This window comes from Orcinus orca, chromosome 6 (assembly GCF_937001465.1).
Source record: "Orcinus orca chromosome 6, mOrcOrc1.1, whole genome shotgun sequence".
Classification (NCBI taxonomy): Eukaryota; Metazoa; Chordata; class Mammalia; order Artiodactyla; family Delphinidae; genus Orcinus; species Orcinus orca.
Window position 1 is genome coordinate 26,815,170 of NC_064564.1, and position 287,308 is coordinate 27,102,477.

A 287,308-nucleotide genomic window follows, 5' to 3' on the forward strand; every position below is an offset into this window, starting at 1 on the left:
CACAGAGGTTTGTCTGCCATCTGCAAAGCGAGGTCTTTTCCAAGGCTTTTTCCTGGTTTGGGGCCCCACTGTGGACAGTCACTGAATGTCCCTCTAACAGTCCAGGCAGAGGGCCTGGCGCCGTTCTCAGGGTGAAGCCTGAGCTCTGGGTCAAGAACTTCAGCTCTCTCTGCACAGAAAGCCTACCCAGCTCGGCCTGATTGTCTCTTCAGATTGTCTCTTTGGAGGCCCGAATGGGCAGGAACATCCTGCAGGGTACTAGCCTTCCAGACAAGCCAGGACATATGGCAGTCAGAGCTCAGAAATGACCACAAAACTGAGATGAGCTCTCCCTGCCCTGAAGGCTACAGAAGCCAGTATGCCAGGCCAGGGGCCCAGCACTGATGAGCTAGCTGTCCTGGGACACCCGCACCCACCCACCGAAGAGAAGAGGTACAGATATTTCAGGGGGTTGTTACATGAGAAAACAGAGACAGCCCTAGGACTGGGCCTGGCCTAAGTCAGAGTGCAGTAGGTGTCTCCCAAACTCCTTTTCTTAAATTGCTTTACTTATTTAAAACATAGAGAAACATATGTATAGATGTGTTACATACATATATATATATGTTCATTTTTTAAAAAGAAAAGCTAAAGTTAAATACAGATAAACTGACATTAAAAAATAAAAAAGAAAGACAAAAGAAAAAAGTAAAAGAAGAGAGAAAAAGAAAATTGTGTTTTCACCTCCCACATCTATTATTTCTAGCAATTTTGTCTACTTTCTTCCTGTCTTTACGTGTAGACACACCTATATGTGTGAGGGGGGTGTGTGTGTGTGTTTGTTTCTGTGTGTGCGTTTTACCTTCTGTATTTTCATATAAGGTCATGGATATCTGTTTTTTTTTTTTTTTTTTTTTGCTGTACGCTGGCCTCTCCCGTTGCGGAGCACAGGCTCCGGACGCGCAGGCCCAGCGGCCATGGCTCACGGGCCCAGCCGCTCGGCGGCATGTGGGATCTTCCCGGACCGGGGCACGAACCCGTGTCCCCTGCATCGGCAGGCAGACTCTCAACCACTGCGCCACCAGGGAAGCCCCCATGGATACCTTTTGATGCCATTACATTACATTCTTCAATGTTACTTTAAATGCCTATGTAACCCCACCTAATATGGATGTGTCATAATTTATCCAACTAATCCCAATTCTGGTATTCCCTCTTCTTTTCCTATTGGTCCACTTTGAAACCGTCTTTTTTATAAACTTTTATTTTATATTGGAGTATCATTGATTAACAATGTTGTATTAATTTCAGGTGTACAACAAAGTGATTCAGTCATACATATACAAGTATCTATTCTTTTTCAAATTCTTTTCCCATTTAGGTTATTACAGAGTATTGAACAGAGTTCCCTGTGCTCTACAGTAGGTCCTTGTTGGTTATCTATTTTAAATATAGCAGTGTGTACATGACAATCACAAACTCCCAATCGATCCCTTCCCCCACCCTTCCCACTGGTAACCATAAATTCATTCTCTAAGTCTGTGAGTCTGTTTCTATTTTGTAAATAAGTTCATTTGTATCATTTTTTTAGATTCCACATATAAGCAATATCATACGATGTTTGTCTTTGTCTGACTTACTTCACTTAGTATGATAAGAAACCATGTTTTTAAATCATCTTTTATCTCATGAAATCAAAGTCTGCCCTTATGCTTTTATCCAGAGTTCCTTGCTTTGTTTGCTTAGGACTTTTGTTCATTCTACTATAATACCAAGTGAGCTAAGTAATCATCTACAAATCCCTCCATAAAGGGAGATGCGGGCCGGCATCCCTCTACTTACTGCACACTCACCAAGGCCTGTTTCGTGGGCACTTGGTGCATTTCTTAGAGCTCCTCACTCACCATCCTCTCCTCTCTGCCCCACACTCGCCTGGACTTCTCTCCACCGCAGGTGTTCCCCACCCCCTCGGGTCTCAGACCTCCTCAAAAGCCTACATTTGAGTTCTTTGAAGTCACTTTATGACATCCTGGCGGCCACTGTCAGGACTTCCTTCCTGATGTGCTGAGGGACACCTGGTGTCTCTTGCGATTCGCTAGTCATTTGAGGCCCTCCTCGGCATTAAGCGTGGGCATCCACGGGGCTGCTTTCACTTTTACCTCTGCAGACGCAGAATTTGGGATCCCTGGGGCCTCAGGGGCTGCTGCCTGGAACAGGAGCTCCTGGCTGCCCTGAGGCACCGAGAATACATCTTCTGCCCACAAGACTCAACCGAGCGCAACCTTCTAGGAACAAAAATGTGCCTGTTAGAAATGGAACAACTGTCAATAACGTGTCGAGATCACAGTGTGAAGACTGTAATTTTTATCTAAAATGAAAATTAAAACTATCACCCTCTTGGGGCTTCCCTGGTGGCGCAGTGGTTGAGAGTCCGCCTGCCAATGCAGGGGACACGGGTTCGTGCTCCAGTCCGGGAAGATCCCACATGCTGCGGAGCGGCTAGGCCCGTGAGCCATGGCCGCTGAGCCTGCGTGTCCGGAGCCTGCGCGTCCGGAGCCTGTGCTCCGCAATGGAAGAGGCCACAACAGTGAGAGGCCCGCATATGCAAAAAAAAAAAACAAAACAAAACAAACAAAAAAAAACTATCACCCTCTTGATTAACTATTCTGCATTTATTTCCACCCTGAAACCCAATAAAACTCAGACATATACAGAGTCCTACATACAAACACACACACACACACACACACACACACACACACACCCCCCTACACACACAGACGCACACACCCATTGTGTTCATCCCAGGCCCTGCAGGAATGCACCTCACACTGTGTGAGCAATAGTGTAGACAGCACTATCTCGGCAACAGCCCTGACTCTCAGGAAATGGGGCTCCTCGGGCCCAACAAGCTGGAGGCTTCCTAGAGGAGGGGACGGGGCTGGCCTTGAGGGGGTAGGGAGAGAGTCACCATGTGCCGCCCGGAGAGGAGGGCAGTGGACACCGGGAACAGCATGAGACACTGGCCTGACAGAGGGGCGGGTGCTGGGGACACCGGGAGCCTAATGACCCACTGGAAACTGAGATCTGGGCGAAACGGAGCCCTAGAGATGTTTAAGCAGGAGTGTGCCGGGCAGATGGCAATGTTTTCAATTTCCAATATTGTTTTTGGTATTGTCCATTTTAACTATCATAAATCATAAACCGAGCAAACATGTGCAAAATTAAGTTAACATATGTCCATGTATGTCCTGTGAGAACTGGAAACACACACACACATGCACAGTGCTCACCGTCTACATGAGCAGGGCTTTGTTCTCACACCATTTTCATTAGCATCCCTTCCCTATTCCAAGCAAATAGCTTAATTATTCATGACAGGAACTTCCCAAAAGACCCATCAGTTCTTTGATAGAGAACATCCACAGACAGTTTGCACACTGAGATTCTGGGAATCCTTCACCTTGCTGCCCCATGAATCCCAGACCCAATCCTAATGGAGCCTACCGTAAATAAGGTGTCCAATTCTCATTAGATCCCTCCCTTGCCACCCTTGGGCAATGCCCATGAAGCTCTGGGGGTGTGGACCTCCTTCCCCTCAGCAAGAAATCCAACTGTTCTCACCCATAGCTGGTGGCGGGGCCATGTGGGGGGTCTGACATCCAACCCCTGCATGGAGATCGTGACTGGGATTATTTCTTTACAAATTGCTAGTTAATAAACATTACTTTTCAAATAATAACATAGATTAAATATTATTTTATTAATCATCAAATGTCCCCAAATGAGAATAAGGCAAGAAAAAGAGGAGATTGGGTTCTAGAAACCGTTAAAGAACAGAGCTAAAAATGAAAACCAATATAGCAAAGACACCAAAAATAAGGAAAAAGGAGACCCGGTTAACTGGTAGAAAGCATTTCTTATCATTATCTCCCCAGGTATAAAGTGCAAGTGAGCTGGAGACTGCTGTTAAGAATCCCTGGATTGAATCATTTCAAAGTCCTCGCTCTGCCTGAGTCTATTTCTCAATTTCCTATCCATTGTCAGCTGTGTGGATTTTTCATTAAAACAATAGCTTCTGTTCATGGATGACCTGTTCTGTGCCATAATAACATCAACATGCAATTGCAGAGGTGGAGCTGTCACCTGGGCCATGGAATCCTTTCCACCCCTCACCCTTCCAGGTACGAAACCATAGACACTCACATTAGAACCCAGTCTTGAGCATGTTGTATCCATGACAGCACCAGATACCACATCTTGTCAACCATCTGAGGTATTGCCACTATTTTTTCTGTCACTATGGCAACAGGAGAGCCCTGGGAGCAGCCTGGAGGTATCTTCCTATATGAACACTCAGTCTCCCAAGCAGCAGAGGTGCCTCAGGCTACCTAGGCCAGCCAAGGGTTTGCAGGGCTTGGGATGCCACTGGCAGGCTGTGGAGCCATGGGTGAGTTCCCTGGCCTGGCCGGACCCCCGATAATGAAGATGAGACAGTGTCACTTACATCTTGAGCAAGGAAAGTGCCTGACTGGGGCCAAATTCAGTAGACGTCAGTGTCACCATCCAGGACTGCTGGGCATGGAGCCTCTTGGGGCCGACATAAAGGGGACCCACCTCCACCCTCGTGCAGTGCACTGAGGAAGGGGGCCACCGAGGTGATGGAGCAGCTCTGATGTGGTAACTTTTGACTGACACTCTCAGGCCCTTTCACATCAGGTGGCCAATGGTGGCGCTGATAAAGGGAACATACCCAGCACTAAGAGGGGGCCTGTTGTGTGCCGCACAGAGGATCCCGGTCAGGAATTCTGATTGTAAATGGCCACCTTTGTTACCAGTATTAATGCAAGCCATCCAGCACCATCTCACTTCTTCTCCCTGACCACTGAGGTGGGTTACTGCCCCAGATAGCCCGGCACTCAGCTAGAAGGCTCTCACACACCTCAGAGGGGAGGTGTTGTCATTTGCATTTTACAGACTACAAAACTGAATCTCAGGGAGGTCAGACAGCTCTCAGTCGAGCTGTGTGTGCCGGCACCCCAGGCTGTCTGCACCCCCATGGAGGACAGGTCAAAGCTCCAGGCAGAGGCCGTGAGCCAGCCAGAGAACGGCCACCAGATACCGGCGTCCCTGTGCACAATGGCTACGAGCATCCCAGATCCGGGAGTGAAGCAGGCTGACTCCTGACAGAGGGGAGGGTGCTATTCCCAGAGCTAATTAGAAAATGATTCCTCTGACTAGAGATGGTCCAGGCACATCAGACACCTAGGCCTGCCTCATTCGGCTGGAAACACAGCCCCCAAAGACGAGCTGGACTGAACGCCTGGCATTGCGTGCATCCATTCTTACCTTTCTAACCCTGACCATAGAAGCCAGGACGCATGGGGCAAGGATAGCTCATGTCCAGGAACTTGCAGAGAGGCCAGGGGCTCCAGGAGTAGCTTTCCTGTGCATGAATTCCTGACAGTTCCATTCCTAGCAAGAGAAAGTTCCTCATTGTCAGCGAACCCAGTCTAGGATGACCCCTGTTCACCCCATTCCCACAGAGATGCCGCAACCAGAGATGAGCAGATTAAAGTCAGATGCTCCACGGGCAACCTATTCAGTGCAGAAAAGAGCCGGGACCTGGCTTGCAGGTCCCAGTGTCGGAAAGTGGCCTCACTGGCTGAGCTTTAGCCCTCTGGGAGCCTGGCGACCCTCTACCTATGTTCTGGAGGTGATGAAGGGTAGCTGCCTTGAGGGCTGGGGAGAAACAGGACAGTGATCTGACTAGTCATCCAACCTAACACTTGGAGACGGAATATTCACCCTGATAGAGCATCTCCAGTGAGGACCTGCAGACCAAAGACAGGGTGCTGCTTTGGATTTGGGGTGCAGGGAGGTGTAAGAGAGCTCCCTATTTATAGTAACAATGGACAGAGGCTGGGACTGGAGCTCATGTGGGGACACTGGACATTTTCTGCCCATCCTCAGAATCTGACACTGAAATGCCTGGCAAGTCATCATACAAGGCCCAAACAGTTCTGCCTGCCCCAGGTGGGGTTGAGAAGGACTGGTGATAGGATGGGCTGGAGGGCTAGTGTCAGCTGACCTCAGGCCACCAGCCACCCTGAAGGCCAACAGAACCCCTGCTGCAACTTTCACCCTGAGTCCCATCCTGCCAGGCTGGAGGAAGTCAGGACAGTGTCACAGGGATGAGGGGCTAGCTAGAGGTGTTGGGCCTCAGTGTCTGCCGTTTGGATGCGTTCCTGGAGATCCACCAAATGATTTGACCAACTTAGAACAAGATGGGATACAGGGGAAAGAATGGCCCTTGCAGATGGTGATGGGGTGCAGAGGACACCAGGGGTGAGCCTGAAGTTGATGGGGGTGCCCCAGGAGCAGAGCAAGTCCCACAGACAGGGTGGCATTGACAGCAAGCAGGGGTGCTGCCTGGGGTTCACAGAGCTGTGCAGGCAGTGATGCTCTTCAACGTGGTGCAGCCGTGGGCCAGACCCAGACAAGGCTTCTTCCCTCCTCATCTCCCAACCTGGGCCTGAGCCTGGCCTCCTCACGCTGCTGACCGGGTCAGAGCCCTACAATTGCCCAACCTCAGAAGCAGGACTTGCATGGGGAGGGGACGACCAGAGAATCAGCCCAAGGCAGAGTGGGTTCCCTGTCTGCCAAGGGTGGTGGCCGAGTGGGACACCCTAGGGTGGAAGGCTGGCCCTGCCTGCTGGGGGTGGAGGGTAGAGGTGGGAGGAGACAGGAAGAATGGTCCCCACATTTTCTAATCATGCAGCACTGTCAGTGAAAAGATGAGAGCATAGATATGTGTGTATATTATTACATGTAACTGCTGTATTTGTGTTTTACATACATTACAGCACACACAAAGCCCTTTAATGGATGAAACAAAGCTGAAAAAATATTTTTGAATGTTCTGCTAAAAATGTTGGTCTTAACCACACTGGTTAGTACTCAGTTGACAATACACCTGTAGGGTAGTGTTTGCAGTAGTGACTCCAGGTGTAAATCCCTCTTTTACATAATTCTTGCTACTGTAATTTTGGGAGAGGCGTCCTGTGAGATCTAACAGACAGTGGATGTTTTCACGCTGTCAGCTGTCTTCTCTTACCCTGAAAAATCCTTAGTATAATCTTCACTCTGCAGTTTGGAGCCATCTGTCCCTTAGTAGGGGTGGGTGCAGTTGGATGAGATGATGAAGTCCTGGATCTCACTTAACTGGGCACCAGCGCCAGGGTGGGCACACACTCCCAGCGTCTGCACCAGGCAAGATTTTTATTCTGTAGATAAAAAATGGAAATGGAAGTGGAAAGTTTTCTATGTGAACACCCCACTTTGGAGAACCTGGACACAGCAGAAAGCAGCCACCCCTACATCTCCTTGGTCTGGGAGGTGGAGGCAGCAGATGTAGAGTACAAATTGCTTGCAGCCTCCTTATCACTTCATGGGAATGCTGGACAGTGAGCCCCCAAGGACTCCCACTGCAGACACGTCCCGATTTCAGCTCCAGCTCCCATGAGATGAAGAGAGCATCAGTTCCCAAATCACTCGGCAGGCTGAGGGCTGATGTCTGCATGGTCGTCTGTGCCCAGGCTTCTGTTTCTGCAAAGCCATCTCTGTCTTCACTGAGCCCTCGGAGCTCACCACATGGTGTGTCCCCCTACCCACCCTGCATGGTGCTGCCCTCTGCTTGCACCCGCCCCCCATTCATGCTCTTCTCCCTGTGCCCCTGCTCTCATCAGGAACAGCTTAGCCTTTCCATTTATTGTATTGGTTTGTGCATTTTGTTTAAACTCCTCAGGCTTCCATGCCCTGCCCCAAGGATCTCATCAAGGGATTCTCCTTTGGTTCCTCCCGTGGTTAGCTATTCCCCAGGATGGTCCCACTGGTTCTCATCTCCTGGTCCTCATGCTCTGTGCAGCACTGACCTGTGTCACCAGTAAGACACTGCAGATGTGACTGTGTGTGACCTCCAAAGCTAGGTCATGAAAGACATTGTCTCTGCCTGGTAGCCTTTGGGATCCCTTGCTCTAGGGGAAGCCAGGCACAAACCATGAAAATGTTCAAACAGCCCTATGGAGACGCCCATGCAGAGAGAAACGGATGCCTCCAGAAAACAACCAGCACCCACAGCCCAGCCATGTAGGGATCCACTTTGGAAGTGGGTCCTCCAGCCACAATCATACCTTCAGATGAGACCACAGCCTGAACCACCCAGCTAACTACTCCCAAATTCCTGACCCACAGAAACCAGAAGAGATTTAAAATGTTTATTGTTTTATGATTCAATGTCTAGGAGTAGTTTGTTTTACAGCAATAGACAGCTGGGGGATTCTACCTACCTGATTAAGAGAAGGAAAATTTCATATTGTTGCATACATACATATCTACATACATGCATATAGAGGTTTTTTTAATGGGATCATACTTCACCATATGTATTACTTAAGGTCTTAAATAAGTCTTGAAATCTGCACAGCTAAACAAGATAAAAATGTATTTCATGGGCACATCACCATCCATATGGGTACTATTGTTTGGGGATTCTCCTCCGAACACAGGTTCATGGACTCAAGTCCTTGCCCCTGGTGACTCCACGTCTTCAACACAGGTCTCTCCAACTCAATGGGCAGATGAGGAGAGAGAAAACAGGGGAGGTCACATCCATTTCTTAACCCTGTGGACCAGAAGTGATACGTGTTGCATCCACTCACGTGCCATTGGTGAGAACTAGCTACTTGGCTAGATAGAAGTGGGTGCTGAGGAATGATGCCTTGGCTGGAAGCCCCTTCCCAGCAATAGCTTGATTCCATAGAATCTTTGTGGTCAGCTATCTACCTCTGCTGTGTTCCTTTTCTCTTGTTTATGGCAGACAGACTTTGAGATGACCTCCAGTGATCTCTGCCCACCTCCTAATATTCACATGCAATCCCTTCCCCTGGAATGTGCGGAGGACCTATGACTTGCTTCTAACCAACAAAATATAGCAAAAGTGATGAAATGTACATGATTATGTCACGTTAGATTATAACATCAGTTTTACCAGGAAACACTCCCTAGCTGGCTTCAAGGAAGCAAGTGGCCATGTGGGGAAGACGGAGTATGGAAGCCCCTCAGTCTGACAATACAGAAGGAACTGAATGTTGCCAAAAACCATGTGAGTGAGGAGAGAGGTCCTTCCTCAATCGAGCCTCAGATGAGATGGCAGCCCCAGCTGACACCTTGATTTCAGAGCACCAGCTAAACTGTGCCCAGACTCCTGACCCATAGAAGCTGTGAAATAAAAAATGTGTCTTGTTTCAAGCTACTAAGTTTGCAGTATATTGCTAAGTAGCAATAGATTGCTAATATAGGCATCTTCCTGTGTCTGGGCATATTTACACCCTTTTAAAGTTGTGTGTATGCCAGGGCAGTGGTGCTATACTGCATTTAACTTGTCCCTGCACATAGAGATGAGCTCCATTATTTTCTGCCCTTGCACACAACATGCAGGGAATATTCTCCTGTGGATCCTTGCAGCCCTGTGTGTGTGTGTGTGTCTGTGTGTGTCTGTGTATGCGTGTATGAGTGACTCTTAGAAAGCTTCAATAATGGGTCTGCACTTGGACAATTTTGGTATATAAATGGCCAAATTGCCTCCACAAAGGGGCATGATGGTGGTGGAGAGAGTTTCAACAATGAAGATGCCAAGAAGAACGTTCCAGTTGGAGGGACTTGGCGAGGCCATGGGGCACATGGGGAGAGCCAGCATACCTCTAGAGAAACAACACTACCTCCAAGAGAATGAAGGAGAGGGGCCCAAAACTACAGGTACAGCCAAGTTTGATTCCACAGCTCTTGGACACAGACTGAGAAATTGGAAAATAAGACTGGAGGCTGTGAGGGATTCATGGAAGATTTCATCAAAGTTGGAAAATTAAAAGTTGACGGTTTTCTCTCTGGATCATCCTGGGTTCAGATCCACATTCCTGGAGTATTTTTTCCCCCTCAGGGGAAAAGCCAATGAACAGAACTTTTGACTTGATTTACCTTCATGTTCTCTTTGGAGGGATAATCTGGATGGATGAAAAGAAAATTATTGGGTGAAAATTCACAAAAGATTTAAGTAGGACATCCATATAGATGCATACGGGAATTTCATGGAAGCCTTTTGGAACAGCAAAATTCCAGTCTTCTCTTCTTGGTTAAATCTTTCAGATGTTACCTGAGTGAAGTCAGCCAGTCCTGAGTCAAGGACAGACTGGTCAACTCAGCTTTGCCCCTGTCCCTGGCAGGTGAGCTGCTGGAGGTTTGCAGGCCTGTGCTGGTGGGATGTCTCCCTATTACTGTTCCACGTGCTGCCCCCCGACGGGCTCTAAACTGTTATCCCTTCTCTTTCTCCACCTCCCCTCCCTCCTCCTATTAGTCATGAAAGCTGAGAAATGGAAGAAATGGTTAAACCTTTGGAACCAATCGCTTCCACTTACGTCTTCAGCTTCATTGGAAATTACAAATAATAAATCATTAATGATAATGTGTGGGTCAAAGGAAACACCCAATAAAAGACTACACAGGCTGTTGGTATGAATCATCGGTAATAATCACAGTGTCTGGAGTTTCAGGGCCCGGAGCTGGGTCCTCTGAAACCAATGTGTTTAATGGCCCCACTCTCCATAAATGTTCACTCCCAAGCTTAGAAGGCACCACTCCATCAGGACAGATGGTGAGAACCCCTCTCCCATCCCATGTGCAGCCTGCAGAGGAGACCAGGCTGCAAAGAGAATCAGCTGAGGAGAGACAGATTCCAAAACCACAGGGGGTCCAACGTGTGCTCCGGCAGCATTTCTACTCTCATGGAATAACACCCACTATCCTGCCGTCTTTTTTATTTCTCACTGTCTCTCATTCCTCTCTCTCTGTCTCTCTTTCTCTCTGTCCGTAACCTTCTTTTGAGTATTCCTACAGCAGTAAAACTTGAGCCAGCAGTTCAGGCTGAGATAAAGTGGATGGGATACAGCACACTCACTGAATTTCAGGAGATTCGGGCTTTTTCTCCTCGATGCAAAATGATTATCTAGCTCCCTGGATTCATCCTGACTTTTTGCTGACATTAAGTGGACTGTTTAAATCTTTATTATTTTAAAATGACAAGTGTTGGAGAGGATATGTGGAAAAGGGAACCCTCGTTCACTGTTGATGAGAATGTAAACTGGTGCAGACACTGTGGAAAATAGCATGAATGTTCCTTAAAAAACTAAAAGATAGAGTACCATATGATCCCGAAATTCCACTTCTGAGTATTTATCCAAAGGAAGTGAAATCACTACCTAGAAGAGATATCGGCACCCCCATGTTCATTTCCCATTATTCATAATGACCAAGACATGGAAACAACCTAAGTCTCCATCAAATTTGTGATGTAAATATATACACAATGGAATGTTACTCAGCCATAATAAAGAAGGGGGTCCTGCCATTTGCAACCACATGGACGGACCTGGAGGACTTTATACTAAGTAAAATAAGCCAGACACAGGGGAAAAAACAAAACAAAACAAAAAAAACTGCAGGAACTCATATGTGGAATCTAAAAAAGTTAAGTAAACAGCAACAGAGAGTAGAATGGTGGTTACCAGGGGCTGGAAGTGGGGGAGGCGGGGGGGCGGGGGAGATGTGGTCAAAGGTATGAAGCTGCAGTTATATAGGATAAGTCTGGAGATCTAATGTGCAACATGATGACCACAGTTAATAATAGCATTTGAACACTGGAACTTTGCTACGAGAGTGGGTTTTGCACCCAAAACAGTAACTGTGTGAGATGTGTTAATTAGCTTGACTGTACTACTCATTCCACAGTGTATATGTACATCGAATCATCTTAAATATATACAATTTTTGTTGTTATACACCTTAAATATATACAGTCTTATTACAACTTTTGTTTAATTTTTTGTTGTTGTTGTTGTTGTACACGGGCCTCTCACTGTTGTGGCCCCTCCCGTTGCAGAGCACAGGCTCCGGACGCGCAGGCTCAGCGGCCATGGCTCACGGCCCAGCCGCTCCGTGGCATGTGGGATCTTCCCAGACCGGGGCACGAACCCATGTCCCCTGCATCAGCAGGCAGACTCTCAGCCACTGCACCACCAGGGAAGCCCTTTTGTTTAATTTTAAAAGTAAAATAAAATGTCCTTAGTTCACGTGGAGATTTCAGGGGCATAATGCAAAGCCCAAAAGTAAGGTATGTGAGAATTGTGTCACTAACATACACTTCTATACATAAGACAGCCTAGAGATTAAATCTCGTACAAAACAGTGTTCCTGTCTGCCCTCCAGGGGCTCCAGGTAACCGGGAAGGTGTCGGTAAGCAGAAGAGGTAGGCTCTTCACCTCCCAGGATGAATCCCACAGTGCCCGAGCCTCTGCCCCGCAGGGCTGGGGGTAGGGCATAAGGAAGTGGCAGGATGACTCAAGTCCGTCTGTCCCGGAGACCCCTCCTGCAGTGGATCAAGTGCGGCCACGTCCCCACCCTGACGTGTGCTGCTCTCACCACTCATCTCCACTCATATGAGGCGGCCAGGATGACGCTCTGTGAGAGGTCTGCTTCCCGGGACCACCACTGCGTTGGGAAGATTGGGAACAGACCCCAAGGAGAGAGGGCCTAGGGGACTTCCTGACTCATGGGGGAGCCCCTGGGACACCCACGCAGTGCCTGCCTGAGCCCAGGGGAATATCAGGAGGGTACCCACCCAGCCACGCACAGAATCATGAAAAATAAGAAATGACTGCTGTGTTCATCCAGGTATTTAGGTTTGTTTGTGACACAGCAATGAATGACACAAAGTCCAGTCCAGCGGCTTAAGTTTGCCTGGCTTGAATGTACAGATCCTTCCAAGAGTTTCTCTGCCAGCCCTGCCCTCTCCAAAGTGGCTTCTAGATGCTGGAAGGGCGGGCTGTGGGAGGAGGGGCCAGGTGCTCTGGCATCTGGAGATGGTTCTGTTTGCCCAGCTCGGTGAGGCTTAGGGTTACCCCACCCCCTACCCCTGACAGCCCGAGGTATCTTCTCTGCCCTGCAGCAGCCCCAGTGAGCCCCCTGCTTCACCCCCGCTACGTCCTGTCCCTGTGAGATGGCCTGAGAACGCTGCCTGGGGCTGGCTCTCGTCCCTTCCTGTTGTCTGGTGCACACAGCAAACCTCCCAGTTGCCTAGGTCAGCAGGGTCGTCCCTGTTACTCAGCTGGTGTCCCAGTCCAGGGCCTCTCCTGTGGGGCAGCCAAGACCACGACTGGAGCGGTGCCTCTCACTTACACACTAGGCCCTGGCTGGGCATGTGGACATCCTCTCTCTCTATTTCTGTTTCTCTGTGTCTCTCTGATGCCCTGTCTTTGTCTATCTCTCTCTGTCGCTCTGCCTGTCTCTCTTTTTCCTCTCCCTAGGTGTCTCTGTCTTTGTCAATCTCTTTCTCTCTCTCTGTTTCTCTCTGTCTATCTCTCCGTGTGGTTTCTCGGCTTGGCGCCCTCAAAACCCAGACTTCTGACTTGGAGGCTCCCAGAGCGAGGGTTCCGAGAGAAGCAGGCACAGCTGCCTGACCTCTTCCATCAGAGCCTCAGAAGTCACCCGAGGCCACAGAGGCTCACGCAGCATCAAGGGGAAGGAGCATAGACCCCACTTCTTGGCTGGAGGATTGTCAAAGAATTTGCAGGCATGTTTTAAAACCACCAGGCTGCCACCCTTCCAGACGCCCCAGGGAGTCGTGGTGGCCCCCAGGAAGATGAATCTCCATGAGACCCAAGATACTGATGGTCCAAAAGCCCCACACATCTCCCACCCTTGGCCAGTGCAGCAGGATCCTCACCCCAGGATGGAGCCGGACCTGAGAGGGCAAAACAAGTTTCAACAGATCCTCTCCTGCCTGCACACGGCCTCCATGATCTGCGGGGCAGCTTCCAACCTCCTCTTCTGTTGGGAGGTGACATCCTCCAGCTCCCCTCCCCACCCCGCTCTGCTGACAAACAAGATTTGCAGAGAGAGAAGTGAAAGCCACCTCAGTTTAAGTTAGTTGAAAAGGAACAAATATGTTTGTGTAAAGTAACACCTACTCAGGCTGAAATTTTGTAAAAATATTTCCCAAAAAGTGTTTTTTTGCTACAAATATGAGAAAGGTCCATCTCAGAGAGGCTGAAACAATAGTGGCATTTAGTGGTGTCACAGAAGAAAAAGCCAGAGCTGGTGCCCTAGCTCAATGACGCCATCCGAGCCAGACACGTCCTGTCCTTCCATTTCATTCCCAGCACAATGGCTTTTAATCCTCATGCTGGTCACCTAGTTACAAAGTAGCTCTCAGAGCTCCAGGCATTGCACCAGCATCCCAAACTGGAAGGAAGGGACAGGAGAAAAACCCTAATGAGACTCCAACTGATTTCTTTTTACCTCTCATCATGCAGAACATGTTCCCGTGCACCCCTTAGAACAATCAGTGACAAAGGAAACAGGTATTGCTGTGACTAGTTTAGACCAAAGGGGCGTGGGAAACCTAGCTTCTCTGAGATGAAGGTCTCTCTGTCTGCTACATAGATAAAAGTTTGGGTTCTTCTGGTGGGAAAGGAAATGAGGAAGAGACACTGAGAAGGAAAAGTGTCTTCTATGGGGGTTCCCAGATATTTCAATGCTTCCTATTTCAGGCAGGGTGTATGTTTGGAGTTCCCCATTAAGGTCAAATCTCGATTGTTTTTGGAATTAGAGAAGGAAGAACACGAGTAGGTAAGAGTAGCCCAACATTTGAATCCCTCAACTAACATATTCTTTTTGAGATCTAACAACATAAAGAAAGATGATGCAATGAGTTCCTACCCAGTCACCACACCACAGAACCGTGCTGATGCATTGCTATCTTCCCAGCCCCTCTCCAGCAGGTAAGATGAGTGCCAGGTGGATGGAGACAGGGCCACAGCAGGAGGAGAAGGAGGAGAAATGGCCCGGGGGATCGACCAGTTGCAAGAAGATATGCAACAGTTGAGAGCGTGTGGAATTACTGGTCTCTGAAGCTGGTCAAAGCTGTCACTCACTGAGTCCATGAGTTTCATAGCATTGGATTCCGTTTGACCTTGAGGAGAGTTTCACATCACATGGAGGTCATAAGTCCCTCCAGGAGCTCTCCTCCTTCTTCAGAACCCAGTCTCACTCGACTGCCCGGCAAAGCCTGGCTGGTCTCCCCTTGGGCCCCATAGCCTGTTGTTGGTACCTCCCTTCTGGTCCTGAGCCCCTGAGAAAGGGCCTCCATCTCATCCTCAAGATCACCCACCAGGCACTTGGGAATGTGGTCGCCTCTCTAAAGATTCACAGTGCACTGGCCCAAAGTGTCCAGGCCTTGCCCTGGAGCCACTGGGTTTACCCCAGTTCAAGGTATCTGGACAGGGCAGACGTTCTCACAGCACCTGCTCTTCTGCCAGGAGAAAGCATCTATGCAAGGCAAAGCCAAACCACCTCCTGCAGGCAGATTCTCATCCTCCATGGTGCAGCCACAAATGGGGTGCCAAGTCACCCACAAACTTGCCAAGTCCAAAAGCCCTCCTGCTCCCGTCCTGTTAATTCCCCACCATTCCTGCTCCTCTGCTCTCTGACCCTCCACCCTTGGGGAGTGGTCAGCCAACACAGACAACACTGAGCGCTTCATGTGTGCAGGCACCAACTCAGCACAATGCAGGACACAAACGCAGGTTAGAGACACTGGCTTCTTCTCCCAGCTCATCTTACTGAGGATGGAGATATCACCGGGGATAGTCCTCAGCCACCTGTTCTCTGAAAATGTGGGGTTTTTTCCCCCAGATCTTGCTTTGATCTGTTCATTCCCAGTAGCCACAATCATGGTACATCTTTCAGCTAGAATATTGGACATCTTAGCAGCATATCCAGAATCTCTACTTTTCTTTTTTATAATTTTTCTCTCTTTATTGATATTCTTTATTTGGTGAGACATCCTTCTCATACTCCCCTTTTAGTCTTTAGACATAGCTTCCTTTAGTTCCTTAAGCATATTTTAAATAGCCAGCTTAAAATATCTGTCTAATAAGTTCAATGTCTGGGCTTCCTAATGAATAATTTCTATTGTTGGCCTTGTGTATGCGCCTTCTTTTCTTGTTTCTTTGCATGTTTCCTGTTTTGTTGTTGTTGTAGTTGTTGCTGTTGAAAATGCATTTTAAATAATCTAATGTGGCAACTCTGGAACTCTGATTCTCCTCCCCTCCCTAGGGCTCATGTTGTCATTTGTTTGGTGACTTTTCTGAATTTTCTGTAAAAACTGTATTCTTTGTCGTATGTGGCCACAAAGTCTCTGTTCCATTAGTTTCTCTTAGTCAGCTGATGACGGGACAGAGATTTCTTTAAACACCTAGAATCAGTAAGCCCCTCAGTCTTTGCCAAGGGGCTACACACTTGAGGGCCAGCTTTCAACACTCAGCTGGGCAGCTTACAACTTTACCTTAGCTTTCACTTCCTGCTGGCACAGGGCCTCAGAGTCAGCCGTAGGTGAGAGCTGAGGGCCTCTCAGGTCATTTCTGAGCATGCACGCAGCCCCAGGCATGTGCAACAACCTTGCGTATGCATAACAAACTACCCAATCTAGTTTAAAACAATACCAGTTTGTCTACTGTATTTCACAATTTCCTGGGTCAGGAATTTGGGAGGACTCAGCTGGTAAGTATCAGACAGGGTGTTTCCTGAGGTTATAGGAAGATGTCAGCTGGGGCTGGAGTCATCTGCAGGCTCGACTGGGCCAGATGTCCCCATGACTCATCCACCTGGCTGGCTGTTGATGCTGGCTGCCAGCTGGGCGCTCAGCAGGGCTGCTGAGCCAAGATCCTCCATGTGGCCTCTCCCTGTGGCTTGGGTCTCCAGAGCATGGACACCTGAGAGGGCCCTGACTTCTTATTTGGGAGCTCGGAGCCCAAGAATGAGGGCTTCCACAAAAGTGGAATGAATGCTTGGCTTTTTATGACTAGCCTGGGAAGTCACAGAGCACCACTACAGCCAATCTCTATCCATTAAAGCAGGCAGGAACCTGCCAGGATCCAAGGGGAGGGGACAGAGACACCCACCCTCCATGACGGGAGGCCTGCCAACAACTTGGTGCTATGTCTTCAAACTGCCCTGCATGGCAGACACCTCCCCTCCTCGAGTTTCTGTGTTAGTGTTACCTGCCCAGAAAGGCCATCTCTGGAGAGATCCCAGTCTATTATTCTCTGTCTCCTTCCTGGTTTATTTCCATACTGAAGCATGGCATCACTACATTCTCTTACTTGCATCTGTTCACTTCTAGTTTTCTCCCCTATCATTTTTTCATGGGGAGGAAGAGGTAGGACAGGGATCGTGTCTGCTTGTTCAGCCTTGTCTTCCCAGCCAGAAGCACAGTTGGTGCTCAGTTAAGATACGCAGAAGGCACGGAGGCCTATGTCCCCATGTATTGTGGCATGGTATGATAATCCTTTGAGGACACTTTTGAACTCAAGTCTGGCCCATACATAGCCCCCCCTGAGGATTTCCCTGTCCATATGTAGAATCACTAAAGGTAATTGTGCAAATCCCAGCACAGGGATTGAGGCAGATCAGATATGCCTCACCCCTTACTATGCAGGCTCTTCACTCAGTGCAGGCTTGAATAGCAGGATTTGTCTTATATTTTAGACAGAAAATAACCTAGTATTCTGCTTTTACCCTCCTGCCAATCCCATCCTCTCTGTCCCATTTTAGACCTCATATATGATGTCCCTGCTTTGGGAAAGGTATTTCCCCAGGTCTAGGGCCATCTGTGCCATCACATCTCCTGCTTCCAGGGCAAGAGTCCCTCCCAGTTGGTCTGAAAACTTCCTCCCCCTTCTCACACAGTCCAGGGAGCTCTCCTGGGAAGCATATGGGTGCATGAGGACTGGAGCTGTGATCATCCACTGGTGAGGAAATGAGATTCACACCCAGAGGACAAGGATCTTCTAGAGACAGGACATAGAAAATAATTTTCTTCCAGACCAGCTGCAGACCACAGAGACGAGATGGCCTAGTTCTGGCAAAGGGGATAAAATCCATCCGTTTCCAATTTCCTGTTCAGCACCACGCTTCCTTGCTTCCCTGCTTCCCTGTTCCCCTGAGTTCAATGTTTCCGAGAAGACCAATTGCTTCCGAAACTGAGCCCAAGGCCAGTTTTCACCCCCAAGTGGATTCAATTATTTCTGAACATCTGATGATCTTGGGGACCCCTCCCCTTCCCCCACCCAGATGGAACTTGGGTTAAGCTTCACTGAAACTCAACAAAGCACAAAAAGGAGGTGATTTTTCCACGAAAGTGTTCACTCCATGCCCAGGTCATGCCATCCAAGCCTCACGTTGTGTAAGGCCAGTTTGAGGTACAGCCACACCTCCCCCTGGGGACAGATGTGCCAGAGTCTTTTTCCATGTGGTCACTGTTTTCCTTTGTGGTATCCTCCATCTGAGACTCACAGTCTCTTTCCAGAGGCCAACATTTTGTCACCACAAAGATCAAAGATCCATCACCATCTGGTCAGGAACAGGCAGCATTTTAGTGCTGTCAAGGGAAGGAAGATGTGTCCACAATTAGACAGTCATCAATGCCAACTCCCGAGGGCTGGCATCTCCACAGAGAAAGTGCATCCATCCTTCTAATCTCCAGAGTTTCAAAATTGTCCATGATGGATGGTGTCTTTGAGGCTAAACCTGTGAGCAAGCTGACAAAAAGAAGCCCCGGTTTGCACAGTCATGCACAGTGACATCCAAAAGCCACCGATGATGGTGCAGAGATCGGGTTCTTGGGGGTGGGGCTGAGCTGCATGGGAGCCTGGGGGTCATGGGCTTGGAGTGACGGCTCCCTCTGAGGGCCTGGGAGGTAGGTTCTCAGCAGCCAGCCAGCCCTTAGTTTTCTTCCTAAAGATGCTTCGGCCTTCCAGTGACACAGCTAAGGCCCAGGGGAGGGTGTGAGGGGAAGTGTCTGTCTCTCCAAGGGGCTAGACAGGGCTTTACAACAAGTTATTCTTCCATCTGAGATGATTCTCAACTTTGGGAAGATCTGCTGGAGATGCTATTGGAGAAGCGTTTGATGGCCAAGTCATGGGCGGACATGGGTGAGGATGGGGGAGAATTCTCTCTGGGTCGGATATGCCTTGGGTCCAGGCCAGGTGGGGAAGCTTAGGTGATTTGCTATGCAGCCAAGCCCTTTCCTTGGGGGCAATCCCCTAACAAGGGGAGGATGGGCTGTGACTACAGCGACCTGCCTACAGCCCATGCCCCGAGGCCGGCAGAGAACAACCCTCATGGTGGCAGTCCCTGTATGCAGACACTCCTGCCCATGAGAAGGGTCAGCCTCTCTGGGACCTCCCTCAAACAGGGCAGCAGCCTGCATACAAGACTTCCGGCAAGTCTTGATCAGAACCCTGTACCAGAGCATCTCAGATTCAGCTCCACCCTTCAGCAGGGTTTCCCAGGCTGGCATGGTTCCTCCGCTGGAATTATGAGATCTCCTGTAGCCAAATGTGTTTGGGAAATGCTGGGAGTATCCCATTAGGCTTCACCCCCCAGAATGGTTGAAACTGGAGCAGCTGACAGCATGAGCACTGGCCAGGGCGGGGCAACGGAAACCGTGTATTGATGTGAAAGTGGTCTGGCCGCCCTGGAAAGCATCTGGCAGATTCTTAAGAAAGGAAGCACTCACTTCACCTGTGAACAACAACCGCCCCTGCCCCACCCTCCACCCCCCAAGGAATTCAACCAGGATAAATGAAAATACAGGTAGCATGGGATGAATTCACATTGGAGATGAAATCCCCTGCAGAGCCCACTTTCTTCCTCTCATTCCACAAGGGAGAGGAAAGATGCCGAAAATGCAAAAAGGTTGTAAAGAGATGGTTCCTCACATCTCTGGCCAGCGCTCTCCCTTCTCCTGGTGCTCCTAGGATGCCCATCATCCCAGAGCCTTCTCAGACCTGGATGAAACCTGCTGTCAGAGAGAGGTGGTAAGATTCCAGCACATGGGCTCTTAGCCCTGAGGACATGAGCTCCTCATGGTGGGTGCTGGCACCATCCCAAGGAGGAGGCCTTCCCTCCTCCCTAAAGCTCACTCCTGAGAAGCTGGAGCCCTCAGTGAGACGGAGGGCCATTCCCTGGGCCCCTGGGCTCAGGCTATCTGGGCAGAATGGCCCCCAGCAGGCCCAGTCTTTCTCAGCACTAATGAAAGGAGGACAAGGAAGAATGTTCCAGTGAAGGGAATCTTGCTTCAGGAACCAGAAGAAGCAAGTCACAAGTAGCAGGAGCAGCAAACCCTCTGAAAGGCAGCACCTGGTGGGATTGCCATTCATTCCCTCATTTCACAAACAGGACATTCCCTTGGATATAAAAATGGGGCAGGGCAGGAAGAAAAGAGGGAACCTGATTCCAACTCGGGCTAGCTGCAGTTTCACACAATTAAATGAAAGCAAGAGTTGGTAATTGTGCAATGAATATAAACATGTAAAACATCTATGCCCCAAAAGTGTGCTTTTCACAGACCACAGGATGAATATTTTCTGCTCTGAACGAAGAATACATCACTACAAGTTGACATTTATAAAGGGGAACAACACTGCATGTGGTCCCATCGTGGGGATCCTCTTGGCTTCCAGGACTATTTGGGGGTGGGGACCAACAGGGACTGCTCTCCAAAACAGAATGGGCATCCTAGGGGTGGGGCAGGTACCTGAGCCCTATATCTCTCCTGGAAAATACATTTAGACTGATTGCTTCCTCCTCTCTGCACTGGATTTGTTCCAGAGCAAACTTTTGCTTCGCTCCTAATCTGTACAATGAACAGAGATGCTGCTTTCCGCATCCGTACTAAAAATCGTTGTGACTCTGGCCCTCTCAGCCCTAAGTCCATTAACACATCCACAGGGCGTCTTTGCAAACCACTTTACTTAATGAGAAAGGAAAACAGTTTTCTGCCTCATAGGAGTAGCTCCACACTGGAATGAGCCCACTCACTGCCCATTTCTCATGAAATACATCCAAGAACAGGGAGTCTTCCTTCAAATCCAGGTGTGTGGCATTTATAGCCTGTGAAAGGTAATATAAGTACTTCAATGTTCTGTCTGAACTAAGAATATTTGTGGTTGAAGAGGAAAAGGCTACAGATGGGAAGGTTCTTTATTAAATATTATTGTATTAGAGGGGAAGAATATTTTGAGGATGCCGGAATTTAATGCTGCTTGAGTCTCACTCACCACTTTCATGTTACTCACTACAGGCATTGGAGGAAATAGCAATTTTTCTATTATATACCAAGACATCATATACCAAGAACCCCAATACAGTATTGTATACCGAAACCCAGTCCATAATGTCTGGCGGAAGCAAATTCATTTCAGAAAGCTCTTGGAATGTGACAGTTTGAACAGATTGTGGTAACAGATGGAAGAAATCACCATCTGATTTTGACATGATGCGGGGAAATAGAATTTGATGAACAATAATTAGAGAAGCCACATACAGTCAGAGAAGACTAGGTTTAAACAGTGAGTTCACTGTAAGTCAGAAAAGCCTTAAGCATGGAATGGGGGAGAAACCTCTGAGAGGGCACGGAAATGAATTCTGAAATAGAAAAGAACTATTGCCAAGGCTCACTGTCTTTCTAGAAGACTGTGTGCTAACGTGCAACATTTCACACCTGGTATCTTCTAAGGTTCTCAAAGAATCCCTGAGCTCAACACATTAACTGTTTCTTTAAAGTTTAAGTCACCAAAGGATGCACAGTGTGCCTCGGGGTACATAGCTGAAGGGGGTACAGAAGGGGGCGTCTCCATATTGGTAGCCTTTTTGTCCTTCAGGTGGGTATTTTCTGTGTTCTTTTTCAGTGCTTTATGTATGCTTGAAATATGTCATGGTAAAATTTAAATATTCGAATATGGAGTTCATCCCAGTGTATGGCCCACACATGTGCTCAGTTGAAACAATGCCATTAGTCATTATTAGGTTTGTACATTTGTTTTGGCCATGCAGCTTGTGAGATCTTAGTTCCCCGACCAGGGATTGATCCAGGGCCCTCGGCAGTGAGACCGCAGAGACCTAATCACTGGACTGCCAGGGAATTCCCTAGGTTTGTACATTTAGGTGATTGCCCTGGTAACATAACTGAACTCTTGCAGACTCTCAGGAAAATCCTTTGTTTGGGTGTTTGTGGCTCCAGAATCTGTACGGAGCCCAGAGGAGGAGGAAAGGAGCAAAGATGCACCCAGTGCAGCGTGGAAGCACATGAGTGAGGCGCGACGGGAGGTGATGCTTCTCTGGACTTGTAGGAGCTTGGAGCCCAAGATTTCTGAAAGTATGATGGAGGGTTGCAGCTAAATAAACAAAGCCCCAGTTTCACCTGGCAGGCAAATGTCTTGAGTCATTAAGTAGTATTAGGTACATTTAATTTATTTAATTACAAACACATGCGACATGAGACCATCCGTATTATACCTAAAGAGCACATGGAAACCAAAAACATAAATACAAGTATCCTTGTAAACATGAGTTTAAATCTTCTAGGTGATCAAATTGCTCGGGGGGTGCACATGGGGGCGGGTGTAGGGATTCTGTCAGGAACGCAGAACCACGGGGGTGACGTGTGCCACGATTTCACCTTTCGCTGTGCAAGCTGAGAGTCTGAGGAAGGCCACTGTCTCAGAAGCCCAGGGAGGGGCAGGCCCTGGGAAGGACAGATGGATGTGAAGGGGAAGAGTGCAGACAAGCTGGAACCCAGATCCCAGTATTGATCCACATGCTGCCCTTTCTCTCTCCAAGATGCCAGATTCAGCAATGTGGGTCATCTCAGAGCAAATCATGCACCCAGCCCAGGGGATGGAGAAGCTGAGGAAGGATCTGGCTGATGCTGGAGCAGCTGCAGGCCTGACCACTCCCCACCCCCACCCCATCCCGGCAGCCACACCAGCATCTGGTTGGCCCTGCCCCACTCCCCTTCAAGCATACGATGTCTCCATGATTTACTTTCTACTTCCAAACAGTGTGGCCCACGCTAACCCTGCCCAATGTGGGGAAGCTTAGCTAAGGGGACTCCATAGCTGTCCATCACGTCACCCTATCCCACAGCCCGGTGGAGCCCAGCCTAAGAGCCATGTCCCAGACTCATGCCACACCCACAGCTCTTGACCCACACGATGCTCCCACACACAATTAGCTCCAGGAATCTTTCCCTGTGGGTAAAACAGACCTGCACCTTCAAAGGCAGAGGAAGGCCAAGCCAGCCGCCTAAATCAGTCAGTCCAGTCCTCATTCTTACAGATGAACAGACAACCAAGAATTACTGGGCACCTGGGAAAACCCACAGTAATGAGAGAGAGGAACTGACTGACTGTGGAGAAACCCTGATAACTCAAGGAAGGAAGAGAATGTCACAGAAATTCTAAGTAGATTCCTCAGACGTTGGAGAATCTACTGAAATCATAAAAAGGAACAAACTGCTATTGAAATAATTAGGTATTTAGGAGAAGTGTAGTGGTGTCTGCAATTAGAAATGCATGTTTCAAAATGAGACGGATTAATGGCTGGATACCCAGATGAATGGATGTGTGGACACAGAGTGGTCACATGTCAGTGGTGGAATTTGTGGTAGGTATTCACGTGTTCACCATCCAGCTCTTGAAACTTCTCTGTCTGTTTGGTAGTTTTCATATGAAAGTGTCGGGTAAGAAATGAGCAACCAGGAGCCTGGGAGAAGAGGTAATAATGTCGAAAGGTGTCAGTAATTTTGGAACCTTGAAAATGGATGGATGAGTAGTGGTACCAACTTAACAGAGAGAGTAGGTCAAGACAGTTTTGGCATAGAACCCAGGAAAGTCTCGGGAATCAGAGACCTCTGAACATGGAGGTGACCAATAACTGGAGAATCGGGTGAAAATCTAAGAAGCAGTGAGACTCCCACATCCACTCCCCATTCTGTTACCTTCTGTCCTCTGTGATGCCAGGGACAGGGGAAGGCAGGGTCACAGAAGTAGAAATCTACTGTGGGGGACAAGAAAACCCTCCGGCCCTTCTCTGCCCCAGCCTGAGGACGGGGAGCGGGCTTATCTCCACCCTGTCCAGGCAGGAGATCAGAGGGTTCTTTCCCAAGGAAATGAACAGCCAGAGAGAAACGATTTCTTGGCACAGAAAGCCAGGGTCCCAGAGAAGTGAGTGGTGCCTGCCCAAGTACTCTGCAGTGAAGTTCTCAAAGGGCAGTCAGGAATCCCTGGGCTGAAAGAAAGAAACAAACCAACACATGTAGGAAAAGGAACTTGGAGGAAATAGAGACAATCACGTAGCATTCAAAAGTTCCCCCCCCAAAACTAAAATTAAGACCTTCAGAGAAAAGATGATAGTGTATCCATGAAATAAAAACAAGATACTATAAAAAAAAAGGAAACTTCAACAGTAAGAATGACTTCTTGGAAATTAAAATTCACATAGCCAAAATGAAAAAGGTAACAGAATGGCTTGAAGAAAAAGTGGAGGGAATCTAAAAGTAAAACAAAAGGCAGAAGGATGGATAGTAGAAGGAAGAAGTTAAGAAAATTAGAGAATCAATTAATGAAGATTAATATCTGAATAATGGGAGTTATAGAAAGAAGAAAATCAGAGGAAAGGAAATTAGTTAAGAATTAATTCATAGAGTTTTTCCAGAGTGACAAAACATGAAAAACACCCACATCTAGGCATGTCATGAAATTTCAGAGAACCAGGGACAGAGCAGATTGCATCCAGTTCCAGAGAGAAACAGGCCACGACAGAGTTCTGAGAATCAGGATGGCCATCATCCATGGTACCAGGAGCTGCCACAGAAGAAAGCAAGGCCTTTCCAATGTCCAACCTAGAATTCTGCTCTGACCACGCATCTCACTAAGGCCACTGGTGGGTAGGGGGATGCTCCAGCAAAAGGAAGGAGCAAGATGTGGGCCAACTGAATAGGGGAGCCAATCTGGGGGAGAGGCAGTCTGGACCAGCGACAGGAGGACCCGGGCCTGCTTCATGCCAAGATTGGGACAGACGGCAGCCGGCTCTGAGAAGCACATCTCCGGGAAGAAACGGGGTCACAAGAAATGAGCAGCATCTACTGGAACAGAAAATCTCTGTTATGCTGGAGGCATGTGCTCAGAAGGAAAAAGCATCAGAACTTCTGGGAAAACAGCAAGCTGAACAGTGGCATGAATTGGAGGAACAAGTAAAGGGCAAGGACAGGGTCTGCGCCTCCTGGCCTCGGGGACATGTCCCTTCGAGGTCAAGCCAGTGGCCCAGGACATTTCCCTCCCCGAACGGTTCTGTCCGTCACTCATTCTTCGGGGAATAACAGCTACGGACTTGTGATACATGTTTCTTCTGGTTATTCTGTTTTTTCAATCAACCTATATAGATCCCAATACAGAAAATTCAAAATGTAAAAAATAACCCCATGACAAGTGGATGGGGAAAAGAGAAGGTGGAATAGTGGGAGGAGTGGGATGGGCATTTATTTCTTATTTCAATCAAATGAAACAGCTTAAAATGAGTGAGAAAAATAAACATTCAAGCCCGGCATTTGACAATAAACAGAAAACTGATAGAAGACCTCAAATAGCACACATATTTTTTAAATTTAGGGGGCAACAAGAGACATAGGGTAAGTGGGTGCAAAGTCATCTCTCATCCCAAGAAGCCATTAGCTACCGTCTAACACTGATAAATCAGGAAACAGAAATGTAGCACCTTCCGTTAGAGTTTACGGAGGTAATTAAGAGAATCCAAAAATGGTTTCTCTGGGGCTTGAAATAGGAGGCAGGGTGAGAATTTTCTTTAAAATGTACTTCTATGTGGTTGGATTAAACTGTTTTTACCCTGTCCATGTGTTACTTTGATAGCGGTTTACAATGAGTTTTAAAAGAATGAAGTAGGGCTGTATGCGTGCACATTGAAGGGTGTCCATGAGTGAATTGCAGAATGAAATTTAATTGTATAGTCTCACTTACAAATAAATAACAGAAAGCAAGAGAGATAAATTCATACCAGAACTTTTAAAAGAATATGTGCATATTTACATGTTTGTTTGAGGGGGAACAAGGCCTGGAAGAAAAAGCACCAAAATGCTAAAATGATTTTGCTACAAAATGGGGGGGAAAAGGAGGGTTGTCATCTCTTATTTTGTTTACTTCTATTTAATTTGACTCCTCTTGAGATGTTTGCATAATAACTTTAAAGCATAAATGATGCAGTTCTACACTGTAGAGGGCTTTCTGTTGAAATTAGTTTTCACTAGCATCTCCTTCTAAATGTCTCATTTACTCTTGCATTTTGCCTCAATAATAGAGCATTTCGCCTTGATTTTGGTTAAAACTCAATCTTTGCAAACATACTCTCTTTCAAGATGATTTTGATTCTGTCAAATAAAACACCACTGAGCACTTTGCAAGCAGGCATGAAATGCTGGCGTTGGGGAGGGCTGTCCTGTCTCTGGAGGGGAGCATGTGGACAGCTGGATGGCGGGGGCCAGGACGGTGGAGGGTTTGATGGTCTCATAATGCTTAGACAACGGTCTGATTTGAAAACAGTTTTTATGTCTGTAATAAAAATGAAAATTCTTTTGATTTCTGCTAGCAATTCCGGAGTTCTTAGAGAAGGATCTTTCAGTTCTGCTTCTTCATATAATCTTTCAAAACTGGATCATAACAGGTAGGTTATTGTCATTTGTGGGCATGTGGTATTTTCATTCAGAGTGGACTATTTCCTCTAACCTGCTGGGGAAATAAACAACACAGTATGCTCAGCATTCAGTGAGTGCCTCCAACAGATACGATGAAAGTGAAGCCTGGAGATGCTGTGAGAAGAATGCTGTCAATCTCCAGAAGGCCTAAGTAAACAGTCGTAGACAGAGAAACCTGGGGGATAGAACAATGGCAATGAAGTCCTCGACTTTTCTCTTCGTAGACTAATTCTTTGTACCTTCTAAATCCCTGATTAATCAGAGGGTAGTCTGGATCACAGAGTTCCCTATCCCCAGGGTAGTCAAGGTGGGCATGAGATTGAGGGGCTGCCTGCAGTTCTCGGGGCAGGCAGCTTACCCATCACGTGGTCTGATCAGTGCCTGGTTTCGCACAAAACCTTCTGACACGTCTTTGTGTAGACAGGCACCACCAGGAAGTCTCAACACCAGGGTCCAAATCCTGCCTTAGAAGGACATAACCAGTGAAGAACGAACGAAACTGACCTGACCCGGTTTCCTGTCTGACAAATGAGGCCAGCATACCCTGCCTGCATGTTTGTATTGGGAAGCCCGAGCCCTGGGGTGTCAGGAACACAACTCCACCTGCCGGTGCCTCTGCCCATCAGGAATGCTCCAGTGGGGGTGGGACGCTCGCCCAACCCTCTAGCAAGAGCTGAGTGCACCACCATTTTTAACTACATAACACTTTTCTTCCTTTTTCGCATTTTGTATTTTTGATTGAAGTATAACTTATGACATAAAAGTACAGAAGTCCTCAGGGCAGAACTCAATGAATTTTGGCATATGTATATACTCGGCTGACCACCACCCAGGTCCAGATAGTGAATAGGGATGGGCAGGAGACCCAACAAAACCAACCAAAGTCCTTCCATGGGACGCGTAGTCTGGTGAGAAAGAATCTTTGTCATCATTTTGAACTGAGGCTGCCAGTGGCCTTGTGGCAGGAGAGTGAAACCAATACCCAAGCAGAACCAGAGTCAATCAGAGAGAAGAAGGAAAGGAGTCAGTGAAAGGATGAAGGCCACCAATGGTATCTTAGCCCCTGGATCTAGCTGTACCTGCAGTATCTTTAAATGTAAGTGAGCCTAGAGTTTGAGCTGAATTTGTGTCACTTGCAACCAAGAGTCCTGTCTCCTTCATTAATGCAATAAACATGTATGAGGGCAATTTTATACAAGCATTGTGCTAGATGCAGGGGATCCAAAATCCCTTCCCTTTAAAATGGTAATTCTTAATCTGGATAGACTTTGGAGGGTCCATATGGATGGAATCCACGGGAAAGAACTACATTGCCTCCCCACCCCACTAATCTCTAACTGACATTAACCAATTGTATTCAAATATCAATGCAGGCAACAGAATGCAGTCACGTTAGCTAAATGTGCAACCTGCACCCAGCAGAAATCACAGATATTTTCACGTCACATCTCAAAATACTGGGCAGCTTTGTCACGACTTCAGAATTACTAGTTATCAGGCTTGCTGCTAGAGCGTGCTACTCAGTGGGTAACTAATGAAGCAAATGGATCACATTTTGAGAAATTTTGATAACTGGATTTCAGTATAATAGGTTTCCCTTCTAATCCTGTATTTTACTTTATGCATTTCAAAGCATATTCCGAAAAGAGGTCAAGAGTTCACTAAGCTCTAGGAGCTCAAAATGAAGACCAGACTAAAAGAGAAACACAGCAAGAAACAATTGTAGCGAAGCCTGGTGCAGGTGGTGATTGAGAGCCATGCAAGGTGACATCACAGCAGGAGGGGAGGCTCTGCTCTGCCCAGGGTGTGGGTTGGGAGGGTGGGGCTGGAGAAATGATGTTCCAGCTGTAATGCCTGATGGGCCTCTGCCAGAGGCCGGATGTCACAGGGAAGTGCTGTGGCTCGAGCAGCTGGTGGCGTAGGTGGCCTTTGGGGGTCGGGAAGGCGTTGCTGTTGCTGGTCAACTGAGGACACCAGCTCTGGTTAAAGTTAATGGTCAGCCAGGGCAGCAGGCCAGCATCCTGTTCTGCGTCCCCGATTTCCACTCTCCCTTGTTCCAACTGGGGTAGCACTCAGCGGCTTTCACCAGCCCTGCTCTCAGGAATATTTACACTCCATGAATAAGGCAAAGGAAGACTTGATAAACCATGCTTTTCATTTAGCAGCAGGGAAAGTGCTGGGGAAGAGTGTGCATGAGGCCTAGATTACACCCCTTAACCAGACCGAGTTAGTACTTAGTGATCTGACAGTTAAATACTGCTCGAGGCACACAGAACAATGAGGACAGCTCCAAGGCTTCATTTATATGCTGCTGCTGGAATGCAGCTTTCAAGAGACGAATGCTCCATGTTCTGTGGGGGTCCCAGGACAGCAATGGCACTGGAGAGTACTGGGGGCCCTGACCATTCCCTCTCCAGCTGAAGAAGGTGCTCTGATAATGAGGTGCCCAGTGGAGACCCGTGAGGACCCTTCATCTTACAGAGGCTGCCAGGAAATGGGCCTTCTCTGGAGTGGGGGAAGGAACAGTGAGGGGTGGGGTGACAGCCATGCCATCAGCTGCCACACACACTAACAGCGGAGGCCTGGTCCCATGCATCCCAGGAGCACTTTTCGGTCACATTCAGAAGGTGGGAATGTAAGTTGGTGCAGCCATTATGGAAAACAGTATGGAGGGTCCTCAGAAAACTAAAAATAGAGTTACCGTATGATCCAGCAATCCCACTCCTGGGCATTTATCCAGACGAAACTCTAATTCAAAAAGATACGCATACCCCTATGTTCATAGCAGCACTATTTACAATAGCCAAGACATGGAAACAACCTAAATATCCATCAACAAAAGAATGAATAAAGAAGATGTAGTATATATACGATAGAATACTACTCAGCCATAAAAAAGAATGAAATAATGCCATTTGCAGCATCATGGATGCAACTAGAGGTTATCATACTAAGTGAAGTAAGTCAGAAAGAGAAAGACAAATACTGTATGATATCACTTATATGCAGAATCTAAAATATGGCACAAATGAACCTATCTCTGAAACAGAAACACACTCATGGACATAGAGAACAGACCTATGGTTGCCAAGGGGGAGGAGGTTGGGGGCGATGGAGTGGGAGGTTGGGATTAGCAGATGTAAGCTCTTATATATAGGATGGATAAGCAACAGGGTCCTACTGTACAGCACAGGGAAATATATTCAATATCCTGTGATAAACCATAATGGAAAAGAATATAAAAAGGAACGTATGTATGTGTGTATATATATATATATATATATATATATATATATATATATATATATATCTGAATCACTTTGCGGTACAGCAGAAATTAACCCTACATTGTAAATCAACTACACCTCAATAAAAAAAAATAGTTCAGATATGTGAGGGGATAAAAGGACATAAATGTTTAAGAGAGATTACTCCTTGGTGGTAAAACTGAAAAAGTAAATAAGTAAATAACTTTTGGTGTTAAAAAAAACAAAAGAAAAGACATTACCCTGGACCTGGAAGCAAGTGGGCAGAGGTTACCCAGACATCACCTCAGCCCCCAGGGCCCGTTTCTCTCGGGGCCACAGCCCTTTGCTTTGGCAGCCCACGTGCTAAGCCCTTGCTCACAGGCTTGGGCTCTGGGGCTGTACCCTTAGCTGCAGGTAAAATGCATAGGGCCAGCTCTTCTAGAAAACATTTCCTCCTTTGCTCAAATACTCACCGTGTTGGCGGTCTTTAAAACTGCTCCCAACCAACCACACACAAGTTCCACTGCCCACAGAGGAGCAGAGGTGGAGAAATGGGTGTTTCTCCTCATGTCCCTTGGCCATGGTGGAAGCCCAGTGTAGTGGTGCCCTGTAAACTGACACAGAGTTTCTTTTCATGTGGGATTTAAATATCATCTAGGCAGTCACTGTGCTCATCCACACAGAGATGCATCAAGGTTCTGACAGGAAATGTAGAGAGACTTCACAGAACATGACCTAAGTATCCAAACATTTGGCATTTCTGGGGAAGCTGGAAGACAAATTGGTGGAGAGGATGTCTTTGATGTGTTTCAGTTTAGTATTGGAGGGGGGCAGGGAGTGGGTCAAAAGTGACACAAGATTACCATCCCTGTCCACAGGGTTCCTTTCGTTATTCTTCTGAAGGAGTTTAAAATGTCCCATAATAGAATGTAAAACATCAACAAGAACGAAAAGACAAACTGGGTCAGTTTGTGTGATCCGGATGAGTCCCTCCCAGGTGCTGGGTGGTGGGAAAGTGCTGTCATCTCATTGAATCCACCCCTATCTCCTTTATCCAAATGAGGAAACAGGCCAAGAGAGGTTTATTTTGATTGTCGAAGGTGCTGAAGCCGGAAGCATGGGCTCCGTGTCAGGAGTGCTCAGTCTCTTCTTTGCCTGGCCAACCTTTGCTTTGTCTGCAGAGGGAGCAGGCAGGGGTGCAGTTGCCTTATTAAAGACAGCGTGGCATGGTCTAACAGCTGGGAGAGGTTCCAGGGGTCAGCCCTTCTGCAGGTCCCCTCCAGCAGTTTACCGTGGTGGTCCCAGAACCTGTCTAGACGCTGGCCCTGCAGGACATGCTCCTCTGGCAGGCAGATCTGCCAGGAAGCACTCACAAGTGGGAGGAAATCGACTCTCTAATCTAATTTCCACCCATCTGTCCTCGTTCTGCCCTTCATAACCCCGCAGGGTAATCCTTCTTCCCGGACAGCTTTGCAAATATTTGGATTCCACCATCTTGTGCTCCACACATGGATCTTCCAGACTGAAGGCTCCCCATGTGTCAACTAATTCCATCCGTATTACCAACAACTCCTACAGCCTGCTGGTGGCCGTCCTTAGACCCCAAGCAAGGGCACCGTGTTCTGGATGAGTCACACTAGTGAAGAGCACAGGAGAGTACCCCCACCCTGCCCCAGCTCTGCAATACTGGCTTTTACCGATCCAAAGAACGGGTCCCTTCTTGGGGCCTAGGATGCTGTTAAAACAGCCCTGCCCTAATCTCTTCCCATTAAGTTTTACTCCAAATTAGATGGTGAACACAGATTCACAGACTTCTCCCACTGGAAGACAGCTTGGAAGGGACATCTCCCCCATGTCTTTCTCATAAGAGTAGCCAACGATGAATGTGGGCCACATGGTCCTGGGGGCTTTACCCAAGATTCTCTCCTCCGTGCTCAGCAACCCTTGGAGAAATCCTCACCTTGGGAAGGGTGGGACAGGGCTCACAGGGTCACCCTGGAAGCATCAGAGCCAGGACTCAAACCGGAGTCTATCAGATTCCAGATTCCAGGTCATGATCTCTACCTACAGAGGGTAAGGGGGTGAGCTCCTGGCAACCCCTACCTGCACCCTTGGCACTAGCTTCACCATCTTAGTTTTGCTGGCCCTGTGTCAGTGTACTGGCCCTAAGGCCTGCCTCTTGGAATGTCAGCATGGAAAGGCAACTGGCCCCTGAAGGGAGTGAGGCTCTCGGGCCTACTACTGATCATTTAGGAATGGCTTCATTTTAAAACTCTCACCCTGGCTCTCAGTGGCTTGGAGGTATCAGGAAAGCGGCCTCAGGTGCCCTGGGAGTGTGCCTGCAGCCTGGAGATCTATGGCCAGGCCTCGCGACAGAGCTCCCTGACTCCTACTCATGGGGAAATCCTGGCTCATTCATTGGGAACTGTACCCCCTTCTCTGGACAGCATCCCTCAGCAGGCCTACTGGCCAGGCCAGCCACCTTCCAGACCTGTCACTTCTTTCTCCAGGGCAGAAAGGTTTGGAGAAGTCTTCGGAGGGTACCTAGGTCCTCAAACCTGTGGGTTAGTATAAATGTGTGTCACCAGGGGTATAGCAAATGTTGAACACAAAACAAACAGTTGGCATGGGGGCAAACAGAAGGGCTGCAGCAAATCCTAGATTGGTACCAGCCTGCTTCACCCTGGAAAAATAGCAGGAGGTTTGGTTTGGAGTATTCTTATACAAATCAGATTTGCTTGGAAGCAAAGGAGCAAGTGTCCTGGGAGCCCACATGCTTTGTCCACACAGTGTGCAGGTCCCCAACACAGCTGCACCAGGCCCTGCGGGAGAAACCTTGGAGATTTGGCGGGGCCTGGAAAGGGTGGGGTCAGGTCAGGCTCCCAGATGGGGCAAGCTGCTCCATTAGCAGGTGGTGAGGAGGGGGTAACTGGGCACTTCACCATAACCTGTGTTGGACCCAGCAGAGAACTGGCCAGGGCAGGGGTTAGCCTCTGGGAGCCTGGGGGATAGGAGACGAAGGTGGGAGATGGGGAGGGAAGAGGACAGAGGGAAAGTGTGTAGGTGGGAGGTGGTACGGGCCAGCGGGGGAGGGGGGCAGGGAGGAGTAGAGGAAGGTGAAGAAAGGGGAGGGAAAAGGGGAGGGACGGAGAGGCTAGGGGAGAGAGGAAGAGGGCGGAGAGCCGGGCGGGGAGTAGGAGGAGGCAGGGGAGAGGGGGAGGGACGAGAGAGGAGGCGGGAAGGGGAGGAGGGGAGCAGAGGAGGGGCCTGCGCACCACCCCATGCCCTCCCTCCCGCGCCGGCCTCCGCGCCCTCGCGCGCCGCAGCATCCCCGCGCAGCCTGGCCGCGTCGCCCCTCCGCGCCGGGCCTGAGAGCCGGCCGCCTCCGCCGCCGCCGCCGCCGCCATCATTCCTACGCCCGCGCTCTCTGGGCTGGGCACCTCTGGTCCGCGCGGCCAGGACGCACCACGCCAGGTAAGGGCCGTTGGGCAGAGGGAGGGCGCGGGCCGGGCAGGTGCGTGGGGGCGGCGAGACCCTCCCCGGGCCGGTCCCCAGAGCCCTCCCGGAGCCCCCGACCCGAAGCCCCGTGACTCCTCCCCGGACCCCCGGACCCTCACGGAGTCCCGTTCCCGGAGCTCCCTGACTCCTCCCCGGACCCCTCCCGGAGTCTCCACCCTGGACCCCCAGGACCCCTCCCCTGCTTGGCTCCTTCCCTGCCCCGGCGCGCAGGTGGCTCGGCGGCGCTGGGGGCTCGGGGCGCGTGGCCAACCCTGCCCAGGGGCGGGGGCGGTGCGTTCGGCCAGGCCCGCCGATCCTGTTCTCCCGGCCCCCGCCCCACTCTGGCCATTCGGGCCTGGCCAGGCCCCGCGGCTTCTATTTCTGTCTCCGAGGCCGCGGATCCTGGGCGCTGGACCCGGAGCCGCGCACTCAGACAGGTGGGGCAGGTCGGGGCCCTGGTGATGAATGCTGCAGGCCTCGGCTTCCTTTAGGGTTTTGGCTGCGTGATTCTAGAACAGCCAAGGAGAATCAGCAGCCTTAGCTCAGGGCTGCACCTGTTGCAGCCGCTTGGTGAGCTGCAGGAGGCTGAATCCACTGGGGTTTTGCCAATACAAACATGGAAAAGAGAGTTGGGTCGTGGTGATCCTCTTCGTTTATTTGATTTAGTATTGGAGGTGGGGTGCATGGGAGTCTGGAGGTGAGCAGTTCACCGAAAATGAGGCCTAGGCCTCATTGTCAAGGGCAGGGACCTGCTTTCTGGAGCGTTTGCCATGCGAAGTTGTTCTGCTTTTGATTTGAAAACCTCCCTTTATGTTAAGCACATCTAGGACTTGGTGACTGTGGCCAAGTGCCTGGCTCCCCTGTTCTGAGTCTATTCAAATCCACTAGGCGCCACTGAGCGGAAGTTTCCTTTCCAAGGGGTAAAGTGACATTGGTGACCTGTCACCTCATATCTGCCCCAGGCCTGCGGCCTGCCTTCTGGCTGCCTGAGGGCCGTTATTTGGGAATGTTTACTGTGTCCCAGAAACAGACTGCCTCAGCCAGTGCTGAGGCCAGGATTCTGGTAGAGATAATGCCCCGATTGTCACTTGAACCGTTGGTGTCTGTGCATAACGTCTGCAAGAATAAAGAAAAATAAAGCAGGCCTGCTCTGAGTACTCCAGGCACCAGGGATAAAACCTACAAGAATGAGGAGATGGTGAGGGACACGCTGGGGTATTTCTGTGGACAAGGACTGTCCCCCCCAAGAGGCTGGACCTTCAGATTGAACAAAAAAGTGTTTGTAATACAACCAGCAGGTAAACCAAATAAAGAAATAAAACTAATTGCTGGCACTGAGAGGCAGCCCTGCCCAGTTCCACTCTTTCACCATGTTACAGGACCCCGAGCTGACATGGGAACTGACTCCCTTTGATTGTTGGAAAATACAACCTTTCAGAGACCCTCCACTGGTAACCGGGGTGCTCTGGCAGGCTTGCTCAGGGTCCCGGCAGATGGTGCATCCACCCCGGCTCAGGAGTAGGGGGCAACGCCACACCACACAGCTGTCCAGTGGGTCTGGGGGCAGGGAGATGACCTTAATGACTCCTTAATGATTCACTCGTGGTCTGTTCCCTGTGGGTCAGCCAAGGCGGGTTTCATCTCAAGTGCCTTCCCCACACCAGGCAGGGATGTCTAGGCCAGTGCTTGGGAGTGCATGCTAATGGCTGGCTCTGAGTGAGGGGGGAGGACCATCCACTGGTGCCAGCACATAGCAAAATCAATAATGTGTTGCAGAGATCAATGGTTTTCTTGCTGGTCCTCTGTGCTTCTAGAGGGAGCCTGCCTCTCCCACACTGAGCATGGACAGGCCCAGGCTTCCCTCCCCTCCCTCTGGGTTCCATTTCTGGTGGGGGGAGGGGGGGTTCGGCCGGGATGGTGGCCAGGAGCCTCTTCCTAACCCCTTGTTCTGTCTGATGAGCCTGGGGCCAGAGCTCTTGGGTTGGCAGTTTGGACCCATGTTCCCTCCCCACCAGCAGGAGTCCCCAGTGTCCCTGGGTTAGGCCCCTGCTGCTGTGTAAATGAATTGGCTTTCTGATTGTTCCATAATTAACAGCAACCTTCCCCTCATGCTAAGAATTTGTTTGATCAAAAGAACTCCTGGGAAGGTGATGTGGCAGGTGGTGCTTCCCAGTGCCCCCAGTCCCCCATGCCCAGGCTCTTCTGAGAGTGATAGCAGTGGCCAGGTAACTGTCCAGGCCTGCAGGGTGCTGTGGGGTGAAGCTGGCCATGTAAAAATATACAAATGAACTTGCCATCAGTTGACTGTTGAGGGTGGTTGCTGGAAGAAAGACTACCGTCCTTCCTGGGGCTTGGCAGGTGCAGCCTCCCCAGCTCCACCCGTGCCACTAGGGCCCGTGGCCACTTGAGGATGTCGCGGGGCGTCACCCGAGAGCAGGCCGGTTGGGCAGGCTCCTCTGTACTGGAGACTCACTCAGCACAACTCATGGCCATTTCAGCCTGCCTGCTGTCAAGAGGTGATGTGGGGAAGTGGAGATTTATTAAGAGGAAATAACTGTTGATTCAGTCAAGTGGAGACAGTGTGTAAGTGGGCCTCGCCTGGAGCTGGGATGGCGTTTTTCGGTACGTCAACTAAGGTGACCTTTGGGATAGGCAAATTGGCTCATCCCAATTCCTTGGAGTGGCTCACTTTCCAGCTGCCTGACCCTTCCCGAGTGCATGAACGTTTACCTGGCAGGGTAGTACCTGGGCCAGGCATCACAGCAGCCCAGGTGTCGTTCCCCCATAACTGCCTTCCAGCGTGCCTTGTGATCCTCCACTGGGACATGGTCCCTTATTTGCTGTGATAGTCTCAAGATGCTGTCTATGAAAGTAGAGACTGCGTGAAAGTGATTCTTGACCCAAGAATCACTCCTTTCAAAAATTATGGTATTTATGAGACAGTTGGACATTTGTTGAGTGAATGATGATTTTAAAGGATAATTATATTCCTTAGAAACAGCATTGAGGTTACGTTGAAGCAATCTTTAGCCTTTAGTGATAGATACTGGAGTTATTTTCAGAGGAAATGATACAGCATTTGAGATCTGTTTCAGATCTCAGCACGGGTTGGGGTGGGGTGGGGTGGTGGAGGGGCAGGATTGTCCATGGTTAGATGGTTGTTGGCTCTGGGTGACCATACCTGAGAGTTTGTTATTCTGTTCAGGCCACTTCTGTGTATTTTTGAAATTCTTTACCGTAAAAAAGTTAATAATCTAAGAATCCCATTCCCCCCCACCCCAGAATGCCATAGGATCCTTCACTTCATGAAATAGTTGAGGGTTACTTTAAAAGAAGTGCCTGTGTATTAAGTGAAAACACTGCTCCTTAGTGTAGACTGTATGGAATGACTCCTTTTATGCATGTGTAGGTAATAAGGTGTAGAAGCACCTGGAAGGACAGACGCTGTGTATTGAATAGATGATGATGGAGTGCCACTGTGGATGAGTGGGACAGGCACTGCTCCAGGCTCTAAGGACATAGCTCCAAGCAAGAGTGACTGTCCAGCTAGCAACAGGGGTGGGAGGGAAGGATGTGTGTGTGCATGTGAGTGTGTGTGCTTGTGTGTTGAGGGAGGGTTGAGAAGGGGGAGGGCGGGAGGAGCAAGGGGAACCTGTCCTTTCAACCCCATGTACTTCTGTGTGGTTTGTTTCTTTTACAGTGGGATTATTTTTGTAATGATAAAATGTATTTTTAAGAAGGGGTCTCCATTAGGGAATAGAATAGCCTATTTTAAATATTAAATTTCTAAATCTAAATTCTAAATGGATTTGACTTGTAGGAATTCATGTTCCTACACAACTTAATAACGGATGATGTGGCTTAAATGAGGCATTCAATGAATCGATAGTCACTGATGCTCTGAGTATGTGATCTGTGGGCCATGAAAAAGAGACATTGATACCCTCGGCAATAGCGGAGACAAGACCCAAACCCTGAAAATTAAACAGCAACATCATCTCTCAATGGGGGCAGTAAGCTGAGGGACCATCCTGGTCCTGGGCCGTGGGATGGGGAAAGCCCTCAGCTCAGACCCACCACAGTCCTGTTTTAAATGGAGAACCACCTTCCCTTCCATGGCACTTGGCCCAGAAACAAAAGCAAAGACGGTCCAGGGCCTTCGTGGGTGGATTTCCACTGCTAGTTGGATGACCTGCCACTGTGGGGCTGTCCCACACATTTTTAGCAGTTGCTGTTTTTTCTTTTAGTAGAGGGTATGTTAAGTCACTTTAATCTTATACCAACAAAAAAGCATAAAAATCCTATATCCACAAAGTAAAAAAGTACAAGTTTTCTGGGATCCTAAGTTTTTTTTTTTTTTTCTATTTTCCTGTCCTATTGCAAGAAATTTGAGTTGCTTAAGCACCAGAATGTAATCTGCTTTGATCTAGTGTTTGGGTGTTGTTTGGCTCTGATGCGTGTTTTGATTTTGTTTGCAAGGACACTATGTTCCTGGGGGCCTGCCCTGAATAAGGGCCTCAGCTGGACCCCACTTTGTTCTCACCGTGTGTTAGGGAGTTTTGTTTGTTGTTGTTGTTTACTAGTATTTTCCGTGGCTGTGGGAGAGCACAGCCAGGCCTGCAGCAGGGTGGCTCTGCTCTGAGCCTGGGGTCTTGTCTGTGTGGCCGTGAGCCGCCTGCCATCAGAACGGGCTGTAAATACACAGCCCATTTTCCCATTGAGATCAGACGTGTTCCTTGCATCTTAGTGCTTCCCAGAGGCCTTAGGGATCCTGCCCAAGTAGAGCTGTGCTGTCTGGGCATTCAGGGCACACAGGAGGTCTGTGTCCTTTGTAGGTGAGGTCCCATCATTCATCTTTCTTGAGGTGAAGGAATTAGATACCTTTAAGCCCCCTTTCAACTCGCAGATTTGTCCACTTCATGGAGTCTCACCATTTCCCCCAGCAAATGTTTATTGAGCTCCAGTTGCAGCAAGAAACCAAGAGACAGAAGGCTCTGCCAACTTGGCACTTATGGTCAAGTAGCGGGTGATGGAAGGCTAAGGAGAAGAAATAAGTCAGAATGTCATGCATCGGGGCCATAGTGCTATTGTGGGGTCCAGGTGCTCAAGGGAGACAGCAGTTTGGGGGAGTTTGAGATTTGAAATTAGGTGGCTTGGTGGGCTGATGGAGGAGGTGAGGAGTGACCCAGGGGGACATCCCAGCACACTGTAGCAAGACCAGGGGGCGGGTGAGGCTGGAGCGCAGGAGCAGCCCCATGCAGGTGGTAGGTTTGGCTAGATTCTGGTATGTTGTGAAGATGGAGCCAACAGGATGATTGGAGCAATAGAGGAGTGCAAGGTGACCTCGAGATTCTTGGTTCAGGCAACCTGAAGGGTGGAGTGGGCATCATCCTGAGATGGACTGTCTGTGGGCAGAGCAGTTGTGGGGAATTCGGGAGGGTTGCTGGCTCTCCAGATGGTACCTGTGAGCTCCGTTGCTGTCCATGTGCTGGTGGTGAGGGGCTTTTCAGGCAAGTGAGGCTGGAGTTTGGGGGAGTGGCCTGGGCCCGGCAATCAACCTGGCTACTGCCGGAACACAGGTGTGATTTTTAAAGCTAAGTCAGCACAAGATGGCAGGAGAGTTGGATGGATGGAGGAGAGGAGAGGTCCAAAGTCAAGGGACCAAGAAGGAGTGCTATCAGGGCAGGAGAAAGCCAGAGGTGTCAGGGGCATCCAGGGCCATGGGCAGATCATGCATGGGGAGGAGTGGCTGCCTGGCCAAGGAGTCCAGTTAGGCGAGGACTGAGAATTATCCTTGGAGAATTGACCTTAGCAACATGGAGGTCATCAGTGTCCCGATGAGAGGTATAGGGGTGCGGTGGGCCAGGAAAGGGGGAGAAGGAGAGCTCAGGACAGCAAGAGTCGGTAACTTTTTCGAGAATTTTGCTGTGAAGGGGGCGCTGACAAATGGGGAGGAGCTGATGGGCATAAGGATTTGAGAGAAGGCTTATGTTTCAGGTTTCTGTCCTGAAGGGAAGGACGGAGTAGAGGGGAAGACTGATGAAGAAAGTGGGGTGGGGCCCTTGCCCAAGTCGTCTGATAGGGACAGATGGGAGGCCAGCTGTTCCCCCGCAAGCAAACTTTCATTGGCTCTAGTGTGCACTGCCCCTCTGCTTGGCCCTGAGGTATGCAGACAGGGGAGAGGAGCCAGGGCCTCAGAGAATGGTTATGGAAGTTTGTGACAGCAGAGCCTCTGAGTACCGCAGTGGGTGCCCAGGGGCGATGGAGCGCTCTTGGGTGGTGAGCACAGAAGGCCTGGAGAGCTGAGTTTGCTAGGCTCCTGGGCAAGGGGTGGATGCCCTCCTGGCTGAGAGGACACCTGTGCGGGGCAGGAGAAGGGCGAAGGGAGGCCAGGTCCACTGGCCTGATGGGCCTGGCCAGAAACAAGGCTGAAAGTGGGGCTGTGTCCTCACAGCCAGAATGTGAGCATTTCCCTCCTGATGTTAGCCTGGCATTTCCTATATATAGGCCCCATTCACTAGCGAGGACCTGCGTGTTACCTGCAACACTGCCTTAATTCCATATCCACTGAACGCTACGTGAATGAGAGAGAGAACCCATCTGCAGGAGTGGTTCCTATGCCAGCGGCATCACATCCCCCGAACTTGCCACAAGTGCAGGTTTTCACCTCTACCCCAGACCCCCTGAATCAGAAGCTCTGGTTTTAATAGGCCACCCAAGGCTGGGCTAAGCACAGCCTGCCCTTGTGGGCTGCACTCTGGAGGGCAGACAGGAGGACAGAGGCAGGGCTGTGGGCCTCACTCTGGATGTCCATTAGACTTGGGGTGTTTGCCTGTAGAAACAATGTTTCGTTAACCAGTATTATTGAGGCATAATTTACGTACAGTAAAAGGTACTGTTTTAAGTACCCTGTTCAGTGAGTTTTGACAAAGGTACACAGTTATGCAACTGCCAGGAGTGGGTGAACTCTGGCCTGCAGGTCAAGTGCACCTCACACATTCATGCACCCACACCATCCCTGGCCACTGTCAGCCGGAGTTGAGCAGTTGCAACAGAGATTGTTTAGCTTGTGAGCCCTCCCCAAATTTCCTGTTGCCTCTTTGCAGTCAGCCCTCCACCCAAGCAATCACTGATCTGCCGAAATTAGACTATTATGAGATTTGTTTCTTTAAGAGTTTCAAAATGGAAGCATGTATTGTAGACTCTGTGTCTAGCTTCTTTCCCTTGGCATGTTTTTGAAATTTGGTACACGTGGGTGTACCATGGTTTATTAGTTAATTCACCTGTTGGTGGATGTTTGGATTGCTCCCTGTTCGAGGTTGTTGTGAATAAAAGTGCTGTGAGCTACAACTCAACACAAAAGGAAAAACAACCAGTTGAAACATGAGCGAACGTATTATATCTCCAAAGAAGGTGGACAAATGACAAATAAGCACATGAAAAGATGCTCAGCGTCATTAGTCACTAGGGCAGTGCAAATCCAAACCTCAGTGAGATACCACTTCCGTCTCACCAGAATGGTTTTTATCAAAAAAAAGGGAAATAATAAGTGTTGGTGAGCGTACGGAGAAATTATAAATTTCATACATTGCTTTGAGAATGTAAAATGGTAGAGCAACTTTGGAAAACAGAGATTCCTCCAAAAGTTAAATATAGAACTGTCATATGACCCAGCAATTCTACTCCTGGGTAAATACCCAAAAGAATTGAAAATAGATATTCAAACAAAAACTTGTTTACCACTGTTCATAGCAGCACTGTTCACAATTTGGGAACCAACCCAAATGCCTATTAGTGGATGAATGAATAAATAAATGTGGTCCCTCTAGACAATGGAATATTACTTAGCTGGAAAAGGAATGAAGTACTGATGCGTGCTGCAACATGGATGACCCTTGAAAACATTATGCTAAGTAAAAATAGTCAGACGTAAAAGTGCACATGTTACATGATTCCATTTATACAAAATATCCAGAATAGGCAAATCTCCAGAGTCAGAAAGCAGATTAGTGGTTGCCGGGGCTTGGAGCAGGGGAGAATGGGAGCGACTGCTTAATATGTACGGGCTTTCCTTTGGAGCTGATGAAAATGTTCTGGAACTAGATAGTGGTGATGGTTGCATACCCTTTAAAATGGTTAAAGTAGTAGATTTTATGTTATGTGTATTTTACCACTATAAAAAAGATATAGGGCTTCCCAGGTGGCGCAGTGGTTGGGAGTCCGCCTGCCGATGCAGGGGACGCGGGTTTGAGCCCCGGTCCGGGAAGATCCCACATGCTGCGGAGAGGCTGGGCCCAGTGAGCCATGGCCGCTGAGCCTGCGCTTCTGGAGCCTGTGCTCCGCAACGGGAGAGGCCACAGCAGTGAGAGGCCCGCGTACCGCAAAAAAATATAAATAAATAAAATAAAAAATAAAAAATGCTATATTCATTCGTATGCACATCTGGGTGCAGACAGGTGTTTTCATTTCTCTTGAGTAACTACTTAACAGTAGAATTGTGGGGTTGTGTGGTAAGTGTATCTTTAACTTCATAAGAAACTGGCAAACCGTTTTCCAAAGTGGCTGTATCATTTTACATCCCTACTGCTAATGTGCGAGCAGTTATTTCACATCCTTGCCAACACTTGCTGTTGTCAGTCTTTTTAATTTTAGCTATTCTAGTGGGAGTTGTGCTGGATCATGGACATTCTAGTTGAGTATCTTTTCCTGTATTTAGTAGCTATTTGTATTTATTATTTTACGTTTTTGTTCAAATCTGCTGACTTTTTTTTTTTTTTTTCCTAAAGAGATGCTCAGGACTTACCCTGACTCTTAGTTGAAACTAACTAACTTACCAGATTAACTAACTACCTACCAGACTCTTAGTTGAAAGGCCTGGTGGGCTATGATGTAGAAACAGGGGCTGTTTTTTTTTTTTAATTAATTAATTAATTAATTTATGGCTGTGTTGGGTCTTCGTTTCTGTGCGAGGGCTTTCTCTAGTTGTGGCAAGCGGGGGCCACTCTTCATTGCGGTGCGCGGGCCTCTGACTATCGCGGCCTCTCTTGTTGTGGAGCACAAGCTCCAGACGTGCAGGCTCAGCAGCTGTGGCTCACGGGCCCAGTTGCTCAGCGGCATGTGGGATCTTCCCGGACCAGGGCTCAAACCTGCGTCCCCTGCATTGGCAGGCAGATTCTCAACCACTGTGCCACCAGGCAAGCCCCAAATCTGATGACTTTTAAATTGGGTTATTTGTCTTCATATATTTGAGTTCTAAGAGTTCTTTACATATTCTGGATTCAAGTTCTTTGTTAGATATTTGTATTGCAAATACTTTCTCTCAGTCTGTGGCTTACCTTTTTACTTTATTAATGATACCTCCTTGGGACTTCCCTGGTGGTCCAGTGGTTAAGAATCCGCCTTCCAATGCAGGGGACACAGGTTCAATCCCTGGTCAGGGAGGTAAGATCCCACATGCCGCAGGGCAGCTAAGCCCGCGTGCCACAGCTGCAGAGCCCACACACTCTGGAGCCCACACCACCACTAGAGAGAGGCCCGCATGCTGCAACGAAAGATCCTGCACATTGCAACTAAGACCCGACGCGGCCAAAAATTAAATAAATAAATAAATATTAAAAAATGGTATCTCTCAAAGGGCATATATTTTTAGTTTTAAGTCCAGTTATATCAATTATTTTTAGTAGTTTAGGCTTTTTGTGTCCTATATAAGAAACTTTGCCTCGCCCATAGTCATAAAGATTTTCTCCTGTGTTTTCTTCTGAAAACATTATGGTTTTAGCCTTTACGTTTAGATCTGTTATCTATATTGAGTTACCTGTTAACTGGAAAGAGCTAAGAACTGAGGTTTATTGTTTTGAGTGTGGATAGCCAGTTGTTCCAGTGCCATTTGTTAAAGAAACTGTCCTTTCTCCACAGAATTATTGGCATCATGTTTGAAAAGTAATTGAGAATCTGTGTGACTTTGTTTCAGGCTCAATTCTGGTCTGTTTTGGCTTATTCACCATTGACCCTAGAACCACTCTGTATTCATGACTTGCTGTGTAGCAATTCCTGAAGTCAGATAGTGAGACTTCCAATTGTACTTCCTTTTCAAAATTGTGTTGTCTAGCCTTTGCATTTCCATATAAATTTAAAATCAGCTTACCAGTCCTTCTACGAAAAAGCCTGCTTCGATTTTGACTGGGGTTGCATTAACTCCTTAGATCAACTTGGGTAATATAGAAATTTTAACAATATTGAGCCTCAGTCAGCGATCATGGACTACCTTTCTGTCTGTGTTTGCCTTTCTTCATTTTTCTCAGCAGTGATTTGTAGCAGTCACTGTAGGTCTTATACATATTTAATCAAATTTATTCATAAGTATTTTATGGTTTTGAATGTTATAAATGGATTTAAGCATTTTTTATTTTCTAATTGTTTATTATACTATAAGGAAACACAATGGATTTTTATATTGTTTATTCTATCACCTTTCTAAATTTACTTATTTGTTTGAGTAGCTTTTCTGTAGTCCTTCAAGATTTTTGCACAAAGATAATGACAGTTACAAATAGGGACCATTTTACTTCTGTCTTTCCAGTTAAAATGCTTTTTATTTCTTTTTCTTTTATTCCATTGTCTAGGATGTTTAACAGAAGTGGTGACAGTGGGCATTCTTACCTGTTCCCAATCTTAGGAAGAAAGAACTTGTCTTTTCATTAAATATGATGTTAGGTGAAGATTTTATATAGATGCCTTTTCTTTTTATTTATTTATTTATTTATTTTTGGCTGTGTTGGGTCTTCATTACTGCATGCGGGCTTTCTCTAGTTGCGGCCAGCGGGGGCTACTCTTCGTTGTGGTGTGTGGTTTTCTCATTGCGGTGGCTTCTCTTGTTGTGGAGCACAGGCTCTAGGCACATGGGCTTCAGTAGTTGTGGCAGGCGGGCTCAGTAGTTGTGGCACATGGGCTTAGTTGCTCTGCGGCATGTGGGATCTTTCTGGACCAGGGCTCAAGCCTGTGTCCCCTGCATTGGCAGGTGGATTTTTAACCACTGCGCCACCAGGGAAGTCCAATGCCTTTTTATTTTGAGGTTAAGGAAGTTTCTAGTTTGCATGGAGTTTTTATCAGGAATGGATGTTGAATTTTGTTATATGCTTTTTTTCTGTATCTGTTGAGATAATCATATGGTTTTTCCTCTTTTTTTCTTATTAAATATGCTGAATTACATGAGTTAATTTTTGAATGTTAAACAACCTTGCACTCCTGGCACAAACCCCAGTTGGTCATGATGTATAATCCTTTTTATGTATTGCTGTATTCAATTTGCTACAATTCTGTTAAGGTTTACTTATAACTATATTCATGAGGGATATTGTATTCTTTTCCTGTAATACCTCTGTCTGGTTTCTGTATCAGGGTAATGTTGGCCCCACACAATGATCTGGGAAGTGTTCCCTCTTCATTTATTGTTATTTTAAGAGTTTGTGGGCTTTCCTGGTGGTGCAGTGGTTAAGAATCCGCCTGTCAATGCAGGGGACATGGGTTCTAGCCCTGGTCCGGGAAGATCCCACATGCCGCGGAGCAGCTAAGCCCGTGCGCCACAGCTACTGAGCCTGCGCTCTACAGCTCGCGAACCACAACTACTGAAGCCCGTGTGCCACAACTACTGAAGCCCGCGCGCCTAGAGCCCATGCTCCGCCACAGGAGAAGCCACTGCAATGAGAAGCCCGTGCACCGCAATGGAGAGTAGCCCCTGCTTGCCGCAACTAGAGAAAGCCCGTGCACAGCAGTGAAGACCCAATGCGGCCAAAAATAATAAATAAATAAAATAAATAAATTTATTTTTAAAAAAGAGTTTGTGTAGGATTGGCATTGTTTCTTCCTTAAATATTTGATAGAATTTATTAGTGAAGCTGTCCTGGATTTTCTTTATAGGGAGGGTTTTTAATTATGAATTCAGTTTATTGATATAGGGCTATTAAGACTTTCTAATTCTTCTTTTTTATAAATTTATTTATTTATTTTTGGCTGTGTTGGGTCTTTGTTGCTGCAGGCGAGTGGGGGCTACTCTCTGTTGCAGCGCGCGGTCTTCTCATTGCGGTGGCTTCTCTTGTTGTGGAGCACGGGCTCTAGGAGCATGGGCTTCAGTAGTTGTGGCACATGGGCTCAGTAGTTGTGGTGCACAGGCTTAGTCGCTCCGCAGCATGTGGGATATTCCCGGACCAGGGCTCGAATCCGTGTCTCCTGCATCGACAGGTGGATTCTTAACCACTGTGCCCCCAGGGAAGTCCCTCTATTTCTTTTTGAGTCAGTCCTGGTGATTTGTGTGTTTCAAGGAATCTGCTCATTTCTCCTAAGTTGTCAAAATTGTTGGCATAAAATTGTTTATAATATTCCTTTATTATCCTTTTAACATCTCTGGATTTGCATGATGTTCCCTCTTTCATTTCTGAGCCTGGGATTCTTTAAGAAAAAAAAAAAACAGCGTGAAACAAAACCCCAGTGTCTGTCCCCACACCTGCCCAGTTACATCAGAATCTTTTGGGGTGGGAGGGAGGGCATGGATCCATGCTTTTGACAACTGCTCAGGTAATTCTTGTGCAGCCAGAATTGAGAACCTTTGACGCAGAGGAAGGAGGGATTAATCTTTACTTAGCAGGCCTCCCAGAAGCGGGAGAAGGAGGATCTGAGAGAGCAGAGGAGGATTTGGGTCCTGGTGTCTGAACACAGGGTTTGTTTGGAGAACAGCAGGCCAGCAGCCTTGGCCGGGGCTTTAGGTTTGGTGTGGACCCTGGTTGGGCCTGCAGGTGCGGAGGGCGTTCTGTATGTGCCAGATCTTGGAGTAAGCGAGAAATGGGAAGGAAAGCAGCTGGCCAGGAGACAAGGCCTGGAACACCAGACCACACGGCTTAGACTTCCTTCTCTGCAGGGTTGTTGTTTGTTTTTAAGTGAGATCTCCTGAGGTATAATTTGTGATCAGGAAAGTTCACCCATTTTAATGTCCTGTTCTATGAGTTTCAAAACATAGTCATGTAACGACCACCAAATATGGAAAACTTCCATAATTCCACAGATTTCCTTGTGTCTCTCTGGAGTCAGGTCCTTCCCCCACCTCCCCGCCCCAGCATTCACAGATCTGTTTTCCGTCCTTATAGACTCTTCCAGAATGTTGTATAAGTGGAGTTATACAGTGAGCAGCCTTTGAGTCCAGCTTCTTTCACTCTGCCTAATTGTCCAAGGGTTTGAGCAGTAACTAATGCAATCAGATCCCTGGTTAGCAGTGACTCTGGCACCTCTGGCTTATGAGTTGGAAAGGCGAGTTTGGAGACAGGGAGGCCGTTATGGGAAAGGGTGACCTAGTGATATTTGTGGTAAATGACCTGACAAATGCCTTCTATACCTGTCTCATGGAATCCTGACCACAGCCCTATCAGCCCTGTCAGGACAGTTCTTCCCTCTTTTACAGGTGAGGATGTTGAGAATGGAGAGAATAAGAAATTTATGCGCGGGGTCACTCAGCCAAGAGGTGGTGGGACCAAGATGTGAGCAAGGGGGCGGGGGCCTGAAGCCTGCGGGGAGGTGCACGCTGCATACACAGCTCCTAATGCACTCACCGAGGGGTGGCCATTGGTTGAGGTGTTTGAAAAATTTTAAAGATGTGTGTACCCTCGGCCATGGCGGGTCAGTGTCTAGAAGTTTATCCTAAGGAATCATGGATGTAAAGAATCATTTATTAGAAAGGGTGCCGGGTGTTGATAAACAGAAAACCCAGATACCAGCTGAAAGCCCCTGACAGATGGTCAGGGATGAGGAGATACAGTTAGGCTAGCCCATCTCTAAAAATAGTAGTGTCAAATATGACTAATTTGCTGGGGGATCAACATATCACATCAGGTGCTGAGAACCATTCCTAAAGCAGTACGTACAGCGAGGACCTATAATTTGCTTAGAAAGCACTGGATAGACTGTGTCCAGAACAGGAGCCACATGGTTAGTTGATGATGTGGCTTTTGTTTCCTCCTTGGTGCTTGTCTGCATGTCTCCAGTTTTCTACAGCAATAAAGGAAAAATACAAAGAAAAATGGAAAAATACAACCTCATATCACATGTGCGGGTACACACACATCATATGCCTTGTGAGTCTGACACGCTTTTCTTAGACTTGTTATACCTGCCTTGTTTAAAAAGCAGGTGGGAGTTCTGTTTGTTGTACTTTTAAATGAAAAACATACTGTGGGAAACAGACCAGCCACGCCGGCCTCTCCAGACAGGGAGAGAGTAGCTGCTTGGGTGGGAGTGCGTGGCTGCCCTGAACCACGCACAAGGGGTGGGCCCGCCACTCTCCTCCATGCCTGGCTCCAGCGAGAGCCCATTCTGACGGTCGGCATGGGGTTGGCCGCGAGGTCCTGCCTAGGCCCTGTGTGTGGTGTGTGCGGCCTCAGCAAGGCCTGATCCGTTCGTGAGTGGGGTCGGCAGCACCGGTTCCTGGGGGCTGTGGGATTACAAAATGAGGTGACAAGTGAAACACCCTTTCTTGGCAGACTTTGCACCGGGATGCACATGGAATTCAGTGTCATATTTAAAACCAAGCTTCAGAGAAGTTTCGGTGCTTGTCTAATGTTGCTGAAAATATTTTATTAGAATATTAAAACCTCATGGCAATCAGGGAGCCTGGCTGCTTTCAGACCCTGAGGGCGGCTCACGGTAAGACATGTATTTGTACTGTGAGGCAGCATACCTGCATACGTGTGTGTGCACACGTGCGTACAGGCGTGCATGCACACACATGCATGCCCCGCTAAAACCAAAGTTTTCCTCAGCATGGCACTCACCCCTGACCACGTACAATGCTCTCTGATATTTTGTTTAGTTGCATTGTATTGAAAACTGTTTTCACCCACACATGGAAAAATATGAAATCCCATTTTGTCATCTGGCCCTACGTGTGGCTGTGTGGACATTTTAAAATTTTGGCATTAAGCCAAATGTGCAGGCTACATATTATTTTATTTCCCACATCAACCAGTGGCTGTGGTGCCATCATCCTTGGTTTCTGTGAATCTGGGGCTGAGTGCAGGTTGGAGCCTGGAGTAGAGGAGGTGCCCCCGCCTCTGCAACAGCTGCCATAGGGCCACACACGGGTGCCAGGAAACTGGGTCAGAGCAGAGCTCCTGATCCACAGAAGTGGATCCTTGGCGGGGTCTTTGAAACCTGACAAAGTGGCTTGGGTTTCAAATGTGAGATCCCTCGGGCCTCTCTGGAAGCACGGCGGCCTCCGTTATGTTTATGTCCCTTCCCACTTGATGGACAAGACCACCAAGGGAGCAGGGCTTGGTTTTCCCTGGCAAACCGGGGAGGGGGTGGGAACACAGTTTTTAAAATAGATGCTCAGTGCTTAGGGTCTGGAGATGCAGGTCCTCTCTGGTCTGTACTGATGGCTCTGAAGCCTCCTGAACCGGTGGGCATGGACTTTCTGTCTGGGGAAGAAGGTACCACTTACAGTGAGCAGAAGGGACAGACGTCCGCTTCAAAAACAAGCGAGACCCAGGACGCACTCGCTTTCCCCTCTCCCTGGGAGAGGAAGCAGCATGTGTGCACACCAGCCCTCTCCCAAGGCCCAGACTTCTGCTGAGATGTTTTATATCAGGACTATTTTCAGGCCTTGAGTAGCATTTCTGTTGCAGTCCCTAAAGACAGGAAAACACTTTGTCCAAACACAGCCCCTTTTGTTAACCACATCAGGTGTCAGACTCTGCAGACCGCTGGCTGGGGGCTTGGGGAGCAGTGGCGTGGCTTCTGCCACCAGGGTGATTTTCATGAGCTTGGCAGCAGCTGTTAGCTGCACTGGCTGAGAATGGCTGGGCACTTCCCGGAGCAACCAGAGCCAGCAGGGTGCTTGTACCAGCCTGGCCTGTGCTTCTCTTTGCACTTTGTGCAATCCCTGTCTGTTGAGAGCTGAAGGAGGATGGGTCTGTTGGAAAGAAATGTGCTCCTAAGGCTGTGGTGTCACAGTTGTCTTCTGCCCAGCAGAGTGACCTCTATGTGGCTCTGGGCCGGCCCTCCTGTCCTGGGGCACCCTCTCTCCAGGAGAGCAGCCCAAACAGCAGCAGCTGATAGACAGTGGCACTCACCCTCTGAATTCCAGGGTCAGGGTGAGCTTGTCGGGGTCAGGTCCCACCTGGGAAAGGCCACCTGCCTTCTGGCTGCCCTCTTTTCATGGCTGCCCATCACTGGCTGCTTGGCAGTGGGTTCCCTTGCCCCGCTCGGTGTGGCCTCTCTTCCTTTCCCACCTTAAAATGCAAGGGAAGGTCACCAACAAAACAGAAGCAGCAGCAGAACCGTCTGGCCTGCCCCTGCTTCTGTTTTCATCTTCCCATTTTCCTTCCTCCTTCTTCAGTGAGATGTTTGCAGACTTCACAGTGATGCACACGTGACCTTGCTTTGCTCACAGATGGAGCCCAGCTGTGTGGTGCCCAGAGCACCAGCAGCCCCGCAGCCCTTGGGCCCTTGCGACACTCCTCCCCGAGGGTACTGTCCCCACTGATTGCAGCAGAGGTGCATTCTGGCTGGGTTTGGTTTTGCATACACTGGGTTCTGGAGCACACCCATGGATGTCCCTCAGCTCCTGTGTGTGGCCGGCCTCGGGCCCTGCTGCACACCCAGGGTTCTTTCTTCTTCCCCACCGTCCACCATTCCATGGGGGCCGTGCACCACAGTTCACATGCCTGCGATGCTGTTGGCTTGGTTTCTGGCTTGGGCCATTATGAATGTAGCTTGTGAACATTCTTGTCCCTTTATTCTCCGTTCAGGATGCCCCTGCTGCCATCTGGCCCCTTGGGGTCTCTCCTTGCCACCCTCTGCCTCTCCCCACCTGGCGGGTCCAGCAAGGCTGGGTGGAAACCTCCCTGGTCATTGTAACATGGTGGTCCTTCTCTGTTCCACAGTTCTGTCTCACTGCATTGTGCCCTCTCACTCTGTTGTGCTGCTGTTCATGCCTTCGGTGAGCAGGTGACGTGCTCTGCGTGTCCCAGGCGCTGTGTTTGCAGCAGGGGAGGGGGATGTGGAGGGAGAGCACCTAGGACGTGGTGCCTCCAGCCAGATGACAGCACATAGGCACGCTGACGGGGGATGTGTGCCACCAGGGAGGGAAGCTTGTGGGTGGGTGTTGACCACCAAGGATGGGCTTGAGGTCTCTAAGGTCGGGAATGCTGAGTCGGAACTCAAGAACTGCAGGAAGCAGCCGAAGCTGAGTAGGGAGAAAAGCTGTGGCAGTTTAAATAAAGTACATGGCTGTAAATCCGTTAGCACTGCTGTCGCTGAGGTGCTGTGTCTGTCTTCCCTGTGGGTGGCCTCTTGACTGCTTGGATCTTGGAGCCCTGAGATGCCAAGTAAGGGTCTGATGGCCCTGCGGCTGCCATGCTGTGAGGAAGCCCAACCCCCAAAGGCCACGTAGCACTGGGACTGCAGTGGGCAGTCCTGGTCTCTGCACCCTCATCGCTAGGACCCTGATGTGTGAGGGGATCGGCCGTCACATGATCGCAGCCCTTGGCCATCAGGACTCCAGCCGGGGCCTCAGACGTTGGAGCGCAGACAAGAGTCCCTGCTGGGGCCCGTTGGGACTCCCGGCTCACGGAACCGTTGAGCGTGGGGAAGTGTCTTGGGCCACCGAATCCAGGGTGGTTTGTTACACTGTAGTGGTGGCTGGAACAGAGTGGTGGCTCCCCAGGAAGCGGGCAGGGCCTGCGGGTCGGGTGGGGTTAGCCCGGGACACAGGTGCTGGGTCAGAACCATAACGGGTACAGTAATGGTAATTACTTGAATTTCATCCTGCGGTTTTTCATTGTCTTTGTAGCAAGGAGGCCTTCTGCCTTTTCCATAAACTGACTGTGAAGGAAAACATGCTTACACTTCATAGAATCACGGTGTGCATGCATGTTTCCTAGGGTCACCGTAAGAAAGCTTCACAAAATGGGTGGCTTAGACAACAGGAATTTATCTTCTCCTAGTCCTGGCAGCCAGGAGTCCAAAATCAAGGTGTTGGCAGGGCTGTGCTCCTTCTGAAGGCTCTGGGATAGGACGCTTCCTGCCTCTTCCAGCTTCTCTTGGCTCCACGTGTCCCTTGGCTTGTGGCCACATCACTCCAAAATCTGTCTCCATCTTCACGTGGCCTTCGTCCTTGTGTCTCTCGTCCATGTATCTCTTATAAGGACCTTTGTCAGTGGATTTAGGGCCCACCTAGGTGACCCAGGATGATCTCCTCTTAACTCCATGATCTGAATTATTGATACGTCTGCAAATATTTTTCCAAATAATGTCACATTCACAGGCTCTGAGTCAACGTTCTTTGCAAGCTACTGGAGCACATGAGAAGGCAAGAGAAGTACTGAGTGGGGCTGGAAGGAGGCGGGTGGCCCTGGTGGGGTGGGGACTGGCCTGGTGGCTGGGTGCAGAGGGAGGGGGTGTGGCTTGGGGCTGGCAGGCATTCACCTTCTCCAGGATATAGTTCAGCGAGGCTTTATCAGCAGGAAAATGGAAACTGCGGCTGCTTTCTGCATTCGTGGGAAGTTATAGAAATGAGAGTGTGGTGGAAACTTGCTGCTTTGTTAAATAATTTTGCATTGACTCAGAGGGGAAACAGGAAAGGGCCTTCTATCTTTTTATGTGGGTTTTTATCTCTGCTGCTGGAACCTTTTCTTTTAAGTAGCTTTTCTACAAAAATACCCGTTGAATCTTTAGTGTGAACAGGAAGTCAGATATGCTGACTAACTTTTCCTTTATTTTAATGGCGTTTTTATTGTTTTGAAAATGAAGAAAGAAGGCAAAGAGTAAAAGCGACCTCCTCGTGCCCAGGGTATATGCCACTGCCAGCTGCATTTCTGAGGTCTTCTCTGTGCCATTTACATACACACATATGTGTGTGCACACACATGTACACACGCATATAGATGGTGGTTTCCCAAAGATGTGGTCACACCTTAGAGGGTTTTGCAACTCACTTTTTTCACTCAGCACTGTGGCATTGATGCACGTGCTCTGCATTGCACCATGAAGCTGTGCACGAGTCTCTGAGGACAGTGTACCCTGTGTCCCTTACCCCATGGCGGAAATTTGGGTGTCTCTCTAGTCGGCCACATCCATGACAGTTTTTCTTGGTGTACTCCAGTGAGTATTTGAATAGGAGTCTTAGAATGGAAATATTTGAGTCAAAGGGTGTATGCATTTTTAATTTTGACCGGAGTGGCTGGGCTGTCTGCCAGGACAGCACTGTGCCCCCGAAGCTCACAAGAGTCTCTCTTCCCCCTCACCTCCCCGCCCCGGAGCATTACCAGTGTGTTTAGTCCTCACCAGTGTGATCAGGAGAAGGGTAGGTCATGGGTCTCTGACCCCATTGCTTGTTTGTGGTTTATTAGTTGTTTGCATTTTCTCCTTGAAGCACCTGACCTTGGTCTTTATCCACTTTATTATTCACTTTAATAGAAATTAAGCTGTTGTTCTTTCACTGATTTTATTGATTTGGGGAATTCCTTTCATTTTAGAGTATTCTGGAAAAGAAAAGCCTATTTACAAGCATTGCATCCATAAGCTTTTTAACAGATACAAATGAACTTTGATTGGAGACCCGTGGGACCATCACCTGCTTCTGTGGTTCGTCTGGGGGGTGGGGGTGACCTGAGGGGTCCGAGCCTTTCATGTCCATTGCTCTGGGACAGGCATGGGTCTGCTTTGGTTGTGCCAGCCTGGCCACCTGCCTGCAGGACATGCAATGGCCCCCATGAATGGTGGGGCCCAAAAAAGAAATTGGTGATATTTGGAATTGGCTGTGTGTGTGTTCGTGTGCATGTGTGCCTGTGTGTGTGCATGTATTCCTGAAAAATAGTGCACAGCAGAACTGGAGATTTGCATTCCAAAAGGTTTTCGTGGATTTAGGAGTGTCTGCTCACTAGGAGGCTTATAGAACTAGTTTTCTATATATCATTTTGATTGTATTTTTAGCCAGATGATAAAACTCACCTCCCCACACCCCCTCCACACTTCTTGCTTGTTTAGAATGACAATGCACAAGTGAAAATTCATCAAAATGTCATAAGTAATGCAGCATGTTTTCCTGGGAGGCAGTTATGCACCCCAGATAGATGTTGGGCAGTGTGTCCTGTTCGCACACATGGCTTTTCACTGGACCCTTCATAGGGTGCTGTGTGCTCATAGAGGCTTTCTCTCCACAGTAATGTTCTGCTCCAGAGCGGGGGTGGCCCAGGCTGGGTGGCATCTCGGAAGCTGTGGCCCTGATTGTATCAGTCAAGGTTCTCCAGAGAAACAGAACTAGTGATGTGTGTGTGTGTGTGTATGTGTGTGTGTGTGTGTGTGTGTGTGTGTGTGTGTGTGTGTGTGTGTGTACATATAGAGAGAGGTTTATTCTAAGGACTTGGCTTTTGTGACTGGGGAGGCTGGCAAGTCTGAAACCTGCAGGGAAGGCTGGAGACTCAGGCTGCCTGGAGGCAGAATCCCTCTTTCTTGGCGGAAGATCAGTGGTTTTTCTACTAAGACCTTCAACAGATTGGATGAGGCCCACCCAGATTATGGAGGGTAATCAGCTTTACTCAAAAGTCTACCAATTTAAATGGTGATGCCATTCAAAAAATACCTTCACAGAAGCCTCTGGAATAATTTGGCCAAGTATCTGGGCATCGTGGCCCAGCCCGGTTGACATGTAAAATTAACCGTCCTGATCAACACCCCCAAGTGCCTCAACCCCATGGTGGGTTATAGATTAGGTACATGAGCTTGTTTAGGGTGTACAAGGACAAGGGGTGGCCTGCTCCCTGAGCAGACAGGGGCTTGTGGCTCATCCCCAGGGGCCACGGGGCCCAGTGCCAGTGTGGAGAAAGGTAACGTTTCTTGCATTCTGATGGTGCTGGGAGCACAGCTCTGGCCTGGTGTAGGCTGAGCCCCATACTTGCTGCCTTGGGGCCTCATTGGGACTGCTCCTTCATTCCGTCACCTCTGGCCCCATGTTTAGGCCTGAGTGACTCCCTAGGTGCCTCTGGAGAGGATACTTGTCATCCTCTTTCTATAAAATGCTTCATTTCCTGACATGGACATGGTGGAAGTGTTTATTAGCTGAAAGGCTTGGTGCTCCGCATCCTGGTATTTTCTTTTTCCAGCAGAAACCCTTGTTCGGGTCATGGTCTGGCTGTCCTTTCCTGTCCTCCATGCCGCTGAAGTTGACCTGTCCGCCTGGCATGTTCTTATCGGGCCTCTTGGCTGTGCTGTTTTTGTTTTTTTTTTGCGATACGCGGGCCTCTCACTGTTGTGGCCTCTGCCGTTGCGGAGCACAGGCTCCGGACGCGCAGGCTCAGCGGCCATGGCTCACGGGCCCAGCCACTCCGCGGCATGTGGGATCCTCCCGGACTGGGCCACGAACCTGCGTCCCCTGCATCAGCAGGCGGACTCCCAACCACTGCGCCACCAGTGCATCAGCAGGCGGACTCCCAACCACTGCGCCACTTGGCTGTGCTGTTAATTGGACGATAAATAATCACAGTGACAGTGAAACAGAAGAAAAGCAGTGTAGTGTCTCCAGGCAGGCTTGGCCTGGTCCTCCAGTTTCTGTAGGCTTGGAAATGACCTGCTTGGTGGATAAGGGAAGGGAGACAGACCAACAGGAGCTCTGCAGGGTTCCCCAAATTGACGAAGGAAGATGGCTCTTCTCATTCTTTTCAATCGGGTGTGCTGTTTGAGGCTAATGAATGAATGAATGAATGCATGGATGGGAGAGTGGGCTGGTCCCAGACGTGGAAGGGCTTAGGGTGGCAGGCCGGAGCCCGAGGGGCATGGGTGCCAGGGCTGTGACCCAGGGTTGGGCGGCAGGAGGGAACGTCAGTTCTGGCCCTGGCACTCGGTGTATCTGGTGGCTTCTCACACACCTCTGAGCTGGCTGAGGCTCAGAGAGGGACGTCACTAGATTCCCGGGGACCCGTAATCTCTCCTTGCCTCTGGGTGTGTGGGGCACAGTGCGGGCACAGCTGCCCCCAGGCCTCTGAAGCTTCCCACGAAGCCTCTTGTCTCGCTATTTGTTAGAAAAGTGCGGCCCACCTTGGCAGCCAGGGGCATGCCTGAGCGTGCGGCTCTCCTGGTGCTCAGGGGCTGTCGGGCCTCTGTGGTGCCCAAGCCTGACCCTCTCCCAACCCGGGAGGCCAGCTGGGATGCCAGTTGGGATGCCGGAGAGCTGGCACTGGAGACGCCTGGTGACAGCGGTGAGTGCCAGAGCAGTGTGGCAGCTCTGCCTCCCCCTGCCCCCAGGTCCTAAAGCACCAGCTGTTCCTCTCAGAAGCGCCTTCTGGAACTTCTTAGGGTGGCCCGGTGGGGCATCCGGGGGCTCCCCAGTGACAGACCTGAGACCAGTTCTCTGGTCTTGACACCCTGTGGAAAGGTTAGCCAGGAGGGATGTGTCAGTGAACAAACATTCTTTCTGCCTTTTTTCTCTTCTTTGAGGGACATAGGTCTGCTGGTAGGGGCTTGGGAAACCAGCGGCTTGATCGTTTTTCATTTTTCAGCCCTGTCCTCAGTCAGGATGTTCTGGGAATCAAACTGGAAATAGATGACGAAGTGTATGTAGTTTTTCAAAAATGGTCCATGTCTGCTGAAGCTTGTGTTCTGCAGGGAAGATTAACGGTTAGAGGCCTAACCACAGAGAAGGAAAGAAAAACTAATTTAAACAGTTTACAGAGATTATTTACTTGGCTCTCTCATCTGTGTACACAAAGGAATATTGCTAGAAACTAAGAACTTGGAAACACTCAGATAGGTTTTTATTTTGTTTGTCTAGCATAATCGTTGTGGTGTTCTTATCTGGATCAAAATGCCAATGATTTCTTGACTCAACCACCAACATGGAGTTTAAACGAGGGTTAATTCCATTCAGAAGCTTGTGATGCAAGCTCCTGAGCTGGGCGAATGAGTCAGGTTGTGTTTGTTTTTGGTGTTTACTGATGCCAGGTATCTAGAAGCTGCAGTTTGCATTTGGACATCATTGGGGTTCAGTCTGTTGTCAGCCAGTGGGAGTGGTGGGAGGACCCTGCCCAGAAGCTGCAAAGTGGCTAGAACTTTTCTGAATCAGGAGCATGGGTCGCACAGTGCAGCTTCCAGGACCCAGAAATACTGCCATGGGGGTGTAACCCCCCTTCTTTCTCTGCCCTCTTCCCTTCGTGATCTCAAGGAGGAGATGAGGAACAGGGTCCAAACTTGTCACTGACTGATTGGGCCAGAGTCTCCATTGCCCTCTGTCTACATGCAGGTCTGTTTAAGGTTCTGATCAGCTCAGGTATGGCTAAAAGTGCAAAATGCTTCTTCAGACGATCGATGTATTTTACCGACTTTTTGGTTGCCTCTCGTGGGAAGCAAAAGCATGATTCTTTGAAAGTCCAAAGGATTGGACAAGTTGACTCAGGGTCTCTGTCTGGTTTGTGATCACAGTATGAACAGACCCTGTCCCATGTGTAACGGAGCCTGCGTGCACGGTTCATGCAGGGAAAGTCTGGAAGCCGCACTCCAAACCAAGCAGCACAAGTCTGCAGAGAGTGATCTGCAGTTAAAGCTTTAACTTCCTGCTTTTAGAACTCCCTTTTATTGTTTTATTTTCATACAAGTACACTTTTGTAAATCTACTTTTCTGATAAAGTTGTTTTAAAATAGAATTTACCATTTTAACCACTCTTAAGTGTGCAGTTCAGTGGCATTAAGTACAGTCACACTGTTGTGCAGCCATCACCACCGTCCACTTCAGAACTTTTTCATCTTCCCAAATGGAAACTGTGCACAAATTCTTAAATGCCAACTCCCTAGTCCCCCTCCCCCAGCTCCTGGTACCCACCATTCTACTTTCTGTCGCTATGAATTTTGCTACTCTAGGGACCTCAGACAAATAGAATTATGGAGTATTGTCCTTTTGTGTCTGGCTAAAAGTGAAGTGTTTTTAAAAACATTTGAATCAAATTAAGGTAGTCCTTTTACTCTTTTTTCCTTCATATTTAAAATTATTTTATAGTAAAAGTGATTATTTTGGTGTACAGTTCTGTGAGTTTTAATACATGTATATTTATGTAACCACTTCCACGATCAGGATTCAGAATAGTTCCATCCCCCCAAATTCTCCCCTGTACAGGCAGACCTCGGAGATATTGCAAGTTCCGTTCCAGATCACTGCAATAAAACGTATATTCCAGTAGAACAAGTCACATGAAATTTTTGCTTTCCAGGTACATAAAGTTATGTTTACACTATACTGAAGTCTATTAAGTGTACAATCTCATTATGTCTAAAAAAACCAATGTATATGTACCTTAATTTAAAAATACTTTATTTGTATCATCTTTTTAGATTCTGCATATAAGCAATATCATATGATATTTGTCTTTCTCTGTCTGACTTACTTCACTTAGTATGATAATATCCAGGTCCATCCACGTTGCTGCAAATGTCATTATTTCAATCTTTTTAATGACTGAGTAATATTCCATTGTATATATGTACCACATCTTCTTTATCCATTCATCTGTCGATGGACATTTAAGTTGCTTCCATGTCTTGGCTATTGTAAACAGCACTGCAATGAACATTGGGGTGCATATATCCTTTCAAACCATGTTTTCTTCTGGATGTACGCCCAGGAGTGGGATTGCTGGATCATACCGTAGCTCTATTTTTAGTTTCTTAAGGAACCTCAATATGGTTCTCAATAGTGGCTGTACCAATTTACATTCCCACCAACAGTGTAGGAGTGTTCCCTTTCTTCCACACCCTTTCCAGCATTTATTGTTTGTAGATATTTTGATGATGGCCATTCTGATGGGTGTGAGATGATACCTCATTGTAGTTTTGATTTGCATTTCTCTAATAATTAGTGATGTTGAGCATCTTTTCATGTGTCTCTTGGCCATCTGTATGCCTTCTTTGGAGAAATGTCTATTTAGGTCTTCTGTCTAACAAATGAACTTATTTACAAAACAGAAACAGACTTATTGACTTTGAGAACGAACTTATGGTTACTAGGGGGAAGGGTGAGGAAAAGGAATCGATTGGGAATTTGGGATTGACATGTACACACTGCTATATTTAACATAGATAACCAACAAGGACCTACTATATAGCACAGGGAACTCTGCTCAATATTCTGTAATAACCTAAATGGGAAAAGAATTTGGAAAAGAATAGATACATATATATGTATAACTGAATCACTTTGCTGTACACCTGAAACTAACACAACATTGTTAATCAACTATACTCCAATATAAAATAAAAATAAAATTAAAAAAATTTTTAAAGGCAAAAAAATACTTTATTGCTAAAAAATGCTAACCATCATCTGAGCCTTCAGCGAGTTGTAGTAGTAACATCAGAGATCACTGATCATAGATCACCGTAACAAATATAGTAATAATGGAAAAGTTTAAAATATTGTGAGAATTACCAAAATGTAACATAGAGACACAAAGTGAGCAAGTGCTGTTGGAAAAATGGTGCCAGTATACTTGGGTCAATGCAGGGTTGCCACAAACCTTCAATCTGTAGAAAACACAGTATCTGCCAAGGGCAGTACCGGTAAAATGAGGTACGCCTGTATTATCCTTTATATTCACACCCTCCCATCACCCCTGACCACATAGAACTACTGACCTAGACTGTCCCTCTGGTTTACCTGTTTGTGAACTTCCTATAAATGGAGCCATAGAGTAGGTAGCCTTTTGAGGTTGGCTTCCTTCCTAAGCATAACACCTTTGAGGCTCATTCAAGTTGTTGTGTGATCGACAGTTGATTTTTTTCTTGTCACTGAGTAGTAGTCCATTGTACGCTTGAATAGAGCTGCCATAAACATTCATGTGAGGGCTTTTCTGTGAGTGTATGGTTTCATTTACTTAGTATAAATACCCAAGAGTGGGATTTCTGGGCCATATGGTAAGTGTGTGTTTAACTTTGTAAAAACTACCAAAATATTTTATGGAGTGTCTGTCCTGTTTTACATTCTCACCAACAACCTGTAAGAATTTTAGTTGCTCCACATGCTCACCCATACTTGGTTTTGTTAGTAGGTTTTTTTTAATTGAAGTATAGTTGATGTACAATATTATATAAGTTACAGGTGTACAGTAGAGAGATTGACAATTTTTAAAGGTTATACTCCATTTATAGTTCTTATAAAATATTGGCTATATTCCCTGTGTTGTACAATATATCCTTGTAGCTTATTTTATACTTGATAGTTTGTACCTCTTAATCCCCATTGTCTGTATTGCCCCCTCCCCCCAACCCTCTCCCCACGGGTGACCACTAATTTGTTCTCTATATCTGTGAGTCTGTTTCTTTTTTGTTATAGTCACTAGTTTGTTGTATTTTTAGATTCTACGTGTAAGTGATATCACACAATATCTGTTTTTCTCTGACTTATTTCACTTAGCATAATGCCTTCCAAGTCTATATATGTTGCTGCAAATGGCAAAATTTCATTCTTTTTATGACTGAGTAGTATTCTGTTGTGTGTGTGTGAGTGTGTGTGTGTGTGTGTGTGTGTGTGTGTATATATATATATTTATATTTATACCACGTCTTCTTTATCCGTTCATCTGTTGATGGACACTTAGGTTGTTTCCATAGCTTGGCTGTTGTAAATAATGCTGCTATAAATATTGGGGTGCATGTATCTTTTCAACTTAGCAATTTTGGTTTTTTTCAGATATATACCCAGGAGCGGAATTGCCAGGTCATATGGTAGTTCTGTTTTTTAGTTTTTTGAGAAACTTCCATACTGTTTTCCACAGTGGCTGCACCACCATTTTTTTAGTCATTCTAATTTGCATACACTGTGTCTCCTTGTGGTTTTACTTTGCATTTCCTAGTGACTAATGGCATTAAACATTTTCTCACGTGCTTATTTGCCATCTCTATATCCTTTCTGGTGAAGTGTCTCTTATTTTATTGGGTTGGTTTTTTCTTCCTGTTGAGTTTTGGGAATTTTTCCTATGTTCTGAACACAAGTTCTTTGTCAGGTTCGGGGTTTTCAAATATTTTCTTCCAGTCCGTAACTTGTCTTTTTTTCTTTTTTTTTTGCGGTACGCAGGCCTCTCACTGTTGTGGCCTCTTCCGTTGCGGAGCACAGGCTCCGGACGTGCAGGCTCAGCGGCCATGGCTCACGGGCTCAGCAGCTCCGTGGCATGCGGGATCTTCCCGGACCGGGGCATGAACCCGTGTCTCCTGCATCGGCAGGTGGACTCTCAACCACTGCGCCACCAGGGAAGCCCCGTAACTTGTCTTTTAATTCTTGTAACAAAATCTTTCACAGAACAAAACGTTTTAATTGTGATAAAGTTCAACTTACCAGTTTACCATCATTCATAGGGAGTACATGGAAAGATGATTCATTTTCTGTTACTGATCTCGTATCCTGTGATTTTGCTCACCTCACTTGTTAGTCCTGAGAGCTTTTTTGTTGTTGTTGTAGAGTCTTTGGAATTTTCTGCAGAGGCAATCATGCTGTCTGTGAAAAGGCCATTTTATTTCTTCCTTGCTAATCTGTATGCTTTTTATATCTTTTTCTCGCCTCATTCACTAGCCAGGCCTCCAGTGCAGTGTTGAATAGAGGCAGTGAGAGGGGCCATCTGCCTTGTCCCTGGTCTTAGGGGAAAGCATTCAGTCTTCCATCACTGAGTATCATGTTAGCTATAGGTTTCTTCACAGGTGTCTGTTAGTAGACTGTCGAGGTTCCCTTCTATTTCTAGTTTGCTGAGAATTATCATGATTGGATGCTGATTTTTTTCAGATACTTTTTCTACATAAATTCATATGCTTGTGTGTTTTTTCTTCTGTAGACTGTTAATATGGTAGATTACATTGATCGATTTTATATACTGAACCAGCCTTGCATTCTGGGATAAACTCCATTTGGTTGTGGTGTACCGTTTACATATATATATATATATATATATATATGTGTGTGTGTGTGTGTAGCTGGATTAAATTTGCTAATATTTTTTTGAGGATTTTTGCATCTGTGTTCATGTTGGTTTGCAATTTTCATGTGCTGTTTTTGTCTGGTTTTGTTATCAGGGTAATGCTGGCCGCATTTAAGTTGGGAAATGTTTTTTCTTCTGTGTTCTGGAATAGCTTATGTAGAATTGATGTTCTTTCTTAAATGTTTGGTAGAATTTGCTGGTAAAACCATCTGGGTCTGGAGATGTCTTTCTCAGAAGAGTTTTAAAGTATGAATTCTATTTCTTAAGTATTGTTCAGGTTACCTATTTCATCATGATGCATTGTGGTAATTTGTGGTGGTTGAGAGATTGGATTATTCCCTTTAAGTTGTTGACTTTACTTGCAGAGTTGTTCGTGGTATTCCCTTATTATCCATTACTGTCTGTGAGGTCTGCAGCGATCACACCTCTCTCTCCTGGTACTGGGATTTGGGAATGTATTAGACCTAGTGTCTGAAATGTAGCCTTTGTTTGGAATGGGGCCAGCATCCTAGCTGAAGGCATTGCCCCGTTTCCCTAGGCTGGATTCCCTCGGTTTCCGTGGTATCTTTAGGGAGTAGCAAATGAGGTGTGTTCGGACTTTAAGGCTTTTGGGCAGCATTTGGTGCCCAGGGGTGGAAAGTTAATACACGGCACCCCAGTGACCTGCATGTCATGTCTTCTTGTGTTTCCAGAAGCATCAGTTTGCTGCCAGGGAGCAATTTCACACAGTGGGGGAGGGGGGGCGGGGGTGTGTAGAATCTCACTAAAGGGTGGAAGAGATTCCCCCTTTGTTCATGGTGTTTAAGGGGATTGTTCCAAGTGGTGTGTGTGTAGTATTGACTAATTTATGTTTCATGTATTTCTAGTCAAGGCCACAAACTGGGTTCGTTTTGTTTTTGTTTTTTTTGTTTTTTGGCTGTGTTGGGTCTTCGTTGCGGTGGCTTCACTTGTTGCGGTTCATGGGCTCTAGGCGCGCAAGCTCAGTAGTTGTGGCTTGCAGGCTCTAGAGCACAGGCTTGGTAGCTGTGGCGCACGGGCTTAGTTGCTCTGTGACATGTGGGATCTTCCTGGACCAGGGTTCGAACCCATGTCCCTTGCATTGGCAGGCAGATTCTTAACCACTGTGCCACCAGGGAAGCCCCTGGGTTGCTTTTAAAACCCTGGTAAATTAAAGCCAGTGTAGTGGTATGTTTTAGTTAGAGGTTTAAGTGGAGTTTGTTTAGTAGTGGTCGTTTATTTGGCAGGGATGGAAGATAGTTGATAGCATGTCCTTCTGTATGATACTTTGTCTTCCTTCATCAGGAATCCTAAAGTAAACATTTTTAGAATGAGGAAAGCTGTGGGGTTTGGGCTGCTGTTACAAAATACCACAGACTGGGTGGCTTATAAGCAACTGACGTTTATTTCTCACAGCTCTGGAGGCTAGCCATTTGAGATCAGGGTGCTGATGTGGTCGGTCGGGTAGGACCTGGGTTCAGGTCTTGGACTTCTCACTGTGTCGTCCCAAGGTAAAATGGGCGAGGGAGCGTGCTGGGGTCTCTCTTATAAGGACACGAATCCCATTCATGAGGGCTCCACTTTCATGTCCTACTCACCTCCCAGAGGCCCCCCTCCTAATACCATCATGCCGGGGGTGGGGGTAGGATTTAACATGTGAATTTGGGGTGGGGGGAAACGTAAACATTCAGACCGTAACAATTTCTGATCGTGATATTGTGACATCTTCCTAAGTGAGAGAGAAAGGGTCATAGTTGTTTAGTAATTTGTCAAGCAAGATTAATTTTGCTTCATTTAATTAAAAAAAAAAAACTGTGTCACACTGGGCTTTAGAATAAGAGAGGCATTTATGAGCAATAGAAAGAAAATAGGTTTTTGCAAAAGCAGAAGGGTTTGGAAACCTGTGCAGGCCCTGGCGAGGTTAGGGACACAGAGTTTCCTAAATGATTGCAAGTCATTTGGAGGACCAGGCCTGGCACATTGACCGCCCTGCTTTAGTCACTGTATCACAGTCCTGTGGCAACTCAGTCTGTCCTTCTGCTGCTTGCCTGCTTCAGGCTGGTCAGGAAGTTCCAGGTGAGGGGCTGTGGCTTGGATACTAGCCACCAGGACAGCTTAGGTCTTTGGAGGGCTGTTTCCAAAAGTGGGGTGGGGAGCCTTTCAAGAATTGTAATTCTTCTAGGTGTAATTTTCCCCCTTACTACAAAAGTAGCACATGTACTGTAGGATGTACAGAAAGGAGGGGAATTAAAATCAGCCCCTCCTCCGATAGAGTTTGGGTGTAAATCCTTTTAGCCCCTGCAGCCCTAGTCTCCTTTGGGGCTAAACTGTGGGCACCACATGCTGGCGTGGTGCCTTGGGGGGCGTCCCACCTGAGATCCCAAGACCATCTAGTTCTGAGGTCTCAGAAGATGGGCAGCTAGGCTGCGAGGGCATGAAAGTACGTGGAGGCACGCTCTTCCACCCGTTCCCCGTGTCCTTGTGTCCTTGTCCGCACGTGGCCGCCAGGAGGGAGGCCAGCGCCGGGGCACAGGTGGAGGCATGGTGGGGAAGGAATGCCCACTCCTTTTCACGGAGAGTGTTCAGCTTTGACAGCTGAGAGGGGGAGCCCCTGTTAATTCTTACCTGTACGATTAGCTCTGCAGACTAATCATTCTGTTTCTTCCCAGGAGTTTGGTGACATTTTAGTTTCTGTTCTGATTGCTTGTAAAAGAGTAACAAAACCCTCTTTGGGCCATGTCTTCTGGAGCTTGTGGCTTAGAACCTAATAGTTACATAGTAAGGAGAGGGCAGTTGAAGTGGAGCAGCATCCTTGCAGAAGGTTCCGGTAACGGACGTGGTGTTCCTGTGTCATCGTCATGTGAACGGCAGTTACGTCCTTTGGTGTCACATGAGAACTCACCTGAAAACACCGACCATCGGGACTGCAGACGTTGCCATGTGCTGTCCAGGGACTGGATATGAGGGTGTTGATCAGTGCGCACAAATTACAGTGCAAAGAGCACAGTTTGCCTGTCACCGAGGAGCTCATGCATGCATGTGACTAACTTAGACCTTGAGACGGATGTTTCTCAAGCATGGCCTTGTGCAGACGGAAGCACATGCCCTCTCGACATGACACGGCATGTGTTCTATACAGAAGGAACCTCACTAACTCCCTGGGCGGCCTCTCAAGGAAGCGTGTGCCCCAAGAACGGTCTCTCCTCTGACCTCCAAGGAATGGTCTGCTTGGTATCAGCGTGTCTGAGCAGGTGTGTGCAGGCTGGAAGGGGTCTGGGGGGTGGGCAGACCTGGGGTAAACGTGTGTGGCTTCCTAAAGCAGTAATTCTTTTCAAAGAAAGAGAAGGCCCCAGGTGCCCCCCTCTCTCTGATGTTAGGGATTCTTAGAGATGTTCGAGGAACCCTGGAAAGAATTCTAGTTTGGCAGAAAGAAAAGGCATTTCTGAAAGTGAATTGGCGTCCCTGTTCCTCATTTTCAAGGCTGTGTGAGCACAGACCTAAGTGATCAGCATGTTTTTTTATTTGAGTAAGGGGGGATCTTTCATTCATATCATTCAGCAATTTATGTGTCAGCTCCATTGGCACATGCCCCAGCTGGCTGCAGTTCCTTGCTGGGAATGTCCCACAGCCTGGGAGGGGCTGCTGGGATACTGCTGGGCCTCTCACTGGACAGTGATGCTCCAGGACCTGCGTCCCTTATGCTGTCGGGGCAAACCTCCTCCCTGCTCCCAGCTCCCCAGCTCTCCTCATCCCCCACTCCCCTCTAGAAATTCAGGAGTCCTTCTTGGTACCACTTCCCCTTTCACCTCACTGTGTACCATTGCCGGGTCCTGAGCCCCCTTCCCTCCCAAACCTCACAGTTCTCCCTCCCTTCTGTCCACCATGGACTTTGGAATGAGCATCCTTTGCATGGAACATTGGAGCCTGTGGGGTTTGTCTGGCTTGGTACAGCTCTGTACGTGGTATGTAATGCAGACAGTCCTCGCCTGTAGACAGGCAAATGAATTCTGTCCAGTGTCAGGGCAGTTGACTTCCTCCCACGGAAAAATCCAGTTTTGTGCCTGTTGGAAGTTCATTTCTCTATTTCTTTATTTTATATATATATATATATATATATGTATGTATGTATGTATTTTAATTGAGCTGAAGTACACATAACATAAAATTAACCACGTTACAGTGAACAGCTCAGTGGCATTTAGGACATTCACAGTGTGTGTAACCACCACCTGTATCTAGTTCTAAGACCTTTTCATCACCCCCTGCGTGATGAAAGTGGTACTTCACTGCTGCGTACCACTAAGCAGTCACCCCCTTTCCTCCTCCCTCGGCCTCCATATAATCTTGTGCCGCCTTTGAAGGCACTGTAATGTCTCATTGGTTCCTCATGAATAATGAGTTAAATAACATTTTTAACATGTGGTCTTTTTTGTGTGTGTGTGTGTGTGTGTGTGGTACGCGGGCCTCTCACTGTTGTGGCCTCTCCCGTTGCGGAGCACAGGCTCCGGACACGCAGGCTCAGCGGCCATGGCTCACGGGCCCAGCCGCTCCGTGGCATGTGGGATCTTCCCGGACCGGGGCACGAACCCGTGTCCCCTGCATCAGCAGGCGGACTCTCAAACACTGCGCCACCAGGGAAGCCCAAATGTGGTCATTTTTTAAAATGACCTTTTAACAACCATCCCGCCCTTGGCTGAGCTGCCAGCCCTTCTCACTGGGTGGTGCTGGTTTTCAGTCCTCCAGTGCCTCCTGTACTACCTCCGTGGCATTCGGTGGGCTGGGGATTTTTTTTTTTTAGAATGAGAATCTGGTCATGGAGGGTAGGTGAGCACTTCACGTGTGGACTTTCCTGGTCTTGTCTGGGGCTCTTGGGTGATATTTTGAAAAGAAGTCATCTTCCTGGGCTGGCGCTCTGTGCCCTGCCAGGTCAGTCAGCATGTATTGATTAATTATCACAAGTCCAGTGCTGTGTTGAGCAATCCAGATGTTTACAGTTGTGGAGAGGGCATAGTGCCAAGAACAGAAATCCCATGCAGTCGGAGCCAGTGGGCTTGCATGCTAGGTGTCGTCATCAGCTGAGCAGAGAGCAGGACCCTCACCCCCTGAGCTCTCTGGGCCCCGTGGTAATGGCCACGAGTTGGCCCAGCCTGTCCCTCAGGGGCTGAGGACTCCCTGGCACCCCGTGTTCCCAGCAGACCTAAAGCACAACCTCCATGTGTGAAGGTTGAACCCCCTAACTGGCCCGAGTCTCAGTCAGTCTTCCTCGTGGGGCCCTCACTCTGGTGCGACCTCAGGTTTGAACTCGGCCCTCAGTGACCCTGGCTTTTCCCAGTCCCTTGGCCATGTGGGGAGGGACCTTTCCCTGCTGTCCAAAACCAACCGCAATAAGCAGGTGGTTGTGACCTTGAGCAGAAAGAGAAAGGTCAAGCCTTGATTGTGGGAACCCCCAGAATAGTCCTGTTGAACAGAGACAAACCCCTGTCTGCAGAAGGGACTGGATTGTTGGACAGAAGATGGCTGGTGTGAGCTCAAGATTTTCACCTCAGGAGGGCTGTTGGTGCTTTTGTAAACGGCCAAGGACAGCTTTCAGTTCAAGGTGTCCTTGGCTTGTTTTTGCTTTAAGTGATAGGCATTTGTTAGCGTCTCCACATCCTATCCGATGGCTGCTTCTTGTCACTCACATCAGTGTTGTCATGAGGGGAGAGCTTGGGTCCCCTTCCCTCGGAGTCCCCACTTCTCTCCTGAAACCAGCTTTGTGGGTTTTCCGTAAATAACACATGGCTAACGACCTTCATTTCTGTGAGGAGTTGTGGCACCATACCAAAGTTTTGGAGAGAAGTTAGTGAAATGTCCCAACATCTGTATTCATAAGAAATCAAGTTTCAAGTATTTACAGCACAGTGGTGCGGAGCGATTTCTAAGCATTTCCCTTTGGCTACGCAGAGAATGTCGCAGCCAGAGTGGCGTGTGCGTGTGTGATTTCAGCACCTCGCTCTGCAGTTTCGGTCTTAGTAGAGCCTGAGGGTTTCCCTTCCTAACCCAAACCGAGTTTAATCAGCTGCTAGGAAAAGCGGTTTGCTAAAACCCATCCTACCCTTCTGTTAAATCTGATCCATTAATTCATTTGTTACTAAAGACACATGTTGATCCCAGGACTTTCTCCAGGGTTTGTACACTGTGGTTTTCTATCCTTATGCCATTCTCCAGTGCAGGAGAAAAACTCAGGTGGATGCAATTTCTAGAGGTTTATTTTGATGGTTTTCCTCATGTGTCAACACACCTCAGGTAGGGCAGTGGGTGTCACCATTACCTCCTTGGTTGGCTGAGGAGGTTTGACTCAAAATCGCAGCGATCTGCTTAAGGTCATGTGTCCAGAAAGACACGTACGCACACTCTGGTGCCAGTCTGGTCCTGTATATACTCTCATTTATTTAATCCTCTCTTTTCAGTTTTCAGTTTTTTGCTATCGAGAGGCTCCTGGGTGAGAACTTTTGTGTGTGAGTACCTGTCCCTGTTTCTTATCATTACCCGTAGCTAGCATTGACTTTTCTAAGGTTCCGGATGTTGCTTCTTGAAGAGCCTTCCTGTTGACGTTGGGGAGGGACTCATACCTCCTCACCACCATTGAGCCTTATCAATTTTTCTTTGTTAATTCTGTAGGGGGAGAATGGCATCGTGTGTTAATTTGTATTATTCTGATTACCAGTGAGATGAACATTTCATTTCACACATTTAGTTGCAGCATGTTTAGAAGAGAATCTTTTGTGTTCAGGAGAGCAGTGACCAGTTCAGCAGTGACCGCCCCCCGCCCAGAGCATGAGGGCAAGCATTTGTTGGTGGTGGGAGTATTCCTGCTGGGAACTTCTCTCCCTGCAGGGGCCTGGAGAGCAGGGGTCCTGGATACACTGTGTGTCATGCTTTGGATGGCCCCATGGAGCCCTGCCCACCTCCTGGAGGGGTGTCAGCTTAAGCAAAAGGTCCCATGTGCTGGGTTTGATGTTTCCAAGGAAAGGCTGAGTTTTCCACAGCGAGTGGGACACTGGGTGTGCGTGAGTGGTGTGATTTTCCTTTGATGTTGCTTCCCCCTGTTTCTCTAGCCTGCCAGCCCCCAGGAGCAGCTGTGACTTGAGGTCTCAGACACGCCGCTGAGTTGACTCCTGAACCAGTCCCTGTTTGTACCGTGACCCTGAGCTGGTGGGACGTTATGGAACCCTATGAGTCTTCAGGAAGGTGGAAGTCAGAGATCTCACCTGTCCATCAGACCCGTGTGTTTTGGGCTTCAAGTAATTTGTAACCAGTTGTCACATGGAAAACAAAGCCAGACATAGTAATAAGAGGCTTTATTAGGAAGGATTATTATGGGGGAACCAGGGAGGCGGCTGTTGGCAGTGGAGAGATGTCAGGGTTCGGCAAACTGGGTTTTTCCTTGGTAGGGAGGTGTAGACAAGGCTGTTAGGACCCGGCTGTGGGGATGAAGAGTGATGGGGTGGTAGATTGGGAGATGTGTCCTCCAAGGCCGGCCTGTTCTCAGGGGTGCCATCCGAGGGCTCAGCCTCACGGTGGGTCGAGGGAGGCCTGGGGGAAGGAGAGAAGCTGAACCAGAGTCGGGTAACAAGTGTGTTGTTCCGATTTATCTGTAGGGATGAGCTGCTCAGCCAAGGCACAGAGTGGAATTCGGGGGCCCGTGTCTCCCCTTGCCCTAGGCGAATGGGGCCCCCCGTCTTATCTGAGTCATGCGCAGCGAGCCCTTCCTGGATCGCAGAGGGATGGCGCGGTCCACCTGCCGATCGCAGGGCCAGGTGCAGTCAAGACTGTCAGGCTGAGCTCTGCAGGGAGTGAGTCTGTCATGGCGGCATACAGGTGGCTGCCTGGACTGCGTGCTTCAGCCGCCTGGGCGCTGAAACCTCAGCGGGGCCACCCTGCCCCGCCCAGGCCTTTCCCATGGGGACCTGCTTCCAGGGGAGGCACGTGTGAGCTGGGCTGTGATGGATGGGAAGGACCTGCTGCACGCAGGAGTGGCTCTGGGGACAGAGGGCCGTGCGAGGGGGCGCTGGCCATCTACAGTGTTGTGACCTTGAGCTGCTCGGTGGGGCTTGGTCAGGGGGTTGGGGTGCCTCCTGAGGGAGGCCAGGAGCCCTGTGGAAGGAAGGAGCCCCGGCAAAGGGCTTCCTCAGCATCATGCTCCTCCTAGGCTCTGACTGGGGGACGTTTAGTAGGCCCGCCCTGATTACAGGGTGTTAAAAACTCTCACAGATTCCACGATATTTTTGGTTTCTTCCTTTCTTTTTTCTTGCTTTGACTCTCCCCCTCTTCCTCCCCCCTTTTCTCTTTTTCTGATTTTGGTTTTTACGTTCATAATTCACTTTAAAACTTAAACATTGTTGAAATACTAAGCTTGAGCACCAGCAGTTTCTTACCACGTGATTGTGAATTAGGGGCCAGTTTGGGAGCTTTGTCGTCACTCACACCATTGCTAGCGAGGCCTGACCCGCCCCCACTCCTGCACCTCCCGGAGCTCATGCTCAGTGTTCACTGGGCCAAGGGGAGTGGCATGAACGGGATCAGGGTGCAAATGACGCTCTTTGCTCCCAATTCATGCAGATGCTGCATCTGGTCTCTCCTGGCCAGGTGAACTGCACCCCATGACTGAGTCCCAGGGGCCTGTTGCGTGGCTGGGGCATTTAGTCTGCGTGTAAGATAGGGGGTAAGGGGTTCTGGCTCACGGTTTGCCCTGCTCACGTGTCCCCTTTTCTCACTCTGTCTCAGACTCTGCCATCCCAGATGGTAGTAGGAAGCCGCATCCCAGTTGCTAAAATGTTTGATGACACCGATCATCAGGTAGGGGATGAAATCCGCCTGCAGAGTGCAGTTCTTTTTAGAGGCGGCTCCTGAGCAGGTCTTGCCGTAGGTGTTCCTCCATCAGTGAGCAGCTTCATCTGTGTGTTACGCTCCCTGGCACCAGCTGGGGACTGGAGAGGCAGAGGAGGAAAGCTGGTGTCAGAAAGCTCAGGCAGTTCTGCTGGAAGGTTCACAGTCTGTCTGGGAGCTGCGGCTGCAGAGGCCAGGGCAGGAGAAGGGCTGCTCGAGGCCATGCTGTGGGAGCAGGTCCAGGAGTGGGGTGTCTGTGGTCAGCGCCAGCTTCTCTGGGCAGGAGGGGAAGGGCCGGGGCTGCAGAATGGGGTTGCCGCCCAGCGCTGGCGTGAACGCTAGCTCCGAGCCTCTTCACTCTCCATCCATCGCTGCCTTTCATGCTGCTCCTCCCCTGCGGGGGCGTTGGCAACCTGGGACCTCCAGTCTCACACCCTGGCAGTCAGATCTAAACTGGATTTGAAGCTTTGGCCCCCGCTGTGGCCCTGGAGGGCCGTCTTCAGCTCAGGGTCCGCCTTGGGCACTTCTTGAGCTTTCGTTTCGTTGCATTTACTTGCTCTGATTAAGCCAGGAGAGAAGAGAGCTTCTGAGGGAGCGATTCCGTTTGTTTGGGCTGGGAGCCAGCAGCCTAAGAATCAGCTTCCAGAAGAGCTAACAAAGTGAGCAGGACCCATGCTGGCAGCTCTGGACATGGCAGTGGAGGAGGGTGGTGGAAATGTCAGGTGCCAGTCGCGTCAGTCACACCCCGAGCTAGCGGGGCCATGGCCACTTCAGACCCGCAGACATCTGTGCATGTCCCGGAGAGAGACCTGGGTTAAAAGTCTTCCAGACAGGTTTGCGTTAGAGGGAGCCAGGAGTGACTTTTATTTTCAGTGTGTACACAAGACATTTAAGTACCACGTCCTCTCCAGATGCCCGTCCTGCTGATGGAATTGTTCTTGGAGGGAGCGTTTCGTGTTTGCTGCCCAGGTTCCTGGCCCTGCCCTGATTCCCCGGCCCTGGGAACTGCCCCACCCCCATGTTAGGAATCTCCCCTTGGCTTTACCTGTCACGTTGTAAATAGATGGCTTACAAAAGATAATTGAAAAGGAAAGGCTTAGGAAGATTAAAAAATACTCTAGAACTTGTGTTGAAGTGAAGAAAACAACTCATTTCCAGGATCAACTTTGCCACTTTGAAGGGGTTCGTAGGGAAACGTCGTGTGGGTGGGTTCTCTGTGTGAGGGTGGAGCAGGTATGTCATTGTGTTGCTGCTGCGGGCCCGTCTGTCTCTGTGACGAGAGTCCTGGGGACGTGCGGTGATCCAAGGTCAGCCTCTGCGAGGAGCTGACCTCTGGGATTGTGTGTCTTCCCATGAGAACGGGGACCAGGTGGTCTTGGAGGCCTGGCTTCAAGGCGTGGGTCTGTTGGCGGTGCTGGGGCGCCTACCTTGGGGATGTCACCTGCCTGTGGGCTTCCCCGAAGCACGGAACAGGAGGGTCCGTGAGGGGCTCTGCGGCCTCCCAGGATAGGGTTCCTGTGGATGTCTGCGGGGTACAGTTTTATGTCTCATCTGTCACTTTTTCCCTTTTGACTCAAACTCTTAAAGCCTGGTGGTCCTGCTTATGGTGAGAACTTGAGTGCAGGTAGTGAATTACTCTGCGTGTTTTTGTTTTGGTGCTGCCTGGTCGTTAATCCCACAGTTTTATTCTTACCAAGAGTGTGCTGTGCGTGCTGCCTGGGTACAAGGGTGGCCCCCAGAGGCAGGGGGCTCCATGGGCATGAGATAGAGCACCTGCCCCTCGGAGGTGTGCTTTATTTTTAGCAAATGGCATTCAGCGTCTTGCAGAGCTGAGAGCAGGACGACTGTAGATGTAATTAAGTGACTCTGAAATGGGAGTTAATTACTTCTGCCTGTGTCAGAAGGCCAGGGAGGGTCTCTCTGGTCCTCTGGCTGCAGCCCTGTGAGGCTGTCACCTGGACAAGCTCCCAGGACCACCCCTCGAGGGCATCCAGGGTCCTGTGGGTGCTGCTCTAACTAATGGTGAGTGGCCTGAGGAGCTGAAAGTTCATGACTCTTTAATGTAAAAATTATATACAAGGAACTTTATCCTAACGCTGATCTGTGCATGGTATTAGCCCAAATGTGTGCTCTCAAGGCGTACGGAACAATTATATTACAGGAGCAACAGGTCACTGACAAGAAGGCATGTATGTATAATGCGGTGTGTTCAAAAGCTGCCATAACAGGATGGAGGGCTTGAGCACCGCCCAGCTCAGGGGCTGCCCTGGTCAGTGTCTAGTGAGAGAGCACCCGTGGGTGCTGGTGCTCTGTCCATCCTGCTAAGGACGGGGCTCCAAGGCACCAGGACCAGGGTGGACAGAGGGCTGCATCTAGGACCTCCCTCCATAGCTGTCCCCAACTCTGATCTTGTTGGGTCCATTCATAGTGACTGGAAGCTTCCACACCTCCAGCCACACCTGGGCCCATGCTGTCCAGTGCTGTGGCTGACACCACACGGTGTGAGAAGCGCTCCACTTCTCCACACCCCGGTGTGGTCGGTCAGAGCCGAGCAGCGCTGTGGCTGTGGAGACCTAGACTCAGAAGCAACAGTAGGATATCCTGTCCACGACCCTATTAATTATGTGTTGAAGCGATTGGGCTTTCGATGTGTATTGGGCCAAATAAAATATATTATTAAAACTAACTTCACCTCTTTGTTTTTACTCTCAATGTGACTTGTAGGCACACCTGAAATCATGCACGTGGTCACGTGTGCGGCCCGCCTGGTGTTTCTGTGGGGGGCACAGATCTCAGCTGTTCTCTGATACCCTCTGTGTTTGAGTTCCCCCTTCTGTCAAGGCCCAGCCCATAGGCTGGGAGGCACAGATTAGGAACAGGTAGGTACATCAGGCTTTGAGAGTACCTTGAAACCAGCTCTAAGTGCTATTGTTTTTGCATTTCTGCAGACAATTACACACCTGCTGGGCCTCATCCAAGAAATGGGTTCTGTGCTCAGATGGTGTTTCTCTTGCATGGGGAACCGAGCACTTGGCTTTGGTGAGCACGCTGCTCCCCTGAAAGGCTATCCCAGCTCCCTGTCATTCAGGCTGCGCCTCACCCGGACTCCCTGTTTTCTGGGCTCCCCGTTGTCTGGGCTTTTGTCTCCCTGATTTCTATGGATGAAGAAATGTGCAGTGCATCTGGCCTGATCTTCCACTTACAGCTGTGGCCTGTGAGTGCTGGTTGGCGTGCCAAGCCTGTGTGTCAGCGATGGCTTTGATGAACTCCTGCCACTGATCTGGTGGGAGGAGGGACCACCGTTTAACCCTCTTCCGCCCCTGGAAGCCCCGCTGACAAGCTGGTGAATGTGGGCTGCTGTTTGAGTAGCTGCAGGGCACGTGGCCCGAGTCCTGGGAGAGACCCATAGGCCTTCCCACATCTGGCTGGGCTATTTATATCCCACAAAAACCTGTTTTTCTCTGAAAAGAGTGAGCGTGTGGTGATGCTGTCATGTGCATGGGTGAAGCCAGCGAAACAGCCTTTCAGTAAACTCCTTTCTGGTGCATCCGACACGTTTTCATGGCATGCACAGGCTTCCGGGTTCCACATCTGCCCCGCCCTGTGGTGTTCGTGCACACTTGGAGTGCGGGCAAGCTGTGGCCCCCAGGGCGGCCCCGCTCCCATGGCGGGAGAGCATGGCTAGCCCAGGGTGTGGAGCCCCAGCTCTCCCTGATAGCCAGGGAGGGACAGGTCCCTCTGGGGCCCATCACTCGAACAGCATACTGAACTCCTGAGCTGTGCCCCACATGCTCTAGGCACCGGGCTTTCCACAGTGGAGAGAGCTTTCTCGTGTTGGGGAGGACGGGCCACAAAGGGGATCAGTAAGTCAGATATGGGGGGGTGAGATGGTGGTGGGTGTAAAGAAGAGAAGTCAAGTGGAGAAGGGGCAGTTTGTTGAGAAAAGACAGGAGCTGGGCCTGGGTTTGGGGAGGAGTGTTCCAAGCAAAGGGGACAGCAGCTGCAAAGGTCCTGAGGCAGGAGTGTGCAGGAGGGACAGGTGAAAGGAGAAGAGATAGGTAGATGGTGAGTTTATCTGTGCTCAGGGGTGCTGAGATGGGAGCCCTGGGAGCCAAGGGTTTGGAAGGACCACAGGCCTCTAGGAAGAATGGACCCTGGAAGGTAGAACAGGGCACCCTGTTAGGAGGCTGTGAGGTGATCCAGGGAGAGACGTGGTGGCTTGGGCCAGAGTGTAGCAGTAGGGGTGGGAGGATGGCCCGATTGGGCATTTATTTGGAGGTGGAGCTGGGAGGACTTGCTGCCAGGTTGGATCGGGGATGGGGTGGGGGCCGAGGGTGCACCGAGGTTTTGGCTGAGCAACTGGAAGGATGGAGGGTCCACTTACAGGCCAGCTCCACCCGGGCTGTCTAGGAGGCATCCCAACCTTGGGAGACGGGGAGTGTGGCTTGGGGACACATGAAGTTTGGAGGGGAGGAGGCCCTAGGAGCCTACGCCTGGAGTTGGGGAGATGTCCAAGGAGTGGCCCCGAGGGGTAGTTCCCAGCTGGAGCTCAGCAGCAAGTTCTCCCAGAGAGCAGGCAGCCTTGCCTGGAGATGTCCCTCAAGCATGCGTCCATCAGTGAGGCTGGCCTGTGGGGGACACGAGGATGGGCCCCTGGGGTGAGATAGCCCTTGATGGGAGACTCGGACAGGTGGCTGTACGGGAAGGAAGAGGGTGTGAGTGGCGGAGCCTTAAGCTGTCTGGAGGCGGGGAGAGAGCAGCAGGAATGTGGGTGAGGCAGAGCCCCTCCCCCATCCCTGGCATGGCTGGCTTTGAGGACTCTGCCCAGCTTGGTTTGGGGAGCAGAAGGTGGGTTTGGGAAGGGGGTGCTTCCATCCTTCTATGTAAGCCCTGTACGGATACTCTTCATGCCTTCATTGCCTTGTTTTGCTGCCTCGTTGGAAAGACATAGCTCTCCAGGGTCTTGGATGGCCCATGCCTTTGAGTCAAAGGGGGCACTCGTTTTTGCAGGAAAATGCCATGGGCAGCAAAAGTGTCCTCACTAGAACCTGAGAGAGGCCCAGCTGTGTTCATTATGGAGGCAAGATCGTGTGTCTTTGTCTTCTTGGCCATCTTTGAGGGTGGGGGGGCGGTGGGTTAATTACTGACTGGTCAGTGTTCATCATGAACTTGGACCAGGCCCCACTTGGAGCCACTCACTCAGGCTCCAAGATTGCTTTTTTTGGTTCTCTGTAGCAGGCTGAAGAACGGCCCCCAAAGAAGTCAGATTCTAATCCCTGGAACTTCTGCGTGTTGCCTTTTCTAGTGATGGGATCTTTGCAGATGTGATTCAGTTAAGAATCTTGCATGAGGAGGTGATCCTGGCTTATCTGATGGGCCCTAAATGCCATCACACGTGTCCTTATGAGAGGGAGGCAGGGGAGATGTGAAAGACAGGGGGAGAAGGTGATGAGAAGATGGAAGCAGAGAGTAAGAGTGATGTGGGTGTGATGGCTGATTCTGTGTGTCAGCTTGACTGTGCCATGGGTGCCCAGATAGTAGTCAGACCTGATCCTGGGCGTGTCTGGGTGGGATTAGCATTTGGATCTGTAGACAGACTAAAGCAGATTTTCCTCCCCCATGTGGGAGGGCCTCATCCAATCAATTGAGGGCCTGAATAGAGGAGAAAGGCGGAATAAGAGAGAATTCCCTCTCTCTGCCAGACTCTCTTTGAGCTGGGACATTGGTCTTCTCCTGTCTTCAGATACGGACCAGAGATGGAACTTGTCCCCTCGGCTCTCCTGGGTCCAGCTTGCTGACTGTAGATCTCAGGGCTCTCCAGCCTCCATGGTCATGTGATCAGATTCATTATAATAAATCTCTTTCTCTCTATATACACATCCTATTGATTCTGTTTCTCTGGGGACTCTGACGAATACAGTGGCCACAAACGAAGGAATGCCACAAGCCACCAAAAGCTGGGCGAGGCAAGGAAGGATTCTCCCTCAGAGTCTCCAGAGGGAGCGCGGCCCTGCTGACACCATGATTTCAGCCCAGTGAAACTGATTGCAGACTTCTGGCCTCCAGAACTGTGAGAGAATAGATTTCTGTTGTTCTAAGCCACCCGGTTTATGGTCATTTGTTAGAGCTGCCACAGGAAAAGAACACAGCCAGTGTAAACAGTGCTACCGTAAATACCCTAGCCACATGCATGGGGCTGTTATTCAGGCATGGATTTCAGGGAGTGGCACTGCTGGGGCAGGGTGTGTGTCTCTTTGTTTCATAGATCATGCCAGATAACTTTTCAAAAAGATCTAGCAGCCCGTCTCTTCCCTGCATGGGTGAGTGTGCCCTGATCCTGCAGGCTCTCTCAGCGGTGGACATGAGCAGTCTTTTGGACTTTGTCAGTCTGAGAGGGGCAGAGCTGCAGCTTTGTTCCTTGACATGTGTCTCTTTGAATCTGGTGAGTTTAGGGTCTTTGCTCAAAAGATCTCTCCGTCTGTGAAATGCCTGTTTGTGTTCTTTGCCCGTGTTTCTCTCAAGGTGTTTCCCCTCCCTTATCCATTTGTAGGGGCTGTTTATTTGTTACAAATGTTGTTGATTTTCTGCCTTGAAAACATTTATTCCCAGTTCTGTTGTTTGCTAATTACTTTTATTAACGTGTCATTTGCCATCAAGATGAAATCATTTTATTGTCGAATACGTCTTTCTTTCCTCTTATGACTTCCAGGTACCCATGTTTGTTAGGAAGATTCCACAGGCTGTCTCTTGATTTCCTGGCAGGTGTTTTATTGTTTTGTGTACAAATTCTGCTCTTGAGTGTGTCTAAAATGCTTTTGCGTAATATGGAGTAAGATGCTTGAGGGAGGGGAGTCCGGTTTTATTTCCTTCCAGTGTACCAGCACTAATTATTCAGTAATCCATCCTTTGATCAATGAACTGAACTTCAGCTCTGTGGTATAGTATGGTCTCGTGTAAACTGGTTACCTTCAGGGATTCTCCATTCCATACCACTGGCCTGTTTGTCTTCCATTTTCCAACTTTACGTTGGTAGTGACTGTATGTACAGTGTGTTTCAATAGCAGATGAAGGAACCCCACCCCCTTGCTGAGCTCTGTGTTCACAATGAGATGTTACAGGACTGTTCTTATACATGCACTCATGACTGTGTGTCCACATTTACATGTGTCTCATGGCTCCTGGGCAGAGGAAGATTTGGGTGGACACACGGTGGCTGTGCTGCCAGGGGCAGTGGGCACAAAGGTATGGTGGAGGTTGGAGGGAGGGCCAGGTGGAAAGGGACACAACGACCATCGCATTGCATAAAATTACCCCTCTGCACGTGCAGAATTTTTAAAGATCATTAAACAAGTGAAATAGTAGTGTCCAAGGGAAAAGGCACTAAACAGAGAACAAGTTTGTCATGGGGGGAGTGAAAAGATAATACATTGCACTGGCTCCACCATTGTGTCGGGGACTTGCCATGGTGTGGCTTTTCTCTGGGTGTGGGTGCTAGTACTCTGCACTTGGTGGGGCATGTGTGTACGTGGTGGGGTGCATGTGCCCTTGGCGTGTGTGAATGCGGCTGTTCCCAGGTACCCCGTGTCTGCCGGCTGCCCTTAGGAGCTCACACCTGAGCACTGACTCGGGCCCTCTGAGCAGCAGTGCTCTGTTTCCCCACGTGTCCTCTGTGTCCCCCAAACACCCTCTGTGCCCAAGCTCCCACTGTGCTGCCCAAGCTGGCCTGGCTGCACCCACACTGGGAGCCTGGTGTGGTCAGGGCCTGTGCTGACCCTCTTGTGGCCCTAGCCCCGCCCACACTGCAGGTGGAGGTGTGCCTTGAGCTGCATACACCTCACCCCACACAGGATGACAACAGATTCACAGAAGGAAGCTGGGCTCAGCAGAAGAGGGGGTGGGGTGGGGCGGGGGGAGGGTGTAGGTGCTGCAGGCCTAGGGCTGTCGTGTCACCCTGCCTTGCGAAGGTCCTCCTTTGGCAGCTGGTGGTGGCCCAGCCTGCTTCTCGGGTGGCAGCCACGGGTGGGTAGGGTGCAGGATACACTGTGCAGGCGGGCTCATTTGTCCCCCAGACACCTGGGTGGCTGGAGGCTCTGCAGGAACAACTGGACCGTGCACACCTGCTGTGCAGTCAGTGGAAGGTGAACCAGGTGCCTTCCTGTGGGTGGAGGGCAGGCCCCGTGGGAAGGAGGGAGGAGGGTGGGGGGCAGTTGGCGCTGCTGCAGGGGTGGTGTCTGCCCGCTGTTAGGCGTGCTCCTCCTGGGTGACTCGGGTCCTCTAGACTCGGGCTTGGCTGCTTGTGACAGGGTTTGCAGACAGTCCTGGCACACCGAGGGGTGGGTGTTTGCCTGGTGCACTTGAACCAGGTCCTAGGGCTGATATAGGGTCTGTGCCTGGTGGTCTGTCTGCTTCCTTACTGGGAAGGGGTGAGGAGGGCGGGCCAAGGACCCCGGCCATGCCGGGCAGTGTCTAGTGCTGACCCCTCCAGGCCTGCATGGCTCTTAACCCCCCACGAGTGGGTTTTGACACAAGAGCTCGAGGCGGGGAGGGTGTGTGGTGCTGATTCTTTGCCAGCTGTTGGGTGCCTGCAGAAGTGAAACTCATCTGTCTTTCCAAATTTCACCTTGGACTCCGTACTTCCAGCCAGCAGAGGAGGTGGCCCTGGCCGGGCAGTTTCTTCTGATGTTTCAGATCGCGCTGACACTTGCCTCTCCTTGCTGCAAGCACCCCGCTCCTGAGATTCTGCAGGCACTTGGCTTCCTTATAATTCCTCCTGTGCTGCTGTGACCAAGTAAGAAGTTCAGTGCTCCTTGCAGAGCTTTTTATATTTAATAGACACTGAGGAGCTTGAGAACATGAAGCCACTCCTTCTGCGCCTGTGGGGCTGTGGGTGGGTGCCAGGCAGCTCCTTGGCCTCTGTCCCACAGAGCCCCTCCCACTGCTGTGGCACTGACCATGACCCAGGCCACACAGGGGAAGTAAACCTAGTTGGGGCCCAGAGGCTGTGGCCGGCAGGGGTGGGAAGGACGTGTGACGCACTCCCGGTGGCCTGGCCGGGGAGGGGACGTTAGTAACATGCGAGCTCGCCAGCCTCGCCTGTGACAGTCAGCAAGTCCATACCTGCACGATGCGGGCATGTGCACATCGAGCTGCGTGTCCAGTGGGGAGGAGAGACGTTTAAACCCAGCTGTGGGGCGTGTGCCCTGGGAGGCGCTGCCTCCTCCCTGCCCCCTGTGTGAGGAGGTCACCCTACTGCCAGCCCCCAGCCCTTTGTCCCAGCGGTGGAGCCTGTTGCTGCGGGGCTGATCAGAGGCCACAGTTTAATGGGATTTTAGTGCAGGTCCAGGTAGGAAAGCTGGAAACAGAAAGCACTGGCCTGGTGTGGAGGTGGACATGGTGAGAGCGACCCAGGAGTTATGCCCTCAGGAAGCAGCCTTGATGGCAGGTGGGCTGAGGGGGCCAGGCGTTTGGGACCCTACAGCCCTGAGAAGGAAGCCCTAGTTCTGGGCAGGAGGTGATTTGTGCCCTCTCACTCTTCCTGCCTCTGGGCTCCCTTTGCTCCCTTCTCGTGGTGGGGGCATCCTGACACAGCCTGGCCCCAGGCCAGAGCCCAGGGTCACCCTTATGTTATCAGCATTCTGGCCACATCTCTCTTCTGGCTTTGGCCCTGATATGCTGGGCTCTCGCCTCAGCACCTTTGGGTTGTCTGCCTGGAAACGCATGTTTCCCCCAACTGGATGTTGGCTCATCCACCACTCATACCCCTGAAAGTCCCCAGGGTGACCTGTCCATTGAACAGACCCTCCTGAGAGTACCCAAGATGGCATGTCCACCAGGCAGACCCCCTGAGAGCCCCCATGATGGTCTGTCCATCGTGGCCTCCTTTTTTCTGGAAAATTAGGGACATGTTACCCAGAGGGTATTGGGCCACATTTGAAGGGTGTGGAGGATGCCCTGAGTGGCTGATACGTGGAAGGTGCCCGAGCAGAGGACAGGGCCAAAGGGGTCAGCGTGGCTGGGAACAGCAGTGTGTAGGGTGTGTACAGGTGAGGGGCTATAGGAGAGAAGCTCCATGTCCTGGGTGACCCACACAGGGAGGATCAGGTCAGAGGGCAGGTGATGACCACTGGGCCTCCATTGTCTGTCTGGACTGTTCTTGGTGAGACAGAAGGCAGGCTGGTTTGTCCCTGGCGCTTTTGCTCACCCTAGCTGGCTCTTGGCAGCTGTGACCAAGGCCATGCACTGACTGCAGAATTATTATACGGAGCATTCTTGAGCCAAATAAGGTTGTATTCATGCTTAAAATTGATGCTAAGATGTGGTGAGCTTGAACATGGGTCAGCTGGTTTTCATTTGATCTAAGTTTGTGCATTTGGTTCTTTGCTAACTTTTTGTAAAGGTGCAAGTACCTGTAAATAGGTTTATAAAAATAGACACTTCTCTTGCTGTTTACCATAAATTGAATCGACCCATTGATACACTCTGGGGCCTGAGTGGGCTGCAGAGATCTTGAGATTGGTCTGCTGAGCTAGTGCTGATCAGAGGAGCACCTTTTCAGTGGAAGCGGAATTAAATTTTGCATCTCGTTATTTGCGGAAGGCAAAGGCTGCTGTTTGAAACCCTTAGCCTCTTGTTTGGTACCTTAATTTTTTTGTGAACTCTTTAATCACAGAAGAAAAGTGTTTCCTCAAGTGTTTCCTTTTTTTTAAGATACAGATTTTATTTTTTGTAATTTTTTAAAATTAATTAATTTTTTTTGGCTGCGTTGGGTCTTCGTTGCTGCATGTGGGCTTTCTCTAGTTGCAGGGAGCGGGTGCTACTCTTCGTTGTGGTGCACAGCCTTCTCGTTGCTGTGGCTTCTCTTGTTACCGAGCACAGTCTATAGGACATGCGGACTTCAGTAGTTGCGGCGCACGGGCTCAGTAGTTGTGGCTCATGGGCTGTAGAGCGCAGGCTCAGTAGTTGTGGCGCGCAGGCTTAGTTGCTCTGTGGCATGTGCAATCTTCCCGGACCAGGGATTGAACCCGTGTCTCCTGCATTGGCAGGCGGATTCTTACCCACTGCGCCACCAGGGAAGCCCCCAAGTGTTTCTTTTAATGTTACTGCTACTTTAAGAAAATTGCCTTCAGAGCTAATCATCTTCGTAGGCAATTTACAGACCAGAGTGGTTTTGACTCGCAGCAAGCAGACCTTAAAGGATTCAAAGAAACTCTGTTTTTTAAAACATATAGCTCATATATTATAAGTCTATGAAAATATTCTAAAATTGTAAAGCATGTTGCAGACTACAATACATAAGTTATATATAATTCTAGTCAATGAGTATAAAGAATATTTCAGTCCATTGCCTCAAAATATCTTTAAAGCCAGAAACGTTCGTGTTTCTCATGAACAAAATAAAGTGTTTTCATAATGCTGGTTTGACTGGAGCAGCTTTTAACTCATGATGGGATAGATTAATATTTTCCCGAATTTCATGAGCCCAGCTCTGTCACTAGCTGAGGGTCACAGTCACCTGGCTCCATCGACCAAGTCACGGAGCATGTCTTCTTGGACTTTTGATGGGAACCATCACAAGGCCCTGGGAGGCTCTGGAAGTCGACCCCAAGCCATCCCAGGGCGTGGCGTTCCCAGAGCCCACCCCAGCTGTGGCCCTCCTGCTTCTCCTGCATCTTGTCTCCAAGCCTGCAGGTCAGGGCATTGTCACCAAAGGCTCTGAGGGAGAGGAAGGTGTGAGAGGTCACGGGACAGGTGCCTGGGTCAGGTGGGGCTGCTCCCTGCAGAGTCTGCATCACCGCCCCTCGTCACAGTCTTCCTGCATCTAGCGCAGACTGACCCCCTCCCACTGCCTCTGTGGTTCATTAGGAACCATCCAGTTAGAAAGGGCGAGGCCATCGTGCTGGCAGCTGCCTGGGTGCTATTTGTTTCAGCAGCTGGGATGGACCTGGTTGCTGTGTTTAAGGGATTTTAGAGTTGAGGTCTGGGACAGAGCAAGTTACTGTCCTGCTGGGGCAGGGCATGGACCTCTCATACAGTGTAGCTCCGTCCGTCAGATGGGTGCAGCCAGTCCCAATCCAGCTTATGACTGAGGCTCAGACACCTACTGTGCGTGGCAGTCATCTGTGTCTGCCCACATCACGACCCAGCTTCCTTCAGCCCAGGACTTGTCAGCCAGTCCTCTGTCCTGGTGGCCGCATAACCAGAGGTAGACACCAGAGTCTGTGCCTGTTGCAGGCAGCACATGTGGGTTGGCGCCTGCTGTCACCAGATACCGCTGTGTCCCAGGCCCGTGTCCTCCCCTCATGGAGCCCAGAGTTGCTCATGGCAGCAGCAGAGGTGCAGGTGCTTCATTTTGGGGAAGGGGGAGGTTGGTGTGGTGCTGGGTGCCGGTTGGAAGCCGTGTCTGGGAGGCTGAGCCTGCGGTGTCTGCCCATCTCCTCGCGTTTGTTCACGACCATGTGTGGGCACCACTATCCCCACGCTGTGCCCCCTTCCAGCCCCCGGGGGGGACGGCCAGTGCCACACTGGTACTTGTGTGCCCCCGCCCAGCCAACCCCACAGACGGTGTGGTGGTCCCAGGCCCGCTCATGGGAGGATGTGCCGATGGGCAGTGGTCAGGAGACAGAAGAGGCGCTCCTTTACCAACAGTTCTTCCCACGTTGGTTTTTGGCCAGCGGTGCAGAGGTGCTCTGCACACACCACGTCCCCATTCACCCTCGTTGCCACCTTGCAGCCACCACATGACCAGATGCCACGACTCTCCCTGTTTTCAAGGCTGGACACTGACTCTTGGAGGGGCTGAGGGGCTTGCCCGGGGCCCTGCAGGGGAGCCAGGAAGAAGGGCAGCTTCCCATTCTCGCCCCGGAACCCAGAGGCCCTCGGTGACTGCGTGTCCAGGCCTGTGTGATCCCTGGGCACCGAGGGGCGCGCCCTCGGCAGGCCCCCTCCCCCCTCCCTGCAGCGCTCTAAGGGCCTTTCTTCTTGGGGACAGGAGCTCCTGCCTCCTCCTCCCTCGGCCTGGGCTGGCCCTGCCCGCCCCCCTGAATGAGCCCACACAGGAGAACAATCGGGCCCACATCGATGGAGCACAGCCGACCATTGAAAGGGACAAGAATGGGGCAAGCGTGTTCCATGGCCCGAGGGAGGCTCACTGCGGGGCCTTGTCCCGCTGCTGAACAGTGCCTTGTCGTGGCCCCAGTGGGCCCAGCTGCCCGTGGCCCGTCCCTGTGGCCCCACCCGGGCTGCACCCTGGAGACCCAGGTGTCAGGACAGACGCCCTGGGCAGCAGAGCTCCCCGTGAGGATGGGGCGGCCGGGCCGGACCGCATCCTGAGTACCATCCTGCCCGTGGCCAGGGTGGGGTCAGGGAGCCGGTGGCAAGTGTGGCCCCGGGAGAGGGGAGGCCGCTGGGCCTGGCAGCAGGGGCTTGGCTCTTTAGGGTTTGCTACCAAGAGGCTCAGCATTTTCTTTTCTTCCTTTCTTTTTTCCAGATGGTATGATTTGTTATTTCCTACTAGAAGAATCCAGAAGGATCTATAAACTACCGGGTAGAAGAATGTATAAAAATCAGAGTTTGGTTTTTTAGTTCTGAGTGCCTGACATGTGGCACCTTGTTTAATCCTCTCAATAATTGGGATGAGTTCCAGTCATCCCCATTTCATTGACGAGGAGATGTGTACAGTAAGGCTGAGTACTTAGTGCATCCCAGCATCTTCTTACTATTCGTGCCGATGGGGTTTTGTTTTCCCACTTCTCACGGCTCAGTTGAATGGGAGTGGGCTGAGTAAGCAGGCAGGTGTCCTTCTATCCCCCCACCCGAGTGACCAGGGCCTGAATGACCAGTCACTCTTCTAGAGGACTGGAGGAGTTTGTCTGTGAGAAGTCCAACTGTCCATGCAGTAGGTCAGCAGGTGTCCGGGGCTGAGGCTGTGATGCAGGGCAGGTGCTCTGCTGGCCAGGAGAGGCTCCTGGGTCCTTTACTTGGGCAGCTGATTCAGGTCCCTGTGGATGTGTCACAGCAGATGTGGATATGGGGCAGGGAGTCGTTTGTCACCTCCCTTTATTGTTTGGATTGCTTAGGTCTCTTGGTTTCTCCCTTTCATATGTGCTTGGTAAGAAGCCGATGAAGGCCACGGGCCTTGAGTCCAGTCGGACTCAAGTGTGTGAAAGTCTGAGAACTGGGGAGGGCTCTGTCCCTGGGGGTCCGGAACAGGGTGGGGTGGCCAGAGACACACCAGAAACTCCGCCGTGCCAGCTTGAAAAAGCTGCCTGTGCTTAAGGGCCTCATAAAAAGAGACAGTGGCGGGAAAGTGCCCAGGCTGGGAACTGTGGAGGGAGAGTTCTGAGATTAGAATTAACATAGGAATAGGGCTGTGAATGGGGGTGTTTGTAAATCCTTCCAAAATTGGGATAAAATTTGCATCTGAATGACTCATCAAGTCAAGATTACCTTGGAATGTGTGGTTTCCTTCTTATTTTCTAGTTCCTATTAACAATCATTTGCATTTTTATTCAACCAGCATTCTTAAAATACATGCTACTTTACGATTGCCCTCATCCTGACTTTTCCTAGCCTGGATTTCTGTGTTGGCATCTCCAACGCTGTCTGACCTCATGGAGGGTGTGCAGGAGTGGCATTCTCCCCTCTCAGCGGCCCCCATCCAACACGGCACCTACGTGGACTCTTAGCTCTCAGGCCAGCTGGCTAACTCAGCCCTCAAAGGCAGATGGGTCTTGTTTGGACTTCCCAGTATTAAAAAAGTAAATCTTAATTACTTTTCACTATCAAGAAATTGGGAGACCACCTAAAAACCTTATTTTTTTCTAGGAGAAAAATTAGGAGTTGTGCCCTTGTAGGGCCACATTACCGAATGGCAGTAGGGCTCTGCTAGGGGGTCTGCAGGTCCCTAAACACGTCCACATTCTAGTCCCTGGAGTGACTGTGTTGCCTTACAGGGTAAAGGGACTTTGCAGATGTGATTTAAGTTAAGGATCTTGAGATAGGGAGATTATCCTGGTTTATCTGGGTAGGCCCTCAATGTAATCACAGGATCAGTAATAAGAGAGTCAGAAGGGCAGAGAAGAGAGAAGATGCCGTGCTGCTGGCGTAGGGGAGGAAGAACTTTTCCTCTGCTCTTAGGTTTGGTGATTGGGGCCTGTGAATTAAACTGACAGCAGATTAAAGGGGCGAAAGGCATACAAAATTTAATATTGTTATATGCACAGGGACTTCACACAAAAGAAGTAAAAACCCAAAGAAGCAGTTAAACTTGGGTCTTATATATTACTTTAACAAAGGGCAATAAATTTTGAAGTGACAAGACGAAGGAAAGGGGGGTTGGGTCCCTAGGGATAGTAATTGTGGGAAGGTGACTAGGAAGCATATGGTAGATAAAGGATGTTGAGTAAGGTTAATTATGCAGACTCATCTCAGTGTCATCTCCGGTACACTTTTACAGAGAGAATTTATGTCCTGCTTTTAGGCAAATGGGGGAGGGCGGGGAGCTTTTCTTGTATCTGCTGTTCTCAGTTGCCTTCAGCTCAAAATAATCCTTATGCTCAAGTGGGCTCTTTGGCCTGTGCTCTTCACTAACTTTAAGGTAGAGGAATGGGCCACCAGCCAAGGAATGCAGGAGGCCTTTGGAAGCTGTAAAAGGCAAGGTAACAATTCTTCACAGAACCTCCAGAAGGAATGCAGCCAGCTCTTGAATTCTAGCCCAGTGAGTCCCATGTCAGACTTCTGACCTCCAGAACAGTTGGGATAATAAATTTATGCTGTTTTAAGTCACCAAGTTTGTGGTATTATTTTACAGCAGCCATAGGAAACCAACGTAGGTCCGTTAAGATGCGGTTTTGTGCTAAGAGGAGCTTCACAATCACTTATGGAGACAAGACAAATGAAACCATTATTGACCAGCAAAGAAAATGTAAAATCTAGTGTGAAATTGTGTCATGTAGACCAGTGGTATTCAAACTTTAGGTAAGAAGTACCTAGAGGGCTTAAGCAGACACAGCTTGTACAAACTTGGAATGCTGTTGGGGGGCCGTGAATGTGCCCGTGGACTCCGCTGCTGCTACTGCTGGCCTGGCATGGAGCTTTGCATCACCTTCTAGACTGCAGGTGCTGCAGGGGTTTAGAGCAGCTCAGAAGCAGCTGGAAGTCCTGCTGGCTTGCAAAGGGCAGTAGGATTTAACAACAGGAGGGAAGGAGGAGGTGGTGTGTCTTGGGGGACTTGGACGGTGGGAGCAGGAAGTGTGCTGGCACTCTGCCCTGACCTCTGCTGCACTGAGAAGGAGCCCCCTGCTCGGGGGCAGGATCAGTCATCTCTGGTCCAGCGTCTCTTCCTGCCCAGGGACCTGACCGAGCGTGCACTGTACATGAGGCACTCATGCGTTCAGGGCCAGGCGAGCAGCCATGGGCCCCAGGCATGCAGTACGGAGAGGACAGAGGACAGTGTGAACAGGGCAGGAGGAGTGCTTTCCCAGGTACCCAGCAGGAGAAGTGAGCAGGACCCCACAGCCAACCCCCTCCTCGGTGCTGTCCGGGCTGCTGCTGGTTTAAGGTGCAGGGCCCAGCAGCCTGGCTCTGGGTGCCTTGGTGCCCCCGGCCCTGCCTCTGGTTGGATTATGCCCTGTCACAGACCTTCTTTGTGTCCTCTCCAGTGACACAGTTTAGCTTATGTGACCTTTTTTTTTTGGGGGGGGGGGTACGTGGGCCTCTCACTGTTGTGGCCTCTCGCGTTGCGGAGCACAGGCTCCAGACACGCAGGCTCAGTGGCCGTGGCTCACGGGCCCAGCTGCTCCGCGGCATGTAGGATCTTCCCAGACCGGGGTACGAACCCATGTGCCTTGCATCGGCAGGCGGACTCTCAACCACTGCGTCACCAGGGAAGCCCTATGCGACCTTTTAATTCAACAAACTACCCCAGTTGGACTTTAGATTCAAGCCCCTTCTTCTGCTGTGGCTTGGGACCTGGGACGCATCTTTTCCAGCTTATATGTTTCTGTGGGATTTAGTGTCTTAGCCCCTCAATAGGGCTACTGGTTTCGAGAAGCATCTGTGTGGCTCTAGATTAGCTTTGTGCCAGCCAGGCCAGTGGATTCATTTCCTTTATGGCTGTTTTTGGCTTGTTCTGTATAATTTCCTGAAAGTTAGAAGGTCTGAGTATTACGCCAGCACCCCCCTCCCTACCCTACCCGTTCTTGCTGGGTTGGGTGTGCAGGATGCCGTACCCCTGGACTCTGTGAACTTGGGTTTTGGTGGGAGTGCCCTCTCTGGGGTGGGATTTGGCTGTGCTCTCGGCTGTGTGTTGGGGGGAGGTGGGTTTAATGCAGGAACAAGCTTTTGGAAATGGTTACACTTTCCGCCAGAGGTACTGTTGATATCATCCCCTTTCAGGTAAAGACTGTATCAGAAACATTTCCCAGACCCTACCGAGGCAAAGTCTCTTTCCCAACAAACCATGAGAGCCAGTGCAGGTGTCTGAGGCGCCTGGAGCTGTGGGCACTGCTCCCGCTGTCCCCGTGTGAGCCTCACTCTGGTGCGCCGGCAAGGCCAGGGGATGCCTCTCCTGGCCTTGGCTTTCACAGGTTGGCTCTGGGCAACCCAAGTGCCCTCCTCCCTTCCACGGGTCTTCTTACTCTTTCTGCTGTGGAGTATGAATGTTAGGTCACTGCATGAGGCAGCTGCTCTCGTCAGCAACACCTGTCCCAAGATGTCCTCCGGTAAGCAGGTGCCACCCTGCAGGGTGACATCTTTTAGGATAGGACATGAGAGTCACAGGCTGAGGTCAGTGCTGCTTGGAGGTGTGCAGAAGAGGTGGATTTCCTCAGGCGCCAAGGACAAAGCTCTTTCCCTCTCTGATCAGTTTCTTTGGGGAAAAGTTGTTGTCGAAAGAGCAAAACGTGAAACTTGGCAGAGTTGGTGTGTGTGTGTTTTTTTTTTTTTTAATTAATTAATTTATTTATTTTTGGCTGCGTTGGGTCTGCGTTGCTGCGTGTGGGCTTTCTCCAGTTGTGGCGAGCGGGGGCTACTACTCTTTGTTGCAGTCCGAGGGCTTATCATTGCAGTGGCTTCTCTTGTTGCGGAGCACGGGCTCTAGGCGCACGGGCTTCAGTAGTTGTGGCGTACAGGCTTCGTTGCTCCGAGGCATGTGGGATCTTCCTGGATCAGGGATCGAACCCGTGTCCCCTGCATTAGCAGGTGGAGTCTTATCCACTGTGCAACCAGGGAAGTCCCGGCAGAATTGGTTTTTTATGGCTGCTGCCCTTAGCAGGATTCGGCAGCTACAGTGTGATGATCTTGTTAAAGGCTTAGCAAACGGCCCAGGCCATTCCGTGGTAGATTTTAATATCATCTGTGACATTAGTGGTTACTGTCTGTCGTGCCAAGTGCTGTCATAATAACCCACGTACTTTTTGAGGCCAGCTCTGTCTTACAGCTCAGAATCCGAGGGGCTGAGGGGTTAAATAGCTGGCCTGGGTCACACAGCTGGTAAGGGGACGCAGAGCTCAAACCCAGGCAGCTGGGCCCAGCACCCGGACTAATTTACGTCTCTCTTGTTGGGTAAATGGACGGGTCAGACTTGATGGGGCAGGGCAGCCCAGATGCAGAGGGGAACGTGGTGTGACTGGGACATGGAGACACGGGTAAGTAGAGTCGTGCTGGGGATTTGAAAGTGCGGATCTGGTCTGGCTGAGGACTGGAAGTCCTCGAATGCGGCTGTTGAGGATGGCAGGACTGCACTCTTGGGGGGACTCGGGGCCACCTTCCCCTTCGCTGTGGGGTGGCCTATGGGCAAACAGACTGAAAGAATCTGGAGAAGCTGCTGTTGTTTAGAAATGACATGATTGTTTTGTAAGAAAAGTACTGAAAAATGCATTTCCTAATGTAAAAAAATGAGGAGATACAGAAAAGTCTAAAGAAAATATTTAAAGATGCCCCAGAAGTCCCCTGCCCAGAACTGAGCACCTCCCGCACCTGCCCCCTCTCCGCCTCCGACAGGCGATCATGGCCAGCTTGCCTGGTGCCCTGGGCTGCAAGATCAGGTGCAGTTGGCCCCAGAGAGCTCCCCTGCAAAGGCAGGTAATGCTGCCCTGTTGGGATCAGGGACTGAGCTCCAGCGAGCGCTTAGAATAGTGATGCCCACACCCTTCTGGGCGTGAACTTTCCTGGCTAGTTTTTTACATGAATAAGCTTATATTTAAGTGCTGTTTTATCGTCTCCTCTTTGCATTTAATAATGTATTGTGTTCATCCGTGTTTGTCAACAAGCATTAACTTGATGGCAGAGCGTGCTATAATATTATTTATTTAGCCAGTTCCTGATGAGTGTACATTTAGATTATACATTTTTATTTTCGTTAAAGTGACATGGAGGTAAAGATTCCTGGGCTGGCATCCTTTTGAACTTGTAGGATTGCTGAGTCCGAGGAAAGAAGCGTGGCAGAGCTTGTTAGACTCCTCCAGAAAGCCAGGCCCAGCTCCGCCCTCACCAGTGAGCAATAACTGTTGCAGGTCCCCTTGGCCTGGAAAGACGTGGTCCACGGGCTGTGCTGCTGGCCAGGTGCCAGCTCCTGCCAGGGTCGGGGTGTGGGGGGAGGTTTGGCAGCCTGGCAGCAGGCACCTCCAGGAAGTTGTTTCCTACTGAAGACTGAGGGGCTTGTAATCCACTGACGGTGGGTTCCGTGCATGAGCGGGAGGAAGGGAGGGGGGTTACCCAGCGTGGCTCTCCTGGTTTTTGGAGAGAGCAGAGAGATGCCCCAGGGACCTCGCAGGGTAGGGGGCCGGGGCAGGGCTGGGCTGGGCAAGCTGGAGCAGAAGCTTCAAGTTTCTGGTCTGCAAGTTGGGAGAGCCTTGTTATGTATGTCCTCGCCTCTGAGTAATCCCCTCCCTGTGGCTGAAATGTTTCTAGAAACTTCTGTCACCCGTGGATGCTTTGGGTGTGGTTGCCATCCCAAGCCTGAAGCCTGTCCTGGGCAGCCTCCTGCAGAGCCACCCACTGGGTGCCCCCCTCTGACCACAGGTCAGGGTGAAGCAGCAACTTCGGAAATGTCTTTTCCAAAGTGTTGTAGTTATGGAGTTGTGTTTTTTTTGTTGTTGTTGTTAACATAGTTCTTATTTATTTGTTTATTTTTAAATTAATTTTTATTGGAGTATAGCTGTTTTACAATGTTGTGTTAGTTTCTACCGTACAGCAAAGTGAATCACCTATAGGTATACATATATCCCCTCTTTTTTGGATTTCCTTCCCATTCAGGTCACCACAGAGCACTGAGTAGAGTTCCCTGTGCTATACAGTAGGTTCTCATTAGTTATCTATTTTATACATACTATGAATAGTGTATACATGTCAATCCCCGTTTCCCAATTCCTCCCATCTCCCTCTCCCCTTTGGTTGTAGTTATAGAATTTTTAATGAGGTTGTATTGTCAGTTGAGTTTGTCCCGTCTAGCAGAATGTCTCGTCTGAAACAGCTTGACATTGAACAGAAACCACATTCTTCTGAGCATGAAAGTAGTCCCTCTTCATTCACTGTGCAGGCTGCAGTTTGTGTGAATTATTTCATTTCACTCTTACGCCTTTTTTTTAAGCTAGCAAGAAAGGATGGGTAGTGTGCACTCCTGCCTGACCTAGTTAGCAAAGTGCATTTATTTGGAAAGGGCGTGCTTCCCGGACTGCCCTGGGGAAAGGCATCTCCTGGAGGTGGGGACATGTGGATGGCCTGGAGATTGAGATGCAGCCGCCGTCCTTGGCCAGAACCGTCCTTTACAAAGTGTCCGCTGGGCTCCTAACTTGGAACAAGTTGAGATTTTGATGAGAAACTGGATTTAAATAAGCCCAGTTAGGCAGATGTGTTTACTAACGTGATGTGATCCAGCTAGGTCAGGGTCTCCGACGTGGGAGTGGGGAAATTTCTGCTTTCCAGCCCTGAGGAGTGGCGAGGTGACGTGGGGAGCAGGCCTGGGGTGAGACGGTGGGTTTCAGACGCTTGACCCCACTGCTCGACACAGATGTGGCTTCTGAAAGTTTCCAGCCCTTTGTACTCTTATCTGCGAATATCTGATGATGAACACGGTTGCTGGAAGGAAGAATCCCTGTGAGACAGCAGTGTATTCCTGGGGTCATAGGTGGCCTGACTCACTCCGTTCCTGGCCCCACCCTGGGAAGACTCTTGCAGTGATAATGGGGAAGTCAGCGCTACCCCTTGCATCTGCTTGGCTTCTCACAGGTGACGAGTGACGCTAAGATTAGAGGTAACCAGGGGGAGATGGTGTGGCTGCTGGCTGTGGGGCCCCTGGTGGGTAGGGGGAGCTGCCTCCAGACCTGCGTCAGGTGGTCAGGTGCCTAGTGACCATTGCTGCGGAAGGAGCTGGGGCCACCTTGGCTGTCGGTGCCCTGGCTTGCGCTGCTTCCTGGGCCTGAGATGAATGACTTCTACCCAGGGGCCCCTCCCTGCCCCTCCTTATCAATTTCCAGACCCAGGGCTTTGGGTGGCTTTGAGGCACCCGGAGGCTGAGAAGGACGCCAGGGGGCTGATGGAAGGTAGGCAGGGCCGGGCCAAGCCAGCCCTGAGGGAAGCCCCATTGGCCGCTGACAAGGTCAAAGGTCAGGATGAGAATTCTGCTTTTCCTGGTATCCCCACAGCCAGCCCAGAGTTGGAGCTCATTTTCTGCTCTTCTGGGAGCACTTCCTCCCTGGGGGCGCCCATCACCCCACACCTAGAGGAAGGGCTGGTGTGAGTGCTGTCAGGGTCCCATTGCAGGGGGAGAGTGCCGTCCTGGTAGAGGTGGACGGCCGGACAGGGCTGAGAGCTGTCTGTGTCTCAGTTTCCTCCTGTCTGAAATGAAGGGCCAAGTCCTCAGGGGCTCTGAGGATTTACCGGGTTGACATGTGTGCAGCTCTGAGAGGCGTGCCTGGAGTCTGGCCCAGGATTCCCACCGTCTGCTCTGCTGTCCAGCGCCCACCTGGGTGGCTGCAGGTATGCCCGGCCCCCATATCTGTGCCTGGACTTGGCCCTCAGCAGGTGCTCACAGGCCTGCCTGAGTCCCTCGCTGTGTCCAACATGCAGTGACTCAGATGTCCCCAGCAGGGACCTGACTGGTGGCACCGAGTGTAGAGCCCAGAGGGCAGCTGTGGCAGTGGGGGTGGCAGTGTCCTGAATCCGTGACCGCTGGGAGCATAAGGAAGTACCTTCATGGGAAGTGGTGCCCACACTGCCCAGGAGGATCTGTCTAGACCACGTCCTTCTCTGTGGTCACAGGGAAAGCAGAAGTGCCTGGGTGAGGCCTGGCCCACAGCCAGCTTTGCAGACAAGGGAAGCACCTATTCCCAGGACCGGGGACCAAGCCACTTTTGTCTGAAGCCAGCCCACCAGGCGCATACTCCCACCCCAGGGGGCAGCAGCCCACCCCGAGGGACCCAACGGACCCACCTGCCGGACCCTCCACAGGTGGACATTTGCCCCCTATGATTTCCTGCTCCATGTCCCATGACATGAGGATAGCAGGAGTCCGGTGGACCTCCTTGGACGCGGCTGTCATCAGGGACCCACTGGATGAGGAAGGCCTGACCCTGTGTCTCTCGTGGGACTACATGCTCACGAGGAGGCCTGGCACCTCGCCCAGGCCTCGGGTTGGTCTTAGCAGGGGGCGCCCAAGGAGGAGTGGTTGTTCCTGGGGCGGATGGCCCAGCCAGATGGCCGTGCTCCAGGTCCAGCTCAGCAGGAAGCGAGGCCTCCAAGCTTTGACATCCTCAACAGAACGGGGACGTTTGATGTGTGCACACACCCCTATTTTCTATCAGCTGAGTAAGTCCGATGGTCAGAAAAGAGATGAGTGCAGCACAATTATTCACATTTACTCAGCCTTTAAAATCATGTGCATCTTACCAAAAAGGGTCCTGAGATGTTAGAAAACCAAGTCCTTTCCTCCGGTTGGCGCTGTTCTAGAACCACATTTGGGGTGCTCTCTATTCCATCCCTACATCGCATCCCCGTGTCCTTTGTTGCTGGACGAGGGTGCCCAGCATGCGCCAGGTGGCGAATGTGTGCAGCGCTCACAGGCCTTTCCCTGGCCGGGCACCTGGTGTAACTGAGGCCGATGCTGAGGAAGGTGCCTTGCCCCTGTGCCCAGTCATTCTGGGCCCAGTCATTCTGGGCCGAGATACCGTCCTCCACAGGGGCAGGTTGGCACGACCCTAGTGGGGGGGTGGTGGAGCTGGTGGCCTCGTGTATGTGGTTTAAGAATGTTCAGAATGTCATGTAGAGTTTTCAGTTAATTTTGGTTCCCATGGATGGGGAGGGTAGACCTCCTGGCTAGAGACCCCTCTCTCTGCCTCTGTTCCTGCTTCATTCCTAACCCGCTCCTTAGCAGTGGTCCCAGAGCGGAGGTGCCTCCTGGGCACGGCAGGAGACAGAGCGAGGCTGGTTAACCCCTCAGCTGGAGTTTTCCACCTGGAAGATGACAGTGTGATGGTGATGCTCCAGCTGCCACTTTTCCGTGTCTCACACATTCTGAATCATCTGGAAGGTGACACAGGGCTCAGAAAAGGAACGCCCTGTCTGCTGTGAAATTCCATCTGCTGAAAGGACAGGGCCTTTGCGGGCCCTGGGGCCATTAGGCTGGGCTCCGGGCAGGTTGCAGGTTAATAGGACCCGGGTCCGGCCAGCAGTGGCTTGTGAAACGTGGGTGGTCTCTTCCGTGTGTGGCGACTTCAGAGTGAATTCCCGGACTGTGGGGTGCGTGTGGTTACTTCAGATGCCTCACTGTGACTTGGGCTTCGCTTCACGCTGGGAATTCTAGCAGAGGTGACTCGCAGCCACCTTCCTGCCGTCTGGAGGGATACAGGCATTTGATTTTTCCAATATGGCCGTCTCTCTGGACTGTGTGCCCTTCTGACCTTCCTGGCGGCCTCCACAGCACCTTGGGGTCGGACAGACAGAGGCCTCTTGGTCCACCGTTGACTGGGTGGGGGCTGGTGTGGTTTGACCACGGTACAGAGGCAGCGGAGTCTCAAAGTAACAGGCTTTGCTGCAAGGTGCTCAGCCGGTCCAGGGCTGAGTTGGCGTTCCTGAAGTCCCCTCGAAGGGATGTGGAAGCTGGCGAGTCAGACTCAAAGGTTTGTGCGAGTGGTATGTGCACAGTAGAGAACAGTTGGAAGTCTAAAATCAATACTGAGGAGAAATTGGGCCCAAGATGATGGGACATGGCTGTTCCTTTGTGTCCTGCCAGGGTGAGGCGACCTGGGCCTTCACGGCACTTTTGCCGGAGCGTGTGGATTCCCTAATGGGTTTTGCCAAGCTGGGAGGGAAGGCCACGTCCGGGGAGGGAGGCAGGATTGAAAGAAGAGGGCCTCGTGTTGGCTCCGGCCTTTGCCGACTCGAGCTGGATGATGGCCTGTGGTTGAGCTGGCCTGACTTTGTACTTCTGCTGTGTATTTTTAAGGAATCACTAGATATGAAGGCAAAGAGAGTGGCATTTTGTGGTTTGGACTTAAAAAAGAAATCCCCGCTTGGGTCTGGGCTTGGTGAGGCTCCCAGGCCTGTCCCTCCCGCCTTGGCCGAGAGGAGAGACCTTCTTGTCCTTCTGCAGCCGGGCTGGGTCTGGGGGCCCTGTGCAGGGCAAGAGGAGTCTGCTCCCCTGGTGCAACCACACGTGCTTCCCGGAGGACACTCGGAGGGGGCCGTGAGCACCTGGGGGTGCAGGATACTGCCCCAGGCAGCCCTGAGTGCAGTCCTCTGCCAGCCCCAGATTCCAGATGGTTCTTTCTGGGCAGATTCTGTGACGTCTTCACCAAATGGTGAAGAGAAGAAACCACTGTTTCTGAAGTGCCAGCCGTGCAGCAGGGACGCCCCTCATCTCTCCCCTGAGTTCCTGGAGAAGGAGAGGTGGGAGCTGCCAGCTCCAGGGCAGAAGGAGCATCAGCTCAAACTGGAGACACGAGGCTTCCCCAGAGAGCGGTTTCTGTCCTGCTCACTGTGACGTGCCCGCCCCACCCCCAGTGTGATGGGCTGTCCTGAGCTGTCAGGTGCTGACAAGGCCTCTGGGTAATGTGAGACCCTGGAGGGAGGGAGTCCCAGCTCTGATCTTGGCTCCAGGCCAGTTGTTGCATTTTCTCTCTTTCTCTGCATCAGCAGCACATGAAACCCACCTCCTCAGGGCTCTGAAGGATCCGGAGGTTGCTGGGGAGTGGAAGTTACTGCCGCTCCCAGAGGCAGCAGGGGTCCACACGGCTGCTGCCCCGTTATTGGTGCCAAGTCTCTTGGCCCACACCGAGGGCTCCTTCAGGTGTCCAGTGTTTATGGTCAGGAATGTGCACACCCCAGAGAGTTGCACACGAGGGACGTGAGTGACCTCCTGTCTCATGATACTGTATGTGCCCTGGGTCACTCAGAGTGCAAGGGGTGAGTACAGCAAAGCGTGGTAGAAACCTCCGTCACGAGTGATGCTGTTGGAGTCCGGCAGGAGTGCCTGCTTTACTCTTGTGAACAGTCACTTTCTCACCTTTACCTTTTGGTGGGATGTTCATTATTCTTCTCGCTTATAACTTTTCACAGGACCCAGTAAGCAAAGCTCCGTCAAGTCCAGGCATCCATTCTGAGGGCAGTTTTCAGGCTGCCCTGGCCCGTGAGCCAAGCTGTAGTGACAGCCAGGATTTCGGGAGGTGGGTTTGATGGAGATGTACCCAACAGGGCACAGCCGGGGTGTGTGGAGCAGGAAGGCAGGGTCACGCAGGGAAAGGCAGGCAGTGCGGTGGCACTTCTGCTGGTTCTCAGCCCCTGAAATCACACGGACTCCGGGTGCACAGGGGGCTCCAACCAGGACGTCTGTAGGTGAGTCTGGACCGTGTGCTCTCAAAGCCCTGCAGGAGGGTGGACAGCAGGGGTGGAAGGGGGTGCGGACTGAGGAGGAGTCCTGGGGTGGTGCCGACACACAGTTTGGGAAGAGAGGGCAGAGGTCGCTCTGGGGCAGCCCAGTCAGGCTCTCAAAGAAAGGGCTTGATTGAGTTTGGAGTCAGATGGACCCAGAGTTTAGACGTTTTCAGGTTCATGGAGCAGGGGTGGTAGTAAAAGCTGACGTCGTGGCCATGCGTTTTAGAAAAAAAGCTTTAAATCTAGGCAAAATCACAGTTAGAGCTACCACGGGGATTGGTGTTGGCTTGAAAACACCTGCTTCTCCCCAACACTTGTTTCTGCTACGATGTGGCTGAGTGTGGCTGTGAGGTCTGGTGGCCCTTCCCCAGCACTGGGGAGTGTCCCCACTGTATCACAACAGCGCAGTGTCGCTTGTGTTGTTGTGTTAACATTGATTCAGTGTGCACTCCTGTAGTGTGTATATGTGCTTTACGACTCCTCATTCATGCCGCTTCCTCCGCAGAGTAGCTGAGGAGGTGGAGGGGCTGAGGGAGTAGCTGGGGAGGAGGTGGAGGGACTGAGGGAGTAGCTGGGGAGGAGGTGGAGGGGCTGGGGGAGTAGCTGGGGAGGAGGTGGAGGGGCTGAGGGAGTAGCTGGGGAGGAGGTGGAGGGACTGAGGGAGTAGCTGGGGAGGAGGTGGAGGGGCTGGGGGAGTAGCTGGGGAGGAGGTGGAGGGGCTGAGGGAGTAGCTGGGGAGGAGGTGGAGGGGCTGGGGGAGTAGCTTGGGGAGAGTGGGTAGTGACCTGTTGTAGGTCATACAGCTGAGAAGTGGCAGCGCCAGACCTGATCCTGGGGAGACTGGCCTCAGAGTCCATGCTCTGGCCACGCACTCTGGCCACCACACTTTGCTGCCTTCCCCATTAGGGGAGAATAAACATGGACTGAATTAAGGCACCTAAATTGCTTGAAAGAAATATAAAAAATGTTTTAGATGTTGACTGTGTAATATCATAGAAAGTATGCCTTTTCAAAATACCTCAACTCATAGAAAACTGAGAAGTGAGTCAAATCAATATTTTACGAAAGTGTGTCCTGGCCCCCACCTATGTAAGCGGGGAGCCTTATGATGACCCTCTCACGGTGTCTTCTCTGTGCCACCTGACCTCGGCAAATAGGCTCTGCATTCTAGAAAGAAGGGTTTCTAGCTCAAGTTTTGCTGGTTGTTAAAATCAGTCTTTAAAAATGAATTTTAAGTAGGAAATTGACAATGATCTGAACGTGCAACATTATCATATTTAGCTATACAACATGGCATAGTCACAAGTTGGTGCTGGGGAACCCTGGATCATGTGGGATGGGGCCAAATGCAGAGACTCATGGGGCACAGTTCACGCTGGGGCCCTCACTTCCTCTCCCCGCTCCCTGACTCAGCAGCCCACATGCTGCAGGTGCTTTCTTCTTTCTTGAGTTCCAGGTCTCTGTTCCTCTTGCTGCATGGCTATGAGCCTGCCTCTCCCACTTCGGGGTCTGCGGCACTCACCTGCACCAAAATGCTTTCCTCTGTGTCTGAGTTTTCTTAGGATAAATAGGTCCAACAAAACGTCGGAACTGCTGGAAATGATGTAAAGTCTGTTTGCTGTTCTTGAAAACTTCCATTTTGATGAAATGCGTTTAGTAAATTTCAGAAAGGGAATCATGGGGTTTTTTTTAAATGTTTTTTTAATTTTTTTATTTTTTTAACATCTTTATTGGGGTATAATTGCTTTACGATGGTGTGTTAGTTTCTGCTTTATAACAAAGTGAATCAGTTATACATATACATATGTTCCCATATCTCTTCCCTCTTGCGTCTCCCTCCCTCCCACCCTCCCTATCCCACCCCTCCAGGCGGTCACAAAGCACCGAGCCGATATCCCTGTGCCATGTGTCTGCTTCCCACTAGCTATCTACCTTACGTTTATTAGTGTATATATGTCCATGCCTCTCTCTCGCCCTGTCACAGCTCACCCTTCCGCCTCCCCATATCCTCAAGTCCATTCTCCAGGAGGTCTGTGTCTTTATTCCTGTCTTACCCCTAAGTTCTTCATGACATTTTTTTTCCCTTAAATTCCATATGTATGTGTTAGCATACGGTATTTGTCTTTTTCTTTCTGACTTACTTCACTCTGTATGACAGACTCTAGGTCTATCCACCTCATTACAAATAGCTCAATTTCGTTTCTTTTTATGGCTGAGTAATATTCCGGGAATCATGTTTTAATAGTTATAGTAACCTGTTTTTTGAAATTGCCAGAAATGTTTTCTTCTCTGACCTTTTATTTTCCAAGTTTTTTACATTTAATATATTTTACTTTTACTATCAGATTTAAAGTATTTTAATTAGGAAACCACATGCTTAACATAAGAATTCAAATAGTACTAAAGAATACATATAGTAAAAATTGAAATACACCCCTACTCCAGACCAAAGCCACTCTCTAGTCGCTCACTGCCAGCAGATCCTTGATTAAGGGCTGATCTAATCAAATAGTTTTGAGTAAATTATGTGCACGTACAAATGGTTACATACCCTGTGTCTACACAAATGAGAACATATTATAATACTGTGGGGACCTTAATTTTTACTGAACTAAGTATCTTGGACATCCTTTCATCTCAGTGACCACTTTATTTTTTTTTAACAGCTGTGTAGTATTCCATCCTATAGATGTGCCACAGCTCATACACAAATCAGCTTACACATATGCAGTGTATATATATGTGTGTATACACACAAACATACACACACATATATGTGCCCACATGCACATGAACTGATGGACTTCTAGGTGTTTCCAGAGTTTTCCTATCAGCAGCCTCATACTGTACTTGGGCATCTTGTACACGTGGGGGTGTGTCCAGCTGAATTCCTGGTGGAGAACTGCTGGGTCAGAGGGTCTGGACATGGCATCTTGACAGGTGTCACCCAGTAGCCCCCAGAGAAGTTGCCCCAGTGCATGTGAATGCTGCCCCCAGCCCCTAATCACCGTACATTTTAGCCAGCCTGTCTCGTTGCTGCCCTTCTCAGAGGTGGGAAATGGTGTCTTGCACTAATGTGCAAACTCACCCCAGACAGGGCATGTGGGTGGAGTGCTGATTGAATCTCCCCATTTCACACTGCCCAGACACCTCCAGCGTGGGCTTCTGGGCTGAAGTGAGGAAGTTCAGCAGATAAGGCTCGAGGCCCCTTCCCCATCCACGACCGCAGAAACAGGGGCCCTGTTCCCAGGAGATTGTGGATGTGACCCCAGGCAGACCCAGGCTCTGAGCTCCGAATTCCCTGTGAGAGGAGGAGGCTGGTAGAGCCTTGGTCATGGGGAATGGGGAATGTGCTTACACATGCCGAATGCTGATATGTATGTCTCTCAAGGTAGGTAATTAACAAGTTAGGTATAACTGGCTCCGCTTCACAGGTAGGAAGAGTCATAATTGATAGTTATGCCGTGCTGGGAAGCTGCCAGACACTGTTTTAAGCTCTTCACATAAGTTACTCATGGATCTTTACAGCAACCAAATGAGGTAGGTACTATTATTATGTCCACTTTCTGGATGAGGAGGCAGAGGCACAGAAAAGCCCAGTAACTTCCCCAAGGACACACAGCTGGAAAATGGAGAAGCGAAGCCTGGAACCCAGGTCGTTTTGACCCAACAGAGTCCCATGCCTGGCCCCATCCCACTTGTGTCTTCTCCACGCACTAAAGAGAACACTGGGTTACTGCGGAGGCAAGGGGCCTTCGGAAGGTGAGGTCACAATGGCAGAATGTAGGCAAGGTGCCTGCAAGATGAAGACCCCCTTTACCTGGGCTCTGCACTTTTGTCATAAATGGTCATGAGACCGCTGCCATCGGGGCATGGGCCAGGTTTTTCCTGTGTGTACCAGAGGAAAACACTTCTCTCTCTTCTGATGGATTCCATTCCTTTCTTTTGCAAATGGACTGTACATTATGTGCATTATAAGCAGGTTTGCATAGTCAGAGGAGATGCGTAGTCAGAATGATATGGTTAGTAGTTACGTACAGAGCATGTCTTTTGCATTCTTCAGTATGGTGATAACTAATTATAGCCTGTGGGTTTTTATGTTGGGAAAGGAGAAAAATTGCTGTGGTAAAGGGTGCAGACAACTGGGGGCCCTCAGGGCCTCTCGGTTGACTGAGCCAGAAGCGAGTATTTTCACTCAGGAACCTGGGGGCTAGAAGCTCTTTGATGGAGGGTAGATACGGAGGCTTGGCTTGAAGGCAGAAAATGAGGACACCAGTGTCCAAGTGCATTGTGTGAGGTGCTGAAGACACACACACAGGAACCCTAGCCTGCTGTCATTTGTTGCTCAAAACCGTGAAATTAGGGTGAATATGATACGCACCTTGTCCAACCACAGAACAAGCAGCTCTGGGCTTTTATTTATTAAAGTGACAAAGACTTATTGAATCTCTAGAAGAGAGAAGTTTTTTGTTTTTAAAATTCTTAGTATTCACATTATTTATCTAAACCTCTTATTTATGGGTGACTCACTTTCTTTTTTCCTTAAGAGTTCTCAGCAGTCCCCAGTGGCTGCTGGGCCCCGCCTGCCCATGTGCTAGGAAAGCCCCGTGTGAACGGGTAAATGCCATAGCTCATTGGGTTTGCCCATTGCCTGTCCATCAGTTGCGTCAGCTGCTCGCCCAGAAGAGCATTTAAACAGAAGAGATAGGTTCTGTGTCTTGCGTGGATATAACTTTTTCTAGGACACTTACCTGCTTGCTCATCTGAAGATATTTTTGCTTATAAATTGGCCATCAGAAGCAGTCGCTTCTGTGGGAAATACCCAGACTCAGTCTTAGGCAGTACATCACAGTGAGGCCGGGTGAATCCTAACCATTTCTGCCTGTCACTTTGAGGTTTCATCTGCTGACTTGAGTTGTTGGGCACTGAGGGGCCCTGGGTGGCCCTGGAAATTATGTGCTTGGGTGGACATGTAAGAGTGGGGTACAAACTGGTGTCTGGGCTGCAGGCATGATGGTCCCACTCCCCGGGGTGCGGGGGCACTGTGTGGGAGAGATGGGGCATCAACAGCGTTTCCAAGGAGCATCTCCTACTTCTCAGCTGTCTTCAGAAAAATGGCAATAATTGTATAAACCCTTGAAGCAAAAGAAAAAAATAATTCCAACCACAAAAAAATGCTAGAGCTTTATTCTGAGGTTTAAAAAATATGTTGGATCATTTGCAGTTGTAGAGGCGTCAGCGTCCGTTTAACCAACCTCTAAACCTTCATTAATCCTGCACTGTGACCTCTGATTTTGCAATTCTGATTCTCTTTGTCTGATAGTTTGTGATCTTACTGGACTTGGGGATTCCTATTTTGAGGGCTCTGTCCTGCACTGGGAAGGGGTAGCAAATACAATATAGGAACTTGCTATACCACTGTGGAAATTCTTCTGTTTGGCTTATAAACAATAATCAAAAACAAAGAAAAAGGGAATTAAATGGGATTTTTAGGAAATCATTTTCTCGTGAATATGTTATCTGTATCACTTTTTCCTTCATCGCCTGGTGCCTTTGGATTTCAATGAAGATGAATTCTAAAGGATACATATCTGAAGTCAATAGCCAGTAGATGATACTTTTTTTTTTTTTTTTTTTTTGCGGTACGCGGGCCTCTCACTGTTGCAGCCTCTCCCGTTGCGGAGCACAGGCTCCGGACGCGCAGGCTTAGCGGCCATGGCTCACGGGCCCAGCCGCTCCGCGGCATGTGGGATCTTCCCGGACCGGGGCACGAACCCGGGTCCCCTGCATCGGCAGGCGGACTCTCAACCACTGCACCACCAAGGAAGCCCAGATGATACTTTTTTGATTGATGGACTCACAGCTGACAGTGACTCTGGCTTGTATTTGAATGGCTTGTTCTGCAGGGAAGTGGTGGTGGTCAGTGGTTGGGGACCAGCTCCGGCACCTGGGTGACCAACAGGTTTCACTTCCTTTGTTCCTGGGTGAGCAGTTGCACACTCCCTACCTCCTCCTGTTTGCACAAGTGAACAAGTGCCAAGCCATCCTGGGTCAGAGAGTCAGCTGCGGGGCTCCAGAAGTGAAGGCAGGAGTTTGTTCTCAGTGCCTTTCCAGAAGTGATGCTGAGTTTATGTGGACAGTTTAACTGTTTAAATATTCTCATTTCCCATTATTTTCAGAGCCAAGATTTCTGAAGACTCCTTCCTAGAAACAATTGGGAAGTATCAAGAGGCACAAGATACAGGTAAAATCCCTTTGTTTCTCAGTCTATCTCGCAGATTAGCAAAGATGACACCTTGTAGAAGCCTCAGTGGGATCCAGCCGAAGGTTGGTCCTTGGTCCCTGTGCTATCTTAGGGCCAAAGATCTGGACTTGGCTGCTGCCCCTTGGGGCTGGCTTGAGGGAAGCCTACAGGGCAGTAGGGGCAGTGCCTGTTTGTTTTTCTTCCCCCACTGCCTTTCTGCCCCGTGCTCCTTCCCCTGCCCCCTTTCTGGGCTGCAGGCCCCTGCTCTAGGCACTGAAATGCTCCATCTTCTCTTGGGGATGGGGGCGGTCATCAGTGATGTCTGGTGTAAAAAGATGGCTTTCCATGTCATCTGCCCTGAAGCTGAGTCATTTTGTGATTAATCTTAATTTTGGTCAGTTAATACGTGGTCAACCGTGTATTTCCAGTTTTAGAGGAAAGAGAAATGCCAGTTTAATTTGTAAAAACAAAAAGTAAGCCCCTACCTCCCCTTCATCCCTTTATGCTACTCATGTATTGTGGATTAGCTGGTGGGGTTGTCATTTCTGCTAGCTTCTCCACACACCTGCTGCCAGTGTAGTCTTTGGTGTCTGCCATGCATGGCAGTCACGAGGTCTTATTATGCCAGTTTTGGGGTGGGGGTGTTTTTAATGAACACAGCTTCACTTCTAGGGATACTTAGCACTTTCTGTGTTTATTGGCTGGTTATATCCATATACATTTTTAATTACCTGCTCTGTTTGGCCAGGGCTCTGTAGTTTATTAGGTCTTTTCTTTCTGTAGTTTATTAGATCACTGCACTTATTAGGAATTCCAGGCCCTGGCATTTATGTTACAAGTGTTTTTTCCTAGTTTTTTTCCCCTAGATCATTTGTCTTTGGATTTTGTTTGCTGAACACTTTATTTTAAAGAAATATTTTGGAATCTTTGGACATAAGGTAATTGAAATCAAGGGTGGTTTCTTCTGTTCAGTACTATATTGAGTTGTTAGAGAATTCCAATGTAAAAGTCTAAGAGGGTGGACTCTCACTTTTACCTTGCGGTCATAAAAAGCATGAAGTATATGCAGGAAAAGAAGCCACTTCTCATTTTTATGTAAATGCAAAAAGAGCAAAGAAATGGCAAGAATAGACTTCTGTTACTTTTACCTTGTGGTCATAAAAAGCATGCAGGAAAAGAAGCCCCTTCTCATTTCTATGTAAGTGCAAAAGGGCAAAAAAATAAAATGGCAAGAATAGACACCAAGAAATGGGCTGGGTTGCGGAACATTACATACCAGTGCACAGGTTGATGTGCTGGATGTAATATTTGTTCACTGACTTGAGTCTAGTGTAGAGGAGACATAAATTTTTAATGTATTAATTTTTTACAAAGCATTATAAACATTATTCACTGTTTTAAAAACAAACATTAAAAAGTGAGTTCCCTGGCCGTTCTCCCTCCCCAGAGATAATCACTGTTAACAGTTGGATGTATGTCTGTGTCCATGTGTGTCTATATGTGTGCCTGTGTGTCTCTGTGTGTGTTCATGTGTGTGTGTGTCCATATGTGCATCTGTGTGTGTGTGTGTGTGTGTGTGTGTGCGCGCGCGTTTGTGTATGTGGACTGGCACCTCCTCCCTGGACACACATGGGTCATCTTGGCTTGCTGTTCCGCCCTTGCCCTTCCATGTGGTCAGGGTGCTGTGTGCTTCCTGGTGGTTCCTGCCTAGCTTCTTCAGTGTCCTGCACATGTCTGCTAACTAGGCCCCCCGGTGGAGGCACATCCCTCCAGGTGCCCTCGTGGGCTGTCCTCGTCCACATGGCTCTGCACACTGGGCTGGTCCATAGGATAGCTGCCCAAGACTAGCTAGGAAGTAGGAGCCATTTGGAAATTCAGAATCGCCTTCGGAAATCCTCCAGCCCTTCACCAGCACCCCTAGCAGCAATCTTAAATTTCTCTGTCTCGTGGGGGATAATTAGGTATTTTATTTTAATTTACATTTCTTCATTACTTTATTTCTTTATTAAGCACCCTTGGAGTTACTTTGGAAGGTAGGAGAGTTTTATAAGGTAAGGAGAAAATTAAGAATTCAAATAGGGCTTCGCTGGTGGCGCAGTGGTTGAGAGTCCGCCTGCCGATGCAGGGGACACGGGTTCGTGACCCGGTCTGGGAAGATCTCACATGCCGCAGAGCGGCTGGGCCTGTGAGCCATGGCCGCTGAGCCTGTGCGTCTGGAGCCTGTGTTCCGCAACGGGAGAGGCCACAGCAGTGAGAGGCCCGCGTACCGCAAAAAAAAAAAAAAGAATGCAAATAAATTCCAGTTAAGGCAGAACTTTTCAACAGTATCATTTATCTAAGTTTGCTCTCTGTACAGGTCAAACTGGGGATTGAAGCACCAGTTCTAGTGACATTTAAAATATCTCCTGGTGCACATGGTGTCCTCCAGCCCTTGGGAAACAAGCCTGGGGGCACATCTGGAGCTGAGCTCCCTACTACGCCAGCAGCCCCTGGACAACAGATATTCCTCCCTGGGGGTGGGCCGACAGGAAGAATCAGGCCAGGGGAGGAAGGTTATTTTGTATTCCCTGGTGCTAAACTGTCCGGGCTCAGAGACAAATGCACACGCTATGCGAGGGTGCCACACGCCCTCCAAAGAGACAGTGTGACTGTGAAGTGTAGAATGATGTCACACAAGGTGGTGTGATCCCTCCCTCCTCTGGCCTTTGTGCTTCAGGGTCCCCGCTGCCCTGCACCTGCCCTGCATATGCCCTTCTCAGCATCATCACTGCTGATTGGTTGCTGATTAATTGGTTGGTATGTACATCTGTCACCCTGCCGCCCTTTTTCTCCTTCCTGGCTTCCATCGGCACATTTGTGACACACACATGCCTGGGTTTAGGTGAGAGAACGAGGGTTAAGGTGTGTCGGGACATCCTGACCAGCTTGTTTGCCCCTGCGGGGCGGCTGGAGGGGAAAGCCGGTGTCCTGGACGCTTTTCCATTGGGGCAGCGGGGAGCGTCCAGCTGGACTCAGCTCTAAGGCTGAGCCTGGCTCCTGGGATCCATTCTAAGCCCTGGGGAAACTGAAGTTCTGAAACCTGTTCCTGATTCCTGAGAGGGCAAGGCCATTTGGCAAGGTGGTGACATCAGCACCACAGCCAGGGGTGGGGGAGGAGAGCACTGAGGGTGGGGAGGGGAGTGGGGGGGAGCACAACCTGGGGCTGGGGCTGGGGGATTGGGTAGGGAGAGGAGCTGAGGGTGGGGTGCAGCCTGGGGCAGGGCTGGTGACTGGGGTAGGGTAGGGGAGCCTAGGGTGGGGGACAGCCTGGGGATGGGGACACTGGGCCTGGCACCAGCACTGGCAGGGCATGGTCTTAGGGTGGCTCTTGTGTTCTCTGCTCCTGGCTGGGAAGGGAAGGTATATTTAGCTGTGTGTCTTCCGCTGTCCTGGCCACAGGGCCTAGAGGGTAAGTGGGGCTTCACCTGCCCTGTCTGGGCAAACCCCATAGACAAGAAGCGTCAACAGGCTCCCCCAGTAGTTGTCCACAGCTGTCACCTGAGCTCCCCTTTCATGGGTTTCCAGGGGATGCCAGTGGAGACACTTTGAACATTGGTTTAGCATCCTGTTGTTGATGCCAGCATTGATGCCTTACATGGGGTAGTGAGTGGTGTCCCCTCTGTGACCCTACAGACAGCTGGTCCCAGAAAGGGAAGCCAAGGTGTGGGTAGGCGTGACAGAGCCCAGACAGTACCCTCGGCCCATGGTTCCTGCCTTAAAGGACCCTAGCCTTTCGTCACCGGTCACATCTAGGAATGCAGTGCTAGATCGGGATTTCTGTGCTGCTACAGAGAGCACACACACTGCATGGGCATGCACATACACACATACAGGCACACATGAACAGACACAGATGCACATGCACACACCTACTCATGCACATACCTACAGGTGTGTGCATGCATGGATGAACATGCATATACATAGATACGTGTATACAAACGACACGTGTACACATACATACATGAATGCACACATATACAGGTCACACAGAGATGCATACGTGCACACATATAGTCCGATATACACGTAAAGGTGCACACATATATGTGTATATGTGCACAGGTACACAATACACGTATGTACACACACAAGCGTACGTACACAGATGTGTGTATGGTTTCATGAAATAGCCCTTACCCTGTTTTCTCTGCCCCAACCCCCTGACTTGATTCAGGGTCGCTCGGTTGGAAAGCTGCCGCATGACAGGCACTGACAGGCCCCTGAGTGCCGGGTTCAGAGACCCCTCTGGGTTCCATTCTCCTGACATTTAAAGTGGGGTCATGCACTCCTCCTGAACCAGCACAATTATGTGTAGGTAACGGGTGTGACATTGTATGACCCTGTCTTTCTAATGGGCTCCTGTCTCACTGTGACACTTTCACATGGGGGAGGCCAAATGCACACTCCTGACACTTGGCTCCCAGCAGAAGTGCCCACGAAAGCCAGAGGGTGGGCGCTTCGTCCAGTTGTTTCCATTTGAACATTTAAGGCTTCGATTCTTAACGCGACAGCGATCGCCGAGCCAGTGTTCCCGGTTGAGTGCACCGTGGCTGTGTGTCTGTGTGAGTGTGCTGTGTGCTTTGCTTAGCACTTTTAAATTATACGGAACAATGCATGCTTATTGAAAAAGGACAAACATCAAACCCTTCCAATGTCATAAAGCAAAACATGCATCCCTCACACCCCTTCCCCAGAGAGGAGTCGACTGTGTGTGGCATGGACCCTCCTGACCTTTGGCTATTCTTGTGGATTTTTTTAAAGACCATCTGGGGACGAGACGCAGGGTCTGATTGAGGCCATCGGGAGTCTGGCGCCTGCTGATGAGGTAAAGACAGTTGAGAGCTGGATGAAGTCCATGCTGGGAAACTTCTGCAGAAAGAACTTGTACCCGTCCTCAGGCCGCCGTGGGCAGGGTGGGCCTGGGAATGGCTGGGAGTGAGTGGCCCCCTGGCTAGTTCAGCACCCGCCCTGCTCCTTAAAGACAGTGTCTGGGTTGGTACAGGCTCAAGGCGATTAAGAAGAATGTTTTCCCTTCTCACCTAAACCAGTGTGAGCAGCCCGTGTGCACAGTGGTCATTCCTGCAGGTCCTGGAAGGAGAGAGACTGGCCCTTCCACCCGCCTCCGCTGAAATTCACTGGGCCCATTTGTTTGTCCATCTTTTTTTTTTTTTCGGTACGTGGGCCTCTCACTGTTGTGGCCTCTCCCGTTGCGGAGCACAGGCTCCGGACGCGCAGGTTTGGCGGCCATGGCTCACGGGCCTAGCTGCTCCACAGCATGTGGGATCTTCCCAGACCGGGGCACGAACCCGTGTCCCCTGCATCAGCAGGCGGACTCTCAACCACTGCGCCACCAGGGAAGCCCCACTGGGCCCATTTGTTAAGGCAGCTCAGCCTGTCCTGGAGCTGTGAATCCATTCTAAATTTCTGTTCATTCTGGCTATGATGTGTGCGAAACTTTCTGCCACGGGGGCCTCACCTTGGTTCTCTCCAGCTCTGGCCTTAGTCTTCTAACTGAGATGTTTGTATTTCCTCTGGTTCTGCCGGCCCTAGAAGGGACCACATCGTTGAGCATTAAGTCCCTACTCCTGGTATGAAGAAAATAAAGCAGGAGGAGGATGGAGGTGGCCTTGGGGCCAGGGTGCATGTGGGAAGGAGCCAGCCACCAGGAACTCCTGGGTGGGGAAGCGGGGTGGGGGTGGGCGTGTCGCAGAATGTTCTGGACGAGGGAGCGGCAAATGCAGAGACTGGGGTTGGGGGGTGATCTGTGGCGAGTGAAGGGACGGGAGGCCAGGTCCCCTTGCTGGGCACTGTCGAAGCTTCATTTTACACTAACTCCTGTTCTGCTGCTCAGGGCACTTCTGCCGCTTGGTGAATAATCCTATTTCTGCAAAAATGTATGAACCCCAGTGTGGCTGCATAAGCACATCTTGCTCTGCCTGGTCCTTGGGACGGCTGCCTGCAGGGGGCCGTGTCCCCTGCTTCTCCACCCACTGAACTGCTGTCTTCCAGGCTACAAAGAATCAAAGCATTGATTTCTTTAAAAAAATTTAATTAGCTTTTATCAGAGCAATTAATGCGCATGATTTTAACTTGAAATAATTACTATACAGCTTATGAGAGCAAACAGGAGCTCCGGTCTTGTCGTTGTCCCTGAGACAGTGAGCTGTGACTGTTTTAGCCATTTTGGGTAATATTCCTTCAAAGTGCTTGTACAGGTATTTCCTGCATTTGCTATTTTAGATCCTGTATTACCATGGAAGGTGAGGATGGGGGCTCTCTGACGTCCTCCTTCACTCACTCCCCCCCACCCTCCCAGTGACGTTGCTCCACGGTTTTTGTTATTGGTGCCATGTCAGTATTGCTCAAAGCTGGGCCATAACAAGTATGCTTTGATCACATTTCCTTTCAAGTTTCACTTTTGCTTTCTCTGGGGTTAGTAACTGCTTCATTTTGAGTGTGTGTGCTACATTTTTAATCTATGAATGTGTTACTCATCCTCAGGGTCCCCTCATATTTCAGGACACAAATGCACGGTAACTCTGCACGAGCTCTCCTGCACCCTCTTGGCCTCTGTCTCCTGCCCCCTGCACCCCTTCTCCACGGAGCACACCTTGTCTCCTGTCCCCCAGCTCTTCTTCCTTCTCAGGAAGACCAGGGAAGCAGCTCCCTTGTTTTGGTGGCGTGAGTCCTTCAGTAGCTTTCTGAGAAAGGATGTAAGGGAGGTAGAAGTTCTAAGAACTTTCATGCTTGGGACATGTTTCTGTGCTACACTCAGGTGACTGATAATTGGGTTTGATTTGAGAGTCTGCATGAGCAATCCTCCTTCTTTGAGACTTTAAAGGCATTGTGCTGCCTCCTAGCTGTTGGCGTGGCTCTTGAGAGGTCATTGTCTGGAGCCCGTTTTCTCTCTGGAAGCTTTCAGAATCTCCCCCTTTGTCTCCCAGGGCTCTACTGCAGTCTTTCTTCATTCACTGCACTGCTGGGCTCTTCCATTCTATAAACCTGTGGGGTTTTTATTTTGGACATTTTCTTGTTATTATTTCTCTGGTAACTTCTTGTATTCTCACTCTTTTCTGGAACTCCTGCCAGTTAGACATGGGTCTCCTGAATCCATCTTCTAGCTTTCTTCTCTTTTCTCTCCCTTTGTTTTTCTCTGTCACATTGTTCAACTATTAGGAAACCTCCTCAATTTTATCTTCCAATCCTTCAGCTGAACATTTTGTTGCCTTAATCAAGATTTTAATTTCTAAGGTCGCTTTCATTTTCTCAGGTTTCTTTGTGACTTCTCCTCTCACAGGCTCCAGTTTCAGCTCTGTTTGTCCACAACGGCAATTAATTACTAGCAGCGGTGTGCTAGTGAACACAGCCATTATCAAACACTAAATTATGTGGACTTAAATAAATTGTATTAAAAATACAAGTGAAGGTAAACATACTCAAAACCCACTGCTTCCCGTGCATTTTACTATTTCCTGTACTATTACCTGCTCTTGAGGCCACATGCCTGTTGTATCTGTGCGGTGGAATTACCGTGCACTGGTGTGCTACCGTGCATCTCGTCCTGTCTCTGTGTTCAGTGACATCATGTTGGAAGCTTGAAAGCAGCATTTGCACCCCATGGTTCGGCATACACTACAAAGCAGGGCACCCTGCCCCCTTGGAGAGCCAGTTGTTAAGGTTTGCCAATACACCACTGCTTTTGCTCACCTGTTTTCTTTCTAGTTTCCCAGGTTTGTTAACGTCCGCATGGGCTATCACCCTCTCCCCATTTTTATCCGTATGGGTTTATGTCCTTTTAGGGTGTCAGAATTTTACTGGGTATGAGGAGGGAGTTGAGATAAATCTCTGTGTTCTGGGCACCAGTTTCCAAAGAGGGATTCTCCCATCTCCCACATCTGGGTTCTAAGCCTGGTTGCAGTGCATGTCATGGGATGTCCCAGAGGAGTGACTTCTGTCAGCGACTGAAGTAGGAATTTGTTCTTGCCGTTGGATCCTTGCAAACCATTTCCCTCCAACAGAGACTGGGCTCCATGCTGATGTTTGAGGGGAAATGAAACATCCCAGTGGGCCTCACATCTGTGCCCCACAGCCAAAAGGGCACCCCAGGCTGTGGGCACACTGGGACAGGGCCTCACACATGCTCCTTTTGTGCTCAGGAAAGACCTCTCTGTGCTGGTGTGTGGTGGGGTTTTTAAAATAAACTTTCTATTTGAGAGCAGTTTTAGAGTCATAGTGACATTGAGCAGAAAGTACATAGAGTTTCCATATATCTTGTCCCCTCCTCCACATCAACGTCTCACTCCAGAGTGGTAGAAATCCTCTGAGCTCTGCCTGTTCACCCCTCACTCCGCTCTGACCCTGGCAGCCACTTAGCTTCTCCCTGCCCTGATTTGGAGCATTCCTAGAAACCTTACCTGTTTGGGAGCTCGGAGCAGAGAAGCTTTGGGGAGGCACTGCCAGTCACTGATCAATCATACAGAGAGAAAGTCTTCTCTGGTAAATTAATGAGACTGTGCCGTGGGATTTACACACATGATCTCTGGTACAGACACATTTGGAAATGTTCTGAATTGCTTTGCCAAGCAGTGGGAAGACAACCTAGCAGATGGGCCAGGCTCCACACGTCCAGAAATGGCTGGGACAGAAAGGTGGAGGGAACATGAAACAGGAGAGGCTGGATAGAAGGTCAACCAAGGTTGTGTGCTTGGGTTTAATCTGAGTGAGAAATGTTTCACGTAGGGAAATGATATGCTCTGATTTACGTTAAAAACGTTATTCTGTCTGCTGCTGCTGTTTGGTAAATGTGTCACAGGGAGGTTGTATCTGTTTGGAATTGTATCTGATTGCTGGTAACAAAGATCTGAAAAAAACAATAATTTAAAGAGATTAATAGTTTATTATCAAGTCTAGGCAGAAGAAAGCAGGTGTAAAGTCTCCAGTATGTTGTGAGGGTCCCCAGTTCTTCTGGATTTCTACTTGGCTGTTCTCAGAATGAGACTCTTAACTTCATGTTCACAAGGTAGCTGGCAGAGCTCCAGCCATCAAATTTGAGTTCCAGGCAGCAAAAGGAGAAAAGGCTGAAGACAAAAAAAAAAAAAAAGCCAACACTAGCTGAGTCAGCCTCCTTTAGAGAGCTTTCCTGGAATTCCCACCTAATAACTTCTGTCCACAGTTCTTTTTGTTTTGTTTTTTTTTTTGCGGTACGCGGGCCTCTCACTGTTGTGGCCTCTCCCGTTGCGGAGCACAGGCTCCGGACTCGCAGGCTCAGCGGCCATGGCTCATGGGCCTAACCGCTCCATGCCACGTGGGATCTTCCCGGACCGGGGCGCGAACCCGTGTCCCCTGCATCGGCAGGCAGACTCTCAACCACTGCGTCACCAGGGAAGCCCTGTCCACAGTTCTTTGGCCAGAACTGCTGCCAGGGGAGCTGGGAGACATGGTTAACTGGCCACATTGCCATCCTAGGTAAAATCAAGATTCTGTTAGTGAGAATGAAGGGATGTGGATGCTGGGACAGGAAGCCAGCAATCTCTACCCCAGGCGGCAAGAACGGAAGCAGAGTAAAGGGGTGGGAGGCTGTGGAGAGGTAAGGATGGGGGTTGGGGTGGGGTGGGCACGGCTTCAATTAGACTGGTAGTGGCGGAAATGGACCCGGGAACGAGCTAGGCAGGTGTCTGGTGCACCCCGAGCCAGTAACATCCACGCAAAGAGCCCTCGCCAGGGCCTGGGCGTCCTGTGGCTGTGTAGGATTGCTGCAGTGTATTTAGTGTTCACTGGACACTCCGGGGTTGCTTGCTGAGTGGGTCACATCGGGAACACCTCGCCTGGCCTGGGCTTCTGGAACCACCTTGTACCTCACTTCCCTGCTAAGGGCAGGAGAGCAGAGTCCCCACCAGGGCCCCGGCTGAGGGTGACTGTGACCCACACGGTGGGTGCCTCTAAGAGCTGGCTCCGCAGAGGGTGAGCACTCACGGCTACCCCATGAGGCAGCTCTCTCTCTTCTTCCCCTCCCGGCCTCCTTGGCCTCCTGGTGCATCCGGTGTTGTGTTTAGCATGGATCGTGCCTTTGCCACTGGGTGTCTGGGCTGGCCGTCCCCCTGGGCCCCCAGCGCAGGGCTTGGCCTGCAGCCCAGTGCCCATCCTGTAAATAGTTATGTTGGCAAACGGCCATGCTCATCCATTCACACGTCATCTGTGGTTGCTTTTGAGCTACCATGCTGGGCTCGAGTAGCTGGGACAGAGGCTCTAGGAATCAAAAAGCTGAAAATAATGCCCATCCGGCCCTTTGTCGAAAAGAGGTGCCATTCTCCACCCAGGATGGGCCAGTCCCTGGAGGAAAAGATGGACTTGGTGTGCTCCCTGACTTCACGGGCCAATAGGCATGTTGGGATGGAGAACAGATCCTGGGTGGATGGGGAGCCCCGCCAGGCAGCCTTCGGGCTGGGGGGAGGAGGTGCAGAGTGGGTGCCTGAGCAGGGAAGGTGGGCGGGCAGATGAGGCTTGGCCCCTGGTGTCTGGCCCTTGCCCAGCATCTCCCCAGTGGCAAGTGCTCACCGTGAAAGTCCCCCATGAGTCCTTCCTTTGTGAAGGGGAGCAGGGGTGGTAGTGGCCCGTACGTGCACATAAAAAAATAAATAAAATAAAAGGACCCCAGAGCACTGTGGAGGGTGAGCCGTGCTCCCTGCTAGGCTTTGGGGGCCAGAGAAGGACACCAGGGTGTGAGAGGTGACTTCCCAGGCAGAATAGAAAGGAGCAGGGAGGGCTCCCTGGAGGCAGTGACTTAACCAGGTAAACAGGAAGCCGGACCTTCTCCCCAAACCCTCTTGGGAGGTTTGGTTTGGACTGATGTGTCAGAGGGCAGCAGGGCAGGTGGCTGCACAGGTGCTGCCCTGTGGCAAATTGTGGGGTCCCCAGGGAGCCGGAGCCGGGAGAGGACGGCTGGAGAGGGCGTTAAGGGAGCTGGCTGCCCCTCAGGCGTCCTGACGTGGTGGTGGGTGCAGGGGAAGGTTCTAGAGAGGGAGGGCCCGGGGGTGTCAGTAGGACTGGTAGACCTGGAGGGGGGTTGGCTTGGTGGGAGTGGAAGGTAGAGGAGGACGTGAGCATGGCTGACTCCCAGGGCCTGTGGGGGTGGGGAGAGGGGTGTCGGGGAGGCAGCTGCTTCACCATTTTGCAGCATAGGGTACTCAGCTGAGGAGCAGGTTGCATGCCCTTGGATTCCGTGTGGGCCCCCCAGGGCAGCACATCTGCAAAGTCCAGTGGTTCTGCTGTAGCTTAATTGTATTCCCCAGATGTGGTTGGCAAGCGTCCTGCCTCTGTTCAGGCCGACGTTTTGCTTTAACCTCCCCCTGAGAAGGCGGGAACAAGCCCATCTCACAGTCTCACTGGGATCCTGGTGGGGCCTTGGGTCAGGGGCAAACCCTAATCGCCCCAATTCACTGATGTGGAGCAGGGCTGCCCTGCAGCTCCCCGCAGGGACCCTTGCAGATGGTGCATGGGGCTGAGCAGGCGGGAAGGCCGGGACTCCAGGCAGTCGTGGGGCAGGGGCAGAGCGTGGGTGCCAGGAGATCTGAGGACCCCCAGCCCCACAGTTTCTCTGTTCAGCACAGGCCTGTTCTTTCCGTGAGGTGCTTCGTCTCAGTGACAGATCAGAGGCCATGACCAGTTTCCATGACATGCCGACTTTTGCGGTGAGGCTGGAGGAGCGAGGCCATTGGGGTGGCCCTGTCCCCTGCAGGAGGTCAGCTCCTCCTGCACGACCAGGACATGCGTGCGTGCATGTGTATGTGTCTGTATGCATGTGTGTCTGTAGGCATGCATATCTGTATGCGTGCATACGTGTGTGCTTGCACATACACCTGTGTGTGTGTCTGTGTGTGTACTCTCACATTTCAGCCTCCGTGCAGCTCTCTAGTCTTTAGTTCTGGCTGTCGTCCTCTATGAGTATTACAGGAATTGGGAAGCCAGAGTCTCTGAGGGAAACTGAAACCCCGGTTCCGTTCCCTACCTTCCCATCGCATTACCAGCTGGACACAGTGCCCGCACAGGGAGGAAGCTGGGCAGCCAGGCAGGCATTTGTCTCCCTGGTCTGGGTCCCTGTGTCTGTCCTGTGTTCCGGGCCCACCTGAGGACCAGGAAGCCCTGACTCCTGTAACTCTGGGATGCGGTGTCTGTGTGGGGCTGTCCCCACAGGAAGCCCTCTATGTCTCCACCACTCTCTTCTCCTCAGCAGACAGAGTCCGTGGCTGGGGATGTGGTGAGAGCAGAGCCGTGGGGGGATATTGAGCAAACAGAAAGCAGGCGTTATTACGACACATCCTGACTCGTAACCCTTCATTTTCACTTTCTTCCAGGATTTCTTCAGAGGGCTGTAGAGAAGCACGCTGTTTAAGAACCAGGTGGCCTTTGATATTTGCAGTGGTGAGAGCAGCTTGACCTCACCCAGAGTGCTGAGAAATGCGGGGCCTCAGGGCTTGCGCCGCCCACCAGCTCCAGGCTGCCCTGCAGCTCTGAGCAGCGACCACCCTGACACCCACCGTGGGCTCGCCTGCCCGCGGGCATTTGCTGCTGAAGTCCCTACTGCGGCCCCAGCCGATGAGGATGTGCGCCCCCATCGGGGGGCTGCTCACCGCCCTCACAGTGGTGTTTGGGACAGCGGTGGCGTTTGCACCCATACCTAGGATCACCTGGGAGCACAGAGGTGAGGGCAGAACCGTGTCAGGCGCTGGTGGCATCTGAAGGGAATGGCCACCCTGCTCCCTGCTCGTGGTGTTGAGATGCACAGGTGCCCTTTGCTCTGCTGGGTCTGGCCTCCTGGCACTTGCGTGTGGGCAGACGGCCTGCACCGCCGCTTCTGGGGAGATGGTCCGATAACTGGAAACACTCGCAGGGCTTGTTCTTGGCCTGCTGATTTGGCTTCTAAATCGGGGCGGGGTGCGGGGGGGCCCTGGAAGGATGTTTATCTTTCTTGTGCCTGATGACATTTGGTGTGCACTGCCTGAGCACGAACCACACCAAGTAGTATCAATATTTTGAGGCTATTTAATTATGTGTAGCTGAGCGTCAGGCCGGTTGTTTTCATTTGCTATTTATTAGTTTCCCTTTTGTTTATTTCCTCGTTTGGGAGCTGTGTCTTAGGAACCGTCCGCTCCACTCTTTCAGGCTCAGTGGTCCTGAGCGAGGTGTGCTTGCAGGGCTGGAGCTGTCTTGTGCAGAATTCCAGGCAGTGTGTGTGCTGGGAGAGCCTCTATCCTGTGTGCATCTTTCAACAGTGGGAAATTAGAAGAGCAGAAGTGTGGCCTCCTAACCCTTCAATAAAATCAGAGCTTGGTGACAGATGGAAAGCCAAGTTTAAAATTGACTCTGGGATGGTCAAAAAGAAGAAGTAGCTCCTTAAGAAATCGTGTCAATACATTTATATGACTCCTAAATAGCTCATCCTTAAATTCCTCATATTCCTAAATAGCTATTGATGCAATTACCAAATAAGTGAAAGAGTCATTTGTTTCTCTGCTTTTTAAGTTTGTGGTGGTTATATCCTTGGAAAATGCTTGGGTTAAGGGGTGTAATCACTGAAATAGATTTTTTTAAAGGCTTTGAGGTAAATGACTTTTTTCTGAATAAGAAAATCCTAAATAGTTATATTCTCTATAAACCTCACTTGTGGGTGATTAAATACACATAGACAAGAGTTTGATGGGAGGGAGAGGGAACCACAGTGGTCAGCAGTTTAAGGTGTCTGGCCTGCAGTCTCCTGGGAGGTCACAAGGTTACACTGCGAAGAGGTCACGCTGCCTGAAGGTCATGTTCCTAGGAGGTCACGCTGCCGGGTTTGGAACTCAGCCGGGCTGGAGGGAGCGGAGCAGGACGGAAGTCAGGCCACAGCACTGGTAGAGCACAGTGGCTCTGGGGCCTCACACTTGGTGGCAGCCTCCACCCAAAGGTGCCTGAGTTCTGGCCTCGGCTGGGGCCTGTCCACTGTGGCAGCAGACCCATGCATGGCCCTAGTGAGACAGCCACGCACTAAAAGGAGACCAGATGCTCAGGGTGTGTCCAAGCTCAGAAATACCTAATACGTTCTCCCCCAACCCCGCCCTCCCCAGAGGTGCAGCTGGTGCAATTTCACGAGCCGGGCATCTTCAACTACTCGGCCTTGCTGCTGAGTGAGGACAAGGACACCTTGTACGTGGGCGCCCGGGAAGCCGTGTTTGCCTTGAACGCACACAATATCTCCAAGAAGCAACATGAGGTATGGTGTGGGCTCCCCGCTCCCCTGCTGTCTGGGCCACACACCCTTTCCAGTGTTTTCTCCTCAGATCCACACACCGGCCTCCTCTTGGGATGTCAGGCCCTCTCTTGGCTGTGGAGCCTGCTTACCCCAGTGGCCAGCCCCACAGACGTCCTGTGCGTCTAGCGAGCAGCCTTCCTGTCCACCAGGGCTGAGGGCCCTGCCATCCTGAAGCTTCTTTCCCGCCCTGTGTCTACCAAGCCCCATCTCAGGGTGTCCCCTGGCAGCCTCCGTCCTCCCCAGGCTGGCAGTTCACCCAGGGGTCACCCTCTTTTTATCTTGGATGTTTGAACATTTTATTACGGAAAATCTCAGGCACACACGGGAGCAGAGGGAGTGATATGATGAACCCTGTACCCGTCGAGGCTCCGGGGGTTCACCCCCATCCTACCATCCACGTCTTCCTCCTCTGCTCCCTCTGGGAGGCTTTGCATATCCCTAACACATGTTCTTCATCTGCACATGTTTCCCTGATCATCTCCTAAAGGAAGGGACTCCTTTTTTCAAAATAACCAAACTATCGTTATTGCATCCCCCAAATTAATTTCATCAAATAGTGTTCAAATTTCACGGACTCTCTCATAAATGATGTTTGACTATTCAGTTTGATCGGGTTGAACTCAGGCCGTCTGTGTGGCCAGGCACTCTGTCCGTCGTGGAGTCTCCATTCCTAGGAGCCGCCCTGGGTCTACTTGGCTGGGAGAGCCACTCGCGATCCTGTCTGGCCCCCAGCCCCGGTCTGGCTCCTGTGAGAGGCCGGACCCTCCACCCAGGCGGGCGTCCTCCTCCTGGCCCTTGACTGTCACAGTCTGGAGCACGTCAAGGGTTGCAGAATGGGATGTCCCGCCTCTACCGTTCCTTCTCCATCTGTGAGCTGGAATACTGTCAGTGACGGGGAAATGCCCGTTGCCAGCTATTCACATCTCCCGAGGCCAGTTCCTCTGGACATGGCAGGATCAGTGCTTGAAATCTTCGCCTTTATTTACTAGTTTTCCAAATAATGAGTAAGTTCTTCCCAAAGGGAGACAGTGGGTTTTTGGACTGTTTTTGGTTTTTTAGTATGACCATGACTCGTGGTTTTAAACGTGTTTGAAGTGCCTCAAGCCATTGTAGCCAATGCTCAGTCTGTCCCCTCCTGGCCTCTGGCAGCCTCTCCTCTGCTCCTGAATCCTTAGACACCACCCTAGTGGTTGGTGTAATTTTCTGGTTCTCTGGAATCAAGCCAGCCCATGCTCACCTTGTGCCTTTTCTGCCCCAGATCTCTTATTTTTTTGTTTCATTTTGTGTTAGTCTCCAGAGTCAGGCATAGTACTTAATTTCTGTTTCACGTAAACGAGATTCTGGTTATTACCCCTTGAAAATAAAGTGTTTGGAACAGTAGGCACTTAGAGCAGAGGGTTGCCAAGGGCCTGCCCTGCTCAGCCCCTAGTCCCTGTGTTCATTGAATCCCCTTCCTCTGAGCCTTACTCTCCTTTCCAACAACTCAGGCTAACACTGCCTTTCAGAATCTCGTCTTGGGAGCATCGTGGTTCCACCGTGTGCTTGTGCCGACCTGCAGGTGCTCAGTCAGAGCCCCTGTTGCTCTGTTAATGCCATCACTGTGGGTAACCGAGAGGCTTTAGGCTCTGTAGACGTAAAAGAGGGAAAAAAAGTGAAAGGACTACAGCCAAGCTTCAGTGAAAACGCCATGATCAAGGGCCTGTCAGAGTTCATGCTCCTGTGTCCTTATGCACTGCCTGTAGATAATGATGAAATTGTCTACATTTTAATTTCTAAAGGAAGTTGCTATTGGAAATGGGACTTTGTTCTGCTTTCACGTGTCCTGATTAGCACTTCCATTTCTCTGAAAACACATTGCTAGGGGATTCACTTCACTGCCATGGCGAAGCACCGTGTACTTCCTGACCTCTGAGTGCCCTACGGCCAGCTTTGATTCTCTGGGAGGAAATATATTTTGGCATCAATCCTGGAATATCACACGGGCAGATGGGGCATCTTGGGGACAGTGAGGCAGGAGCTTGGGAGCCTTCTGTGATGCAGCGCTGTTGCTCCCTGTCCTCTGGAGTGTGCGGGGCTGAGGCATCTGCCAGCCTGGCTCGTCCACCTGGTGTGGAAGAAGCAGGAGCACAGATCTCAGCGGGAAGACATCTGACCTGAGGGAGCCCCGTGGCTTCATCACTTTCACCTGCTACCATCACATAAAATTTAAAGCATCATAACCCTGCTGTTCCACTGATAAAGTAAACGTCAAGACATTTTACTAGACTCAAGAATCAGTTTTGAAGGGATGAGAAAACCCACTTGATGTTTGAAAATGCCTACAGTTTAGGGAATTCCCTGGCAGTGCAGTGGTTAGGATTCTGCGCTTCCACTGCAGGGGGCACGGGTTCAATCCCTAGTCAGGGAACTAAAGTTCCACATGCCATGCAGTGCGACCAAAAAAAAAAAAGAAAAGAAAATGCCTGCAGTTTATTTTCTTGATAAATAATTGGATCCTCCCCACTTTCAGTCACTTAATATTTGCAGTTTTTTTCAGTGAATAGCAGTCATCCGGGAGCCGCCTTCCAGGCCCCCTGGCTGCAGCATGCGGATCACAGAACTTTCATGAAGCCCCGTTGCTCACGGGTCCCAGCGTCTGCTCTCTGAGCCTCACTTTGCAATCTGAGATATTAATGTCTTGGGAAATACCTGTGCTCTAAACACCACCATGTGCTTTGTAAACTGTATGTTTTTTATACCAGTATCTCCTTCTAAAGGGGGAACATGCACTGAAATGGACTCTCGTTTTTCCTCACAGGCATATTGGAAGGTCTCGGAAGATAAAAAAGCAAAATGTGCGGAAAAGGGGAAATCAAAACAGGTAATTTCTTTTGCAAGCTTCAGAGCCCACCCAGGCCTGTCTTACTTGTTTGACTCTCCCGAACGCCCCGACTTCTGTGGTGCAGCCCAGGCAGGTTGCCCCGCCCTCAGGTTGCTGCCAGGCTTGCTCACGTCATCGCGACTCATCCTGCAGGTTACCTCCCTGTTCCCAAGTGGCGAGCCTGGGGCTCTCAGTGCAAGTGCCAAACATACTAGGCTTTAGAAAATTACTTTAAAGTTTATCTGAATTGAATTTATTCAAATGGCCTGAAACTTTGACTACAGAAAACGATGTCTGGTGCCTGCTGGCCTAAAGGTGTACAGTGCAGGGCTCATGCCTTCCGTGAGCTCCAGTGGCCTGGAGGGGTTGCTGTAGGATTTCTGGATTGCTGGCAGCATCTGTGCCTTGAGATACTGCTCATTCGCTAGGAGATACTGGGCATCTCAGTGTGGTGGCCATCCGGGAAGCGCTGGGCTGAGTGTCCATCCATCTCCCTCCGGAGCTCTGGGTTATGGCTACCACCCACTTGGGCTACCCTGCCCCTAACTGGTGCTGGGCCGATGTCGGAGTCTTGGAATACAAGCGCCCCATCTTCCCTGGTAGTTGGTTAAGACAGCTGGGTTATAGTCAATTTCAGTAGTTGTTGGCTAATTTCAAAGCAATTAAAATTTAAAAAAACAAAAACAGAAAAAATGTTTTGGCTAAACTTTTTTAGCAAAGTACTAAACACTTTCACCAAAGTCACTAAATTCGAAATGAGGGAAAATGCAGGCATTGCGATGTAATAACAGGTGTCGCAGGGAGTTGTCTTAGAGCTAAATTAGAACAGGCACTTTGGCCAGCCCCACGTGGAGGCCATACAGCGGACAAGGGTCCCTCCCAGTTCTTTCAGGGACGATGAATTACTTCCAACCAGTTTCAAAACAATCGCGGCAAAAAAAAAAACCTTTCCCGAGTGGAGATAATTTCAGATGCTAGCACATATAATCCAAGTACATTTCAGCCTAAAATAGTGGGTGGGTTCTTCAGTGGCATCTGGTTTTCCTGCGGGGCCTTTCTGATGTGGAGCCGGGCTCGGAGCCCCTCATTAGTCCTGCCTCTCCCCTGAGCTAGGCGGGCCGGACACACCCCTCTCCTGAGAAGCACTGCTTCCAGTTGCGCACATTGGGGCGTCGAGGGTGGGGTCCCCCAGAGAAAGGGAAGGTGGAGGGAACTCTGCACAGCACACACCCCCTCGGGCCTGCCAACACAATGAATGGTCTGTGTGTTCAGTGAGAGTGAATGCGTGTTTCCCTGTGCCAGGTGTCCAGTAAGGTTTGAGGTCAGCTTTCATTGCTTTTTGGCTGATACACTTTTGCTGAGTATAAATCAGTGACTGAGGTGAAATCTGTTTGGCACTTGACAGCGGCCTGTGGACCCTGCAGAGGCAGAAGCACTCTGGCCAGCTGCAGATTTAGGTTTGTGCAGGGGTGGAGCCGGGTCTCCGGGAGCCTGCTCCCACCGTGCCAGGCAGGGCAGGGCTAGCCTGTGCAGATGGATGGCACCTGAGGCCCGAGGTGGAAGGGTGGCAGCGAATTCACAGCCGGGTTGGTCATCAGTGAGCCGTGAGGAGCTGCTGTCGGGCGTGTGCTTGGCTGGTTCGTGCTGTGCAGTGAGCAGCCTGGACAGCTGGGATCAGGGAGGGCGTCCGGTGGAGCCTGCATGGTGGCTGACCCGTGTGTTTCTCTTCCTTGTAGACAGAATGCCTTAACTACATCCGAGTGCTGCAGCCCCTCAGCGCCAGTGCCCTTTACGTGTGCGGGACCAATGCGTTCCAGCCAGCCTGTGACCACCTGGTAAGGCCACGCAGGTCCCCTGGTCAGTAGTTAAAGCAGCGTGTGGGGCTCGAGGCAGCAGCAAGTGGTCTCCACTCTGCAGTCTGGGAGGATTTTCTCCTGCCAGCTGTGTGGGGATGGGGGTGGTCCATGGCTCCGCAGAAGGCCTCTGCCCACTCACTGGCCTCCTTTAAGCCTTCCAGTCTGTAAACCACCATGATTGAGGGCATGACTGGGTGCAGGACTTACAGGACCGCTGGCCCATAGTGCAGAGCGGGCAGTGGGGGGACCTTCTGGGAAGGCCAGTGTTGACAGAGAGGAAGCATCAATGTGCCCTGATCCAGCATCTTGCCTATTTCTCCTTGTCACATTTTGTATTTTGTGAGGGAGCCCTGGCTATGACATGGGCCCTGGTCAAGTAGAAAACTCAGGACTTCTGCTCTTAGATCCCTTGTTCTTGGTTCATATATGTTATGGACTAAGTGTTTGTGTCTCCCCAAATTCCATATGTTGAAGCCCTAATTCTCCAAATGTGATGGTATTTGGAAATGCAGCCCATGAGGAAGTAATTAAGGTTAAACGAGGTCATGAAGCCGGGGTCCTGATAGGATGATGGCCTTATAAGAAGAGGAAGAGACACCAGAGCTCTCGAGCTCTCTCCCTCTGTCACGTGAGGTCACAGCAAGAAGGTGGCTGTCCGCAAGCCAGGAAGAGGTTTCTCACCAGGAACCAGCCATGCTGGCACCCTAATCTCGGACTTCCAGCCCCCAGAACCATGAGGCAGGAACATGTGTGGTTGCAGCTCCCCCGACCCCTGTCTGTGGTCGTCATGGCAGCCCAGGCTCACTACAATGGTGTCTGCTGCTCTGGTCTTGGGGCACCACGTTCAGTGTTGGCTGTTGGGGTACAAGTTGCCCACTGATAGACAGTTCTGGAATTCTTCCCTCTGAGGAGTGACAACACAGTGCCAGTTTGCTGAGCGGTTATAGAAGCAGGACCCATCTCTCCATCACCTGCATCATGTCCTTGACTCTCCTTGAGCCTCGTCAGTTGTCAGTAGGGTCCTTTGGAGAGGGCCCCCCACTCTTACACCGCCCTCCCACCACTCCTGATTCCCTTGCTGACGGTAGCCGGAAGGAGAGAGCGGATTAGACAGCAGCATCTCCTCTCTGGGAGATACTCTTTTTATTCAGATAATCTGATGAGCCATTTATAACAACCACAAAGAGGGAGGAGTGTTTTAAATGCACTTGAGGAGCGATAATGAAGCACATTTTCTAGTGTTTGTCCCTATTTAGTGAGTAACTGTCAAGTGTGAAGTATGCTAAAGTGGAAAGCTTAGTTTGCTAGAACCCTAAATTCATTGGAATTAAAAAAATGTTTTCCAAGCTTGAGTCCGAGATACATGACAGGACAAAGTATGGGCGAAGTAAGGACCTGCTTCGAAAACCTTGTATCCGCACACAGACCCCTGGGGTGGGGTCCATACATAGGGTGGGTCTGCCGGGCTGTCTGTGTCCACAGACTCTGGCAACAGAGGTTGGGATCGGGGTAGGGGGTGCATCTAGGTGTTGAGATCTTCAGTCCTCATAGACAGACTTAGTTTCTTTTTCCTTAGGTCACATTAGTCATATTAGAAACATTTTGCACGTGAAAGGATTTCCTGGCTAAACTCTATAGTTAGAAGCTTAAGGTATGGAATTTAAACTTAAATTCCATGGGCATGTCAGTTGTTGAGGTAAGGGAATCATATGTTTCATTTAAATCTAGACCTATATTTTTTCCCAATATTTAAAAAAAATTTCAAGCCGACAGAAAAGTTGATCACACACACGTGTTCTAACCACACAGATTGCATGGTTGGGAGCGTCCGTATGTGTGCACAGGTGTGAGCACACCCATGACCCCTAAATGCTGTCACATGCCTCAGAATAATGACATTTTCCTACAGTAATGCTGGGTTTGTCATTATATCTAAGGAGATATACAATAATTCTCTAATGTCATCTAACCTCCAGTCCCTGTTCAGATTTCCCCAAACATCTTCTTGAAATGCAGTCAGTGAATCACATCAAGTGGGGTGCACTGTCACCCCAGTTCACACCTCCTAACCTAAGAGGTGAAAAGTCTGTGTATTGTTTCCACCAGCCTGTTAGAAATGTAACTGCATCTTTCCCATGCCCCTGAGCCCTCTCTGCTCCGTCTGTGACATGTTTCCCTCGCTCTGACAGACAGCAGGGCTGCCCATCCACCCATCGCAGTTTGGGTGTCCGTCTTCTTAAGCTTCGCCAGGCTTTCAGGTGGAAAATGGTACCGCACTTTCATTGCCTTGTGCTTCCTGGGTTGCTGGCAGCTCAGGCATCCTTTCTTGTCTGTGCTGCCGGATAGGTTTCTTCTTCTCTAACTTGCTGTGCGTTGACTGTTTTTCTCCTGGAAATGCTTTATTACTCATTTGTACAAGCTTCTTGTATATTCAGGGATGGAAATGCCTCATCTGTCATTTTGCAGGCATTTCCCCCTCTTTGTCACTGTCAATTTCTGTCTCATTCTTCTGTGGACAGACGCTTCCCAGTGCTTCGTGTACTGGATCTGTCCATTTTTTCCCTTACTTGGCTTTGGACTGTCTTGTCAGGTGAGGAGAGATTATCCCAAGACTGAAATTGTCACCCATACTTTCTGTTAGTGCAGCACGGTTCTGTTTTTAATATTTAAATCATCGATCCACCTGGAGTGTGTTTCGATGGGTGGAATGAGGTAGAGATTCCGCTCCTTTTTTCCTGTTATCTGTTTATTGGATAGCCTGGTCCCCCGCTGCTTTGAAGGCATCTTTGTTGATATTAAAGTTCTGCACATGGCCTTCCAGTCCCTTCCGGAGCACATCCTGTGTTTGGTTCTCCCTGGCTGTTCTACGACCCTAGAGCCATCAGCATTGCCGTCTCTGTCCTATAGGAGAGTCAACTGAGGCTCCAAGATCTGGAGGCGCTCTCGAGGGTGTCAGAGGGTGCCAAGGCACCAGTGTCCAGACCTGGGACCAGGTGGTAGACCGTGCATGTGTTCTCTCCTCTGTCCCCCCAGAAGAGTGAGTCTGTAAATTAAATGGTCCCACAAAGATATATTATGACTACAGAAGTTCAGACATTTTATGGCACTCTTTCTTTTCATTCAATTATAGAACTTAACATCCTTTAAATTTCTGGGCAAAAATGAAGACGGCAAAGGAAGGTGTCCCTTTGACCCAGCACAAAGCTACACGTCCGTCATGGTTGGTGAGTCCTGCTCTCAGGGTCTGTCCCTGGCTTAGCTCTGCTGGACCCCCAGGAGGTCCCGTTCCTCCTCCTCCACAGGGGTCTCCCTCTGCTTCATTCCCATATTCAGTATCCTCACAGAAGGTACAGGAGCCTCTCCACAGACCCGCTGATACAAGCTTTTGAATTCATTGTTCAGTAGGATAACCAGCCACCTCCACAGTCCTCAGGTTAGATTTGTAGGAAGAGATTATCTTATATCTGTCCTTTGTGCAAATCATCTGGATTACTCGGCCACGTTGAGTTAATGCTCCTGTTCGAGGGACGTTTGTGACTGAGCCATGACCTGCCTCGGAACGGCCTTGTACACCCAAGGCGAGCAGGCCAGGAGCCTTGTGTGCACCCACTGTTGTGTTTGTTATTTTACTGGATGCAGGAGTTACTTGCGTTGTGTTACTTATTGCCCCTAACAGTTTAACATGGAGCCTAAAATTACCCGTGTCAAAGAAACAAAACAGAAGACTCAGGAAGCAGAAACATGCACCCAGAAGCAGGGCGATAGTCTCTCCGCTTCCTGGGAGGACTTGTGTTAGCTTGGGAGGAGAATGCGGTGCTGAGCGTCTGTCCCCGACACTAGTGTTGATTCCCTTTTCCTCTTTCCGCCCAAAGATGGAGAGCTTTATTCTGGGACGTCGTATAACTTTTTGGGAAGCGAACCCATCATCTCCCGAAATTCTTCCCACAGTCCTCTGAGAACGGAGTATGCAATTCCTTGGCTGAACGGTAAGAAGCAGGTGGCATCACGGAAGGTGTGTTTCTGCTCGGGGCGGCTTCCTCGCCGGCAGAGCCCTCACTCCAGTTCTCCTTTTGCCGGCTCCCAGCCTCACAGGAGGGCATCTGCAGCTCACCCTCCTCCGTCCCGGGGCTCACGTCAGCCCCAGTGCAGTAGGGGCGCTTCTGGAACTGCCGGGGGCTCCACAGCCAGCATCCACGGGCTTCTTTGCTTTCTTCTCTGCTAAGAGAGCGCTATTTCAAGCCTGCCTTTACGCCTTCTGGAAAACGGATCTGGGAGGCTCAGAATGGCGAGCTCAGGCTCGTTACATCAGCATGTGATATTATACCATTATGTCTGGACATCATGTGTCCATGTTGGATTCACAGTCCAGATGGCTCACAGAGATGCTCACAGGGGACTTTTCTCGTGGGCATCGGCCAGCCAGCCAGAACCTTGGGGCACCTGGATCTGGTGGTCAGCAGTTTGTCTCTTTTAGGCACGTGCTGTTTAAACTGGCAAATGCATATCTTCCAGTGGGTCTCCAGGCTATGGTGGGATCAAGCTCCCTGGGGCCCCCAGGCTGCCTGCCAGTTATGAGGCCCAGCCCTCAGTTGTTGGGCTGGACCGGGAGGCTGTGCTTCAAAACCCCCATCTCGGGCATCTCCTTAGGCCAAGGAGGGCAAGATGGGCACCGTCACCATTCCCGGGCCCTGGCGTTTGATTGGGGTGTGGTGTGGACACCCTCCCACATCCTCGATAGGGGGTGCCCGGGCCCTCGGTGCGCACAGGCATAACCAGAGCGTCTGTTCCCTGCAGAGCCCAGCTTCGTGTTTGCTGACGTGATAGGAGAGAGCCCGGAGGGCGGGGACGACGGGGACGACAAGGTCTACTTCTTCTTCACAGAGGTGTCTGTGGAGTACGAGTTCGTCTTCAAGCTGATGATCCCACGGGTAGCGAGGGTCTGCAAGGTGAGCCCAGCACCCCCTCTTCTCTTTGGTCCCAGCCCTCAGTGAGAGTGTGTCACCCAGGCTCCACACTTCCTCCGAGATGTCCATTTCCCGACCACTTTATTCTTCCACGCTACAGATGTCAGTGTGGACAGGCCGAGGGCTCGGGCCTCTGTCCTCCCTGCGGGCCTCCCTGGAGACCACAGGGGCGCCCGCCCCGTGTGTGACGATGACTGTCCTCAGGGCTCTGATCTTAACACACCTCCCTCAAACCTCCCCCAGTTTATAAAAAGTTAGTTTTTCTATACTGTGTTAACCAAATTCTGTTGGAATTGGGGTTTTTCCATTCCAACGTAAAGATGAGGAGGGGTGCATTTTCACTGGGTCCAGAATAAGTGAGGATACATCGATTTCATGTTCTGCATCCAATTGTAAGAGTTTTGGTATTTCTCTCCAGACCAAGTCACGTCAGGGGTGTTTCACGATTGCTGCTTGGTGGGCAGTTCACTGAAAAGTGTTTTGGAGGACCTGGCAGGACCAGAGCACCTCAGCAGATAACTTGGGGGCTGGAAGGAAGTGAAGATTTGATCTCCCACAAGGAGCCCCTTTTGGGGGAGACCACACGTACACACATTGGCTTGAGACAGATTGGGGAGCCTGTGCGTCCGCCAGCCCCTGGCTCTGCCAGTCACTCATGGACGGGTCGTGAGTCTGGAGATGCACATGAGCCAAAGGGCCAAAGCAGTGAACATGTGCAAGGATGGCGGGGGTCTGCTGCATGACACAGAGTGTGGGCAGAGTCGAACAGTTGTTCTAGCTACAGTTGGGAGACTGGTCCGTCGAGAGGGTTTTGTTGGTTTGGTTTTGTGCTTCAATCGATGACCCGAGCTGGCATGAAGGGAGTTGCTGGCGTCACTAGTAGTCTGCAGCCAGCTTTCCTTTTCAGCCTTGGCTTCCTTTCATTCAGGCAGAGCTGCTCTGGGCCCAAGGACATCACTTATCACCTGCTCACGGGGGAAGTCTGCCCTCCTCCTACCACACGTGTCTTTGGGGTTACAGGGGGATCAGGGCGGCCTGAGGACCTTACAGAAGAAGTGGACCTCCTTCCTGAAGGCCAGGCTGATCTGCTCCCGGCCGGACAGCAACCTCGTCTTCAACGTGCTGCGAGACGTCTTTGTCCTCAGGTCTCCCAGCCTGAAGGAGCCCATGTTCTATGGGGTCTTCACCCCACAGCTGTGAGTGCCCGGGTGGGTGGGTTGGGGGTGTTTCCACTGCGCTTCCCGATTCAGGGCAGTCACGTCGCCCCCTCCTCCCCAGGAACAACGTGGGGCTCTCGGCCGTGTGCGCCTACAACCTGTCCACAGCCGAGGCAGTCTTCTCCCGTGGGAAGTACATGCAGAGCGCCACGGTGGAGCAGTCGCACACCAAGTGGGTGCGCTACAACGGGGCCGTGCCCACACCGCGGCCCGGGGCGGTAAGTGGACCGGGCTCTCTCCACGGGGAACGGGCGTCCACCCGGGACTGGGAAGGGCCGTGGGCACACTCTCCTTTTCCTGGCTTCTTCTCATCGGTGTGTTGTGTAACAGCTGTGGCTACAAACTGCCCGAACAAGAAAGCTCTTCTGGCTGGCACCAGCTGTACTGTGGGATTAACATTGCGTAATAAAATTAGAGCTTTTTCATTTTCTGTTTCTTGCAGAGAAACACACGATTTCTTAGCAAAGGGATGAGCGATACTCTCCATTTGTTAATATGAGTCACATTTTTTTTTCTCCTAAAAGTAGTGAATTTTATGTAGAAATCAGTGTGGGTGTCTAGGCCGATGCGGCTGCATCCGTTTATTACGTGACTGGTGAGCTGGGCCGTGTACATAGCCCGTGGTGGGGTTGTGACCTGGGAGAGTGGCCTGGTGCTTGGAGCTCACTCCCCCAGGATGGTCCCCCTCTCTGGGGTACGTCTCTGCTAACACAGGTCAGTTCCTTTCATGCGTATCTTTAAGCAAAAGGTGTTCACCTGTGGTCATGAATTTTGGTTTATGAACATCAAGAACTAGGATAGAAAAAAGAATCCTTTGTGCTCTTGACCTTTATGCTATTTATATCTAGAATTGGACTATTTTTAGCCATTTTTCGAGGCTTCTCTTCTGGGAGAGATGTGGAATGATAAGTGTGTATTTTTCAATTTCAGAAGTGGGATATGCTTTTTTCATTTATGAATGGATGAAAATTACTTCATTGACTATGTATCATGAGACACAATTGTGTCTTGTGGACAAAAAGACAGTTGCATTTCCTCCCTGCTTTATAACTGTGTCTTCAGATTCCTGGGGAAAGATCACCTCAGTGTTTCCATTTTTTCAAGAAATCCACTGTGTAGTCCTAAGTTCGTCACCTCGGGGAAGCCTCCCCTCTTGTGCAGAGCGCGCGCCATGTGCCCGTGCACCCCGCAGTAACGGGTGGTCTGCTCCCTTCAGTGCATCAACCGGGAGGCGCGTGCGGCCAACTTCTCCAGCTCCCTCAACCTACCAGACAAGACTCTGCAGTTTGTCAAAGACCACCCTCTGATGGATGACTCCGTGACCCCGATAGACAACAGGCCCCGGCTGATCAAGAGTGACGTGAACTACACGCAGATTGTGGTGGACAGGACCTGGGCCCTGGATGGGACGGTCCATGACGTCATGTTTGTCAGCACAGGTGGGTAAGAACGTGGGTGAGTCCAGCTAATTTCTGCCTCCCGGAGCCAGCATCTCCCCCAGGTGCCTGAGTGGTTTGTTAGGGCGTGGAAGCGTTTCTGAGAAGTCACCACACCTGGATGGCTTCAGATCTCTGTGACCATCAGAACACCTGGGGCGCTGGTTAAAAATGCGAGTCCTGGCCCAGATCTAGAAATTCAGGTGTGGTAGGTCTGGGCGGTGCAAAGGGAGGCTGCTGAGAGCCGGCACATGGGCACGTCCTACTTCCCTGCCTGACACCTGTCCTGACCTGCCGTGGGAGACACACCTTTCCTGGTGGTCCGTAGACTCCGACACAAGTCTTCTGGAATGGTCTTGGTAGCCAGGCACAGCAGCAGCTGGCGGGCTCTGTGGTCAGCTCTGGGTGCTGCGCAGCCACCAGCCTCCCCTGCCTGGGGCTCCTGGCACAAGGATGGCACCCTCAGAGGCCAGTGCAGCCCAAGAACCATGTCACGTTTGTTTGGAGGACACAGTGTCAACTACTCTGATGAGGGGTATTGAAGTCAACAAAGGGCTGTTTATTTTTCAGATAAAAATGGGATAACCCATGTCAGTCCAGTTGTTTATTTTGCTGATGGCTTTTCCTTTTCCGTGTCTAATGCAAAAACATCTGTTTCTAAGCCTCCTACTGGGGGAAGGAGTGGGAGGCAGAAGGGTGACCATTGGCTGCGTGGCTGACAGTGCCAGCACCGTCCTCTCCTCCTGGGGAGTAACCTGCAGCTTTGACCTTGCAGACCGGGGTGCCCTGCACAAAGCCATCAGCCTTGAGAACAACGTCCACATCATCGAGGAGACACAGCTCTTCCAGGACTTCGAGCCCGTCCAGACCCTGCTGCTGTCCTCCAAGAAGGTAAAGTGACTGGGTGGCCGGCTGGATGGCCCCACGTCTCGGTGCCCACAGGCTGGGTCGGGCTGCACCAGGCAGGCCCCATCGTCCATCTGGCCTAGAGGAGCCGACCTTCAGGCTCTTATAGAAAGTCCTTCCATGAGCTGTGGGGTATGGGGTGGAGGGAAGGCAAACTGTGTCCTAAAAGTTGCAGAACCTCACCGAGTTGTTGGGACCAATGTACGATGCTGTCGGGGGGCTCACTGGCCTGTGAAAACACTTCTTGTGCCGGAACTTGGTGAGGGTAAGACCCAGTTGGCGGGGGTGCCCTCTGTGCACCTTCCTCATCTGCACAGAAAAGCGTCCTCTGAGTAACGACGCGCCGTGTCTGTAAAGCCCCGTTTCATGAGGCGCTGTCTCGTTCACCAGGGCCGGCCTGCTTTGTCCGTAAAGGGCCAAGAGTGAATGTTGTAGGCTCTGATGCCCGTGCTGTTGCAGTTTGAGAGCAGCCGTGGGCAGTCCGGAAGCAAGTGAGCCCTGTTATGTTCTACCAAATCCTCATTTACAGGCACTGAGCTTTGCAGTTCGTGGAATTTTCATATGTCACAAAATATTATTATTTTGATTTTTCTTCAACCGTTTGAAAATGTGAGACCCGCTATTAGTTGATGGGCTGTATAGAAACAGCCAGCAGGCTGGATTTGCCCTGTGGTCCACAGGCTGTCCCCTGCTGTACATCCAAAGTGGCCTTTGGGAAGTGTGCCACCCGGTTTACAGCCGGGGTGGGGAGTGAAGAGCAGAGCTCAGGCCGGGCACCAGGTGACCTCGTCCATGTCCTGGCTCCAGGTGCGTGACTGTGAGCCTGGGTGGACCAGTCCTGCCTCGGTTTCCTCATCTATACGGTGAGGGACGGCAGACCCTGGGACTGTCCCAGCCCTGCCCTGTGACTCCCCATGCTGTGACCCTTGGGCTGACAGGCTCTGGTCAGCATCAGAAATTGGTAGCCTGGCCATACATCGAATTCCCCTCCACTGCAGGCCCACCCATCGCTTGGCCTCTCCCACCTGCACCTGTTTGCAAAGCCTTGCTTGGAAGCACCAAGCCAGGCTGTCCTTGCTTCGTATGGCGTCGCCCTGTTGCTGAGATTTTCCCTTTTGACCCGTGACACTCCTGGGCCATCCTCTCTTCATGTTGGAAAGAGGTTGTTCCTCCAGCCCCTCAGAGCATCCTCCCTGCCCTGGCTCCAGGTAGGGGCCTCCACCCGGATCGTGGGGCCCAGGCTCACTCCTGCCTGGGCTGTGGGCAGTAGGAAGGGGGTCCCGATAGCCAGGCGAGAAAGAAAAGAAGGCGACCTCTTGGTCAGATGCGTATTTGCAAACTCCACACACGGTCTTTCGTCCTCTCCCCGGCATCATGAGCTTGAGGAGTTGGATCTGGTTTTCAGACTCCTGTAGCAGGGTCACTTCCCCTCTTGGCCGCCGCAGTGTGTGTTTTCTTGCTCCAGTTCTAAAAGGGAAGGAAGACGAAGTAGCCTAATGGGGTTAGGCTACCAGACATCTGTACCTCTCGGGTGGGTGCTTTTGGCCCCCTTTCCCCCAGGCCCACCTGCATCGTTGTTGAAACAGGGAAACCCAGGAGCCCTTCTGGCCGCTGCCACGTTGCTCAGGTGCTTCAGCCCGGCTGGAGCAAGCACGCTTAGAGCCTCCAGATGGTCTAGTACTCATCAGAACCAAGGCCAGGCCCCCAGTGCAGACAGGGCTCGGCTCTGCTCCACGACATCACTCACAGACCCAGCTGGCCCTGCCATCCTGAACCCAAGTCTTCCAGGGCATGTGGGTACTGATCCCATGGGAGGGATGGGGGAGGGAGAAGGGAGGGAGGGGGCAGTACCACCTGTGGGAAGTCTGACAGGTGAGTCCTGTGCTCACCTGCCTGAGGTCAGGATTGGTCATATGGCCGGGGGCTAGCCATGCAGGGAGTGAGTTGCCTGTTCCCACAGGAGCCTCCACTGTGCTGGGATGTGGTTCAGGTGCCCATGGGGTCCCACACCTTCTCCTGGGCTAGTGGGCTCAGGGTGGCTTCAGAATGCTGTCCGTGCTGCCGTGGCGGCAGGAAGCGGCTGTTTAGGGTAAAAAGACACCTGCTCCCCCCTCCCCATTCCCCACCAGCAGCCTCTTCTGGGTCGATCATGCCTGGCTCTCAATGCAGAAAACTGACGAGCAGCTGCCACAGGGCTGGGGGAGCACAGGAAGTGCTACCAGGGAGGGGGGTCCCTGGTCACTACCTGCTCTCCCCTGACAAGTGCATTTGTTTTTTGTTTTTATTGTGGTAAGTGTACATCATATAAATTGTACCACGTTAATTATTTTTGAGTGTACACTTTAGCACCATTAAGTACATTCACATAGCGCAACCCTCATCCTCACCCATCTCCAGCACTTCATCTTACAAAACTGAAACCCCAAACCCATTAAACACTGACTCCCTGCTTCCTCCCATTCCCCAGCCCCTGGCACCCACCATTCCCCTTCCCGTCTGTGTGTGTTTGACTACTCTAAGAACCTCGTGTTGATATAAGTGGAATCCTACAACATTTGTCCTTTTGTGAGTAGCTTATTTCACTCAGCATAATGTCTTAAAGGTTCATCCATGTCTGTCCTTCCTTTTCAGGGCTGAATAGTATTCCATCCCACGCATCCACCACGTCTGGTTTATTCACCCACTGGTGGACACTTGGGTTGCCTCTCCCCCTGCTGCATGAACAGCCGTGTTCTCCAGTCTCTTGTGCGTACATGGCAGGCATGCTCTGGGCCCATGGAGCAGGCTGAGTGTGGTTTTCCCGGGGACACTCTTTGATGGTCAGATGCCCCCTGTACAGCAAAGGTGGGAGCTCCTCCAACTCTGGCCATGTCCACCCACAATCACCCACCTGTGTGTACAGAGACCAAGATGTGACTGAGAGAGCCTGGTGCTGCAGCTGAGGGCACAGTCACCCAGAGGGTGGGGAAACGCAAGGGGCCAGCAGGAGGGCGCCTGGGCACGTGCGCACTCAGCCGATCTCACAGGTGCCGGGTGGTACCTGGCCGGCTTGTTTTCTCTCACGGAAGAGCTGGGGTGAATAGTACAGGGGTCCTGTGGCCCTTCCCCAGCGCGCCTGCCTAACCGAGGAGGCCCGCTGGCACAGCGCCTGCACTCACCTCCACACGCCCGATCCGCACGTTCCCACGACCTGCTTTTTGACTCCAGGGCCCCCCGTGGCCTCCCTCGGTGTCTGTCTGATGGCTCCCGTCTGCCCTTATCTTGGCGACCTTCACACATCTGGAGAGAACTGATCGGCGTTTTGTGGAACGCCCCTCGGTTTGGGCATATCTGATGTTTTCTCGCGTTGAAATTGGGGTTGAGGATTTGGGAAGATGACCACTGTCTGGGGGACACGGATTCAATGACTTCTCAGAGTTACTCGGTTTCTCCTTCCACGTTGTCCCCACACCGTGTGGTCAGTGGATCCAGTCCACCTGGTCGGGGGTGGGGGGCGGCGGGGAGCTAAGCCCCAGCTCCTGGAAGGAGGAGTTGAAGAGTTTGGGGGCCGTGTTCAGCCCCCACGGCGGCTGACACTTACTTGTGGGTGACCTTGAGGCTACTCAGACACCCGGCTGCCTCTCGCCCACTGACTTGCATGTCCACCCATGGGCCTTGCCTGCAGCGCTTGCTGCTGTGGGATCTCAAGCCACTTTTCTGTTCCCTTCCCGTCCACATTCGTTGGAATTGGGGAGGCCCTGCCCTGTTGGGGAGCGAGGGCTGGAGGCTGAGCAGGCTGTGGTGTGAGGAGGGTGCATGAGTGTCCGAGCCCTCTCCAGGGCCCCTCCATAGGACCCCACTGAAGTTGCCCACTTGGCCGGTCTCCCCAGGAAATTTTTCCTCACCTCTGAGCCGTGTGATCCCAACTGTGATACAGGGTGTCGTCCTGATTCCTTCTTACGAATATGGGCTCACCTGGCCTCATCTGCCCAGGTCTCTGCCGACATGGACAGGCTGGCACTGGGCTTGACTCTCTCTGCCACCTGCCATCACAGTTTGACTCTGTTGCACAGGGGACTGCCCTCTCTTGGCTGTGCTCACACACGGTGGGTCTGTGACCCCTGGGCCTTCAAGGCATCGCAGGCCAGGAGATCTGATGTAATGCCAGGGCCTTTGCACTCCAGCCGGACTCTGAAATTAATTCAGAACATGTCCTCAGAGGATAGAGGCTGTGTTTTAAATACTAAGCTCTGTGGAAACTTGGGAATCTTTTGACATTAACCAACGGCTTTTCTAGAGTGTCAGGGTGAGACAGAGGCTTATCAGCAAAGGAGAGAGAAAATGCCGTATGTGAATTGCCAGCCCTGGGTCTGCTGCTGGGCTTCAGGTGGACTCCTTGGGGGAGCCCTCGTTCTAGCTGAGTCCCGTGAGGAAATCAGCCTGCCCCAACTGCCCGTGCGCCCGGCTCCCTACCAGTGCTGCGGGCGCCGGCGGCATCAGCCTGAGGGTGGAGACGTCCCAGGCCCAGCATTCCAAAACACGGAGGAGCCTGCTTTGCTCTCTGCTTCTGAGAGTGGCTGTCCATTTCCCCAGCCGCGTTCATTTCTCGTAAACGTAGATGCGTGAGAAATGAATGCCTCCTCACTTGTTTACTAGAGCTCTGTTCACTCTCCACCTGTGTTCACTGCGGCCCCGCTGGATTCACACACTGACACGGGCCGTCTGTGTGCTGGTGCTCACGTGTTGCACGAGATGGGCTTTGGAGGCTGTGCCCTTTGGCCTCTGGTCTAGTGAGGCTGGGAGGGCAGTCGGGAGTGTCAGGCTAGTGGGTCTTCTTGCACACAGAGGAGGCAGAGGAGGTGCAGAGATGCACTGCTGGTGGGTAGGATGAAGGTGGGTGCTCGGACGGGGGAGGGGAGGGATTTGGACCAAGGCCCAGCACACTCTGAGTTAGCCCGTGGATTCCGTCCAAAATCCACCCGTCTGTCACGACGCTGCAGTGCAGATTTGTCTTGGATCTAACCTGGCCTCGTTCCGCTTCCTCCTCCAGAAGCTCGGGACGAAGCTTTGTCATCACTCCCCATGAGCTAGAGAAGCACCTGGCGCGTTGAGGGCTGCCCCCACCCAGTGCCCACCGTTCTCATCTGTTTCACACCCACAGGGCAGAAGGTTTGTCTATGCCGGTTCCAACTCGGGCGTGGTGCAGGCCCCCGTGGCCTTCTGTGGAAAACATGGCACCTGCGAGGACTGCGTGCTGGCCCGGGATCCCTACTGCGCCTGGAGCCCGGCCGCGGCCGCCTGCATCGCCCTGTACCAGACCGATGGCCCCAGCAGGTACCAGCCCCACTGCATGCAGGCGCTCCGCCCAGCCCCATGGCGTCAAGCGCATGCACTGTGTAACCTGTGCCCGGTTGTCTTGCAGGGGTTTGATTCAGGAAATGAGTGGGGATGCATCCGCTTGCCCCGGTAAGTTGCTCGTCCTCGCTGCCTTCTCTTCAGGGACGGCCAGGTCACGTAACCATTTCATGATGCTTTGCTGGTGTGGCATTTCGTACATTTTGTTTTTCTTTCTCTACTTGGAACAGAGGTCAAGTAATCTCGTGGCAGACCCCGTGATGTTTCTCTGTCCCTTTTATCACAGAACAGGATGTTGAAGCCACGCAGAGTGTATTTGTGTACTGGAAGGCACTCTCCATCCCAAACTGTGACGTCTGCTCTTGGGATGCATCCTCTCTTCTGCTTAGCTTGGGGCGCGTTAAACAAAACCTACACCTCTCGTGAACAGGAGGGAGGAACTCATGAGAGATTAGTCCCCGTTCCCCTCGGGGGATCCCACCCCTGCCAGGAGGTCAGGCATGTCCCAGCTGAAGGCAGGCGTGCCCTGGGCCCCTGCCCTCCCATCCCTAACCCGCTCGCTAGCTGGCATCAGTTAAGACAAGTTTAGGAGGAGGGCGCCAAGGCCCACCGAACGGCTAGCACACCCGGCAGCCGCTAGCAGAAGCCCATTGTTTGATTCAGCGCCGCCACCAGAAGGCACAGCTGACCGCTGCCCAGCCTCCCCGGCCTGGGGAGTTTTCTCCTGGGAAATCAGGGTGTGAAACAGGATTTCTTCTGCTCAGAGTTGGCTTCAATTTCTTTGTCCCCAAGGGCTGCCATTGGGGTCTTAATCTTTGCTTTTCCGTCACGCATGTCTTTATCTCCTTGCTGTTCTGGAAGATTCCATGTTGCTCCACAGGGTGAAACTCTTGTGTCCTCTTGTGCGTGTTAACCTAGTTTTGAAAGAAGTATCGAGCAGGGTTGTTGATGCTGTGCACGTTTATTTTGATGTTCCAGATAAAATTAAAGAAAGTTACCTGCAGCATTTTTTCAAGCATGGTGGCACAGCAGAACTCAAATGCTCCCAAAAGTCCAACCTGGCCCGGGTGGTGTGGAAGTTCCAGAATGGCGTGCTCAAGGCCGAAAGCCCCAAGTACAGCCTGGTGGGCAGGAAGAACTTGCTCATCTTCAACCTGTCAGAAGGAGACAGTGGGGTGTACCAGTGCCTGTCTGAGGAGAGGGTCAAGAACAAGACAGTCCTGCAGGTGGTGGCCAAGCACGTTCTGGAGGTCAAGGTGGTCCCTCGAACTCCGGTGGCCTCCACCTCGCCGGTCACACGGACAGAAGGTAGTAGGATCACCTCCAAAGTGTCAGCGGGGCCCACCCAAGGCTCCTTTCCCCAGACCCCAGCCTTGCAGGTCACCACTCCCAGTGCCATCGCCCTGCTCTCCAGCCCCGAGGGGCCCACCAGCATGTCCTGTGAACCAAAGATTGTCATCAACACGGTCCCCCAGGTCCACTCGGAGAAGACAATGTATCTCAAGTCCAGTGACAACCGTCTCCTCATGTTTCTCTTCCTCTTCTTCTTCGTCCTCTTCCTCTGCCTCTTCACCTACAACTGCTATAAGGGCTACTTGCCCGGACAGTGTTTAAAGTTCCGCTCGGCCATGCTCCTCGGGAAGAAGCAGCCCACGTCGGACTTCTCGGATTGCGAGCAGAGTGTGAAGGAGACGCTGGTGGAGCAGGGCAGCTTCTCCCAGCAGAACGGGGGGCAGCCCAAGCCGGCCCTGGACACTGGCTATGAGACAGAGCAGGACACCATGGCCAGCAGGCTGCCCACTGACCGGGAGGACTCGCAGAAGATCGACGAGCTCCCAGTCAGGGACCGGCCATTCGACGTCAAGTGCGAGCTGAAGTTTGCCGACTCGGACGCGGACGGGGACTGAGGCACCCGCTGCTCCCCGGGAGGTCTTTGTGTTGCCAGTTCAGTCCCCCGTCCAGTGCTGCGTAGGTAGCCATCGTCAGCAAACCTCAGTCTTCTGTGTCTTTTCTCTTGGGTCGCGCTTGTGACTTGGTTTCTCTTTGTCCTTTCGGAAAACGGCGAGCGTCGCGGCCGGCCTGCTGGTCGGTGGGGCCCTTGGAGTCATGCCTGCAAGCTTGCCCGAGGCCACTCTGCGGCGGGAAGACGGCTGGGCCGCCACTGGCCCAGGAAGAGTTGGGCCATGAGCATCCCCTCCTTGTAGCAGCCACTGAAAGAGAATTTAATTCCAGATTGGAAATGACGTTTTAGTTTATCAGATTGGTAACTTATCGCTTGTTGTCCAGGTTGGCACGAACCATTTCTTCCACATAATTACTTTTTAGGATTTTTGCTTTAATTCTGTTGGCGTGTTGGGTCGTTCATTTTTTAAATTACTAAAGCAGATGTTTTAATATTTGGAAGATGTACATCTTCTGAATTTTGTTGTATATTAGGGTAAAGGTATGGCTTATGTTGCTTAAGATTCTCAGGGATAATCTTACTTTTGCTAAATGCATTCTTTTCTGCTTTTAGAAATGTAGACAAAACCATGTCTTGAGAACATGTCCTTTTTTTTTTTTAAATGTTCCTTAAGGGAAGCATCATTTTCAGAGAGACTTTTTTTCTGTACCTTTTTTTTAACTCTTGTTTTAACTCTTTTGAGGAGAAGGCTGTGGAGGACTGTCTCACAACACCGGGCAGGGTTTGGAGGGAGGGATGTGGCCCCCAGCATGCTCTGGGTGGAGCTGGGCCGGCAGAATTGAGGGGACGAGTGAGTTACAATCCAGTGCCCACGGCCACTGGTCAAAAACCTCCTGCCCAGACAGAACGTTCACCGGGACATCTTGGTCATCTGAACATCTCCTTTTTCTTTTTGCTTCCATCTCATGCCCTCTGCCTGCCCAGACTCTCCACTTGGCCTAACCGGGCTGTCCATAACTGGAAGAGAGCAGGGCGGCCGGGGACAGCCAGGCTGGTGAGCACAACACCCCTCCCACAGATGCCGCCGCCACGGACCTGCCAGGCCTGTCGCCCTCTTTCAAGGTGCAAGTGGGCGGCACAGTCTAACCATCACCGACGTCACGCTCCATTTCCTGCTTTCCAGACACCCACATAGAGGAGCCTTTCTTTCCGTGGCAAAGAGCAATAAACTCTGAGTGTGTGTGTGGCCTGTGTGGACAGTGTCATCTTCCAGCATGATAGGATTCGACCGTTTTGGTGTAAACATTTGTGTTTTATAAGATTTACTTTGTTTTTATTTTTCTACTTTGAATTGTATACGTTCGGAAAGTAACCGAATAAACAGAAGCTTATATCCTTGAGGCGGGCGCGTGGTTCCCTGTGGCTCTCCCGCCGCCTCCCCGCGCGGCCTGGGCCCCTGTCTTTCTTGCACTTTGTTCCCCTTCTCTGGCATGCGGTGTGTTCCTGACGACTTCTGCCTCAGAGCCCTCTCTCTTTTCTGTCCTCTGTCTCGCAGCCTCATCTCCTCTGCCCTTTCCTCCTCCGGGGTCCTCTTCCCTGTCCTGTCTGGTCCCTGACTCATCTTCCTCTCCCCGAAGCCCCTGGCCGGCCTCGGGCCCGGGGCCTGACAGCCGCCTGCAGGTCACCTTGCTGCCGCCCTTCCTCAGCGACCAGGCCCAGCACGTGCATGCCCTGGGGACCTTCCACCTCTTCTGCCATGCCACAGGTGAGCGGGGCACCTGTCCAGGTGGGGGGTGGGCAGTGGGGGCCTCCTCCACGAGCACGGCCTTCCTGGCTGCACCTCTCCGGTGGTCCCCAGCAACGCTAAACTGTTACCCCGAGGCTGTTCCTGTGGACAGCAGGGCCCGACCAGTGTTTTCCTCAAAGGGCCAAACTCTTCGGCTTCTCCAGCCATGGTTTCTGTTGCAGCTACTCAGCTGTTGCCTTGTAGCTTGAAAGCTGCCGCTGCGCGGGCACCAAAGTTCATTTACAAACGGCAGCTTGCCAATTGCTGGTATATAGGGTTACTTCTTTGTCGGCTAACAATTTGGGTTTGATGTATGTGGCGTTTGGAGATTTAAAACATTAACCGTAGAGCCTCCAGAATGGGAATTGGTTTAACAACTTGCTTCAAGATGTTTAAACGCAGAAAAGATTGGGAGTCTAGCATGCCCCCTCGGATGCAGGAGGCGTTGGCACTGTGTTGGATGGTATTGGGATGGGGCGTCAGCCAAACACACGTTCCGAATGTGTCCTGGGCTTTGGGCAGCGCCCGGTGGCCCGGTCTCCCCAGGCTGCCATCTTCTAACTCATCAGTAGCCGTGGAGGGAAAGCACGTGGCACGTTCCGGGCCTGGCGGCTTGTTCTGTTTGCTCAGAGGCGAAGAATGAAGTTAGTGAGGAGGACAAGCAAATCTCATTGTTTTCCTTTTTTTGAGAATTTAAGCAAGCTGTGAGAAGCTGCTGAGTGTTATGCTGCTGCCTGATCCCCTGTGGAGTTGGCTCACAAGCCTTTGAGTGGCTCTGTCCACTTGTGACCCCGCATGTGTGGCCACTGGTGACTCCTGCCTGGACCTCAGGCAGTGGGCAGGGAAGTTGCCAGTGAAGGGGACTTTTGCAGACAGACCTGCAAGGGGCGGGTCCGTGTGGCCCCGGGTCCCCTGGGTGCTGCTCTCAGCCACTTGACTCCCTTGGGACAGGGGCCCGGGAACTGCTTCAGGCCCCCAGGCCCGTCCCACAGTGGCAGGGTCCTCCACAGTCACACTGGGGAACCTCCTTGGTGGGAAGGCGGAGAGGCTCAGTGCTGGGGACACCAGGGTCCCTTGCTAGCAGACACAGGCCCTCAGGCCCCATAGCTGGGCCTACGGGGACCCGCCCCTCAACAGAGCGGTTTCATGTCTGCACTTGGGGAACCTGCTCTTCCCGAGGGCGGCCTGCTGTTGAGGGGCAGAGTGGACGAGAGCATGTCCCTTCTGTCTGAGGCCCCACGCAGGCCTTGTCCCCAGGCTCATCCTGCCACATGTCACTGGGTTGGGTGTCCCCAATGACACGTCCAGATCTAGGCAGGTGCTGCCCTCTTCCTCTAAACCTAGCCCAATAGCGAAAGCCGGTTCCCTGTGCAATGTGGGTGTTCAAGTGCACAGTTTAAAAAGGCAGTGTCTCTGGCCATCCCCTCCCCCGAGTCCCAGAAGGCACCAGAACTAAAGACCAAGTTTCTTGTCAGGCTGCGGCTCTGCAGAAATGTTGGCTCCTGCCTCTGCCTGCAGGCACTCCCTGTCCAGGTTGCTCTCACGTGGCCTCGGGCTGAGTGTCACTGCAGAGCTAGGCTTAGGGAACCATCTCACAGTGGCTCAAGCTCTGGCCCAGCTAAGGCCAGGTCGGCTTCTCACGGTGGGCATGGCCTCGCGGCTGGGTGACTCGGAGGGGCTTCTCAGCTTACCGTCTTCTCTGCATCTCCAGATCATGCTGGTGGAGTGTGTGTGTGCACCTGTGTGTCTGTATGTTGATGTGTGTATGTGTGCATGTGTGTGTGTACATGGGTATGTGTGTGTGCTTTGCTGACATATCTGTGCACACCTGTGTGCATGTATGTATGTTCTTGTGTGGACATGTATGCACACATCCGTGTGTGTGTGTGTGTATGTGTGTGTGTGTTTGTGTTTCTTTTTGGTCCAAAGCACCCTGCATGATGTGCCTTGTGGCCATGCTTCCATTCACAGGCCCTGAGTCTTGAGTGTAAGGAGGACAAATTCCAGGTTCTGGGGGCGGGTCTCCTAACTGCTGGCTGTCTTCCGTTTGAAAGCGATGTATGTGCACAGTGGGGAGTTAGGAAAATATTGACAAATACAGAAAAGGGGTTCTAAGCTGGAGAAATTACGAAGGCATGTAGTCATGTTTCACTTTTCTGAAGTAATCCATGCTCCTTGTGGGAAAATTAGAATAGTACAGATAAGCGAAGAAATCTCCCACTACGTGCACATGAGCACATTTACCTTTATTTTGGCTGAAAATACAGATAAAACGTACAGGCACATCTCAGAGATGTTGTGAGTTCAGTTTCAGACCCCACAATAAAGTGACTATTGCAATAAAGCAAGTTGCACAATTTTTTTGATTTCCCAATGCATCTAGAAGTTACGTTTACACTATACTGTAGTCTGTTAAGTATGCAATGACATTATGTAACCTAATTTAGAAGGACTTTATTGCTAAAAAATGCTAATCATCAAGCAAGCCTTCAGCAAGCTGAAATAGTAACATCAAAGTTCACCAACCACAGTCACCATAAAATTATAATAATAATGAAAAAGTTTAAAATGTTGTGAGAATTACCAAAATGTGACACAGAGACACTGAGCAAATGCTGTTGGAGAAATGGCGCCGATAGACTTGCCCGATGCAGGGTTGCCACACACCTTCAATTTGTAAAACACATAGTGTCTGCAAAGTGCAGTAAAGCAAGGCACAGTAAAACGAGGCAGGCCTGTACGTGTAACAGCGATTGATAATGCGTCCATATGCACGTCTGTGCAAAGCATGTGTCTGTACATGCACCGTGCGCATATATACAGACAGAAATAGACCTATATAATTTTTTAACAAACGTAGAACTTCTCTTTACCCTAACGGCCCTGCCCTCATTCCTGATACAACTATTTTTCTATGTCAGAGTTAGACCTGTTTTGTTTTTAAAGCTAAGAATGGATCCTCTCTACTTTGGGTGACATTTGCATATTCAGGTTTCAGATGGCCTTTCATGTTTTAACTACAATGTTAGAAATCAGAGCCCTTTAAGCCACCAGGGTCAGAGGGGCAGAAGCGGCCTGGGCCTCGGAGCTCCTGCAGCAAACCCGTGAAGTTGGCAGCCGTGCAGGCATCTCCCACTCCTTCCGACATGGCCCACAATATTGTCTGTAAAGCGCCTTTTGCCACATACGGTCCCAGGGTTTAGGATCTGGATATTTTGGGGGTCACTCTTCAGCTGACCACAGGGCCCCAGCACCTGTGTGACGGGCTTGAGACACTTTGAGGAGGAAAGCTGATGACCTTGGGGTGGTGGAGACCTGGGAGAGCCCCTTTCCTCTCCTGGGCAGGTTCTCTTGGTTTCTGTACAGATGTGAACTCTGGGCCACGCCGGGGAATCTGGAATGAGTGTCCTTGGTGTGTGCAGCCTCTGGGTGCTCGGAGAAGAGCCCCCCCGCCCCCCACAGGGGTACACCCGGCCGCCCAGTAGCTGGAAGGACCCAGGGCGTGAGTATGGGCGGTGGGTTGGCCCCAGAGCAACGGGCCTGGGGGTCAGAGTTGACCACACGGAGGATGCCTGGAGGAAGGCTTGGCTGCCTGGAGCTGCACGGAAGGCAGTGGGGCAGCTGTCAGGACATGGCCTGAGGACTTAGGGTGGATCCCATCACAATCCCCTCCAGCTGGGGACTCTCAGGCCCTCCACCTCTAGGATGGGCCGGCTTCCCTTGGAGAGAGGCCATTGCTCGGAGGGATGCTGGTTTTGTCACACAGTAGAGTCAACTCTACACCAGTGGGTTTCCTTAGACGGTGTGGGTCGAGGTGCGGGCAGGATGGAGCCAACAGTCCCGCAATCCTGAGGTGGGCTGGGACCCGACTCCTGGTGGCCCCGAATTTCCGAGGAGCAGGTCCCTGTGGGACAGGTGGGTTTGGCCTGCTGCCCCAGGTCCCCACTGACGTCATGTGGTGGCCCTGCTGACCGGTTTTAACTGTCGCTTTCCCTCTCTCTTTAATCTCCTCTGCATTCAGAATGAGTTGGATAGTTTTAAAAAAGAATAAATGGAACGTAAGTACTTTAACATATGTAATGTTTTACTACCATTAAATACACATTTAGAGAACGTTTAACGGTGCTTGACGCTGTCCTCACCATGGAGATACAGGTGGTTTCTGTCCTTGTTTGTGCCCTGGCCACTGTGGGTGGAAGGAGAATTTGGCTCCTGAGAGGTCCTGGCCCATGTGGTTTGGGGTGACGAATCATCCCCAGCTCAGGCCACCGGGGTTCTTTGTCCCAGTGTCAGTCATGAGAACCTTCCAGAGGCTCCTGTGACCCATGTTCGTGGCCCCCATCCTGGGGGGCTCGGTGCATGGCACCACTGAGCCGGGCAAGGGGATGAGAACCGACTTCAGTGTCTGAAATTCAGAGACAAGTCTCGCATTCTTAATCAATAATGCTTCGGGCATATCAGCTTTTAAAGTTAGACTCCACCAAGGTGCCTGCTGGCCAGGGAATGACTAAATGGAACATGGTGTCACCAAGTGCATTCAGTTAAAGGGAGGAAGTACCTCTGCCCGACTGACAGGCACCCAGGAAGATGCACACAGACGTGGGGCTGTGTACGTGTACGTGTGCGTATATGTACAAGTATGTACATCTGAATGTATACAGAGAGTATGTATAGAGTTATCTATGGGTAGAGTACAAAACGCTTTGTTTTGTACATTATATAAGTTTATATTATGCAAAATTATAGTGATAGAACAAAACACCAGAAATCCTGCCCAGAAGACAACTAAACAGACCCCTGAGGGCTCGTCCACTGGCCCAGGAAGGCTGGGGGCTGCTGTGTAAAACGCTTCTAAACGCTTTCAGGATTCCCTCCAGAGCCTGTGTAACGTGTCTTTCTTCCAAATAGCATTTTATTTTTATCATAAAATCAGTATTTGTTTGTTGTGGTGAATTTGGAAACTTCAGGAAAGTATGAAGAGCAAAAACCTAGTCACCCCCAAATGTAACCAGCTGCAGCCCCACTGGCACAATGGCCGCTTTTAGGCCTTTTCTCGCGTGCATGTGTCCACACACATGTACATACATACACAATGTACTTACATATTGTCTTGATTTAATATAATGTTATTATTACATTTTCGTGTTATTAAATCTTAAACGTGATTCCTGATCAGTGACAACACGGGTGGTTGCCACAGCATTCAGGGGACCCCCCCTGTGGGACATTTCCTAATTTCCAATAGAAACGGCTTCAGTGGGTTCTGATGATTGTCTCGGATTCATTCCTAGGATTGTCCGGTTCAAGGGTCTCACCTTCCCTTGGGAGGAAGGTTCTTTGAGGATCCTGAACGTGGTGGGTCACTGATGCAGGGACTGCACAAAGGTGAATAGGTCCCAAGTTGGTCACACGGGGACCTTACTGGTGACGAATCCATCAAAAGTAATCATATCTAAACTAGAAGTCTCTTCCCCTTCTAAAAAGCCCAGCACGTAACAGAGAAATGTCTGCCCACCACCGTTCCCACCTGGCCGTTCCCACAGGCTCCCGCATGCAAGCACACCCCGATGCCAGTTGTTCTTGTGCTGGTTTTTAATCCTTTGGCTCTATCGTTTGTTTTTCCTGCTCAGTGAACTCCAGCCACAGGCAGATGTATTCCTTGTACTGCTGACCATCCTGCATGAAATCACGTTTTATGTGATTTCCCAGGTTGGTGGGCATCTGAGATGGAATCTAGCTTTTAAAAGCTGATTCTCAGGCAGGATTGTGATCAGGTCTGGGTCAGGGTCAGCCTCACGGCATGCCCGTCCAGGGCGGTGCTGTCCACGCAGAACAGCAGGCACTTGTCAGGGAGCTGGGTCCCTGGGCAAGGAGGCCAGAGGGCCCCTTCGTCCACATTGTTGGGGTGCCTGCCTGGCAGAGGCAGTTAGGGTAGCAGCAGGGCCTGGCCCAGCACCGCACCATCCACCCCCCCCCCCCGCCCCGTTACTGGGAACAGCGGGAACAGAGGGCCTGTGCGTCCCCCAGAGCCCACAGGGAGTAGGGCCTGCACCCCACTCCTGGCCGGCTCTGAGCCAGCTGGGTGCTCAGGGCAGGCGGCGGCTGCTTCGGTCTAGGGCCTGGCCTGGCCTTTGCTCTGTCCCAGCTCAGCTCAGCTGGGGGTCTGCACATACCCCAGGAAGGAGCCTAGTTGTGCCAGCTGGGTGTTTTAATCTGACCTTGTCCTGTCTTCAGCCACTTTTGAGTGGAAGCCAGCGTGTGAGCAGATCACAGTGAAGGCGGCCTGGCTTGTTGGTTCTGAAGCAGGGACAGGAGTTGGGCCCGTCTCAGCACAGCCCTTGGGGCCCAGGGTGAAGCCTGAAGCCCCAGGCTCATCCAGCTGCACTTCGTGGGAGGAGAAGGTGGCCCCATCAAGGAGGTCATTTGCTGAGGCTGTTTGCAGTGTTGGGACCAGAGCCCAGTCTTGCCCCAGGGTTTCCACAGAGTGGTCTCCACAGCCCACCACCCCAGCCACTGTGGAATGAGTACGGGATCTGCGGGTGGCTCGTGTACAGGACCCTGCCATGCTTTGGGAAGGGGGCTTCTGTCTGGGCCCTTCCCCTCCTCCGGTCCACTCTCCTCCAAGCCCTTATTTTGTAAGACAGGCCCTCAGCCCTTCTCAGCACCCGGACACGCCTGGCCAGGCCCCACTGGGGTAAGAGGGAGTGGCCCAGCAGACGCAGAGCTTCAGGAAGAAGGTGGTGGCAGCGGGGCCAGGTGGGCAGATGAAGTTCCCAGGCCCAGACCATCTGTGCCAAACAGACATCCGCCCCAGAGCTCGGCCACCAGGCACTCCAACGGGGGTGCACAGCCCGGCGAGAAAGGGAAAGGGGGTGCCCCCAATGGCCTAGAGTGTGTCATGGGGATATAGCCACGCAGGTGTGCTTTGAAAAAGGCACCTGAGCAAGGTCAGGGAGCAGGGAGCCATGGGGCACAAGGCACTAAGGGGTCTGTACCCCTTTGCTCCCAAGGGTCACTGGGGACCACAGTGGGGAACCACCTCCAGGCCTCCTCCAGGGGAAGGACAGGGACTTACGGGAAAACTGCACTGTCACTTTGAGTCCAGCTGGGACGAGGCCCCTAATCTGGGAAGCCCCCATCTCCCGTGCCAGGATAGTTCCCATGGTTCCCATGACCCCTAGTGGGGGTCCTGGTGGTGAAGGTGGTCTGTGTGCCCCCAGGTCCTGCGGACGTTCACTTTCTCTGGGAGAAGAACGGGCGAGAGCTGGAGGTGTGTGTTCCTGCGCAAACCCACGCGCTGCCTGATGGCAGGGCCCATGTGCTCAGCTGGCTGCGAGATGCGCTCCGGGAAAGCGCCGAGTACCGCTGCTCCGCGCTCGCCACGGCGGGGAACAAGACCTCCAAGGTGCGGGTCACCGTGACCAGACTCGGTAAGTGCGCTCTCCTAGCCTCAACTCTTCACTATTTACCCTTGTCCCTCGAGCAGCAGACTTGCATGGGAACATTTCAGTCTGGGGATTACCTGTAGGGTTTCACGAACATGGATGAGTTAGCTTTTCACTGTCTGCCTCATTGGTGCATGCATGTGTGTGTGCACACGCACACACCTGTACCCGTGTGCACACATGAATGCATGCTGGCTGCCAATCCCCCGTCCTCCCGATAGAAGACTCAATCTTTTTTTTTTTGGCTGCATGGCTTGTGGAATCTTAGTTCCCCGACCAGGGATTGAACCCAGGCCCTGGGCAGTGAGAGTGCGGAGTCCTAACCACTGGACCGCCAGGGAATTCCCTGTGTTAACATTATTAGGTTGGCCGACCCCGTAGTCTATTATGATTTCCCCTCCGGTACTTTTGTTTCCCACGTAGGTAACCACTGTGCCGATTCCTACTTGCTTGGTTCATACTTGTCATTAATTCCACATCAGACCCTGCAGTTCAGTCCCCAGTCAGTACAGACATACTGGTGTCCTGTTGTCAGCATCCCCAGAACCTCTGCACCAGGAGCCAAGTGCCTCCCTGGGACTGGCTCTCCCGCTGAGGCTAGAGATTCCATTCCTCTCTGTTGGATCTCGTGATGTGTTTCCCGGCGTGCCTTCCTTTCTTTGATTTCATTCTTCTGTGAAGTGTCTCTTCTGGCACACCCAGGGTGTATGGGGGGAGTCAGTGTTTTGAGAGCCTATGTCTTTTCTCCATCTTCACACTTAGAGAGTCCAGCAGGCTGGACAGTTCTGGCCTGAAAATCATTCCCTAGTGTGTGAGGCTGGCCCCGTCTTCTGGCTCTTGAGAGCCTGCCACTGACCCTGTGTGACCACTGGCTTTCTGAGCGCTGTGCAAGTGCGTGCCTGGCTGGGCCCCGTCACACGTGGAAGCCCCCGCCTTCAACTCTCGGAAGCGTTCAACACTTATTCACTTTTCTCCACTTCATTTCCTGTTCTTTCTGGAACTGTTTTCCAAGATGTTGGGCTACTTGGGGTGGTCCATCTTCTCTTTCCTGTCACCTCTGCTTCTGTTAGCTCTTCTCAACTTTATCTTGCACACCTGTTAGTTTTCATCCCACTCTCACACTTTATTACTCGGAGGTTTTCATTTTGTTCTGTCATGAGTGCATTCTCTTCTTGCCTTGTGGATGCGGTGTCTTCTCCCCTCTCTGAGGGTTATTGAGAGGATTTTCCAGTTTTCTTTTCCCTCCCAGTTGCCCTTTTTTGGTGGTTTTGTCTGTTTCCCTCAGAAGTCTTGGGACCCTTGATTGTTGGTTACATTTGAGAGGGGCACAAAGATCCCTCCTACGAGGCCCTTTCTCCCCAAGGTGCAGTCTTTGGACAGGCAGCATTCCTACTACTTGGGAGTTCGTTAGAAATGCACAGCGACTCAGAAGTCCCGGGAGCACCTTGTGTTAACTTCTCCAGGAGATTCCTATGTGCGCTAGTGAGGAGGCTGGTCTGCCCCGCACCCGTCCACTGTCGTGCAGAGGGCCTCTGGCTACAGCCCACACTTGGAGCAGCAGGCCGTCCAGGGCTTAGGTTGGGCCATCTGTGAGGACTTAGGTTGGCAAGAGGCTGGGGCCTCATCATTCAGTACATAAAGCCCACCATCCTGTCTGCCTTCAGTGCGGGTGCTGCCCAGGTCACCCGTCCTGTGCTCTCCAAGAACACAGTCTCTTGGGGAGCAGAGGCAGGGCAGCTCCCCGGCTGTGCAGAGAGGCTAGGGTCCTTGGGGCCACGTGCTTCTGCTTCTGCACAGCCTTTGAAGCAGCCTGCGCGCCAACTCCCTGTTGCCCAAGCTCCTGAGCGTCTCCCAGCTGCTGGCCTAGGACCCTGTGTGCTTGGGTCTGCTGATTCTGCCAGGGGCCGTTTCCACTGGTCCCTCTGCTTCTCAACTTTCAGGTTTTCACTGTTTCCTCTCCTATTCTTTGTCCTTTTTCAAGAGTTTATATGTAAATGTACATATTTTAAAAGGTCCTTTGTCCTTTAAGTGGGGGTTACAGAGAAAAGGAAGTTACAAATATTTGCTCCCACCTAGAACCTCCGTTCCTGTCGTCGTTTCTGTAGAATGCCCTTGCCTGTTGCTGTCAAGGTAAAATGAATGATCTCGTCATAAGTGTGCCTTACAAATTGTGACCTCTTATCCAGAAGTCAAGTGAACGGTACTATCAGCAAGTAGCTGAGTAGGAGTAGCCAGAGAAGCAACTAGGCAGTTGGGGCCATTACTGCTTGACCTCATCTAACTCAGCTGCCTTATAAGGAAGGTGCAGCTCACAGATGATGAAGGTTAAGTGACTCATCCAAGGTCACACAGCTCACTAGCCAGTAAGGAGCAGGGCTTGACTCTGATGGCAAGAAAATTTACACCTGGGTCACTCTGTGGACAGTAGACCCAAAATCCAGGAGAGGGCATGAGCACAGTTAAGACAGCTCAGTATTTTCTATCTCCCCACAGACCCCACCATGTTTACTGAAGGTACGGGTGGTGGTGGGTGAGGATGTGTTAGAAGATGAAATGTTTCTTTTGGGATTTGGATTCGCACGTGTTGAGTCAGGAGCCCCTGCAGGGCCCCTGTAGTGAAGGGCCACTAAGGGCCCTCCTCCAGAACTCTGGGTGCCTCCCACTGTCGTCCTGGGATGGGGCAGCTCCAGCTGAGGGCTGGTTGTGTGGCTACCGTCACCATTGGGCCTGCTCAGCTCTGCTCAGGGTATTAGTTCGACTTACTGTCTGAAGGACTCAGGTCGTTGGAACCCATTTCTTTCTTGCTTTTTTAAAAGAATTTATTTTGGCTGCGGCGGTTCTTAGTTGCAGCATGCAGCATCTTTAGTTGCGGCATGCATGCAGGATCTAGTTCCCCGACTAGGGATCGAACCCGGGCCCCCTGCAATGGGAGCCCGGAGTCTTCCCACTGGACCACCAGGGAAGTCCCTGGAACCCATTTCTGAAATTAGTCACGTGAGCTATAGTTGAAAGCAATGACGGGGTGCATTTTTATGTTTACAAAGAAAAGCTATGGCTCTCAGACTCATGCCACCCTGACAACCCCTACAAGTAACTCATTTTCAAAATTCAGGATCAAACACAAAAGGAGGGCAGTGCGGGGCGAGTAGCACGTGACGTAAGGGGACGCCAGACCTCATTACCGAGCAGGTTTCTGAACCTCAGCTCCCGCCTCACTCGAGGGAGGCAGCAGCAGCCCCTGCCCCCCACCGCCACGAGCCCCAGAGTATCTGCATTGCTCGTGAGGTGTGGGGAGTTAGCCCCTCTCCTGGCTACACAGAAAGGGCCAGTGAGATGTGCGGCTGGGGCCACTGTGACCTTGGGGAGCAGCTGCTGTGGGAGTTGGTGGCCCGGGGAAGGGCAGGCAGGGGGCACTGACTATGGAAGCCCCTGCAGCCAGGAAGGCGAGGCCCGAGGGGTAAACGCCTCACCCCTGCCCACTTGGCTGCCTCGGCCTGGCTCGGCCCTACAGAGGGGCATCACCTAGCTCACAGCACAGCCTCGGTGCGTGGAGGGCCCCCGGGGGACCGTGAAGGCCAGCAAGCTGAGACCTGGAGCCCCGCCTCTGTCTTGCAGAGGCGACCCAACAGGAGAGGTGGACCAGAGAGCTCGCCACCTGGAGGGCCGTGGTCGGGGAACACGACCGCATGATGCACAGCTGGAGGAAGGAGTGGGTATGTGGCCGGGCCCGAGGGAGGGCAGGGGTCTGGGGGGCCCGTGCTGCCAGTGGGCCCCACGTGCTTCCTGCTGGCCCACTGAGCAGTTCTGCTTTCTGAAACCTGCACCCCTGCCACCCGCAGCCATCCAGCCTGGAGCCAATCCCCGGAAGGGAGTCAGCGCAGGGTGGGGCCCTTACAGGAAACCGAAATCAGGCAGGGCCAGTTGGTTCTGGCAAGAAGCCCCCATGGCCACTGCGACCCCCAGACACAGCTTAGCACACCAGGCTTCCCACCCGCGGGACCCTAGACCCCACAGGGAGCACACGGGAAGGGGACTCGAGGCCCTCCTGTTCTGCCAGGAACTTGAAGTCCACGTTGTTCTTTCAGGAACGCTGTAACCAGGACACCTAGCCACCAGGAGGCAGTGCTGACTCCAACCCCAAGCCGACCTTGCCGTCACCTGCCATGCAGCCCTGGATGCCCCAGGGCAGTGAGCTGCCTCCCCGCTGCTGGACGAGGCCATCAGGGCTGCTCAGTGGAGAACACGGAGCCCTGAGTGAACCTGCGACAGTAGCCGAAACCTCTTTTAATTAGGTGCTTAGATGGGACAGAATGGCCTGACAGAAACAGGAAACCAAAAAGGTGTTAACAGGCTACAGACAGAAACCCTGGTTAAGACGGCAGTGTGCATGATGGTTCCTCCCCCAGAAGCACTGTTGTTACGCTCCACAGGTCACTCCTCACCATCTGACTGATTTCATGTCATGCAAAGGGGCCGCCCCCTGCCCCCTAAACAGCCCAGTGTTAGCTCAGTCCCCTCTTAACTGCTGGTTTTACTGCTGTGGAGCCACCTTCATACTTAGCCACTCGACTCTAAAGGACAGGGAAGGGCAAGGCTTCAAATGACAAGAATTTGCCTTAAACCTTGAGTGCTGAGGTCCCAACTCAGGAGCTAACAAACATGGATTGAAGAGACTCTGTTATTCCTCACTAATATCAGAGCTTCGGCCTGTTTTCTAAAGCTCCCAGTGTGCACCTGTGCACTGGCGGCCACGGCCTGGGCACCGAGCTTGTATGAAGCGGAAAAGCCAGCAGGTCAGCTGTGTGCCTCTCCCGGGTCACAGTCACTCTTCTCACAGCGGTGCGGGTCTGATGAGGCTACTCTGTACACATGCTTCTGGGTCCCTAGTTGTTCACGCTGTGTGTGTGTGTGTGTGTGTGTGTATAAATATGAAGGCTGAGGCTGCTCAGCCTGTAACCTTACAGATACTTTTTGTTTGTGGAATGACGTTTTTTTAATGGAATGCCAGTCTATCATAAAACCAAAACCTCTGTTAAGTTATACTTCTCCTGTGACCCTAGCAAATGGATGTCTCCTCAGCTTCATGACCACAGCTGTTTCCAGACCCCCTTGTCCTGAAGCTGGGTACCTTCGTACAAGAGCAGCACACATTTCCAGCCAGTCACCTAGAGGATCCGTTCTGAACAAGGCTTCTGAGGACGGCTGGCTTCGGGGTTAAAGTTGTCCCGTTTGCCCACCCAGCTGCTGGCCCACCTTGCCAGCAGACGCCGAGCTGGCTCACGGACCGCCACGCACTGTGACAGGGTTTTTGGTGAAACACCCATCGGCCCTCGCTGTGGTTCTAGTGCAGGTAGGCTCCAGCCGCCACAGCTGCGGAGTGGATAGCTCCAAGACTGGGGCCCTTTCCTTGGTGCTATGATTCTTCCTCAAGTTTGGATACAGTCAGAGCACTTTCATGCCCAACAAAACAAAACAGACACTTGCAGTTATCACAACGTCAACACGCAGGGTCCTGGTGGGAAATGGGATTATGAGGATGAGTTTTCTCTGAACTGTTGGAAGAAAATAAAGAGTTCTTTCTACATTTGCTCAGTGAAGCGTGTTTGTATTTGGGGAGCCTGCCTGCTTTCTGTGGCACCATCAGTACAGAGTAGGTCACTGTGTCACCTGCAGCAGTGGCCTCTGTCAGGAAAATGACACCATGACCAGGGCAACTCAGCATTAAGTCACACAAGTGAACCCTCTCAGGAGCTGAATGAATGTGATGTTAAAAACCCAACGTACTTTGTTCAGCTAATCTGAACAAATACTACAGACCCAGAGGCCTTGGGGGCTCTGGACAAACAACGTGCATCTCTAGCAGAGATTTCTTAATGATTTTTTGATTTGTCAGTTTTATAATTCTAGACTGCTGAATGCAGCTGACAAGCTATTTAACTTTCTCCCTATAAGTTCATTTGGAACCTTTACTTTTCAAACCTACTATAGTTGACACAGGGTGGGGTCCTCCCTGGTATTCCTCCTGGTGGCCCTGAGGGAGAAACCTGTGACAGGATGGAGGGCTTGGTGGACCAGATTGCATGTCCCTCATTTAAACAGCTCAGAAAGTGTATGGAAAAGCAGGGCACACACCGGGAACAACAGATGAGAAGATAGACTGGTGCTTCCCACAGATGACCTCCACCTCGCCGCCAGCCCTGGCCACGCAGCGGGCCATTTCCGACTCCTTATACCACTTTTATTTGCTTGTCACAGGCCACTCACTCTCAGAGGTACATCTGGCATGACTGAATTCAACTAACAGTATTTTCAAGCCCACACGATACCTTGCTTGCTTGACAAGTGCAAAGCAGTGAAACTCGTTCCTGCCATTTCCCGTGACCAGCACGCCAGCAGGCCAGACCGAGGCGGGTCCAGCAACAGTCTCTAAGGGTTAGTCTCTACTTCGAGACCCAAGAGGCCTGAGCGCAGCAAACCTCTCCCTGCTCAGTCCCCTTCAGTTCAAAGAAGAGTGCCCAAAAGACACGTATCAGGACGCAGGACCACTGATTAGACCAAGATGACTGGAGTCTCCAGTGAAATTAAATAATCACTCTTTATTCAAAATAAATAAGCCCTCTTACTTACAGGAAAATATGAAAGTAAACTTCTATCCTTCTGGCCTCTAAGATAGAAACCACATTCAAAATATGTTCACTTACAAAAGAAAAAAAATATTTGCAGATTATTTGCAGAAAACTGAAATTTAGGAACTTCAATATACATTTGTTTCTTTGCGAAATAAAGAATAAAAGGAATAATTCATGTCAAAAGGTCACAGGTTAGAGAACCGATTTTCCTCCTGAGGCTCATTTTAGCAAACCCTCCAAGTACCCCCAAATCTTCTGGCCAAAAAGCCACAACCTGAGAAAGGAACCCCTCCCCACCCCACCGCTCCTGCACTAACACTGGCTCCCACAGCGCCCGTCCAGCGGCTTCTGCAGGGCTGTGCTGGGTCACCGGGACCGGGAACATCAGGCTGGCACCCCGCTGCCTCCCAGCCACATCACCTCAGACCCCCGCTGCTTTCCACAAACTAACTTGGCTCAGCTACTCTGCAATGGAGAGACGTTCCCTTAGCAGCAGAGTACTCCAAGTACCACCTTTTCCAGCATTTTCCAGACTCATATTGCACTCAGAGGGCCAAGGCTGCATCCCGAGGCTTTGTGAAAAGGTTTCCGCCAGCATACCAAGTGCCCGTCCATGGGACTCGCAGCTTTTGGATGCCTACAAACACCACTGGTTAACTTCCCAATTAAACAGTCATACAAAACACACACTAGGTCAACGAAGAACTGAGAAGAAGAAAAAGACCCCGAAGTCTTTCAGCCCCCGCCCCCTTACCCCAAATACACAAACACACAGGAAAGAACTTTTATAAATTCAAGTTCATCATCTGAGAGGTCGAAGCCTCCAGGGATTCCTCCAGTTCCAGGGCACGTCGAGTGTATGCTTCCAGATGGTTTCTCCAGATTTCAACTGGAAACAAGAAAGTGCACAGCTGATGAACGGCAGGGACAGTCAGGGAAGTCTCTTGGAAAGCAAGCAGCATGTGGCCTGCCCAGCGAACCAGCTCCCTAGATGGGGCCCAGCAAGGACTCAAGCCCAAGTCCCCAACTGCAACCCCCTCGTGAGCAGCACCAAGCACCTTGGCGCACGCCGGCCTTGACAACCGCCCGCCAGGGATACAGCTGTCCTCAAGGATGCCCTCTGTTTGGGTGCCATCTGACCCGAGGTCTGTCTGAGACATCCACTGACCAGCCCTCCCAAGTCTGAGACCACCTCTTAAACAAGGGCCGGGTCTTAACGGGGCCTTTTGCAGCTGATCCTGCCACAGTGGCCATGCTGCTCTCCTGGGCACCCTTTTTAATCAGTGTCGATGAAGACTTAGAGGAGGCTCAACCCCAAATCCATTCCCCCAGCACTCACTGTAGTGTGGCTCCTCTTTTCCGGCAGGGGCCAGGGGTCTGTTCTCTGCAGAGCAGCTGGGGCCCTGCGTGGGCGGGCTAGCGGGTGCAAGGGGCCCAGGCTCTCCCGGCAGCTCCCAGTGCGCATTCTCCAGCATGGTCCTGTACGCCTGCCGGGCCGCCATCGTCAGCTCGACCATCTTGTGGAACTGGTCCTTGGGCAGAAACGAGAGCACAGGTGACATCCCCTGCAAACTGGCGATGGCGCCCTCCACGGGGAAGCAGGGTGATGCCCGCCTGCGGTGCTGCCCGAGGGAAGAGCAGGTGCTGACCTCAGGCCTGCTTAAGGCTCCTCTGCGGCAGGAGTGAGCCTGGACCTAAATTCGGAATCACACTTCCATGCTTTTAAGGAAAGAAGGCCACCAACGCTGCTGCCTTCAACACGGGGGCCCCTGAGGCTCAGGGCTGCTGTGCTGTGGAAGTGCAGACAACCACCATCCCTCCCGACTCCCTCCCACAAGCAAGATAGGCCGGCGCCCCCTCGCCATCTCACCTGGGCCCCGTCGTAGCTAAAGATCCCCACCACGCTGACAGGAACAGCCTTGTTCAGACTGCGCCCCAGAGCTTTGCGGTTGAGAGCAAACACAAAGGGGATGTTCTGCTCACAGGCGTAGTCAATGATGGTGTGCAGGGTATCGTCCAGCCCACCTGGTCAAAGGACAATGAAAATGACAAGGAAGTGCATCACACGAGCGTGCTGGTGACACTGGCCGCCAAGGGCTTTTCCCGACAGTGACACTCCTGGCTATTTCCTTACTCAAGCCAGTGTACCAGGCCAGGTTTGACCAGGAGAGAGCCAGTCACTGCGGTGCAAGTACACTACTACTCTAGGCCACATGAAAGAAATCAACTCTCCAAGAGACACTTCTAAAAGCAATAAAACATGTCCACGTCAAGTCAACATCTGGTGCTGGTGCTGTGCGTAATGGAAAAATGAAGGCTTGGTTAAGTATCTGCTGAATACCGCGTGCCACTCTCGGTCTAACGGCCTCGTGTGGACTGGCTCCTATATCCTCACAAAACCCTGAGGGGGAGGCTGCACCCCACTTAAGAGATGGAAATCCAGAGCCCAGAGAGGTCACTGAATACCTCCAACCCTGCCTCCCAGCGAAGCAGCAGCCAGGCAGGAGTGGGGCGGGGGTGGCACTGAGAGCAGAGAGGGTTAAGGGAGCCCTGCATGCGGGTGACATGCCTGTGAAGCCAGAAACCCAGCAGCACTGACAAGTTACCACCAACAGGAGGATCACATCTGGACGTCTGTGCACAAGTAGTGCAGAAACCAGTATGCACACACGCATCAGCCAGCTAGAACATAAAACGGAAGAAATGACTTTATACATGACAGCAACCAAACACTACAACAGGTAAGGATAAATGTGGCAAGAAACGTGAGAGATTTATAGAGCAACTTCAACATGCTAGTGAAACACAATAGAAAATCTAAACAAAAGGCACCTATGCTCTTGGATGGAATGATCCAATATGATCACATGTCAATTTTATGTTAATGTAAAACTTTTTATACTGTAACTTACTCTAAGTGGGATTTTTTTGAGAAATTAAAAAATATTGTGTTGGCCAAAAGGTTCATTCTTTTTTTCCGTAAGATGTCTCCAGTAGCACTTAGATGTCTTTAACTTCATTCGAAACAATTTTGTTAGATTGTATTGTGACAGCTGCCATATCAGCATGCATTTAAAAAAACATCAAAATTGGTGAATTTTTGTGTAGCCATTTTAATATTGAAGATGGAAGAAAAAAAGCAACATTTTTGGCATATTATGCTTTATTATTTCAAGAAAGGTGGAAACGCAAAAGAAAGATTTGTGCAGTGTACGGAGAAGGTGCTGTGACTGATCAAATGTGTCAAAAGTGATTTGCAAAGTTTCGTGCTGGAGATTTCTCGCTGGCTGATGCTGCACAGTCGGGCAGACCAGTTGAAGTTGATAGCGACCAAATCAAGACATTAATTGAGAACAATCAACGTTACACCACACTCAGGAGACAGCCGACATACTCAAAATATTCAAATCAAGCACTGAAAATCATTTGCACCAGCTTGGTTACGTTAATCGCTTTGATGTTTGCGTTCCACATAAGCAAAAAAACCTTCTTGACTGTATTTCGTTATGCGATTCTCTACTGAAACGTAACGAAAATGTTCCGTTTTTAAAACAAATTGTGATGGGTGATGAAAAGTGGATACTGTACAATAATGTGAAATGGAAGAGATCCTGGGGCAAGCAAAACGAACAACCACCAACCACACCAAAGGCTGGTCTTCATCCAAAGAAAGTGATGGTGTATATACAGTGGGATTCGAAGGGAGTTCTCTATCATGAGCTCCTTCTGGAAAACCAAACGATTAATTCCAACAAGTACTGCTCCCAGTTAGATGAAATGAAAGCAGCACTTGAGAAACATCCAGAATTAGTCAAAAGAAAATGCATAATCTTCCATCAGGATGACGCAAGACTGCATGTTTCTTTGATAACCAGGCAAAAACTGTTACAGCTTGGCTGGGCTGGGAAGTTCTGATTCATCCGTCGTATTCACCAGACATTGCACCTTCAGATTTCCATTTATTTCAGTCTTTACAAAAGTCTCTTGACTGAAAAAATTTCCATTTCCTGGAAGACTGTAAAAGGCACCCGGGACAGTTCTTTGCTCAAAAAGTTTTGGGAATATGGAATTATGAAGTTGCCTGAAAAATGGCAGAAGGTAGTGGAACAAAAGGGTGAATACGTTGTTCAATAAAGTTCTTGGTGAAAATGAAAAATGTGTCTTTTATTTTTACTTAAAAATCAAAGAAACTTTTTGGCCAACCCAATACATAATATGAGAACAGCCTTTTGAAAAAGGAAACGTCAGGCTAGCATCGCCAGGTATTAAAGCTTGCTATAAAACTACAAAAACGTAAACCGGGGATGAAGAGCGACAGAATGGAAGGTCCAGAAACGACCCAAATGCGTGGTGCTTGAGCAGGTCTGCAAAAGCACTCTGAAGCACCGGAGAAGGTGCAGAAGGGACAGCGAGCAGGTCAGCCTCTGCAAAGATCCATCTTAGACTAAAATGCATTCAACCTAAACAAAAATGAAAACATGGAAGAACCAGGAAAAAAAAAGAATTAAGAAAAAAAATCTTTAATAATCCTGGAGCAGGAAGGTCGATGAATGACAAAACCTAGATGCAATAAAAACAAGAATAAAAAATACTAATATGTACACACCTGAAGTCTCTGAATGGCCAAAAAAGGTTTAAAGAAAAACAGACACATGACAAAACAAAAATATTTACAACTCTTACCCAAAGGGGCTCTTATTTATTAAAAAAAGGTATACATAAATATAAAAAAGACTGACATCCTAAAAGACAAATGGGTAAAGAATCAACAATTTACAGAAAATGCCAAGCCCTTAAACAAGTGGAAAGGTGCTCAACCTCCCTTCACAAGAAAATGCTAACAGAATCTTCCCAAGAGGGTGGGGAGGCCAGGGGGAAGCAGCAGCCCGGCTTCAGGGGCTGCAGTGTCCCCGGGGGGCAGCGTGGCATGTGCGTTAACCTGGTAAGTGCACAGGCCGTTTCGCTCTAGGAATGTACCTACGGAGATGTTCAGTAAGAAACAACAGTGTGTGGACTTCCCTGGTGGTTCAGTGGTTAAGACTGCACTTCCACTGCAGGGGGTGTGGGCTAGATCCCTGGTTGGGGAACTAAGATCCTGCATGCCGCACAGCGTGGCCAGAAAAAAAAAAAAGAAAAAAGAAAAAAACTACAGTGTGAAAGGTGCATCCTTGTTTACGGCTACAGAAATCTGAATGCAACTTAAGTGACCATCAGCCCGGGACTGCGCAGCCAGAAGAATAGGAGTGTCCCGAGCCAGACTGTGATACTAAAAAGAGCAAGGCACAAATGGGATCCAGGACACCAGATCTCACACTCACACACACACACACACACGGACTAACAAGGACACATCAAAATATGGCAATGGTGGTTGCCTCTGGGTGGTGGGAAGTATCTGGGGGGACTTACTCCCAAAGGAAAGTAACAAGCACTGAATCCTGCCCTCTTGCATGGTGAGCTGTTTGAACCTAGCATCTGAAAGGAGGTTACAGCATGGCATTGCCCCGGTTCCTCTGGAAACTGACCAATTCCTGAGTGAACACACAACGTCTGCATGGAAGGAAAAATTTCCCAAGATCTCCTATCACCTGGTATCTAATTATATATGATTACCTAATCTTCTTTCAAGAGGAACTTCTCAAATGCACATCCTACTGCTCTGAGGGAACTGGGAACTCATTCTGCAGCTGGTTTGACTGGGGATTAATGGTTAAGCCCCATATCCCTGAAATCTGCCCACCCCCCTGCCCCAGATCTACCTGAAGAGTATCAAAGATGAGGATGAAATCTCTGGGGATATAAACTTTAAAGAAAAAACAGTTCTGGGCAGGTGGTGAAAAGGGGGAGACAGGACCAGAGGTGAGGCGATGGCTGTGTTCCTTACAGTGAGATATTTTCAGCTTACCATGGGAGGCTGACCGAGTCTCTTCAACATCAGCCCCATGGCCTCTCACTCAAGGGTCTGTCTCTGCCTTGTGTCCACCCCAACCCAGGAGCTGGTCACAAAGGCTGTTACAGCAGTGTACCGAAAAGAGCTATAATGCGACCGGCCCAACAGCTGCCATCCATAAAAAGGCCAACTTACTTGGCTGACCCTTCTGGTCCCTGAATTTGGGCTTTGGGAGGACCCCTGCCACCCCAACTACGAAGAGTGGCTACTGTACCCAAAATGCATATGAGGATTACACTGAACACCAGCTTTCCTTCTGTGAGTCTGGAATGTGGGGACATGCCAGGCAGAGGGTGCCCATGTGACCAGCCCCAAGGAGCCTCCCTGGTAGATGACATCACACTTCACACGTGTTGTCACATCTCGTTTTGAGGGAATTCAGCGCGTCCTCTGACTCCCCTGGGAGAGGACACTGGAAGCATGCCCTGCTTTCCCCGACACAGCAGCCAAGTCAAGATGGTTTTGCTCAGCCCAGCTCCCAGCCGACGTTACTAGTGAGAGCTGAAAGCATCTCCAAGTGCCGACTTCTCAAAGTTCCACAGGAAGACAACTTAAAACAAGCAAATGCTCAATCAGGTAAACAATTTCCATTTAAAGTTTAAGTTCAGAATTATCAGAAAAATGCCACTCGGAGCAAATACAGTATTTTAACATAATCCCAGGCTGTAATACTAAATTTTACATGTAAAATGATGACAATCTATTGGCTATCTTTTCCAAGGAATAAACATTCCTAAAACACATAATCGAGTTCTTTATGCTTCAAAGCAAAAAAAAAAAAAAACAATGTAGGGACGGATGATTAAACAACGTATTTTAAATGAGTAACAAATCCTTGAGATGTCCATCAGTACATTCTTAGCTCCATTCTCTGCCACAGTCAGAGGAGTGGAGGCTTAAAGAAAGAGCAAGGTGGACTGCCAACTGAGTACACACATTCCCATTTTTTGGTTTGTCTTTTTAAATTTATTATTATTATAATTTTAAAATTTATTTTTGGCTGCTTTGGGTCTTTGTTGCTGCATGTGGGCTTTCTCTAGTTGCGGCGAGCGGGGGGCTGCTCTTCGTTGAGGTGCGCGGGCTTCTCACTGGGATGGCTTCTCTTGTTGTGGAACACGGGATCTAGGCACGTGGGCTTCAGTAGCTGCGGCACATGGGCTCAGCAGTTGTGGCTCTCGGGCTCTAGAGCACAGGCTCAGTAGTTGTGGCACATGGGCTTAGTTGCTCTGTGGCATGTGGGATCTTCCTGGACCAGGGCTCAAACCCGTGTTCCCTGCATTGGCAGGCATATTCTTAACCACTGTGCCACCAGGGAAGTCCCTGGTTTGTCTTTTAAAGGTGAAAATCCACAGGAGAATGCAAGATAAGAGCAAAAAAGTTTTGGAAGCTGAAATGCAAACAGTTGACTCAGCTGACCTAAGCCAACAATGGGAAAACCCCTAGACCCAGCCATTTACACCCTAGAATTCAATCCCCAGAGCTTGGCAGCTAACAGGCAGCACCGGGCACTTCAGAGGGTGAAGTTCAGATGAGGTGACAGCAAGTTGATGTCCAGACCCACTTCACCCAGCCGACATGCCAGTGCCAGGCCTCTGGTGAGGCAGATGGGCAGGTCTGTGGGACACTGGGACCCACACTTCTAACCGTGGGCGTAAGGACAAGGTCACAGACTCCCAGCAGGAGGTAAGAGAGTTCTTCCCCAGGGAATATGGAGTCAGAGAGACAGAGCAGCAGCCCAGCTGTCATCCTACAGCAGAGGTTCTAGCTTGGCATCCACAGCAGCAACTAAGAACTTACTAGAAATGCAAATTTTGGGGCCTGCTGGACCTGCTCAGGAAGAAACTCTGGAATCTGTGTCTTCACCAGCCTCCTGGGTGACTCTGATGCTCACTACAGTTTGAGAACCACTGCCCTCAAATGCAGCTCAAAGCCTTTAAATGCCAGCCCCACCCCCAGATTTCCAGTCAGCTATAATAGCTGTTAAAGACAAACAGGGGACTTCCCTGGTGGTCCAGTGGTTAAGACTCCGTGCTCCCAATGCAGGGGGCACAGGTTTGATTCCTGGTTGGGGAACTAAGATCCCACATGCTGCACGGTGTGGCCAAAAAAATTTAATAATTAAAAAAAAAAAAAGACAAACAGATAGCAGACACCGGTATCTGCAGAAACCTCCACCATGAGATCAAAACAGCAAACCACCTGGGAAGGGAGGCTATGCAGGGAGAAGGAAACCTCACATCACTATTATTCTCAGGGAGGAAACACATCCACAGAGGAACGGCAGCTGCAACACACAAAGAAACTTCAGAAAACAATAAAAATAGCTCCCAGAAATTAAAAATAATAGCAGAAATAAAAACCTCTACAGAAAGATTGAGACATAGTTGAAGAATCCTTACGGAAAACAGAACCAAACGAAAGAGGTGAAAGGAAGAGGAAAAGTCACAGGAGGACAGCAGTGCAGGAGGCCCAGCATCTGAGCAACATGGTTCCAGGAAGAGCCTAGAGAGGACCAACTGTAGGGAGATTCAGAGCACAAACCCAACAGCACGTCCGAGAACTGAGGGCACTGCCTGCAAACCACCCCACCTCCCAGAACCCTGCGCACAAGGAATTTCCCACAAGCTTCCAGAGATAAGGGAGAACAAAGGGGAAAAGGTCAGAAACCAGAAAGCCTGGATTTCAAGCACCATCTTCTAAATGTGCTGCCATGTACCCTTTCTCTCATAAGCCACTGGGGGATGTGCACACCCCGAGACAAAGGAGTGCACGAGAGCCACTAAACACCACACCCCAACAGGAGATGGGGGAGGCCGTCCCCAGGACGACAGCTGCACAGGAAGCACAGAGCCTGGAACGATTCCAGGAGAGAAGCTGCAGAATGCCCGATGCACCCATTGCCTTAAGAGGTTCAGGCAGCCGGGTGAGAGCTTGAGGAGTGATTCATTTCAAGTTCAGCGCCTGCCATGGGACTGTGGTGGGGACACTGCCAGCACACAACCGAATAGGCAGGTCCCAAGACCTCTTTCTGATGGCTGGGACTGGACCTGCCCTGAACTAGGACGGGGATAAGCCCACTGGGCTGGCAATGAGCAGGTCCAGCTGCTGCCCTAGTGCCCCTGGGTGCTGCAGGCAAGTCAGGAAACCTCAAGTCTTCAGACTGGAACAGCAACCAGAAAAGCTCAGGGCTAGGATCTGGACTGGATCCCTCAAAGTCCAGTTCCAGCCGAGTGGAAGTTTACACTGAAGGAGAGAGGAATAGGACCAGAGAAGGACTCCGAACACTTACACGAAGATGGAGGACCAGTGTCTAAGTGACGGCATTCTGCTCTTAACTGACAACCCCTCTACTGCGCAGCCTGAGGAGGACACAAAATGGACCACCCAAGGGCCAATGGGAGGTGTCACAGACGTCCATCTGTCGGTCACCTCGCCCAGCGTATCACATCCCGAAAAACGGAACCAACCTTCCAGCATCAGTAAGATGGCCAAGTGCTTGGACAAACCCATCTTTTTGTTGTTGTTGTTCTTTTTATTTATTTATTTTTGGCTGTGTTGGGTCTTCATTTCTGTGCGAGAGCTTTCTCTAGTTGCGGCGAGCAGGGGCCACTCTTCATTGCGGTGCGCGGGCCTCTCACTGTTGTGGCCTCTCTTGTTGCGGAGCATAGGCTCCAGACACGCAGGCTCAGTAGTTGTGGCTCACAGGCCCAGTTGCTCCGTGGCATGTGGGATCTTCCCAGACCAGGGCTCAAACCCGTGTCCCCTGCACTGGCAGGCAGATTCTCAACCACTGTCCCACCAGGGAAGCCCAACAAACCCATCTTTAATCAGTGGACAGATGAGTTAGTCACAGACTGAGCAAGCACATTTAAAACGGACAAAAGCCCAATGCAGGGACCGCCTAGCTGCCAGTCACAAAGCCTCTGTGGTGCGAGTGACCAGTAACCACAAGAGGCCTGCGCAGGCCAGCTGAGCCACACTGTGAAGACCACAGCCTGCCTCACAGAGGAATGCACTGGCTGATCCCATAAACTCTGGAAACAAATTACTCAATTAAGAGAAAATGAAACAAACTGAGGTGCCGAGGCCTCGGTGCCCCTTAGCTGCTGATGCGTGTGTGGCAGCCAGAGGGTGTGTAGTGCAGGGGGCCACACGCCAGGGACGCCACAGCGCCCTTACCTTTCGACTGTATCTTCTCACAGTTGGGGGAGATGATGACGCATTTCAACTTTTTGAGCTTCAGATGTTTGAGAACTTCCCTCAGCCCCAACACAAGTCGGCGTTTGGTCTTAGCCTTGACTGGATCTTTCTGGTACATACGATCTTGGAAACGAACCAGCTCTTTCAGCAGGTCCGTAACACAAGCGTCAACTTCTTTACTGAGCATCTGGCTGCAGTAGCTGAAAGAAACGTTAGACACAGTCACGTTTCCACTGGCTGCGACACTCCAGCGCACTGCTCCTGGCACACCTCAGATGAGGGGGACAGCATGCCACTTTCAAGAAATCACGCTTTGATGAGCAATACTAGTCAAAAAGGTGGAACTCCTGATAGGATGTTATGAAAGGTATGGATGGAGGCATCCTCTCCAGCCCTAACTATAAGGGACAAAAGACCTCTGGGCCCCATGTCCCCAGGGCAGCCACTCCCGGGCACCTCTCCTCATGAAAAAAAATGTTTGGGGAGTCTATCCTGAAGAAAAGTGGGAGGGAAGGAGGCGGAGTGCCCTAAGAAATTACATACAGAAATTACACAACGAGAGGGGAACCCAGATGCAACGGGCTGTCACCTCACTACCCGTTCCCCCAACCACAGCTTGGATTCAAGGGCACCTCTGGCATCACGGCACTAGGACCTCTCGGGAGCAGATTAGGTAGCCCTGGCATGTGTTACAACCAGGTCCTAGCCACCTTCCACCGGGAGGATGCAAACACCGGGGCCCAGATGAGCCAGTGGGCGAAGAACTCAACGCCCAGTGTCAGAGTGAGCACAGTGCCCCAGGCCCCACTGCAGGAACAGCTGCCAGGCTCACTCACTCCCTGAACCGCCGGCTGTGGATCTTGGGGCAGGCGTCCACCTCCTTCTGGGGCTCAGCTCCCAGCTGGTCTTCCGACTTGCTCTCTGCCACAGAAGCACAGGACACCAACTCTTCTGTTCCCCCTGGAGTTTTAGAGAAAGAAGTCACAGCATGGCCCCTCCAGGGCTCCACACACAGACTGCGGGGACTGAGGCAGGGAATGCTCAACAGCGGCAGTGTCACCAGAGCAGCCAGACTCGGCGGCACACACCCGCCACATCCAGACACGGCCACCGAGTGTCACAGCAGGCAGAGGAGTGATGGGAATGGCTTGGGAAATCAGAAGAACCGGGCGACTCTCTGCACTGCCTAGAGGTGCCTCCCCGCCCCTTATTTAGTTATTTCTTATTTTTATTGCGGCAAATATTTGCAAAATTTACCATTTTAACTGTTTTTGGTTTTTTTGGCCACACCACGCAGCATGAAGGATATTAGTTCCCCAACCAGGGATGGAACCTGAGCCCCTGGCAGTGAGAGCGTGGAGTCCTAACCACTGGACCACCAGGGAATTCCCTAACCATTTTTAAATGTGTGGTTTCAGTGGCCAAATTTATTTTTTAATTTTGAAATTTAACCTGAAGTTCTTATCAATAAGTTTTAAAAGCAGGTTTATTAGTTCTCAATTTTTTTGCAAATGCCTGAAACCATTCCTTTATCAAATAACCCTTAAAAGAGAAGCTGAACATCTAAACTGGGAAAGCCACAATAGGTGTGTTTAAATCCATCAGACAGGATTCAATAACAGCTTACAACACTCACATTGTTACTTCTAGACACTTCCAAAGTGCAAGTGCAATAACATCACCAGAGGAAGGAGTTCATCCACCAGGAAAGACAATGTCCCGTGGCTGGCCTCTCCACCACCCATAGGCGTAGCTTGTAAAACCCCTGGCAGCCTGTATGGCAGGAGCCTCTAGGCTGGGTAGCAGCGGACCCAACCCCAAGATCCACCCCGGGGAAATGCCAGCAGGAGGGGTGCTCACGTCCCCTATATACATCCCACGCTGCCACAGCACCTGTGCTTCTAATAGCCCCAAAGTGGAAACGCCCACAACACTCCCATGCCACCTGGCACGTTTGTACACCTGGATGCTATGCAGCAATGACAATCTGGTACTACCTCTACAGGCCACAGATATACTGCTGGCCAGAGGGGCACACACTACAAGATTCCACTGGAACAAAGCCTGAAAGCTCACGGGTAGGGCTGCAGACAGGGCTGAGGCCTTGAGCGGGAATCATGGGGACTGTGGGGCTGATACAATTCTGAACTTGGTATAAAGTCCTCAAGCTATATGCTTCTGATTTGTGTACTGTTCTGAATGTATAATTCACTAAAATGCTTACTTAACCCATTTCTTGTATGACACCATGTCTCACACACTTGTGGGCAAGCAGCTCTGCAGTTAATGGTGTTAATTCTCACGGCACTTCAAATTGCGAGGACCATCCAATGTCACACAGATCGAACTCAGGGGCCTCACCCCTCTGTCCCTCTCACCCCTGAGAAGCAGAGGCACCAGAAGCTCCACCTGCCCATAGGGACGTCCTCTTACTGTCAAGTTAGGAGACTGAAAACTTCTGCATTCCCAAGGCCCAACGCCCACGTGCTTTTACCACACAGGGACAAGGGCTGGGCAAAGCCCAGACAGTTGGCTGTGCATACGGCCGCCCCCGCTGAAGGATTCTTTAAGAAGCAAACCAACAGAACTCGGTACCTGAGGGGTCAGGCTGCCCGAGGGCCTGGTCGTCACCACCGCTCTCTCCATCTTGCACATCGTCACTGGCAAAAGCTGGGCTCACAGCATTTTCTTGGAGACGCTGTTGCTTTCTCTCCTGCCGCTCTTTCAAAATAATCTTTAAAATTAAATAAACGATCAAAACATCTAAATACTTGCACTTAAAAATAAGCTCTTCTGCAAAATAAGCCACCCAAGTTAAGCTGGTTGGCACTGTGCCTGTTTGTGCCCTTACTCCCCACCCACCCCCATGGGTGGGCCCAACCCTCTCACCCACAGCCCAGGAGCAGCATGTTCCCCCTGGGTGCACAGAGCAGGGCATGTGAGAACTGGGCTCTGATGCAACTGTGCAGCTCAACTGTTACCTGGCCCCAGGCAAGACATGCCTTCCTCCATCTGAGACCCACCACACTCCACAGGCTGCTTTGAAAATTAAATCAAAGAACGTGTGCCAGGAAGTGTCCAATATTTACCAAATCTGAGCACTAGACAGATTGCCTTGGGTAGAACGAGGGTAAAAAATGTGAATGAGAACATACTCCCCCATTTCTGGTTTTCTGTCCATGTCATTCCAAAGCATTAAAATAAATAAATAAGGTCTCCCCCTCCAGCAGCTAAGGCACCCTGCTTCACTCGCTCTAGCACACCATGTGGGAAGAGCAAGGGATCATCTTTCAGAAAATCGTGTACCCATCTTGACAAGAGCAGTTTCAAATGAGAGTGAAGGTTAAAATCTAAAAATGTAAGAGTCGAAAGGAGTAACACAGATACAGGAGAGTCTGTAGGTTTTCTCGCGCCCAATTTCAAACAAAACACCACACACCTTCTTCAACGAGGTTGGCTTCTTGGCCTTGGGGACCTCCCTCTGCTTCCCCTTCTTCATCAGGGGGGCGCTGGAGTCTAAGGGGTTGTGCGGGGTCTTCACCTGGCCAAAGCGGTGGCCCTTCTTCCCTGACATGGAGTCTTTGGAGAGGACGGGCACCGCCCCGACTACAACACAGTAGGGACACATGGCTCAGGCTGCTGCCCGCCACCTGCCTGGCTCCAGAGGGCAGGCTCGCTGCAGATCTGTCTCAGGGGCTCCTTATGCTGCCCGCCCATCCCCACAACCTTCCTCATCCTCATCAAATTGTCCCTTAGAGAACCAGCTTCCTATCCCTGTAATCAAATCTCCTATATTGCTCCTATGTTGTAATCAAATCTCCTATGTTGTAATCAAATCTCCTATGTTGCTCAGTAAAATCTGATGATGTGTGGGTCTCATTTTTTGATTAAGAATTTTTCCGGGTAGCTTGTACTTAAGATTTAAGATGCCTTTTACTCCACCATTTTCAGTTGACACTGCCTTTGCAGGAGTTGGCCACTGGCTTCCCTATGCATACCTTCTACCTCACTACCTGATAAAATCCTAGTTATATTTCAAGTTGATTCTCTTGAGTTTTCTAGACATAAACATACTTTCCTAAATTCCCTGCACAGTGTAAATACATGACCACAATCACTACTCAGTACACTTCAACTGCATACTATGGTTCTGTTCTACTTCCCACCTTGTTCCTGTTCCCAAGGAAATAGTTAACTTGTTCATACTTTCCCCCTACTTTTTAATTAGGAAAATTTCTAAACACATACCAAAGAAAAAGAGAATGTATAACAACAAACTCAGGTACTCACTGTCCAGCTTCAACAACCATCAGTATTTTTCCAAATATATTTTACCCACCCTCCTTAATTTTGGAATATATTTTAAAAGTGCTGTGTAGACACAGGGGTGACTCCTGGAAAGGCAAGCCAAAACCAAAATAAAAACAAAAAAAAAAATAACTGAGCAGAGACATCAACAACCACACACTGTGAGGAAGACAGCCACCAAATTCAGACCAAGGCAGTTCCTTACACAAAACAAAACAAAAAAACCCCAGCACAATCACTACTCTCAGAAGGAAAAAATCAAATCCAGAGTTGCTACAATATATTAACTGAAATATTCAGTATTCAACAAAAAATTTTTCAAACTTCCAAAGAAACAAGGAAGTGTGACCCATACTAAAGAAAAAAGGAAGTTAACAGAAACTGTCTTTGAGTGCTCCCAGCTGTGGGACACAGATGACCAAGACTTCAAGGCAACTATGAGAATAGATGAAAACACAGGATTTCATTAAATACAAATAACAAAGGAGAAAGGCTCAGTAGCAGATTTGAGATGGTAGAAAAATCAGTGAACATGAAGATAAATCAATAGAAACTATTCAATTTAAAGAAAAATTTTAAAGATTTTAAAAGATTGAAAAAATGAAGACAGCCTCAAGAGACCTGTGGAGCAACAACAAACATACCACTATACATATAATGGGAGTGCCAGGAGAGGAAAGAGAAAAGACAAAAAATATTCTGAAGAAATAATGGCCCGAAATTTCCCAAATTTGATGAAAACTTTAATCTACAAAGCCAAAATAGGATAAACAGTACCCAACCAAAGGTAGGATAAATATAGAGATTCCCACCTAGACATATCATAGTCAAACTGTTGAAGGTGGAAACAAAGAAAAACTATGGAAAGTAGCAAGGGAAAAACAACTCACCACAGAAAGTGGAACAACAAGACAAGTAATATCTGACGTCTCACTGTCAACAATGGAGGCAAGAGGGCAATGGAATGCCATTCAAAGTATTGGGAGAAAAAAAAGTCAACCAAAAATTCTATACCCGGCAAAACTATCCTTCAAAAAATGAATGTAAAATATAGATGTTCCTAGATAAACAATGACAGAATTCATTGCTTAATTTACTTATTTATAAGCAACCACTTTATTTTTAAGAAAATAGGATTTTTAAAGTAAAGGAAAAAATCAACAAAGGAATGAAAATGGTACTCTATATTTAACATAAAATAAAGCAGTTAAGGATGAACAGAAGAATAAATAAGAATCAGAAAAAAATAGCAACAGCAGTAAATCCAACCAAAGTAACAATTACATTAAACATGAATGAGTAAAACACCCCACTCAACAGGCAGAGATTGTTGGCCTGTATAAAAAAGAAAGCTCCGACTATATGCTGTCTACAAGAAACATATCTTAAACACACCGTCTGCTAGGTGGCCAGGGCTACTCTTCCCTATGCTGCTGGTAAAAGCATTCACCTCCTCTTTAATCTGACCAGCCAGTTGGGAAGGCCTGACTTGGGCTCCAGAATAGACATAAGCCTCCAAAGGCCTTTGACTTAAGTTGTGTTCTGGCACAAAAGCCCCACATAGGGGTACTTGGTACTGGCTCATCTAAAATAAAGAGGAACCCTGAATTCCTCTTACCTAATTTTTACTTTTTCTGCAAAGAATGGTTCCATTACTGATGTCAAAAAGGAAGGTGATGGACATGTCGGTATTTGGGTATTCCTGGGATCTCTGACCAAAATGTCCTTTCAATACTACCAAAATCCCAACCTTACAATCTGACAACCTCAAATACTTAAAAATATCATCTGATTGAAGGCCCCCACTCCTTGCAAAACTGTTTATGTACTTCATACACAACTGCATCTAAAAGGTCCAACTTGAAACTAGTTGCAAAATAGCCACCTCATATAGCCTCAGAGGTAGTTCCCTCACTTTTCCTGCTTTTACCTTTGACTGGAGATCTAGAATGCTCAGTCAGTAGTTTACACACTTCCCTGCAGGCTCCCCAAGAAGCTACATTCTTCAGAATCAGCGGTTGGCCAAGCACTTTGCAGATTTCTCTGGAAAGGCCAACACTGCAGGCCTTTACCAAACAGAAGATGAGCTGAGAAAAGCAACTTTGAGGAATATCTAAGAAGGCAGTGGTCCCAAGTTTTGATATATGTAAGAATTACTCACACATGTGATGTATAAAACTGTGGATCCTGAAATGAATAAAATTACCAAAATCATTGAGACAAAGAAATTTAAATACAGACTGGATACAAGATGCTAGCAAGAAATAATCATTAATATTATTAGACGGGAGGATGGCAGAGTGGTTCAATTAAAAATAAAATCACCATCAATTAGAGATACTGATGTATTTACAGGCTAAATGACCTGATGTCTACAAGTACTTCAGGAAAAAAAAGTAGAGTTCCAGATGCAACAAGACTGGCAAAATGTTGTTAACCGATGGAGCTGGGTAATGGGCACATGGTGGCAGTATTCATCATATTCTCTCTACTTTTGATTATGTTTCAAATTTTCCACCACAAAAAAGTGAAAAACAAAGACAAAACAAAACAAAAAATCCCACTGTGTGCTTGTTAAAAACACCTACTGCCCTTCCCATACCAAGTGGTTCTAGTGTACCACTTCTGAGGTGTTCCTGGAACCTGCACTTTCAGCTCACTCCCAGGCAGTGCCATTGTTGGCAATCCTGGGGATACTGTGTGAAAAAGAAACACTGGGTTCAGGGACACACCGTCGACTGGTGCCTCAGCCACACTGTACGTGGGCTAAATTAACTGCATTCAGACATTTTAAATTTGTACTCTGGGCTTTTAATAAAGGTCACTATGAAACTCACTAAAACTTACTTCTGCTGTAGCCATGAGAAGGCTATTTGGGAAACTGCTGACTATATCATTCAGCAGCCCATATAAAATCATCTGCCAGAGAGTGTTCAGAATTTTCAGCTTCAAAATAATCCCACCTCCACTCCCATCAGAATGGCTAAAATTAAGACCAACAACATCAAATGTTGATGAGGATGTGGAACCAGGAGAACATTCATATATTACTGGTGAGTGTAATATGGTACACAGGCAGTTTGGAAAACAGTCTGGCAATTTATAAACTACATACCACGTGGCCCAGCAATTCCACTCTCCCAAGAGAATTGAAAACAGACACTCAAATACTTGTACATGAATAATCACAGCAGTATTATCCACAACAGACAAAAGGTGGAAACAGCCTAAATGTCCATCAATAGATAAAGAAATTGTGGTCAACAGAATATGATTCGATCACAAACACTGTTGAAATAAGATACATGAATATGGATGAACATCAAAGACATTAAGCTAAGTGAAAGCAGACTGACAGAAAAGGTCGCAAACTATATGATTCCATTTATATAAAATGTCAGAATAGGCAGATCCATAGGTAGTTGCCAGGGGCTGGGGAAAGGAGGAAAATGGGGAGCTTAATGGGTAGGGGTTTCCTTTTGGGATGATAAAAATATTAGGAACTAGACAGAGGTGATGGTTACACAACACTGTGGATGTACTAAACGCCACTAAATTGTACAGTGTAAAATGGTTAATTTTATGCTACATGAATTTCATCTCAATAAAAAACAAAAAGAACTACTGACATACATCTACAGTGTAAGTCACAAAAATATTGTGTCGAGTGAAAGAAAACTTACACAAAGAAGCATATACTAAGATTCCACTTACATGAAGTTCTAGAACAAGGACAAACTAGTCTATGGCAGAAAAAAAATCAGAACCATGGTTGCCTGCGGGTAGCAGCAGGGAATGACTGGAATGGGAAGGGGCTGAGGAAAATTTCAAGGGTGTTGACGATGTCCTACATAGCCACGAGTCTACGTTACACAGTTACACATTTGCCAAAAGGCTTCAAATGGTGCACTTAAGATCTGTGCATGTCACTAAATGCATATTTTACCTCCAAAGGAAAAGAAGAGCCATAAATAAATACTGAATTCTAGTAAATGATATGCATGCTGTAACACTTGGGGGTAAAATACAGTGGTGTCTGCAACCGACCTTAAATGCAGCAAAAATAAAAAACAACATATTGATGAATGGATAAATCGGGGTCAGCAAACTTTTCCTTAAAGGGCCAGAGAGCAAGTATTTTAGGCTAATGAGCATATGCATACTGCAATGCTCAACTGCCATTATAACTCAAAAGCAGCCACAGATAATACTTAAATGAACAAGTGTTGGCTGTGTTCTAATAAAACTTTACAGCCAGCAGCCAGCAGGTCATAGTTTGCTGACCTCTGGAAAAATTACGAGATTGAAAAAAATTAGAATCTAGATGGTGAGTACATGGGTGGTCACTGCATGATTTTATTCGGCTTTTCCAGATGTTTGAAAATTTTCAAAAGAAAAAAAATGCTACCTCCCTCCCCTGAAGAGACAAATCATGTTTATCCTTTCTGGGATTAATGCCATAATAAAATCACCATCAGTTAGAGATGCAGATTGAGGTATTTATAAGTAAAATGACATGATGTCCACAAATTGCTTTAAAATGCTTCAGAAACCAAAAAAAGTAAGCTTCTTTACCATTTCCTTGGATACCTATTTTTCACTTTTAAAGTAAATAAACTGCCTCAGAGGGAAACATATTTAAAAGACTATGGTGGCAAATGTGCATTATTTCTCTGTATAACATATTGCCAATTTTAACTATCTTGGCTCTAAGAGGTGTTTCAGAGGAGAGAATGACTGCATCACTACCAAGCCAACACTGCCACCCGCTGCGTTCCCATGGACAGGCAGGTAATTCATTTCAATCTGGTGAAGATTTATAACCTGTACAGGGCACTTACGTAAGACTTTTAGGTACACCAAGTCATCACATCAAGTGGAAAACCCATAAACCCATGTTGTTGTTGTTTTTAATGTTTATCTATCTATTTTTTGCTGCATCGGGTCTTAGTTGCGGCACGTGGGATCTTTTGCTGCAGTGTGCAGGGTTCTCTATAGTTGTGGTGCGCAGGTTTTCTCTTCTCTAGTTGTGGCGCGCAGGCTCCAGGGTGTGTGGGCTCTGTAGTTTGTGACACATGGGCTCTCTAGCTGAGATGCTTGAGCTCAGGAGTTTTGGCATATGGGCTTAGCTGCCCTGTGGCATGTGGGAACCTAGTTCCCTGACCAGGGATTGAACCTGCATCCCCTGCATTGGAAGGTGGATTCTTTACCACTGGACCACCAGAGAAGTCCCCAAAACCCACCTTTTAATAAGACCTATTTCTTAAAATCATCGTACTTAAATAACTTTAAAAATTTTGTGATAAAATACATATAACATAGAAACTACTATTTTAACCATTCTTCACAATTCAGTGGCATCAATTGCGTTCACAACGTTGTTGGAAACATCACCACTACCCATACCCAGAACTTTTTCATGCCCCGAAATAAAAATCTATCCCCATTAAACAATAACTCCTCATTCCCCACTCCCCTCAACCCCTGGTAACCGCTAATCTACTTTCTATGACAGAATTTCCTTCCTTTTTAAGGCTGAATATTCCATTGTATGTATATACCACCTTTTGCTTACCCATTCATCTGTTGATATACATTTGGGGTGTTTCCATCTTTGGGCTACTACGAATAATGCTGCTATGAACACTGGTGTACAAGTGTCTGAGTCTCTGTTTTTAATTCTTTTGGATACATTCAGAGGAGTGGAATTGCCAAGTCACATGACAACTCTCTATTTGGCATTCTGAAGAACCATGGGACTGTTTTCCAAAGTAAGTGCACCATTTAACATTTCCATCAGCAACAGTTCCAATTTCTCCAAATCCCCACAAACACTTGTTATTTTCCATGTTTCTGATTAGAGCTATCATAGTAGGTTTCAAGAACTGCCTCAGTGTGGTTTTAAGTTGCATTTCTCTAATGACTACCAATGTTGAGCAACTTTTCACATGTTATTGACCGTACATATACCTTCTCATGGAGAAATGTCTTTTCAAGAGCTCTGCCCATTTTTTAAATGAGTGTTACTGAATTGTAAGAGTTCTTATATATTTGGATCTTAAATCCTTATACGATTTTCAAATATTTTCTCCCATTCTATAAGTTGTCTTCTCATTTTCTTAATAATGTCATTTGGTACACAAAAGTTTTTAATTTTGATGAAATCCAATTTATCTATTTTTGCTTTTGTTGCTTGTGCTTTTGGTGTCCTTTCTAAAAATTCATCACCTAATCCAAGGTCATGAAGATTTACCTCTGTTTTCTTCTAAGAGTTTCAAGTTTTAGCTCTTATATTTAAGTTGTTGATCCATTTTGAGTTAATTTTTGTATATGGTGTGAGGTTGGCGGTCCAACTTCATTGTTAAGCATGTGGAAATCCAGTTGCCCCAGGACCATTTTTTAAATGATTGTTCTTTGTCCTTTTAATGAACTCAACAACCCTGTTAAAAATTCACTGGCCATAGATATGTGTGTTTATTTCTGGATTCTCAATTCTATTCTACTGGTCTATAACTATCTTTATTCCAGCACCACATTATTTTGATCATATATAAACAACTTTTGATTACAAGAAAAAACAGTCACAAAATAGTCTACTGAAAAAGACTTCAATCATTTGTCTGAAATGAAGAGACTCTTTTACCTGAGAACACCACTGGTTTGGAGGACTGCTTTGCATTCTGGGAGTGCTGCTTCTTTTCCAATGCGGTTAGCATTCCTCCCAAATCCAACTGTACTGGAATTTGGCTCTTCTTTCCACTACTTTTAAAATTATTCTAAAAAGTTCAAAAATCAGAAGTTTATTTATAATACTATATTTTACAAATTGTGCTTTTCATTTTATGATAAAAAATCATATAATTAATAAGATAAAACAGATATAGGGACTATAAAAATCTTAAAATTAAAAAAAATTAAAGTAATTAAAACCCCAGTCAATTCCAAATTATCTGCCAATATTACCACCAACGTTGTTTATTTTCTCCTCCTTCTTTCATAACACTGGTTTAATTAAACCACTTACACGTCTGCATCTCCATTGTGAATAACAGCATACATCTACAGATAAGGAACCAAGACTTGTATAAAGTCCTGGGCTACGAAAGTTTATGTGTGGGGCTAGCTGGTTGGTACTACTGCCTCATTAACACCATTCGCTCTCCAATTGCCTAAGTGAGCCAACCAAGTGCCATGAAACCATGGAGGCATGACCAAAAATTTATACAAGTCCAAAACACACCCAGCAGGTGAGTATTATATTTAGGCGCAAAGTCAGATACACTCTAAACAAATGTTATTTCTGAAATCATTCTGATTTGGGTTTTGAGACTGTATAAGGGTGTACGGACGTGTTGTCTCTTGTGCTTTAACACCTCCACTCCTGCCCCACGCCACTGTTCTCTTCCCTGATGCCAAATTCACGCTGGGTGAGGGCTCATGGCAATGGGTGAGTGCTAAGCACAGCACAGGCAGCCACAGAGACCTCTGCAGGGATGGAAGATAACCAAATTACAACATAGGAATGCAAAGATACATGGGTTTAGAATTTTACTTTTCACAAATGTGAAAACAATCACCCCACTTTGAAAGGCAAAATGACAACGAACATGCCCAAAGTATGCAAGTTCTCCATCTAGATTATGAACTACAAGTTCATTCCTGAATCCACAGTGGGGCTAAGGCAAGAGAAGAATCATTTCTTCCTCTGATCCTGACTACCTGAGTGAAATGCTGGTGGCTCTCTTTTTTCCTTCTGTCAGACATTACTGCCTCACAAAGAGATTCTTCTGTTTCCTGAATAAACTAAGTCAAAGTTTTTTCTTTAAATCCAAGTTAGGCAGTTTGTGTTCCCCTCCTTTCTGATACAGCAATGGCAGTTACCAATAGCCTAATTTCAAAAGTGATAAAGCAGTTTTAGCTTAAGAGCAACTTTGTTTCAACACACTGGATGTGGTTCCCCAATGAACGAATGAATCAAAACAAAACCACCTGTCCCCATATACAAAGAAGTCTGGAAAGCAGTTTTTCTCAGTTTAGTTAAGCAAGAAAAGTTAAGCCAAAAGCAATTGTGGTTTCAATCTAAAAATTACCTGTGGCTGCTGTTTAGACTGAAATTTCGGTGACTCTACTCTGTCTCTTCTTTCAGATGCAACTGCCAGATTGGGAAACTCCTCGGCATCCTAAGTAAACCACACACCCTTTAGCTCTTCGCAAATCACAATTATCAAATAAGCCCAACTACAACCTGTTCCTTGGTTTTATTTTCTTTCCATAAAAATATCCTTATAAAAGTGCTCAAAGGTGTTATAAAACAGTCAAAACAAAACCAAAAAACTAATGTAAGTGCTTCGGCTTTATTTCACTCTTAGAACAAAGTTAAGGACCGCAGTTTGAATCTCCCTGCTCCAGAGGCAGAGAGCAGGGGCCTCAAGGATGTGGGTTCACCAAGCAGTCTACGAACTGCCCCAAGCATACTGGCACAAGAGTTTTCAAGCACCCATCCTTCAACTATGCTTTTCTGTAGGGAAACCATCAATCTGGACTCAGGGGATGTAAGCATCTTGTCACATGTGCTGATCCTAGACTAGAAAAAAGAAACAAAGGAACAGGTCTCTAAACAATGTTTAAATCATTTTAAAATGTCTTATGTGCTTCTGTCAACATTTTAGGGACCCTGGAGAAATTATGTGAAAAATGTGGGCAGAAATAATGAGTTATTTGTTGGCCCAAACAATAATGCTCTACCGCAGTCATAGGTTTTCAAACATGCAACCCCATTACTCTCAAGGGAATGTTCAAAAACCCCTGGGAGCCCCTCGAGTTTGTGGGAACACCTCGGGCTTGACCCTAAGCTGGCTGCCTGGGAGTACTGCTGAGAGACCCTTCTGCCAGCACCAGGAGCCAGGCTGCTGAGTCTGGTACTGCAGACCCATGAGAAACATAATCAGGATCCAGGATGGCTCCTTGGAGAACAGAGACATTCTTGGAGTATCACTGGACAACAATTTAAAGAGCACTTTCGGAAGTTCATGATATTCTCTTCTTGACCAGGGTCCACGACAGATCTACAGTATTCTAAGTTTCTCTCAATAGTGGAGCATATTATACCAAAACATCTAGATAGGAAAGGAGGCCCTGCAGAAGCCAGCATGCCAAAGCAAAGAAAAAAACAGACCAGAAGATACTGAGGGGTATATATTAGTAGTAGGGCATACACACCATTAAATTTCAATACAAATAGTTTTTTCTCTAGGCCATTCATTCGTTTACTGAGAACCTGCTATGAGATGGGCACTGCACTGGGGACACCAAAATGAAGAACTGAAGAAAATGGGTGACAACTATTTTCTTTAGCACTACAATTTTTTTTTTTTTTTTTTTTTTTTGCAGTACACGGGCCTCTCACCGCTGTGGCCTCTCCTATTGCGGAGCACAGGCTCCGGACGCACAGGCTCAGCGGCCATGGCTCACGGGCCCAGCCGCTCCGCGGCACGTGGGATCTTCCCGGACCAGGGCACGAACCCGCGTCCCCTGAATTGGCAGGCGGACTCTCAACCACTGCACCACCAGGGAAGCCCAGCACTACAATTATTAAAGAAAATGTTGGAGAATTTTTACTTCAGCAACCAGTATGAACCCATTTCTATTAAGGAAGACCCATTTATTATATCAAACAAGGTGAGTAATAAATGTAAATATACTTCAATCCTTGGTGGCTCTTGAACTGTCAGGACTTCATATTTTGATTTAGACTTTTCTTTCTTTTTCTTATTCTTCCTTGAGGCTTCGTTTTGCTCAGGATCGTCACCTTGTGATGCTCTGGACTAGAACAACAACAACAAAAAAAGCAAAAATCATGGGTTTTTAGGACCATTTTTAAAGTCTTTATTGAATTTGTTACAATATTGCTTCTGTTTTATGGGTTTTTTTGGCCACAAGACATGTGGAATCTTAACTACCCAACCAGGGATCAAATCTGCACCCCCTACATTGGAAGGCAAAGTCTTAATCATTGGACCTCCAGAGAAGTCCCCGCATTTCTGTTTTAAAAAAAAAAAAAAACTTAAAACAAAATAAACATCTTTATTTATGTTTTCAGGAGCCCTGAGGTAAAACAGACAGCAAGTTGTTAATGGAGGCTCCTAGAGGGGTGGGGACCAAAGGGCTATGGGAAAAGGACCTTTTCCATAATTAGATCCTTGTAGTATTACAGGTGCTATTTCAGTAATAAAAATTCACAATACAGAAAGTTTTAGAAGGGGAAAAAAAAACATTATGACCACAATGCAAAGCCATCTGGGTCATAGGATTACAGGAGATCCTCATTTTCTCATCTTTATTTTGGGACTTCTCAAAAATAAACTTTTCTTACACCTCTAATTAAAAAATAATTTTTAAAAAGATGCTGGGAAAATAAAATAAAATCTGTTAACTCTTAAGAGTGTTAAAAGCTCATTTAGATGGTGACTTGGTGGTCTACTGTGCAGCCTGCGCCCCGACACCAGCGGGGCCTTGGAGCTGGCCAGTCTCCATGTGTACTTGGAGGGGCCTCACAGCCGCATCCTGTGTTTCACAAGTATGTGCATAAAGCTGTAGGGAACAGGCACACAAGTCTGACTTCACCATTAATTGTTACCAGCAGAGATTTCTCAATCAACCAAGCGTAAACACACAGCTCCTGTTTGTGTGGGATGGTCTAAGACACTTTCGATATCAAAAAGTATTCTAACACTCAAAAAGATAGGAAACCAGCACTAAACAAATATGACCATATTTCAACTTAAAATAATGTTATCAGTACACAATGAAAATCAAACCCAAAATCTAGCCCAGTAAAAAAGGCTCTTCAAGAAAGAAATCTAGGGATTGAAAAATAACAACTTAAAATTATTTGAATTGAAAGGAAAAAATGGATTCTGAAATGCTATTTTATAGTAAGTAGCTGCAATTAACCAAGAATCAATTAACATACATGATGATCGCAAAATGTGGCACACAATTATCTTGCTACCAGTACCTGGTAGGTAAAAGCAATGTAAAATCAACAGACAAAAGACTGCAGTATTTTATATACCAGAGCATAAGCTACTGCCAGAATCTCTCTTGTAAAGAATTCAAAATGGTCCACAGATATTTTAAGACCATAGGTCTAACATGCACGTCCTTGTGTATAAAAGCTACCACTTGTGTCCCTAGACTGTATTCAATTCAAGTACTGAATACAACCAACTCAGATTAGTGCCTACAGTACCAAATGAAACACTTTCAGTTAGGATTTGAGAAAAAAAGACAATCCAGTGGTACAGAAGAGCAACATAATCAAACTGTGACACGTACCTTTTTAGTAGGATGGACAACATGTTTCTCTTTGTACGAAGGCTCCGAAGATAAAACTTCAGAAGATGACATACTACCATTTTTAGGATCTGCTGATGAAGCAACCATCTTTAGGTTTATCATGGAAGTAACATTTTTAGGGGCTGGTGACAGTTCTGTAGATAATGTCTGCCGAACAACATAACCCATTGGTGTCCAAGATAATTCTGCTCAAAGATAACCAAAATTGTTGAACAATCCCAACAGTAAAAAGAAATTCCTTAGAAATTCCAAGCATGCATTACATGAAGTACTCAAGAGCATAGTTAAATTAAGGTGTTGTCAAGAACATTCTCTTGGAAACTACAGTATCCACTAAATTTGTTTTTCTTCTTGGAACATGCATGCTGAATTAACTTGTAAGGGGAACTGACTTTCCTAGGAACTGTTCTTTTAACTTAGAGGTGCAGGTGGTAAACAAAAAAGTTTCCATTAAAAAACAATAATCCACAAATACATCCACGTGGCAAACACACAGATATAATGAGCTAAAGAGCAAACTGTGGCCCTACTAACCTTGATGTGTACCTTTAACATCAGAAATCAAAGATCACTAAACTTCAGCTATCGCAATAACTGGTAATTTATTTCTTTCTAGAACATAGGCATAAGTATGGCAACACTACTCCGTAGGTGCCCATGAAACTCTATATACAGACAAAACAAAAGGACATCCTTCAGGACACGGGCAGGTCATGTCAGCAGCCTGTGGCTACCCCACAGTGGGGAGACAGGCTGTTCTTGTCACCACACAGCTATGCATCTTCACAGCAGTTGCTAAAGTGAAGGTCTTTTATTGAACCACGTACATACCAAACATGCTAACGCAATTGAAAACACACCTGTGAATAAATCTAGAATAATTTTGTGAAAAGGTCTTCTGTTAGGACAAGCTACTCACAAAAACTTCAAAAGCAGAATCTACTGAACTCTCTCTGAATATCTCACTTCTGGGCCAGGTCAGGACAGACCAGCAGTTCTCAAAGTTCTGAGACTCCTAGGACCCTTTCAGGGGTCCACAGTCAAAATTGTTTTCCTGGTAACAGGAATGTGCCATCTGCCTTCCCCACTCTCACTCTCCCATGAGCGTAGTACAGTGGGGTTTTCCAGAGGCTGTACGACAGAGAACAGTGAAACAGGTGAATGCCGAAGCAGATCTCCTGAGCCAGACATTAAAGAGCTGCTAAAACGTAAAGGCTGCTCTCCTCTCCTGACTAGTTTTTTAACTTTGGAAAATAGTTATTTTTTTTAATTAAAATGTGCTATGTTAACCTGTAATGGGTTTATTGTTACTTTTAAAGTGAATTAGTAAGTATTTTGTATTTCTCAGTTTTAATTTCAGATATTACAAATATTGACAGTTATCCAAATAAACAGAAATTCTTTGGGGTTCTTTTAAAGGGTATTAAGGAGGTCCTGAGACCAAAAACTATGAGAACCACTGATATAGGTAATGCTTAAGAAAGTAATCATTTCTGAGTTCATAAAATGTCTCACTTAACCGAACAAACATTTCATTTAGAATGCTTTACTTGTACGTAGTTTACACTCCTTGTGCATGGATGTGGGATCTCGTTTGCTTACTTCAGTCTTCTAACAATGATGCCAGTTTATCAACCCATCAGCTGCCTTAAAGAAGGCTTTAAAACAAAAACATTTCAGTTGCACTAGACTGAAAATGAACTAAGAAAACAGACAATAGACAATTTTTATATTTTAAAATAATATTTGATAGCCCACTCTTACCTCTTGTACATGAAGAGGGACTGGTAGCAGCATTATCAGTTACAGATCCGGTCCGATTATTATTCTTCACCACTGTTCCACCCTAAAAAACAAACCAGTTCTTTTCTTACTATTTCAGAATAAAAGTAATCATTATTTTTGAAATATATAGTTTCCTTCGCCATTCTTAAAACCTGCAAAACATACGCTAATTAAAAATTCCAAACACGTAAGTACATTATGTGAAAAATTAAATTACTTTCTTCTGCCAAATCTCATTCCCTAGAGGAAAAACCATCCACCGTCTACAGCTTAGCTAGCATCCTTCTATTTCTTTGCTTAGGACATAAACATTTGTATATTATTTTAAATGGATCTCCATAATGGGATCACACCACACGCAGTATCATGTAACTTAGGGGAAAAAAACCAACATACAACCAACAATTTCCAAATCAGCACAGATGTACCTACACGATTCTTAGAGCCGAAGTGCCCACTGTGAATGCAAAAGCTGTCGTTCACCACACCCCCACACCAAGGCTCAAAAAATCCCTGAACATACCCACAAAAACAAATACAGGTCTTCTAATACGTACTCCCTTTCACAGACAGAAAGCTGCCACACGCATGGAAGAGGCACCAAACGACACTTGGGGACAAGTGAGTACATTAAGAGAGACCTCAAAATGACCAGCAGCCAAGGTGAAAGGAAAATGATAAATTCACACTGAATGGATTTAAAATAAATTCTGGAGTTCATATGTTTCATAAACTTATCCATTTTACCATTCCACTACATCTAAGCCTAGTTAAAAAAAAAAAAAAAGAATTGTTCAGTGGCCAAAATAGCTGATTGCTGAATATGCCTTGTGCCACTTCTCTGCTTGGATAGTAGAAGCCTGTTAACCTCCAAGAGCTGTTTCAGAACAATGGAAAGAACATGTTCCTTAAGTAGGACAGAAAGCCCCCATTTTCAATACAAATAGAAATAAAGCAAAATCCTCCATGTGGCATCCGCTGATTCCTGGCCCCGTGGTAGAGCTCACTAAGGGCCTGGAAATACCTACTTCACCCTGGGCCTTCCTGCCCCAGGGCCTCCCCAGAGGACCCACCACTTCCCTACAGACATCAGGCAGGGCTCTCTGGGCAGGCAGGTGTCACTTGCTAACCTGCAAATTCCAAATTACTGCCTGACAGATGCACACCATACCAATCTTGCAGGAGGTGCCGCCTAGAGCACCCACCCCATCCCAGGAGTGCGAAGCTGTCTGCTTCAATCCACTGCAGGACTGAGGCCCAACCTCTGAACAGAATCTCGATAATTTCATTTCGCTACTACTAAATGGATGCAAAACAAGGGTGACTGGGGAAGTGAATTTTTATTTTTAATGAAACATTTCTGGAAACTCCAAAGGCATGGGGAGGTTGGGAGTCTGGCAAAGAGAAAGATGCCATTCTCCCTTCTATTAGCACCTTTCTCAGCTTCCAAAACACTGGGCTAGTCCTGGAGGAGGTGATGTGGCATCAGCATAGCTCTGTGGAAGTGACTGCACACTGAGAAACAAATTCTCTTCCGGCCCCATCCTATAGGCTGCTGTGTTCTCTATGGGGCTCCAGATAGACACAGTATGTAAAGGCAATTATGTTAACTAAAAAAAAATAAATTCATCAAAGGAGAAAATAAAATAACATAAATGATTAAAACACAGCCTGTTCTTTGCGTAAACATAACTTTTATGCTCACCAAAGCCAATGAAACACTAGAAATGGTTTACCTATTCTAGAATGGTTAAGTAAATTATATATATCAATACCAAAGATTCAATGCAACAGTTATATTTTCAAAAAATATTTTATGACATGGAAAAACTACCACAAGTTTTGAAAAATTCAAACACAAGCTTGTATCATACATGTGTATCCTAAATTGAAAGGAATGCCCCTCAATTCCCACAATGTACCATTAAAAAAAGAATAAGTGTCAAACATGGTTTTCTCTTGGTTGTACAGCTTCAGACAATTTTTTTTTTCCTGAATATTTTCCTCATGTTGAAAGATGTTACTAATACCATCAGGAAAAAAAAGGTTTCTTTTAGAGGGAAAATGGGAAAAAAACAAAAAAATACTCCACACATAATTCAAGAGTGTGAATATATAAAGCAATGAGTATGTACATCTCCCCACATAGCATGATATGTCTTACTTCTTGTCCACATATGCAGTACTCATATGTAACAAGTGACGATGACATAAAGTGTCAGTCATGCTTCCACTCACCCTGGACCCGCTGTACTCTGTCCTACTTTTGTACAGTGCTCACGGGTTTAGAATTATCCACTGACCACCCATGATGAAAGCATGGAGCCCCTCGACTACTCAGCTATTCCATACACCCAGCCAGGGCCCAGAAAGCAGTCACAAAGCTGCCTAATGAAACTGTGATTCTTCTGTATCAGTCAATCGGCCTTACTTATCACCACTGTGTAAAAGGAAAACACCAAGGTATGATAGTCTAAGGGTCAACATGTGGGGAATGATTTATTTTCTGCACATTATAACACCAAGGTATAATAGTCTAAGGGTCAACATGTGGGGAATGATTTATTTTCTGCACATTATAAGCCACTACCATCAAGTCTTCAGAGGGTTTAGTATCCAGGCACCCAAGAGAAGTGCTAGGACAGGAAATGGAAATCCTTTCTCCATTCAAGAGGTAAATGAACTGGTGAGCTCTGTTTTCTTCATTGTTTCTTCTTTCTCCTTACCTCCATACTGGGATGGGCCCCAATTTGTCACAAGACATTTTAGGGACTACTAACCCAATAAGGTTTTTTCCTGGAAGTCTCAAAATCAATCTGTTTGAGAGGAAAAATGCGTCAATTTGATGGAGTAAAACTTTGAGATCAAATGGTGAATACAGTGCAATTTAAAATTATTAGGCACTGAGTGCACTTATTGCAATGACATTTTCCGTATCATTGACAAGACTGAGGTGCAGATAAAAAGCCTGGAAAAATCAGAAGTTACACTACACAGTTTTAACATTACTATTTGATTTAAAAAAATCTCTTTCCCTGTATTGGAAAAAGTGCTACCAGAATGCAATGGTAGAAACAACATTTTCACAATGTGCTGTGGAAGCAGGAACCCGTGCTACAATCCTCTCCTCCTGAGACACTGCAATGCTTTCTAGCCACCAGATATGAAGACACTTGCTAAGTGATTCTCTGGAAAGAATAGCCACACCAGGTGTTACAGCTGACTATAAACAGTTCAAACAACAGAGAAAGTCACCTAAGCGAACTGAGAGGCCCCTCCCACACCAAGATGTGAAGTGTAGTATTTGAAGTGATGTCCTTGCATCACTACCCATCACTGAGGAGAAAGGAAGAAAGAAGGGAACAAAAAGAGCAGGAGGCTGCACTCACCTCTGCTAACACTGCAGCAGGTTTCCCCACTTCTCTTAGAAGAGAAACGTCAGTAGAGGCAGAGCGTAAAGGCCCCCACTTGAGCTGCTTTTGTATCTCTGGTATCTCACTGTTCTCTCGACCCTGCAGTTCAGGAAAATCCAACCTGGTAAATTCAAACTCAGGTTTGGAGGCAGATCCACTTTTTTCAATGATTCTGGATTTCCTGTCTGTTCGTTTATAATAACCATCTGTATTTACAGAATTAAAAGTAGGGGTAAAAATTTAGATGTTGTCTAATGACCTGTACTCACACTTAAATTGCAGAGTAGGAAGTCTATTGCTATTGATGCAACACGTTATTGTCCAAACAGCCTAATTTTTTTGTAGTGTTGTTAACCTTCTCTGTAACAGTGGAAAACATAAATGACCATGGGGGCCACCAAGCAGAAAAACGAAAACACACTGCAAATTTTAGGAGTAACTCTAAAGTGGATGAAATAGCTACCTTAACCTGACTGTGCAGCTGGGCATTTCAATTATTCTTAATACACACTTTAGAGATTTGTGAGATTAAGGGGACTCTTACAAATTTTCTTTAAATAATAAAATTTCCATGTTTTAGTTTGCTGAAAGAAACTGCAGAGAAACAAGTAAAACGAAACTTATAAGCTCTTTCCCATCTTTCTCCTTCAAATGCAAATGAATGATGCTACAGGTTACAATGCCATAAAGCCCCAGCATTTTTTAAATTATTTAATTGTAAGGCTAGAGTTATTACAGTTAACTGTTCAAATTTTCTTTCATATTACCATGTACCAGATGGTTTATGAGTGAAGTCAACACCAAGAGAAAAAGTTACATATCAAGTAACAATAAATTACACATGTAAATAAAATGACAGACCATTCCCAGTAAGTACGCTATTACAAAGGTTTTAAGTTATTATATAAACAGATGATGGCTGTGATCAACGTGCAATAGTAAGTAATTTACATGAAAAAAACAAGACATCATGTATAATCACTAACTTTCAGCCAGAGACTGGAACAGCAGTTTTCAAGACCAGAGCAGACATGTCCTCTGAATGACTGTCCTGCCCCAGGTTTAGTATTGTTTAGGATGGGATTTAAACCACAGTCAACTCTCCCACGTATTAAAAAGTGTCCCAACAGAATACCAGAGAAGCTATTTCAGGGATGAACACGATCAAATACAGTACAAGGGATGTGACTGTAATTCACTTTTATTTAACAACTGTTTTGAGGCGGGTGATTATCACCTACTTGCTATGTGACTTAACAGAAGTTCTTGCACAAAACAAGGTAATAACATGTTAAGGACACGTCATAGAGCCCACACAAACAAGTTCCCTCCCCGGGAGGAAAGGCCCCCAGGATCCCACAGGAAACCTGATGGCCTCAGTTTTTCATGATGTGTAAGCCCACAAAAATAGTTCAAAGAACAGAGACGTTTCTGGGGGTAGACAAAGTAGGAAGACATAACATACAGAGCATGTTATTTTTACCTGATTTCAAACTATTCTCAGCATGAATGGACATACGAGGTGAACTTTTAACTGATTTTAGATCAGATGATATAGGTCCATCAGTCTTCTTAGTGTCAAACTTCTGCTCATCACAGGTTTTCTTCTGCAGGAAACATTAAAAAGTAAACATAATTGAAAAGTAACATATTAAAAAGTAACATAAATTCACTATAAAAAAGGCTCAAATCTGCAAATTCGTAAGTACAACTCAACCATTTTTTACAAAGGTTAGACCGTATCAAATTTTAAATATCTCAAAATTTAAATATCTTAAATAACACGCAAGAACTTACCAGTTCTTTATGTTTTAAATGCTAAAGTGATCAATAAAACCAAAACATTTACAGACCTTAAACAGAGCTTTTGTGTCTTGCGGGAGAGGGCACACGTGCTCGTTTCGTGGCTTCACGGTTTGAAAACCTCCGAAACAACCGGGTTGGTTGTAATCATACTGGGAGCCAGGCACTGGGCAAACATTTTGTGACGACTCCAGGGTGTAAGGAGAATAGGCATATGGATGAAGAGGGATCTCAGGAGATAAATACTGAGGTGGAAAAGTTGAAGCTCCAAAAGCCATATCTTCAGCATAGAGTTTCTGTCTAAATAAAATGGGTAAATTTTAGTTGCAGATTTAATACCACAAACCAAGGAGCTTAATATTTTGTAATAAACAAATTTAAACTTTTTACTATTTTTGAGGTCATTTATTCTAGCAATACCTCAAATTAAAAACCAAATAAAACCTCTGAGCACTTTTTCTTAACCTGCAAAGAAAGATGCTGACCTAGTTCTGTTTTTTTCATTACTTATCTGGAACCTCCATGAAAGGACCCTATTATAAGGAACATTAGAAAAGCCCAAGGAGGCTCCAGCAGCTTTCCACTCTCATGCTGTCAAATATTTGGAAAAGCCTCTCTCAGCAACCCTGGCCAAAAGAGCTATCCAGACCATTCTCTCAGTAGAGGGAGTTTTTTACTGCCCATCCAACCTCTACCCCGACAACCTGCAGGGCCTGCCTCCTGAGGCCCCAGGTGCCCGCAGACAGCCTGCCCAGCCCCTTCCCTGCTCCAAGCCCACTGCCACATCCTGTGCTCTACTGACTCTTGGGGCTGGAGTCGCAATGGGGACACTACGCACAAGGCAGTCCAGGAACTACACACGCTGCTAACAAGATGGAACCATCTGTGAACACTGCTACTGCCTCAACTTTCTCAAGCTGCTAGGCTAAACTGAAATATAATTTAACATTGATTTTTTTTTAGCAAATTTGGTATACGGCCAGAGGTTTCAACCATTTTGCAATGAAAGTTGATACAATGACAAAATGCTAAGCAGCTGAGTTAAATACAAATCACTATCTTCTCATTCCTACAAATAAGCACCAGCAGATGTTTCTGTGACTTTCCAGAGCTCCAAATTATCTTGTAGCAAATCAATGAAATCCCAAAGTGTACTGGTCCACTGAAAGGCAGGAAGAGCCAAAGCTAATGATGAGACATCCCATATGATCTTCCAACTGTTCAACTGTCAGGAGATATGGGCGTAGGCACCACTTACTAGAAGTCGTGTTTCTACTCTGCTGCAAGTAAGAGTCTGCACTGAGGGAGGAAAGGAGTCACTATCTACAGGCTAGACCTGTTAACACACTGATGAGAATGTTCACTGCTTTCGCTTCCATGCAGCACTGAACTGCCTGGAATCACCGTCTATTAATTCATGACATTTTATAACAAGTTTAAATCTTATAAGATCTTTTTCTTGTAAGCAATTGATTCTAGTAATGAAATATTCCAGATTAAAACCCCAACGAACCCTTTTACTGACCATTTTCTGCCCCACAGAACACGTGGCCTAGTGCTGCTCTTTGCTGAGAAGAGAAAGATTCAAAGCTTCATCCTGCTGCCCAGATGCTAACCCTAGATGTGAATCTCTGTTTTATTTTGTTTGATGCTCAGAAAATCTAATGGAGGGCAGATGAAGGTGAAGAACCTGTTCTCCACAAAAGAAGATAGGCAAAGAAGATGGGCTGATAGCAAAAAAAAAAAAAAAAAGTTAAAATGACTAGCCGAAGTCCAAAACATGGATAAATGAACAAACCAATGAAATTCAGGTAAAGAAGGAAAGGGAGGTGGGAGGAGGCAGGATCCAGTAGTGGTTTTGAAGGCTGTTGTCACCCAGAAAATTTTTCTCCTGTGAATCAGGAGACCTCGGTTTGGGTCACAATCTGGTTTCCCCCTTTGGACAAGTCACTTGGGTTTCTATCCCCTCACTGATCCTTATTCCTCTGGAAAGTTGATATTTTTTCTTTCCATCCCAGGTAAATATAGTTACATGCAGAGAGCAACATACAACACAAAACTTCAAAGAGATAACCCACAGCATCTGCAGTTGGGGCTTCAAATGGCTTGCCTCTGAAGTTCCAGTTGCCACGAATCACTCAGATGGCCCTTAACCATAGTAACACACTTCCTCTATGCCCCACCGTCTCATCTGCCCCCCTCCTTTTGCTATTAGCAGCCCCTAACCTCCCCTGCTAATCTCTCAGCCCCACTTCCCCTTATCCCATCACTACCGACGACCACCAAGTCTCCCAGGACCCTCCTTCCTGCCAAGCTCAGTAGCCTCTATTGCATGGTGTCTACTTCTATCACATCACTTGAAAAGCTCCACTAGCCTGCACTTGGCAGCCTCTGCCCTCTCCTTGCTCTCACCCATTTTCCAAAGGTTCCTCCATGGCGTGGCCTCCCCTACACTCTCCCTATCTCATCTGGCAGACTCACTCTGAGTCAGAATTTCTCCTCGTTCTGCTCAGGACTTCACTTACATACTTCAATTCCAACACTTTCACCACCTCCAGGCCTCTATCTCCAACTTACAGGTCATTTCCACTTAATAGTTCACTTTTCCCCCATCTGGCACATATAGCTCCAAAACATAACAACTGGTCCCCAAACCAGCCCCACTGCCAACTTATGCTCTCACGAATAATCCCAAATCTTTCCATGTATTCAACTGGAAACTGCTATAGCGTCTTTTCCACCAAAACCCATATGGACAACCACTGAACCCTTTTCTCTTGCAGCAGGTCTCCAGGTATTTTCTTCTCTATTTCCAGTGCCTAGAACCCAATCAAAACCTTCAAGTCCCTTTCCCTTAAGTTGAGCCAGAAACCAGGAGTGATTATCATGACCCCAACCAAAACACCCCCAAGAGCTCTCTATTTCCTACCCAACAAACCTAACTTTTCAGCTGTACCATGTAGGCCAATTGACTAGTGGCTTCCCCCTAACAATGGGGCCGTACTCCTCTACTGTCTCCCAAACATATCTTGCATCTGGTCCCCTCTAACCAGGCCAGAACCTGTCAGGAATCCAGTCACTCCTCCACCCACCCACCTGACGTGAGCCACACTCTGTGGAGAACTGCTAATTCTCATAGATGAGAGGTTTAACTTAAAAGCATCCATTGGCACTGTGATTTTTACAGTATACTACAAGATACTGAAAAAGCTCAACTTTACCGACAGCAATAGCAGCTTTGGGGAATACAGTGAACTCAGGTCAGAAGAACTGAATGCTAATTCTGGTCCTGGTGCTACGTCTCTGAGGAACTTTGGACAAGCATTTCTAGTCTCAGTTTCTCCTGTGTAAAATAACACTACACCTCCCTGCCAACCTCATGGATTGTGGCAAGCATGAAAGAAATGAACATATTCAGTAATTCCCAAACAAAACACACATGTCCTCATGCATGTGTTACACAGGATTTGTCACAAAGCAGGTACTATGACAATCAACAAAGCCATCGTCCAGGGATGATGACTGGGAACAGAGAACTTACTTTGTTTGCATAACCTCTATTTGTTCATTACACCAGTAAATACTCACTACTTCCCAAACATGGCCAATTCTATATACCAGAATACTTCTATTGATATTTGTCTTGTCTATAACAAACCTGGAGGAGATTGGTAGTTCGTGTTCTTCCATCTCCACCAGTTCAAATCTATATATAAGACAAAAACAGGAGCATAGCTCATGAGACAGTCTTTCCCCGCTTAGGAACTAGTGCTTTTCCATGTAATAGGCTTTCACTAATGAACTCCAAATGAATAAATGAAGTCCCCTGGCAAGCACTGCTAGAGGTACTAGAGATGGATATTCTGTTAAAGGTCACTCCTTTAAGGACATACAGAATTAGGTTGCTATACTGGAATAAGTAGGAAAGAGGACATATGTTTGTTACAGAAAATTCTACTCCTTTTTTCAAGGCAGCAAGAGATCTCCATTTAAACAAAATCTGACTATAGCAATGCAAGTCTTAACTTATATTAGAACTGACTAGATAATCACTTCTCTACTGTGTAAAGTCTCACCATTTCATCTCCACTTTAAAGGCACTCATTCTTTCTAAACTTGCCCTTTGGTTTCATGCCTCCTTTGTCTTTAATTGTTTTCTTGCCAGGCAGGAATACTGTCAGTCAACCTTTTCAGTGGTTATAAACAATTAAAAAAAAAAAATCAAAGCTATAAAGGGATAAGGGCTTAAGAAACATAATTTTAAAATTCAGCATTTAGCATCCTTGAGCCTCTGATTAGTCTCAATTCATGTTACTACCAGAATGCTGCTTTAGCTATACAACTATTTTCCACCTTTATATTGGGTCACTAGAATTTCACCCAGCAGATGACTTAAGAGTTCTTGTCACTGAGAGTGATACATCTTGTATTTTATTATGTGAGCCACTCAAGGTAGGAAATGACTCAAAAGAGACCCATGCCAACCTCCCTTTTACAAAGGATGAAATTACAATGGAAAACTTGGTATTCCTACCAAAGACCTTCAGCACATTCAGGCAGGACTTCAACTTTTGTCAAAAAATATAACTTTCCTTATTTCCTAAATATACCAGACAACCCAATAATTTTCTTATTCATTCCAACTTTCATTCTCGTGAATACAGTTCTAGAATTTGTATGAAGTATAAACTATTTTCAATTACACCATGTAGGTATGGGGAAAAAAAGGAAGTCTGACCCAACAAAGGAACATAAAGACAAGGATTTTTACATAAGCATAAAGGTGATTCATGCCTTAAAAATAAACCTACAAGTAATCCACACAATTATGTGCAAGGTTTAACATATATTTTTCTAAATTCAGCTAATAAATGGAAACCATTTTGTAAATACCTAGAGAATAAATCCTGAGAAGGAAAAAGAACATTTAAAGGACAATATAAGCCTTCTTTCAAGTCAAATCTAGAATTTATAACCAAAATTTGTAGAATTCATCTCCATAGAACATGTATAAAGCAAAACAGATAAAAGCAAAACCCACTCATTCCTCATGTTTATTTATTTGGGCGTGTCTTTGCCCAATTTCCTCTCGCCCACCCATTCCTGCCATTTCATCTCCCATTAGATACATGATACACTTATAAACTGTATGCACAAATGAACTGCATTTCCCACTAATAAATGCAATGCAGTCTCCACTTTCTGTGCCAAAAATAATCAAATGAATATGGAGAAAGAAAAGGAGAGCTGGAGCTTCAGTTTTTGGTGTGGGACACAGTTAAGTTGTGCTACTGGATCAGACGCTTCTTGGCTGAGGAGCATCTTCTCCAGTTGCTCTGAAAACGTTAATGTGTTAGCTGCTGCATATTTCAAGTTTAATCACCATTAAAGTCAAGCAAAAAAGTCCCCAGGTAAGGCAAGACATTCAGAAGGATACATACTCAGGCACTGCTAGTTCCTGGACACATGGATAGTATGTCGTGGCTGCACAGCTGGGAAAAACGCGTGCTTCTGAAGGCTCTGACCATGCCACACTGAGCCCAGCAAATTTAGGGACAAATGGTTTGACATCTGCTGACAACTTGATGCCCTGAGGAAAAAAAGGGGGTTTTGGCTACCTTCTGAGATCAACCAAGTGGGGGAAAAAAAAATTAAAAAAGGGAGAGTCCCTCCCTTCTCGAAGCCCCAGAAATGCTAATGTTGTTGTCCAAATACTTCTGCCTAGCAAGGACAAGAATTTGTTTGCTAACAATTTCTCCGCACTTTTTCACTAGAAAAAAACAGTCTACCAAATATTAAAAATGAAGAATAAGGACAACCAATTAAAGTGAGAGTAAAAGTCAACCCAGACTGTATAGTTAGAACCACAAGTGACAACGTTTCCTTAGCTTTAACGTAGAATATGGTAGTTTACCTCTCTCAGCTGAGTTAGGGACAATCAAACTGTCAAACTTAACTGTAGCGCTCAAAACACACTGCGGAAGTTTATTTCTATTAGATTTCCCAAAGAACTTAAAACTGTTGCTTTTCACTCAGCGAAGCACTAAAAGTTGTTTTGTTGAAACGCAAAAGTAAGCGTTGCTAGAAAATCTTTCTATCGCCATGAGCCCTTGGAATACGAATACAAAAAAATTTGTTGGGCTTTTATTCTTTCAGTTTTTACATCTGTATTGAGAGATTTACTTCCACTAACAACTTATAATCATGGTTTTTAATTTGTGTGAAAGCCAAGTTATGCGATTACCAGGGCTCCTTCTAGAGGTACTCTGAGCACGTCGAGCAGACTTCCGCTTCAGAAAACGTTACTAACAAGCTGCTTTAAACACTCGGCTCCCAATCAGCAGTGCGGTGAGCCGGCACGGTAGCGCAACCCCTCCGCAGCCTCGGGACGAGAGGCGGTTTCCCGTCGACAGCGTCCTTTCTCACCGCGTTTAACGGCGGGCCGTGTGGGCGCGCCCGGGGGCTGGGGACCGCGGCCGCCCACCCCGACGCCCCCGGGCCTGTCCCCAACAAGCCTCCGGGCCACGCTAACCCAGCTCCTACCCCGTCCGCGCAAGACCATCATTTTGGGGCGCCCAGGGCCGCCATCCTCACCTCTCCCGCGGGCTCCCGCGGTCCCTCCGACGCCATGGCGGGTGGCTAGGAAGAGGCCTGGCCAGGTAGGCCAGTAGCCCGACGGCAGGCGGAACGGAAGCGCGACGCTCCTCCTCCCCGCTTTTCCACCGTTGGAGGGAACTCCAGGAATTGCGTCACAAAAACGCGCCCCGGCCCCGCCCTGCTTCCGGCCGGAAGTGTGCGCGGTGACAGTTTTGGGCCTGCGCGAGGTTGCCGGTGGGGTGACCCTCTGGGCCGCCAAAGCCCAGCGTGTGTCGAGTCTGGAGTTACAAGAAACTGTCTCCGCAAAGACAGCGGACAACCCCCGGTCGGCCAGGCCTGGACGAGGGGACGGTGCACAGGGTGGCGGGCACCTGGAGCGGGGAGGCTGGGGACTTAAGGGAACCGCATACCCTGTACTCCTACGAAGGGAGAAAGCCAACAAGATTTGGCGTCTTAAATTTCCAGGAACCTAAAGCAGTTTGGAAGTAACCGCGGAAAAGAATTTCAAAACTGCTCAGTTCAACAGACAGCTATTGACCACTAGGGAATGTGCTGGGAAAGGTAGAGATGGAAAAGTAGGGTGGAAGTAAGCAGTCTCCAGGGCAGGAGACTTTAGGTAGGATGGGAAGTGGGAGACAAGGAGTGAGGAAGTGGGGAGGGAGGGACGGTGCAGAGTCAAGAATTCTTGCTTACTTGGTGAAGAGTGCAAGCTGTTTGATAGCGGTTAATTAGGTTGAAAATCTTAAACTGGAGGCTGATTGTAGGTTTCCTCTGTTGAGTGACTACCAGGTATTTCAAGCAGTAAATGCAGGCAGCTCCAGCTCATCTCCTGGTGTCCTTCTGTGCAGATCCCACAGGGCGATTAAACATACTTAGACACACCCAAACCTCCAGAGTGGGGAGAGGTTGAGCATTATGCAGTATACTGGTCTGTACTAAATACAATAGTTTACTTTAACGATTCTGGCATCCTTCTGTTGTCCTAACCTGGGACCTCTCGCCAATGGGTGGGTCCCTGGGGATGAAGTAAGTTCTAGGCTCCTGCCCATCACCACCTTCAGTGTTTATTTTGCTCATTGTGTAAAGGCACCACCCTTTTCTAAAGAGAGGGGCATAGAGGACCACCACACTGGGGTCTGGGATCTTATGCTTACTGGCAGCTCACCTAAAAGTTTTCTCCAGCATAAAGCAATGAAGATAAAAAGCCTCTGTGTGCATTCACTCTAAAATATTTTCCTAGCAGCTAAAAAAGCAATTTAACAGACACAAAATGCACACCGAAAGAAGGGTGCTTTTTACAGTGCTTTCAAAGTTTTTAAAATGCTGATATTTTATAGGAAACTGTATCCCCATTTGGCACATGGAAAAGAGAAATGGGGTTAAATGGTTTCTCCCAAGGTAACTAGGTATGGCAGTATTTACATAAGTGGAGGTAGCCCAGAGTATTAAGTTGGGTTTCTTTTTGTTCAGTTGGAGATTCTAGACAATTCTTTAGGAATTAAATTAATGACAGAGCTATAAAATCTACCTTGGCTCTATTAAACTTATCCCTAGTTCTTAGTGTCTTCATAAGTGAATTTAAATGGTACCCCCTTAGGATTTCCCTGGTGGCGCAGTGGTTGGGAATCTGCCTGACAATGCAGGGGACACGGGTTCGATACCTGGTCCGGGAAGATTCCACATACCACGGAGCAGCTGAGCCCGTGCGCCACAACTACTGAGCCTGCGCTCTAGAGCCCGTGTGCCGCAACTACTGAGCCCATGTGCTGCAACTACTGAAGCCTGCACGCCTAGAGCCCATGTTGCATAACAAGAAGCCACTGCAATGAGAAGCCCGCATAATGCAACAAAGAGTAGCCCCACCTGCCGCAACTAGAGCAAGCCCATGCACAGTAACAAAGACCCAGCACAGCCAAAAATTTAAAATAAATAAATTAAAAAATGGTACCCTCAATCACACCAAGCTAATGGGTTTAAACCCACCTAACATTTTATTTCTATAAAGTGAATTTATTTCCTCAGGACTAAAATTATAAAACTGAAATCATCCAACATCCTCAATAGTCACAAATTAACCTTAAGAAAACAAACCTCAGTAACTTCAAACAGTGATAAATGCAACATACAAACTTTATTTCACAAAAGTAACAGGTAAAGTCAAACAGGCACTTACATTAAAAGAAAAACTGACTAGAAATTTTAAACACCTTACAGTAACCTACTTGCAGTTGCACTTAACTGAGCTTTGTTGCTGTGAAGAATACAGCTCATGCACAGGAATGGATGAACACTTTGTACATTTTTCAAGTATTCACTGAATACTACCTTATATACACATATACATTAAATTTGAAAAAGATTTAATTGATGATCCCCAGATATACTTCATTTTTGTTGATCTTTTGGTAGAGGTCGTCTAAAGAGAAGAATGTGTGGTTCTGTAGAAAGAAAATGTTTTATATTATTTTAATATTATATGGTTAATTTTCATTCATTCAACATAAATTCAAAGAGTTCTCAGTTGAACCAAAATAAAGTAAAATAAATCTATGGTCAATTAATGTTACTTATTGAGGTATCTGAAATAAATTTTGCTCCATGTCACTGTAAACAGTAAACAGAAGAAAACAACCTAACAATATTCCCCCAGTTTTTACACACCCTGGAGAAAAGGGCTGTTAAGTAAAGATGCAATTTGAGAAGGAGAATGGTTTCTATCTTTAGAATCTCAATTCCAGTGAAAAGAAAAAGGTCTTCTCTTCTTTGGAAAAGACACTTAACACCTCATTCAAAATATGCAGGTCCTAGGGGCCCATCCCTGTAGATTCTGTTTCGGCAGGTGGAGGACTGACTATGAACCTACAGGTAAGGTCCTCAGCTGCATTGTATTATCTGGAGAAACACCTTTTTAATATAATTATATGCTCCAATCCCAAGAAAGTTACAAGTCTTAGAGTTTTTGCTGCTGCTGCTGCTTTTAACAAAAGCAGAAAGCAAGATAGCTTTAGTTTCACCTAATTCAGCTTCTAAGACTTAAAATTTTGTTCAAAGCAGTTTAAGTCCTTTAGTTAGATTTACTGATAACCCAAAAACACAGTTTAACACCACAAAGTTTCTTAGTCTGGTTTACTAATAGTTACTAACAGTAATCTGGAAAACTCTCTGGTAAATACCACGTAATAGCATAAGCACTCAAGTATAACACAGGCAGCACATTTGAGTTCACTAGCTATGCTATCTCATTTCATCTTAATGTGGTAGATACTAATTGTCTAAAGGAAAAAACAAATCACTTCAAATTGCATCAATTTCTATACACAGAACTTCAGGACACTCAGTTGTCTTACATTAAGTTCTTAGTTTTCAAAGAGGAGATACCAGAATTCTAAATATATTTATGGCAAAATACTTCAAGATACTACTAGCAATGACACGCATTTTAAAATAAAACAGAATATCCTTTTCTTTTTTCTTAACTAAATAGTTTATTTTTGCAGTTTAGAAGAATGCATTATTTTCACTCATGGTATTTTATTTACTATAAAATTGGAACCCTCTCTAGGGAGGTATCAGTCATTCAAAAATAGTCAAGCTTATCAGAGTTACTTTGGGATACCACTGAAACATCAATATTACTAAAAAAATTTTAACAACCACTACTGTTTTAATTCAGTTAGTGCTTCCCTAATAGCAAAACTTACCTGGCTCATGAATCATGTAATGAACCCAGCCTAGACTCTGTTGGACACCAAGTCTCCTCCACTCCTCTTCAGACATCAGATGGGTTTTGGGTACTTGTTTGGAAAGTTCTCTGGGTAACATGACATGCCTGTTAAAAAATACAGCGAAATATTAGTGCTCTAAGTGACTATGCCTTTCCTACAATTATGGTCACTTTATACATGCATCTTTAGGATACTTAAAATTTGAGTTCTTTGCCCTTAAAGTTCTTTAAAGCAACCCTGTTACATTACCATTAGCATCAATCTTAAAGACTACTCTCTACTACCTTTAATTCTGATCTTGATGGCCTGTGTTCAAATTAGAGATTAGAATATGCAGTCCAAAAGTAGAAGGCATTTTATTTATGATTAACTTTTTTCCCTAATAGAGACTGCTTGCTAATTGTCTCAATCTTCTTCAGGAATAGAACCTCAAAAACTAAGTGGGACACATGGTTATACAAGACATCCCAGCCTCCCCTGCAGCTACCTCTGGTCACATGTGACTAAATCCTGCCCAACGGGATATAAGCAGAATTTATGCAACTTATGGAAAGTATCCTCGAAAGAAAAGAACATGCCCAATTCTCTTTTTTCTCCTTCCTGTTAGTTATGAAGCAGATTGATATGATCAGGGAGCTAGAGAAACCATCTAAGACCACAGAAGTGATTATAAATTAAGAATGGTCCCTGATTTTAAGAAGTGTCATACTAGCCCCAGGTAGCAGGGCTGGGGGAATCTAGCTTGTTACAGTTAATTTGGGTTTCCTATTACTCTATAGATCTGTAGTAGACACAAGTCCTTGTACATAACTCCAGAAGTTGCTTTATACTTTGTTCGAAATTAAAAGCAAAGAACACTAAATGCACATATACACGTACCCGCTACCTAAAACAGACATTCAGTTTTCCAATAAGTTACTGGCCTATATCCAAAACTTTAATCAATTTTTAAAGAAGGCATGCAATATTCTTCAATGTCAAACCATTAAGAATAGGTACAATTGGAGATTTGAAAAATTCTTAGAAAACAAATATGCACCCCCACCGACTTCTTATTTAATTACAATTGAAAGGATCTTTATAAAAATCAAAATTCCCAGGCTCATTTTTAATCACTTCCAGGAGCAGTAGTTTTATACCGTCATCCATTACCACCAACCAAATTTTTTGACTAGTATTAGATATATGCCTGTGAATTTGTTGGCTGGGGTAAGAAAGGAGCAGTCAGGTCACAGGAAAACTGAACCCATACCCATAATAAGCACTAAACTGTCACCAACTTAAGTTCTAGTCTGTGAGTGGTTGGTTAAGTACCAATTTCCTATAATTTGCATAACAAAATCAAGCCTTAGAACTGTTGTGTTATGTTGCTTGCTGGCCACAAGGCCACCAAGTCAAATTATGCTTACTATCATAGTTGGTAAAAATTTTACCAATTACAGTGAACTACATGATGATTCTTAGCAATACTTACCAGCTAGCTCATTGACTCTTGAAATACTGCTTTAACATCTACTTTTAAGGCTCTGCAAATAGCCTGTTACCTTATTTCTATCCTCTACATAATTGTTGATTAGTCTCAAGAGAAATGTAAAATGCAAACTAGCTTTTGTACTCATATTATGTATGCCGTACAAAATGTTCCAATTTATGTCTAGATATAAGTCATATACCCTACCTTCTCCATAAACCATGGAGACAGGCTAACTTCATCAGGATTTGATTACGAGGGAAAAATGTGTAAGTAGCTTCAAACTCAGATGGGAAGTCTACCTGTATTTTTTTCTGCATGGATATAACTCCTCTATGTATTTCTAACTACATGTAAGGAGAACTGTTTCCAAAAATCTAACATTTCAGTACCAAGGGCTTATCATGGAGGGTGAAGAGGGGGTAAAAAAAAGGCCACAGCAGTACAAACAACAAAGGAGCTACTAAGATAACACTGCAAGATACAATTAAATTTCCCTTCTCTGGACATTACTGTCCTGTTTGATAACGGCAAGTGGCTTGGTCAAGAAAGACCAGGTTTCATTAATATTGGATTAGATATTAATTAGATTAATACTGGATTAGATAGTAATTAGATTAAAACTGGATTAGAATATATCATTTCAGATATGACAGGATTTTCTTCTATTCATTACTACACATAAACCACTTAGTCTATTAGGCTAAAATCTTGATAGCATAGACTAGTTTACTTCGTGCTCATCAATGATTATGCTAGTATACTGAAACTAGAAAATGTAACTACTGCCAGGAAAAGTCCTGAAAAGTACTACTTGGAGCCAGACATGTTTCACAATTAATATTTTCCCAGATTTTTAGAAAGATTGTGGTTTTACATTCTGTCCATTATTGGATAACCCCTGCTGGGCAATGCAGGTATTACTAACCTGCAAAGCTGCCCAGAGAAATCCTCCGTTTTTCTCCAGAGAAAGATTTACAAGATACTAAGAAAGAATTACAAGATACTAAGGGGAGGGGAAAAAAGAGGCCACCCACTGTTATATCCTTTCTAACTCAAATAGCATTCTTGGAAATCTAACGTAAAAGGATAGGAGGCAGAAAATAAGGTCACTATTTGGTCCCTCCTACAAGTTGGTAGTTTCCCAGAATGCAGCATCCTAGTCACCACCCAGGAGAACTGGGTGGCGCTGGTCTTTGAAGCCACACCCCAGCTAAGACTCCTGCATATATTAAAGCTAATGTTAAGTGTTTCTTCCCTCACACAATCCAATTTGCTAATCTTACACATTTAGCAACTATGTTCTAGTGCATCACATAATGATGCAGAAACCAGAAATCCCTCAAAGCCAAAAATTTTGCCGATACACACTAGCAGAAAAAAATGCCCCAAATCCATTCGAGTTCTCAATTTTGTCTCAAAAGGAAGCCCCTTTAATAACAACCCAAGAGGATTAACACGCACCAGCCTCTGCCGAAGTCGCCATACTCAAGACACATTTCGAATCCCAAGGAAGCTCATTTTAGGGGGACTCCCCTACAAGCTACTTTTTAGGGCCATTAACTTCAAATGAGAGAAAAAGAGAAGTGTTTCTCTGGCGACGTTACCTGAGCAAAATTACCCTTCCGACAGCCCTTCGCCCGCTGTGACTGGGAGGGGGACGTTTGCCTAAATGCGAACTAGGCCTAAGTTCTTAGGAACCGCTGCGATTCGGGCTCTCGGCGTTGCACTTCAGCTACGCCAGGTCCGCTCAGGCCCTCGGCCCCTTCCCCTTAAGGTAGCAATTCTGCACCAGAAGCGGCCCCATCCTCGCCCCAGCCTCGTCCTCTTCACAGACAGGAACAAAGGGCGGAAACCAGCCGGGCCGGCCCTCCAGGCGAGGAGAAGCGCAAGCTCCCGCCCGGGCGACCCGACCCCGACACAACCGCGACTCCCGGCAGGCCCCCGGGCTCGACCCTGACCCTACCGCCGGCCCCCGGCCCCGAGCTCCAACCCCAACCTCAGCCCGACGCACTTCCACCCCGATTCCCGGTCCTGGCCCCTGGTACCCGGCCCAAGTTCCAGCTCAGGCTCGGCCGGGGCCGCGGCTGAGTTAGGCCGTCCGGTCCGCTCACCGGTACTCGTAGTGCTCATCGAAGTACTTGTCCGAGTAGTAGATCTGCTTATGGGCCATCCTGCGGGAGGGCGGTGGGCAGCAAGGGACTGGAGCGACGAGGCGCGAAGAACGGGCGCAGGCGTCCGACAGGCCCTCGCCAACTGAAGGCAACGACTCGACTGAGACCAACCGACCGTAAGCCAAACGAGTCCGGTTTGAATCCGACAGCCCGCCGCTGATTGGACGACGGTGTTGACCAATCACCTTCCACGCACTCTGCGGATACGCCGGGACCGGCTCCCAGCCTATCGTCGCCGCCCCTCCGCGGCGTTCGCACCCAGATCAGCCAATCAAAGGCCTGTTGCGAGGTCGGCCTAGGAAAGAAGTGGATGATTGGCGTGGCGTGAGGGCGGGGATCTCCCTGACGAAAAGGGGAGCGGCCAGGGAAGGGCGGAGCCGGGACGTTAAGGGCAGTAGAGCGCGTGCGCAGGGCTTTAGAAAGTTCCAGGTCCGCGGAGCCGTTGGGGCAGCGAGCCTGCGGGAGGGGTAAGGTATCGCGGGGTTTGGCGAGGGCGGGGGGTGGGGGCTGCCCGACGAACGGCACTCTGTGCGCAGGCGCACCTTCCCCAGACCCGGCTCCGCGTCTTAAGTCAGTGGGAGGTGAGAAAAGCCAGCCCGTGGTCCTAGACTGTGGGAAACCCAGGCGTGGGAAGCATGAGGGGAGGAGTATCACCGCGGGCGCCCAAGGCCGGTTTGTGGGAGTAAGGACGGGGAGAAACAGAAGTTGTGCCCAGACATGAGGAAGACGTCCAGATGTCTCACCGCGGCGATGCGCGCCGCCAGGATGAGTGGGACGTTCCGGAGCTTCGCCACGGAGTGCTGCGTAGATGGCGGTGGGGCCATGGCCCAGAGACCTATGTTAGGTGAAAACTGTCTTCCCATGCCGTTTGCGCACTCCGACAACTCTGTAGATACGCGTGTGTGCGTGTATATGGGAAAATAAAAAGATTACTAAAATAATGATGTTTAGTAGAGGACAATGGGATTAAAAGTGGTTAGCAAAAATTCCTTTGGGGGCTTCCCTGGTGGCGCAGTGGTTGAGAGTCCGCCTGCCGATGCAGGGCACACGGGTTCGTGTCCCGGTCCGGGAAGATCCCACGTGCCGTGGAGCGGCTGGGCCCGTGAGCCATGGCCGCTGAGCCTGCGCGTCCGGAGCGTGTGCTCCGCAACGGGAGAGGCCACAACAGTGAGAGGCCCGTCTATCGCAAAAAAAAATCCTTTGGCTTCTTAGCATTGAATCCTAGTTTAAAATACAGGTACGTGTAGGGAATTCCCTGGCGGTTCAGTGGTTAGAACTGGGCACTTTCACTGCCGTGTACGTGGTTTGATCCCTGGTCAGGGAACTAAGATCCGGCATGACTCAGCCAAAAAAAGGAAAGATGTGAATAGCCCGTTAAGGGAGATGGGTAAGGAAGTCACTAACTTTTTGGTGGAACCTGGGAAAGGAAAGCTTACTAAGAGGTATATTTTTACAGAGACCATTGTGGAAAATCTCAAACACAGAAAAGTAGAATAGTAATATAATCACCTTCCAGGTACCAGTTGCTCAGCTTCAGCCATTAACGTTTGGCCCATCTTGTTTCATCTATTCCCCCTTTTTCCTAGATTTTTTTTTTTTTTTCCTTTGAGGTACGCGGGCCTCTCACTGCTGTGGCGTCTCCCGTTGCGGAGCACAGGCTCCGGACGCGCAGGCTTAGCGGCCATGGCTCACGGGCCCAGCCGCTCCACGGCACGTGGGATCTTCCCGGACGGGGGCACGAACCCGTGTCCCCTGCATCGGCAGGCGGACTCTCAACCACTGCGCCACCAGGGAAGCCCTCCTAGAATATTTTTAAAGAGATCCCAAATATAATGTTATTTCACTCTGAGATAATACTTCTGTGTATGTCTCTGTACACGGTATACAATCTCAGGAAAAATTTTAAAAATACTTAGCGCCGTGTCATTACTACACTTAGATTCCTCGTTAGTCTCTGTTAGTTGTTTTCTATTTGGTCTCTCCGTCTTTCCTTCATCTGCTTCCCCTTGCTTGTCTTCCTCTACTGGCTCAAGAAGCCAGAGAAAGACTGAAGAGTCCTATATCAATTAACTTACAGCAGTAATTAAAAGTCCAACTCTGGTAGTGGCAGCATAACTTTGTGAATAGGAAAAAACAACTGTATACGTAAGGGTGAACCGTATGTACGGTATATGAATATTTCAATTAAAAACATAAAAATAAAGCTCTAGCCCCAAATGGCTTTACAGAAAAGTTTTACCAAGAGTTTATTTCTTAATTATAAACTCTTCTAGAGCAGAAGTTTATTCTATTAGGCAAGAATAATGTTGATTCAAAAAAACAACATGAGAAAGGAAAGTACCTGTACCTTCCACTCAAATAGATACATGTAAAAATCCTAAATAAAATGCTGGCCAACTGAATCCAATTGTGTTTTTTAAAAGGGTGATATATTATCTTCAAATGCAAGGATAGTTTAATATTAGAAAATCTGTTAATGTAATTCACCACATTAACAGTGGAAGTGAGAAAAAAATCCTCTCAATGGAAGCAGAAGAAAACATTTCCTAACATTCACCACTCTTTTATAATACAAACTGTAAACCCACCACTCACCAGTGATAACACTTAGTAATTAGGAGTAGGAGGAAACTTTGTTAACCTTGTAAAGGTATCTATAAAAAACAATATCATTCTCATGAGGGAACATTGGGAGCATTCTCTTTAAAATGTTCTATTGTCTCCAATTATATTGAACAATGTACAGAAGTCTGCCGTCACAATTAAGAGAAGTTTAAGGCAAATTATTTGGAAAGAGAAATAAAACTATCATTTGCAACTGATGTAATTATATGTCTAAGATTCATATCCAAAGTCTGTTGCATTCCTATATAGCAGAAACAACTAGAAAACCTATTCAAAAAGAAAGTATTAGCATCAAATTCACCTACCTAGGAATAAGCCTAACAAAGGATATACAAAGTGCTGATATGCAAAATTATGAAATTTTGAGAGACAAAAATGAAGACTTGAATAAATGGACAAATATACTATGTTCATGCTTAGGAAGACTCAATATGGTCAAGATATAAATTATCTCCAAATTGATTGTCAAGTCAATCTAATTCCAATAAAAATACCACATTCAAAGGACTTATTTGACTATAATATGGATGAGAAAAGGGCCAAGAATAGCAAAGACACTTTAATGGATTCTAGTAGATCGTGATTTATTAAGAACCTATAGTAATTAAGACAGTGTAGCAGTGGCTTATAAAAATTAAGATACCTTGATAGACAAACTGACTTTGGGATGTAATAACCAGCCCAGTATAATGTTCACTGCAGTTTTGTTGAAGTTCTAGCTACTCTGTCATTTTGAGGTTGTGTGTACTCTTTTCATTACTAATTTGCTAAATTTTTATCATAAATACACATTGTAGTTCACCACATACTTTAAAAGATTTTCTATTTTACATTTGATTATTTTTTTGGAATTATGACTATAAGTTATAAATATCATAAGAGATTAAAGGATATTAGTAATTGCAGTCTTAAGGAAAGGTCAAATAGCAATATTATTGAAAACTAAATAGTTGAAATAAAATATTCAGTAGGTAAACTGAAAGTATTGTGGATACTAATGAAGAACAAATCAGTGAACTAGAACACAGGGCTGAGTAACAGTCGCAGAAACCATCAGTTAGGGGTAGAGATGGAAAACATGAAGTAAAAAGACCTGGAGGCTAAAGGGAGAAGTGATAACATTCGATACAAGAGTCCCATTTGATACAAGGGAGAGAATAAACAGGAGAGGAAATACTATACAAATATAATGGCTGTGAATTTCCCAATTTTAAGGAAAGATAAAAAAGACTTCAGATTGAAAGGGCTTATAGAGTGCCAGCGAGAGATTATAGTGCAATTTAAGAACGTCAAAGAGAAGGGAAAGTTCTAAAAGCTTCCAGGGAGAAGTTGCCAATCACACCTACAAAGCAACAAGAATAGACAATAACAATCTCAAAAGCAACACTGGATTCAAGAAGAAAATGTATTACTGTTCACAAAGTGTTGAAAGAAGGAGTAGAATAAATTCAAGACAATTTAAAATATATTGGAAATAAAGCAAAGTAACTTTTACATTTATTGTCTAAAAAAGCAAAGTCTGAATTTACCTAATCATATTGTTACTATTCTTATTGAAATATTTTGTCACTTTTTCATAGGTGAAAAACTGGGTTCTGCTTAAGATTTTTGTCATTTATTACTATGGAATCTTTTAAAGGTTGCCAAAGGATGTGAATGGATGGAGAGAATAAACTGTGAAGGAAAACAGCTTTTAAGAGCAACGTTTCTCAAATTAGGTTCCACAGATGGGAAGGATCCTCAAGTTCCCTGCCAGACTGTTTAAACTTTGCGTTTTAAGTCCATGGACAAATTAATTCTACATCATCTATATGACTTCTTAATTTCAGAGCCCAAGCATGTTTTTTGTTCCTGTTAGTCTTCCTTTAATTGTGTGGACCAATGAGAAACTAACAGAGTTAGAATATGTCAAAGGAAAACAAAAGGTACACTATAGAAAAGTTTTTGCAGTTGTTAGAATAAAGTAATAAAGGATTTGTCTTTTGTTCCTGATCACAAATTCCTAAATGGTTGGGGCCGGTGCGGGGCTGGGGGAGGCTCCCCTTACCAACACCACCAAGCATTTCTCTGACACCAGCTGGGTATTCTGCAATTCAGCTCAGTGCTGACACTATCTACCTGGAGATAGCCACAGGTTAAGGCTCAGTCGTACAAGACTGCCCCCGGCCCCACCACACACACAACTTCAGACACCAGTCTCAAGCCCAGTTTTGTTACCTGTGCTTCTGATCGACCGAATACAAACTGGAGGTTCCTACGACCACCTGCAACTCAGGATGCCAATTGCAAGTCCAGATTGTCACCTGAACTTCTGACCAACCAGCTATGGATCAGAGGTTCCCACAACTCCCTCCTCAGGTTTAATTAATTTGCTAGAGTGGCTCACAGAACTCAGAGAAACATCTTACTTCCTAGATTACTGGTTAATTATAAAAGGATTCAACTCAGGAGCATCCAGATGCAAGAGATGCACAGGGCAAGGCATGGGGAAAGGGGACAGAGCTTCCATGCCCTCCCTGAGCTCTCACCAAGCGTCCACACGTTCACCAACCAGAAGCTCTCCAAACCCCGTCTTTTTTCTCTTTTGGGTTTTCATGGAGACCTCCTTACACAGGCCTGATTGACTAAATCATTGGCCATTGGTGACTGATTCAGCCTCCAGCCCCTCTCCCCTCTCCGGAGGTCAGGAGGTGGGACTGAAATTTCCAACACTCCGGTGTTTGGTTACACTGGTAGCCAGCCCCCATTCTTTTTTTTTTTTTTTTGCGGTACGTGGGCCTCTCCCCGCTGTGGCCTCTCCCGTTGCGGAGCACAGGCTCCGGAGGCTCCGGACGCGCAGGCTCAGTGGCCATGCCTCACGGGCGCAGCCGCTCCGCGGCATGTGGGATCTTCCCGTACCGGGGCACGAACCCGTGTCCCCTGCATTGGTAGGCGGACTCTCAACCACTGAGCCACCAGGGAAGCCCCAGCCCCCATTCTTATGTGCATTCCGAAAGTCACCTCATTAACATAGGAGGACACCTTTATTGCTCTCTGGTCTTTGTAAATTACTAGCATTTTAGGAGCTCTGTGCCAGAAACAGGGTCAAAGACCAAATAAGTATTGCTTTTATAAATCACAATATCACAATATGAAGTATCAAAAAGCCCAATAGGATTGGTAAGTCATGCTGGCCTCAAAAAAAAACCATCTTTAAGACTATCATAGTGTGTTGACGGTGATGATTGGTTTCAGCAAAACATCTATCACATTAAAGTCAATTTAATTTGTATTTAAACTGAAGTTAGTTTATCTTGTATTTGACATTTTGATGTTTTGTTTAAAAGGTATAAGCCGTATTCTATTTTTGTATATTTAGGTATATAACGTTATAATAAAGATATGTGGGTTTTTTCCCCTAGTATAATGGATATAAAGTTTACACTGGTGATTGATTGGAGAGATTTACTTCCCTTCAAAAGTGATCTGTACACTTCTTAACGTTTGAAAATCTCTACTAGAATGTGGGGATATCTCCCTCTGGTCGGCTGTGAGCCACAGCTTCTGGGATGCCCTTCACCTCGTGGTCTTGATGCTGAAAACTCAACCTCTGTGCACTGGTGCTGAATCAAATCTCAGAGATGGAGTTTGGGGTGAAGTGAAAAAGAATACCTGCATTGCTTTGCCACGCAAAGGGGGACACAGCAGGCTTGTGCCCTGAAAAACTGTATGTCCCAACCCGGGAAGATTAGTGAGGAGTTTTATAGCAATGGCTCAAGGGCAGCGTTGCTGATAAGGATCAGGGTGTGTGCAGAGCCTGCACTCCTTTAATCTGGCCTCAGGTGGTTTCCTCCCTTGTCTCTGCATCCCCTCCCTTCCCTGATTAGCAACTGTTCTAATCTGTCCTTTGGGACTCAGGGAAGGTAGTGGAAGTTGGAGTCTATTCCCTACAAATAAGAAATGGGGAAGCAGAAAGGCTTCCGTGCCTGGGAGCCCCATAGGGTCCTGCTCATTTCAGTCTCTGTGGGAAGAGCCTCCTGGAGCTCGGCTGCGTGCAGACTACTATGCTGTGTGCACAGGCACTAGCTGCATCCTGTGTTACCTCCTGCAAATCTTCCCTCAAGACAGAAAAATTTCACATAAAGTCCTAACAATCAGAGAGTTTTAGAAGAATGCAAACACTTGAGGGCTGAGGAGTCATCTCAGTTAAATAGATTTTCCTACTATTTCCCAGCTGAAACATTGCACAGTTGGAAGCAGGTTTTGATTCCGAGGAGGGGAGAAGGAGGGAATAAATTATTTTCACCTGGAGAGGAGGGAAAACTGCCCAGGTAAACTTCATGGAGAAAGTGATTGCTGCTTCCAGAGGGAGGGATGGAGATTTGCCAAACAGGAAGAATATTCTGGACCAACGTTCCCCTCAGAAAATACAAAAAGAACTAATAATCCTGGGACCATGAACAACAGACCTCAGTCATGGTACTGTGAAGGCCTTTAAAAGAAGGAGGGGGAGGACAGGGGTAATTGTTCATTTATCTGCGCTTTGCAAGGTGCTGGGCAGTGCAGAGAGCTGTAGAGCTTTGCCTCTGGGAATCCATGACCTGGATGCAGTGATGTCCCCATTTCTGAATCTGTTAAATATTCCAGGAAGTCATTTTGGTATGCCAAGTCATATGCAGAAAGTTTTTCTTAATCTTGTTCTGATAGTTTGGTAAAATGTGTGACAATTTTCCACAGGAGTTACTTACTAATTACAAAGGGGAAAATCCTACTTACAAAGAGGAGAAACCGGACACCTTAACCAAGTGATCAAAGGCACATCACCCATAAGAGCAGATGGAAATCACATGCCTTCAGATGTGGGACCACCACCACTTAAGCCAAAAATGCGCAACCTAAATCTACCAGTGAGGAAACATCAAATGGAAGTGGAGTAGTCTTTAAAATAAATGAACAGCAGTATTAAAAATTGTTAATATGAAAGACAAAGGTTGAGAAACAGTTCCATATTAAAGGAAGCCAAAGGGATATGACAACTAAATGCAGTATGTGATCCTGTACCAGGAAAAAGAAAAAAGGCTACAAAAGACGTTTTTGAGACATTTAAAGGATGGTAGGTCATATAAAGTGTCGAAGTTAAATTTTCTGAATTTGATAAGTATACTGTGGTTAGGTAAATAATGTCCTCATTCTTAAGAAATACATACTTCAGTATTAAGGATAAAGGAGCATGTCTGCAACCTACTCTCAAATGGTTCAAAATTAGACATGTACAGGGCTTCCCTGGTGGTACAGTGGTTAAGACTCCGTGCTTCTACTGCAGGGGGCTCAGGCTCAATCCCTGGTTAGGAAAGTTCCTCATGCTGTGAGGTACGGCCAAAAAAAAAAAAAAAGGCATGTACTGTTTTACTATATATATTTACATATCTTACATACTATATATATTTTATATATATAAAACACTATAAGTATATACACACAAATACAGTAATTTCCTCAGAATTAGGACATTCTTTAATGTGTCTGTGAATGTATGGAGAAAGACAGAGAGAGAAAATGATAAAACATGTGATGGAATGTGAAAAATTGTGAATTGAGGTAATTTTGAAAAAAATGTGATTTGGGGGTAAAGGTTATATGGGAGTGTTTTGTATTATTCTTGCAATTTTCCTGTAAATTTGAAGTTATTCCAAAGTAAAACATTTTTAAAAATCAGCATGAATTATAAATTTAAGCATGGTTTTATAAAAAATAACAGTTACCATATGTGTTCCTAGAAGTTCCTAAAACTAGCATAAATTTTGGAGACTTAACATGGAAGCACTTGGCTAGTGGACCCCAGACAGATTCTGGGTCTGTGGGCCCTGTATTCTGTACTCAATGGGAGCTGAAAAATTCTGCTGCACTTCTTCTCCGTTTCTGGTTTTTTTTTTTTTTCGTTGGCTGCTCAGCATGTGGGATATTAGTTCCCCGACCAGGGATGGAACCCATGTCCCCTGCATTGGAAACATGGAGTCTTAACCATTGAAACGTCAGGGAAGTCCCACCTCTCTGTTTTTATACTTGAAGGTAGAGCTCACAAAATCTCCCTGCTTCCTCAGAATACTTTAAATCTAAAAAGAAATGAGGAGGCCACAGGACAGAATGGTCTCAGGACCCCTCTGTGGACCCTTAGTGAACCCCACCCACCCAATGCCCTTTCCTTCAACTGGCACTCTGACCCTGCCAGCAAGTGCCCAAGGGAGCTGCCAGAAGTGCCTGACCCAGGCCAGGTTAAGGGAGAATCAATGACCGTGAATGTCAAATCCATGTCCCCCATGCTGCTTGGGTCTACAGCCCACACCCATCCATGGGACATACTGACATGGGGAATGTGATTTTCCCCATAACTGGTTCTGATAGCTAGCTCAGGGCCGACTGGATTATTGCTCATGGCCCCAGGATTATTAACTTTTTTTAGTTTTTTGAGGGGTATGTTGGTCCAGAATTTCCTTCCTGTTTGGCAACTTCCCATTTCTCCCTCTACTCCAAGTGAAATCAGTGCAGTCCCTCCTTTCTGTTTCCATAGATCTTTCTACTTTCTACCACTAGCCCTGTCACAGACATCTTTCATTTGCGCTATAGAACATGGGACCCTAACCCTCAACCGCCTGAAGAGCACGTGGCCCCATATGAGCAAGCTGTCATCTCTCCTGGAGTCTGGATGTTGAGAGGGACTGAACACAGCTGAAGCAAGTCATGCAGTGGCAGTTGTCCCCAAGTCGTGGGCTGGGTGTCCTTCCCCAAGCCCCCAGGCTGCCCCTCTCCTGCTTTCTGATCCTGTGAGTGACCTGGGGGTAATTCACTTTTATAGATTTAGCCTCCAAACAACCATAATGACTTAAAAAAAAAAAAAAAAGGCTTTCAGCAGAAGTGGATTATAGGCCTGTGGGATGTTGGAAGTGTTAGCTGCCTGAGGGACGGCTGTGTCACCGACTCCTGTTCTGTGACAGGCAGTGCACAGCGGACAGCTGGCCTGTTGAGCCATTGCCTGCGGCTCCCTGAGGCTCTAGGTCTCCTGACAGAGCTCGAGACCCCATAAAAGGAGAAGGGAACTGCCAAGATCACAGGGTTCCACAATTGTTTTGGACTCAGGAGCTGATTTAAAATGAGAAAAGAATGCCACGAATCTCAGTTCCCCTGTGAGGCAGGAGACAAATCTCAGGGTCTTTCCTTGACATCCTGAAAGCATCCCTGAAGCTTTGGCTTTAAGATCTCTGCAAAACCAAACCTCAGAGATGGATTTTACAGGTTCCTGAACTAGATTGCCAGTTGAATTCACTATCTCACCAGGTTTCTTCCTTGAAATTACAGCATTAATTTGGAAAGGATGAGTTCCCCAAATTGGTTTTGGTGTCATCGGGGCAAGTTGGAAGACTCAGCTCCCAAGTCCTCTTAATTATCCCCTTCCCCTATGTTTCTCTAGCTCGACAAAGCTGCCTCTCCTGTAGAAAAACATTATCTTCCTGCTTTAAGCTTCCCAGGATTCATACTTAACCTGCCTGGGGTGTGGGTGCATTGTGTTGTGTGTGTGATTGGGTGTGGTATGTGGTGTGTAGGTGGGGTGTGTGTGACTGAACCAGAGTAAGAAAGAGGAGGAACTGCAGGAGTTTACTAATTTATACTTGAGGAAAAAATTTTCTGAGCGTGGGAGGCTAAGAAGGGCAAAACCTAATTTTGGATAGGACGACATCGCTTCTGTGGATGTCCTTATCAGAAGTTCTGCATTCAAGGTGCTGGCTTGCAGCTGGTTACAATTCCAACAGTTTCCTGGGTTGGCTAACACAACCTAGACCAAATCCTGGCTCAAACAAAGGAACATTACAGGGCCAGAAATCTTGGCATAAAATATATAGGAAGAAATTTAAAATGTCAGAATAGAGGCATACAGATATGGACCTATTGTGGGGACAGAATTCCTCTATGATCATGGACCCCAGGGCTCCAAGCTTCCATCCTGACTTGGGCTCCAGCTGATTCACCTGGCCATAAGGCAGTTGTACCCAGGAACATTTGTTGGTTTGCAAACTGGCCCCCTTACACAGGGGGCAAGGAAAGACCAAAGAAAGAGGCAGAACACTCCAGATTGGTAGGTGACAGTAATAATCAAGGGACCTTACATAGGAGTCTGTCTTGGGTGGCTGCAGACCAGTAGACCTTCACACCTGCCCACAAGAATCTTAAGAGTTTATAGAGAGGCCTTACCTGGGTTCAGTCACATATTCAGTCCAGATGGTCTCAACAACACATTGCTCTCTCAAGACTAAGTCTCTGAAACAGCTCCAGCTGTGGGAATGGGAGTGTACATTCCAAGGACAGGGGAGTGGGTAAGGAACCTCTGATTGCCAGGATCCTGCTCTCACATCAACTAGAGGTCATGTCCTCTCGATGACCTCCTGCAACAACACTGAAGCATCACAGGAAGGTGGTCAGTACTTAATTGGGCCTGGCAAGACGTGAAAACACAAGGAAGTTTCTGGAAGACATGGGATTGCACTGTTCCCCTCCTAGGGTTCTTGTGTTTCCACTTTTTCATCATATGAAGCATATGGCCTTGTGACTGACTCACTGAGAATTACAAATAAAAAATAAAGGAGTTTGGTGTAAGAATATGGCTGCACTTAAGAGAAATACATATTTGAGGTACTGCATCCTTTTTAGGTGGCTCTGATGGACAACAGAGAAGGAGAAATGTCTTCCAAGTAGGCGTTGTTTGAGTAGAGCACCTCAATGTCCACTTCGCCTGCAAACAAAAATGGCCTGAGCTTCAGATCTGGACCTATTCCTCGTAAAAAGGAAAATGAGTTAAGAGACCAAACGAGGTTAAAGGCTTTCTTCAGCTGATGGGCACCCAGTGAGCACCCCCCCGCCCCCCAACTGGAGAAGGGTCAGCATTTTTATAGGACAGGAGAAAGTTGAGTACACATCCTTGCAGTTTTAACATAGGCAGCATTTTCTGTTTTAACCAAAACTTTGTGGGGGGTGGTTTCCTATTTTCATGTCCTTTGTTTGGAGTTGTTGGTACAATCCTGATAACCATTTACCAGTTACTGCTTTTGCTAGCCTTGTGGTCCACTGGGTAGTCTAAGTTCATGGCACAAGAAAGGCAGGTAGTCAAAAAGAAAGAAAGCGGGCAAAGGGAGAAGGCAAGTGGGGAGTGGGACCTCTCTGTCATGCTTCTTTCAGTCCTTACATGGGTCCTGTCATCCATCAGGTACTTGGACGGACTGAAATTGGAGGTCTGCAGGCAACAGGACTCGGGGCAGGGACATGAGACTATGCTGCTTGAGGAGGCCCAGAACCTAAGAATACAATGCTCAGTTTGAATGCTAACCAAAGGGCCCTTTCTATAGGAGAGATTCTTAACAATTAGGGGGTCTGGATGAACAATTATTAAAAGATTCTTCTGCTCCCTTGGACTCAAAAACATGAACTTCTATTGATACAACTCACTTGGCCATAATCAAGTGTCCAATTTGCCAGCAAGATAATCCAATGTGTAGCCCCAACTGGGTACCATATCTTACTCTGGATGTGATCTCGGAAAGGCAGCAGTGAGCGGTGGCGTGAAGCGAGATCTTAATTCCCTGAACAAGAATTGAACCTGGGTAGCCAGGATGAAAACCAGGAATCCTAGCCACTAGACCACCAGAGGCTAGATGTCAGAAGCAAAGTTCCCTTGGCTCTTACCCCCATTGAAAGCAAGAGTGTTTCAAGGAGGCAAAAACTGTAAAAACAGGTACAAAGTTTATTATTAGAGACACAGCATAACATGTGGGAGAGCACACAGAGAAGCAGTTTGTTTACTTATGACAGAAGCAAGGAAGAAATACACACCTGGAGAGAAAGGGTGTGGGCGTCCTCTCTAATGAGGAAGAGCTTAGTAAAGAGGTGATTTAAATCCCTTGTATAGGACAGTTACCTTTCACCAATTATCTTGTTTCTTTCTTCACACTTCACTGGTCCTAGGACCCTCCCCAAGATGCATGAACAAATTTTTGCTAAGATGGATCCCACCGAAGAGGCCTGTGGGTGCATGTCCACACTTATTATGGGGTGGTGCCCCCTCCCTTTTTAACCCCCAAGGAGCCTTCTTGTGCATATGCAGACGGGGAAGCTTTCCTTGGCCTCAGGAGTGGTCATCTTATCTCTTTACTTCAGCAGAGCTCAGCTTCTGCCACTTGCTTTGTCCTTGGACTATCTGGGTGAGAACAAAGCTTCAGTTCTACTCCACTTGACAAACACCAGCTGTCCAGCCCAGGGGCCCATCTTTCTCCTACCTCAGATGCAGTTGCTAAATGTCATTTTGGGTTGTGTTCCATTTGGGGAGCAGGTGAGTGTGTTGGTGGTATTTGCAGAATGTTAGTCAGAGGCCTCTTGGTTAGGCAGAGATCTGTATGGAAAGGTGTGTCTATATGTGTGCTGGCAAGACAAGGCATCTCCCACTTCAGTCCTCACTCCAGGTGATTCTTGGTCTGCAATCTATGGGACTTTGTCCCCCTGACCACAAGAAGGGTTGGTAATGCATATTAGAATGACAACATCTTTTCTCTCAGGAAAGTGAATCTTGAGATGAGAGGCAATTAGAATGGCAGCAAACTTAGGTGACAGCATAGGAATTCTTGTTGCTGAGATCTTTGGGGTTGCTTTGGTTTCTGTCTCTCTTGGTTGATTGTCTAGATTGACCAATAATTATTTGAGTCACCAACACCGTTCCAGCAAATGCCATTTATGCTGAAGTTAGGTCAAATTTGGTACCTGTACTAATGTAATTGCTACTTTGTTTTCATTATATTAAAGTTAATCATTTGTGTGTTAGTCTAAACACACAGACTGTATAACATGAGTGCAAGATCAGGGCCTTACTTACTTTCGTCTCTCTGTTTCTGAAATTCGGCCTCTGTACACGGGTGCTGGATTAAATCTCAGAGACAGAGTTTTGGGTGAAGTATTAAAGAAAGAAATAGCTTTGCCAGGAAAAGGGGGCCAGAGGGGGCTAATGCCCTCCAGACTATATGCCCCGCCCTGGAAGGGGTAGTGAGGAGTGTTTTAGTGTTCAAAGAAGAGGGAGTGATCAGCTTGTGGGCATTCTTCTGATTGGTTGGTGGTGAGGCAATTGGGAGTCAGCATCATCAACCTTCTAGTTCTAAGCGGTCTGGGGTCTACATGCTTGTGGGCAGCATACAGTTAACTTCTCCCACCTGGTGGGGGTTTTAGTATCTGCAAAACAGCTCAAAGCACATGGCTCAGAATATTATCTACAGTCCTTGAGGTAGAACTAAAAGTCCTTGACTTTGTTCAATGGCTAAAGTATTATTATTTTGTCTTGCTTGACTGTTTTCCTTTCTTTCTGCATTTTCTCACTTCTCTGATTAAAATTTTTCCTTGGCTAAAGTTTTTCTACAAAAGGCAGGCAGAGGACATGGCTGGGGGTCTATTCTGGGAAGACCTCATAGGATTCTGCTCAGTTACGTCTCCAGGGTCAACACAATGCCTGGTTTGTAGTAGGTACTGAGTATCTCCTGTTTTTATTTTGCCTCATCACTGGTGAATTCATGTATCTATTATTTAAACACTTACCTCCATCGCCATCTATACTTTTCCTTCTAATGCTACTTGTGATCAGAAATGGCCACATGAATCTAAGCGAGAATAGTCAGTGTGCCCTGTGGAAGGTTTTGAAGGATTCTGATGAGGTTAAGCACAAGGATTTCATGCTATTTATTTTCACTGTCCAGAACTTTTACTCTGAGTTTCTACCAGCATGCTGCTTAGTTGGGATTTGCAAGACTAGAACCTTCTGGGAGGGTGGAGAATTGCTAGGGCTGCTCTAGAAGTGGAGAGAGCTGTTTGGTGCCTGGATGTGTTGTACTGAGTAGCTGGGTGGGAGAGGTGCCATGTCGGGAGGACAGCCATCTGCTTGGAGCCAACCTTGAAGATCAGTGCCCTTTGCCCAGGTGGTATCAATGGAAAATCAATTGTCCAAGAGTCGTGGAGGCAGGTGGGCAGCCTTTGATATCAGCCGAGGGCCTTCTTCGATCCCAGGCAATGTTCATTGTTTTTTATTTATTTATTTATTTATTTATTTATTTATTTATTTATTTATGGCTGTGTTGGGTCTTCGTTTCTGTGCGAGGGCTTTCTCTAGTTGTGGCAAGCGGGGCCCACTCTTCATCGTGGTGCGCAGGCCTTTCACTATCACAGCCTCTAGTTGTGGAGCACAGGCTCCAGACGCGCATGCTCAGTAGTTGTGGTTCATGGGCCCAGCTGCTCCGCGGCACGTGGGATCTTCCCAGACCAGGGCTCGAACCCGTGTCCCCTGCATTGGCAGGCAGATTCTCAACCACTGCACCACCAGGGAAGCCCATTGTTCATTTTTTTATAGTTACAGTTCTTGGTTCTTTTGTGGTAGCAGCTGTAGCATTTAGAGATAGTCCAGAATGAGCTGGTCCAAAACTTGATTCTGGTAACCAGGAAAAAGAGAAAGTAGGAACTATTTATAAAGACAACAACCTAATTCCTATTTGTAATCATTATATAGTATTTTAAATTACATATATTTTAAAATTTATTTGCACTTAGGCAATGCTTAAACTAAATCCATTTTTTTTGTGTTTTAGAGTCCACTGCTATATATTGATAATATTCCAACACATCTGGCATTATTTTGTGCTGTAGTTACATTTAATAAATTAGTTATTGCTAGCTTAGTTATGCTTTATTTTTATTTATTTATTTGGCTGAGAGTCTTAGTTGTGGAATGTGGGCTCTTCATTGCGGCATACAGGCTCTCTAGTTGTGGTGTGCGGGCTCCAGAGTCCGCAGGCTTAGTTGCCTGCGGCATGTGGGATCTTAGTTCCCTGAACAGGGATCAAACCCGCATCCCCTGCATTGAAGGTGGATTCTTAACCACTGGACCACCAAGGAAGTCCCCAGGTATGCTTTAATATTTACTTTTTCTGAGTGTCCAATGAAGCTTTACTTCTGAAAACACCTACCAGGATACTGCCGAATTGAAGAATGTCAGCAAGGGTGTGGGAACAGCACTGTCACAGGCAGCTTCGAGTCTAGCTTGTGGGTCCAGGGTTTGTGCAAGAGACAGGGATAGCCACACCTGCCAAGTGGCTCGCTGTCCGTCTGCCAGAGAAACAGGCTCAAGGACAGGCAAACGTGAGGTTGGCCTCTTCAAGTCCAAGTGATGCCCAAGTTCTGCAGAGAAGACCAACGTGTGCTATTTTATACGTGACGTTGACTTGGGAAACAGGCTATTCTTTTCAGGAGACCAAGTCAGGGAGGCACTTTTGTGTGCACTTAATTTCAGATCCTCAGGACCCATGGGTATTTCCCATTGAGAAGGATGTCGGGAAGGGAGCTCTCCATGGGCATGGCTGGGATGGTAGATGTCTTTTGGGGGAGAGGTTTATGAAAGTTATGCTCTGAAGATCAATGGTCACCGAGACTCAACCCTAGTGTGCACCAGAACCATCGGAGGATGTGTTACAAATGCAGGTTCCTGGGGCCCCTCCAGCAGGGCCCCCCTGATGCAGCAGAGCCCAGGAACCCGTATCCTTGAAAAGCTCTTTTGTGATTTTGGGATGTGGGTGTTCACTGGATCACACTGTAAGAAATGCCATGGGTGTGAACTAAGGCAGTGACTTTATAGATTTGTACTCAAGACTTTGTCTAGCAAGTCACTTGTTGGCCTTGGAATGTGATCAACAGTCAGTAGGGGAGGGACACGGGAGAGGCAGTTCCTTCTGCAAGGTCAACAGTCAATGTAGACTGGAAAAGCTTACAAGCTGCTTCTGTGCCCTCTCCCAACCTGCTGGCTCTTCATGATTTCAGAGGGCAGGTGGACAGCCTGATGAGGGTGAGAGCGAGGACTGGAAAGAGCAGGGAGGGTGTTGTTTATCCACTTCACTACCCGATGTCCTCTGTGGCCCTTGGCCTCGTGTCTCTCTTTGCCTGCCGTCTCCTCGCCTACTGGATGATACAAACAACAGTCAGAAATATTTTGCTGGTCTCTAATACATTTTCAGCACACATATGATAGAGATCACAGCTCTTCTGCACACTTTGGGTGGTCTCATTGCACATGGTTGCTTTTTTTTTGCAGTACGCTGGCCTCTCACTGCCATGTTGTGGAGCACAGGCTCTGGACGCGAAGGCTCAGTGGCCATGGCTCACGGGCCCAGCCGCTCCGCGGCATGTGGGATCCTCCCGGACCGGGGCACAAACCCGTGTCCCCTGCATTGGCAGGCTGACTCCCAACCACTGCGCCACCAGGGAAGCCCGACATGGTTACTTTTTAATTCACTAAATAGAGATTTTAAATTTATCTTCTGAAAAGTTTGGTGATTTCAGCGAGTCATTCTGATAAACATAAACAGAAAGCCAACTAATCCCTTCCCAGCTTAGATAACTTTGATAGCTTAGTCAATGTCCTTGGTGTGATTACTTCTCCTGACAGTGCTTTTCCCTTCAATTTCAAGGAGAAGTAGAAATGCTGAAGAATATTTTTTTTGAAAATTAAATGGGAAAAACGCAATATTTTGAGTTCTTATCAGGAAGATATAATGTAAAAGAAACACAGGAATAAACTTATTTTAGGAATCTAAGTAACTTCGAGTGGGAAGTTTCAAGCCCTACCAGCAATGAGTCATGCATGCAGTGTTTGTAACACATTATTTCTGCAGTGACATTTAAAATTAAAAACACTACCTGACAAATGCAATATGATCCTTTTTTTTAAACAATATGGTGCATATATATTTTAAGTACTAAGGCAAATACAAATGAATATACTAAGATAGGTTAATTCTGCTAATTCAAATAACTTTTCACAGAGTATTAAAGGATAATCTGCAAGTTTAATTCTGTTTTCAGAGGAAGCTTTTATGTTAAAATATTTTACTGTCATTTAAGTTACTTTTCACAATCATTCCAGAAGGTAATTCTAGATAAGTACATAACCCAGTTAGAGGGTGACCGGAGCTGAGGGGTTGCCCAGGATGGGGACTTTCAATGCTAAAACAGGGACAACTCCAGGCAAACTGGGAGAGTTGGTTACCCTACACCCAGGTGGGAGGCTGGGTTGGTGCTGGGCTCCCAATTCCTTTGTGGACATCTGTTGCCTTCCCGATGCTAGAGGCCTGCCATGGGGGAAACATTGCGAGTAAGACAAAGGCGTTATTCACACTGAGCTTCCAGCTTCCATTCTACTGAGCGGTCAGACAGTTAAACACAGAAACAATCAGCGTGATTCCAGGTAGAGACAGATGGAGGAAAACCAACCTGGTGATGTGACCAATGGACAGATGGTGGGTGCGCACTGATTTAGAACAGGTCCCCAGAAAAGACCCCACTGAAGAGTCGTCTTTGAGCAAACACCTGCTTAATGGGTAGGGGACAGTGCAGGGTGGAGGGGATGGGCAGGGAGGGTGGGAGCCAAGCACCAGAACTAGCAGGCTGTACCTGACCCAGGGCCATGGGGCTTGGCGAGGAGTTTGGGCTTTATTTTAGATACAGTGGGAAACCATTGTTGGGTGGCCTGGTGGGGTTTGTGTTTTATATGTCTGTTTGTTTTCCTCACATGGGTTCTCCGGACAGCTAAGGACACAGACAATTTCAGGGCACACCACCTTGCTGGGACAAGCCCACAGTAACCCACAGAAAATTTATGTTCTTAAAAAAAAATGTTGTAGGCCTTCTATACTAACACAAAGAAAAGCCTACTTTTCATAAGAAGGTATTTCCAGTTCTTGAGAAAGATATTTAAGTGACATCCTCGGGTGGTTTAAGGAAAGTCTGCTCAGAGATAGGTGACATTGAACTAAACCAACAACACTCTCCCTCTAAAGCCTTATATAAAACGTGTTTGGGATGAAATCTTGATTGTGTCGCCTTCTCCCTGCATCCTCTGCAATTCTGGGAACAGTCACAAGAGGGTTTGCTGCTCCTCAGGTTTATAAGCAGTGGCTTCAGAGATACCCATTTCTTCCTTTTCTCCTTTTTCCCTTCCTTCCTTCTCTCTCTCTCTCTCCACTCCCTCCCTGTGTTCCTTCCTCCCTCCCTCCCTCCCTCCCTTCCTTCCTGTTTTTTGCTGTAGGTTTGTAGGCAGTGTGCACTAAGTAACTGTTAACAACCGGCTCTGGGGGTGGAGGAAGCCCTAGCAGCATTTGCCCCCATTTCCTCGGTGTAAATCCTCCCCCAGTACCAGATTTCAAGCTCCAACTGTTTAGCAACAGGCTCACAGGATTCCTAATAACTAACATCGGGTCAGTTGCAGCACGTGGCTGATTGTAGGGTGCAGGGAGCGGGCTGGGGCTCAGGGAGAAGACTGGCCAGTCTCAGGACCGGGTACCTGGAAAAGCGTTATCTTTAAATGTGGGCTTTTCTCATTAGTAACTTTCAAAGTAACAAATAAAATAAGAAAAAAAAAAAAGCTGACAGACAGCAGGAAAGGTAGAAAACAAGAGAATACCTTTTATTGACCCCAGTGTTAAAAGATACTAACTGGGGGGAAAGATACCTACTTTCTTTCCCCAGGCGGGACTTCCCTGGTGGTCCAGTGACTAAGACTCTGTGCTCCCAATGCAGGGGGCCAGGGTTCAATCCCTGGTCAGGCAACAAAATCCCACATGCATACCGCAATTAGGAGTTCATATACTGCAGCTAAAGATTCTGCGTGCGGCAACTAAAGATCTCGCACGTGGCAACAGAAATCCTGCATGCCGCAACTAAGACCCGGCGCAGCCTAAATAAATAAATAAATATTAAAAAAAAAAAAAATACTGGGAATTCCCTGGCGGTCCAGTGGTTAGGACTCCACGCTTTCACTGTATGGGTTCAATCCCTCTGGTCAGGGAACTAAGATCCCGCAAGCCTCAAGTTACAGCCAAAAAAAGGTACATTCTAAGAAATGAGACTTGTCCTGCTGAAACCGCACAACTCAGATGGGAATTGAACCCATGAGCCGGGACTCGAACCAAGCCAAACCCAGATTGGGACTTGAAACCACAGGCTAGAACTCAAACCCAGCCAGAACCCACTGTCTTTTAATTGAAATCACACACCTGGTCTCAGGACTTAATGAAGCTCAGGTTCTTTTTGTCAGTGAGAGACAAAAGTGAGAGACAAAGTGATAGGTAAGATAGGTAAGAAGTGGATTTATTTAGAGAGAAACACACTCCACAGACAGAGTATGGGCTATCTTAAAAGGCGAGATGCCCCAAAATATTGTGTGGTTAGTTTTTTTTTTAAATATTTATATATTTGTTTGGCTGCATTGGGTCTTAGTTGCAGCACACGGGATCTTCACTGCTGCATGTGGGATCTTTAGTTGTAGCATGAGAACTCCTAGTTGTGGCATGCATGTGGGATCTAGTTCCCTGACCAGCGGTCAAACCCAGGCCCCCTGCATTGGGAGCACAGAGTCTGAGCCGTTGGACAACCAGGGAGGTCCCACGTGGTTAGTTTTTATGTGCTAGGTAATTTCATAGGCTAATGAGTCGGGGGATTATTCCAACTATTTGGGGGAAGAGGGTGGAGATTTTCAGGGATTGGGCCACTGCCCACTTTTTGACCTTTTATGGTTGGCTTCAGAAGTGTCATGTTGCTTGTTTGTGTGTCATTTAGCATGCTGATGTATTACAATGAGTGTATAATGAGGCTCAAGGTCTACTGGAAGTCGAATCTTCCGCCATCTTGGACCTAGTTGGTTCTAACCAGTTTATGTCTATCCTCAAGGGCTATGTCATTCTTTCAAAGGTTGTGCCCTGCCCCCTTCCCTCCTGTTTCACTTCCTAGGAGTAAGCACTACTGTAAACCTCTATCGTGAGCACTTAATATGGACCTCTAATGAAGTACAACACTGTTTTAATGTGTCACAATTATGTTAGGGGAACCACTGACCAAAACCCCCCAACCTGGCCAGGCCCGATAGTAACCACTTGCATGAGTTATCTTACAACAGGAAGTCCTGGTAAGGAATATGGAACTAATAAGCTAATAACACAAATCGAAAGAATTCGGGAAAGGTTAAAAGGAGAGAGGAGACGCCAGTCCATATGTTCTACCAACCTCCCAGAATCCTTATCACTGGAATCCATCTTGGCTGAGTGATGCCCACACCACCAGGAAGGACCCTGAGTCAGAATGAGAGTCCAGGGACAACCTGGAAACTAACCCCATTACTGTAAAATTCAAGAATGTGAGCCACGAGGCAGAGCAGTTCTCCTGGGTTCCCTTACCCTGCTGCTCTCCGCCTGGGTGCCCCTTCCCAATAAAGTCTCTTGCTTTGTCAGCACGTGTGTCTCCTCGGACAATTCATTTCTGAGTGTCAGACAAGAGCCCACTCTCGGGCCCTGAAATGGGTCCCCCTTCCTGCAACAATTAGGCTTATTTCAGACTTGGTGTTGGTGGTTCAATAGGTAGCTGAAGCCAGAGAAGAAATTTAAGAATGGAATGTCTGTTTAATTTTGATATATTACATATATTTGTCATTGCCAAATAAATATAATGTCTTCAGTATGCTGGGTGAAAAGGAAAATATTTTAATTCTTTGGTTTTCCAATGACTTTGACTCTGTAAACTGGGTGCATGTGAAATTTAAAATAAAAAAAAAATGAAAATGAAGGGAAGAATACTGGAACAAAAGGAAAAAGTTATTTTCATGTGTCACAAAATACCATACCTCTTTTGAAAGTGGAAGTCAGCCCTTGGTGGGACCTCACAGTGTGACCCAGAATAATAAAATAGTCAAACAAATAGAGAGGGTGGGGCAGACTGACTTCAGAATGAATGGTTCAGAGCACAGGTTCCCAGGGTGTGGCCCAGAGCAGCAGCAGCAGCACCTGGGAACCTGTTAGAAATGCAGATTCTCAGGCTCACCCCAGACTTGTTGGATCAAAACAACAAGTTTGTTGATGGGTGGGCCCATCAACAAGTGTTTTAACAAACTCTCCTGGTGAGTCTGAGAATCACAGGATCTCAGGGAATTTTTTTTTCTCTCTCTCAGCTGCAACTTTTATTCTCTCCTCTAGGCTGGCCTGAGACCTTATGTTTTGAAAGGAGGGCTTTTTCCTCTACCTATTCTTTTTTTTGTATATATAAAATTTCATTGTGAAATAAACCTTAGATGCAAAAGACAATATTTACTGTATGTGTAAAATTAAAAGAAGAATGATAAAATCAACACTCACACTCCTAATGCTCAACTAAGGAACTAGAATATTATTGGTAGTCAGAGTTTCCTGATGCATCTTGAAGCAGTTGCTTTTTGAGGTAGAGGGTATTGGGCAGTAAGGCTCTATTTTTTTTTTCTTAATGTCTCTTCTTTTTTTATTGCTTCAGACTCCAGTATGAGTTAGACTTAAACCATTTCAAGGAAGAAACATTAATTTAATGTATAACTTCTAATTTGTGTTCATTTATAGTGTCCTCATCCTCAGTGATGTTCTATATGAGACAGTTCCTTAAAAATTATCTTTGTAAACTTCAGAGTCTACACTGTTGTTTAGTTTCAAGGTCAAACATATTAGTTTTTATTATCCGTTGGCTTCCAATTTTTGTTGTAATTCATAATATCTTCATTAAAATTCAATGATTCAGTCCTTTTTTTTATAAAAATGTCTGGTACTTAGGCAAAGACTGATTAAACTAGCTATATAGGCATTAAAAGTTAATACCTTTTTATTTTTACCCACATATCAGTAGTTACCATGGTTACTGAGAAGGGTCCAGGTAGTGCCAACTTGCAGATGTGTTAATATGCTTTTCCTGGCTCAGTTTCTCAGTTACTACAACATTACAGTAACTAGTTTTCAGAGAAGGCTTTTTTTTTTCTATCCTAGATTAATTTGGGGAACGTATCTCTTATTTCATACCCTTGATTCAACCAACTCACCATGCACAAAAGCATTGTTATAGCTGCAGTGGGGCTGACCAAGGTGACCAACACAGACAACTTACAAGAATGACACCCCTTCTCTCCTGTCTGTCTATATGTTTATTTATTTTTTATCAGTAACCATCTCATATCAATAATGAGATAGAATCACATTCTCCAGATCCTTATGATCTTGGGGTGGGGTGGGGGGCAGGTATCTTTATTACAAGTAACAACCAAATTCTTTTGGTTGCAAGCAACACAAACCAACTAGAGAAATGGGTGTTTCATGCAACCCAGGGGTCAGGATGCAGTTGGAACCAACGACTTGAATGCTTCAGAATTTTGTCTTGTTGTTTCCTCTGATTCTTTGTTGTTGTGGCAAAATGTACATGCCATAAAATTTACCATTTTAACCATTTTAATTGTACCATTTTGTGGCACTAAGTACATGCGTATTGTTGTGCAACCCCACCACCATCCATCTTCAGAACTTTTCATCATTCTAAAGTAAAACTCTATGTGCATTAAGTTCCCTATTTCCCTCTCCCCCAGCCCCTGGTAACCACTATTCTGTATTCAATCTCTATGAATTTGACTGCTCTAAGTACCTTACATAAGTGGAATCATACAATATTTATCCTTCTGTGATTGGCTTATTTCACTTAGCATAATATCCTCAAGGTTCATTCATGTTGTAGCATGTATTAGAATTTTCTCACTTTTCCAGGCTGAATAATATTCTATTGGGTGGATATACCATATTTTGTTTATCCAGTTCTTCCATTGATGAACACATGGGTTATTTCCACCTTTTGGCTATTGTGAATAATGTTGCAATGAACATGGGTGTACAAATATCTGAGTCTCCACTTTCAATTCTTTTGGGTACACACCCAGAAGTGGAATTTCTGGATCATAGGGTACTTCTGTATTTAATTTTATGAGGAATCACCATACTGTTTTCACAGCAGCTACATCATTCTACATTCCCACTCTCAGTGCACAAGAATTCTAAATTTTCCCACATTCTTGCCAACACTTTTATTTTCTGTCTATCAAGTAGCCATCCTAATGGGAGTAAAATGGTGTCTCACTGTGATTTTGATTTGCATTCCCCTGATGATTACTGACATTGAGCATCTTTTCACGTGCTTATTATATATCTTCTTTGGAGATGTCTATTCAAGTCCTTTGTCCATTTTTCAATTGAATTGTTAGCTTTTATTGTTGTTGAGTTGTGGGAGTTCTCTATATATTCTGGATATTAATCCCATATCAGATATATCATTTGCAAATATTTTCTCTCATTCCATCACTGCCTTTTCACTCTGTTATTGTGCACTTTGATGCACAAAGTTTTTAATTTTGATAAAGTCCAGTTTATCTGTTTTTTCTTTTGTTGTCTGTGCTTTTGGTGTCATATACAAAAAACACTGCCAAAACCAATGTCACGAAGTTTTAGTCTATGTTTTCTTCTAAGAGTTTTATAGTTTTAACACTTACATTTAAGTGTTTGATACATTTTGAGTTAATTTTGTATATGGATGTTGGGGCTCAGGGCTGACCACCCCAAAATATGTCTCAATGGCATATTGATCATTTTGAGTTAGAGTTACTCAAGAAATGGCTGATGTAAGAGGAACACTTTGACGCTCTTCTCTGTCTGGGAAAGGTGCATACTTGCATCTGAAGGTAAAAGGACACCCCCATCACCAGAGATAGGGAATTTGGGCCAAGAAGCCTGTATAAACAAACTTTGTTCTTTCTTTGAGTTACTAGCCCAAGCTCAAACTCTGTTTAGATTCTTCACTAATTAAGCACCCAAAGCCCAAGTTTCTTTGTTCCATTAATTCCTCACAGATTTATTGTTTCTTTGTCTAAAAAGTATAAAATTGCCTGCTTTGGCTGCTTATTAGGTCCTGTTCCTATAAAACCTCTGTGTGCATGAGTTAAAATTTGTTTCTTTTCCTCCTGTTAATCTGTCTTGTGGCAAATCACAAGAACTCAAGAAGGATAGAGGGGGAAATTTCCCCCTCCTCAATATGGGGTAAAGTAAAGGTCCAACTTCTTTTTTTTTTTTTGCATATGGATATGCAGTTTTCCTAATACCTTTTGTTGAAAAGACTGTCTTTTCCTGTGATTCTTGTCTTCTTTGAAGACAAGCTTCCTCTGCATCTTAGGTCCACATGACAGAAAACACGGCTCCTGAGGGTACATATTATGGATCTAGTCAATCAGAGACTGCCATTTTTTTCTTATTCCAGTTCCAAATAATGATACCTGAATGGACCACTTATTGACTAATAGCCAGAGGGTTGAGGTCACTTGAATACTGGGGACTTACTGCTTCATTAGTTCAAGAAATATTTCTGAAGCACTAGCCAGGTGTTCTAGGCACAGAGATACAGTAGTGAACAAAGCAATGTCCCTGTGCTCAGGGAGTTTTCATTCTAATAATCATGGGAATGGAGGAAAGGGTAACTTTAAAGAGTGGGGGTTGGAAAGGCAACCCCATAGATACTCACTGCAACATGTCAATAACTACCTATACCTAATAATATGCCACTCATATGTATGCCAAGAATCTTTAGTAGAAACTGTCATATTCTAATTTTGAATTTCTTTTAAAAAGAGCACTTTTCAGATAAATTAATCCAGATTATATTTTAATTATCAAAAGTTACATAAACACCATTTCTAAGTGAGAAAGACAACTTTTACAAGGCAGAATATAATTAAGTTTTAATGAAAGTACAAGTGAAATGATTGGGGACCGCAGAACCATTCATTTTGAGAGAAATTAATTTTGGTTGGAGAAAAGTCACAAAAATGAGAGCATTTCAGTAGGACTCTGGGTGATTTGTGGGAGTCTGAAAGGCAAGGAGGAGCAGGAGACAGTTCCTGCTGGAGAGAATCCCTTGAACAGAGAGAGGGCTGGAGACTTGGAAGTGGGTGGTGTGTTTGGGACGCTTGTGTCTGCCCCATGTACTATGCACACATATGTCTGAGAACCCTTGAAGGAGCTCCAGGATGGCTCAGTAAGCAATCCCAGGGAACACTGCTCTCCCTGGAGAAGTGGTGCTCTTATGATCCTAGTGTGTTTTGGAGGGATGGGTACATGTCAGATGGTGTAGAATCATACATTCAGCATGAGGGCTTTGCATTAAGATCTGGGTGAGAACTTCGGTTACGTCACTATATGTGACCTTAGGTGAGTAATTTTTCTGAATCTTAGTTTCCTCATCTGTGAAATGTACAATAGAATCAATCTCCTAAAATTCCAGGGAGGTGTTACATTTTTTTCTTTAAAAATACTGATCATTTATATTGCTCCCAAATAAGGAACTGGGCAGGACTTGGCCATCTCAGCTCTAGGCAATGTCAGTTGGGGCACTCACTTGGTTGACACTGGGGGCTTGGCTGTTGGCTGGTAGCTCAGCTGGAGCTTGTCTGGGGTTTGGGTTCCTCTCCAAATGGGCCTCCACATTGCTACTTGGGCTTCCTTATACCATGTGGCTGGATTCCAGGAGAACAGTTTTTCTCCCTTCCTGATTCCCCCCACTCCAGGCCATCCTTCTTCTGTCATTCTCCTGCTCCCCCAACCGTGGCCACACAATCAATACAATTGTCTCAGAGTAGCTATTCTCTTGGCTTTTATGAACACATCCTCCCCATTCTGAGGCCTAATCTGGCTTATTTTGATCTTAGCTTCCTGCTCTGGTTGACATCATTCTTGACTAAGTCAGTCCAGATTCTTGGTGTGTATCTTGGCTGGTGCCCAGTGTCAGCTTTTACATGTTGGATATTAGTTTGATCCCCTCGCCCATGATTCTTTGGAACTGATCTAGTATAATCTCTGGCTTGATTCAGTACACTTTCCCCTCCAGTTAATACTGTTTCTCCTGGGTCTTTGCTTCAGTCTCTTATCACATATATAGGTGTAGGAGTTTGCAAAAACAACAACAAAACAGTGCCTTGGGCACTGAGGTCAGTAGCCACCTGACCTCTCAGCTTATTCACAGCGGCTGCTCTCAGGGCCACCTACTGGAACCTTCTGCCCACCCTCAGGAGAGCAGGCGAGAGGCTTGAACCCCTGTACCCAGTCTCTGCTCCAGCACTGCTTGGCCAAGTGACCCTCAGCTAGTTACTTAACCACCTCTGAGCTTCAGTTTCCAAATCTGTATGATGGAGGAATGATAACAATACTCACCCTGAAAGGTTGTTGTGAGTCAAATCATTGCAAGTGCTGAGGCAATACCTGGCTAGAGCCAACTCAGTACTGCCACCCTCGGCCGTTATCATTCAGGTTGCTGTGTGTTGAATTTCGTCATCATCCGGGACTTGAGGGCCCACATTCCTCCATCTGCCTCTCAAGAGGCTTTTAGTCATTTTCCTCCATTACTTGGTTCAGAGGATGAGAACTCTTTTTAGTGTCTGTTGGTGGAAAAAGAAACAATGATAAAGGTCAACTGGCTTCTGAGGTTAAGGTGGTTAAAGCCCTGTAGCAGATTCTGGTCCCTGGGCAGTGTGTTTGTTTCCTGTGGCCGCAATAACAAGTCGCCACAAGCTTAGTGGCTTAACAAACACAAACTCTATCTCACTGTCACACAGGCCAGAATTCCTGACACAGGTCCCACAGGCTAAAATCAGGTGTTGGCCGGGCTGCTTTCCTTCCTGGGAGCTCTCAGGGAGAATCCGTTTCCTTGCCTCTTCCAGCTTCTAGCTCCTTCTTTGGCTCTGACCTCCTTCCTCCATCTTCAGAGTCAGCAAAGCAAAGGTGGTCCTTCTCATGCCACATCTCCCCAGCCACCTTCCATCCTCACATCCCTCTCTCTCAACTGGAGATGTTCTCCTCTTTTAAGGGCTCATGGGGCTAGATTGAGCCCACCTGAATAAGGCAGGCTACCCTCCCCATCTCAAGGTCCGTGCCCTTAATCACACTAGCTGGGTAAGATAGCAGTCACAGGCTCTGGGGATCAGGGCATCGACATCTTCAGGGGGTGGGGAAGTGCATGTTTTGTCCTGGGACCTTCTGGACTCCAGTCTTGCCCTGGCAGGAGATGGGACCTCAGGCCAAAGCATTGAATTCACTTTTCTCCCTTACCTTAGTTGTAAGATGATAACATTGGCTAGTGACATTAAGAGAATAAAAAAGCTTGAGTCTGAGAAGGCATCTGGCCAGTGCCTGGCCCAGGTCACACATTCTACAAACGCTTCTCCGAGCTGCTCAGAGTAACACACAGGAGAACCCTCTTAGAACTGTAAACACCATGCTGATCTAAGTTATTCTGGTGAACTCGGACCAGCCCAGCTTGTAGAGAATAAATCTTGACTGAGGATATTTAAAAGGATATTTGTTTCAGAAGCAATTTGAATTAGCTGGAAGGCAGTGAGTTCAAAAAAGATCAAGTGAATAATCTCACTTTAGAAAACTCATTAAAACTGTGTTTAAAGTAATGAATTTCAGTTCTGCATCCAGCCTGTTACCGCCACGGGTGGATGGTGCTCTTGGAGGTAGGATCCACATCAAGATCTGGTCCTGTGCTGCCTTCCTAACTGGACACGCTGATGAACTGTAATTGAAACCGTCTTCACTCCCTGCTGGCTGAGCCCCAGAAACTTCTCTTCAGGGGACACAGACAGCTTGCCAGCAGAGCAATGCCTGGGACATCAGGCCACAGGTTCGCATGAGGCCAGGCCATATCTCTCTCATCTCTTCACTCAGCAGCCGGCTCTCTCATCTGTGGCTGATTCGGTGCAGGAGGAGGGTCGGAAAGAGTGAGGTAGTAAGCACCAGGTGCCATGGCCGTCTCGGTGTCCCTTCCTGTGTCCTCATTCTTCTCTGTGGTCCCTGATGGCAATTTGGTGCCACTGAACACTTCCAGAAATTACACGTTTTTCCCTTTGAGATTTAAAATGAACGCACACGTGCATACACACGCACACGCTCACGTACACGACGCACACTTACACACCCCAAGACCAGACCTCAGGCCCAGAGATTCTGATTTCACTGGTCTGGAGTAGAACCTCAGTATTAATATTTTTTTAGACTAAACACATGCACAAAAACAAAAAAACGCTTCAAAACCATGAAACAGATTTATGGCAGGTGCTCCATGAAACCCAGATGACAAGTGACATTTTATATCATTTACAAGTGATTTTTCAGAATCAGATCGACAGGGTGGTATCTATTGGCCACAGAACCATAAATGTTAAATGGCAACCCTACAACTTAGAAAAATTGTTTTTGGTGTCAGTGGTCTTCCAGGAGCCCGCTTGATTGGGTGCATGTAGAACTTTCTGGTGAATTGAATTTGTAATGATAAGATTTACTATAGTTTAGAACATGGCTGTGCCACTACCTAACATTGGCTCTTTGATGGGGTCCCCATCCTCTGTGTGGGGGGACAAGACAGTTGCATCAGGGAATCCTGCCCTCTGCCCTCTCGTGTGTTTCCCAGTGGAGGGCTCTGAGGGGTGGGAGACTGATGAGGAGGGTCAGGCTGCCTCAGTCCCTCTTCTGGTGGCTACACTCCGTCAAGGTGACCCTCTCCACAGGACTCCTTCCCTGGAACCACAGGACCCAGGGGTGGTCATGGCTGTACTCTCACTAACCCTTGTGTTCAAGCCCTCCTCCAATTGCCTAGTGGATAACTTTTCATCTGCTTCCTGCTGGGACTTGACAGATACCATTGAAATGTAGGATGCAGTTGCCTTTGTCTCTGAGACACACTCCAGGGTGTGTGTTGCCAGGTATCCCCCTGCAGGCTGACAAGGGAACATACACCACAGTGCTCATGATGGTGGGGTGTGGCAGGGAGTTGGGGCAGCCAACATGCTAATCTTGGGGAGGATGGATAATTAAAATGGGGTGGGAGCAAGCTCAGAAATACATGGTTAGAACTAACAAACCATGGTGTTGAAGGGGGAAAACCAGCGGGAGAAAGTGTTACCGAACCAAACTTGAGTCTGTTTGCCTGTGTACAGTAAAGCCTATTTATTGACACCAGCTGTGGTGAAGGAAAGTGCAGCATTTATTGCAGGGTGCCAAGCAAAGAGTCCAAGGAGCAGCTAGTGCTTAAGAAGCCTTCACAGGATCTTTATTGCAACATGCGGGATCTTTAGTTGAGGCATACAGACTTCTTAGTTGCGGCATGCAGGATCTTTAGTTGCGGCATGCATGCGGGATCTAGTTCCCCAACCAGGGATCGAATCCAGGCCCCCTGTATTGGGAGGGCGGTGTCTTACCCACTAGACCACCAGGGAAGTCCCTGGGGGAAGGTGTTTAAAGACAGGGTGAGGGAAGGGGGTTGTGAGGTGCATGATCAGCTTGTGGACGTTCTTCTGATTGGTTGGTGGTGAGGTAATCAGGAGTCAATATCATCAGTCTCTGGTTCCAACGGATCTGTGGTCTATCTACGTATGTGCCTGTGGGCAGCATACAGTTAACTTCTTCTGCCCTGTGGGGGTTTCAGTATCTGCAAAACAGCTCAAAGCACATGGCTCAGAATATTACCTACAGCCCTCGAGGAGGAACTAAAGGTCCTTGACTCTGTTTAATGGCTAAACTACTAATATTTTGTCTAGTTTGACTGTTTTCCTTTCTTTCTTCATTTTCTCACTTCTCTGATTAAATTTACTCTTTGGAACTCAGGTAAGGCCTAGGAGGCTAATGTTTTTCTACAGACAAGAGGCAGGCGGAGGACATGTGTCGGGGAGCTGTTCTGGGAAGGCCCCATAGGGTCCTGCTCAGTTACAAAAGCACAGAACCATTTCTGTGACCTAAAATGTACACACACACAAAACAACACTACCAAGAGACAAGCTCATGGAAATCTAATACACAGCACCTCAAGAGGATGCCAGTGGTGAGGAGGAAGTAGGAAATGGGAGGTGCCAGGTTCTGAAGGGGAGGGCAGAATAAACAAGAGAAGCTTCTTGCACAGACTGATGCTAATTATATTTTACAAATGAAAGAGTATGACTAACTCAACTCACTTTTACCCAAGGTTAAAAAAATGCATTTTATAAGGGTAGGCTACCTTGTTACTACTCTTCTGTGGTACTCCACCAATCATGAATTATCTGAATGGGGGTCTTAAGAAACATCTCTCCCAATAATTTGATTGCCTTTGTGTTTTACAGAAGGCTTGATTTTGCGCAAAGAACCTGAAATTAATTCCTCCACTCTGTGTTATGGCAAAACACGTGTTACCATGGTTTCTTAAAACAAAATTTCAATTAGCAGATGGAGCTACTGAGAGGAAAGTGTCTTACTGGTGTAGAAATTTAGAGCAGAATTAAGGCTAAAATAAACACATTTCAAAAAGTCCTACCATTTAGAGGTATCATGAATTACTGCCAAGAGTACGGTGGTGTATTAATTATTGTGTTAAACATTCTTAATTTATATATATATATATATATATCATGAAAATTAGAAAATTTAGTATGAACATTTAGTTAACAATATTCTTTATTTTATGAATAATATTTTTAAACTTGGAGAATGTTGGCTAGAGGTAGATGAAATATAGGAACTTATTTAGATTTCACCGTGGAGGATTATAAACTATTGAAACATTTTGAAAATGTTGAAATGAATCAATTGAGATCATCTAAATCATCAGAATTTAAATTATGTTATCTTTGTAGGGTACTTGAAACACTGGGAAATTACAAAGTGTGATATAAAGTCAGGGCTTTGTTATTACTCACAATTTGTTCTCCTGGTGATAGTACAAGTTTAGACAGGCTCCTAGCTGCTCAGAGTAAAGACTACATTTCCCAGCATCACTTGCAGGTACTTGTGGTCACATGGCTGTGTTTCTATGCAGTTAAAACTATTTCACCTTTTTGGAGCTTTCCTTAAGATCCAGAAACTTGCATCTTTTGCCATCTTTATTCATTTCTCCTTGCTTTCTGGAATGTGGGTGCTGCTAAAGCTTCTGGGCTAGGTTTATTTATGTGTAAGAAAAATCAACTTCTACTAAGGTAAGCAAAAACTATCTGGAGTTTGTCACTTGAGGAGCCTAGTTCTAACTATTCCAAAGTTCTTTGTTGAGTCTCAAAGGTTTGAGACTTCAAAGGAGCAGCTGGTGTACTTGACAAGTTCTCACAAATAAATACATTTCCTATTGCAGTCCTAAGTGTCAATGGTGACACTAAAGACACCTGGTTGTCACTCTATTCTGTTCTCCCATCTTCTTGTGGTACCCACACTGCTCACTATGGAGGCATGGAACATGGCATGAAGAGTCCATAAGAAGCAATGAACTTGTCTTTCATGTAGTTATGTTTGGGGTCCAAGAAGGCCTTGTGTGGCTTGTTCTGCTGACCTCTGGGACCTGTGGGCCCTACTCTCCCCCTCCTCTCTGCTCTCCAGCCACACTGGCCTTTTTCTGTTCTCTCTATGCTCCAGGTCCCTCATGCTGCAGAGCCTTTGCCTATGCTTCTCCCTCTCCCGGGAAGTCTCCTCCCAACCGTCATGTCTTTCAGGTTTCACCTCCTACATGACTTCCTCAGGGAGCCCTCACTGTTCCTCCAGATGAGATATGGTCCCATTGTTAAGTTTGCTTTCAGGGAGGGGCTGTGTCACTCTTTGCCCCATCATTCCATTCCTGGTACTTAGCACAGGACCAGGGACTTAATGAGTGCTCAGTGAGATGTTTGTTTGAGAAATGTGGAACAGCATCGATTACTAAAATCATCATTGTCCTTCATATTTGGAGTGTCAGGGAGCTAGATGAGGAGAAGTGTGCCTTAACTATGCCATACCAGGCCTAAACTGTTCCAAGTTGTTACACTTTGTGTGTCCAATTATTATATATCTCCAGGTATACCTATATTCTTATAATGATGATCTTTATTTTATATCAGAATTCTACTACACATGAATATTGAGAGGAGTCATTGGAAATGCAGATTACTGTTGAATGCAACTTAAAAAATACTCTCCCCATCCCATTTTGGTAGCACAGATGTTTCTTACTAAACTCGGTGGTAATATTAGAAATGAAACATATTTGCCAGTCTAGTGAAGAATGTTCCCCAGCACTGCCTCTGAAGACCAGGCCCCTTTGCTTTTCCTTTGATTTCTGGTGTTACCATGGTGCTGGCCCCATATTAGATATGCACCAGGTATTTTTGAATCAATAGAATGACTGAAAGAATTAGGCAATAAATTCATCTATCTATCTATCAACCATCATCATTACTGTCTTCAAAATGGATCCCAAAGTAAAAGACTAGCAAGACCATAGAATCAGAGATACCTCTTACCACCTCCTAAAACTGAATCTCTTTCCTGACTTCACCTCCCTTTCTGGCTAACACCTTACCCCTTATCTCTTCTTAGCTTTATACTCTAAGGTTACAACAAATACCCTTATAAGGGTCATCTCTGTGTTCTGTCTGCCTGTTCTCTTCTGGGTCCAATGCAATCTGCCACAGCTGCTCTTACTTAGGCCACCAGGAAATGCACACACCTCTTTTTTTTTTTTTTTTGGCCACGCCGCGGGGCATGTGAGACCTTAGTTCCCTGATCAGGGATCAAACCGGTGGCCCCTGCAGTGGAAGCACGGAGTCTTAACCACTGGACCACCAGGGAAGTCCCACATTTCTAAATCCAACCATCCAGTCTCTGTTTCAATCTAACTGGGGACCACTGGACAAAGTTGATTACTCTCTCCCTCTTTTCCTTCTTCTCGGGCCATTCTTTCCCCTCTCCTCAAACCCTAGCTGCTGGAGTGCTCCCCAAACTCAGGATTTGGATTGTATTCTCTCTTCTATCCACACTCGAGCCATGATCTTATGGCTTTAAATACCACAGATATGCTGACCATGACCAAATTTACACGTCTAGCCCTTACTTTTTCCTTCAACTCTAGATTCCTATATCTGACAGCTTTCTTAACATTGCCCTTGGACTTCTAATATCTTGAACTTAGCATGTCTAAAACCAATGCCCCCCTCCCTGCCAGGCCTGCTCTGTCCACAGTCTTCCCCATGTCACAAATGGAAACAGCATGCTTCCCGTTCACATGCCAACAATCTTCAACTTGTCCTTGACTCCTTTTCCACAACCCACATCCGATCCATGAGCAAATCCCATCAGCTCTACCTTCAAAATACACCCAGAATGCCACTACTCCTGGTGCTCTGTTCCTGGCCGGGTCCGAGGCACCGTGCCCTCACACCTGGACTGCTGCATCACAGTTTAACTTGCCCTCTGCACCTGTACCTGTCTCTGTTCTCCATGCAGCAGCCAGCGCCATCAGAAAAGTATGTAAAAAATGTAAGTCTGTTCTGAATGCACACCTTCTCATCTTGCTCAGAGTGAATCCAGTGCTCCCTGTGGCCTCCAAGGCCCTGCATGGCATTCCCCTGCTGACCCTCTGCTTCAGGTCTTACTGCACTCCCTCCCCTCCCTCTGTCCAGGCATCCGGTTTCTGAGCCCTTCCTTGAGCATGCAAAATGCTCTGCTCAGGGACTTTGCATCTGCCATCCCCTCTGCCCTATGCTTTTCTCCTAGACTTCTATCACAATTTCCCTCGGCTTCTCCAGAGCAGGACTCCCTCCATGCCCCTTGCTCAGCCCCTGGACATCCAGCCTGAACTCACACCTCCTACCCATTGCAGCACATCCCGGTTCCACTCTTTGATTTATGTTTCTCATCAGCACCCATCACTGCCTGGTGTACTAGACATCTTACCTACGTATCTTGTTTACCTTCTCTCTCCTCCACTGCAGTGTAAACTCCGAGAGGTCAGGGCTGTCCTTTTGTTGTGTTTCCTGCTGTATCCTGATACCTGGCACAAAATGGGTGCTTGTCAAGTTTGCATGGTCAAGCAGGATGCTCTGATCTGCTCTGGTCTCTGGTGTAGCCTTTGAAGAGTCACTGCCACCCGAGCAGCTGCAGAAGCCTGTCCTTGTCTGCACTGGTCTATGCTGGTCTGTCCTGGTCTGCACTACTCCGTACTGGACTCTACTGGTCTGCATTGTCTCTATGGTCTGCATAGGTCTATATTGGTCTGTACTGGTCTACAGTGGTCTATACTGGTCTGTCCTGGTCTATACTGACCTCCACTGATCTATAGTGGTCTTCACTGGTCTGCACTGGGTGCAATATTCCATAAGTAATAATCAAATGAGTGAATTAATACAAATGTGATAAGGGATGCTGTAAAAGTGACAAGGAACAAAAGTAAAAATGCAATATATCATTCATGCATTTGTGGCCTAGCAAATCCTTTGGGGCCCAGTCTCCCCCAGATGAAGTCACGTTGGACCAGAGCAGAGAGGCAGAGGGTCTCTGTGTTGGTCAGTGGATAAGGAAGAACTGGGCTGCCTCAGCAAGAGCTGGACCTCAGCTCCTTGTGCCTCACCTCTGAGGACACAGATTTTTGCACAGTTCATATTGTCACACCTAAATGGCCTTTGAGATGCAAAATTCTGCTGACAAATGAAGGTTCTGCGCAATGGCTTGGGACCTCTGCCTGCCAGCCAAGATGCCACTCGGCTGCTTTCCATCCTCTCTCAGCAAGAGTGTTCAGTTGTGTAATTCCTTGACCAGTCTATTGGGCTTGGCATTATTTTATTGAAATGAATAGAAAACTAAAAAATGAGAGTGTTCATAATCTTGAGATATCACTTTCATCTCTCATATTGGCAAGATTAGTAAGTGTGACAACACACTGTGGGGTGAGGACATGAGACGGGCACTGCCAGTGCCATGGGTTCAAGGTCTATGGAGGGCACTTGTGCCACATCTACTGACCTTACTAATACATCTGACCAAGAGGCCTAGTTAAGTCCACTCCTAGAGCTTTCTCAGGTATACTCATGCACAAATGAAATGACATAAATAATAGTTCTCCATTGAAACATGGAATGGGAATATTGGAAATAACCAAAATGTCCATTAATAGGGGAATGGTTTAATAAATGATGCTACATTCATTAAATGGTATACTCTGTCTGTAATAAGACTAAGGAGGACTTTTCCTTATTAACGTGGAGCTATTTCAACAAGGAAAGTGAAAATTGCAGTGGGCAGAACAGAACAGCAGGTATATTATATCACCCTTTGTACTTGCACAGAATATCTCTAAAAGGATACCCAGCGTACTGGCCGTGACAGTGGCCTCAGTGGGGTGACCGGGAGGGAGGGAGACTTCTTATAGTGTACTCAGATAGGTTTCATCATAGTCCGCTTGACTGCCAAGACAAAATACCTCAGGCTCGGTGGGTTAGACAACAGACATTTATTTCTCAGTTTTGGAGGCTGAAGTCCAAGAGCGAGGTGCTGGCAGGGTTGGTGTTGGTGAGACAGCTGCTTTCTTGCTGTGTCCTCACATGGCTTTTCCTCACAGCATGGAGAGAGAGAGCCCTGTTGTCTGTTACTCTTCTGCTAAGGTGTACACTAGTCCTATCAGATTAAGGCCTCAACCATATGACCTCATTTAACTCTAATCACCTCCTTTAAAACCTTATCTCCTAATACAGTGACATTGGGCGTTAACGCTTCAACATATGAATTGTGAGGGAACAAAATTTAGTTCATTCCAGTCTCAGGAGTGGAATCTAATGAAAACCTTGTAGGAAATCCTGAGGGATGCTGCAAATCTACCTCCTCTCTCTGACTCTCTCTGTATTGAAGTGTGTTGTCCATACAAAGAAGTACACACATCACATGGAGCAGTTCACAGCATCTTTGCAAACTGAACCTCCAGGCCACCAGCACCAGATAAAGAACTAGAATTTGACCAGCCCCCCAGAGACCCCCGGTCCCTTTTCAGTTGTTAGCCCTTTCCTCAAGTCAGCATTCTCCTAACTTCTAACAGCATTGATTGTTTTTGCCTGCTATGAATCTGGTGTGTGCCTTCTGAGGGTCTCATACCTGGGTTCAGTCAGATGCCCACTTAAGTAGAGTGACAAACTGTTACCTGGGACTGAGGGGATAACAGGGACACAGGACTTTAAGTTTTAAAACTGGGACAGTCCTGGGCAAGTGGGACTTGTTTCTCACTGGAGGCTTAAGCCACTTGACTGTGTGTTCAAGTGTGAAGAAAAGAAATGCCTAAAGTCAGGAGTGAACTCTCAGAAGTACACGGTGAGCAAGTGTGTTTTTCTACCATGTCCTACTTGTTCTACCATCCGTCTCAGCTCACTGAGAATGTGCTATCGGCTTTGATATTTGCCTGGTATGGATGAATGAATTTCCGGGAAAGCACATGTATGAGCTAATGTGTGTGTCTTAGAGGCTGGACCTGACCTCCAGTCTGGTCCCTGAACTTGAACTTGGCCTGGGAGCCACAGGGAGCTCCTACCTCAGAGCCCAGCAGCCCTGCCCCACCACGCCTGCCCCTCCCAGGGTATTCCAGGGACGGGATTCAGGAGCTGGAGCTCCTCTCCTTGCCTCTGAAATTTTCTGTCCTTGGGAAAAATGGTTTCTGCTGATGAAGTGTGCCATGGGCTTCAGACTCTCATTAGGAACATTACTGTATTGTTTTGAAGACACCTTTCTTCTTTTTTCTGAAAACAGGAAGCAAATTTAGAGTCCGTGTAGTCTAGGAGAAGAATAAGGAATGTAATGAAATGGCATAAATGGTGTAAAGTAGTTTCCAAATGAGGAAGATTTGAAACAACATTTAAAAGAGAGGTAACTAGTCACAGAAAGCGAAAACTAAAGCAAGATTTTTTTTTTTCCCTGATGGAATCTGTCACAACTAAATTGTTTTTCGAGTTTTTATCACTGCATCATAAGGAAGTGATTTGATGTGTTTTAAACTATATTCCGAGAGAGTGTTTGGAGTATGTTAAAATAACACATTATGCTATGTGTGAATATTTGGGGAGATACACTGGGGTGCGGGTGCCTTCTGGAGATAACGCAGCCCTTCCTCAGAGCTGCCAGCAAGTGGTTAGAGAGGCTCTGGGTTGGGAGAGTTTAGACATGCAGACCGAGAGAAAACACTGCTTTAAAAAAGTGGGCCGCAATTTGAAATTCAAGGTGGGCACTGCAGGGCTGACGAAGGCACTCCTTTGCAGTCATGCTGCTTTTCATAAGGTCCAGTCTACTAGCATGTTCCTGATTTTCCTAGGAAACCCAAGGAGGCCAGGCTAATCCCAGAGGAAGGAGGCAGTCAGTTGTCCATTCAACTCAGCCCTGGGAAGTTCAGAAACTAAAGCTGGAAAACGGAAATGCCCTGTTTCTGGAAAATTTCACCTAGCTACTGTTAAAAGGAAAATCACAGGCCCCAAATGGAGTCACTTATGCTAAGCCATGCCACCAAACCTGGGACTTTATACCTAACCCAACAGCCATTACAGCCTCTCTCAGGAACGGAGTTTTCTGGTCAACCCCAATGAGGTAATCTGTCACATGGGCACTCTCCATGCCCCAAAGGAAGATGAGGTAATCTACCACATAGACCCCTTCCGTCCCTCATAGGTAGGTCACCTAAGACTGAAATCATCTTTTTTGTTTATGACTTCCTTGTCATGTCTTTCAAAACATTTCCTTTTCTGTAGTCCTTTGCTGCCTGATTCATGAATTGTTCAATAAAGCCAGTTAGAGCTTTACCATTTACGGGATTGGATTTTGTTTAACACCACAGAGTTAGGTGAATCCAGGCGCCTGGTTGTCTTCTCATAAGCCCCGCGCACCTAACCTGGGGGGATGGGAGAGCGAAGCCTCCCCCCTCCTCCCTCTTCCTTCCTCCCTCCCTCCTTCCCCCTCCGTCCTTCCTCCCTCCCTCACTTACTGTGTTAGCACAAATTCGTGTGCCTGAAGCACAGTGGGAAACGTCAGAGTTTGGAGCGGAGAAGGTTTACTGCAGGGTCATGCAGGGAGATGTGTGGCTCATGCCCCCCCAAAACCGTGAACTCCCGGGTTTCAGCAAAGCAGTTTTAAAGGCCAGGTGAGGGAAGGGGGTGGCAGGGTATGTGATCAGCTCGTGCACAATTCTCTGATTGGCTGTTGGTGAGGTAACAGGCGTTAACATTATCAGACCTTAGGCACCAGTAGGTCTGGGGGCTACATGCTCATGGTCATCAAGTAGTTAACATCTTTCATTCGGTGGGGGGTTTTCACATCTGGAAATGTGCCTCAGATACTGTTATCTAGGAACTTCATAGAGGAGCTAAAGCAAAGGATGGGGGGAAAGGTCTGCCCTGGGAACTCCCCATAGTGTCCTGCTCAGTTACAGTGGAACAACTACCAGGTGTTGGACAAAAGGCATATCAATGTGGTGAATTTTATGTGTCACCTTTATTAGGCTATGGTGCCCAGTCCACGCATCCCTGTAAAGGTATTTTGTAGATGAGATTCGCATTTAAATCAGTAGATTTGTGTAAAGCAGATTACTTTATATTAATATAATGTGGGTAGGGCTCTTCCACTCAGCTGAAGACTTTAAGAGCAAAGACTGACCTCCAGGGGGAAGAGGGGATTCTGACTCTGGTTGCAACATCAGCATCAGCTATTCTGTCATCCTTGGAACCCGCCCTGCGGACTTCAGACTTGCCAGCCCCCACAATCATGTGTGCCATTTCCTTAAAATAAACCTCTCTTTATACACACACATTCAACTTGTTCTGTTTCTTTGGGAAACCCTAATACAATGAGTAAATTTAATTCCATTAAAAAGCACCTGTTAAAAAAAAAAAAAAAAAAGCATCTGTTGACAACATCAGGCTCATCGGGAATGATCCCTGGTCTCTGTGCCTCCTCTCAGCCAGGGAGGACAGGCATGTGACAAGGCCATTGCAGACCAATGTGATGGGGGCAGGGCAGTGACAACGTTGACTTGATGAGAGAAGGCTTTTTAGAAAAAGTGATGATTGACGCTGGGTCCTCATATAACAACACTCAATCATGATCCATACCAGTAGGTGACAGAGTGAATGAGGACTGAGGGGACACAGGGGACCGGGAGGTGAACCTGGACATGAGGGGGTCTGAGTTGGTCAGGACTGACTGAGGGTGGGGTCATAGATGTGCTGGTCAACAAAGGACGAGCCCTGGAAATGAACATCATTCCCAAGGTGAAGGACAGGATGAAAAGGCGTAGGATGGCTCTGGCAAGTCAATAGCTGTGGAGAAAGGAGAAGGTTCTGCAGGGGACTTGGGAATGGAGCTGACAGTGGACCGATGCTAAGGCTCGGGTCCTAGAAGTGAGAACCAGAGTGATGGAGGATGGGGGCCACAGGTCAGGGGTGGTCACAGGCCCTGCAAAGTGAGGCACCCTTTCTGGAGCCCAGGCTGGGGTCTTTCGTTCTAGTTTAGCTTTTTATCTATTATCCTTTGAGTACAGCTCTCTCTTCCCTAAATTCTTAAGAAAACTGTGGCTCTTCTAGCATTAACTATTATACAAAGTGGGCACGGAATCCATTCAAGTGGGTTTAAGCAAAAAGAAATTCATTCTTAAGCAAAAAGAGTATCTATTGGCTTAAAGAAATTCCTGGAGGAACCAAGGGGAACCAGAAGATGCTTAGGACTTTTATAATGGGATTCCCATGCCAGAATCAATCCTCTGTGATTCTAGAACCTCCACCAGACCTGTCTCAGGAGATGTGTTTCCCTGCGCTACTTCTCACCACTCCCTTCCCCATCTGCTTGGCTGAACTCAGGGTCCTGGCGGCAAGGGAGACTGGGAAATGCAGTCTTAGCTTTCCAGTCACTGCAGTGCGGGAAAGCCTGCTGGAAGGAGGCTGGCTTTGAGTGTCTCACCGCCCACCCTTCAGCCACCCAGCCTTACCACACCTGTGAGGTGCTCCCACTTTCACTCTTGCTGGTGCAACAACCCCTCATCCAATAGAAAACTCAAGTCACCCAGTGAAGGGAGGGAACAATCATCTATCACTGGTTCCACCTCCCTTCTCCAATTTGTTAATCATCCTCAGGGACAACATGCAAACGTTAACAACTGGCTTGGCAATGGCACCAATCAGAAAAGCCAGACAGCCAGAGAGGAGCCCCTCCAAGCCCCTCCTCCATTGGCTGGATTATGGGGTCTCTGTGGAGGGTGGGGGTGACTCAGGTGACAGGGAAGGAACTCTGGAGCTCTGGAGAGTGGTCCAGAAGTGTTCCCATGTGCTGGGCTGCACCCTGCAGGCCTACAAGACCTGTGCTTGCACAGCTTCAAGACCAAAGAAAGAACCCTGAGTCAGCAACATAGACATCAATGGTTTAAAGGATGGGGGAGCTTACATGTCCGAAACAAGTTCCTGGAGTGACACCCCACCGTGTGCAGTGGACAGCGGGCAGAGCATGGTGGCAGTCTTCACTCCCGGGGGAAGAGGAGATTACCAGTTATAGGGGAATTGATGTCAGGTGGGCTCATTTGTTACCAGGGAAACCAGCAGAGGGGCATGCCCCTCACCACCCTTTGATAAGAACCATCACTAGCTGGAGCCTGCGGCAAGTAGGTAGGAAGGTCAGTCGTGAGTAGGGTGTAGGTGAAGCAGGCATTCGTTGGGCAGGGAATGTACAGAGAGCAAGAGAAGAGTCAACCTGAGTGGCCTGACTATACCCTATGTTTAGTAACCACCATGTCGTACTCGTGCCTGCTGGCCGGGAGCCCTGCTCTGTCCTCCAGAGTGCCTTGTGCACGACTGCTCAGCCTGCCAAAGGGGTCAAAGGTGTAGGAGGTCAAAGGTGATAACAACTTTTAAAATCTGTTGTGTTATGAGGACTTCAAATAATACACAGAAGTAGAGACAACAGTATTGTAAGCCCCACGTATCTATTGCTAGCTTCAACAGATATTAACATTCTACTGTTTTAACATTCCCCTTGTATTTTTTTTTAAACTGGAGTATTTTAAAGCAGATCCCAGAAAACATGTCATTTTACATGTGGATACTTCGGTTTATGTATCTAATGGTAATTTAAGTAATGTTTTGCCGCTGGGAAAATGCTATCCTGAAGCTGTCTTCTGCAACTGGGCCCTGAATCCTGACCCTACAGGCTCTGTTGCCTCTTGGAGACAAGGAAGCCACTTGAGCTGGTATACATTCAGGGTATTAGACTGTAGGCAGAGTTCTGAGGGAGGCACAGAGGGCCAAGTCCTGCTGCCACACAGCAAGGAAAGTGCAGCAGGAGAATCATGCAAAGGGGCCATAGGCCCTGCCCTGGGGCCCACGGTTCCAGAGAGCAGACCTGAACTGCCTGCTCTGACCTTCCTGGACATGCACACTTCACCTTGTTCACACCCACACTCTGGACTGGGGAGGGCATGACGCAAGGGCCTGGGAAGAGCTGTTAGGAGCCACATGGGCTCCTTCTAACTGTCTTGGAGTCAGCCGAGGCCACCACCCTTGTCCCTGGTTCTGTTTTATCTCTACACCCCACACACAAGCGCTGCAAATGCCTGCTCAACAGAGTCCTGTCTTAGCAAAAGAGGCACCTTACAGTTATACTTGCAAAGTAGATTAATACTGTGTCATATGTGCATACCCAGTGTCCTTGACCAGCACTCCCTGCAGACTGTTTCAAGGAGGAATTCTAGAAAAACTAAATAGAAGAATCTTAAGAGAAACAAAGCTTCCTGCCAAATACAGCAGAAGTATGTGCCATTAAAGCACAGAAAACTTTGTTCCTAATTCCAAGCCACCTTCTTTATCTCCACTGATTATAAGTTCTCATTTTCTTTACAACATAAATTGTAATACTCCATAGACCTAGTGATTTAGTTATCATCAGAGAATTGTTTCTATAAATTTGTACAGTTTTGCCCGTTTTTGTGTCTAGATGCTCCAGGATTTATTTATTCTGGGAAAAGTCTCTTGATACAATCATATTGAAGTACAATTTTTTTAATAAATTTATTTATTTTTGGCTGCGTTGGGTCTCCGTTGCTGCACGTGGGCTTTCTCTAGTTGTGGCAAGAGTGCATTCTCTGTTGTGATGTGTGGGCTTCTCATTTCAGTGGCTTCTCTTGTTGTGGAGCACGAGCTCCAGGTGTGCGGGCTTCAGTAGTTGTAGCTCGCAGGCTCTAGAGCGCAGGCTCAGTAGTTGTTGTGCATGGGCTTAGTTGCTCCGCGGCATGTGGGATCTTCCCAGACCAGGGATCGAACCCGTGTCCCCTGCATTGGCAGGCAGATTCTTAACCACTGCACCACCAGGGAAGTCCTGAAGTACAATTTTGATGTCACGAATTTTGTGTTCTCACTGTGGTGGACATACCTGCAGACCTTCCTCCTGGAAATGGAACTGAGTTCATTCCAGGTAACACTGGGCAGGGGGTGTCAATCACATGCCCCATTTTTCCCACCTCAGGTGCAACCTGAGGCCTGGGCTCTACTAGTTGAGTTCTTTTTAGGAAGTGAAATGGCTATTTGGAGAGACAGGGTTTTGCTTTTTCTTTTCTCAAAAGCTGGTGCCATAGTATCGTCTTCTACGTGCGTAAGGCAGCCAGCCCTTGCCTGGTAACAAAGGTACCAACCAGTTCCATCGCCACAAGGATCCCTAGTGTTGTCATGTCACACGCCTCCCCTGTCTGCCTCTCTCACCTCTCCATCCTTAATGCGTGGCAACTGCTAATCTGTCCTTCACTTCTGTAAGTTTGCCATTTCAAGAATGTTATGTAAATGGTATCATGTGGTATGTAACCTTTTAGGACTGGCTTTTTCATTTAGCACAATTCTCTAGAGATTCATCCAAGTTGTTGCTTGCATTAGTAGTTCATTTTTTAAAAGTTACTGAGTAGATTCTATGGTAAATCACACACGCAAGAGTTTAAGAACACCCAGGATCTTTCCAATTTTGGCTATTACTAATGACACTGCTATAAATATTAGTATGCAGGTTTTGATGTGAACACAAGTTTTCCTTTATCTGAGATAAATGCCCAAGAGTACAAAATTATGGGTCGTATGGTAATTGCATGCTTAATTTTTTAAGAAATTACCCAACCATTTACCAGTGTGGCTGTACCATTTTATATTCTCACCAGCAATGTATGAGTGACTCAGTTTCTCTGCATCTTTGCCAGCATTTAGTGTGGTCACTAACTTTTATTTTGATAAATGTGTAGCAATATCTCATTATGGTTTTAATTTATACTTTCCTATTGAATAATAAAATTGAACATCTTTTCATGTCCTTATCTGCCATCTGTGCGTCCTCTTCTGTGAAATATCTGTTCATGTCTTTTGCCCATTTTTTCTTTTTTTTAAATTAATTAATTTACTTGGCTGCATCAGGTCTTAGTTGTGGTGCGTAGGCTCTTCATTGCAGTGCTCGGGCTTCTCTCTAGTTGTGGTGCGCAGGCTCTAGAGCACATGGCCTCAGTAGTTGCAGTGAGAGGGCTAGTTGCCCCAAGGCATGTGGAATCTTAGTTCCCCACCCAGAGATCGAACCTTTGTGTCCTGCATTGGAAGGCAGATTCTTAACCACTGGACCACCAGGGAAGTCCCTTTTGCCCACTCTCTCTTTTTTTTTTAATTAATTTAATTAATTAATTTATTTTTGGCTGCATTGGGTCTTCATTGCTGCGCATGGGCTTTCTCTAGGTGTGGTGAGAGGGGGCTACTCTTCCTTGTGGTACGTGGGCTTCTCAGTGCAGTGGCTTCTCTTGTTGTGAATCACAGGCTCTAGGCACACGGGCTTCAGTAGTTGTGGCACGTGGGCTCAGTAGTTGTGACTCGTGAGCTCTAGAGCACAGGCTCAGTAGTTGTGGCACATGGGCTTAGTTACTCCGAGGCATGTGGGATCTTCCCGGACCAGGGCTCAAATCTGTGTCCCCTGCATTGGCAGGCAGATTCTTAACAACTGTGCCACCAGGGAAGCCCCCCTTTTGCCCACTTTCTAATTGAAAATGTTTTTAATTGTTGAGTTGTGAGTTGAGTTATATATTCTAGATACTAGTCCTTGGTCGGACATGTGGTTTGCAAGTATTTTCTCCTAGTCTGTAGCTCATTTTTTCATCCTTTTAAAGGGCCTTTAACAGATCAAAACATTTTAATTTAGATGAGGTCCAATTTGTCAATGTTTCCTTTTGTGAATTTCACATTTGTTGTCAAGTCTATGAACTCTTTGCCTAGTCCTAGATCCCAAAGATTTTTTCCTATAAGTTTTATATTTTTATGTTTTACATCTAAGTTCATGATCTGTTTGACCCCATTTAACTTAATCACCTCTTTAAAGTCCTTGTCTCCAAATACAGTCACATTCTAAGGTACTGGGGGTTAGGGCTTCAACATATAAATTTTGGAGGACACAACTCAGCCCATCAGAATTAGGAAGAATTGTCCTGCAGCTTTATTCTTCTTTTTCAGAACAGTTTTGGTTATTCTAGGGCCTTTCCATTTCCATATACGTTTTAGAATAAGCATGGCTATGTATACCAAAAAAAAAAAAAAAATGTGCAGGGATTTGGATAGAATTGCATTAAATCTATAGGTTGATTTAGGGACAATTGACACCTTTACCATTTTGAGTCTTCCAGCCTATGAATATGGCATGCCCTCCATTTATTTAGGTCTTCTTTGCTTTTTTAAGATAGTTTTGAATTCTGTTTCAGTCCCTTGCAACAGAAGAACTCCTGACTAATATAGTCTCTTTGGTTGTAAGAAGTTTAGCCATTTGAGTAGCTTAAAAATATGCATATGTCTGTGAATGCATGCATGCTCTATTTTGTTACTTAAATTTATTAGGCAAAGGAAAATATAATGTTTTAAAACTTTTTAAAATATGGAATGTTTACCCTATTTAGCAAATAAAATTGCATACTTTAAGGCTATTTCCTTGGCAATCTTCTTATAATCAAGTCAACAAAATTTTGGTTTACCAGATTTTCAAATCCTAGTAAAAGATCTTCAAATGAAAATTCTTTTTGTTTTTTTTAATATTTATTTATGGCTGCACCTGGTATTAGTTCCAGCAGGCGGAATCTTTAGTTGCGGCATGCGGACTTCTTAGTTGTGGCATGCATGTGGGATCTAGTTCCCCGACCAGGGATCGAACTCAGGCCCCCTGCATTGGGAGCACGGTGTCTTATCCACTGGACCACCAGGGAAGTCCCCAGAATGAAAATTCTTACCAAGAAACAAAAGAGACACTTGCACATCACCGATGTCTTTCCTATGCAGGGATTTGTGTACTGTATTGACTTGTTTCCTCCATCTGAGATCAGAAGGATGCATGTGATGAAGTGGGACAGAGTTTGATCAGCACATCTGGGGACTTTAGGTTCTTCCCAAAAGCTATCTCTGCTCCTCTCATCCAGGACTGGCTCAATCTTCTCGAAGGCTTTTTTTTTTTTTTTTTTTTTTTTTAATTCTCACACGTGTATAATCAGAGTGTGGTGAAGCAATGCAGTGTCCCTCATGCCTGTCGTCCCTGTTTTCCTCTTCTGGAAATGTGATGTCCTTTTTCTGACACAAAACGTGGGGTGCTTCCTGACACCAATCAGTTCTCCAATTCTGACAACAGGTGGGTGTCCTACAATTCATTCATTCTGGTTCATTCTGACACCAACTCTCACCCTAGGTTGTCACCTGTGTTTCTGACCCACCAGCTATAAATAGAAGGTTCTCATGTCCTCTTCCTTAGGTTCAATAATTCACTAGAAAGACTTACAGACCTTATGCTTACTTTACTTACATTCCCTGATTTGCTGTAAAGGGGACAACTCAGAACAGCCACATGGAAGAGGTGCGTAGGATAAGGTAAGGGGTGGGAGGTGCAAGCTCCCATGCCCACTCCGGACAAGCCACCTCCCAGCACATCAATGTGTTCATCAACCTGGAAGCGGTCTGAATCTCACTGTTCAAGAGTTTTTATAACTCAATCTCCAGCTCCCCTCCACATCTGGAAGTCTGGGAAAGTCTTCACCCTCTAATCTCCTGTTTGGTCTTTCTGGTGATCAGCCCCATCCTGAGACCCCAGCTTGAGTCACCTCATTAAAATAAACTCACCGGGTCTCCTTATGAATAATAATGGACACTCTGACCACTCAGGAGATTGTGAGGGTTTTAAGAGCTCTGCCAGGAACTGGGGACAAAGACCAAAGACATATGGAACTCTGATTGGACTAGTTCTTTTAAAGTTTCTTTCTGAGTTTAAATTTCTTTGATAATTCTTTTCTTCTTCCCTCACTTCCAAATTCTGTTCTCCACTTCTTGTCTCTCTCTGCTTGTCTCCTCCTGCTAAGGTTGGTGGAAGGATGGAAGGATTAAGGAAAAATGAGGAATATAATAAGGGGGAGAAAAACAGATTGTAGACTTGAAAATTAACATGGGGTAGAATTCAACGCAGTATCTGAAGCATAGAATGTTCCTGGAAGAAACCTGGTAAGAGTTGGTGCCTCTGGGGAGGGAAGCTGGGGGATGGGACATGTATTCATGATTAATTTTTAAAATCCTTATGTTGGGTTACCTATTATTAAAAATCTCTCTCTTCTGTCTCTGTCTCAGCAAAAGACGACTGTAACTTCTAAATTAATACTGTTAAAAAACAAAATTCAACTGAGTAAATCTGAAAATCTAATTGGCTTTATTAGGCAATTCATGAATCAGGCAGCATCCCGTCTAGCAACTAGAAGGGTGCTCGGAGGGGTTGTAAAAAAAATGGAAGGTTTTTATAGGAAGAAGTGTGGAGCAAGGGAGATATTAGCAAAATAAAAGAAAGGATTATTTTTATATCAGGACATTTTCTTGACAGACTTCCTCATTGGTGCTGACCAGAAAATTCCAAACTGGTTGATTAAGATTACATTTCTGGAAGAGGTTGAAACTGCAATTAGATCAGGTATTAAATCTAGTTTTGGTATCATGGGCTTTTAGCATGAGTGACACCATTTGGGGGCTATGGTTTTCTTTTCAGCAATGCAGAGGAAAAGGAATATGGAGAAAATATTATCAACTTAATAGAAAGTAAATATAAAACTAAATCAAATGAAAGAAATAAACAAATATATCTATAATCCAATAAATGAAAATGTATTAAACATATCCAATACAAGAAAAAAAATTCATTTGGAATAAGAAAAAACAATTGAGTCCTATGACTTATAAGACAGACACCTAAGACATAATCAAGGAACGATGACAGTGATATATAACTTTTAAAAACAGTAACCAAAAGAAAGATGATATAGCAGTATAAATTTAAGATAAATTAGACTCTGAAGAAAAAAATATTTAAGGATTAAAAAGGGTCATTATTGATGATAAAGGAATAATTACCAGGAAGATATAACAATTTTAAAAGCACAAGATCTATGTTGACCTAAAACAATAGACTCTCAGTTGTTTCTCCAGCAAAAAATCAGTTTATTTGGTATCAGCAAAGAATTGCAATTTGGGGTCTGCCACCATGGCAAGCCATGTGCAAGGCTTCAAGCAACAAGAAGACTCTTTGAAAGAGGGGGAAAGGAAGTTGGGAGGGCCATAGTAAACCAAGAGTCCATTGGAGGAATTGAGAGTATACTGCTTTTCCATTGGCTGAATTAACAGTTTCTCATTGGCTGAGCTCTTACCAGGTAAGAAGAGAAAGTCTTTCTTCTGCCTCTCAGGCTCTGCAATCACCTGTGGGGTGTGAGAGCTCCCCCTTCTGGCCTCCTGACTCTACTGTAATTGAGGTTTCTCTTTATTAATTTTTATACCTAACAACTCTTTTTCAGCATATTATAAAGCAAAAATCTACAAGGATAGTGGCAGATTTTAACACAGCTCTTCCAGAAATGAACAGATCAATCAGCCAAATATTTAGTAACGATATGAAATATTTGAAGAACAAAATCAAAAGTTGGCAATAAAATAAAGCACATTCTTAGGACCCTGTGCCAAACAAATAATAATAACTGCTAACATTTGTGAAGTGCTTACCATGAGCTCAGCAGCATTCTATGTGCTTTACATGACTAACTCCTGCTAACTTAGGAAACTGACGCAGAGAGGAGCTGAGTAAATGACCCGGGATTACTCAGCCGGTAAGAGGCACAGCTGAATTTGAGCTTACCTGAACCAGATCCCGAGCTCTTCTCTGCTTGACCAGAGGTCAAGGGCCATATAGTCTGTATCACAACTACTTAACTCTGCAGTCATAGTGCTAAATAGACAGTACCTAAATTAGGGGCAGGATGGTATTCCAATAGACCTTTATTTACAAGATACAGGCAGGTGACTATACTTGGACTATAGGCTGTAGTTCACCAACTCCTATACTAAACTCTGTTGCGATTGCACTGTTTTTAGCTTATGTAGGAGAGTTATGAAAACTGAGAGCATGTGGGACCACAGGGAAAGACAAGCATCAAAAGATCAACGTCAGGACCACCACATTCCCTGACCACGACCTGATGTTGTGCTACGTGTGGCCACTGGGAACATTCCTGTACAAGCCTGTGTGGCATCAGTTTTCATTTCTCTCCTGTGAATATCTAGGGGAGAAGTTGCTGGGTCACATGGTAGTTGCATGTTGAACTTAATCAAATGCCAAGCTGTTTTCAGAAGTGGCTGTCCCATTTTACATCCCACCAGCAGCAGCGTGTGAGAGTTCCAATGTCTCCACCTTTTCACCAGCACTTGGTATGGTCAGTCTTCTTAATTTTAGATATTTGAATAGGTGTGTGTTGACATCTCATTGACGTTGTAATTTGCATTTCCCTCGTGATTAATAATGTTGAACATCTTATTATGTGCTGGTATGCCACTTTTATATTTTCATTGGTAAAGTATCTGTTCTAATCTTTTACCCGTTTTGTATTGGGATGTTTGTTTCTAACTGACCAAATCAAATGATCACAACAAAATGGTTGTTGTTTTATACCACTAAGTTTTGGGGTATTTTGTTATATAGCAATAATAACTGGAAAGACTTCCCCAGTTAAAGGGTACATGGGAATAAATTAGGTTCCTATGAGCAAGAGTTTGTAAGCAGCTCTTTACAGGAAACTGCACTCAGCAGGAAGTCCCTTTTCCTGTCACTTTAGCAAAGCTATATTGCAACTAACTTTTAACCCAGGCACCCCAATGCTCTGCTCATCTCCAGCCCAAGCACACCTTTCAAATCTTTTAATCACACAATACCTTGCCTGACTTGTCGGTTCTTTCCATAGATCAAAGAAGTAGAAATGAAGAGTAAGTAATTAACCGATGACCAGATCTCTTCCCTAGCTTCCCCTTCAGTAATCTCGGGAACAAACTATGTGACCAAACTGTGTGAACAAGATAACACCTAGAGGAAGATCACAAGGCATCGACAAGCCTGTACACAAGCCTGCACACATCCCAGTGATTAACTGAGATTACCTCTTAAGGCCAAGCAGAATCTTCAGAGGTGGTTTTTGGGGGATGCTGAGTTCACCATCTCCCCAGATTGCCGGCATTTTGATTGAAGGCCCCTTTCTCTACCATTTAAGAGTATGTAATTGATTTTGTAAGGGCGAGCAGTGGGACCTGATTTAGTTGGTAACAAGTTCGGGAGTCAGGAGCACTTGACCACTGGGAGGCCAGTGGGACTTCCCCTAGGTGAGTCTGGAGGGGTGGACCATCAGAAGCCAGGGACAGAGCAGGGATCGGCAGTCTGGGGAATGGGATGTATTGCCTATGCCTGGGGGGTGGGGTGGGAGTGGTGGTGTTGCAGTAGAAGGGACCTGGGGGAGGGGGGAGGGGGGAGGGAAGGGGATGTGTGTGCACTGCTTCTCTGCTGTGAAAGTGCTTATGAGAGAAAAGAGCTGGCATTTGTCAGCGGCCATCCCAGAGAGGGCAACGCATTCTGTAATCGTTTCAGTCAGGTAAGGACTCTGTGCCCCCATTTCCTTTCTCCTGCTGAGCCCAGGGACCAGACACTGGTAAGCTCATCAGTGTAGGGGGAGGGGACGAGCAAGAAAGGGGAGGCAGAACTGGTTCTCCCTGCAGCCCAGCTCAGAGCCCAGAGCGGGGAGAGGTGACTCAGCTACCAAATGAGACTGTGTTGGTCACTTAAAATCACCTAAGATTTAAAAAAAAATTTTAACTTGGGCATATTTGGGACCTACCTGAGCAAGGACCGAGGTTGATAAACATCCCCCACTGTGCCATTTTTTTTTAAATTAATTAATTAATTTTTTTTTGCAGTACGCGGGCCTCTCACTGTTGTGGTCTCTCCCGTTGCGGAGCACAGGCTCCGGACGCGCAGGCTCAGCGGCCATGGCTCACGGGTCCAGCCGCTCCGCAGCATGTGGGATCTTCCCGGACCGGGGCACGAACCCGTGTCCCCTGCATCGGCAGGCGGACTCCCAACCACTACGCCACCAGGGAAGCCGACGAGCACATTTTTAAAGAGACAACAGGAAAGCAAAATAAAATTGCATTTGTGTTACATCCTACCAGTTGTACTTGTTGGGTGTGTTTTATAAACAGGAACAACTTACATTTTAAAAGGGTCTTTGGTATTCCACACACAAAGGACTATTGAAAGGCATTTCCTATCTAGGGCTGGCTAAGTAATGCACAGCAGTGACTGGTTGGGAATAATTTCACTTTGACAATTCTCCATGAGTACTGTTTATATTCAGAGTATTTTTAGTTTCATGTGATAGTGCATATCTGTAGTGATGGGAAGTTGGATGCCATTTCCCATTCTGAGGAGGAGGAGGGTGGGGGACTGTCAACGGGTCCTTAGAGGGAAACTGGGGAAGATTCCCTCAGGGATAGACAGGTAACTTGAGGAGGCCTCTGAGGAAGTAGGAGAGAGGACAGGGTGAAGTGGCCCAGGGAGAGGTGAGCTCCAGGGAAGATGGCATCTTCCCTAGGGACTCTGACCCCAAGACAGTGGGTCCAGGTGATCCTCAGTGGCAAAGCTCAAGCCATGGGGCATTAATATAGGTAGGCAAGGAGGTTTCAAGGGCCCAGAGCAAGAAGCAGCGCTCAAGGCTGGTAAGCAAAGCTCTCAGAGCTGCACTCGACAAACTCACCTGCTGGTTCTAAGACATGCCTTCTGAGAAAGCCTAATTCTGTCTTGTGAGAATTAAGTTGAATGAGGCCAATACAGGCAATGTTGGGGACCAGAAATCCAAGAAAGAAATTCAGGAGACAGTGGTGTTGGTGTTGTCAGTGCCGCCCTCCTCTTCCTTCCCTCAAGGCTGCATACTGGCTTGTCCCTCTCCCCTGCCACCTCCACTGCCCACCCTTGGGATTCAAAATCCCAAAGGGAAAAATGATTTTTCTTAGTATTTACCCACTTATATTTTGTGATTCAGTATTGCTATGTATTGCATTTCCTCAAGCATTGAATGTTTGTATATCAAGTAAAACAGAGTGTTTAAAATTAATAGAACTTATGGTACCAGGGGTTCCTATGGTTGTTGTAATAACATTGGAACGTTTCAAATAATATCATTGATAAATGAGCATGCGAAACTCGTGTTTCCGTGGACAGAAAACTCTAATGGAGGAATCTGCATTTTTAGTCTCTTGCCTTGTGGGCAATATGCCCGGAGGAATCTAAGCTTGATGATAAAGACATGAGCTAGATTCCCCCAAACTTGGAGGGAGCAGCTTCCCACCTGGCATTCACTCTCTACTGAAGACTCCGCATTACCAGGTGAGAGTGCCCTCTCCATCTAGGTGCTGTCTCTAGGTATGAAGGAACTACTGAGATTTGGGGGACTTTATTTTTTTCTGTGGCCGCGCTGCGGGATCTTAGTTCTCCGACCAGGGATCGAACCCATGCCCTCTGCAGTGGAAGCACAGATTCTTAACCACTAGACAGCCAGGGAAGTCCTTTGGGAGATTTTTATTTTATTTTATTTTAGATTTGTAGTATCTGCAACACAACATTTGAATGAATGAACCAACTATATTAGAGCTGTTAAAAACAAGAGGCATGAAGTAGAAAAACCAGTGTGGAAAATGGTGCCATCTTTCCTGGCAGGAACATTGAAGAATAGAAGCCCATTTATAACTGGAGAAGTATATTCCCAGCCAGCACCCCAGGATTTTTCCGACTCTTTTGTATTTAAAAAAAGAAAAACAAGCAACCGAAGTGTCCATCAACAGATGAATGGATAAAGATGTGGTGTATATATATATATACATTGTAATACTACTCAGCCATAAAAAGAATGAAATTTTGCCATTTGCAGCAACATGGATGGACTTGGAGTGAAATAAGTCAGACAGAGAAAGACAAAACTGTACCATAACACTTACATGTGGAATGTAAAAAATACAACAATCTAGTGAATATAACAAAAAAGAAGCAGACTCACAGAGATAGAGAACACATTAGTGGTTACCATTGGGGAGAGGGAAGGGAGAAGGGGCAAGATAGGGATTGGGGAGTAAGAGGTACAAACTATTAGGTATAAAATACAAGGATATATTGTACAATGCAGGGAATATAGCCAACATTTTATAATAACTATAAATGGATATAACTTTTAAAACTATAAATGGAGTATAACCTTTAAAATTTATGAATCATTATATTGTGCGCCTGTAACATATAATATTGTACAGCAAATATACTTCAATTAAAAAAAGAAAAAGAAAACAAAATCATACAAAATAAAGCACCCTGAGATGACTGGAGTTCACACAATCAAATCTGGCCACCTATTAGGCCACCAGAACTAGAATACCTGACAGGCCACCATATTGGTGACAATTACCATATTTCCAAAAAAAAAAAGGCAGATTTTGAGTCCTACCTTGAGGTCCCTGGCTTGGCTCCTTGAAGCCCCAGTGGGGCTTGCTAAATGACGTTACTCTCTTTGGAGATGCGCTAACGAGATAACAGGACAGATTTCTCTGTGTCACAGTTCTTGCTATGTTGAGTCCATCACGTTACTTTCCGGGGTGGGAACGATGAAACTGGTCGTCTGTGCCTTTCAGTTACAGTATTCTCTAGTATTTCAAGGGCTTCTGTAACTAGCACTGGAGTTTTGGGCTCAGGTGCGCTCGGTCCCCATGCCCTCCCAGCGCGTCCTGGGCGCGGCTGGAGCTGGCAGCCACTTGTGCCCAGCCTCTGCGCGCCCCCGGGCGCAGGATCTGCCCTGGGGAGTTTTTGACAAGGAGTCCTCACCTCTCCGCAGGTTAAACCTGACTGGGGCGGCTTCATTTCCATAACAACCCAAATCAAAGATCGCCTGGAGAGGCGGATGTGTGTACAAGTGGCACACTTTCGCTATTAAAATGACAAGGACCCGAGGCTGAATCGAATTCGTTTAAAAATAGAATGAGACTCTCTCGGAGAATTTAAAATTGATTTAATCCTGTACTAACGTGAACTTGGAAACGGTAAATGTTGAAGCATTTCATAGCCTGTCTTGCACAATGACATGAGCAGTGACATTTCAAGAATATAGTGGTGCAGTAATAATAATAAATAAAAAGCAGTCAAATCTCCCCTGTGAAATATGGCCTTAATTGGCTGCCATGGGGTGGTGTGTATGAGCAACCATTGGAAAAAACAGCATAACAGAGAAACTGGCTTTTTTTTCCCATTCCTTCCTTCTTCCAAAATGTAATTAGTATACTAAAATCAACGTACATTTACATGGGGTATAATGCTGCTAAGAGCAGGACAAAATGGTTTAAATCACTTGCAGGTAATTTAGTTATTTTACAGGCTCAGATTTTTATTTTTATTTTTCAAATGAGAAGGTTAGTGAAACCATACTCAACAACAGTTTAAACATATAAGACAAATTGTTGTTTTGTGAATTTTTTTAAAAAGTATGTGCAATGTGACAGTGTTAGAATATATTGCAGCAAATAACTCTTTGAGTTATTTGTAATTTTGAAAAGCATTTTCATCTTAATCCTTTAATCCTTTTAGTTCATTTAGTTTCTTGGTTTGGAAGGAGATAAATGATCTACTAAGTAATATAAATTCACATAATTCATAAAAAATTCAATCTGTGTAGGTAGAATCTGAAAACCGTGTGACTTCTCTTGCCTAGTTCCTTAATCTATGTCTAGGATCAGTCTCTATTGAGTGGGAATTTCCATTCTTTCCTCTTAATTTTTGTAACTTTTTTTTTTTTTTTTGCTTATTCACAATGTGAGAGGATTTAAAAATTCTTCATATCACAGAAACATTTTAAATAAGATAATAGATCATTTTCTATGTGGATAAAAACATTTTTAATGTCTTTAAGTATAATATGGAAAAAATGTTAAACTATAACTAATTTTCTCATACTACCCTGGTCTAGTCTCCCTCAAATGGTCCTGCTTCTTTGCAATCCCCCTTGTATGCACAGAGACCTTTCTTACTTAGGGCATCCTTAAGAACAGAGGCAGAACACAGATTTTTAAAAAATTATTAAGAAATAAGTAAGAATTCTTAAAATCCAACACATGCCTTTCTGGGATTGCTTTCAATTTTAATTACCGTGCTTTTAAAAAATTATGCTACATTATGAAAATGTAGTGGTGTTTCAGGTCCTGCAGGAGCCTATGGCTCGGGTGTCCTGTCATCTGCAAAGAGCAGAACCTATCTATGAGCAAATCGTTTGTTCCTGCTCACCAAGGGGATGTTTCAGTGAGAGGTTAGGCAGGTCAAGAGAAATAATTTAAAGATTATCAGAATGACTAAGAAAATAAGACCACAAAAGTGATGATGTGTAAGAATCTGGTCTACAAGTTTCCAGAGACTCCAGCTTCCTCTTTGCCTTTTCTGTCCTTCTTCTAGTAACATTTCATGCAGGGATATATGTACCCTGTACCATTTAGCAATATGGAAGACTAATATTAAAAAATAATTTAGGAGAATATTCATATGATAGATGTAAACAAACACATTTCAAGTGCTTAACAATCTTCAAAGCACAATGAAGAATTCAATATTTGTCTGGAAACAAGAGAAAACAGATTCCATATTGGGGACTCACACAGGCAAAGGACTTTTTTTTCCCTTGAAATTTCATAGAGAGTAGCAAGTACTGACGTAGTAACTGAAGGGGCTTAAAGGAGCCACTAAGCACAGGAATTGAACATGGCTGGCAGGTAGAATGCACAGGCCCTGCAAAGGCTGTCTTCTGGAAAAGAAAGGCAAGAAGGCAGGTAACAGAGTGGTCCTCACCTCAGGATGTAATCTTTAGATTTCTCTGGACATAAAGTGACAAGGTAAACAGGAGCCTAGATCTTCTGCAGGACAGAGCCACGATGTGATATTGGGTAGGTTGTTCACTGCACAGGGGCATCTGGCTGAAGAGGAAATGAGGACTGAAATTCAGCCAGTATCCTCTTTGCCAGGCCTTGGGCCCTGGACAGCCAGAGAGCCATTTTTTACAAGTGGCCCTGTCCCTGGTACTAATGCCTCTCTCCCTAATCACAGTCACATGGAGTGAGGAATCAACCTAGGGTGCAAAACGTGAAAATGGGCAGACTCAAGGCTTGAGAGAGTAGGGGGACTCTGGGATAGAGAAGAGAACACAGCAGCACTCCTGGAAGGGTCCTGGCCCTGCCTGTTGGTAGTGGAGATGTTGGCAATGGCCCGAGCCTCTGCCTTGGATGTCAAGCTACAGCCTCCTGCAGGAGCCAGCCTCCTGTCCACAGCTTTGTCCACAGCTGGCCGCCTACCTCTCACTCCTTATTCCATTATGTTCCCATCCCACCTAAAGAGATGCAGCAGAAATGTTCAAAATGAGAATTGAAGGATGGAGAGTCTATAGCCATGGCTGAGGTTGGTGGGCTGCTACCAGGGCCACAGACGAGCATTGCTTACCCTCCCCAAATTCTAAGTATAATTGTCTTCAGTATTTCCTCTGCATACGTTGAGCACCACATCAGATGGCATTATAAGTTTTGCTTCAGCCACAAAATATAATTACAGAAACTCATGAGACAAATGATGATCTACTATATTATACATACCTCCATTTTTAGCTGTTCTGTTGCCTTATTTTTGTTTTTTTTTAATTTCTGAAGGTCTCAGCCTACTTCTATTGCCGTTTTCTGTTTGGAGAGCTTTCTCACATTTTTTCATTTTTTATTTTTTAATATTTATTTATTTATTTATTTGGCTCCACTGGATCTTAGTTGCAGCACATGGGATCTTCGTTGCCGCATACGGTATCTTCATTGCCAGGTGTGGGATCTCCGCTGCGGTATGCAGGATCTTCAGTTGCGGCATGCGGGATCCTTTTAGTTGTGGCACACGGGTTCCTAGTTGCGGCATGCGGGATCCAGCTCCCTGACCAGGGATCGAACCCAGGCCCCCTGCCCTGGGAGTGCAGAGTCTTAACCACTGCGCCACCAGGGAAGTCCCTTTCACCTATTTTTAAAGGATTACTCTGCTAACAACAAACTATCTGTTTTCCTTAATCTGAGAAATGTCTTTATTTTCCATTCCTTCCTGAAGATAGTTTTTCCAGGTAGTTTTTCCAATTTTCCAAAAATTGACAGTTTTCTTTCAGAATTTGAAAATGTCACCTCCTTCTGGCCTCCATTGTCTTATGTGAGAAATCTGCCATCATTTACATTGGTCTTTCTCTGTAGAGAATGTGTTGTTTCTCTCTGGCTATTTTTAAGAAATTTTCCTTTGTCCTTAGTTTTTAGAAGTGTAATTAGGAAGTTTTGGTGTGGATTTATTTGGATTTATCCAATGTAAGTTTTCCTCAGCTTCTTGAATTTGTAGGCACAGGTTTTCCCCACTGTCCGAAAGCAGAGTGTTCCTATGAAACCTTTTGTAAGACAAAATGGTGTAAAGCGAGGAAGCAATTACTTTAGGATGCATATTGCTAGCAGATGCACATAATAAACTGAGATAAAGCACAGTTCAAAGCTATGGCAGCATGATGCTGAGATGCTGAGTGCAGTTTTTAGGGAAGGAGCTTGGCGGAGCCATTCTCACTGCTCAGGGTCCTTGGTGCCTCTGTAATGGCTGCTGCAAAACAAATGCTGAACACTATTTTCACCTTTTGCCTTTTTTTGGTGAAAGCAAAAATCTTCTTTGAATTTCTTTCCATAGGCAAAAACAAGTACCAATGGAGGTCTTTCGTAAAAGTGAAGTGGCATAAATCAAACTTTTGAAAAGTGGGGGACACCTATATATGTCTTGCCAAATTTGAGAAATTGTCAGCCATTATTTCTTTGACTACATTCTCAGTCTCACACCCCTTCCTTCTGCTTCTGACACTCTAATAATATGAATACTAGATCTTTTGTTGCTGCCCCACAGATCCTAGAGGCTCTGTTCATGTTTTTCTATTTTATCTTGTTCAAGATAAAATATCTTGATTATCTTGAGTAAAATCTATTGATTTGTCCTCATGTTCATTGATTCTATCCTATCATCTCCACTCTACTCTGAGTCTACCCAGTGAGTTTTAAAAATTTCAGTTATTATATTTTTCATTTGATTCTTTTTAGAATAATTTTTATTTCTTTGCTGAGATTTTCCATTTAAAAAATTTGTTTCAAGATAAATTGTAATTGTAAATACTGGCTCTTGGTGTGATGAATTATTTTCGATTGTACGAGAACATTTTGGTATTATGTTAGGAAAGTCTTCATCCTTTCTAAGACTTTATTCTAGCAGGGAGTTTCCCTGTTTAGGTTTAGGGAATAGGTTCTTGAGTAGTTTTGTGGCTGCAATTGCAATGGCAGTTTCCAGTTTCGTTTTCAGGGCCCTTTCAATGTTATTCTGGTCTGCCTCATTCTCGCGGTGCTGTTGGACTCACATATGCCTCTGCCATTGCCTGCAGGGAAAAGAGGCTCTCCCATGGGCTCCTGGTGTAGCCAGGCCACTTTCCGGGGTCAGGGGCAGACTCTGCTGGGCCTGGTTTGCCTTGTGCCACTGGGTGGAGGGCCAAGGGATTACGGGTCCCACTGCTGCTGGCCCTGCAGTTGGAATGGCCCAACTGCCTGTGCCTAGTTGTGGAACAGGGTCTGGGTCACCTGCTGGGGCTTTCGGGCTGCCACTCATATAGAACAGACAGCAGATGCCACAAGATTCCCTGATGGCGGTCAGCACTAGGTCTCTGTTGGGCTTCTCCTTTCCTGGTCCTTTGGTCAGAGGGAGTGGACTTTGTTTTGTCTTGGTCTATGACTGTTGGTCCAACTTACAGGCTCTCAAGCTCCAGTCTGAGATATGTAGGGGATAAAAAGGAAGCCCATGGAACCCCTGTGTTGTCATCCCTCAAGTTCTGCAGTCCATAGTCAGTGGCCTCATTTATTCCAGCTTTCAGAGTCCTTTTATCATTAACTGTTAAATTATTTCCAGAATTCGCAGTTGTATTTAGAGAGGAGGAACAGGGAAAAGTGAGTCTTTGTCACCTTGTTCCAAAACCAGAAGGCTGCAATTGCCATTTTAAAAACCTGGATTATTAATTTCAATAATATGTGTCCGGGTTTCCCTGGTGGTGCAGTGGTTGAGAGTCTGCCTGCCGATGCAGGGGACACGGGTTCGTGCCCCGGTCCGGGAAGATCCCACATGCCGCGGAGCGGCTGGGCCCGTGAGCCATGGCCGCTGAGCCTGCACGTTCAGAACCTGTGCTCCACAACGGGAGAAGCCACAACAGTGAGAGGCCGGCGTACCGCAAAAAATAAATAAATAAATAAATTAAATAAAATAACAGTAATAATATAGGTCCCATGTTTTTCCATTTAATGAGTGGGAATTTTTCCAAGCAAAACAACTTTTAAAAATAGATTTCTCTGACTGGCCTCCAGACTTGACTGCTAGGCTCAAGGTAAGTCAGAGAGCCAGCTATGTGTGATGCCCAGATCCCCTAGGAAATCCCTTTGGATGGGACACATGGCTCTGGTTCTGGAAGCTGGTTCTCCCCTATTTTCTGACACCGATGAAAAATAGCAGAAAGCCTTTCTCTCCTTTCAAGAAAAAGAGGCAACTAGTGCATAGACACAGGCTTCCCACTTGTAGCTGTTTTATTTTTTAACTGTTTCCTTCTATTATTAGCAGTTTTTGACTTTCATAGTAACAGCCTTTGTATAGAGATGTCAGATTTCAGTAACTTTCATTTGTTAAAAAGGCAGGGAACTAGATTAATTGGACTCAGACCCTGGGAGAAGGTCTGGGCCAGTTCAGCCAGGCAAGATACCTCAAAGGGGATTCACTGGATTGACAGAGGTTAAGATATTCCATAAATTAACTCAGTCAGGGTTATCAGCAGATTTAGAAAAAGGCCTACAGGTCAGCAGGGTTTGGAAAGAAGCAGAGGAAAATGCAAGCAAGGAGGACTCAGGGTCAATTTTCATGACCAAGGGAGTGATGACAGCCAGAGCCAGGGGTGGACTGAGCTGAGCAGGCATCTGCTATGTTTCCCTGGCTACAGACCCCTCCTTCATGCTAAGGGTCTTATAATTTGAAAAGCAACCAAGCAGATGAAGTAAATGGTAACAGAGAAGACCGTGTCTAGTTTTGAGCCCTTGAGAGAAGGGCTGGGAGGCAGCATTTCACGAAGGCAATGATGCGGGAAGACTTGGGGAGATGGGACAGGACAGGGAGGCTGGGGGCCTATGGGGCACACACCTGTCCTCTCCTCTGGTGTTGGGTTCTTGGTGTAGACCAACTAGGGGTTTGGGAAGCGACCTTGCCTTTCTTGTCTCATGCTGTGTCAACAGAAGCAGAGGGTGGGGTGCAGGGCTGGGGAGTCAGACCACACTTTGTGTGCGTGTCCCCTTGAGCCACCTGGCACGGTGGGGACCGCCTTTCTCATTTACCGACACAGAATCAGTCAGGGAAGCTCACCTGCACATGACCACCCAGCTGGCCAGCAACAGGAGAAGAATTCCTCTGGACCTGTGCACCTGCACGCCCTCTGGACAGTAGTGACCCAGGGAAGAAAGAAATAACACACCTAAACCCTTGGTGCTTCTGTGTTCTGTTCTGTAAGGGAGGCCCTTTAGTCTTATGCTTTGAGCACATGGATTCAACAGGCAGAGAATTGCAGGCTGGGTGGTTTAGGGAGTCTCAGGCTGGTGGGTTAAAAGTGAGAAAGAGGGGGAAGACAGCTAGAGGCAGACTCCCCAATGGTGTAAGGTAAAGGCTACCTGTGAGGGGAGGATTAGAAACAGTAATAATGTGTGCATATGCATTATAAATGACTGTGACATTAGAGAATGTTTAAAGTATGCCCTCTCTACTGTTACAGAAGATAGTTTACTCTTTAATACATTTTAGAAAGATTTGCATCTTCAAAGATAAGGAATGGAGGGACTTCCCTGGTGGAGCAGTGGTTAAGAATCCGCCTGCCAATTCAGGGGACATGGGTTCGAGCCCTGGTCTGGGAAGATCCCACATGCCATGGAGTAACTAAGCCTGTGTGCCACAACTACTGAAGCCCACGCTCCTATAGCCCATGGTCCGCCACAAGAGAAACCGCCGCAGTGAGAAGCCTGTGCACCACAGCGAAGAGTAGCCTCCGCTCACCGCAACTAAAGCCCGCAGGCAGCAGCAAAGACCCAATGCAGCCAAAATAAATAAATAAACAAATAAATTTATTAAGAAAAATAGGATAATGGATGGAGTATATGAACCCATTATTCATTCTCCCATTATGTGGTCTTTTTTTTGGTAAATGAAAAAAAATTCCATTTTTTCTGCTGAAAATATGATGAATCAATGATGAACTTATTCCAGTATGTTCCCAGGAGCCTACCAAGAATGCCTAGTTAGTGTGAGAAAATGGGCTCTACTCACCAAGGAGACTATCCTAGAGAGGGCTGGTAGAGTGAAACACCCACTGTCACTTTTTGAGAGGAAAATTCCTCTTTGCCATTCTATAATCAACCTGCTTCAACCATGTAGTTTGTGTGGCACTGGCCCAACCATGAGCAATTAGAGTGCCCACCTTCCAAGCCACATTGGCTTGGGGTCCAGCCATCACTCATACCAGACTAATCATCATCTTCTCTGGGCATTTAGCTGGGAAAACCCCTCACTCTCTGGAGGGAGATGACTGAAAGGACCCCATGAGTCAGGAGAAAAAGAGGGGAGCATCTCCTCTTCCAAGGAGAGGGCCTGCCTGTGAATAAGGCCAAGAAAGGCAGGCAGAGAGAGAGAGAAAGAGAGAGAGAGAAGACAGTGATGATATCATTTGAACACCTGGATCCAGACTTGTCTGATCCTAGAAACACCCGACATGCTTGATTTCCCAGTCATACAAGCCAACACATTCCTCATTTTTAAAAAAAGTTTATTTGAATTGGGTTTCTTACTTGTAACTGAGTGATCCCTGATGAATCCTTTAGTGTAAAATACAGCCATTGTGCCAGAGTGTGCTGGGCTTCTCAGCTAGGTTGCTCTTAAACTGATTCAGTTAGCACAGTAAACACACAATAAACCTACCTGGAAGGCTATATACTACCCTTAATAGCAGTTTGGCTAGCTAAACTGGTGTCATGATAGCTCTGATCACTAGCCAGCTGCAAAAAGGTCACTGCCTAAGTAGGGGGTTCTATTGACTGAATTATGTCTCCCAAATTCAAATATTGAAGCCCTAAACCCCATGTGATGGTATTTGGAGAATGCCTTTGAGAGGAAATTAGGTCATGAGCGTAGGGCCCCCATGAAGGGATTAGTGCCCTTATGAGAAGAGACCAGAAAGTTTCCTCTCTTTCTCCTCTCTGCTGTGTGAGGACACAGTAAGACAGTGGCTGTCTGCAAGCCAGGAAGAGAGTTCTCACCAGAACTGACTATGCTGGTGCCCTGATCTCGAACTTCCAGCCCCCAGAAGTGTGGGGAATAAGTGTCTGTTGTGTAAGCACCCCATCTGTGGTGTTGTGTTATAGCAGTCCGAGCTATTGAGACAGGGGCTTAGTGGAGCCCCACAAATGGGAACTGGCTTCTTGAACTCCCAATGTACCAAATCCTCCTCTGGGAAGTTCAGCTACCACACCTTAGAGAGGAGGCTTTCCTCAGATGGAATTCTACTGCAGTGCAGTGGTGTGAGCTGTTACTTCATAAGCTTTTCCTACTGACCACCCCTTTCACTCAGTTACCCTTGTGTTTTGGTTCTTGAGGAGAGAGGGCGAAGAAAGCAGGAGTCAGCACCGTGGAGTGGTAACTGGAACACTGTGGAGGGAGGCATGGATGGGGAAGGGAGGCATCTGTGACTTCCTCCAACTGATGACCCTGATAAGAGAGATGTGGAACAGCCCATGCCAGAGACTTCTCCCTTCAACCCTGCCTTCTGGAATCTCTACCTTTCCACCTGGAGGAGCTCACCAACAGCACTTGTGTTGATGGTCATTTTGGTCACAAAGTATATGGGAACGGTCAACGCCTAGCGTTTTCTTTGACTGTTCTCGTATGTTTTCATGAAGACATCTCCCCATTAGTGCTATACAAACTGTCTACTGGATTTGCTTGGAATACAGCAGAGGTTGGCAAACTTTTTCTTTGAAGGGCCAGATAGTAAATATTCTAGGCCTTTTGGGCCATACAGACTGACTCTGCCCTGACATGGGAAAGCAGCAGAAGATAGCATGTCAACAAATGGGCATGGCTGTATTCCAATAAAACTTTATTTATGGACAATAAAATATGGATTTCATTTAACTTTTATGTGTCATTAAATGGTATTTTTCTTTTGATTTTTTCCCCCCAACCATTTAAAAATATGAAAATCATCCTGTTACAGCCAAGAGGAGCCCAAGGAGAAATGACTAAATGTAGCTTGGATGGGATCCTGGAACAGAAAAAGGACATTAGGGAAAAACTGAGGAAACTTGAATAAGTGTGGGTTTTAGTTAATAATAAAGTATCAGTATAGGCTCATTAATTGTGACACAAATACCATGCTAATGTGAGACATTAATAACAGAGGAAAGTGGGTGTGGGTTACATGGAAACTCAGTACTGCCGTTGCTATTTTTTGTAAATTAAAAAGTGTTCATAAAAAGTAAAGTTCATTAAACAACAACAGCATTTTTAGCTTATGAGTGTACAAAAGCAGATGGTGATCCAGATTTGGCCCAAGAGCTATAGTTTGCCAATTCTTGGTATAAAGAATAAAAAGGACTTCTATATCTGGCACTATGGTAGACCAGGAACTCTTCCTGACTCTCTTAGTAAAAACAGCTGAAAGTAATGATTAATAACAACAACAACAAAATTCTTAAATCTATCAATGATCTGGAAACAAAGTGTGATGGTTAATTTTATGTCAACTTGGCTAGGCTATGGTGCACAGATGTTTTGTCAACTATCTGTGAAGGTGCTGGATGCTGCTGCGAAGGGATTCTGTAGATAGGATTAACATTTACAGTTGTTTGACTGTAAGTAAAGGAAATTACCATTGATAATGTGGATGGACCTCATCCAACCAGTTGAGGGCCTTAAAAGTAAAATTCAAGGTTTCCTGCAGAAGAATTCTGCCTCAGGACTGCAGTGTCAGCTCCTGTCTGTGTTTCTGGCCTGCCCTATGGATTTCAGATTTGCCAGCCCCCACAACTGCATAAGCCAATTCGTAAAAAAACCTCTTTCTCTCCCTGGATATATTCTATATCTATATGTGTATTGCATATATTTTGTTTCTGTTTCTCTGGAGGATTTTGACTGATACACAAAGTAAGGAATAGTAAGGACAAAACTGAATGAAGGCAACACTCTAAACAGGTAAGCTGGTTACTGAAACCAGCTTCCATCTTGAGGGCATTTGCTGAACCAAGTGTAAGTTCTAAGAGGAGAACCTCCTGCTTTGAGCTGGGACCCCAAAAGTCCACTCCATCAGTGCAAGAGTGGAGTACAAACAAACCTTCCCTACCACACGGAGAATACAAAGATAATTGCTGGCATTCCCTTAGATGAGCAGAAACCTCCCTGAGCATTTTAACTATAAGCCAGTGTTCATATAGACATTCACCTTGAAGCCACACTTGGAGTGCCCTAAATGCCTGGAATTTATTTTTCACATGGTTTCAAATTGACTGTGATCCCAGGGAACACATGGGAATACACTCACATCTTTCAGTAACCTAAACATAATCTTACATATCAAACATTCTCACACGAGGTTAGCAAAATGGGAGCCATTCACAGTTACAGTTTACTTACAGAAGGAAATAAGGTAGCTTGAGTGAGAACTAACAGCAATAACAGTCCACAGAAATAGGTTCCTAAAGTCTTCAAATATTGGAATTTTTAGACATAGGATATAGAGTAACTACAATTAACGTGTTTGAATAAAGTAAAACGAAGTTTGAAAATAGAATAACAAACAAGAAACTATAAAGAATGATGAAAGGATTATGAAAGAGAACTAATAGAACTTACAGAAATGAAAAAAAACATATAATTATTGAAATTAAGTACTCAATGAATGAGTATAGTAACTGATTGGGAATAACTGAAGGAAGAATTAGTGATTTGGAAGATAGAGATCATGGAATTATTCATGATGTGTGAGATAACAAAGAGATAAATAATGTGAATGATATTCTATCAATAATTAGAGGCCTTAGACTGTAAGCGGTTATTCTTAAACTTGAGCAAGCATCAGAGACGCCTGGAGGATTTGTTAAAATACAAATTGCTGGGACCCACCCCCAGAGTTTCTGATTCAGTAGGATGTGGTTGAGAATTTGATTCTCTAACAAGTTCTCAATGATGCTGATGCTGCCAGTGGGGACCCCATTTTGAGAACCATTGCTGTCAGTGTGGTTCAAAGCTTGCCTTTGCAGGTTCAAAAACCTACTTGCACTTATTGACTGTGGAAACTTGGAAAGTTTTCTTCACTTCTCTGTGCCCCAGTCCCTCCATCACAGGGCTGTTGTGGGGAACACATGCATTAACACTTAGTGCTGTGGTGGCAAGGGTGAGGATTCTGAAAATGTTAGCTATTACAGTGTTTTGTACACAGGACCTCTAATGCATTCTTTCCTGAGCATCCCAGATCACAGAATTTATGAGCCCTCTGAAAGTCATGTTAGGGACGTTCCAATGCTACCAGTTCTCTGAGATATAAGGGAGCCTGTTGTGTTAAAGTGCTTAAAGCCAATCATGAGGGAAGACTTGTCCTGATAGTGAGAATTTAATGATATACTATTTAAAAAGAAATTTACTTGTATTTACATGAAAGATTGAATATGCTGAATTCACTTCTGATCACGTCATTCCAAATAAAATGTTTAAATAAATAGATGAAACTCATTTGTAATGTCAATAAAAATAAAAATCAGTCAATCTAAGAAAGAAATTGAAAATTTTATTTGAACCAAATTGAGGATTATAACCTGGGAACAGCCCCTCAGAAAGCGCTGATAACTGTTCCAGCCATTAGAAGTCAAAGCATTGTTATATAAATTTTTTGAGATAGAGGACTGTACATTAAATAACCTATTATTGACAGTTTACATAATCCAGACGTGCAAGTACAAAGTGGTGGGTCATGGTGACCCCTTACAAGATCAGGAAAGAATGTTATCTTTAAGGGGTTGTCTTGCTGATGCTAAGAGAAGGTTGCTCTTCATGGTTGAGAATGGTTCTGCCGTTAGGGGAGGTTTGGTTGATTCATGACGCTGATACACAATGCACAGTAGAGGGAAGAGAAAATTTTTTCATATTTAAATTGTTCTGGTCTTGCCATGAAATATGAATTTTTATTTCATAGTAATTAGTAGCATGTATTTAAATATAAGCAATTTATATGCTAAAATTCTTGGAAGAGCTCATTCTCTCAAAGTGGATTATCCTGGAGCCACGCATATTGGCTGGCAGGAGCAATTGTACACGTATCTTCCCAACTCAGCAATGTCACTTTGGGAGCCTGACATCGGCCAAGGTGTGACACTGAGTGTATACACATAGAACATGGCAAATAGTAGGACTCAGGGCTCTCCCTTCACCCTTACCCCAAGAATCAGTTGTTAAACATTTACCAGCACACCACTGGTTTAACGAATGGAATATTGCCCATACTTCTTTGCTTAGGAATCCTTTCTATAAAGATACTCTAAACTTCGGGGGTGTCCACCCTTATTTAAGTTCTGGTTTGTTTATGCTGAAATCTACATCATTGACTTTTTAAAATTTAGTTTTATTATAATCAGGTATGCATACACATAGCTCTAAGAAACAAATAGTTCTTGTATGGACAGTCTACTCAAGCTGGCTGTTCTCTGGCTCTCTGTACATCCCCTGCCCAACCAGTGCATGCTTCACCTGTATCTTACACGTATGACTGACTTTCCTATGTACTTGCCCCAGGCTCCAGCTAGTGATTGTTGTTTTCAAAGGGGTGGTGAGAGGTGTGCCCCTCTACTGGGTTTCCTGGTAACTAATGAACCCACCTGACGTCAATTTCCCTATAAATGGTAATCTCCCTTTCCCCTGGGGAGTGAAGACTACCACCATGTTCTGCCTGCTGTCCACCACACATGGTGGGGTGTCACTCCAGGACCTTGCTTCAGACATGTAAGCTCCCCCATTCATTAAACCATTGATGTCTCTATTTCTGACTCCAGGCTCTTTCTTTGGTCTTATAGCTGGGCAAGTGCAGGCCTTGTAGGCCTGCTGGGTGCAGCCCAACAATTCTACAGTGCTCTCTGTGAAAACCTGTGGTTCCCCTTGGTCCCTTCTGTCACTCATTTCACAGTCCTGGGAGCCTTCAGCTCTTGTCCCTCCCTCACATCCCCATTTCCTATGTCCATCTCCCCAAGATAATTATTTCATAACTTTTAAAGATCACTACCTAGTGTTCTATTATTATAACTATGTCTTTTACCACTGAGCCACAGGGTATACTAAGAATACCTTTTCTTTCTGGCACAGTTTTAAAATTTGTCCTGGATTCTTTCCCCATTTGCTTAATTTTTCTGTGCCCTTATCACTAACTCAAACTCAAACTTTCCACCACGTGTTGTAATCTCTGTTAATGTGTTTAGCTGCCTTAGAAGGTCTATCAATTTACTCTCACTCCTGTCCTCTCCTGTTCTCCTGGTATCTCCATGCATCACCATCCTGGGGAGCCCCCTTCTCTGTCTTGATTGAACCCCCCATTTCTTATGTCTTGTCTTCTTCCTGAGTATTCCCTTCCTTGGATGGGACACATCCTATAACATCTTGCTACTCTAGTGTGGCCTGGAGGACTGATAGCTTTGACATCACCTGGGAACTTGCTACAACAAATGCAGACTCTCAGGCAATACCTCATACATACTGAGTTAGAATTCTCTCACTAAATTTTGAGAAGCACAGTTCCAGTAGCTTCCTAAGAAAGGATGCATGAGACATAAATGTTTGAGAACTCAAATGTCTGAAAAAATTTTAATTCTACACTCACACATTATTATATGCTGGTCATAGAGCACTGGTTCAGAAATAGTTTTCCCAGAATCTTGCAGGCATTTTTCCATTACCTTTACAAACTCCTTATCCTTTCTTCAACTTGCTTTTTCCCCTTTGTCACTTTGTAGGATATTCCTTTTGTTCACAATTGTTTCATTTGTACCCACAGGATTTAAATTTACAGAGGTGACTGACTGGCAGCACAGAGAGGCCAATACCATTGAAAGAAGTTTTTTTTTTTTTTTTTTTTTGGTGGTATGTGGGCCTCTCACTGTTGTGGCCTCTCCCATTGCAGAGCACAGGCTCCGGACACGCAGGCTCAGCGGCCATGGCTCATGGGCCCAGCCGCTCCGCGGCATGTGGGGTCTTCCCGGACCAGGGCACTAACCCACGTCCCCTGCATCGGCAGGCAGACCCTCAACCACTGTGCCACCAGGGAAGCCCCAAAAGAAGATTTTTATATGTTACTTCCTGAGAGGAGAGAGACATGCCACCCCATGCTGGGCCACAGGGGAAACACCAAGCTTGGTCATGTGGCAGAATGAGCAAGGGGAAAGCATTAGGCTAGAGTCTTTATTGGGTTTATGTGAAAAGGCAAGGCAGAGCTGGGTAAAGGGTTTAGGATTGCCTAGTTGGAATAATTTGGTGGGCTTTGGGCTATAGAGATGGTCTCTAGTTGCCTAATTCCTGGCTCTGGTGTTACTAAACTTGGGTCCACTCACCTGCCTCACAGCAAAGCTAATCTGCTGAAGCTGGATTGTGGCGAAGGAAAGTACAGTGTTTATATGCAGAGCACCAAGCAAGGAGAATGGGCAACTTGTGCTCAAAAGACCCAAACCCCATGATGGCTTTCCAGGGAAGGTTTTAAAAGCAACATCTGGGGTGAGGGTTGCAATATGTGGACTTTCTTCTGATTGGTTTTTAGTGAGGTAACAGGGTGATGTTTTCAGAATCTTAATCATCAAATTTCTGATTCTAACCAGTCTGGGGTCTATGTGCTTGTTATCAGCATGTAGTCACCATCTGCCACCTTGGTTGGGGGTCTTTGTTTCTGCAGAACAACTCAACGATATGCATCAGATTGTTATGCATAGCCCTTGAGGAGGAACTAGGACTCTGTTTTATTGCTGAACCATTGTTTAAGCTATTATTACTTTCCTTACTTGACTGCTTTTCCTTTGTTTCTGCATTCCCTCATTTCCTCAATTAGTAACTGCTTGAGTCTGCTCTTTGGAACTCAGGAAAAGCCTAAGGGAATAAAACCTTTTTCTACAAATAAGAAACAGGGGACATGAAGGGGCCTTTGTACCCAGGAGGGCCCTGGAGTATCCTCCTTCTACCCAGGAGGGCTCTGGAGGATACTGCTTGGTTTCACAATTTAACATATTTTAGCAAAAGGGGCTCTGAGGAGCTGTACAAAAGGAGAGACTTTTATAGGCAAAAGTGGGAACAAGAAAGTTATACTAGGGAAAAAGTGAGTTAGTTATTGCAAGGTTACTTTCTTTGGGGGATGGCAGGGGTCTATCAGACAGATTATCTAACTGGGGCTTATCAGGAAATTCCTGATTAACTGATTCCTGATTCCATTTCTGAGAGAGCTGAAAATGTAACTAAGTCTTGGTTTGGTGACTTGGGGCTTAGCATAAGTGACTCCATTTGGGGCTGGTTGTCTTTTCTTTTTTTTAACACTTACTAGATTATTACTGATTTATTATAAAAGGATATAACACGGGAATGGCCAGATGGAAGAGATGCATGTTTCAAGGTATGAGAAAAAGTTAGGGAGCTTCTATGCCTCCTACAGGTGTGCCATTCTCTTGGAATCTCCATGTGTTCACCAACCTGGAAGCTCTCTGAACCCTGACCTTTTGGGTTTTTATGGAGTCTTCATTACATAGGCTTGATTGATTAAATCCCTGGTCATTGGCAATTGATTCAACCCCCAGCTCCTCTCCTCTCTCCTCGCTGGAGGTGGGGGGTTGGGACTGAATGCTCCAATGCTCTAATCACTTAGTTGCTTCCCCTGGCAAGCAGTTCCCATCCTTAAGGTGACCTAGGGGCTTTCCAGAAGTCACCTTGCTAATGTAACAAAAGACACCTTTAATGTTCTCATTACTTGGGAAATTCCAGGGATTTTAGGAGATCTGTGCCAGAAACAGGATGAAGACCAAACAAATATTTATTATTATAAACACATTATCACACTTAGAATGTTCCTGCACTTGACTGTGTGGTGCTCCCAAGCAGAAGCCTCAGTGTTACCCTCTGCAGAAAATCACCCCCCATCTTCCCCTAGGGTGGTGTGAGTGTGGGGGTGGGGTGAGAGTGGGAGTTGGGGTGGGAGTGGATAGCTGGCCCCTACCTCAGTCCCGGCCTCTGAGCCACCTTCTTCTCCAAGGCCACCTGTGCTGCCACTTCTAGAGGACTGGGGCCTCTGATTTCTGAGTCTTTCAGGGGCTCCACTGTGAAAATCAGGTTGCAGCTTAGCATCTATCTGCATAGCCAGCTCAGAATTTGGCTCTTTCAGGTCTGCAGAATCAGATGCTTGCCAACTTTCCAGTTTTAGTTCTTACCGTCTCCTCTCCCATTCTCTTTTGTCTTGTGGGTTAATGTCTTCAAAAACTCTATTCACTATTGTTTTAGCAGGATTTGGGGAGGGGATGAAAATAAAGGGATGTGTTTAAGCTGCCATATCTCGCCCCAGATTCCAGTGAGTTTTATCAAAATGATATGTTCACATGTGGAAAGTCTTTGTGATAAAAATATGACAATGAAATATTGAGACTGGTGGATCTTATGAAATCTGTTTTTAGTCTATAAGCATATATTACTTAAGGAGATTTTGTTTTTAAATGACTATCATGGGGCAGCCAGTGTGAATGGCCTATTTACCGTCTATTCTCCCCTCTTCTTCGTTGCCAGTACTGTGATTCCACTGGAGGAAGCCAACATGGTGGATTGTCCAGTCTGCCTTGTGGCCAGAGGCAGTTCATAACACAGTTCTGGCCAGAGAAACATAAGTGGATGCCCATTGTGAGTTTCTGGGAAAGTTTTGCTTTGCTTTCTTCTTTGTTGCTTCCTTCTCCTTTCTGAATGGAATGTGGAAGTGACGGCTGGAGCTACAGTAGCCATCTTTCACCCTGAGGGAAAGGCCAAGATGATACAGAATCCTTAGCTTTTTGACCTGCTGAAATAATGCAATACTACTTGCCCTGGGACTGCTTTTTGTATAGGGAGAAAAATGACCCCTCCTAATTAGTTTAAGCTGTGGTTTTGGTAGGTTTTCTCTTAGCCCCAGATGCATCCCTCAGTGAGATTTTTGCTATGTGGAAGGCAGTGTGGGAGTCTGCTCTAGAGCCTTACTGGATTGTTACCATAATGTTCCCCTGGAGTCAGATGCTCTCTAATACCAAGCATGGAGGTATCTCTGGCAGCTGTAAGGAGCCCAAAATTATGCTGACTTTCAGGGTCTTCAGTAGCCCAGAAACACTACAGAGGACAATGTTTTACAAAAAAAAAGAGTGTGGTGATCAAAAGTTGCAGTAGCCCTCCCTGTCCTCTTGAGGAGTTAATCTTCTGAAGGCATCGACCCCACAGCTGGCGGGTGAAGGTTGTTCCTGAATCTGAAGTAACTGGATGCTTAAATGCCGCTCCAGTGACAGTGGGATAAACAGTGTCTCCTGAGGGGACTTCTCTGTCCTGCAAGTTAAAACTTAATTTTACTGAAGGGGCAGTGATTTTACACTGGGAAGCAAGTCAGTCCAATGGCACATCTTCACCTTCATTTCAGGAAGAAAAAAAGGACATTTCATCAAAGTAAAGCTCATGTATATGGTTTAAAGAAAAAGGAAATTCTAGATTGTGTCTTGGACAGTATTCATACTTCAAATAATTTACAATATCATAAGATATACACATCAGAAGAATTAATGATGACTGAATTTATCATTCATCACAAAACATTTAATTACATTTTTAATTAAAAATTTTTATTTATTATGGCAAAGGAGTTTGAAACACATTTTAGAATTTGGAAAGAACTGTAAAAGGTTTTACAGGTTTAATGCATGGCTCTGCAAAGAATCGAGAAAGGTATAGTTACTAAGATTAATGTCAATCTGCTCAGGCTGCCATAACAAAGTATATAGACTGGGACCTAAAACATGAGAAATTTATTCTTTCATAGTCCTGGAAGCTGGAAGTCTTAAGATCAAGGTGTTGGCATGATGGGTTTCTCCTGAGGACTCTCTCCTTGGCTTGTGTATGGCTATTTTCTCCCTGTGTCCTCACATGGTCTTCCCTCTGGGTGCACATCTTTGTCTGATATCTTCTCATAAGGACACCACTCAGATAGGATTAGGGTCCACCCTCATGACCTCGTTTGACCTTAGTAATCTCTGTAAAAATCCTACCTACAAATATAATCAAATTCTGAGGTACTCAGGTTAAGACTCTAACATACGAATTCTGGGGGACATAGCTCAGCCCATGAGACCCTTTCTCCAGTCATACTGGATGGCTTGGCGGTGATTGTGCAGCGACCATTGTGTTTGCACACGTTTCCATGTTGTAGACCTCATTTAACAGTGCACAGCCGGAGGCTCACTCCAGCAGTGCTTTCCCACTGTGGGTGCTCAGGCTCCAAGCATAAAAACTGTTGATGACCAAGTTAATATCTTTATAAATTTAGAGTTGGAATACACTGTCACAATCATGTTTCTCATCTCACAAACAAGAACGCCAGGTCCAGAGAGGGTAAATGGCTTTCTTCCTTCTGTACACTTGGTGCCTCCCAGCCCCCTCTCCACCCCGTGCAGGCCTGTCCTCAAGTGTCACCACAGGAGGCATCAAGCCTCCAGACTAAGCCAACTGGCTGCCTACACCTCCAGGTCTGAGGTTCATGTGATAACAGAAAACATATGCTCTCACTGTGGAGGTGAAGTTTCACGGGACACATGGGTGAGTCACATATGCATGTGCAAAAATGGCGTCAGGTGGCACACACAGGTGTTTCCAGTTTAAAAGGCTGTCTGGGCCATCCACCCCTCCCCACCCCAAAACCTCTTCCAACTTCCTCTAAATCATCCACAAAGAGGAAAAAAATTCATATCACTGACAAAAATGAATATTTATGCACAGCCTGCCCATCCATCCACCCCCCCACCCATCCATCCATACACCCCTTCCTTCCTTCATTCAGTGTTTAAGGAGGCACTGGCTGAACTGCTGCAGATCCAGCAGTGGGCAAGACTGCGGGCACTTTCCTCATGCAATTTACACTGGGGGCCATTCTTGAAACTGATGGGGCTGCTTTACAGAAGGCAAAAAGGGAAGAATTTTCAGAAGAGGCAACAAGTAGAAGGCATAGGAGCCAAGACAAGAGCAAGGACCTTTGAGGTGGAGTGAGTGGTATGTTTAATATGATCTGCTTTGCAGTTTCAAAAGACTCATTGTGGCTGCCATTTTTGGAAGGCATAGAAGTGAAAGCAGAGAGGAGCAGTGGAGACAAAGGAATGTAGATGATCTGTTTTGGAGGTGTGACCATCAGGACCTGTGCTGGGTTGGACGTGGAAGGTGAGGGAAAGGCAGGAAGCAAGGATGCACTAGGGTTTCTGCTTGCTAATGGGTGTGTGGTAGTGAGATGAATGGAGTGGGTAAGCCTGAGAGGATGCCATTTGGGAGTGAGTAGTAAACATCCGTGATTGGTGACATCTTGTTTTGTGGGAATCTTGGTACAGAGGGAGGCACACTCTGGCTGCTGACTGGACATTCAGGTGTAGCATCCTACGAGTGTGACATGGGGCACAGTCAGGGAACTGCTGTAGAAACAGCTGTCCAGAGGCCTGGGCCAGATGTCCTTGTGTAGCAGAGTGTCCAATGGTGACAGCACCTTAAAACCATTATTCCTGAGCAGGATCTTGACTCTGCTTTGCATATTTGGGTTCACAGCCAAGCCTGGTCCTACAGCCCATGTACCACCCATTTCTTCTCTGCTCAAATGACCCAGAATTAATGTTTGTGTTTGGTAACCAGAGAGGCTACTTGTATTATTTTCTGTGGGTGCTGTAACAAAGTACCTCAAACTGGGTGGCTTAAAACAATGAGAATTTATCCTCTCATAATTCTGGAGACCAGAAGTCTGAAATCAAGTTGTCAGCAGGGCCATGTTCCCTTGGAAGGCTCTACGGGGAGACCTGTTCTTTGTCCCTTCCAGCCTCTGCAGGCTGTCGACACTCCTTGATTTGTGGACACATCACTCTGGTCTCAGCTTCTCTCTTCCCATGGGCTTCTTTTCTTCTGTCTGTGTGTCTCTTATAAAGACACTTGACATTGGATTTAGAGCCCACTGGATAATCCAGGATGATCTCCTCACTTCAGGATCCTTAGATTTATTACATCTGCCAAGATTCTTTTTTCAAATAAGGTCACATTCTCAGGTTCCAGGAATGTGGCATGGACACATCTTTTGGGGGACCATAATTCAACCCACAAGAGTTGAATTTTGCCCCTGTTAAGTGTGAGATGCATATGGCATGTGTGAGTGGAAGTGACTTAGTGAGCAAATGGAAATGTATATCTGGACCTAAGGGGAAAGGTCATCAGTATAGGAATGGAATTTAAAGAAGTGGAGCTGGATGGGCTCACCCAAAGGGAGCATGTTGATGGAGATGGGGCTTGGGGTGGAGCCCTGAGCTGCTACTGCCAATCAGGCAGTGTTCTGATTCTGCATTGCTGCATGACATATCCCTATAAAACTTAGTGGCTTAAAACAACTCTTTATTATTATTATCTTGATTCTGAGGGTCAGGAATTTGGACAGGGCACAGAAGGGATGCTTCATCCCTGTTCCACCATGTTTGGGGCCTCAGTTGGGAGGACTCAAATGGCTGGGTCTTGGCTGGGGCTTGGCTGGGCCTCTCTCTCTCTTTTTTCTCTCTATCCACGCAATCTTTCCACATGGCTAGCTTGAGCACCCCTACAATATGGAGACTTCCAGGTGGTCAGACCAATAGATGGTGACTCAGGGCTCCACGAGATCAAGGCAGAAGCTGCAAGTCTAGCTACAGAACTGGCATGGTGCCATTTTCACCATTCTTGATGGGTCAAAGCCTGCCCAGAGTTGGGAGGAGAGGATGGACTCCTCCCCTCTGTGGAAGGAGTGCAGGGGTATTTGCAGCCAGCTTTATTCTGCCTTACCCAGATTGAGAGAGTCTGAGCAAGACCTATACTGACTTTATCTCACAGAAAAATTTGGGAAGAGATGCTATATCTTCCCACTAATCTTCTTCCTAGAGTCAGGCCTACCTGAGACTAGGTGGACTATCTGTATCATCCTTGGGGGTGTGTTAGAGCAAACTTTCTTCTCCTGCAATGCCACCCTCTCCCCAAATAGGTCTGTATCTATTCAGAGACAGGAACCCCAGAAATCCCATTTCAGGGTATGTATGGGGTGTGTATGTGTGGTGTGCTGTGTGTGTGTTGTCTGTGGTGTGCGTGTGTGTGTGTGTGTGTGTGTGTGTGCGCGTGTGTGTGTGTGATGCACACAGCTTTGTAAATCGCCTGATGAAGTCGTCTCTGGATTTAGGTTGGTCTCCTGGGTTGTCTCTCTAAGGAGGGATGAGTGAATTGTGTGAACGTGGACTAGTTGGGTAACACCCAGTGAGTGTTCGTTGTCTTTATGTTCTCTGCATATTGATGGAAATGGAATCTTGCATCATAACCCCTCTCTAGTCTGGGTCAGCACTCCAGAGCTTTCAGCCCTTCAAGAGCTGATGTTTTTATTTTGAGGTAGTTACCCAGAGGGTGGCCACTGGGGTCAGGGACCTCTCTTGAAGCATAAGTTAGAGTCAAAGGGTCCTGAGTTCACATGTTGGCCTCACTCACCAGGCGCTCCACATTTGGACTATGAAATGGGGTAACAACCTGAAAACATTTTCCTTTCACGTGTGAGAGGGCCAGTGAATTACAAGGGAAACACATGGGCAGTCCAGCATCACTCATTTGTATAATCCATGCTGTATCCTGATTTGATGGCTTGAGAAAAACTGAAGTGACAGCAAAGCTGGGAAGGGAGCTCAGCTGATGACACAGTTGTCAGCTCCACCAGGCATGTGTTCACCAGCATGAAAATTGAAGGTGTGTCCAGGAGGAATGGAGGTCCTGAGCAGACTGGGATGGTTGATCACCCGGAGGGCAGATGCCCTGGCAAAGCTATCCCTCTTTTCCAAACCCTCCTTACTTATCAAGTAAGGGTGTAGGTGTGGATCCTGCTCTGGACTGAAGGTCTGTGTCCCTCAAATTCATATGTTGAAGGCCTACCCCTTAATGGGATGGTGTTTGGAGGTGGGGTCTTTGGGAGATAATTATGGGTTTAGATGAGGTCATGAGGGTGGGACCCCTATGTGGAATTAGTGCCCTTATGAGAAGAGATACCACAGGTCTTGTTCCCCTTGTCTCCACCATTTGGGGACAGTGAGAAGATGGCTATCTGTAAGCCCAGGAGAACCTCCTCAGCTCCCCACCATGCTGGCCTCCAGAACTCATCTTAGAAGCTGGGATTTGATATGGCTATTCCCGGGTAGTGAGGGCCAGGCAGCCAGGATGCCCCCCACCCCCAACCCATTTCCCCTGTTTGGGCTAGGCCAGGAGCTGCATTAAGTTCTCAGCCTTTGTTTTGGCCAAGGACAACCACTTTGGTGCCATCAGAAAGGTCCTCCTTCATGCAAAGCTCAGGAGCACAAGAAAATGGAATCAGGAAACTTGGGCCACTTTAAGGAATTACAACTTATAACAATAAAACTTATCCCCAAGAAATAAAACATTCAATATAAATTGGCCTGATGGAAGATTCTGGATTCCAATCAGGATTCTGATGAAATGTTACAATCTGTTTGCCAGAATATGATTTCAGAGACATTGAAAGGGAAACTTCAAAAAATATTTTGATTTGCTTCATTTGGGGCTTTCTAAATATTTAATGTTTAAAATCTTTCAGATTATTGAATCAAAATGATGTTTATTTCCAACTACTGATGTTTAGTTTATATTTGCCATTTATAAACATTCAACAAAATCAGTCTCATGTGGCATTTAGTAATGTTGGTAATTGCTATTATTGTTTTTTCTTAGAATTCTAGTGTGTAAGTCATAGGAGGATGATGAAAAGCAAGGCTAATGTAATCCAAAGGGCATAAAAGCTCAGAGGTGATCCTAGGAAGCGTCCATACTTCTCCCTCCCACGGGGACGACTTCTAACAGTTTCTGCTGAATTCACTGTGAAGACACGGAGGGAAATGGCTCTAAATTAAATCTCAATATTCCAGCCAGCCTGGCCGCTCAGGCTAACAGCGTCTCAAAGTGCAGATAACATGCTGATGCTCTCGGGTCCCCCTTAGCAACAGGATTACCATGGAAACACATTGTAACTCACTGAGAGGAAGCAAGCAAGAGCAGGAGCGGTTTGCAGGAATTTCTTATTGAAATAATTACAGTAGGTCTCAGTGTGTTTAGGAAATGAGTGCACCATGACTTTTCAAAAAAATTTCCTTTACATAGCATGTTTGTGACAAGTCTTGCTTCCAAAGAGTTTAGCACAAGTGTTTACTATTTTAAATCTAAATCATATTGTATTTAAGAAAAATATGTTTGGGGGGATACAGAGTGTCATATGCATTTAGACGTTTGTCCAGACATGAGCATCCCATGGAGGGGACTGGTTATGTATGTCAGAGGCAGAAACGATGTACGTGAAATCTATTCTTTATAGAATTAAGGATTTGATATGATTTTATATTAATTGAATGACTGTGTGCCATTTGTGCTTTTATTCAATGTTCTTTATAGTGAATTACCACTTTTTTGGGTTGGATTGTATCAGCACCGTAGCTAGTACTGAGCCTTCTGCATATCTGATCATTTGGGATATTCTAGGGCTGCTATGAGAGATTTTGTTTCTATTTAGAAAACATTAGGTGCTTCTCTGAATCAGAACTAAAAGAATAATAAAATGTCATTTAATAAATTACTTCTAAAGATTCTTTGTAGTGGGGGCCTGATTTTTATTTTAAAAAGTAGCCTTTTATGCTGGTGAAAAACCTGTATGTGTTCCTGGTAAAACTTGTAGAAATTATACGAAAGCACAAAGACAAATAGGAAGATTCTCCAGAAATCTCCTGCTGAGAGATACTCATCATCAAGGTTTTGCACTCTTCCTTGAAGTCTTTAATTTTAGGTGTATGTGTTGTTCTTTTATTTTAGTGATTGTGGTCAGGACAGTACTTAGGAGACAGGCATTTAACATGCAAAGCATTCATGAGAGGTGCTTCAGCTAAGAAGAAAAACTAAAGCACAAACCATACAGGTTGTTTGACATACAGAGAGGTTCTTCCCTCAAGAAAGATGGTACTCCATGGAGAAATTAATTAAAGTGCTCACTATGGAAACACTATTTTAAAATTGATTCTGGCTGTTATATTAACTTCTGAAGGCGATTTTCCAAGGATCCTGCTCCTGGGGAGGTGGTTGAATGTTGGAACTGCTCAGGTTGGCAGGGGCAGGTTTTCCACTCTGCTAACCTGGGTGGGCACTGAACTAGGTGCCCTAATAAATCTCTATTATTGTTTATCGAGTTGTAATTTTCATCTATTTTGATGTAAGAACATCCAGAGTTTTCTTAGGCCCAGGACCTTAGAACAAATACATTATATTAAGACAGTAATGAGTAAAACATCTAACAACATAACTCTCTGAAATAATAACATTATTTATACACTGTGCAGAAAATACAATGAAATCCAAATCCTTCCACATCTAGGGATCCTGGGTGTGGGTTCTTTGGTTCCCTGCATTAACCACAGCACCACTTTAGCAGAGCAGAGGACCATGAGTGGTGGGCACACTGGAGGCCCAGGGTGCCATGTCCATGGCTTGTGGGAGCTTCTATGAGCTGTCATCAGAATACAGACCTCAGAATACAGAATAATGAGACCTCAATCTAGAAACTAAGGGCTGGGCTAGAGCCTGCAAATCAGTTAGTGATGGATTTTTCACTAGATTAATCAGTGGTTGGATTTCTTTTCCTTTGAAGAGAATTTGGAAGCTGGTTGCATTACTACAGACATTTTATAGGAGTCGAAAGTCACTTGAATATCACTATGTGCAGCAAAGAAAGTGCTTGAGGCAATTTTTTTTCCACCATGTTTACCAGCAACAAGGTAAGGGAGGACTTTTTCAGAAAACGTTTTATTGTGGTAAAATATACCTAGCACAAAGTTTGTCATTTTAACTATTTTTAAGTGTACAGTGAAGTGGCAGTAAGTATACTCCCAATGTTCTGTACCGATCACCACCATCCATTTCCAAAATGCTTTTATCATCCCAACACTTACCTCCAACCCATTAAACATTAACTCTTCATTCCCCTCCTCCCAGGCCCTGGCAGCCTTCTACTTTCTGTCTCGAGGAATCTGACTACTCTCAGTACTTCATAGAATACTTGCCCTTTTTGTGAGTGGTTTATTTCACTTACCAGAGTATCCTCAAGTTTCAACCATATTGTAGTATGTGTCAGAATTTCTGGCCTTCTTAAGGCTGCATAATATTTCATTTTATAGATATACCATATTTTGTTTATCCATTTATCCATCAATGTACACACGATTACTTCTATCCTTTGGCTATAGAGAATGATGCTGCTATGAACACAGGCATACAAATATCAGTTCAAATCCCTGTCTTTAATTTTTTTGGGTATATACCCAGAGGTGGAATTGCTGGATCACGTATAGTACTTCTGTTTAATATTTTGAGGAACCACCCTACTTATCTCCAAAGCAGCCGTACCATTTTACATTTTCACCAGCAATGTGTGAATGGTGAGGTTTCCAATTTCTCCACATCCCTGTCAACAATTCTTTTCTTTCTTTCTCTCTCTCTTTCTTTCTTTCTTTCTTTTTTTTTTTTTTTTTGGTAGTAGCCATCCTAATGGGTGTGAAGTGGGGAATGGACATATTTTAAGAGACGGTGGTGGGAGTTAAGGCAGAGAACCAATCACCAGTGTGGCTTTGCTCCCTGGACCAGCTCTCACCCCTGCTGGGAACTGTGCTCACTGCAAGGGTGCTGACAGTTGCTGCTCTGAGGATGCAGGTTAACTCGCATCCCACCCTCAGCCCCTTGGGGAAGACTTGCCACCTTCTCTTGGTGAACTTCCCATTGACCTTCACACTTCACTGTCCTGAACCAGAGAGAGCAGGGCAGCAAATCACACTTTGTGACTGGGTTAATCTACACAGTGAATTAAGGGGAAAAAAACGTGTTTGTATAGAAAAGTGTAACTTTTAGGGAAAAAGAAAGTGAAAAACCGAAATCAAGTGGGGTACCCTCTGCCGTGTACCTAGGTGGAAACTTCCACCGTCCAAGCTCCTGCCCTGATTTCATCACTGCTGCCATCTGCCCCTGTTAACCCCAAAGAGCTGGGACTAACGCTTTAGCAGACTAACAACAGTGGCGACTCAGTTCCTGAGAGTCTTTTGCCAGGACCTCTGTCAGTGTTGGCCATTTCATTTCTACTATCATAAATGTTTAAGAAAAGAGTCCTTTGGAATCTTTCAATAAAGCTATTTGTTGTCCAATTCAGATGGCGCCCACAGGAATTGTCCCTGGACATTTCTAGAAGGGATCTGTCACAACTGCCAGGACTTCCTGCAAGTTCTGGGCTGCAAATCACTGTTTTGTTTTGGAGAATGGAAACTGATCGCTTGTGGGGAGTCGTTACTGAGCATCCAGGACTGTGCTGGTCTGGGCTGAGAGGGAAAAGCTCTGACAAAAATGTTGTCATGGGGTCAGTAGGAATATTATTTGATTTGCACTGTGTTGAAAAGCTAGAAGAAAGGAAGAAAGGTCACACATTCTACTAGGGATACGTATCCTGCCACTTCACTTCAGGTGCAGGCTTAGTGGTCCCTCCCTCTGTTACAGATCTGGGGCAGACACAACTTTTTTGCAGGATTCTTCAAACACCACCTTTGCTTCACTCCAGCCTGATGTCTCTTCTGAGTCCCCATCTCCCCTAGGCACCTGCACTTGGAGGTCTCAGGAGAACTCAAACCCAACCCCTGATCTTCTCTCCCCAGTCAGACCTTCTTCCTGTATCCTTCTTGGTAAACAGATGATCTGCCCACTCTCTCATTGTGCCCTGACCTGCATGTCTGCTCTGACTCCACAGTACAGACTGAAATGGTCTCCTGACCCCTCACCTGGACCCGCTGGCTCTCCCCTGTGCCCCCTCCAATCCATTCTCTACTCAGCATTCAAAGGGATGCTCCAATATTCAAAAGGAGACCTGAGAGTTCCCTGCTTCAAACACCAGTAATTTCTGACTCTCTTAGGATAAAGGCCAAAATCAGTGCCATGGGTTGCGAGGTCTCCCTGGAGCTGGTCCCTGCCTGCCTGGCCTCTTCGCCTCCTGACATTTCGCTCTTGCTCACAGCCCAGTCTCTCAGGTCTAGTAGAGCAGTGATCCCCAACCTTTTTGGCACCAGAGACCGGTTTCATGGAAGACAATTTTTCCACAGACTGTGTGGGGGATGGTTCAGGTGGTAATGTGAGCAATAGGGAGCAATGGGGAGCAGCAGATGAAGCTTCACTCGCTCTCCCACCACTTACCTGCTGCTGGGCAGCCCTGTTCCTAACAGGCGAGAACTGGTAGTGGTCTGTGCCCAGGGGGCTGGGGACACCTGCAGTAGAGCATCTCACACTTCTGCCCTCTTCCATGGCCCAGAATGCCTTTCTTCCTGCCACCCCAGCAGTGCTCCTGGACTCTGGTCACAGACTGAGAGTCATTTCATTGGAAAGGCCTTCAGACACTCTTGAATAAGCTCAGCATCATCTGTGCTGCTATCTCAGACCACCACTCACCCTTTCACTGTTCTTCAGAGCTCTTGTCACGATTTGTAATCACATACCTATTTCCTTTTTTTTAATGTTTATTGGAGTGTAGTTGCTTTACAATGTTGTGTTAGTTTCTACTGTACAGCAAAGTGAATCACCTATACGTATACATATATCCCCTCTTTTTTGGATTTCCTTCCCATTTAGGTCACCACAGAGCATTGAGTAGAGTTCCCTGTGCTACATTGTAGGTTCTCATTAGTTATCTATTTTATACATAGTATCAATAATGTATATATGTCAATCCCAGTCTCCCAATTCATCCCACCCTCCCCCTTCCCCCTTGGTATTTATATGTTTGTTCTCTACATCTGTGTCTCTATTTCTGCTTTGTAAGTAAGATCGTTTATAGCAATTTTTTCAGAGGCCACATACATGCATTAATGTACGATATTTGTTTTTCTCTTTCTGACTTATTCACTCTGTATGACAGTCTCTAGGTCCATCCACGTCTCTACAAATGACACAATTTCGTTCCATGTTATGGCTGAGTAATATTCCATTGTATATATGTACCACATCTTCTTTTTTTTCATTTTCACATACCTTTTAATGCCAAGGCTACATACATCTACATTTCAGTATTATACTTTATTTTATTTATTTATTTTTACATCTTTATTGGAGTATAATTACTTTACAATGCTGTGTTAGTTTCTGCTTTATAACAAAGTGAATCAGTTATACATATACATATATCCCCATATCTCTTCCCTCTTGTGTCTCCCTCCCTCCCACTCTCCCTATCCCACCCCTCTAGGTGGTCACAGAGCACCGAGCTGATCTCCCTGTGTTATGCGGCTGCTTCCCACTAGCTATCTGTTTTACATTTGTGTATATATGTCCATGCCACTCACTCACTTTGTCCCAGCTTCCCCTTCCCCCTCCCCATGTCCTCAAGTCCATTCTCTAGTAGGTCTGCATCTTTATTCCCACCCTGCCCCTAGGGTCTTCATGACCTTTTTTTTTTTCTTAGATTCCATATATATATGTGTTAGCATACAGTATTTGTTTTTCTCTTTCTGACTTACTTCAGTCTGTATGACAGACTCTAGGTCCATCCACCTCACTACAAATAAATCAGTTTCGTTTCTTTTTTCATGGTTGATTAATATACCATTGTATATATGTGCCACATCTTCTTTATCCATTCATCTGTTGATGGACACTTAGGTTGCTTCCATGTCCTGGCTATTGTAAATAGTGCTGCAATGAAAATTGTGCTACATGACTCTTTTTGAATTATGGTTTTCTCATGGTATATGGCCAGTAGTGGGATTGCTGGGTTGTATTGTAGTTCTATTTTTAGTTTTTTTTTTTTTTTTTTTTGCGGTACACGGGCCTCTCACTGTTGTGGCCTCTCCTCCTGCGGAGCACATGCTCCGGATGCGCAGGCTCAGCGGCCATGGCTCACGGGCCCAGCCACTCTGCGGCATGTGGGATCTTCCCAGACCAGGGCACGAACCCGTGTCACCTGCATCGGCAGGCGGACTCTCAACCACTGCACCACCAGGGAAGCCCTATTTTTAGTTTTTTAAGGAACCTCCATACTGTTCTCCATAGTGGCTGTATCAATTCACATTCCCACCAACAGTGCAAGAGGGTTCCCTTTTCTCCACACCCTCTCCAACATTTATTGTTTGTAGAGTTTTTGATGATGACCATTCTGACTGGTGTGAGATGATATCTCATTGTAGTTTTGATTTGCATTTCTCTGAAGATCAATGATGTTGAGCATTCTTTCATGTGTTTGTTGGCAATCTGTGTACTGTGTATCTTCTTTGGAGAAATGTCTATTTAGGTCTTCTGTCCATCTTTGGATTGGGTTTTTTTTTTTTTTGATATTGAGCTGCAAGTGCTGCTTGTAAATTTTGGAGATTAATCCTTTGTCAGTTGCTTCATTTGCAAATATTTTCTTCCATTCTGAGGGGTGTCTTTTGGTTTTGTTTATGGTTTCCTTTGCTGTGCAAAAGCTTTGAAGTTTCACTAGGTCCCATTTGTTTATTTTTGTTTTTATTTCTATTTCTGTAGGAGATGGGTCAAAAAGGATATTGCTGCGATTTATGTCATAGAGTGTTCTGCCTATGTTTTCCTCTAAGAGTATTATAGTGTCTGGCCTTACATTTAGGTCTTTAATCCATTTTGAGTTTATTTTTGTGTATGGTGTTAGGGAGTGTTCTAATTTCATACTTTTACATGTACCTGTCCAGTTTTCCCAGCACCACTTATTGAAGAGACTGTCTTTTCTTCACTGTATATTCTTGCCTCCTTTATCAAAGATAAGGTGACCATATGTGCATGGGTTTATCTCTGGGTTTTCTATTCTGTTCCATTGATCTAAATTTCTGTTTTTGTGCCAGTACCATACTGTCTTGATTACTGTAGGTTTGTAGTATAGTCTGAAGTCAGGGAGCCTGATTCCTTTAGCTCCGTTTTTCGTTCTCAAGATTGCTTTGGCTATTCAGGGTCTTTTGTGTTTCCATACAAATTGTGACATTTTTTGTTCTAGTTCTGTGAAAAATGCCAGTGGTAGCTTGATAGGGATTGCATTGAATCCGTAGATTGCTTTGGGTAGTAGAGTCATTTTCACAATGTTGATTCTTCCAATCCAAGAACATGGTATATCTCTCCATCCTTTTGTATCATCTTTAATTTCTTTCATCAGTGTCTTATAATTTTCTGCATACAGGTCTTTTGTCTCCTTAGGTAGGTTTATTCCTAGATATTTTATTCTTTTTTTTGCAGTGGTAAATGGGAGTGTTTTCTTAATTTCACTTTCAGATTTTTCATCATTAGTGTATAGGAATGCCAGAGATTTCTGTGCATTAATTTTGTATCCTGCTACTTTACTAAATTCATTGATTGGCTCTAGTAGTTTTCTGGTAGCATCTTTAGGATTCTCTATGTAGAGTATCATGTCATCTGCAAACAGTGACAGCTTTATTTCTTCTTTTCCTATTTGGATTCGTTTTATATCCTTTTCTTCTCTGATTGCTGTGGCTAAGACTTCCAAAACTATGTTGAATAATAATGGTGAGAGTGGACAACCTTGTCTTGTTCCTGATATTAGTGGAAATGGTTTCAGTTTTTCACCATTGAGGACGATGTTGGCTGTGGGTTTGTTATATATGGTGTTTATCATGTTTAAGTAAGTTCCCTCTATGCCTACTTTCTGGAGGGTTTCAATCATAAATGGGTGTTGAATTTTGTCAAAAGCTTTCTCTGCATCTATTGAAATGATCATATGGTTTTTCTCCTTCAATTTGTTAATATGGTGTATCACATTGATTGATTGGTTAATATGGTGTATCACAAGAATCCTTGCATTCCTGGTATAAACCCCACTTGATCATGGTGTATGATCCTTTCAATGTGCTGTTGGATTCTGTTTGCTAGTATTTTGTTGAGGATTTTTGCATCTGTGTTCATCAGTGATATTGGCCTGTAGTTTTCTTTCTTTCTTTGTGACATCTTTGTCTGGTTTTGGTATCTGCGTGATGGTGGCCTCGTCGAATGAATTTGGGTGTGTTCCTCCCTCTGCTATATTTTGGAAGAGTTTGAGAAAGATGGGTGTTAGCTCTTCTCTAAATGTTTGGTAGAATTTGCCTGTGAAGCCATCTGGTCCTGGGCTTTTGTTTGTTGGAAGATTTTTAATCACAGTTTCAATTTCAGTGCTTGTGATTGGTCTGTTCATATGTTCTATCTCTTCCTGGTTCAGTCTCGGAAGGTTGTGCATTTCTAAGAATTTGTCCATTTCTTCCAGTTTGTCCATGTTATTGGCATAGAGTTGCTTGTAGTAATCTCTCATGATCCTTTGTATTTTTGCAGTGTCAGTTGTTACTTCTCTTTTTTCATTTCTAATTCTAATGATTTGAGTCTTCTCCCTTTTTTTCTTGATGAGTCTGGCTAATGGTTTACCAATTTTGTTTATCTTCTCAAAGAACCAGCTTTTAGTTTTATTAATCTTTGCTATCGTTTCCTTCACATCTTTTTCATTTATTTCTGATCTGATCTTTATGATTTCTTTCCTTCTGCTAACTTTGGGGTTTTTTTGTTCTTCTTTCTCTAATTGCTTTAGGTATAAGGTTAGGTTGTTTATTTGAGATGTTTCTTGTTTCTTAAGGTATGATTGTATTGCTATAAACTTCCCTCTTAGAATTGCTTTTGCTGCATCCCATAGGTTTTGGGTCATCATGTTTTCATTGTCATTTGTTTCTAGGCATTTTTTGATTTCCTCTTTGATTTCTTCAGTGATCTCTCGGTTATTAAGTGGCGTATTGTTTAGCCTCCGTTTTTTTGTATTTTTTACAGATTTTTTTTTCCTGTAATTGATATCTAGTCTCATAGCATTGTGGTCAGAAAAGATACTATATACGATTTCAATTTTCTTAAATTTACCGAGGCTGTACCACATCTTCTTTATCCATTCATCTGTCGATGGGCATTTAGGTTGCTTCCATGACCTGGCTATTGTAAGTAGTGCTGCAGTGAACAGTGGGGTGCATGTGTCTTTTTAAATTATGGTTTTCTCTGGGTATATGCCCAGTAGTAGGATTGCTGGGCTACATGGTAGTTCTATTTTTAATTTTTTAAGGAACCTCCATACTATTCTCCATAGTGGCTGTAACAATTTACCTTCCCACCAATAGTGCAAGAGGGTTCTCTTTTCTCCACACCCTCTTCAGCATTTATTATTTGTAAATTTTGTGATGATGGCCATTCTGACCAGTGTGAGGTGATATCTCACTGCAGTTTGGATTTGCATTTCTCTAATAATTAGTGATGTTGAGAATTTTTCCATGTGTTTGTTGGCCATCTGTATGTCTGCTTTGGAGAAATGTCTATTTAGGTCTTCCACCCATTTTTTGATTGTTATTTTTCTTTTTTTAAATATATTAAGTTGCATGAACTGTTTATGTATTTTGGAGATTAATCCTCTGTCCGTTGCTTCGTCTGCAAATATTTTCTCCCATTCTGAGGGCTGTCTTTTTGTCTTGTTTATGGTTTCCTTTGCTGTGCAAAAGCTTTGAAGTTTCATTAGGTCCCATTTGTTTATTTTTGTTTTTATTCTCATTACTCTAGGAGGTGGGTCAAAAAAGATAGTGCTGCAATTTACGTCAAAGGGTGTTTTTCCTATGTTTTCCTCTAAGAGTTTTATAGTGTCTGGTCTTACATTTACGTCTTTAATCCATTTTATTTTTGTGTATGGTGTTAGGGAGTATTCTAATTTCATTCCTTTACATGTTGCTGTCCAGTTTTCCCAGCACCACTTATTGAAGAGGCTGTCTTTGCTCTACTGTGTATTCTGACCCTCTTTGTCATAGATTAGGTGACCATAGGTGCATGGGTTTATCCCTGGGCTTTCTATCCTGTTCCGTTGATCTATATTTCTGATTTTGTGCCAGTACCATAACTGTCTTGATGACTGTAGTTTGTAGCATAGTCTGAAGCTGGGGAGGCTAATTCCTCCGTCTCTAATTTTGTTTCTCAAGATTGCTTTTGCTGTTTGAGGTCTTTTGTGTTTCCATACAAATTGTAAAATTTTTTCATTCTAATTCTGTGAAAAATGCCATTGGTAATTTGATAAGGATTGCATTGAATCTGTAGATTGCTTTGGGTAGTATAGTCATTTTCACAGTATTGATTCTTCCAGTCCAAGAACTTGGTATATCTCTCCATCTGTTTGTGTTGTCTTTGATTTCTTTCATCAGTATCTTGTAGTTTTCTGTATACAGGTCTTTGGCCTCCTTATGTAGATTTCTTCCTAGGTATTTTAT

At 47.1% G+C, this 287,308-nt stretch overlaps 3 protein-coding genes and 1 long non-coding RNA gene across 34 annotated transcripts; 2 read left to right on the forward strand and 2 right to left on the reverse strand.

The window, feature by feature from the left end:
- Positions 1 to 33,237: 33,237 nt before the first annotated feature.
- On the forward strand, positions 33,238 to 152,025 carry SEMA4D (semaphorin 4D). Of its 12 annotated transcripts, XR_007478124.1 has the most exons (19): positions 76,451 to 76,737; positions 102,341 to 102,405; positions 114,798 to 115,144; positions 116,547 to 116,692; positions 119,529 to 119,591; positions 121,328 to 121,426; positions 124,578 to 124,671; positions 125,320 to 125,433; positions 126,242 to 126,393; positions 127,432 to 127,607; positions 127,690 to 127,846; positions 128,845 to 129,067; positions 129,840 to 129,955; positions 135,111 to 135,283; positions 135,372 to 135,415; positions 138,845 to 138,972; positions 146,214 to 146,423; positions 150,054 to 150,151; positions 150,524 to 152,025. XR_007478124.1 is itself a non-coding variant. In XM_033429612.2 (17 exons), the coding sequence occupies exons 4-17, from the start codon at positions 115,039 to 115,041 to the stop codon at positions 137,209 to 137,211; spliced, it is 2,592 nt and encodes an 863-aa protein (XP_033285503.1). In that variant the 5' UTR covers positions 33,238 to 33,420; positions 102,341 to 102,405; positions 107,209 to 107,272; positions 114,798 to 115,038; the 3' UTR covers positions 137,212 to 138,607. The 12 variants fall into 12 exon arrangements, 11 of the variants coding, with proteins under 11 accessions (XP_033285503.1, XP_012388813.1, XP_033285506.1 ...); XM_033429612.2 differs by lacking the exons at positions 76,451 to 76,737; positions 138,845 to 138,972; positions 146,214 to 146,423; positions 150,054 to 150,151; positions 150,524 to 152,025 and adding exons at positions 33,238 to 33,420; positions 107,209 to 107,272; positions 136,283 to 138,607; XM_033429615.2 differs by lacking the exons at positions 76,451 to 76,737; positions 138,845 to 138,972; positions 146,214 to 146,423; positions 150,054 to 150,151; positions 150,524 to 152,025 and adding exons at positions 64,140 to 64,678; positions 107,209 to 107,272; positions 136,283 to 138,607.
- A 989-nt stretch (positions 152,026 to 153,014) lies between these two features.
- On the reverse strand, positions 153,015 to 193,193 carry SECISBP2 (SECIS binding protein 2). 19 transcript variants are annotated; one of them, XM_033429625.2, is made up of 18 exons: positions 193,175 to 193,193; positions 191,326 to 191,474; positions 189,543 to 189,590; positions 185,935 to 186,184; positions 185,565 to 185,688; positions 184,058 to 184,287; positions 180,648 to 180,729; positions 178,863 to 179,068; positions 177,227 to 177,349; positions 175,616 to 175,705; positions 174,169 to 174,301; positions 166,657 to 166,823; positions 165,813 to 165,951; positions 164,054 to 164,177; positions 163,197 to 163,417; positions 154,938 to 155,092; positions 154,407 to 154,599; positions 153,015 to 153,956 (listed from the first exon to the last, which is right to left on the reverse strand). In XM_033429625.2, exons 3-18 carry the CDS (start codon positions 189,572 to 189,574, stop codon positions 153,853 to 153,855), a joined length of 2,373 nt encoding a protein of 790 aa, XP_033285516.1. In that variant the 5' UTR covers positions 189,575 to 189,590; positions 191,326 to 191,474; positions 193,175 to 193,193; the 3' UTR covers positions 153,015 to 153,852. The 19 variants fall into 19 exon arrangements, with proteins under 19 accessions (XP_033285516.1, XP_033285512.1, XP_033285511.1 ...); XM_033429621.2 differs by lacking the exon at positions 193,175 to 193,193 and adding an exon at positions 192,479 to 192,632 and having other exon boundaries at positions 178,863 to 178,951; XM_033429620.2 differs by lacking the exon at positions 193,175 to 193,193 and adding an exon at positions 192,479 to 192,632 and having other exon boundaries at positions 178,863 to 178,954.
- A 1,400-nt stretch (positions 193,194 to 194,593) lies between these two features.
- On the reverse strand, positions 194,594 to 199,971 carry CKS2 (CDC28 protein kinase regulatory subunit 2). The gene is made up of 3 exons (XM_004270601.4): positions 199,792 to 199,971; positions 196,183 to 196,310; positions 194,594 to 194,919 (listed from the first exon to the last, which is right to left on the reverse strand). The coding sequence occupies exons 1-3, from the start codon at positions 199,848 to 199,850 to the stop codon at positions 194,867 to 194,869; spliced, it is 240 nt and encodes a 79-aa protein (XP_004270649.1). The 5' UTR covers positions 199,851 to 199,971; the 3' UTR covers positions 194,594 to 194,866.
- A 302-nt stretch (positions 199,972 to 200,273) lies between these two features.
- Positions 200,274 to 205,892, forward strand: LOC117201627 (uncharacterized). 2 transcript variants are annotated; one of them, XR_007478147.1, is made up of 2 exons: positions 200,274 to 200,318; positions 204,057 to 205,892. It is a non-coding gene; the product is annotated as an uncharacterized LOC117201627 (long non-coding RNA). The 2 variants fall into 2 exon arrangements; XR_004483663.2 differs by lacking the exon at positions 200,274 to 200,318 and adding an exon at positions 200,335 to 200,695.
- The last annotated feature ends 81,416 nt before the right edge of the window (positions 205,893 to 287,308 follow it).

Coding starts and splice junctions, on each gene's coding strand:
- SECISBP2 (XM_033429617.2), bottom strand. CDS start 192,514: ATGGCGTCGGAGGGACCGCGGGAGCCCGCGGGAGAG. Junction 186,185..189,542: donor GAACTACCAATCTCCTCCAG/GTTTGTTATAGA, acceptor CATTTTATTTAG/ACAGAAACTCTATGCTGAAG. Junction 177,350..178,862: donor TTGTCCATCCTACTAAAAAG/GTACGTGTCACA, acceptor TTGTTGTTCTAG/TCCAGAGCATCACAAGGTGA.
- SEMA4D (XM_033429612.2), top strand. CDS start 115,039: ATGAGGATGTGCGCCCCCATCGGGGGGCTGCTCACCGCCCTCACAGTG. Junction 124,672..125,319: donor CTACACGTCCGTCATGGTTG/GTGAGTCCTGCT, acceptor TTCCGCCCAAAG/ATGGAGAGCTTTATTCTGGG. Junction 127,847..128,844: donor CCACACCGCGGCCCGGGGCG/GTAAGTGGACCG, acceptor TGCTCCCTTCAG/TGCATCAACCGGGAGGCGCG.
- CKS2 (XM_004270601.4), bottom strand. CDS start 199,850: ATGGCCCATAAGCAGATCTACTACTCGGACAAGTACTTCGATGAGCAC. Junction 196,311..199,791: donor GATGAGCACTACGAGTACCG/GTGAGCGGACCG, acceptor ATTTTTTAACAG/GCATGTCATGTTACCCAGAG. Junction 194,920..196,182: donor TTACATGATTCATGAGCCAG/GTAAGTTTTGCT, acceptor TTCTTTCTACAG/AACCACACATTCTTCTCTTT.